At 48.8% G+C, this 218991-nt stretch overlaps 4 protein-coding genes, 1 long non-coding RNA gene, 1 other non-coding gene and 1 pseudogene across 19 annotated transcripts; 4 read left to right on the top strand and 3 right to left on the bottom strand.

Annotated features, from left to right (window-relative positions):
• Positions 1-15882: 15882 nt before the first annotated feature.
• Positions 15883-15985, bottom strand: LOC112425237 (U6 spliceosomal RNA). The gene has a single exon (XR_003016309.2). It is a non-coding gene; the product is annotated as a U6 spliceosomal RNA (small nuclear RNA).
• Positions 15986-27370: 11385 nt separating this feature from the next.
• Positions 27371-145693, bottom strand: LOC105473816 (TRAF3 interacting protein 1). Of its 10 annotated transcripts, none has more exons than XM_071073694.1 (20): positions 145598-145693; positions 135278-135398; positions 128538-128597; positions 105361-105429; positions 104773-104934; positions 101943-102086; positions 101430-101846; positions 97234-97305; positions 96114-96189; positions 92804-92905; positions 91135-91230; positions 84667-84768; positions 81799-81819; positions 80439-80523; positions 79885-79968; positions 76146-76269; positions 75886-75922; positions 72128-72204; positions 32281-32501; positions 27375-30736 (listed from the first exon to the last, which is right to left on the bottom strand). In XM_071073694.1, the coding sequence occupies exons 3-20, from the start codon at positions 128538-128540 to the stop codon at positions 30571-30573; spliced, it is 2058 nt and encodes a 685-aa protein (XP_070929795.1). In that variant the 5' UTR covers positions 128541-128597; positions 135278-135398; positions 145598-145693; the 3' UTR covers positions 27375-30570. The 10 variants fall into 10 exon arrangements, with proteins under 10 accessions (XP_070929793.1, XP_070929791.1, XP_070929798.1 ...); XM_071073695.1 differs by having other exon boundaries at positions 128538-128594; XM_071073690.1 differs by lacking the exons at positions 135278-135398; positions 145598-145693 and adding an exon at positions 130493-130558 and having other exon boundaries at positions 27373-30736; positions 128538-128633.
• On the top strand, positions 110428-135646 carry LOC105473815 (uncharacterized). 2 transcript variants are annotated; one of them, XR_011610198.1, is made up of 5 exons: positions 110428-110562; positions 118619-118738; positions 131852-132033; positions 133264-133655; positions 134999-135646. It is a non-coding gene; the product is annotated as an uncharacterized lncRNA (long non-coding RNA). The 2 variants fall into 2 exon arrangements; XR_982492.3 differs by lacking the exons at positions 131852-132033; positions 133264-133655; positions 134999-135646 and adding an exon at positions 120943-121309.
• LOC105473817 (period circadian regulator 2) lies at positions 143531-189409 on the top strand. 3 transcript variants are annotated; one of them, XM_011727882.3, is made up of 23 exons: positions 143531-143623; positions 155584-155832; positions 156346-156408; positions 157448-157602; positions 160438-160559; positions 162105-162306; positions 164382-164433; positions 165187-165329; positions 167832-167910; positions 170340-170446; positions 171048-171201; positions 171554-171662; positions 172435-172560; positions 173342-173426; positions 174769-174916; positions 175013-175137; positions 176327-176491; positions 177506-177760; positions 179714-180501; positions 181641-181803; positions 182658-182850; positions 184188-184338; positions 186921-189409. In XM_011727882.3, the coding sequence occupies exons 1-23, from the start codon at positions 143565-143567 to the stop codon at positions 187068-187070; spliced, it is 3843 nt and encodes a 1280-aa protein (XP_011726184.2). In that variant the 5' UTR covers positions 143531-143564; the 3' UTR covers positions 187071-189409. The 3 variants fall into 3 exon arrangements, with proteins under 3 accessions (XP_011726184.2, XP_011726185.2, XP_011726186.2); XM_011727883.2 differs by lacking the exon at positions 143531-143623 and adding an exon at positions 144715-144869; XM_011727884.3 differs by lacking the exon at positions 143531-143623 and adding an exon at positions 144902-145143.
• A 3241-nt stretch (positions 189410-192650) lies between these two features.
• Positions 192651-195130, top strand: LOC105473818 (hes family bHLH transcription factor 6). 2 transcript variants are annotated; one of them, XM_011727886.3, is made up of 4 exons: positions 192651-193562; positions 193640-193726; positions 193827-193868; positions 194144-194409. In XM_011727886.3, exons 1-4 carry the CDS (start codon positions 193305-193307, stop codon positions 194270-194272), a joined length of 516 nt encoding a protein of 171 aa, XP_011726188.2. In that variant the 5' UTR covers positions 192651-193304; the 3' UTR covers positions 194273-194409. The 2 variants fall into 2 exon arrangements, with proteins under 2 accessions (XP_011726188.2, XP_011726187.1); XM_011727885.2 differs by having other exon boundaries at positions 192673-193562; positions 193827-193908; positions 194144-195130.
• Positions 195131-200694: 5564 nt separating this feature from the next.
• On the bottom strand, positions 200695-203111 carry LOC105474001 (TAR DNA-binding protein 43 pseudogene; annotated as a pseudogene).
• Positions 202942-210510, top strand: LOC139357266 (uncharacterized). Its single transcript, XM_071073689.1, has 3 exons — positions 202942-203462; positions 207833-207947; positions 209015-210510. Exons 1-3 carry the CDS (start codon positions 203444-203446, stop codon positions 209214-209216), a joined length of 336 nt encoding a protein of 111 aa, XP_070929790.1. The 5' UTR covers positions 202942-203443; the 3' UTR covers positions 209217-210510.
• The last annotated feature ends 8481 nt before the right edge of the window (positions 210511-218991 follow it).

Genomic DNA, 218991 nt, shown 5'->3' with positions numbered 1-218991 from the left:
ATGACAGCCGGTGGCCGACACGAAGTGCATTGAATAAATGAATGCATTCGTGAACAAGTAATATTTCTTGCACACTCCCAACTTCAAATATCGCAGCGTCGTCCCACCATGAGTATTGGTGTTGGTCCTTCAGCGTGGATTCCCTTGGCTCCTCCCATTCTCCCCTGCTGTGTTAGCGGGGCCTCATGCAGGAGGAGGATTTGTACACAGCACAGCAGGAGGCTGATGAGGGAGTCCGGAGACCCCAGCAGTCGTGGGCGTGAGCTGCTGGCCCATCCATGTGTACAACATTCCAGACGGGAGTAAGGGAAGCCGCAGGGGCAGCCCTGCAAGTGCCCCCGCTGAAGCTGGCCCTGGGTGGCCCAGACCGGGTGGGCCCACTGGGGGCAGACATGGCAGGCCCTGTCGGGGGTGGAGGCAGGAGTAGGGGTACTACTACAGTGGTGTTTGGACTTGTTAACAGCAGAAAGCACCACTGGCATGAGGGACAGTTGACTCCGATGATGACGCTGCTAGGCCAGGAGCCAGGAGTGTGCCCAGCCCCTGGCTCCACCACAGCCGCACATCTCGAACTCTTGGAGCTTCAGCAACTCTGAAGCCTGAAACCGACTCACGTGTTGTTGGATGGATGAATGGATAAACGAAATGCCGTCCATCCATACAGTGGACTGGTACTCAGCCTTAGAAAGTTAATGCCGTCCATCCATACAGTGGACTGGTACTCAGCCTTAGAGAGGAAATGCCGTCCATCCATACAGTGGACTGGTACTAAGCCTTAGAGAGGAAATGCCGTCCATCCATACAGTGGACTGGTACTCAGCCTTAGAAAGGAAGGGAATCCTGACACACGCCACAACACGGATAACCTTGAGGACGTTATGCTGAGTGAGATAAGCCAGTCACAAAAAGACAAATACAGTACTGTGTGATTCCAGTTATTTGACGTCCCTGTAGTAGTGAAATCGTAGAGCCGAAGGGGGGTTGCCAAGGACTGGGGGCGTGGGGAATGAGGAGTTAGTGTTTAATGGGGACAGTTTCAGTTGAGGAAGATGAAAAAGTTTTGGAGCCTGGTCGCACAACAATGTGAACTGTGAATTAACAGTACTGAACTGTGCATTTAAAGAAGGTTAAGTTTTATGTTCTGTATATTTTACCACAATCGTTTTAAATACGTTTTTAAAAGAGGTTCCGGTGCAGTCAGTCAGGGGTGCGGGTTGGGTGTTGGGTGTTGGGTGGTTCAGAGCACCCAGGTGATTCTGACGTGCAGCCTGGGCAGAGCCAGGTCTCCGTGGGCCTCCGCTGCTCCACCTGCCTGGTCCCAGTGGGCCCACAGTGGGTGTCCCGCGTGTCAGCAGCCTTTGCATCAAGGTATTGAGTGCCCTGAGCAGAGCGGCCCTCCTGCACCTGCACCTCCGTCTCCTCTGCCACATGTTGCCCTTGGGATCCTGCCTCTTAGAAGAACCTGAGGCAGCACGTGGTCCGTAGTGGGAAGATGGCCTCACATCCCCGCTTCTGTGCCTCCTAAATGCCCACATGATGCAGGGCAGTGTCCACAGAGCCAGTAGTGCTGGAGGGGGAAGGACACTCAATCACTGTCCACACTTTGCCAATGCCATCACCCCCATTTCTCAGTACCCTGAGATCTGCGGGCCTGGTGCTATGCCCAAAACCACACAGCCCACAGGTGGCTGAGTTGGGGTCACATCCAGACTGTCCAGCCCCACAGCCTGTCTCCCCCTCAGACCTCACCTCTCCAGGGTCCCTCTTCTTCAGGTCCTCTGAGTCCAAAAGACCCACCAACACAGGGACACTCAGTGACTGCTGGAGATGAATCAACTTGGGTCCCATCACCTACAAGCAACAGGGATTTGCCAGTGCCATCCCAGCCTGGCACAGCAGGGACAGGACCAGTGCACTGGGCTGTCTTGCCCCTCCAGGTCCCAGTGGCTCCCTCCCGTTTTCCCACCCCTAAAATCACCTGGTGCTTCCTGTTGCCCCCTGGAGGCTCAGGCCTCCCCCAAAGAGAATGAATAATCCCTGATCAGAAATGCATCTTCCAGGCATTCATTCTAGGGAAATAATCAGATGTGTAAGAGATTCAGCTACAGTAGTGCTTGTTACCATCATTTTGTAACAAAAATGTCCAACAATGGGCTTTCTGGTTCAGGAGGTCTGAGAAGGGGCCCTCATCCCTCATCCTTCCTGTTGCAGGGAACCGGAGTTCCCTCTGGAAGCACGGCAGGTATATGAGAGGCTGGAAACCTGAGCTCCGCAGCTGCAGGCTGGTGAGGACCCTGACGGGCCTGGGTGTGCTGATGATGCTGCCGCTCAACCCCTACAGCTGTCTCCGGGAATTGGGCAGCAGATGTCACCCAGGCAGGGACCAGAAATGGGAATCTTTCCTGATCCTAGGCCCTGTGGGCCTGTGTTTGGGGTGTCTCCTCCCAGGAGGCCCAGCCCTCTCTTCCCCTTTTAAGGATCTCCTGCTTTGAAGGAAACAGGGCAGCTGAAGGTTTACCAGGTGAGGCCACGAGATGAGGGCAGCTCACTGACCCTCCATGCTTTGCCCTGGAAACATCTTTACCAGCCCCTGCCCCGCAGACCCTGTCTCAGGCCTTGGAGCCCACTGCGGAGAGTCCGGGTGTTTGCCCCAAGCTAGGGAGCCAGAGCCACATCCTTCCAGCTGAGTCATCAGGGCAGGGTGACTCCTCCGAGCACCAGCTGCCTCCCTGTCAAATGAGGCTGAGAATACCCACCTGGCAGGCTTTGTAAAGACACAAAATCCCATAGAACGTGCCACAGGCGTCCTGGGGCAGAGAGCGCCTCAGTACACAATGGGCGTCAGTGTCATGGCTGCTAACGCTCACTATGGCATGGCTTTGCTGAGTGGAGCCAGGCCCGCTTCCAACCTCCCACCCCACCCTACCCTGTCCGAAATTGAGCCCACCTTCTCTGCCCAGCTAGGAATAGAGCAAGGCTCAGGGGCAGAGGCAGTGTCCCAACAGGCCCTCAGCTTGGGGCTGGCGAGGCTGGGCAGGGCCCAGGCAGTGAAGTTCCTTGCAGCCCTTGAAGCCTCCCTCTTCCAGCCAGGTTGGCCTCTGGACATGGTTTAGCCTGGCAGTGGAGGCCCCAGGGGAGGACCGGGGAGCCCAGCCATGGGGACTGCAGAGGACGGTGTGGGCCCTGGGAGCCCTGCCAAGGGGGTGCCCTCTCTCAGTCCCCCTCACAGGTGCCATGCTGCCTCCCTTGGTGTGACCGAGAACTCCACTAGTGTCAGGAGGCCATGGCGCTCAGCGAGACCGTGCATTCTCTGCCAGGGCCTGCGTCTCTCCAGGCAGCACCCATGGAAGGACCTACTATGTGCTGGTCACTGCCACAGTGGGAGGAGTCAGAGGTGGGGAAATCTCGGTCCCAGAGCAGGGACTGGCAGCAGAGACAGGAGATTTCTTAGAGACTCTTCGGCCGCAGGGGGACCGACAGCCCAGCTGCCCAGCACTGAGTGGGCCCCAGAACACAGGGCTGCCAGTTTTCAAAGCAGGGTGAGTGGAGACCCTATCCCCGCCCGCTCCCTGCCTGTCCTGCTGCAGTGCTGGAGTCTTTGAGCTGGCCCCACCATGCCCTCCTTACCACCAGGTGAACTTTTCCTGCCATACCAGTTGGTCTCTGTCACTCGGGCTCACAGACTCCTTCATGGTCCCCTGAATGCCCATCTATAGGCTCTTCGAGAAGCCTGGCATCTGAGGCCCTTCCCGAGAGGAGCCCCAACCTCCCTCCCCTCCTCCAGCTCCCAAGCTCCCTGCCTAGGACCGGACCCTCTAGGACCAGCACGCTGTCCCCGGGGTCTGTACACAAGGCTCCCTCCCTCCCACACCCCTGTCCTGGGGACCTCTCCCTCCTCACCAGATGCCCCCCACTCCCCCCACCCCCGCTTCCCACCCCGCAGCTGGGGCCTTGGCTCCAGGCCCTCCCGGCAACATTTATCTCTCCTCACCTAACAGCAGCTGCCAGAGGTGCTGGCCTATCTCTCCTGGCAGACACTTAGGTTCCACGAAAGTGGCTTCTGGTGGGACGGGTATTTTGATTCTCTCACAGGAGCTGGCCCAGGCCTTGCTCCTGAACCAATGGATAAAGTCATTCGTGCTCTGAAATTGACAAACTGCCACACCAGGGTACCGGGGTCCTAGGGTTCAGGTTAAGCAAAGCTGGACACCATCCCAAGGAACCTATAGACCAGCATGGGGGCATTGAATGGCAGCCCCCAAAACAGAGACATCCATGGCCTAAGCTCTGGAAACTGTGAATGGGACCTTATTTGGAAAAAGGGTCTTTGCAAATGCAATTAAGGATCTTGAGATGAGATCATTCTGGACTTAGGGCAGGCCCTAATCCAATGGCGGCTGCCTTTACAAGAGAAAGGCAAAGGCGGATTGGAGAGAGAGAAGACAGTGTGGAGACAGGGGTGGAGAGTGCAGTGACGCGGCCACAAGCCAAGGAACACCTGGGGCCCCCAGAAGCTGGCAGAGGCAGAAAGGACCCTCCCCTAGAACATGGGGGTTGGGGGAGCACAGCCCCGCCCACACCTGGGCTAAAGACGGGTCTATGGTGAATTGTTTCCGCAACTTCAGGGCTCATACATCCAGTAAAGAAACGAATTACAGTTGCTCCTTGAGGTGAAGACCCAGCAGGAGAGCCCGGGGCCGGGAGCCCCGCCGAGGGTAGGAAGACCTAACTCCCCTTAGCCCTGTTACTCAGAAGCACGGCTTTGCTAACAGTTTCTTTTTCAGGAACTTTTCTCATGTTTAGAATGTTTTTTTCCCTAGGTTATCAGCAGAAAACACAGGCCCAAATGGGCACATCGGTGGAGCTGAGCCTGTCGCCTCATCCAGTGCCAATGAGGAGTCCTTGTGGTGTCTCCCTGCAGAGGTCACACTGGGGTCAGAACCGAGGCTGCCTTGGGCAAGGGCCAACCGCAAGGCTGTTTCTGAAACCATAAAGTACCAAGAGAATGCCCTGTGTTACAATTAATAAATAGCATTGTTAATTGACGTGAACAAAGCCGGCCTTCATTGCTTTATTTGGTGGCCCATTTGGTGAAGCACTTAAGAAGAGCCCTGGCCAACATACACACATCATGGTTTTAATTACATCCTGTGAATTTATTTTTCCAGAGAGAAATATTTCTCAGGGAAATGTCCATAAAAGCAACTTTAGCAGAGTGTGATGGTGTGTGTGTGTTTCCTCTAGGAAATCTGTTTAGTTTAAGTCCCAGCTTTGAGCAGCACTTTTTACAAAGACGGGACCTGAAGAAGGCTGCCGACAGCCGGAGCAGGCGGTGTCCCGGTGGAGAGGAAGTCTCCAGGCTGCTCTGCCCTTCGTCTCTCTGGGAACTTGCCCCTCTCCCCTTTTCCACACAGGGATTCTGAATTGCTCTTGAAAGCCCAAAGGGGGCTGGGCTTTTGTCTAAACCCCACACACTTCTGCCCCCTCCCCCAGCTGAGATCCCCTCTGTGGCTGGCATTTCTTAGTGGTGTGAAAAGGACATTTTTGAAAATGGAATCCTGTTTTCACCGCTCTGAGGAAAGTCTCAACTTCAAACTCTTTTCCAGTGGTTCCTGTTGTCCCTCGAAAACATCTGTTTGAGGACTAGGCATTCTCCCCCAAACTGCTGGGATTTTTTCTTAGGTTGCCCTTCCAATGTTAAGGCATTTAGCCCCCATACCACTACTGCATCACCTAACTTCGTTCGCAGGCCACTGCTCACTGTGTACATAACCAGCATCACAAGCACAAGGACTCAGGACTGGGCGCTTTCTAATCTCTTCAGTCTCTGGGTCTCCTGCTTCCAGGACAGGGCTGGAGCCAAGGACTCACTCGCGACTGACTGACTGACTGCACGGCTGGCGAAGGGAGGAGTGCATTTTTAAAAGGAAAGTAAGTTGTCCCCATTACACCAATCTAAGAAATGACCACTTTTCCTTTCTCTACGTGAACTTCATGTCCTTATTCACAGGCACATAAAATTACAAAATCATGATCATGGTGTAGACACACATTTACTCTCCGCTTTCCTTTCTGTCGTGAACCTAACGATGCACTTACCTATATAGAATTCCTCAGGCTGTCTCAGACACAAGCAAATACTTCTGACGGCAGAGAGAAAAGTCAAGACATGGTCAGAAAATCAATGTCCAGGAGCTACGGTTTCTATAGTGTGGGCGATTAGATGGCTGACGGCCCTCCTGATGGAAACAGCTAAAATGCTGAAGAAAATGTAAAACTCGTCTTGCTAGAGGCATCCTCAGGCTGCCATAGAGGCCAGAAGCAAAGAGAAGGCAGAAACCTTGGCAGCTTAGTGGAGCCTGAGCCAGCACTCATCTCAAACTCTGTGCTGAGAGCTTGAACTTCCACCTGGATGACTGCATAGGGTGCAGAAACCAATGAAGAGCAGGAGTCTAATACAAAATGCTTGCATAGCACCGGCACCCCACAGAGCCCCACCCCCAGTGGAAAAAGTAATGAGAATAAGAACAACAACAAAAAACACGAATAACCTCATTAGGCTGAGGCAGGAGAATGGCGGGAACCCGGGAGGCGGAGCTTGCAGTGAGCCGAGATCGCGCCACTGCACTCCAGCCTGGGCAACAGCGTGAGACTCCGTCTCAAAAAAAAAAAAAAAAAAAAAAAAAAAACAGGCAAAATGACTGGAAACAGTGGCTCATGCCTGTAATCCCAGTGTTTGGGGAGGCCAAGGTGAGAGAATTGCTTGAGCTCAGGAGTTTGCAACCAGCCTGGGCATCCCAGCAAGACCCTAACCCTATCAAAAGAGAAAACAACAGGCCAAAGACTTGAATAGACATTTGTCCAAAGATACATCAATACCAATAAGCATTTGAAAAGCTACTCAATGTCTTTAATCTTTACGGACATATAAATCAAAACCATAATGTAATAGCATTGTGCACCCATTAGGATGGCTACTATTTAAGAAAAAAAGAGAAAATACAAGTGTTGGCAAAGATATGGAGAAATTGGAACCCTTGTGCACTACTGGTGGGAACTGAAAATGGTACAGGCACTATGGAAAATGGTGTGGTGTGGCTGGGCGCAGTGGCTCAAGCCTGTAATCCCAGCACTTTGGGAGGCCGAGACGGGCGGATCATGAGGTCAGGAGATGGAGACCATCCTGGCTAACCGGGTGAAACCCCATCTCTACTAAAAAATACAAAAAACTAGCCAGGCGACGTGGTAGGCGCCTGTAGTTCCAGCTACACGGGAGGCTGAGGCAGGAGAATGGCGTAAACCTGGGAGGCGGAGCTTGCAGTGAGCTGAGATCTGGCCACTGCACTCCAGCCTGGGCAACAGAGTGAGATTCTTTCTCAAAAAAAAAAAGAAAGAAAGAAAATGGGCCGGGCGCGGTGGCTCAAGCCTGTAATCCCAGCACTTTGGGAGGCCGAGACGGGCGGATCACGAGGTCAGGAGATCGAGACCATCCTGGCTAACACGGTGAAACCCCGTCTCTATTAAGAAATACAAAAAACTAGCCGGGCGTGGTGGTGGGCGCCTGTAGTCCCAGCTACTCGGGAGGCTGAGGCAGGAGAATGGCGTGAACCTGGGAGCGGAGCTTGCAGTGAGCCGAGATCATGCCACTGCACTCCAGCCTGGGCGACAGAGCAAGACTCCGTCTCAAAAAAAAAAAAAAAAAAGAAAAAGAAAGAAAATGGTGCGGTGGTTCCTCAAAAAATTAAACAGAATTACCACGTGATCCAGCAATTCCACTTCTGAGTCTATCCAAAAGAACTGAAAGCAGGGACTTCGACATTTGTACACCCGTATCTATCTACAGCAGCATTATTCCCAACAGCCAAAATGTGGAAGCAACCCAGGAGTCCGTGAGTGGATGGACGGAACAACAAAATGGGGTGTGTCCATATAACGGAATATTCTTCTGCCTTCAAAAGGAAGGAAATCCTGTTACATACTACAGTGTGGATGATTCCTGAAGATATTTATGCTATGCAAAATAATCCAGACACAAAAGGGCAGACACTGTATGATTTCACTCATGAGGTATCCAGAGTAGCCCAATTCATAAAGAGAAAGAATGGCAGTTCAGCCAGGGGCTGGGGGAGGGGAAATGGGGAGCTGGTGTTTAATGGGTACAGAGTTTCCATTTTTAAGGTGAAAACTTTCTAGAGATCAGTTGCCCAACAATGTGAACACACGTGACACTACTGAAATGTACACTTCAACGTGGTTAAGACGGTAAATTATATATTATGTGTATTTTATCACAATTTAAAAAAATTTTTAGGCCGGGCGCGGTGGCTCAAGCCTGTAATCCCAGCACTTTGGGAGGCCGAGACGGGCGGATCATGAGGTCAGGAGATCGAGACCATCCTGGCTAACACGGTGAAACCCCGTCTCTACTGAAAAATACAAAAAACTAGCCAGGTGAGTTGGCGGGCGCCTGTAGTCCCAGCTACTCAGGAGGCTGAGGCAGGAGAATGGTGTAAACCCGGGAGGCGGAGCTTGCAGTGAGCTGAGATCCGGCCACTGCACTCCAGCCTGGGCGACAGAGCGAGACTCCATCTCAAAACAAAAAAAAAAAAAAGAAAAAATTTTTAAGATAACATTGAGGAGGAGCGGTGGAGGTAGAAGTAATAAGAACTAAAATATTGGCTCAGCAAAAAAGCCTGCTCATCTCAACCTTAGCCCAAGCTGGGCCTCACATGAAGTTGAGGTCAAAAATCCCACCCAAATTCACACTTTGGTGTTCTGAAAACTCTCAAGCATAGAACCTAAGTGGCAGCAGTTCTAGGTTGATGGGGCCCAAAGCAACTGGCAGAAGCAAATATAGTTCCTTTCTAGAGATGACTTCAACCTGGGCCTCAAAGAATTCCCACAGATAAAGTTCCAAGAAAAATGACCTCTCATTGGGGCAAAAACAGCAAAGCACACACGAAGGGAGAGTCAGCGAAAGGGTTCATCACAGGCTTCAGACACTGACGAGACACCGCATATGAAGCCATCGTCTGTCCAACCAGTGCTGGCTTACTGAGCCCTGTTCAAGGAAGTAGACACAAAAGTGAGATAAACAGACAAAAGTCCCGGCTGCCATGGAGTTGACACACCTGTGCCCTGGAGACACACACAGGAGAAAGGCACAGGAAGTGCCAGGCTGGGGAGACACATACACACAAGAAAGGCACCGGAAGTGCCAGGCTGGGGAGACACACGCAGGAGAAGGGCACAGGGAGTGCCAGGCTGGGGAGACACACACAGGAGAAGGGCGCAGGAAGTGCCAGGCTGGGGAGATACACACAGGAGAAGGGCGCAGGGAGTGCCAGGCCTGGGAGACACACACAGGAGAAGGGCGCAGGAAGTGCCAGTCTAGGGAGACACACAGGAGAAGGGCGCAGGAAGTGCCAGGCCTGGCAGACACACACAGGAGAAGGGCGCAGGGAGTGCCAGGCCTGGCAGACACACACAGGAGAAGGGCGCAGGAAGTGCCAGGCTGGGGAGATACACACAGGAGAAGGGCGCAGGAAGTGCCAGGCCTGGCAGACACACACAGGAGAAGGGCGCAGGAAGTGCCAGGCTGGGGAGATACACACAGGAGAAGGGCGCAGGGAGTGCCAGGCCTGGCAGACACACACAGGAGAAGGGCGCAGGAAGTGCCAGGCCTGGCAGACACACACAGGAGAAGGACGCAAGGAGTGCCAGGCTGGGGAAGGTGTCAGTTTCAACTTTAATGTTTAAGTAGTAAAGAGAAGCCTGAAAATGTGAACAAAGCTGGTAATGCAACAAGATCATAAAAAAAAAAAAAGAAAATGTGAACAAGGCCAAGAGACTTCACAGAAAGAACCAGTATATTTGAAAAAAAATTAAACAGAACTTCTAAAATGAAATTAAAAACACAGTGGTCGGAAAAAAAAAAAAAAAACATTTAGTATAATGGTTGCAGTGAAAAGTATATTAGATATGTCTAAAGAAGCAATTGGTTGTGGACTTAAAGACGGTGCTCAAGAAATCATCCTAGCCAGGCAAGGTGGCTCACACCTGTAATCCCAGAGACTCAAGAAGCTGAGGTGGGAGGATTGCTTGAGGCCAGGAGTTTAAGACCAGCCTGGAAAGCAGAATGAGACCCCATCTCTACAGAAAAAAAAAAAAAAAATCCAGACATGGTGGCATGTGCCTATAGTCCTAGCTACTCAGGAGATTGAGGTGGGAGGATCACTTGAGCCCAGGAGGTTGAGGCTGCAGTGAGCTATGGTCCCACTATTGTACTGTCTGGCCTGGGTGGCAGAATAAGACCCCATCTCTAAAAAATAAATGAAATTTTAAAAATTTTTAAAAATCATCCCAACTATAGGACCAAGAGACAGAGCTAGAAGAATATAAACAAGAAGTGAAGGACGTGGTGGCTGGGGTAGGAGGGTCTAAGGAGCATCTACTCTGGAGTTCAAGAAGGGAGTCAAGAGAGAAGAAAGGAAACAATATTAAAGGAGATACGAATGAAATTTTTCCAGAGTTAGAAATCCAGGTATCTCTGTAAATCCTTACCAAGATTTAAATAAAAGCACACTTCAACGCATGTTGAAGTCCTGAGGCTACAGGACACCAAGGAAAAATTTTAAAAAGCAGCCAGAGAAAGAAGAGAGATCACATAGGAAACAAATGTAACTGAAAGCCGACTTCTCGACAGCATCAGTGGATGCCAGAATGCACTAGAATGACATCTTCGATGTGCTCTAAGAGATCAATTGTCATCCTAGAATTCTACACCCAGTGAAACTACCTTTCTGGTATGATGACAAAATAGACAAAGTTTGTCACTAAAAGGCACTGTCAAAAAGATGGGTCTCTTGGTGGTCACCACTTGCCACAAAGCAGATCTTAGATGATTTCCCAACAAAACACAGGATAGATTAAGGAATAAGCCTTATCAGGGAAGTGATAGCAGAAGGAGGTAAACAAATTATTAGGCAGACTGGGGGCAGGTCCCTAGTGAAACCCCAACTTCAAACCAAAGATAGTTTAAAGCCCGAAAGCCAAGCTACCAGTCTTGGATAAGTCCACAGACCAGACTAACCTGTCTTCCCATTTGGCACACTTTCCTCTGATTGATCCCCACCCTTCACCTATTTTACATATACCTACCCTTCCCTAATTGGTTTTTTTACACTGTCATGCCCTTCTCTGAATGGTGCCTTTGTTTTAGCCTTTTTTGCATACTCACAAACCAATCAGCACACACACCCCAATTCTGAGCCCATAAAAGCCCCAAACCCAGCCACACTGAGAGAGACACCACATGACTTGTGGTGGGAGACCATTCTCGAATCCCATCTATGCTGAGAGCTATTTCATCACTCAATAAAACTCTTCTCCAGGCCGGGCGCAGTGGTGCAAGCCTGTAATCCCAGCACTTTGGGAGGCCGAGACGGGCGGATCATGAGGTCAGGAGATCAAGACCATTCTGGCGAACATGGCGAAACCCCGTCTCTACTAAAAAATACAAAAAACTAGCCAGGCGAGGTGGTGGGTGCCTGTAGTCCCAGCTACTCAGGAGGCTGAGGCAGGAGAATGGTGTAAACCCAGGAGGCGGAGCTTGCAGTGAGCTGAGATCCAGCCACTGCGCTCCAGCCTGGGCAACAGAGCAAGACTCCGTCTCAAAAAAAAAAAAAAAAAAGCCAGGCGCGGTGGCTCACACCTGTAATCCCAGCACTTTGGGAGGCCGAGGCGGGCGGATCACAAGGTCAGGAGATCGAGACCACGGTGAAACCCCGTCTCTACTAAAAATACAAAAAATTAGCCGGGCGCGGTGGCGGGCGCCCGTAGTCCCAGCTACTCAGGAGGCTGAGGCAGGAGAATGGCGTAAACCCAGGAGGCGGAGCTTGCAGTGAGCCGAGATCGCACCACTGCACTCCAGCCTGGGCGACAGAGCGAGACTCCGTCTCAAAAAACAAAAAAACAAAACAAAACAAAACAAAACAAAAACTCTTCTCCACCCTTCTCACACTTCAATTGTCAGTGTAATCTCATTCTTCTTGGATGTGGGACAAGCACTCAGGACCTCGCTGAACTCAGGTACAAAAAACTCAGGTAACACTGTAGCCCTCTACCCTCCCCACCCATGATCGGTGCCTAGCGGCCGCACCACACCAACAGGGAGCAGCAGCAGGGCCAGGCCAGCCCCAGAGCCATGGGCCAGAGTAGGGCAACAGGACTGACAGAGATTTTAATACACCCCTGTTTGTCGGGCTGTAGCAGGTCTAAAAGACCTGTTAGCACATGTAGCACGACCTCTGGGGCTCCAAGGTTGCAGCCCTCCCTGTTTCGATGCCACCATATTCTCCTCATCTGGACGCTAGAATTCACTACAGGAGCTTGCAACATGCCTGGTCCAGCCACAAGCCCCACACAGGGCCTACTCCTCTGCCAGTGCTTGGAGCAGCTGGCCGGACCCCAGACTCACTCGCCCACACACACCCTCCAGCCGGGGGCTGAGCACTCAGTCATGGCAGCCATGGGGTCTGCACCAGTGTGCAAGCCACATGCAGGCCAGCAGACTGAATGGGTAGGGCGCCTCCTATGGCAAACCTGGGGCTGAGCAAGGCCTGGGCAGAGGTGTAGCTGACCAGAGGTCTCTAGCTGGCAAAGCAGCCAAGAAAAATCCTGCATCAGAAGCTTACATGAGCAAGTAGCAGCAAGAGACACAAAAGCAGGGAGCCTGCAACCCCAACCTCACCTCAATCTGCTCACACACAGACAGCTCACCTTTCAGGGAGAAGCACCGGCCCCTGTTGCTACCCTTCTAAGGCAAACAGGAAGTGATCTATTAGGAGGGGGATGACTTGCTGAGGCAGCAGCAGTTGGGACTTGGGTACCAGCTGTTTTCATTGCTGTCTGAGAAGCCAGCTGCCCCACACCTGGGCCCCATGGGATGTCGAGCTTGCATCACTCCCCTCTACTGAAAGAAGGCAGGCTGAGTGGGGGCAGCGGTGGTTTTAACTGACTCTTTATCCAGGCCACCCTGAGTGAGCTTCTAGGGCTAGTTCCAGACAATTCTGCTTGTCATATCCTGTATCCCTTAAAGGAAATTCTAAAGGATCAACTTTAGAAAGATGGAAAGGGATCCCAGATGGAGGGTATTTGATGCAATATGTACCCATAAAAATGAAAAGAAATGATAAGCAAATATTGGTAAGTAGGTAAATTCTGACAAACCTTGGCTGCCTAAACAATAGAATGTTTAATTTGTGAGTTTAAAAACAGGATAAAATGGAAACACTGGACAATATAGCATATAAATTGGGATTGTCCTTGTATTATTTGAAGCTAAAGAAATTAAGCTTAGACTTTGTAAACTACCAGTGTTAAAATAGCTACTGTAACTATTAAAATAACAGTTATGTAATGTACAAACTCCAAACTAGACAGATCTAGGAAAAATAAGAGGATAAAACCTTTCTGTCTCCCAAAGAAGTTCAGAAAAAATGAGGTTGAGGAAAAACAAAAAGTGGGAAAAATAGCACTTAATAAGATAGTGTAATAAATCCAAATGTGATAAACTCTCCAGGTAAAAACAAAGACTACTGACTCAATGTTTCTTTTTCATTTCTTTTTTTTTTTGAGACAAGGTCTCTGTCACCCATGCTGGAGTGCAGTGGCACGATCTCAGCTCATTGCAACTTCTGCACCCTGGCCCCCTCCCATACCCACTGCAATCCTCCCACCTCAGCCTCCAGAGTAGCTGGGACTGCACAGGCATGTACCACCACCCCCAGCTATTGTATTTATGTGTGTGTGTGTAGTGTGTGTATATTTTTAGTAGCAATGGGGTGTTGCCATGTTGCCCAGGCTCGTCTCAAACTCCTGAGATCAAGCAATCTGCCTGCTTCAGCCTCCCAAAGTGCTGAGATTACAGGCGTGAGCCACCACACCTGGCCCTGACTCAATGTTTATAAAAGACACAGTTAAGGCCAGGCATGGTGGCTCACGCCTGTAATCCCAGCACTTTGGGAGGCTGAGATAGGCAGATCACGGTATCAGGAGATCAAGACCATCCTGGCTAATATGGTGAAACCCCGTCTCTACTAAAAATACAAAAAACTAGCCAGGCATGTTGGCGGGTGCCTGTAGTCCCAGCTACTCGGGAGGCTGAGGGAATGGCGTGAACCCAGGAGGCACACCTTGCAGTGAGCCGAGATTGCACCACTGCACTCCAGCCTGGGCAACAGAGCAAGACTCCATCTCAGAAAAAAAAAAAAAAAAAAGTTAGTTAAAATATAAGAATTCAGAAAGATGTAAAGCAAAGGATGGAAAAATATATGAGCCAGAAAAAACTACAAGAAGAAATAAATTGTTCATCGTAGTACTCGGGAGACTTTAAAACACCTCTCTCATTAAATGATGAATCAATAGAAAAAACATCTGTTAGCATATCGATTTGAACGAAACAGTTACAAGCTCGACAGAATGGGCGTATATAGATGTAACACTGTGCCCAACAATGTGAAGGTACAGATCCTTTCCAAAGTTATAGGGAACACGAAAACAGCACATGTTGGTGAGGATATGGAGAAACCGGAACTTTCGCACATTGCTAGTGGGAATGCAAAGTAGTGGAGCCACTATGGACAATAGTATGCCAGTTCCTGAAAAGATTAAATGTAAAATTACCATGCAATCCAGCAATTCTGCTTCTGCGCATACACCCAAAAGAATTGAAAACAGGATCTCAGAGATATTTGCATATCCATATTCATAGCAGCATTATTCAAATAGCCAAAAGGTAGAAACAGAAGCTTTTACTGATGGATGAATGGATACATAAAATGTGGCATATACATACAATGGAATATTAGTCTCTGCCTTAAAACGGAAGGAAATGCTGACCCATGCTACAATGTGATGTATCTTGAGGACATGATGCCTAGTGAAACAAGTCAGTCACACAAAAGATAAATACTGTATGATTCTATTCATAAGAGGTTCCTAGAGGAGTCAGATTCATAAACACAGAAAGTAGAATGGTGGGTGCCAGGGGCTGGGGGTAGGGGAAATGAGAAGTTACTGTTTAATGGATATAGAGCTTTAGTTTTGCAAGGGGAAAAAGTTCTAGGGATCAGCTGCACAATAGTGTGAATGTACTTAATGCCATTGACCTATACACTTAAAAATGGTTAAGATGGGCCGGGCGCAGTGGCTCAAGCCTGTAATCCCAGCACTTTGGGAGGCCGAGACGGGCGGATCACAAGGTCAGGAGATCGAGACCATCCTGGCTAATATGGTGAAACCCCGTCTCTACTAAAAATACAAAAAACTAGCCGGGCGAGGTGGTGGGCGCCTGTAGTCCCAGCTACTCGGGAGGCTGAGGCAGGAGAATGGCGTAAACCCGGGAGGCGGAGCTTGCAGTGAGCTGAGATCCGGCCACTGCACTCCAGCCGGGGCGACAAAGTGAGACTCCGTCTCAAAAAAAAAAAAAAAAAAAAATGGTTAAGATGATAGGCCGGGCAGGGTGGCTCACACCTGTAATCTCAGCACTTTGGAAGGCTGAGGCAGGCGGATCACCTGAGGTCAGGAGTTCGAGACCAGCCTGGCCAACATGACAAAACCCCATCACTACTAAAAATACAAAAAAATTAACTGGGTGTGGTGGTGCACACCTGTAGTCCCAGTTACTCAGGAGGCTGAGGCATGAGAATCACTTGAACCTGGGGGGTGGAGGTTGCAGTGAGCCAAGATCATGCCACTGCACTCCAGCCTGGGCAACAGAGTGAGACTCTGTCTCAAAAAAAAAAAAAAAAAAGGTTATTTTTGTCATGTGTATTTTATAGTAAAAAAATATAATGATATGTCAAAATATTATTATTTTTTAATTATATGGAATGGTTCAAAAATTTTGTGCTATCCTTGCCCAGGGGCCATGCTAATCTTCACTGCATCATTCCAATTTTAGTACAGCGAGCAGGAAATGCTATTTGTTAAGCCCAATAAAGTAATTAAGTTGTGAAAAAAATATATGGAGCTTTTATGAAAGTCACCATGTGCTGGGCCATCAGGGCAGCCTCCACACCGTTCACAGCATCAGTATTGGGCAGGCCACATTCTCTCACCAAGATGCAATCAAATCAGAAATCAATAATAAAAAGATAACCCAGGAGAAAAAAACAGAAGCATGTATTTCATAATGCAGTAAAGAATAAATCATTATAGAAATGACAAAATATACAAAACTGAACTAAAATAAGGTGCCCATTCAATGAAACTTAAAATCATGGTTACGAGAACATCGGTTAGTGACAGGGAAGAAATGTAGTAAAATTGTTTACGGAAAATAGAAAGAAGTCAACATTACCTAACACGATAAGCAGCACCGTCCCAATGGTGTCAACGGTGCTTCTGTGCATGTTATACGGACAACAGATTGTAACAGACAAGATTGTGAACACACACACACACACACACGCACACACACGATGAGAATACATACCAGCAACTAGCATTATAAATTGTGGCCAATTTTGGAAGGTGGGATTTACAAGTGATGTTTGTTTACTTCTTCGTGGTGTTTTCTAGATGAATTAATATGAATTCGGTTATCAGAAAGGAAAACAATAAAGGGAACAAAGATAACAGCAGCAGAGGCTTGGGAAACACAAGCCCCCAGGGCCCACCTCTTGTCCTCTCAGTGCTGCTGCAGGACTGACGCCCCTCACATGAACACAATAAACCACAGGACACTGGGTGCCCAGGAAAAGACACCAGAGACACCCCCAATCCTGCCTTCTCGGGTGAGGGATGCCACCCGGCAGGGCCCTGGGTAGGGGCAGCCTGGGTTCTGTCCCTAGATTCACTGAGGCCAGTTCCAATCTGCCTGCAACGCCTCTCACCCTCCTTCCCCTATCCTCCCGCCCCCGTTTTCAGGCTCTTCGCTGGTTCTGGAGCCCCCAGCTGAAGCTGCTGGACCCCTGAGAACATCTCAGTACCCAGTTCCCTGAGCCCGCTGAACCGAGGGGAAGAAGGCCATATCCAAAGCCCCTAAATGTGCCTGTTCACAAAAACAGAGCCTGAAGGAGCTGTAAACTCAGAGGCTGTGTGATGGCGAAGCAGGACAGGTGTAGTCATTTGGAAAGCAACCAACATACCTTCCATCCACACCCCCAGCCCAGCCCTCCCAGATCCAGGGAAATGGCTCTTTACACGGGCTTGGGGACTCGGGGAGAAATGTAACTTGAAGAACCTGTTATGTTAGGAGATGATCTTGGAAAGGAGGGCAAATCCCCAGCGACCCAGAGGATTTTCAGGGGCTGCTCTGGAGCGGAAGGAGGTTTCACTTCTCCAGGGGCCTGAATTCCGTGACCCCCCGCAGGGGTGAGGGCTACAGCTTTCAATGGTGCCCTGTCCCAGCTCTCCAGTCGGAGAGGACCAAAACCAGAGACAGTGTCTCCCCTCCTGGGAGAAGGAGAAATGTATATATATACACACACACACACACGCACACGCACACACATATATATATAATTTTTTTTTTTAAGACAGAGTCTCGTTCTCTCACCCAGGCTAGAGTGCAGAGACGTGACTTCAGCTCACTGCAACCTCTGCCTCCCGGCTTCCAGCGATTCTCCTGCCTCAGCATCCCAAGTAGCTGGGACTACAGGCGTGCACCACCACACTCTGCTCATTTTTGCATTTTTTAGTAGAGATGGGGCTTCATCATATTGGCTAGGCTGGTCTCAAACTCCTGACCTTGTGATCCACCCACCTTGGCCTCCCAAAGTGCTAGGATTACAGGCATGAACCACTGTGCCCAGCCTAGAAATATTAATAATAAATATGAAATTTCACCAGTGCGTACTCACAAAAACCTAGATGGTACATATATTCCTATTTGTGTATATATTTTTTCATATGGAAAACCAAATGTCCCAGCACCCTTACTGAATGTCAACCCTACTTGATCTGCAATGCCAGTATCAACTGCAATATATCAGGTTTCTAGATTTGCTCCTTTACGGCCTTAAGGGGACCACCATCCTATGTGCTATCCCTTGTTCACTGAATTGTGTGCCACATGATTGTGACAAAATATACAATATTCTTTATTACAAATTCCATATAGCTGATTCTCACAGAATGCTTTCGATTTTTGCTGAACTCTTATATTCACAGCCAATCTATGGTTCCAATTGACAAGTTTAGTTCAGACACGAATGCTGGTTATTTGCTTTTAACAAGTAAAAGTGAAACAACAAAGACTTACATAGAACCGCACTTGTTTGGCAATGACCCGAGGGACTTCTTTGTTGAACCGGGTAAGTTTCTGAACATTGGAAGAATTTTCCTCCATTTGCTTTGTGCTCATCACAATGGAATGGCTGTGGACACGGTTGTGACTTTTTTTTTTGAGACGGAGTCTCGCTCTGTCACCAGGGTGGAGTGCAGTGGCATGATCTTGGCTCACTGCACCCTCTGCCTTCCAGGTTCAAGCAATTCTCCTGCCTCAGCCTCCTGAGTAGCTAGGATTGCAGGTGCCCGCCACTATGCTCGGCTAATTTTTTGGTATTTTTAGTAGAGACAGGCTTTCACCATGATGGCCAGGCTGGACTCAAACTCGTGACCTCAGGTGATCTGCCTGGCTCAGCCTCCCAAAGCGCTGGGATTACAGGTGTGAGCCACTGCGCCTGGCCGGATGTGACATTTACTTCATGTTTACCAAGCAGTCCTTCCATTCACTTTCACACTATTACCTTCTTAAAATTAGATAAACAACAAAACAACAAGTCAAGCCCTGACTTGTAGCATCTGTCGATTTCCATGGTGTAAATACTCTCACCTTGGGCAATGTGCTTTCACCCGACTTGGAGTTATAAGAGATGCACAATAGCACACACCCCCCAGCATTTCCTCCTGAGGTCCAAGATATAAATCACCTCAGGGCACGGACACGAGGAAAATGTAAAATAATTAGTTTTCGGTATTCCTTACCTTTGTATTTTAATGTAATGGCTTGTAACATTTCTGAACGTCTAACTTTCACTGTACAGCCAGTCCCAGCCCACAAGTCCCCCTTGCGTCCTGTTCCTGGTGCCTAGGCCCTCGCCATGCCAGCCAGTAGCAGAAGGCTTTGGGGGTTGGAGAGGAGAGTGGGTAAGCATGGCCTGGAGGCCACCATGCAGCCGTGGATGTGCCCCATTTGTTGCATCCTGCCAGGCTTATCTTGGAGGTTACAGGGACCTTAACTCAGCCCAACTCACCCCAGAGGCCACTCTGCTCTTTATATAAATCACAGCCTTTTTCATTTCACTGCTAGGGAGTCCAAGTATTTTACCACCACAAATGGATGTTTTGGCAGGTGTAAAAATAGGGAAAATATAGAAATAAATGGGTGTGCAGTTTTACAGGCAATGGGAGAGAGCCCTTCTGGAGGAATAAAGGCCTGGCTCACAAGTTCACAAGCCTCGCCCATGTGACTATGCTCTGAACTGGGGCTAAGAAGCAACCGCAGCTCAAGAGGCGTCTGAGAGGAGAACTTCCCTGCACAGCATCGCGGGCTGCAAGATCCAGGTCGACGTGCTGACGGAAGGTTTTGATTTTGCAACTATCGAACGAGTTTAATGCTTAAAATCCATGGTTTAAGAGATTTTATTTGAAAGTTCTATTTTTAAAAGCATCCTGGTGTTTGTATTGAAACTGTCCCAAAGACGCTTTTCTTTAGAGCCATAATCCCTGGAAATGGAAACCCACCAGAAGAACGAGAGCTTGCTCCTCTCCCTGGGCGCACGCTGGGCTGCAGAGTAGAATGAGGTCAGCTTTGCGGTGGGTCCAAGCCACACGGGGGATGGCTGCGAGTCCAAGCAACCAGCCAAGGCTCGGGGCTGCATTATGACTTTCAGGAGCCCTTCCTCCATAAAAAATATTAAAAATTCTATTTTACGATGGCATCGATATAAAGATGAATATATTAATATTGTATATTAAAATATTTATTTTGACCTAAAAGTTCATTTTTTTCTTCTGATTATGAAAGAAATGAAAACACTTCCGAGGGCTGTGAAAGCGCCGTGGGGGCTGGCACCACGCCTGCTGAGCTTAATGGGTCTGGACACGCGATGTGGCGGACACTCCCACACTGAGCGGCTGCAGCCTCGGGGCAGGATGGGCCAAGTAGCAAGGTCTTGATTCAAGTGCATGGTTTGGGGCGAGCGGAGGCCATGCAGCCCAGTGGAATTGTTTAGGGCAGGAACGCCTGTCTGATTCTGCCCTCTCCAGTGTCCTCTCTCACCCACAGCCCTTGCTGTGACACCAGTCAAAAAAGTGGTCACGCTGATCTCAAGTCACCAACCTGCCCTTTCTCAGCTGTGTGCTCATGCAGACGACAGAACACTCAAGCAGAAAGACCTCAGGGACAGGCAGCTGTTGCCCAGGCTGGAGTGCAGTGGCCGGATCTCAGCTCACTGCAAGCTCCGCCTCCCGGGTTCACGCCATTCTCCTGCCTCAGCCTCCGGAGTAGCTGGGACTACAGGCGCCCGCCACCTCGCCCGGCTAGTTTTTGTATTTTTCAGTAGAGACGGGGTTTCACCGTGTTAGCCAGGATAGTCTCGATCTCCTGACCTTGTGATCCGCCCGTCTCGGCCTCCCAAAGTGCTGGGATTACAGGCTTGAGCCACCGCACCCGGCCCTCCAGGAGGCTTTTCTTTCTTCCCTGCGGCTCCAACAAAACAGCAGAGGGACTTCCCCGGCAGAGCGAATTTCAAGTCCTGACCAGGTGCCAAGCCCTGGAACACTGCAGGGCAGCTGCGGCCAACACAGGCGGCCAGTGTCAGGCACACGGTCACAGAGGGCAACTTTGCCCAGGGTTTGAAAACAATTTTTGGAAGACCCCCAATTCTGAAGGGGTCTTAAATAGGTTCCTTGAAAGTGAAGTAGGAAAACTGGCAAATGCAATCTGTTCTTAAAGAGGCGCAGGCCACTGAAGGCTGCCTGCAAGGTGGCCCCGTGTCCTTGCACCATGGGGAACCTCCCCAAAAGGTGGTTTCTATTCAAAAGGGAATGATAATATTCATTCCCCAGCTTGAAGAAGGACAAGTTAGGGGCCGGACAGGACTCCCCGGGCTAACGCTGAGCAGTGAGGCGGGGGACTGGAGACTTCAGAGGCCTTCCAGGGGTTGGGGGATAGGGGCAGGCAGGAACTGCAGCCCAGGCTCCATCTGCCTGGGGGCTCCTAAAGGTCATGTCTGCCAAGGCCTGAAGCCTACCTGGGGGCTGACATGTTGATGCAGTTGGTAGAAAGTGCAATGGGGGCATGGAGATCCGGCCAGCTTGCATGCCTCCTGTGACGAGGAGCTCACCATCTACCAGATGAGGGGCTGTCCTGTCATCTTTGAACCCTGTTGGAAAGGAGACTCCCTCCTTACACAGAGCCAAAGTCAGTCTCCCTTTGTCTCCCACCCATGGGTTCCAGCGCCACAGAGAACAGCCTCAACCCTCCCTCTACCCCAGATCTGTAATTTCAAGACAGGGGGCCATGTCCCTGCTCCAGCTTTTTCTTGTGCCAGCCAAATATTTCTAAATTTGAGAAGTACTTCCAAAATGCCCTCCAGAAGTCTCGCACAATTTACACCCCCACATCTTCAACCACTCCAAATACTATCAATTTTTAAATTGTTGGCAATCGAAAGATGAACCAGAGCCAGGCTCCGCCGGGAGCGCGCCGTGTGCTGTGTGCTGAGGGCTGCCCTTCACGCTTTCCACCTGGTGCTGCGCATGTGCTCTGATGACAAGGTGAGGCCAGCACTCTTGGATCCAACCAAGCAGGTGGGAGAGCGAGGCCAGAGTCAGGCTACCTGCCTAAGCCAATAGCCAAGGCCAAGGGCGTGGCAGTGCCTGTCCTGCTGGGAAGCCCAGGTAACTCCTCTTCCAGTCTGGATTCCCACATCTCTGCCACCTTCTCTCTTGACAGCAAAGTCAAACATTGGTTTCTCATGCTTTGTGATTATTTGATTGCCTATTTATTCCTTTCCTCTATCGTTCAATTGGACTGTTTTTCTTATTAAAAAGTCCGTCTTTAAACAGAGTTTAAAATATATTGCAAGTTTATCCCAATGTGTTGTTTGTTTTTTACTTTTGCTTGGAATACAGAAAGTTTCACTTTTTAATGGAGCAAAGTGTCCATTTTTGATTTTTTTTGCATTTGTGGATTCTGGAAATTGTTGTCTTTTTAAGGAAGTTCTTCAGCCCAAAAAGTATTTAGCACTAGCATCCTAGGCTGGGCTGCAGGAGGGCAGGGTCCCTCTCACCCCAGGTCCCCTGGACAGGGAGACAGAAGGGTCTGGGAGTTTCTCAACTGTGCGTCCACACCACTGGGTCCCCACATCAGAATCGGACACAGACACCGCCTAGTCCTCTCGGGAGTCTAGTCCTGTTGAGGGTCCCTCACTGCCTCACCTGGAGCCTCTCCCTCCTCCTCCTCCTTGGGCTATCCCTCTGCCCAAGGTGCAGGGGAAGCTGGCCCTACGCACCCTCTCCCCACAGCCATCGGCCCCGCCTGTCCTCACCGGTTGGTCTGGCAGACGGTGGGCGGCCTGGGGAAGCATCTGCAGCAGCACCGCCAATTTCTTGCTGCTCAAGTCAGAAGGATTTTATGCACTTTATGAAAATAAAACAAATGCTTCCCAGAACTGTCAGGGCCCATTAGCTCTAAAGAGTCACATGCCCAGCTTTGAAACCACAAATTTCTAGCAGGCGCCTCTCTCATCCCAATGCCACTACCTAGGAGGCCCAACCCCCTCCCAAGAGGCCAAGCCCCCAACCCACAGGCCTGAGCCCCCCACCCCACCAGAGGCTGAGGCCGAGACAAACTTGCCCATCCCTGAGGTTCGTCAGTCCTCAGGGGTGGGGCCTGGGCTCTGCTTTCCTCATGTGACCTCAGCTTAGACTGCTGTTTCCGTCCCTCACAGGAACATGCTAATAGCAAGCTACCCAAACGTGGCAGAGGCGTTTCTGAACATCACTGTGTCTTTATGGCCCATTTCAGCCATTGGCTTCTCTGCCTAGGAGATGAGATGTGAGACCATCCACCAAGACGGGGCCACGGGCAACTGGTCCTGAAGGGTCGGAGCCGAGCAGGAGACCCCAGGCCCTGCCAGCCAACCGCTGAGACGAGGGACAGCACACGCCGCCAGCACACCACACACCAACACTCACCAGGCACCCATGAGCCACATGTGCTCCCCGTGGCTAAGATGACCCATCAGTGGACGACCGAGGCTCAAAGGAGACATAAAAAGGAGCACCCCAAATCACACATCCACACCTGACAGGAAGGGGGTCCGGAGCCCACACTCCGTGTTCTTCCATACCACCTCAAGAAGGGGCAAAATTTACCCTGCAGAGGTGCGGTTTGGCAGGGGAGAGGAATGAAGTCCAAAAGGTGAAAGAAGGCCTGAAGCTACGCCCACCACCCACAAAACTGGGCAGGGGAGGAGGAGTCTAGCCATAACCAGTGGTGGGACAGGAGGCCTGGCGGTCAGGGCCTGTGCTGTGGGCTCTGCAGGGCACTCACTGTGGTTCTTGCCTCAGCTACTTCCTGTTCAAGCTTGAACCCCATGCAGATCTGCCACTTACCGTTGATAATAAACCTCCTTTGTGCTTCAGAAACAATGCACATGACCCATGAACGAGACACAGAGGCCGGGGTGAAGAGTGAGACGCCGCTTTGGGCCAGGCTTTCCAAGTCAATCTGTGTGAAGGGCCTCTCAACCCAGTTTGGGTTAAGACCTAGGAAACACCTTCAGAAGTAGTAAGCAGAGGCTTCAGAATTTCCACTCTGGATTTTCTTTTCTCTTTTTTTTTTTTTTTTTTTTTTTTTTTTTTTGAGACAGAGTCTCACTCTGTCACACAGGCTGGAGTGTAGTGTCATGATCTCGGCTCACTGCAACCTCTACCTCCTGGGTTCAAGCGATTCTCCTTCCTCAGCCTCCCAAGTAGCTGGGATTACAGGCATGTGCCAACATACCTGGCTAATTTTTATATTTTTAGTAGAGACGGGGTTACGCCATGTTGGTCGGGCTGGTCTTGAACTCCTGATCGCAGGTGATCCGCCCACCTCAGCCTCCCAAAGTGCTGGGATTACAGGCGTGAGCCACCGTGCCTGGCTAGAATTTCTTCAGATGAAAAACAGCTGGACAAACCTAAGGACAGATAGCCAGGGGCCAGAGGAGGGTGGGGAGTGCAGGCCAGCCTGGGGAGCAGAGCTCAGTGGGGTGGCGGCAGGACAAGTATGCTCCAGGAGAGAGAACGCAAAGCCCCCGGGGCCTCAACAGGGGTCAGCTGCCTCCCCAAGGCTGTTTCCACAAAATCTCTCAGGAAAGACTGGAGAAAGTCTGAAGTGTCCCTTGCCATGTGTGCGCACCTGAGAAAGACCCTTCTTCCCTATGGGCCCTGTCTCCTACTCCCTTCCCAGCTCCAGCGGATTTCCCCATGCCCTAAGGCTGACAGGTTTCTCACCTGCCCCTGAATGGTGTCTGCTGTCCCATAGGGGAGAAGGTTCCAACAGTAGTCATTGCTGGAGGGCACAGAACTCCTGCTGGAATCTTCTCCCCATGGGACAGAAAACTCGGTGCAGGGGCAGGTGAGAAGCCTGTCCGCCTTAGGGCACTGGGGGAATCCCTGTAGCTGGGAAGGAATAGGAGACCCCGACTCCTGGGGGAGGGGCAGGAATGCAAGCTGGTTCCAGAGCTACAGCGAAGACCCAGGGACATGGTGTCCACCTAAGACTGGGGTTAATCAAGGAACAGACTATGCCCCCAACCCCCCTGCTGGCTGACAAGCACTGGGCAGCAAGAAACACTGGACTCATGCATGTGCGGCAGAACCACTCAGCACGACGGAGGAACAGCCTGCCTGAGCACACAGGACTTCACCTATGAACACAGGATATTTTCATGTTGGGTGATCAAGGATAGCACATTACTAAGCCAAAGGAGAGAAAATGCCATCACCTTAACAGACAAGAACAATTCAACATCTATTCCTGCTAGAGGTCCTCTGTAACCAGGATCAGAAGAGTCTGTTTTCAACATGAGAAAAGAGCCGTCGCCATCATTCCTGGCAGCATCGGGCCAATTGTAAAAATCACAAGGACTGTCCGTATTTGTCCAGCATCGCACTGGGGGAAGGAAGCTATAGCACAGTCAAAAGGCAAACTGGGAATAATATGAACTCAAAACACGAAGTGCTTCTAGAAATCCAGGAGGGAAAACCAAGAGTCCAACAGAACAAAGGGCAAATGAGCTGCTGCACAGTCAGCTCACAGAACAGAAAAGCAAACAAGCACATGGTCCTTAAACACATCAAGAGAGGCTACAACTCAGTCAAAATGCGAAAGCGCAAATGAAAACCACGCTGAGATCCTTTCTCGCCTGAGTAGCGGAAGTCTCTACGTGTGGCCGTCTGCTGCTGGAAGGCTGCGGGGAAAAGGCACTTCCACATATTCTCTGGTGCAGGAACATGGAACCATCCCACAAACAGCATCTGGCAACACCCACCAGTATGGTGACACACTGTGCTTTCACCCTGCAGTCTCACTTCTGGGTCTTTCCACACATAAGAAATGATGGGAGGACAAAGCCATTCACGGCGGCATTGCTTTTAATGGTGGAAGATTAGAAACCATGCAACTGAGTACCAGGGAGCCAGCAGGAGAGGCCAGGCAGTTGCAGGGGGAGATCCACGCAGCCTGGAGAGAAGTGAGGACGGTGTCTAGGGTGGACACTCTGAGGTCCCTACAGACTGCATAAACCCAAAAAGCCAAGGTTCAGAACAGGGTATAGACTATGACCTTTTGTGAAACTGTATGTTGGGGGGTTATAAAAGTAAATATTCATATCTGCTTGTACAACAGTCTAACGCAAATGGCTGCCTACAGGGGCAAGGAGAAGCAAGGCAGACAGGGACCGCAGGAGGGGACTTCTAAGTGAGGACCCTTTCAGCTAACTGTGATTGTGGATCCATGCTAATATATTACCTTTTCCATTAAAAGCCCTTTAAATAAGAAGAAATGAATACTTTAGGAATATGAATTAGTTATGCCAACATGAATACCAGGCACAACTAAGGGTGATATTGATACATGATTGACAGTAAGGATAATTTTCTTTAAAAACTTACGCATAGCACTATCCACAGGGTGTCATGCCTGGCTGCTGGAGAACACAAATCAGACCCTACCATCTGTGTGCACGGTGGGGCAGGGCCAGCCCACCCTCGTGTCACAAGCATCTCCTAGAATCACATGGCTCTGGGTGCCCGGCTTCATCAGAAGACACCCAGAGGTTTCCACGGTGCTTTGGCCAACACCACATGCCCACCAATCTGGACACACACATTTGACTGCAGTCATTGACATGGATATGATCCTGCCCTGGCTGACCAGAACACAACCTTCTTGTAATATGTGTACTTTAACTTTCTTTTGAACTCCATTTTCTTACCAGAAAGATCAATTTGCTTGGTTTAAGAAACTGATAACCAATTTGGAACTCAGCTCTATGTATGGATTTAAAAACAAGTTTTATGTATTATTATTAATATTTTAGAGTGGATTTTGCTCTGTCACCCAGCCTGGCATGCAGTGGCATGACTGTGACTCACCGCAGCCTCAACCTGCTGGGCTCAAGTGATCCTACCACCTCAGCCTCCGGAGTAACCAGGACTACAGGCGCGGATCACCACACCCAGCTTTTTTGTTTTGATGGGGCCTCACTCACTATGTTGCCAGGGCTGGTCACGAACTCCTGGGCTCAAGTGAGTCTCACGTCTCGGCCTCTGAAAATACTGGGATTGCACACATGAGCCACCATGGCTGGCCAAAAGAAGTTTTGTGTGTTTTTTTTTTAGACAGGGTCTCACTCTTTCACACAGGCTGGAGTACAGTGGCACAATCTCGGCTCACTGCAACCTCCGCCTCCCTGGTTCAAGCAATTCTTCTGCCTCAGCCTCCCAAGTAGCTGGGATTACAGGCGCCCACCACCATGCCTGGCTAATTTTTTTTTTTTTAATTTTTAGTAGAGACAGGGTTTCACCATGTTGGCCAGGCTGGTCTCGAACTCCTGACCTCAGGTGATCTGCCTGCCTTGGCCTCCCAAAGTGCTGGGATTACAGGTGTGAGCCACCATGCCCGGCCAAGTTCTATAGCTTTAAAAGTCATTTAAATTTCTCTCGCTGAATTTAAAAGAAATCAAAGTCCCTCCCAATCTCCCTTTACGAAAATACACATAATAATCAAAAAGGGGTTCTGACTAGGGGGCTTTACTAATGCCCCAATGTAAAGCTTGCATAAACCATACTTATTGAAACACCTTTTAGAAAAATATAAAATGTTTTTATTAATAAAGTGTATCCTAGGATAGAGTTAAACTCAGAGCCCAAATGCAGCAAGTAGTTACATTTGAGAATGGCTGAGAACAGCTATTCCTTCCCCTCCGACTTAGGCTGGCTCATGCTTGACTTAGAATTTTTCTTTCTTCTACTTTGCTACGTTAGTCTTTGCTGGAGAGCCCCTCAGAGGAGCCCACAGTGGTAGAGGTGCCATGAACAAGGTTATTTACTCTCTGCGTTTTGGGTGTGGAAAGAAGAGTCCAGAAGGGGGAGCCAAGTCCAGGTCTGGGTGTTTAGTGTCTTCCCTGGTGGTGACATGCTGAGCCTTGATCCTGCTTGGGCGTGGCCTCCTTCTGAAGCAGGTTCCTGCAGAAGCTCAAACAGGCTGCTCATCCTGCTTGCTGCTGCCTCACACTGGCTACTGATCCAAAAGCTGCTCAAAGGCCCTGGCCATCTTTTCTCTCATTCGTGTGCCATGACACTGTACACACCGACCAATAGAAGATAAACCCCATGAGTCCAGGGCAGCTCGGAAGAGCAGCACTGGAATAGTTGAGGCGCACTCGCCAATACACTGACTAGAATCCATATCACCCAAATCCTAAGTACACTTCATATCACCAAATGACATCATTCTTCTTGATTGATTTCAGTTTTTAAAAGTTGATTATTAAAAAGATAAGGATGAATATCAAAGTAGAAAGCTGCATTTTAGTCTTGAACTATTTCTTCCAAAGGTTTATTATGCATTTCCTTTGAATATAAATTATCATCAGCTCAACTTTTAAATTCAAATTCTGGAAGTATGACTCCAGTACTCCCTGAAAACTTATACACCAAAGTATAGAAAAATACTTAATAATCCCATTTGTGTATTTTCTCAAATTAAGAGAAAACTTAAATTTCTCAAATAAGATCAGGATCTGGTGTCTAGGATAAGATACAGTAACAATCATGTGTAGAGACCTTCTAAAACTTCACAAATGATCTTACGATTTCCAGTAAATGCTTACCTATCTTATAAAACTTCATTTTATACTGAAAAGAGGTATGTGTCATAATATGAATGAAAAGATATATTTCCCTGAACCTTCCTCATGAGAAAAACAAAATGCACACATTTGAAAATAAAAAATCTAAATGCTTATGATTTTTCCATGTGTGAATTGAACTGCACAATCCATACACTTATGGAAAAAAATGTGATTATTTTTAATGATTTATGTATAAAAGAAAAATAAACTTTATGATACAATTTGACAGACTACTTCATAAAAAATTTTACTTACATACAATGTATGCAATTTTTCGCAATCCCCAAATTCTATTCATATATACAAATTCATAAAAGGCAGACATCTTAACTTGAAGTGAAACAAGGTCCATTCAGGGTCATGGCTAAGTCATTTGATTCAGTAGAAAAGAGATCATAAATACACGAAGGACTACTTAACTAATGTCCCTCCACTCCCCCAAAATGTATTCAGTATAATCTGATCAAACAGAATTTTATGGTGCACTATAGGAAGGAGAAAAAGACCAACGTTTCAGAATGGCAGATCTTAATAATCTGCTCCTGAACTTACTCAGCTCAGAAAGTCATATAACAACCTTAGTACAGAATTTATTTTGGAAATTGTATGAAGAAAAACCCAACGGTGCCATTTGTGCTAATCCTTAAAGAAACAAAACCTGGCAGGGCGCTGTGGCTCACGCCTGTAATCCCAGCACTTTGGGAGGCTGAGGCAGGCGGATCACGAGGTCAGGAGATCAAGACCATCCTGGCCAACATGGTGAAACCCCATCTCTACTAAAAATACAAAAATTAGCCAGGCGTGGTGGCGTGCGCCTGTAGTCCTGGTTACTCAGGAGGCTGAGGCAAGAGAATCACTTGAACTTGGGAGGCTGAGATTGCAGTGAGCCGAGATCACGCCACTGCACTCCAGCCTGGGTGACAGAGTAAGACTCTGTCTCAAAAAAAAAAAAAAGAAACAAAACTTTTTCAGGCAATCCTCACATTTTAAATGGCACTCCTTAGTTTACATAATAAACACACTATTTAAAAATAAAAGTATTAGGACCCAGACCTTAAGACCCATAAGTATGTCTTCAAACACAATGAAATGTTTTATACAATAACTTAAGACTCTGCTACGTATTTACAATAGTATACGTAAGTGAAAAACTATAAACCATGTTTTTTAAAAAACCTTTGCATTAAAAAACAATTTCCAAAAAAATGGCTAACATCAAAAAACATCATAAATCAGTGCAGCCTTGTAAGTCTTCCTTATGTCATTTTTCCTAAGCTACCTGTCTCTCAGGTGTACACACCCATGCAAAGGAAAAGGCATGATGCCAGTGCCTCGCAGAGCAAGACCCTCTTAAGGAGAACAAGGACTCAAGGGTAGCTGTGCTAGCCTCTGCCTGAGGAAAACCAGGGTAAAATGCTGAAGAAAGTGAGGATGTAGCCCAAGACAATTTCATATCCCGACAATGTCCGTAAAGGCCATCCTGAAATCTCCTTTTTAAATTTATGAACTTCAAGGACTGGAAACACAAGCAAAAGATAGTAGAGATCAAGAAGAAAATTACATAGAGAAGTACATGCAATTACAAAGAGGTCAAAAAACAAAAACGAAAACAATCCAGTAGATAGGTACCTTATATAGAGACAGGCTGAGATTAGCCCTTTCAAATGGAAATTAACTAAAAATATAATTTATTCATTTTCAGGCCTCATTCTACTTATCAAGTGCCTATCAGAAAGTAAACAGTCATCCTTCATTCTGCATGGACCTCTGAGAGTCTTTCCACTAAACCAAAATAAAGGACTACTGTTCCCTCGGTACGGCCACACCACTTACCTGCTGGAGAGTTCTGGTACAGAACTAAACAGGCTACAGCAGAAACACAAAGAACAGGCTTTCAAAAAACCTTTCACAGAGGTGTTTGGAAGCGCTATTTATAACTAGCCAGTATTCCATCTGGAAGGAGGTAAGAAAACATGGTTTTTTTAATACACTTAACATGCTTACAGTTTTAAAGCTCTGAAAATTAGCTGGATAACAACATTGTAAACTGTTCATTTTCTTAGCAAACTGGAACTTAAAAGAGTAACGATTTTCTATCTTCCTTTTTGCTTTTAAACTGAGGTGACTTTTCATCTCTGAAACTTTTGAGTGTTCACCTTCTCGAAGTCAAATTGATACTATACACCATTTTCTGGATTTTTTCTTCATTCTTGAGGATGTTGGCCTTCACAGCGCAGATCTTGTCTTGCTGGTCTTTGATCAGCTGCTCCAGCTCCGCGAGCTCAGCCTTTAAGGGCTCCACGGCACAGTCTGTGATACTGAGGGAGAAGAAAACCAGCGGCTCGTCACTCTCTCATCTCATTGTGTGTTGGCTTCTTAATTAAGACATTGAAAGACAACAGAAGTAAATTATTCATCTCATCCAAAGAAAAGGATAAAATTTATTTCTTATTTTCACAACCCCTGCCACAACCAAAAGTGAAGTCAAACATGAGATTTATAAAAGCAGCAGTTAATATTTCTTCAATGATAAGCCTGAAGCCCTAAAATTATATACAGAACAGCCTCTGGGACAAGGAGGTATGCTGCAAAGTCCCTATCGACTTTGGGGACCTCCCCTCTACTACCCCCTACCTGTGCTCCTGCTGCAGGGCCCCCTCCCCATTACTCCCCCCTCCGCTACCCCCAACCTCTGCTCCTGCTGCAGGGCCTCCCCATTACTACCCGCCTGCTACCCCCCAACCTGTTCCTACTGCAGGACCCCCTCCCCATTACTCTCCCAACTGCTACCCCCTACCTGTGCTCCTGCTGCTGGGCCCCCTCTCCATTACCCTCCTCCTACCCCTCAACCTGTTCCTGCTGCAGGGCCCCCTCCCCATTACTCCCTGCCTCTGCTACCCCCCACCCCTGCTCCTGCTGCAGGGCCCCCTCCCCATTACCCTCCTGCTCCCCCCGACCCCTGCTCCTGCTGCAGGGCCCCCTCCCCATTACCCTCCTGCTCCCCCCGACCCCTGCTCCTGCTGCTGGGCCCCCTCCCCATTACCCTCCTCCTACCCCTCAACCTGTTCCTGCTGCAGGGCCCTCTCCCCATTACTCCCTGCCTCTGCTACCCCCCACCCCTGCTCCTGCTGCAGGGCCCCCTCCCCATACCCTCCTGCTACCCCCGACCCCTGCTCCTGCTGCTGGGCCCCTCCCCATTACCCTCCTCCTACCCCTCAACCTCTGCTCCTACTGCAGGGCCCCTCCCCATTATTCGCCCGACTCTGCTACCCCCTACCTGTGCTCCTGCTGCAGTGCCCCCTCCCCACTACTCCCTGCCTCTGCTAACCCCACCCCTGCTCCTGCTGCAAGGCCCCCTCCCCATTACCCTCTCGCTACCCCCAACCCATGCTCCTGCTGCAGGGCACTCCCTCATTACTATCCCCCACCTCTGCTCCTGCTGCAGGGCCCCCTCCCCATTACCCTCCTGCTACCCCCCACCCCTGCTCCTGTTGCAGGGCACCCTCCCCTTACCCTCCTGCTACCCCCCACCCCTGCTCCTGCTGCAAGGCCCCCTCCCCATTACCCTCCTGCTACCCCTCACCTCTGCTCCTGCTGCAGGGCACTCCCTCATTACTATCCCCCATCTCTGCTCCTGCTGCAAGGCCCCCTCCCCATTACCCTCCTGCTACCCCCCACCTCTGCTCCTGTTGCAGGGCACCCTCCCCATTACTACCCCCCACCTCTCCTCCTGCTGCAGGGCACCCCCTCATTACTATCCCCCACCTCTCCTCCTGCTGCAGGGCACCCCCCATTACTACCCCCCACCTCTCCTCCTGCTGCAGGGCACCCCCCCCATTACTACCCCCCTGCTACCCCCAACCTCTGCTCCTGCTGCAGGGCCTCGGCGTGCTGCCTGTTCTCGCTGTGCCACAGCTGCAGCTCATTCTGCATGGCATCCACGTCTTCCTGGATGTAGTCCATGATCTTCCCCAGGGGAAGTGCACTCTTGCACAGGGTCTGGATGGACGTGCGGAGCTTCTCTATCTCCTTGGAAACGATGTCCTTCTCCTTCTTCCACGCCGACTCAAAGAGAGATCGCTCCTACAGACAGGGAGACATGGAAGAGGAACACGCCTCCTCAGTCTGAAGGCAGAACAGGGCTGGTTCACTCGGCACATGGCCACGGGGCTGGGAGGAAAGGTGCAGGCAGGGACAGTGCTGGCTGTGGGACACTCACTCCCGTGCAAAGGGAGAGCCATGCCACCTGACAGAGTAACCCTGAAGTGCTGCGTGCCATCAGAGGACACAGCACTGCCAGGGAGGGACCGCTCCTTCCCTGCTCAATGGGGACGGGGATCTGTCTTTACCTGGAAATCCATCTGAGGGCAAATCTCTATACAGGCAGATTTCAGTTCCCAACTAACGAGCAACTTTCGTAGCTATTGTTACAAGAGCTTAGTGACATGGAGGATTTTTCCCAAATGGACTGGCAGAGAGGGGGCCTGACCCTACAGCTCCTCACATGGCCCACCTTCCATCCCAAATGACTCCAAAACCCAGCCTGCCAGGAGGAAGGGGGAAAGAAACCCAAAGGAGAGGCAGAAACTGGTGCCATGGAAAGGAAGGCATGGAGAACGTGCAGGGGGGCCAGCGCCAGCAGCACCCAGCGGCACCCAGCAGGCAGACGGTCAGGTCGACTTAGACGTGACTGTGATGGCCGCTTGGGGAGGCCACAGAGTCCGGGGCTCAGGGGCCGGATGGAAGGGGCCAGGTTGAGACAGCAGCAGGTGAAGGAGGTGAGGAGGCCACAGAGTCCGGGGCTCAGGGGCCGGATGGAAGGGGCCAGGCTGAGACAGCAGCAGGTGAAGGAGGTGAGGAGGCCACAGAGTCCGGGGCTCAGGGGCCGGATGGAAGGGGCCAGGCTGAGACAGCAGCAGGCGAAGGAGGTGAGGAGGCCACAGAGTCCGGGGCTCAGGGGCCGGATGGAAGGGGCCAGGCTGAGACAGCAGCAGGTGAAGGAGGTGAGGAGGACACAGAGTCCGGGGCTCAGGGGCCGGATGGAAGGGGCCAGGCTGAGACAGCAGCAGGTGAAGGAGGTGAGGAGGCCACAGAGTCCGGGGCTCAGGGGCCGGATGGAAGGGGCCAGGTTGAGACAGCAGCAGGTGAAGGAGGTGAGGAGGCCACAGAGACGAGGCGAGAGCTGCCAGGAGTTCTTGGGTTCTTTGGCAAACAACATTTAGAATTCTCTTCATATGAGCTTTGATCACAGACATCCCTGAATGTCAAAAATTGAAGTGAGTTAAGAATCAATAAGCTTGGGAAAATTAACACGGGTTCTTTCTCCTTCTTTCCTTTCTTTCTTCTATCTGTCTTTCTTTCTTTACAGCCAGGGTCTCACTATGTTGCCCAGGCTGCTCTCAAACTCCTGGGATCAAGTGATCCTCCTGCCTTTGCCTCCCAAAGTGCTGGGATTACAGGTGTGAGCCATCATGCCCTGCAACACTGTTTCTTTAGGAAGCCCTCTCTGGGCACCCCCACCCCACTCCAGACCAGCGAAGGTGCCCTTCCTTGCCTCACCCACTTACAGAATGAGCTAGTAAATGCATTCAGTTGTAATAAATCTACTTATTTAGTTTGAACATATCATAGCTACATAATCACTTGTATTACTTCTGCTAGTTTCAGACTGTGGGCTCAGGAGGGCAGGATCTTGGTCTAGATTCATTGTGTTTCAAATAAGCTCTGCTAAAGAATTTGTGAAATGAACTAATGAAGTGGATAAATGATTTATGTATCAAGATCCTAGTTCTACCACTTACTGGCTTGGACAAGTACAAGAAAGCTTTAGCATAATGCCTGGCACACAGAAAGTGCTAAATAATTGGAACTTTAAATAAAACGTAAAACTCATACAACTAATAAGTGAGTTCAGCAAGGTTGTAGTACACAAGATGAGCATATGAAAATCAACTATATTTCTATATACAAGCAATGAACACATGAACACTGAAATTAAAAATACAATGCCATTGGCAATTGTTCAATAGAAGACAATGTTTAGTTGTAAATCTAACAAAACATGTATAGGGCTTGGAAACGGAAAACGAAATGCAGATGAAATAAATCAAAGGAAATTTAAATAAATGAGAAGACCCACTGTGTCTGTCCACAGATTGGAAGACTCAACACAGTAAAGACATCAATTTTCCCCAAATCAATAGGCATATTTAATACAAATCCTACCAAACTTCCAGTCAATTTTTTGTATAGACAAGATTATCCTAAAATTTATGTGGAAAGGCAAAGGAACTACAACAGCTAAAACATTTTCAGAAAAAAGAATAAATACAGAACTAACCAGTCTACCCAATTTCAAGGCTTTTTTTTTTTTTAATTAAGTCTCATTCTTTCGCCCAGGCTGGAGTGCAGTTGCGTGATCTTGGCTCACTGCAACCTCTGCCTCCCAGATTAAAGCAATTCTCCTGCCTCAGCCTTCCAAGTAGCTGGGATCACAGGCGCACACCAGTATGCCCAGCTAATTTTTGTATTTTTAGTAGAGACGGGATTTCACCATGTTTGCCAAGCTAGTGTCGAAGTCCTGACCTCAGGCGATCCTCCCATCTCGGCCTCCCAAAGTGGTAGGATTACAGGCATGTGCCACCGCGCAGCTTTCAAGTCTTTTTAAACAATTACAGTAATCAAGACAGTGCAGTGTTGACAGAGGGACATAGATCAAATGAACAGAACAGAGAATCCAAAAGTAGATCTATACAAATATGTCCATATGCCCAAGCAATCTTTGACAAAGGTACAAAAACAATTTAGTGGCAGAGAGAGTTTTGCACCATTTGGCACTGGGGTAAGTGGACCTCCATAAGCCAAACAAACAAATAAGACCTTGACCTAATCTCATATCTTAAACAAAAATTAACTCAAAATGAACTATGGATTTAAATATAATCTATGAAACTTTAAGATAAAAAAACACAGGAGGAAAAAGTCTTTGGGATCTAGGACTAGGCAAAGAGTTCGAAGACTTGACACCAAAAGCATGATTTCAAATGTTTGCTCCGCAAAAGACCCTGTGAAGAAGCTGCAAAGGTAAGTCACAGAATGAGCGAAACAACTGCAAATGACACCTCCAATAAAGACAGATAGCTAGAATAGGCAAAGAACTCCTAAAACACAACAGCAAGAAAGCAAATAATTCAATTAGAAAACGGGCAAAAGACACAGATATTTCACTGAAGAGGATATAAGGATGGCCAACAAACAGATGAAAATACGTTTGAAATCATTAAGTATTAGGGAAATGCGAATTCAAACCACAACGAGCCATCACCACACAACAGTCAGAATGGCTAAAATAAAAAACAGTGACAACACCAAATGCTGCTTAGGGGAAACTGGATCACACATTGCTGATGGGAACGTAAAAAGATATGGCCACTCTGGAAAACAGTTTGGCAGTTTCCTATAAAACTAAACATGCGGCTGGGCACAGTGGCTCACACCTGTAATCCCAGCACTTTGGGAGGCTGAGGTGGATGGATCACGAGGTCAGAAGATCGAGACCATCCTGGCTAACAAAGTGAAACCCTATCTCTACTAAAAATACAAAAAATTAGCTGGGCGTGCTGGCGAGTGCCTGTAGTCCCAGCTACTAGGGAGGCTGAGGCAGGAGAATGGTGTGAACCTGGGAGGCAGAGCTTGCAGTGAGCTGAGATGGCACAATTGCACTCCAGCCTGGGCAACAGTGCAAGACTCCATCTCAAAAAAAAAAAAAAAAAGCTCATCATGACTGGCCATCAGAGAAATGCAAATCAAAACCACAATGAGATACCATCTCACACCAGTTAGAATGGTGATCATTAAAAAGCCAGGAAACAACAGGTGCTGGAGAGGATGTGGAGAAATAAGAACGCTTTTACACTGTTGGTGAGACTGTGAACTAGTTCAACAATTGTGGAAGACAGTGTGGCGACTCCTCAAGGATCTAGAACTAGAAATACCATTTGACCCAGCCATCCCATTACTGGGTATATACCCAAAGGATTATAAATCATGCTGCTATAAAGACACACGCACACGTATGTTTATTGCGGTACTATTCAAAGACTTGGAACCAACCCAAATGTCAATGATAAACTGGATTAAGAAAATGTGGCACATATATACCATGGAATACTATGTAGCCATAAAAAACGATGAGCTCGTGTCCTTTGTAGGGACATGGATGAAGCTGGAAACCATCATTCTCAGCAAACTATTGCAAGGACAAAAAAACCAAACACCACATGTTCTCACTCATAGGTGGGAATTGAACAATGAGAACACCTGGACACAGGGCGGGGAACATCACACACCGGGGCCTGTTGTGGGGTGGGGGAAGTGGGGAGGGATAGCATTAGGAGATATACCTAATGTAAATGATGAGTTAATGGGTGCAGCACACCAACATGGCACATGTATACATATGTAACAAACCTGCATGTTGTGCACATGTACCCTAAAACTTAAAAGTATAACAATACTAAAAAAATACTAAACATGCAACTACAGCATCACCCAGCAACTGTACTCCTGGGCACTTATCCAAACAAATGAAAATTCATGTTCATAGAAAAACCTGTATATAACATATATAGAAAAGTAACCACAAACTGGAAACAACTCCCGTGTCTTTCAACAGGTAATTGGTTAACTAAACTGTGGTGCATCCATACCAGGGAAAACTATCTACCCATAAAAAGGAACAGACTGGCCAGGCACGATGGCTTATGCCTGTAACCCCAGCACTTTGGGAGGCTGAGGCAGGCGGATCACCTGAGGTCAGGAGTTCAAGACCAGCCTGACCAACGTGGAGAAACCCCATCTCTACTAAAAATACAAAATTAGCCGGGCATGGTGGCGCATGACTATAATCCCAGCTATTTGGGAGGCTGAGGCAGGAGAATCCCTTGAACCCGGGGTGGGGGGGCGGAGGGGTTGCAGTGAGCTGAGATCATGCCACTGTACTCCAGCCTGGGCAACAAGAGCAAAACTCCGTCTCAAAAAAAAAAAAAAAAAAAAGGAACAGACTGCTAATCCATGGGATAACCTGGATGGCCCTCAGAGGATTATGAATGAGAAAAGTGAATCCCAAGATGTTACATGCTGTAGGATTCCTTTTACACAAGATTCTTGAAAGACAAAGTTATAGAAATGGAGAACTGATGGTGGTAGCCGGGGGTGAAGGAAGAGTTCGAGGTGGGGAAAGAGGGCGTGGCTATAAAAAGGCAATAAGAGGGATTTTTGAGGTGATAAAAATGTTCTGGATCCTGTTTCATTGTCAATATCCTGGTTGACAATGTACTATAGTTCTGCAAGATGTTATCACTGGGGGAAAATGGGCAAAAGGCATACAGTATATCTCTACTATTTCTTTTTCTACTATTTTTTCTTTACAGGGTTTCATTGTGTTGCTCAGGCTGAACGCAAACTCCTGGGCTCAAGCGATTCTCCTGCCTCAGCCTCCCAAAGTAGTTGGGGCTACAGGTATGTGCCACCACACCTGGGCGTCTATTATTTCTAATAACTGCATAGAAATCTATGGTTATATCAAAAGGTTTAATTTTTTAAAAGGCTATATAAAAATGCCTTTGAATTAAGATGCTAAATGACTGAAATGAATTCAATAAAATAATAAACTACTTCCCAAGAGAAAAATATATTTCTTTATTATACACAAATAAGCAAATGTCTCATTGACTTAGTTAACAATTTAAACTTCTATTAAAACTCACTCATAATGACTATTAAGTAATTCCTGTGCATTTGGCATCGTGTTAACTCTAATACAAAAATGTTTAGGGTATAGAACTTAGGGTAGGAGACTAATACAAACAAATATCTTACAAAATTGGAGAGTTACAATGTAGAAAAAGACACTAAGAAGTAATCTGGCCAAACTCCTCATATTTCTATTGCACAGGATCAAGCAGAATTTGGAACACTCATCTTAAAGCTTATAATTTTATTTTTAAGAGATTAAGACTTTAAAATAAATACACTTGGACTGGAATTGTGATAGTCAGGACAAACTTTTACTATTATCATAAAGGCACTGGAATACATTGCTGCAAAACACCAAACTTCTGGCAATTTTCAAGCTTTCATTTAACACAGCAGGGGCAAGGTGAATGCATCAAGCAGTGATTATTTGCTTTAAAAACTCACCTCTCTGATGACAGACCTCGAGTTATATGTTGCTCATGTAGATATATCAACAATTTTCCAGATAAAAACAACTTTGTTTTTAAAGACTTTTAATCCAGTAGTAGTTTGAGGATCTACTACCCCCACACAGGAATCAGTCATACACAATATGCTTAAGTTTTGGAAACAGAAAGAAAAAAATATTGAAAATCTGTCATGGCTGGGCGTGTTGGCTCATGACAGTAATCCCAGCAATTTGGGAAGCTGAGGTGGGCAGATCACCTGAGGCCAGAAATTTGAGACCAGCCTGGCCAACACGGTGAAACCGTGCCTCTACAAAAAATGCAAAAATTACCCAGGTGTGGTGGCGCATACCTGTAGTCCCAGCTACTGAGGAGGCTAAGCAGGGAGGATTGCCTGAGCCCAGGAGGAGGAGGTTGCAGTAAGCCAAGACTGTGCCACTGTACTCCAGCCTGGGCAACAAAGCGAAACCCTTTTTTCTCAAAAAAGAAAAGAAAAAAAAAAAAAAATCTGTCATTACACAAAATATGACCTAAAACCACCAAGACCATAGGAGGACTCAAGGGCAACAGGACCCACAGTCAGTGCCTTGTGGTTCCAGGGCCTAGTGCCAACCCAGCCTCACCACCTCCTAACTTTATGACCTTGGAATGACCTCTCTGTACCTCAGCTTCCTCACAATAAAATGGAAATAATAATATTTATCCTTCAGGTAAGATTAAATGGGATAATATAAAGTAAGCAATTCAGTGCTTCACACATAGTAAGCCCTCAAATAGATGTTAACCATTATCGTAAATTTATTCCGCAGAAAGAAGCAAGTTGCAAGTCCCCCCAGGACGAAGCATGGGTGCTTTTTCCTGTGCACTGATATAGTTATTTTACCTCCTGTCAACTTGTTGGTTATGAAAGATTCTTAGCCAGGCATGTTTGGAATACTTTAGTGCACAATGAAACAAGGATTTATAGATATTATCAGCACCACCTAACAAGCTGTCATGTCCAGGCAAGTTCTTTCATTAAAATGTAATTTACCTTCCTCATCGACACACTTCCTTCTCCATCTCCATTTTAAGGATATAAATAACCCACAGCTATGAAATTCATCTCTAAGTTCTTTTCTCTGCTGAAAGGCTGGTGATCCTGAGCGCAGAGGAAGTCTGCCGTGAACACTGCAGAACCACCCACGGCACCGTTTTGTGGCACCCTTGCCGTGGATCCAGTGTCTATAGGGAGTTTCTCCAGGTTAGGCAAACAGAGAGGTGGCAGCCCATGTGTGTTTCAAGGGGACACGAAGTCACCCCTCTTGTCCCCTCCTGCCTCCTACCTGGCTGGCCTCCCTCTTCCTGCAGGCTGGAGACTGTTTGCTCAGCTGCCTTCTGGCAGGAAGGCCTCTGGCAAAGGCATCTCAGCCTTGGGCCACTTCAGGTGCTCACATACGCACACACTTTTCAGAAAATGCTTCCAAGATTTCTCAGGGGAACAGTTACTTCTGGGACTTACTATTTTATTTACATTTTACCACACACACACTTGTCCCCAGAAACACGGGCATTTGCACTTCTGGTGATTTTTAAATTTATAGTTATTGATTAGAAGTCATATAAATACAAATTATTGACCTTAGAGATGTATTTGAATTTCAACTGCAATCCTCCAATAATAATAATTATTATATTATTATATAATATATATAAAAATATAATTATTATTATTATTATTATTATTTGAGACAGAGTCTCACTCTGTCGCACAGGCTGGAGTGGAGTGGAGTGGCACAATCTCAGCTCACTGTAACCTCCACCTCCCAGGTTCAAGAGATTCTTCTGCCTCAGCCTCCCAAGTAGCTGAGATTACAGGTGTACGCCACCACATCCGGCTAATTTCTGTATTTTTAGTAGAGATGGGGTTTCACCATGTTGGTCAGGCTGGTCTCAAACTCCTGACCTCAAGTGATCCACCCACCTTGGCCTCCCAGAGTGCTGGGATTACAGGTGTGAGTCATCGTGCCCAGCCAAAAGTATTATTTTTAAAATATCTTAAAATTTTTTAAAAATGAAGATGGAAATAATAGACACTGAGTACTCCACAATGGGGGAGGGTTGGGAGGGGGAGGGCTGAAAAATTACCCGCTGGGTGCAGTATTCACCACTGGGTGATGGGTACACCACAAGCCAAACCCCTACCCATTAACAAGCATGCCCATGTACCCCCAAATCTAAAATAAAATAAAATGTAAAAAAAAAGAATGTCTTAAAAGTCTGGTCTTTAGATGCTGCCAGAAGTCCCTCTCGGAAGCAGGATCCAGGGCACATGGGGGTGGAGGCCTCCGACCCCTGCCCTGCCCCGCTGCTGGATGTGACTGGTCAGCCACACTCCTGAGCAGAGCTCTACCTGACATTAAGCAAACCCAATAAACAAAAGCCTGATTAATTGTAGGGTGGGGGGTGGGCAATAAATCAAAAAAGTATGTATTTGCTTCAAATAACATAGTCTCTCATGACTCCAGGAATTGATTTATATGCAACCTGTCAAAAGTTTGTTTTCTAGCCTGGGCGCAGTGGCTCACGCTGTAATGCCAGCACTTTGGGAGGCCAAGGCAGGCAGATGGCTCGAGCCCAGGAGTTTGAAACCAGCCTGGGCAACATGGTGAAACTCCGTCTCTACAAAAAATTAGCAAGGCATAGTGGTGCATGTTCGTGGTCCCAGCTGCCTAGGAGGCTGAGGTGGGAAGATTGCCTGAGCCCGGGACGCCGAGGTTACAGTGAGTCAAGATCCCTTGAGCCCAGGAGGTCAAGGATGTAGTGAGCTGAGATCATGCCACTGCACTTAAGCCTGGGCAACAGAGCAGGACTCTGTCTCAAAAAAAAAAAAAAAAAAAGGTTGTGTTCTTCATAAACAGAGGAATACCTGCATTCAATTTATAAAAGAAAAGCACAGAATGACAGAATAATTATTCTAAGCGTCCTGTTCTTCCAGAAATATTCCATCACCAAACTTCTTCATAAACCATACGTTCATCTCGAATGCAGGTCAAGTTGGATCCCTTGAACACACAAGCAAAACAATCTGCAAACACATACTTTTTTTTTTTTTACAGATGGAGTCTCCCTCTGTCCCTCAGGCTGGAGTGCCAAGGATGGAGTGCAGTGGTGCAATCTCAGCTCACTGCAACCTCCACCTCCCCAGTTCAAGTGATTCTCCTGCCTCAGCCTCTCGAGTAGCTGGGATTACAGGCACGTGTCATCACGCCAGCCTAATTTTTGTATTTTTTGTAGAGATGTGGTTTCACCATGTTGGCCAGGCTAGTCTTGAACTCCTGACCTCAAGTGATCCACCCACCTCAGCCCCCCCAAAGTGCTGGGATTACAAGCATGAGCCACCGGACCCGACTAATTTTTTGAGACAGAGTCTTGTTCTGTCACCCAGGCTGGAGTGCAGTGGTACAATCACAGCTCACTGCAGGCTTGAACTTCTAAGCTTAATAATCCTTCTATCTCAGCCTCCCAAGTAGCTGGGATACAGGTGTGCACCACCATGCCTGGCTAATTTTTTTTAATTTTTTACTTTTGCAGAGACAAGGTTTTGCTATGTTGCCCAGGCTGGTCTTGAACTCCCGGCCTCAAGTGATCCTCCTCCTTAGATCTCAAAGCATTGGGATTGCAGGCATGAGCCATCATGCCCAGCCTCAAAATTATGTTTAAGAATCAACCATGTTACATGTATTTTGTTCATTTGTGTTTCTGAATAGTGTTTTATTATATGAATGAAATAGCACTACTCATCCATTTTGCCGCTGATGGACAACATTTGGGTTATTATTTATTTATTTATTTTGTCTAGGGCTATTACAAAAAAATACAACTCTGAATAATCTTATATATGTCCCAGTAGAGATGAGCACATGACTGTCTCTGGTATGCAACAAGAAGCGGCATTACTGGGTCAAAGGGAGTGTGTGTTCTCAACTTTATGATATAATGCCAAACCATTTTCATATAGTTTTAGAAATTTACATCAACTATTTTTCATTAATCAATATCTTATTTCTAGGCATATAAAGGAAGCTTTAGCTCTACTCCTATGCCATTTCTACAATCTGACAACTGAAGGTAATAACTACTGAACTGTTATCTGGCAGCAGCTAGAAGACTGCTACTCCACGTCAGGAACAGGCTGTTAAAAGGAGCCTTTCAAATGACAGACAGTTGCTCATTAGATGAACTGCTTACAACTACTTACACATGGGTGGTAAGCTTTTAGCATGGATGTATGAGAAGCTGGACAGCATGAGGGCTAACTGGCCAGACTAGGCCCAACGGATCTGGTGTACCTCCTACCTCTAGGACTTACTGTCTATATCATCTTGGACAAGGTAACTTTTGTGCCTCATTTTCCTAACCTAGGAAATGGTTATAACGCCTATCTCATCTGTAGATGACCGTATTAAATACAATATGCAATTCCTTAGTCATGGTAAGTGCTCTATAAATGTTAGCTGTTAGAATCATTACATTGTCTACAATGAATAATGATTAATGGTAAATGTCTATAGGAGAAAAAATGTATACAGAGCAAAATATCATTAAATATTAGCTACTTTTACAGATAAACATGAATGTCCTTGGAAGATGAATGAGAAACCCTCTTAGAATTACGTGTTAAGCCAGGGTGAGTGAGCTTGGCAAGAGCCCCAGTGGGTCACTGTGGTCAAGCCAAAAGATCAGAGCACAAAACAGAAATCTTCAGACTGGCCTTTCTGATGGACCTTAAAATGGTCTGAAAGTTGATTTTATGAGTTGGGTTATTCTTGTAATACCCAACTAAACCAGAGATAGGGTTGAGGGGAAAAAGCACTCAGGGCACCTGCTTCACGAGTTAAATTTTGGCTGGGCTCAGTGGCTCATGCCTGTAATCCCAGCACTTTAGGAGGCCAAGGTGGGCAGATCACCTGAGGTCAGGAGTTCGAGACCAGCCTGGCCAACATGGTGAAACCCCATCTCTACTAAAAATACAAAAATTAGCCAGGCATGGTGGCACACACCTGTAGTCCCAGCTACTTGGGAGGCTGAGGCAGGAGAATCTCTTGAACCTGGGAGGTGGAGGTTGCAGTGAGCCAAGATCGCACCACTGCACACTAGCCGGGCCGACAGAGTGAGACTCTGTCTCACCCAAAAAAAAAAACAAAAAAAATTAAAAAGAGTTAAAATTTTCAGAAGTCCAGCTGCTGAAACAGCCTGCTATAACCCTAAAACAAGTTTTACCTAGGGGCCACTGAAACAACCCTCTTGACTCTGAGACCAGTTTTACCTACCACTGTCACTCACCAATCCCAGCTTGCCAGCTCCCCAAAACTTCTCTAGTGCCAATGAGCTTTCTTCCAAGACAATATGAAACCTTTCTCTTTCTGGTAAAACTCCCAACCTGCTCTGTTCTTCAGACATACTGAAGACCACCTGGTCTGTGTGTATACCCCAAATTGCAATTCCTGCTTCCTGAATAAAACGCTTTAAATTTCAAGATTTGTCAGCATATTTGACTTCGACAATGGAAATATTTATTAAAATCACCTGTTCACTGACGGGTGGCAGACTATCCCACCCAAAAATATGCTACTTTGGCAGCAAGATTATTTTGAGCTAAAGGCACTTAAAAAACAATGGTGCAAGAAGGCCAGTCTGACTTCCCCCTTTCTTCTCAAAAGCAGGCGATGAAACTCCCATGTAGCAGATGCTCTCCTTACACCAAAAGGAAAAACATTCTCACCACCAGAGGTGGGTTTGCGGCCGGAAGAATTCTGTACAAACAGACCTAGCAGTCCGTGGAAAAACTGGCTTTCACGAAACCAGTCTCCGATAGCAAAAAGGTTGGGGACCACTGTTGTAGAATATCTAAACAGGGTCATGGTACTCCCCCTTGTTCCTGACTGTAGTGGAAGTATCTCCAGCCACTCACTATTACATACGATGTTGACTGTTTGACACAGGTGTTTTCTCTCATGAAAAAGAAGCATTTTTCTATTCCTAGTTCACTACAGGTTTTCAGTCATAATGGACATTATATTTTACATGAGTCATTTATTTTTAAGAGAAAGTACACTGACTAGTGATTTTATCTGGTTCAGGAATGATTTCTTGGTTAAATGTAAGGTAAGTAGTCCACACTTAAAAGATGCTACAGGCCAGGTGCAGTGGCTCACGCCTGTAATCTCAGCACTTTGGGAGGCCGAGGCGGGCGGATCACGAGGTCAGGAGCTCGAGACCATCCTGGCTAACACAGTGAAACCCCATCTCTACTAAAAATACAAAAAATTAGCCGGGCGTGGTGATAGGCACCTGTAGTCCCAGCTACTTGGGAGGCTGAGGCAGGAGAATGGCGTGACCCCAGAGGCGGAGCTTGCAGCGAGCCAAGATCACGCCACTGCACTCCAGCCTGGGCGACAGAGCAAGACTCCATCTCAAAAAAAAAAAAAAGGCTACAACAACTGACTTGAATTTCTCAAACTGAAATGACTGACTCTTCCCTGGACATGGCTGCACAAAGACGGAAAAAATACTGAAGAAACTACTAAAGGGACTAGACACAAATATACTTACCTAATAGGAAACAGAGTTGCAATCCTAGAATATATTCTATCTCACTTTTGATTATATAATAAAACACATGCATTAGGAAAAAATTACTAGTAATTCTTAACTTTAACTTTTGTTCAAATTTCTTCATTTTTGCTGACATGAAATCTCTAAAGTCCATTCTAGCCATAGAGTTTTAGGATTCTGTAATCCTTTTTAAAGGATATCAGGCCAAGCATCGTGGCTCACGCCTGTAATCCCAGCACTTTGGGAGGCTAAGGCGGGCAGATCACAAGGTCAGGAGTTCGAGATCAGCCTGGCCAACAAGGTAAAATGTATTTTTTTTTAACACACACACACACACACAAATTAGCCAGGTAGGGTGGCATGCGTCTGTAATCCCAGCTACTCCAGAGGCTGAGGCAGGAGAATTGCTTAAAACCAGGAGGCGGAGGTTGCAGTAAGCCAAGATCACACCACTGCACCCCAGCCTGGGAAACAGAGCAAGAATACATAAACACACACACACACACACACACATACATACATGTATCAGGTTGATTCTGGACAGATTAGAAAAGGGGAAACCAGACTAGCAAACAAGTGTAAAACAGAACGAAAGATCAGAGGCAACTGTTGTCAGCAGTGGGTGGAGGCAGCATACAAGTGAGAGCCCTGAAACAAGGGACACTTGGGAGGCCAGCCCACCAGTGCCCCAGCTCTTATGTGGGGATGACAGCCTGATCAGGGCGCAGAGCTGAGTCTACATGGAGCATGAGGGTGCCACTGAGCCAAGGAGGATGCATCCAGATAGGGGACCCTGCAAGACCACAGCTGAATCAGAGAACAAGCCAGTGGACAAAATGCAGTAGAAAACTAACAAATAGTCAACGCCAAAGATGGCAGGAAATGAGCAAAAGAGGAACAAAAACCATAAGGGGAGATAAACAAAGAGCAAGATGACAGACTTAAGCCTACCTATATCAACCACTGCACTAAATGTAAACGGACTAAATTAGAACACCATGCAAAGAATAACAACAGGAATTCACAAAAAGAGAGATGCAACTAGCACAAACAAAAAGTTATTCACCTTAATTTGCAACATGAAAAGTAATAAAACGGGTTTAGCTCCTAGCAAGGAATCCAAAAACAATTAAGCTGTCCAGTGTTTGCTAGAATATGAGGAAATGAACACATTCAGGTATAGGACAGAAAGATGTTGACAATCTAGACGACCCAAGATTCTACTTCTGAGATTTACCCTTAGGAGACGTTAGAGAGGTGCCCAAAAATACATGGGCAAGATTTTTCATCTCAGCATTTCTAATTATAGCAAAAGCCTGTACCCACACCAGCAGCAAAGTCAGCAGAGACCTAGGGAAACGCCACGGTGTATCCGTGCAGTGGGACAGTGAGCATTCACCTGTTGGATGGTGACTGACAGACTCAATGCATATTGTTCATTCTTAGGTAGTTTCCAAAGGCCTATGCTGGACAGCACCATTATGTGCAGCCACACACTCATAGGCACCTACTGAGCACCACTGCCCTTGGGACCCTCACAATCTAGTCAGAAGAGAGAACAGCAAGTTTGATTCAAGTTGCCAACGAAACACCAAGGAGATGGGGGAATGGAAGAAGAGCCCCACACAGCCTGGGTGGTAGGAGACTGCCGGGAGGGCAGGTGGGCCTATAGTGGGTGAGTATTCCAGACAAAGGGCAGAGCTGGCTGCAGACTTCCTCGGAGGTGAAAACCACCAGGAGGTTCCGGAAGCCAAGAGGCTGGAGGCAGTGTGCAGAGACAGGCAGGGAGGAGGCTGGAGCCTGAGAGTGGTGAGGATTTCGGACTTGATCCCATGGGCAATAAAAAGTCAGCAAAGGGATTTCAGCAGCACAGAAACCTAATGAGATCAGAGTTTTAATAAAAACACTTGCTTCCACCTTGGGGGAGAGAGAGAGGAGGCAAGGAGGCTCTTGTGACCAACTGTCCAGGGAACCGATGGAGGCAGGAGAAGGAGGCAGCAGGACTGGAGAGAAGCATGCAGGCTTCTTGCTTTATGAGATGTAGATGGGCAGGGAAAGAGGGCTGGGACTCTCTTAAGCAACTTGGGGGACAGTGATGCCCTATGCTGAGCCAGCAAAGGAGGTCTGTCTGGGAGGAAGCTGGTGACACTCGACTGTAAGCTGCTGAGCCTCAGACATCTATGGGGTGCCAAGGGAAGACGTGCAGCTCCCAGGAGAAGGCCTGCCTGGAGGCAGACATGCACATGTCCTCCACCCCCGCTCATCCTCCCCGACCTGCTGATCTGAACGCACCGTTTCACCACCTCCAGATGCAAATGACAACTTGAGCAGGTATATAAAGTTCCTGTATTGCAATGTTTCCTTTACAATCATGAATTTTTTCTGGATTCTTTCAACATTTAATGTTGCAAAAGTTTGTGGCCAATCTGATTTTTGTCCTTTTATCAGCTTTTTTGGCTGGGTCCTTTGTAGCACTCTTTTCTTATCCTTGACAGCCAACGATTCCACCAGGATGTGTCTCAGTATCATACTGGTACTATTTAGCTGACACTCAGGGAGTGCCTTCCTGTCTGCATACTTAGGTCTTCCGTGCAGGAGAACCGCCACGGCATCTGTTTCGCCTGTTCTCATATCCTCCTTATGAATGCCAACCGTCACACCTGGGCTCTCTGTCCCCTTTCTGTCATCTCCTCTCTCACATGTCCCCATGGCTTTGGTGCTTCCTCCTTCATATCCTGGGAAGGCTTCTCAAGTTTGCCCCAAACATCACTGGTTGCTTATTCTGTTGTGTTGATTCTGCTTCTTTATGGCTTCAGGTAAATACTTTGTTCCTATGATCACATCCGTGTGCCTCCGTGACAATCCCTCCTTGACTCAGCGTGCTCCTCTTGCCCATCTGTGGCTTCCTACCTGCCAGCTCCTTTCCTTCTCAGCCTGTCTTCATGTCATTTTTTTGTTTTTTGCTAATCATTGGCATTTTTAAATTTGTAGAGCATGATGCACATGTTTACAGAAGTATAACACCCCATGCCCACAAGGAGCTTTCCTCAAAGGTCCCCGTCAGTTCTGCTTATAGACGGCAGGAGGGCCACCCACACATGGGGTGTGTCATGAACCCTCTCTCTGCTCACAACCTGGAACGGTGGTGCAAATGAATGCTTATACCCATATTTGAGGATCCCATCAGGGACAAGTGCCGGGCGGTGGCCCATCAGGGTAGTGTCTACGAGGGAACTTCCGTCCATCTCTCTTCAGTGACTGGAGGAGCCCCTGGCCAGCATCCTGTGCTGCTAGCAGGCACAGGAATGGCCCCCACCTTCCCGGCTTCCAGTGTAGTACCTGCCTGAACCTGGGAGCTCCTCAGGGCCCACTTCCAAATGCCACTGAGCCACAGCAGGGAAAAAGAATTAAAGAGCACCCCACCCCCTACCCATGCCTATGGCCTTCCAAGGGTGTCAGTGGGGTTCAGTGGGCCCTACAAGCCTTCTCCATCCAGCCCCATCTGCAAGTTCCAAAAAAACTTTTTAAAGTTTCCAGAATGTGGGTGCAACCCTTGCTGGTTTTGCCCCATTTTTATGTCCCATTCATTTCACTGGGATTCTGAGAGGGGGAAGATAAACTTGGGTTCAAGCTACCCTAGCTGACCCAGGAGTCCCATGGAAACAGAATTCTGAAAAAAAAAATACAAAAAAAAACAAACAAACAACAACAAAAAAAAAACCCCAAGCATCCTACCCAAGTCCCGTCATTGTGGCAAGAAAAATAGTTGCTATTCCGTAAACAGGACAGATGAAGCCTTTTGAGAGTATCCTCAGGAAACCAAAACAAATGAGTCAGACTCAACAGAGATCTGGAAAAACTGGTTTCAAGCACTCAAAGGAACTTAAGTCTCTATGGAAGACATTCCCAGGAAGGATCCTTGCTCTCCATCCTTGTTTTGTGGCCACAGCACTCACATTTAAACATCCACGCACACACCTTCATGGAAATGAAGGTTATTGACATGCTTTTACCTCATTTTCTTGCATTCTTCTAATCTCTTTACAACAGTGTTTCTGTTATTTTGATTTTTCAGGAGTTCAAAGACTAAAAGGTGTGATGCAGGCATTTCCTTTAAAATATTGTTGGGATCATCTCACCTTGGGGCTGGGGGTGAATCACGGGTAACTGAGGCTGCTCAGGGTGAGGCTGGGCTCAGGAAGAACAGGATCTGCCTCTTTCACAACAGCCTGGAAACAAGCCCCCAAGTCCATCCACATGCTCGAGAAGAAGATGCTGTGAGTGGCCAGGCCAGGCCACTGGGCCAGGCAGCAGTGCGTGTTTCCTATCGGTTAGGGGGATACGGCAAGATTTGCTTCAATTGCAGAGCTTCCTGTTCAAATTAGCCAAATCCAAGAAGACACTCCCAGCATTCCCTTCTTGTGCATGAAGACACCGTATTTTCTGGATCGGCCGTTGTGCATGGGAACCAAAGGGCCCACCCAGGTAAGCAGCTTCTCCAGCTGGTTCCTGCGGGGCTCGGAGAGGCCCTCTGAGAAGCTGGAAGGCACCACAGGGACCCAGCTGCACACAAAGTAACCTGGGGAGCAGTTTTACCCAGTGCCAGCACCTGCCCAGAGACAGACCCTAATTGAGAGGGGAGGGGCCTGGGCACCAGCATTTCAGAAACACTCTGGATGGTTCTAATACGTAGACGTCTCTGAGCAGATGAACCTCTAAGCAAATTTCAAAGGACATAAGGTTGTAAAGTTCACTTTCTCTACATTTTAGAATCCCTTTCCATGTCACAGGCAGCAGCAGCAAAAGAATCTAAGTTCAAAAATGGACTTTAAAATTGTCTTTCTCCATCAATGCTGGAAATGGCCAGTGAGGGGATTATTCAATTACTTTGTTTTTTATTTCCATCTCTGTACTAACTAATTGGATTTGCTATTTTAAATGTCTTACTAAAATATTACTCATTTTCTACTGAGCCTATTGCTACAGTATTTCCTTATCATTCTGGCTCCAGTGTTATTATATATTTTGCCTTCTAAATTATTAACATATTTAATCACTCCAAAAATACCAACTATAAAAGGCAGTTACTGGGCAACATGAGACCCACTGAACTGAATGGCTGGCATGTGAGTTGGGGAGGAAACCATCGTGTAACCCTGCAGCAGGAAGTGGCCACGAAGTCAGAGGCCCTCAGCAGAAAACAAGTATCACAGAATTAATTATGAATAGAGGAAGTGAGTCTAACGACTGGATGAGCAAAGGAAAATTCACATACAGGAAGGTCAGGTTCCAAACACCCAAGCAATGGCACCACGCTGCCACCTTCACTCGAGCAGGTGTCTGTGGCTGCCAAGGCAGACAGAATGAGGAGTTCTGCTGAAGCTGGCACTCCTCACTCTTCCCTCCACCAGCATCCTGACAGCCAGCCGCACAGTCTCAGTCAGTCGCCCGGTCTCAGTCAGTGATCGATGCCGTGAGGATAGCAGAGCAGGGATCAGAGATGGTGAGTGTGGGTGGACAGGAAAGGCCTCTCTGAAGAGGAGACTCATGGGCAGGGACTTGAATGTGGTGGGGGCTGCCGGGCCCAAAAGACCGGCAACCTCCAGGTAACTCTGGACTGCAAGAAAACGGGCCCCCAGTGATGCACGGACGACCAAAGAGTACGTGGACAGGAAACAAGGAGAACAAGTCTGGGGTTTCGCTGAGCACCTGCCACAGGGTAGCTGCATCAGCATCGGTGCCAGGCTGCCTGAGGTGGGGACCGAAGGCTGAGTCACACGGAGAACACCAAAGGACCAGACCCTCCAGGGCCTTTCTACTCCTGACCCACCTCCCCCGAAGGCAAGAGCAGAAGCAACCTGGTACTAGTCAGCAATGACCAACCACAAAATTGCTTGAGTGCCTCACGGTACTGGGTTTGCAAGTGTCTGGTGAGTAAGGAGCTTCCGACCCAGCAGCCTGGGGCCTGTGTGGGTCCCGGCTTCGGACCAAACTGGGGAGAAAGTGCCCATCCTCAAGGTTTCCTTAACCCAGATCGCCCATCAGACTTAAACTGTTCTAGGGCCCAGGAAAAAACACAGGGTCCCAAATTAATTTTATAAAATGGACTTAACCTTGATTCTAAAACCTAAACACACACACACACACACACGCTCGCTCGCTCTCTCTCTCTCAAACTCCAGGCCAATTCCACTTTAATATAGAGATGAAGTTCTATTTTTAATGTCAGCAAATTAGATATAGTTTTATATTGGGTAAATAATAGATGATGGCCAGGCAAAGGTTACTTGAGGAGTGTAAGAACTGTTCAACATTAGGAATTCTTTGAATGTAGGAACATCTCAACAGCTGCCAAAAAGACAGTGGTTAACCTTGTCATTCGTTTCTGACTGAATGCCGAGAACAGTGCCTAGCACATGGCAGGTGCCAGATGGCTGGTGAATGAATGAATGCTAACTTTTAAAACACAGTAATTTAGAGTCATAAAACAAGTTTCTATTAGATTCTTAAAAGGCTAAATAAAAACTAGCAACTTAGGTGTCCAACTTAATAAATTTAAAAAGAAAAATAGTAGAGAAGGAAGAAAATTAAATAAAACTGGAGATATCAATGAAAAGAAAAACAAAGATTAAAAAAAGAACAACAAAGCCAAAAGCCAGTGGTTTAGAGAGTCAGATAAACTTCTGGAAAAATATATATTTTTAAAAAATGCGTAAGTAGGCTGGGCGCGGTGGCTCAAGCCTGTAATCCCAGCACTTTGGGAGGCCGAGATGGGTGGATCACAAGGTCAGGACATCAAGACCATCCTGGCTAACACGGTGAAACCCCGTCTCTACTAAAAAATACAAAAAAAAAAAAAAAAAAAACTAGCCGAGCGATGTGGCGGGCACCTGTAGTCCCAGCTACTAGGGAGGCTGAGGCAGGAGAATGGCGTGAACCTGGGAGGCGGAGCTTGCAGTGAGCTGAGATCTGGCCACTGCACTCCAGCCTGGGCGACAGAGCGAGACTCTGTCTCAAAAAAAAAACAAAAACAAAAACAAAAACGCGTAAGTAATATTGGTTAAAAAAAAAAAGCCACTAAACTATATCCAGAGCAAATATTAACGAGTTCTAGCAAGAGTTTTTTTCCAATAAGCTTGAAAATTTTCAAAAAACTGATAGTCAAAATGGACTCAAAAACACATTTTAAAAATCCTGAATACTCTCATAATTAATACAAAAATGAAAACAATGGTTTACGTATTTCCCACAAAGAAACACCAAGCTCAGGTGGTTTTACATGTGAAACTGTCAAACTGTCAAGAAATATATTCTAATCATATACAATCTCTTCCAGAACAGATAAAAACAAAAAATATTCTCAATTCATTCTTGACCATGGTACTAAAAAAATATAAGGATCATACAAGAAAAACAAAATTATGGGTCCATTTCATTCATGAATATAAATGGAAAAATACTAATTAGCAACTAGACTCTTAACCGTGGATTAAAAATAATAATCATATGCCATAACAATGCTGAATTTATCCCAGGAATGGAAGGGCTGCTTCATATTAGAAAAGCTACAAGTGTCATATAGTGAATTAAGGAATATGACAGAATCATCTCAATCGACCCAGAAAAAGCATTTAGTAAAATTTAACACTCATTAATAACCAAGCCCCACAGTGGAGGGAAAATCTACAAAAGCTTAGCCAGGCACAGTGGCACTCGCCTGCAGTCCCAGCTACTTGGGAGGTGGAAGGATCACCTGAGCCTAGGAAGGCAAGGCAGCAGTGAGCCGTGATTGCACCACTGCACTCTAGCCTGGGTGACAGGGAGACCCTGTCTCAAAAAAAAAAAATCAGGAAGGAAGGAAACAAAGTTACCCACAATGACCATTACTATTCCTATTCTAGCAGAGGGCCTAGCCACAGAAATGCAACAGTAAGAGGGAATAAATGCCTAAGACTGGAAAGAAAGAAATGAAGCCATCAGGACTTTCAGATGACACAGACAATGGTGTGGAGCTCGGGCTAAAGGCATGGACTCTGGGTGCGATTGCCTGGGCTAGAATCCCGCCTCTGCCACTCACCACTCAAATGGCCCCAGACACGTTCCTTAACCTCCAGATGTTCCAATTTCAAAATGGGTAACAACAGTGCCCTAATCTCACTATGACCTATCTTATTAGCTATCTTAGAACAGAGCCCGCACACCAGGCGCTATTAGGTGTTTGCTGCTATTACAGCAAAGAAAACACAAAAGACTCAACAGACATATGTTTAAAGCAAACAGTTTTAAATGAAGCTGGTTATAAGTCAACAGCACTACTATCTACCAGCAACCAACAACTAGAAAACAATTTTAAATAAATATTCAGTACTTACAATAACAGATAAACTATAAATACCCACATATAAATCTAACAAAAGATATGAACAACCTTAACAAATAAAATTATAAACATTCACTAAAAGACTTTAAAGCAAGTCTAACTAAATGGAGAGATAGTTTTGTTCATAAATACTCCAACTGAAATCCCAAGAGGGTTTTTCACAGCACTCAGTAAGCAGGTTATAATATGGCAGTGGACAGGATCAATAATTGCCAAAACATAACTGAAGAGGAGTAAGAAGGCAGGGGCTTTGTTACCAGACACGAGGCCTTGTTATGGAGCTACAGTCGTTACAGCAGGGTGGTATCAGTGTAGGCCAGAGGAACAGTATAAACTGGAGCCTGTGGGCCGGCCCACCACCTGGATTTCTGTACAGCCCATGAGCTAAGAATGATTTTTATATTTATAAATAGTTGAAAAACCCTGTTAAAGGATAATATTTTGTGGCACATGAAAGTTAAACAAAATTCACGTTTCAGTGTCCATAAATAAATAAAGCCCCACTGGAAACCAGCCACATTCATTCATTTCTATATTGTCTGTGGTTGCTTTTACACTAAAATAACAACGTTGAGTAGTGGCAACAGAGATTACATGGTTCTCACGGCTGAAAATATTTACTACCTGACCTTTTACAGAAAAAGTTTGCTAACCTCTGAGGTAGAGAACACAGAAAGAGTCCCACGCACGTGGAACTTTCATATTCAGTAGAGACAGCATGGCAGATCAATGTGGAAAGGAGGACAAAATGGTTATCCATCTGAGGAGAGAAAAAAGAAACTACATTTCTGTCCCACAGAATACAGGAAAATCAACTCCAGGTGGATTAAGCATGTACATGTCAAAACAAACCTTTACTCTTTCAAAAAGAATAAATATCTTTCTGACCTTGGAATAGAGAAGGATTTCTTAATCGACTCGTAAAAAGCATTAACCATAAGAGAAAAGATTGAGAAATTTGATTAAAATTAAAAATGCCTTAAAAATGTCATTGAAAGACACCATAAAGAAAGTGAAGATGCACTCAGCTCTGGACCAAGCAGACCTAATAGACATCCACAGAATTCTACACCCCATATCAACAGAATATACATTCTTCTCAGCACCACATCATATTTATTCTAAAATTGACCACATAGTTGGTAGTAAAACACTCCTCAGCAAATGTAAAAGAACAGAAATCACAACAAGCTGTCTCTCGAACCACAGTGCAATCAAATTAGAACTCAGGATTAAGAAACTCACTCAAAACCGCACAACTACATGGAAACCAAACAACCTGCTCCTGAATGACTCGTGGGTAAATAACGAAATGAAAGCAGAAATAAAGATGTTCTTTGAAACCAATGAGAACAAAGACACAATGTACCAGAATCTCTGGGACACATTTAAAGCAGTGTGTAGAGGGAAATTTATAGCACTAAGTGCCCACAAAAGAAAGCAAGAAAGATCTAAAATCAACACCCTAACATCACAATTAAAAGAACGAGAGAAGCAAGAGCAAACAAATTCAAAAGCTAGAAGGCGGCAAGAAATAATTAAGACCAGAGCAGAACTGAAGGAGATAGAGACACAAAAAAACTTTCAAAAAAATCAATGAATCCAGGAGCTGGTTTTTTGAAAAGATCAACAAAATTGATAGATGGCTAGCAAGACTAATAAAGGAAAAAAAGAGAGAAGAATCAAATAGATGCAATAAAAAATGATAAAGGAGGTATCACCACCAATCCCACAGAAATACAAACTATTATTAGAGAATACCATAAACACCTCTGTGCAAATAAACTAGAAAATCTAGAAGAAATAGATAAATTCCTGGACACATACACCCTCCCAAGACTAAACCAGGAAGAAGCTGAATCCCTGAATAGACCAATAACAGGCTCTGAAATTGAGGCAATAATTAATAGCCTACCAATCAAAAGAAGTCCAGGACCAGACAGATTCACAGCCAAATTCTACCAGAGGTACAAAGAGGAGCTAGTACCATTCCTTCTGAAACTATTCCAATCAACAGAAAAAGAGGGAATCCTCCCTAACTCATTTTATGCGGCCAACATCATCCTGATACCAAAGCCTGGCAGAGACACAACAAAAAAAGAGAACCACATGATTATCCCAATAGATGCAGAAAAGACCTTCGACGAAATTCAACAGCCATTCATGCTAAAAACTCTCAATAAACTAGGTACTGATGAAACGTATTTCAAAATAGTAAGAGCTATTTATGACAAACCCACAGCCAATATCATACTGAATGGGCAAAAACTGGAAGCATTCCCTTTGAAAACCGGCACAAGACAAGGATGCCCTCTCTCACCACTCCTATTCAACATAGTGTTGGAAGTTCTGGCCAGGGCAATCAGGTAAGAGAAAGAAATAAAGGGTATTCAATTAGGAAATGAGGAAGTCAAATTGTCCCTGTTTGCAGATGACATGATGGTATATTTAGAAAACCCCATCGTCTCAGCCCCAAATCTCCTTAAGCTGATAAGCAAGTTCAGCAAAGTGTCAGGATACAAAATCAATGTGAAAAAATCAGAAGAATTCCTATACACCATTAACAGACAAACAGCCAAATCATGAGTGAACTTCCACTCACAATTGCTACAAAGAGAATAAAATACCTAGGAATCCAACTTACAAGGGACGTGAAGGACCTCTTCAAGGAGAACTACAAACCACTGCTCAACTAAATAAAAGAAGACACAAACAAATGGAAGAATATTCCATGCTCATGGATAGGAATAATCAACTTCATGAAATGGCCATACTGCCAAAAGTAATTTATAGATTCAATGCCATCCCCATCAAGCTACCAATGACTTTCTTCACAGAATTGGAAAAAACTACTCTAAAGTTCATATGCAATCAATATAAAAATTTCTAAAGAGATAGTTTGTATTCTTCTTTTCCAACATCATATTTGAAATCTGGTGTGTGTTTTATACTTAGAATACATTTCAGTTGGGATTTATCAGTTTTCCAGTACCCCCACCACATGGGCGAGTGGTCACTGTGCTGGTCACCCCAGGCCTACACTCGGCCTTTCCTTAGGCTTGGGTTTGGGGCTTCATTTTGATGTTTGCTTGTCGATTTCTTAGTTATCTAGATATCTCTATTTTCTAAGCAATTTTTCCCCAAGAAGAATACAAGAACAATCTTTTTTTGAGCTCTTGCATTATCTGGATGTGTCTTCCACTGTTTTTCCATATGAAATGACAGTCTAGCTAAATAGTAAGAATCTTGGGTCAGTTTCTTTCTCTCCAAATGTTGAAGCAACTGTTCCTTTTTCTTCTGGCATTTAGGGCCACAGAGAAGTCTACAGCAAATCTGACTATGGTTCTTTTCAAAAGAACCTATGTTTTCTTGATGTACAATATCCTTGTAGGATTGTTTTTGGTTGTTGCCAAAGAAAAAAAAAAACCACCTGATCTCAACAATACGGCTAATATTGTGAGTTCCCTTTTTACTTGGCACATGAAAGCCCCTTTCCAGTGCAGACTCATAGAAGGTCAAGCTTCATGCTCTTTACGAAAAGTACCAAAGCACCTCTAAAAAACATACTTTCAAAGTCGCATTAACTGAGATCAGAAAGCTAGTAAACTTCATTCTTATCACACTTTACTTAGAAATCTATATTACTGTCCAAATGACAAATGTCCCAATTACGGCAGAAAACCACATTACAAGGGAATCATGCCCGCTCCCCAGCTCAGAGCCTCATGACAGGCTTAAAGCACCCCCTGGTGTTAGCATGGGGCTTACCGGAGGCTACAGCATGAAAAATGTCCATAATTCCCCTAAATGCACATAGCTTCGTTTTTCACCTCTGGCAAGTGCTTCCCCATATTTTATCATTCATTCCCTTCCACTTCCCCCTTTCTCTTCTAACTTCTGTTCAACAGGCGATGAAATTCATCTCCTCAACAGTTGATGACATGCACTTACGTCCACTACTATGCTAGCCACGAGAGGGAGGTGACAGGCACTGATCTTCACCTTATGAGATGCCCATTCCAGGGGGAAGTCAGTAACTGATCTTCCCTCCTGAGCCATTTGGTCCTGAAGCCACGAAATGGGCAATGCCAGGGAAGCACGTGCACTAGGCTGGGGGTGGGAGGGCCTGGGGTAGGGAGAATGGAGGCAGCAGCCCAGTGCAGGAGGAAGAGGGCACCCACAGGGCCAAGGAGATCATGTCGGGAGAGCATAGACATGTGCACATACACATGTGTACACACATACATAGACATGCACACACATCACACATAGGCATGCACATGCACACATGCATGCACACATATACATGTATACACTCAGACACGCGCACATACGCACACAGACATTCACAATACAGACATATACATACACACATGCACACACATAGACATTCACATAGACATGCATGCATACACATGCACACTTACATAGACACACATACGCATTCACATATATACACACATACATACAGACATGCACACACATGTATATACACAAACACAGACATGTACATTCTTCCCCTCTAGCTCTGCTGAGACGACCTGAGAGCTGAACCTCCAAAAGCGCAAACACTCCATTCTCCTGGGGAAATGGCTGATTCTGGGGCTGGAGCAGGGAAAGAATAGGATGAGCCCGAAAGCAAGAAACAGCTCAAAGAATGCTGGGCACAGGCTGAAAGGACACAAAGCCAGCTTGAAGGAGCTCTCCAGAGCCAAATCTGAGGCCATCTGCGCATGAAAATCATGACAGTAAGAGATTACCGCCCACAGAGTCCAAATGGAAGGCACGAGCCCATAACGATACAAACGAATGATTAAATTTAGTGAAGCACAGGGTACTTAGATTGTACAAAGTACTTCCTCCAAGATGCCAGTAATTACAAAGAGATAAGGAGCGGCTTGACAGCAGAGAAGCTGGCAGACAGCATCCTCATCGAGAAGCCAGAGAGTGTCTGCAGTCAGGAACAATCTGAAACCCTGAACCACTCAGCAGGACAGAGGAGGGGCAGCACAGCCTCGTTTCTGGAACATTTCGGCCCAGTATGCAAAGTCTGACTCTGATCACAAGGAAACACCACACAAATCCAAACTGAGGGCCAGTCAGGAAAATAGCTGTATGTTCAAAACTATCAAGGCCAAATCAAGGGAAGAGCACAGACTGTTTGAGACTGAGAGAAACTTACAAAACACCTAACTCATTCTGGACTGGATGCTTCTGCAACAAAAAGCAGCAGAGCCAAAAAGCTCCCGCATGGAAGACAGTGGAACACACTCTACTTTTAATATCACTCTAATTCATCTCTGAAGGATCTGAAGTTCCCAAAAGTGTCTTTCACAACTGAATGTTTTGCCTGCTTCTAAACCTGGTTTTCTCAGAAAGCTGATTTTAAAATTGTTAAAAATATATATTTAATTGCTTGGTTTGGTTATTACTATTAAATAACACCATTATTTTCTTTCATTTTTTACTGTAAATGAACTTTACTTGTAGTACAATAAAAGCTTTGTTAAGCTACCTAGAAACCTAGTCAGAACCAAAATTACTAATAAACAGAAATTACTCCCAAGTTTTAAAAACTAACATGGTGTGTCATATAAGAGTATAGATAGAGTGTATTTTATTTACATAGTATTTATTAATGGCCAGGCACAGTGGCTCACACTTATAATTCCAGCACTCTGAGAGGCCGAGGCGGGTGGATCACCTGAGGTCAGGAGCTTGAGATCAGCCTGGCCAACATGGTGAAACTCTGTCTCTACTAAAAATACAAAAAAAAAAAAATTAGTTGGACATGGTGGCAGGCGCCTGTAATCTCAGCTACTGGGGAGGTTGAGGCAGGAGAATCACTTGAACCTGGGAGGCAGAGGTTGCAGTGAGCCGAGATCACGCCATTGCACTCCAGCCTGGGTAACAAGAGTGAAACTCTATCTCAAAAAAAAAAAAAAATATATATATATATATATATAAAACAATGTCTAAAATAAATGTATTTCTACTTTATTTTCATTTTTTTCTTTAAGGGATTTAAGAATATTCCTGAAAATATAAAACTTACATAGAGCAAAGCCTGATATAATACAAGTCCTTCACTAAGTGAATGTCAGTCCTGCTCTGTGACAAGTATTATAAGTATTATCAAGAGGCTCTATTAGTCTAAAAGGGGTCACATCTGGGGATGGAGGAAGTCTACTGCCAGAAGAAACCGTATGGAGATTTCAATCAGAAAAACCTTAATAATACTCCAATATGAAAAATTATATATGCATCACTGCTATAAATAGGAAATCGAAGCATTTTAATGCCAAGAATTTTAGTTTTTCTTTATTCTAAAATATCCCCTATAATCCATGCCCTGGAGAAAAGTAATAAAGTTGTGCCATTGTTTCGTCCATTTCAACCCTGCTGAGCCTGCTTTACCCACATTAAATTAAAAACTCAATAAAACCTAATTCATTCAGCCAAGTCCTGTTCCTCTAGTGATAGCTCTTCACTAGAAGCTGCTTTTCAGGTCAGAGACAGACAGCAAGGAATAATAGATGGGAACTAGAAAAATACACGTGTTTCTCACAACAGTTAGCACAAGTGAATACGTTTTGGAAAGGACAAAAATAGCAACTAAGACTTTTTAAAAACATAAATTTCTTTTTTTTTTCAAAGGGAAGCTGAAGAAATATGGAATTTAAGGATTAAAATAATCCTAGAAATAAGTCGCTCCAAATAAAGCCAAAAGAAGCTCAACGCACCCACCCGCACTGAGACAGGGAGGCACACGCTCCAGGCCTGGGGCGTGCTGGAGCCACCCGTGCTGCTCCCTCCTGTGGTCAGAACCTGTGCTTTGGGGCTGGATAAGAGTTTGGATCCAGGCTCTGGAGTGCAAGGCCTTGGGCAAGGGACTCAGACTCTCCTAAGCCTCAATTTCCTCAGCAGTGAGTTGTGGTGTGGGTGCAGGAGGCCATGCGTGGGAAGCCCTGCACAGAGAGGGCTCGGTAGTACAGGCTCTCGGTCCCACTGCAGTCTCTCCCGTGTCCCACGGTCTGAGAAAGCTCAGTCCCACGAGGAGCAAGAGCTGTCACAGCCACCGCCACATGCTAAGGGGACCCCAGCCCATGCCAAGCGCACACCAAAGGGCCAGGCCCACTCGCTCAGCTAGGTCGTTTCTAAACCATTCCTTTCAAGGCCTAATGGCTAACAGATTTTAATAATTTCATGATGTCTCACTGGGTACCTTCTAAAGTCTTCACACCTCTTCAAACTAGTAAGATCCGCACCCTTAGTCTTCTGTTGCAGGGCGCTGAGGCTTCCCGAACTTGTGCCGCACCCCTTTGATTTCTCTACTTACTGCTCTTCAGATACCTCCTACACTTCTCTCCACTGAGCTGGGGCATTGTTGAGTAGTCAATTTGACTAAATTCTATTTAATTCTAATCCTCATCCACTAATTTTCTTTTTTTTTTTTCTTTTTTTTTTTTTTTTTTTTTGAGACAGAGTCTTGCTTTGTCGCCCAGGCTGGAGTGCAGTGGTGAGATCTTGGCTCACTGCAACCTCTGCCTCCCAGGTTCAAGCGATTCTCCTGCCTCAGTCTCCTGAGTAGCTGGGACTACAGACACGTGCCACCACGCCCGGCTAATTTTTTTGTATATTTAGTAGAGACGGGGTTTCACCTTGTTAGCCAGGATGATGGTCTCAATCTCCTAATGTCATGATCTGCCCACCTCAGCCTCCCAAAGTGCTGGGATTACAGGCGTGAGCCACCGCGCCCGGCCTCCACTAATTTTCATCCTGGGGCTAACATAACATCATTCCCTCATATATCCATCAACGTGTCACAGTGAATGTATTTAAACACCAGGGTCTACACTACTTAGAAACTGAATTGACATCCAAAGCAGACTGTCAAAACCAATCAAACTAAAGATTTTTTTAATGCAAAGCACAGAAAAGGGTACTGGTGAAATTAAGACCAGAAATAACCTATCAAGCCACAACTGACGAAAATCTAAAAAACCGAGGACATAATATGAATTTCGGTGACATTTTGAGTAAAAATAAAATCTTTATTGATTATATTATTTGCTGAATAATCATGAACCAGAAGATAATGGGCATATCAATTTGGAAATGTTTGTGACAATACAGCTAAACACATTTTTTTTATAATATAGTTTTCTTAGGTCATTTATATGTGTATCTTTTTTTGTTGTTTTTTCAGGAAAAGAACTCATATTGTATCCTTCTCACGAACTTTATTTGTCTATAAAGGCCTATCTCCTCCTAATCATCTTTATAAAGTTCACATACATGTAATATTTTAATGGCTCCCAAACCATTTTTGTGGTCTATAATACATCCATGGCATATGCTTATAAATATTTTAAGTGAGATAGTTGGTGTCTATGACTTTTTTTTTTTTTTTGAGATGGAGTCTTGCTCTGTTGCCCAGGCTGGAGTGCAGTGGCTCAATCTCTGCTCACTGCAAGTTTCGCCTCCCAGCTTCACGCCATTCTCCTGCCTCAGCCTCCCGACTAGCTGGGACTACAGGCGCCCACCACCACTTTGTATTTTCAGTAGAGACGGGATTTCACCATATTAGCCAGGATGGTCTCGATCTCCTGACCTCGTGATCCACCCACCTCGGCCTCCCAAAGTGCTAGAATTACAGGCGTGAGCCACCGCGCCCAGCCAGTGCCTGATTTTTTATAAGATAATGGGTGGTAACAAATTTTATATCCAAAACTTAAAATCCCCAGCCTGCATATTGGAAGATAATTGCATTCAGAAATTTCATTTGGGATCATAAAACTATCACCTTATTTCTTTAAAAACAAAAACAAAACCCCTAAGACACGAACAAAAACACCCACCATAACCCTTCATGATTAGAATCAATTTCAGTAGTTCCCAATTTAACTATTAAAGTCTTACCAACAGAGTATGTCCCTTTTTATTTTTATTTATTTATTTATTTTTTATTTTATTTTATTTTTTTGAGACAGGTCTCACACTATCACCCAGGCGGGAGGGCTGTGGCGTGAGCTTGGCTTACTGCAGCCTCAAACTTGTGGGCTCAAGCCATCCTTCTGCCTCAGCCTCCCAAGAGGCTGGAAACACAGGTATGCACCACCATGTCTGATTGTTTTTAATTTTTGTAGAGATGGTGTCTCACTATGTTGTCCAGGCTGGTCTCTAACTCTTAAACTCAAGTGATCTGCTTGACTTGGCCTCCCAAGTGCTAAGATTACAGACGTGAACCACTGCGCCTGGCCCATTTTTATTTCTTTAACAACAATTTCAATGGAAACAATATTCCTAGCAAAGGAAAAATCCAATAATACTAGGACCACAGATATCCAAACTAAAAATACTGTTGTCAGGTGTAGAATTTCAGGTAAGAAGAGATTCTGAATAGCATTTTTCTGAAAGAGTTATAGTACTTGTGATGAAATTGCACCATCTACCTACCAAAAAAAGAAATATGAAGATCTATTCCCATCACGAAAGTAAAATAATTTAAGACTCAAATCCCTGACTTTCATCAACAATTTAGCTAAATACGATTTGTTATATCCTACTGATTTTAATTAAAACATAACTTGTTCATGATAAGGTCACTGTAAGTATCAAGAGGCATTTCAAGATACAAGAAGTTCTTATATGCCCAAATAAATGCCTCTTTAAGACATTCATCCATAATTTCCAGCAATATTTGCTTGCTTATTACAACTTTCTTTCAGAATGGCAACAAAAAACATATATGCGGGTCAAATTCAATACATGCCCACATGCTCACCAGGACAAGATGATGGGCATGACCTCTAGCAGTCCCAGAACAAGACTCAGTTTACACGATCAATAAAGTACAGGAGAGAGCAGTCACAAAACCTTAAAATGAAGAGAGAAGGAAATCTACAAAAAGAAGTACTCCAATAGCTATTTCAAAATAAAAATTTAAATGAAAAGAAAAAGCATCTAAAAATCATATTTATTAATAATTAGATATAAAATGAGAAAGAGAAACAAAGGGAAGATCATGTAAAAGAAGACTGAAAAATTAGGAGTGAGAAATATTTAAATACTTTAAAGTGAGTGAACAGTCTTTGAAACTGTTGGCCATTAGCCTAAAGCATCTTCATATATAAACCTTTAGAAAGCATAAGAAACACTGTAATAAAATGGTTCTTTTGATGCTTTTTCAAAAACTTCTTCATAAACCTGAAGAAAGAAAAAAAATGCTGGCAGGAGCTAATATCTTACTATTAACAAAGTTTATATTTCCTCTTGAAAAGACAGCAAAAAAGTCAGGATAATAAAGAAAACGCTTAAAGCAATCTGATTCACATATTTATTCTATAATGTATTATTCAAGTCCATTAGTACAATAAGAAATGGCTTTTCTTCCAACACAACTTCAAAGACAGGCTGGAGAGAGGCCCAGATTACAAATATGCATTTCTTTACCATTGAAAAAATCCTCCAAAAAAATAAAAAATATCAAAACTAAGGAAGGGCACACCACAACTTATGTGAAAAGCAGAGAAAACACCTGCTTTGTATGTTTTAATGAGACAGAGAGAAAATAAGCAATTACTATGATAATATGTATAAATCAATGAAGATAGATTCAGCATACATGCTTTGAGGATATATTTTTATTTTTATTTATTTTTTTTTTTGAGACAGAGTCTCACTCTGTTGCCCAGACTGGAATGCAGTGGTGTGGTCTTGGCTCACTGCAACTTCCGCCTCCTGGGTTCAAGCAACTCTCTTGCCTCAGCCTCCTGAGTAGCTGAAACTACAGGCACATGCCACCAAGTCCGGCTAATTTCTGTATTTTTAGTACAGACGGGGTTTTACTATGTTGGCCAGGCTGGTCTTGAACTCCTGACCTCATGATCTGCCCACCTCGGCCTCCAAAAGTGCTGGGATTACAGGTGTGAGCCACCACACCTGGCCTGAGGATATAGTATTACATTTGCCTCTCTGTGAAATCAACAAGGGTATGCGGAAGCCTGGACCTGAAGTATGTCTAGAAGTAAGCAGCTTTGCAAGCACTGTGAAACACTTACAAAACTGACCACCAAATAGGCCACAATAAAAGTCTCATCAATTCCAAATAATCAATTTCATTACATTACATATTATCATTGAAAAGACTTTTAAAAATCTTTGTGTGTAAAAAACTAAAAAAAGAATCCCAACTGCCCATGTTAAAATCATAACAAAGTACTTCACATTAAAATTCAAGGAATTTTTAAGATTCAATATCAAATTTAATATTCAAGGAATTTAGAAGTCAAGGATAAACCATGCTTAAAAGGAGATGTACAATCTTAAATACATGTAGGTTTAAAATGACAAAGATAAAGGATAAAGAAGCTGTGTGTTTTATTCAAGAGACTAGGAAAAGTCAATGTCCAAAGAAATTAAAAGGAAAAACAAAGAGTAGAAATTAATCAAATAAAACAAAAGTGAGTATCTATAAAACTGAAAGTTGATTCTTTGCTAGAGAGTGTCTATTTTAATAGTTTTTTCAAAGTCTTACCAAGAAGTAAAAAGACACAAAATTTTGGGAAGAAAAGAAAAACTAAGTACAGATAAGATATTTTAAAATCATAAAGGCTACTTCAAACATCTTTATGCCATGATTGTAAGACATGAATGAAATAAACAATTTCCTAGAGAAACATTGTGGAAGAGACAGCTGGTCGACCCTGTTTCTGATCTCCGCTTTGGCAAAGCTTCCCGCCACTGTGTGCGGCCCACATGTGAGACGTGTGCTGGGTCCAGGAACCCTCGGCCTCTAGCCAGGGAGGCAGCCTCTTCCGCTTACCCATGTGCCTTGCAAGCATTACCACTTTCTGAGCATGGCAGGCACTGAGAAAATTTGACACGTTCTAGTTTGTGATAATGGAATTCCTGATTTCTGGCTATGCAAATGGATGCCTAAAATAGAGATTTCACTTCATGGTTTCCTTTGTGACTAAGTTCCAGCCAACATAATCTAAGTGGAAGTGGTGCACAGCTTTCAGTAAATATCCTGGAGGAGGAGGGCAGGCCTTCTCCTTCCTCCTTTTCTCCCTCTTGCTGGCTGGAAGCTGAAGCTATGCTGGCCCATGAGGCACCCTGAGGAAGGAAGGTCACATCATGCTGTGGAGGAATGAAGGCGTCGGGGTCACTGCCACCTGGACGGCCACCTCCAGACTGACCCATGAGCTAAAACACTTTATACCTCATTAAAGACACTAATGTTTTAGCTTTCTTTTGCTTGCAGGTAAATCTAAACCTAACGGATTCAAACATTAATTACCAAAATAAGCAAGAAAAAGCAGAAAAGTGGAATACAACCACTAAGGAAGCTGACTTAGTAAAAAAAAAAAAAAAGTTTCAAAGGACATTAATAACATTAAGACGGTGATACTAAGAAAAGAGTGAAAAGAGGAGGAACTAGTGAAGGACAGAGAGAAGGGGGACTGGCCTGGCAGGAGGGGTGCCAGACGAGAGTGCTGTCCTGGAGGCCACGCCAAGGAGGGAGGGAGTGGCCAACAGCATCAAATGCTGTTGCAGGACACAGACATAACCAGCAGCTATAACAACTGAGAGGTGAGGTGACCCTGCCGAGGGCAACTCGGACAACTCAGACGAAGGTGTAGAGCCAGCGGCCTCCCTGGAATGGGGTTAGGAGAGAGTGGGAAGAGGTAGATTGTAGACAGCAAAAGATAAGCGATTATTTTAAAGTGTTTTGCTACAAAGACAGGCAAGGCAATGGAGTGGAAGTTACTGGTAAAAGTCAAGTCAAGAGAAGATCAATAAAATTCCAGTCAAAATCACAACAGGGTTTTTCATGGAACCACACAAACTGATCCCACAATGACATAAAGCCGTAAAGACTCACAATCAAGACAACCTGGAGAGTCGGGAAGGAGTGGAGGAACATTTAGAAAGGCCTTCCCAGAGATAAAACCATCGTGCTGAAACAAGGAGAGCCCAGAAACACGGGACACCCGGGCTCCCTAGAGAGGCGGGGGTACAAAGGCAGGGGTGAGGAAGCCTAGGCTGGCAACCACACAGCAGAAAATCACACTTCCAGACCACGCAGAGATCTAGACATGAAAAAGAAAACTAAACTAAAGAGTACCTTTACAACCAGGATAGGACAGCTTTTTCAGACAAAATCAAAAATAAAGTATAACCTCACCTTAAACTCTTGGCCAAAACAAAAAGAAAAAATAAATAAATAACGTATAAAGAAAAGGCTGTTTAAATTTTACACCAAAATAGAAACGTTTGGCCAGGTGCAGTGGCTCACTTTGGGAGGCCAAGGCAGAAGGATCGCTTGAGCCTGGGAGATCAAGACCAGCCTGGGTAACATGGCAAAACCCCCCTACAAAAAATACAAAAATTAGCCAGGTGTGGTAGCGTATGCCTGTAGTCCCAGCTACTCGGGAGAGTGAGGTGGGAGGATCACTTGAGTCTGGGAGGCAGAGGTTGCAGTGAGCTGAGATTCGGACCACTGCACTCCAGCCTGGGCAACAGAGCCAGACTCTGTCTCAAAAAAAAAAAAAGTTTTTTAAATAAAAAGGCAAAGTCAGACAAGTGATAGACTGGAAAAATATTTACAACATATGAGACACAAGGGCTTATATATTATATACATACAACCATAGGATAGATATTCAACATCATTAGCCATTAAGGAAATGCAAATTACAACTATGAAAAAAAATTTTTGTTTGAGACAGAATCTCACTCTGTCGCCCAGGCTGGAGTACAGTGATGTGATCTCAGCTCACTGTAACCTCTGCCTCCCAGGTTCAAGCAATTCTCCTGCCTCAGTCTCCTGAGTATCTGGGACGACAGCCAGGTGCCACCACGCCCAGCTAATTTTTTGTATTTTTAGTAGAGACAAAGTTTCACCATGCTAGCCAGGATGGGGTCAATCTCCTGACCTCGTGATCTGCCCAACTCAGCCTCCCAAAGTGCTGGGATTACAGGTGTGAGCCACCGTGCCCGGCTGAAAAATTGTACAGTTTGACCATACCTAGTGCTGACGAGGATGTGAAGGAACTGAAACTCTTACACACTGCTGGTAGGAATGCGAAATGATACAACCACTTTGCAACACAGTTTGGCAATCTTTGTTTTTGTTTTTTTGTAGAGATAGGGTCTCCCTACATTGCACAAGCTGGTCTTAAAATCCTGGCTTCAAGTGATCCTCACACTCCGGCCTCCCAGAGGGCTGGGATTACAGGTGTGAGCCACAGCACCCAGCCCTATAGTCTGGCAGTTTCTTAAAAAGTTAAGCACACATAGGCCGGGCACGGTGGCTCAAGCCTGTAATCCCAGCACTTTGGGAGGCCGAGACGGGCGGATCACGAGGTCAGGAGATCGAGACCATCCTGGCTAACACAGTGAAACCCCGTCTCTACTAAAAATACAAAAAACTTAGCCGGGCGAGGTGGCGGCGCCTGTAGTCCCAGCTACTCGGGAGGCTGAGGCAGGAGAATGGCGTAAACCCGGGAGGCGGAGCTTGCGGTGAGCTGAGATCCGGCCACTGCACTCCAGCCTGGGTGACAGAGCGAGACTCCGTCTCAAAAAAAAAAAAAAAAAAAAAAGTTAAGCACACATTTACCATATGCCTCAGCAGTACCACTCCTAGGTATAACAGTCCTATCCCCATCCATAGTTTCACTTTCTGCAGTTTCAGTTACCTGCAGTCTGAAAATATTAAATGGAAAATTCCAGAAATAAACAATTCATTCATAAGTTTTCAATTGCATGCCATTCTGAGTAGTGTGATCAAATCTTGCACAGTTCCGCCGAGGACATAAGTCATCCCTCTGTCCAATATATATACACACCGTATACACCATCCACCTGTTAGTCACTTGGTAGCCCTCTCAGTTATCAGACAGTCTAGACGCTGGCAGTATCCCAGTGCTTGTGTGAAAGTAACCCTTATTTTATTTAAGAATGGCCCCGAAGTACAACGGAGTGATGCTGACATACTGTTAAAATTGTTCTGTTTAATATCAGTTATTGTCCATCTCTTACTGAACCTAATTCATAAAGTAAACTTTATCATCAGAACGTATCATGAAAAAACATGGTATATACAGGGTTCGGTACTATCCACAGTCTCAGGCATCTGCTAGGGGTCATGGAACATATCCCCTGCAAATAAGAGGGGTTCTACTGTATTGACACAACATAATGAAAGCATCTGTCAACACAAAGACGTGAACATGAATGTTCACAGCAGCTTTATTTATAATAGTCCAAACTAGAAGCAACTCAAATGTTCATCAACTGATACATGGATGAACACACTGTGGTATATCCATACAATGGAATACTACTCAGCAATAAAAACAAACAAACTATGGATACATGCTGCAACAACATGGATAAATCTCAGAATAATTATGCTGAGTAAAAATGGCCAGACCAAAAAAAAAACCTCAAAAGAGTGCACATCACATGATTCCATTTAAACACAATTCTAGGAAATGCAAACTAAAGCACAGTGAACCAGAGCAGAGTGGCTGCTGGGGGTGGGGTGTGGGGAAAGGCGAACACGGAGATGGGCTGGAGGATGGGCTCACCAAGGGCACATGACACTGTGGAGGGTGATGAGTGTGTTCACTATCTTGATTGTTGTTGGCACGGATGTTTGGAAACAGACGTTCATTCTACTGGGAGGATAAATTGGTACAGCCGCTTTGAGGAGGAAAGTGGCCTATCTGGTGAAACTAAAGATCTGTGTACTTCCTGGCACAGCACTTCTAAGCCTGGGCATAGCCCCCAAAGCTGAAATCAGTAAACTATAGCCCACAGCCTGGACCTTGTTTTTGTAAAGTACGTTTTATTGAATACAGCCACACATGTTCATTTACATGGTCTAATGCTGTGGCTGCATTCCTGTGACATTGGCAGAATTCAATAGTTGCAAGAGACCATCTGGCTCAAAAAGCCTGAAGTATTTTTATCCAGCCCTTCACAGAAAGTGACCTGATTCTTGCTGGAAGAGACACTGGCTCTTGAAAGCTAGGAGGCATGGAAAAGAGCCATGGAAGCATTGTTTATGAAAGGAAATGGCTGAAAAACCTAAATGTCCATCAATAGAGTAATTAATAAGCAAATAATGGACTATAAGGCTTCAATTAAAATGAATAAACTACATCTACAAGTATCAAAACATGAGAGAGAGAAAAATGCTGCATGAAGAAAGCGACCTGCATAATGGATCAACACTAAGGTGACATTAGAAACTCACTAAACAACACGAGGCACATGCAAAATAGAGATACACACCAAGTTCATCCTGGGGACTGCCCTCAGGGAAGGGACTGGAGCAGGGGGAAAAAGGACTTTGGCTCTTCCTACATGATTTTTTTTGAGACAGTCTTGTTCTGTTATCCAGGCTGGAGTGCAGCAGTGCAATCACAGCTCACTGCAACCTCTGCTTCCTGGGCTCAGTTGATTCTCGTGCTTCAGCCTCCTGAGTAGCTGGGACTGCAAGTGTGCACCACCATACCCAGCTAATTTTTGTATTCGTAGTAGCAAGGGGATTGGCCATGTTGGCCAGGCTGATCTCAAACCCATGGCCTCAAGCAATCCACCCACCTTGGCTTCCTAAAGTGCTGGGATTACAGGTGTAAGCCACCGCGCCTGACCACATTTTTGTTTATTTAAAAAAAAAAAAAATGTAGCAGGAGAATGGTGTGAACCTGGAAGGCAGAGCTTGCAGTGAGCCGAGATTGAGCCACTGCACTCCAGTCTGGGCGACAGAGCGAAATTCCATCTCAAAAAAAAAAAAGTAACAAAAATGTTTTAAGAAGACCAACAAGTTAAATTTAAGTCTGATGTTTATCAGTATCCTAAAGAAAATCATACAGACACTTGCTGATTTTCCCCTAACTGTAACATACATCACCCCTGACTTTGAAGTTCTCACTACCTACTTTTTTTCAAAACAGTAGATGTTCACCAAAAAAGGACACTTTTCCTTTTATCCTCTGAATCCAAAAGATTTACCAATCTGAAATAATTTACTCTCCCGGGGATACTTTGAAACACAATCCTAATATGCCTACGTAAAAATCATAGCTACAAAATTTAAACAAATGGATGCTTCAAAGGTGACCTCCACTAGGAGCCTGGAGGGACACATTCAGGGTTTTCGACTGGGTCTCAGAAATACCACCAGTGACACCAGGACAACCCCTCATGCATACAGAAAGAACTATAATGTATTAACATTCCATCGATGAGAAACAAACTGCAGAAGGCATTTCTCCTTTCAGCAAGGCAAATAGTGGTGCTGTCAGCAAAGCCTCTATCGACATTCTCCAGTTATTATTGTTAAAAGGGCTCCCTCTACTGTTAGTCTCAATTGTACAGTTCTCATTGGCTATTTCAGGCCCTAGCTTCATGACAAACTAGGACATGTTAAGCAGAATTATCTAAAACAACCATTAATTCAGCTGGGGAAAGATATGTATATGTGTGCATGTGTGTGTACATGTGTGTGCACACACACCTATATATAAAACTTTTTAAAATTGTTGAGTTATTAGGCTAACTATCCAAGAAACTTATGTTTAAAAGAAAAAAAAAATTCTTCTTCCTCTTTAAAGTGACTATAAGAGAAAGCTGGCTGTGGCATTTGAGACACACCCTGCTGGCCCACAGGTGCCCGCCCCAGTGGTCATGTGCCCAAGGAAAGGGTAGTGGCTGGCAAGAAGCCACAGGTCCCAACAAAAGCACATCACACATGTGTGAGGGGGACTGCAGGGAGCCAGGTACAATAGAACGCATATTTCAAAAAAAGACTTAAAAACATTCCCAGTCTCTTTGTAATCAGCCAGGGCCAGGCAGCCAGCCTCCCATTCTGCAGACGGGACCTGGGAGAAGGGATGGGCAAGGCCAGAAGGGGAGGGTCAGGGAGTTAGAGCCCAACAGGCCTTTGGCTCTTGGCTCCTGAGCTCCCCAAGCAAGCCGCTGCCCCCTCCCAAGACGGGGCTGGATACCAGGCCAGGGAAGCAGCCCCACACAGAGAGTCCCACACTTTATATCCTCCCAACTGGGAGGAGGGAGGAATGGCATTTTTTGTTTCTTTCTGAGGCAGGGTCTCACTCTGTCACCCAGGTTGGAGTGCCGTGGCACAATCGATCCACTACAACCTCCACCTCCTGGGTTCAAGCGATTCTCCTGCCTCAGCCCCCCAAGTAGCTGGGACTACAGACATGTGCCACCACACCTGGCTAATTTTTGTATTTTTTGTAAAGACAGGGTTTCACCATGTTGCCCAGGCTGGTCTCGACTTCCTGGGCTCAGGTAATCTGTCTGCGCTGGCCTCCCAAAGTGCTGGGATTGCAGGTGTGAGCCACCATGCCTGGCCAGGAATGGCATTTAAATATGTAAACAGACATCATTGATAATGGTAATATTTGAAAGATGTTCTAATTTGTAAGTTTGTAAATGTATGAAACAGACTGCTAAAATGCCAGTGTTTACGGAAATCATTCCATTACCTTCTCCCCAGGTTTGGGTGACTGCTGCAATTTCTCATAATCTTTCTTTGTCTCCAAAATTTTTTTCACAAGTCCACCTGTTGAAAAATCAGTGATTTTATGTTAAAAGTTTATTCTCTACCCCAAAAACCTATTCTAAATGGGTGGGATGGTGAGAAAAACACTAAGTTTTTATCCTATCTCTTTTTATGCTGAAACAGTTTCAAATAATCTTTATTTGTTAAGGAGATAGTATACAAGAGTGACACGACAGCTGGTAGTGGAAATTATCAAATTTCAAAGTGTTTCAGGGAAATCAGCTCCTTGAAAAGTAAAAAGCTTTAGAAATAAAAGATTTTCTATTTTCAAAGATTAAGAAGGAGTGTAGCTTGACATCCAAAAATACAGCCATCTATTACAAACAGAAATAACAATTAAGAAATGCTTCTAAGTACTGATACTTCTTTTACATTGGGGCAAGAATTTTTCCATTTCTTTCAGAATTTACTCATGGGATAAATATCATATGAAGTTTTTTGGAATAGTGTTTTACCCAAGCATGCATCAGCTCAAGGCTGACTGAATCAATGAGGGTGCATCCACACAGTGGAGGACCATGTGGCTGTGAAGACAAATGAGGATGATTTCTCTGCATTGCTGCAGAATGAATGCCTGCATCTACTGTCAAATTAAAAAGAAGAGCAAGATGGAAATAAGTGGGCCGGGCGTGGTGGCTCAAGCCTGTAATCCCAGCACTTTGGGAGGCCGAGACGGGCAGATCACGAGGTCAGGAGATCGAGACCATCCTGGCGAACACGGTGAAACCCCGTCTCTACTAAAAAAAAAAAATACAAAAAACTAGACGGGTGCGGTGGCGGGCACCTGTTGTCCCAGCTACTCGGGAGGCTGAGGCAGGAGAATGGCATGAACCCGGGAGGCGGAGCTTGCAGTGAGCTGAGATCCGGCCACTGCACTCCAGCCTGGGCGACAGAGCGAGACTCCGTCTCAAAAAAAAAAAAAAAAAAAAAAGATGGAAATAAGTGTAGGTATCAATAAATACACATGCACGTGCATATGTATCTATTTATTTGTTTTTCAACTGTAAGCATAAACCCTATTTTTTACTGTTACCTACAGGGAGAGGGAGAGTAGAAGGTAAAGGAGACAGGGAGAGTAGAGGGTAGAGGAGACAGGGGTCAAAGCCCCTCATTTCTGATTATACCTGGTTTTGCACATCTGACCTTAAAATCATGTGAATTATATTACATTAAAAAGGTAAACACTAATGCCTAAAGGTTGAATGCAAAATGAAATAAACTTAGTGATATCCAATTGGCAAGCATGTGCCACTAGAGAAGAATTGTTTCACAACTTTAAAACGGAAACTGACTATATATCCCTAATAGCATATACCCAACAAAGAGGAAGACCCACCTACCAAAAAAAAAAAAAAAAAAATCCTTGGGCTGGCGAGGTCAGGAGTTTGAGACCAACCTGGCCAACATGGTAAAACCCCGTCTCCACCAAAAATACAAAAAAAAAAAAAAAAAAACTGGGTGTGGTGGTAGGCGCCTGTAATCCCAGTTACTTGGGAGGCTGAAGCAGGAGAATTGTTTGAACCCTGGAGGTGGAGGTTGCAGTGAGCCAAGATCACACCACTGCACTCCAGCCTGGATGACAGGGCGAGATTCCATCTCAAAAATAAATAAATAAATAAAAATAAAAAATAAAAATTAGGCCGGGCGCGGTGGCTCACGCCTGTAATCCCAGCGCTTTGGGAGGCCGAGGCGGGCGGATCACAAGGTCAGGAGATCGAGACCACGATGAAATCCCGTCTCTACTAAAAATACAAAAAATTAGCCGGGCACGGTGGTGGGCGCCTGTAGTCCCAGCTACTCGGGAGGCTGAGGCAGGAGAATGGCGTGAACCCGGGAGGCGGAGCTTGCAGTGAGCCGAGATCGCGCCACTGCACTCCAGCCTGGGCGACAGAGCGAGACTCCGTCTCAAAAAAATAAAAAATAAATAAAAAATAAAAAAATAAAAATTAAATAAAATCCTTCAGCATTTCCAGTAATCCTACTGTTGTTAAAAACCGGTGGTGGTGTTCCAAAATTGCTGTGTGTGCATATGAAGGATCATAAAGCATGGGGACAGCCGCTGTTGCTGGGAGCCAGGCTTTTTGGCATGAGATGGAAGAGATGCACATATAAAACCAAAGAATGCAGGCAAAACCCTACAATCCTAAATCGGAATTGAAAATATCATCATGAAGTCAGAATAAACTTTCTTATTTTAAAAAAGTATATCCCTGGCCGGGCGTGGTGGATCAAGCCTATAATCCCAGCACTTTGGGAGGCCGAGACGGCGGATCACAAGGTCAGGAGATCGAGACCATCTGGCTAACACGATGAAATCCTGTCTCTACTAAAAAAAACACAAAAAACTAGCCGGGCAAGGTGGCCGGCACCTGTAGTCCCAGCTACTCGGGAGGCTGAGACAGGAGAATGGCGTGAACCCGGGAGGCGGAGCTTGCAGTGAGCCCAGATCGCGCCACTGCACTCCAGCCTGGGCAAGAGAGCAAGACTCCATCTCAAAAAAAAAAAAAAAAAAAAAAAGTATATCCCTGCTTTTGCAGTGAAAATGCCTGGAAATAAGAAGCAACCCAGAGCAGTAAGCGGCTGGGTGCCTTGGAGAAATGAGGCAGTTACAGGGCACGAAGTACACAAAACAAGCCGGAAACGCCTTGTTGTATCAGAAAACAAGGAAGCTAAAGAGTGTACTGGGCTGTGTCTAAAGGCCCCCAGAAAATAACTCCAATAGGCTCCCCTGGTCAAATACTGGGCAATCTGAACATTAATAAGAAAAATTGAGATGGGCTGAAATGAAACACATCCACTATGTTAAAAATCCGTGACTAGGCCGGGCACGGTGGCCCATGCCTGTAATACCAGCACTTTGGGAGGCCAAGGCGGGTGGATAACTTGAGGTTAGGAGTTGGACACCAGCCTGGCCAACGAAGCGAAATCCTGTCTCTACTCAAAATACAAAAATTGGTCAGGCATAGTGGTGCACGCTTGTAGTCCCAGCTACTTGTGAGGCTGAGGCACAAGAATCGCTTGAACCCAGGAGGCAGAGGTTGCAGTGAGCTGGGATCGCACCACTGAACTCCAGCCTGGGTGACAAGCGAGACTCCGCCCCAAAAAAAAAAAAAATTGTGGCTTCATATAGATACCAAAAAAAAAAACCCCAAAACCAACAAGCCCTCATATGTCACCTGTGATGGGTGCCAGGAAACAAAGTCATATTATGAGAACACATCTATAAAGGAAAGTACTCAGCCTGCCTCTTCTGCAGAAACTGTGCTCCAGGACACTCAAACCCTGGTGTGGGGAGCAGGGTTTGTACTTCTGAGTTGTCCAGCTAGAAAACCAACAATAATATTCCAGAACTAGACTTGCGAAGGGCCTCAGAGATCATCTACTTCCACAATCTAATCGAACGGATGAGACAAGACGTCATCTGTAGCACAGTTGCCAGTGAGTTTCCAGCTTCCAACAGTGCCCGCCCTCTCCTCTAAGGATTGGGAGCAGCAGCCATTGCCTTAGAGGAATCCATGCCCGCAGAGTCCTATGTACCGCCAGTGTGACCCCGCCAGTGTGACCCAGACCAGAACCTGGCACACAACAGTCCCTTGCACTGGATCCTTTCCAGGAACACGTGGAGAAGGTGTGTAAGCGCACACACATGGACACGCATGCACACTCGTGCCCAGGACTCACCATGCTTCTCCTCTTCTTCTAGTTCCACTGCTGTTACCTGAGCAGGAAAGGAAGGGGAAAAAAGAAGATTCAGGCTTGCTGAATTCTAAAAATCATGCTTCTGTGGATCTCAAAAAAGGAACAACAAAATTAACAAAGGTAAAAAACTAACTGAAAAATTATAGGACATTTTTGTCTACATAAATCTAAAAGCTAGAATATTAATCTCAATGTAGGTAAAACATTGTTATTTAAAAAACACCACATTTCGGTTAACTAACCATTTCAATTTCTGACATTTCAGAGAGCTGAGGGGCAGCTTCCACCACAAATTGATCATCCTCTTCATTGTCAGAATTGTGCGACTCTACAATCACATTTGAGACGGTTTTACCACTCCCTGATCTAAATAAAAAGAAATTAGATTAAATTAGAAATGCTCTATCAGTCACACGTTTTCATCAATCCCAGGCATCTGAAACTGTGTCACAGGTCAGCAGAGAGGAATCTAATCACCAACCATCTCTAGAACAGCATCTCAAGCTACCCACTGAAGCTAAGACGGACTGTCTGCAGTGTCCTCTGCAAGCCCTCCAGGCCTGAGTCCCTGTGAGCCTTGCCCTCCCTCCCCACCCAGCTTCCCCACATCCCTGTGCTGCCCCTCCAGGCCTGAGTCCCTGTGAGCCTCGTCCTCCACCCCCACCCAGCTTCCCCACATCCCTGTACTGCCCAGGCCTCCTGGTCCACACCTGGCCTCCCACCCCCCACAGCCTCACCATGCCCTCTACTGGACAAAGACCCTCAGGGCCTCCGCCTCCCCCCTGAACACGCTCTCAGTGACACCAGCCCTTCACCTGCTGCTTTCTACCTGGAGGCACTTATTGCCCTGGGTCACAAACCTCAGGGCAGGGGCCACACTGGGGTCCCACTGACCAGGGGTGACCCCAGACCTCTCTTCACACACCCAGCTGGAGGCCCCTCATTCAACTCCTAGTCACGGTGGCTGCCCTATGTCCCACCCAGCACCACGTACACACTGCTCTCTCCACCCAGGTCCCATCATCATTCCGGGCAAGTTCAACAGCCTGGCCCTCCAGCCCCACACCTTGTCCTCCTTGGTGACATCCTTCACCCAAGGGCTCTCTCGTGCTCTCCAGGGCCACCCACTAGAACTGCCCCACCTAGAGCTGCCTCACTCCTCACTCAGGCCAGTGTCAGCTCACTCTGTACAAATGTGAGCCCCAGACCCAAACACTCTACAGGCTCCTCGATGGCCCCTCCTGCCTTTGTTTCTTCCCTATACACTCGTGCTTTAAGCAATCACCTAACTCCCCTGCTGCGTTATCATAGTGCTGCATGTGTGCACACGCATACACACACGCATACACACACACGCATACACACACGCATACACACACATGCACATACACACACGCGCACACACACGCGCACACACACGCATACACACACGCATACACACACGCATACACACACGCGCGCACACACACACATACACACACGCACACACACGCGCACACACATGCACACACACACGCACACACACACGCACACACACACGCATACACACACACGCATACACACACACGCATACACACACACACCCCCCAAAACCCTCCCTTGCTTCAGCGCCACGCACAAGGTCCAGAGGGAATCTAGACACTTGGGAACGAGTTCTTAAAATAACACCCATTGCCTCAAGTATGCTCGACTTCCTCAGCTGGGTCCTCGAGACGCTCAACAACCATCTGTGTGGCTCCGCCAGGACCAACCTCACTTCGCACCCGCTGCTCTGTCAGTACCGCAAGAAGCCTGGGCTCCCGTCCCTCATCTACCGCGCTCCCAGCACACCCTCACTGTGGCCCACGTGGCACCCCCCCGACAGCTGCGCCCCTGTGCCTGCCCTGATTGGCAGCTGCTCTCTGTCCCGCCTTGCTCTCCAGGACACGGCTTCCCCACAGCCCTCAGCTGCAGCTGCCGCTCCTCCCACAGGCCTCTTGTCACAGGCCCAGAGAGAAGGTCAGTAATTTCCTTTTGCTTGCTGTGGCTTCCAGATTATTCTCCCTAGAAACTGCCAACTTTAAATCCTGTCGCCCTCGACCCCATCATTGCTGCCATCAGCTGCCAACCCCTGGTCCCACCCGGTCCTCCTGGACCTGCCACTCTCGACAACGCTGCTCCTGTCTTAACTTGTGATTTCAAGTACTGAGAAATGATCCTTCCCAGATCCTGGCCTTGGGTCCCTGAACCCTCCTGGGATGATCCCACCTCCCACACTCGACACCCACTCCCAAGGTCACCCTGTCACGACCACTAACAGCAAGCCCCAATCTCCAATCCAGTGCCCCACGCCTTTACCACCACCCATCTTCCTAGCTCATGGCCCTAGGACCTGACTCCAACAATCCTTCCACCTGTCCAGCACCTTCAGCCTCTCAATCCTACTGCCTCCTCCTGACCTTCACCCCGAGGGCTCTTCCCTCATTCACTGGCATAAATCCCACATTGGTCATGACCGTGGCGCTTCCACATACTCCAACTCCTTCCCTCCTCTCTGGTGCACTTGCCTGGCACAGCTGAGCCCTGTTTAATCCAGCCTGTGCACCCATGCCTGCAGGTGTAGCCAACTGCGGCTGCAGAACAGGCTCCACCACACCATCTCCTGTCTCTTTATGTCCAAGTCTGCCAGATGCTGCCCTGAAGTCAGTTGTCAGCCACGGCCTCTGCCCAGGCACCATGGATAGGCAGCCCATCCTCCTTTGTGGTGGAGACCGTCCTGTGCATTGCAGGAGGTTCAGCAACAGCCCTGCCCTAACCCCTCCCCCTCGTCAGAACACCACAAAATGTCTCCAAATCATGGCCCAATGTCCCAAAGGGGACAACCTAGAGGAAAACCTCTGCTCTAGTCTCTTCACTAGCCCACTCTCGTGCACAGCGACTTCACCCAGCCCCTCTTTCCTCTGACATTCTTCTTCCCCCAGACCCTCTTACAGCTCATGAGAAAAATAAGTACCAGAAAATCACCTTAAGAATCTGCACCACACCATGTGGACTCCACCTCCACACCAGTTCCTACACCCACGCCGGGACTCTGCTCCACCAAATCCCTGTCTCACGTCGCCTACGTCATCAATTTCCCCTCTCCACTGGATCATTCCCATCATCAGAAAAATCGTAACTCCCCTTGACACCACCTTTCCCACTTTCTAGTCTTATTCCTTCACTTCTCTTTGTGGCAAAACTCCTAGAAAAACACATCTACTCCTCCTGCCTCCAATTCCTGCCTCTTCTTTGATCTGAAACCCACTCTGGTCCATCCTGTCTGTTCTTTGTCTTTATATTGCTTATGACTTCTTTTTTTGAGATAGTCTCACTCTGTCGCCCAGGTTGGAGTACAGCAGTGCAATCTCAGCTCATTGTAACCTCCACCTCCCGGGTTCAAGCGATTCTCCTGCCTCAGCCTCCTGAGTAGCTGGGACTACAGGCACACCCCACAACGCCCGGCTAACTTTTGTATTTTTAGTAGAGACGGGGGTTTCACCACATTGGCCAGGCTGGTCTCAAACTCCTGACCTCAAGCGATCCGCCTGCCTTGGATTCCCAAAATGTTGGGATTATAGGTGTGAGTCACCAGGCCCAGCCTGCTTATAACATTTTGATAACCTTCTATTTTTAATTTTTGTGCAATTAAGCCCCTAATTTTTCCCCTATTTTTTCCTAATTCCTCTACTGTTTTCATGCTTAGAAAGTCTTCAATCTAGGGGTCAGAGAAATGCAGTCCAACATTTTCCCATAGATGTGAAGATTTAATTGTACATGTATGCATGGTTTTTCTCTTTCATCCATCTGACATGTCTGTTGGCCTATGGTGTGAGGTGAGGGCCTACCCTCATTTTTTGTTCCTCAATAGCATGTTTCCAGCACCATGTGCTGCATCCCTCCCCTATCTCTCATCGGAGGCACTGTGCCCACTGGAGAACCACCCTGCTGAGCCAGTCTTACCTATCTGTTGGTAACGCCTCTGCACTGTCTTGCCGTTTGACCCGGGGAGGGGCTGGTCTTGCACTCCCAGGCCGAGGAATTCTTCTAAACCCAAATATTGGAAAACCAAAAAAGGAGTATGAAAGGCTTATACATTTCCAAGTGGAAAAAGACAGCCCAGGTGAATGTTAACACTCATCTCCAGGCCATAATCAATGTGCTAGTTAGGACGCACTACTCTGCAGAAGAGCAGGAACGTCCCGGGAACCCAACCAACCAGAAAGTGTCCGTCTTTCAACTTGTATTTTCAGTAATTTCAAAATATCAACAACTATCATTAATCAAAACATCACATAATTCAGCTATAATTTTGAATTCCCCTAAATCTCCAAAATATTCTGCATATAGTGATATGACTCCGGTACAGAAAACTGATATTCTTGTATTTTTTGTACAAGTAATTCATCATAAGTTAGCTCAAGCACTAAATGAACAGCAACAGGCAGAAAGAGAAGCACAGCAGTGTCCTAGGTGTGATCACTCTGCTGAGGGAAAGGGATTCAAAGCACACAGACCTGATGTGGGATGAAAGCTCATTAGGAATTTCTGGAGTCTCTGGCACATCAGACTTATCTTGGCCAGCAGGTCCAACATCTCCTTCTAAACAAATGACAATCAATTAGCAATTCACAAAGGAAAAAACACACCAATAACTATTTGAAAATACTATTTGCATTTGTATTTGCAGTTATTTGCAATCAAATACATTTGTAATTGCAAATACAAATGAGCAATTTTTCCATCAATCATGTTGATGAAGAGAAAACCAATGTCTGATACCTAAACTTGGTGAAGATTTGGGAAAACAGGCACACTCCAACCCAGGGAATACAAACTGGTTCAACTACTTCAGAAATAAAATTCAAAAGGCAAGCCGATCAACTCAGCGCTTACAGGAAATACAGCCCAAGCGGAGAAATGGACACATGTCAAGATGCTCACCCATCACCACTGATGATACTGACAGTCAGTCACAAAGTAAATTATGGTACAGTCACATGCTAGCCCCCTTTTGTGTAACAATCCAGGACAGTAATATATCTAACAATTATATGCATATGCATATATATACAGGGTTCTAGAAGAATATTCGTTTATGTTATAAGCAGTAGAATTACCAGTGCTTTTAATTTTTGTTCTTTTTTTGGCATTTTTAAATTTTTCTACATTGGTATGTACCATATTATGTTTATAATCTGAACAAAGTTTTCTTCATTTTGATGAAAAGAATTAATCAGTAAATAACAAGGCCCAAACTATTAAGACAAGTTTACTCCACTATTTAAAGTAAAAGTAATTAACACTTCAGAAAATAGTCAGAATTTGAATATTAGAAATATACTTTATATTCTGGGAAAAAAAATCTGAAATGTATTCTTTTCAAATTTAAAAGATATAAATTAAATCTCAAATTAAATTAGGGTAGTTCGCCGGGCATGGTGGCTCACGCCTATAATCCCAGCACTTTGGGAGGCCGAGGTGGGCGGATCACCTGAGGTCGGGAGTTCCAGACCAATCTGACCAAGATGGAGAAACCCCGTCTCTACTAAAAATACACAATTAGCCAGGCATGGTGGTGCATGCCTGTAATCCCAGCTACTTGGGAGGCTGAGGCAGGAGAATCGCTTGAACCCGGGAGGTGGAGGTTGCAGTGAGCCAAGATTGCACCATTGCACCCCAGCCTGAGCAACAAGAGTGAAACTCCATCTCAATAAATAAATAAATAAATAAATAAGGGTATTTAAGATCTTTTTCCATAAAATAAGTTACTTTCACTAATGCACTTTATAAAGCACGAATCTGAGAGTCCACATTTACATTCACACACATGCATACAATTGATATGACACATAGGTATCTAAGGCCATTCCTCACCTGCATCACTGGCGGAGTCACCTAAAAAAAAGCACATCAGAAAATTAGTTTTTGTGTAAGTCAACCTCAATATAGTAAATGATGAGAACAGAATTAGAGAAAAAACACATTGTACATAATTTTGGATGTCTGTTAAGAAAAAAAGATCATTTCCTCATAGCCGCTTTTCTAATGTCCCTATTGCCATTTTGTTTTATTTTCAAAAATAGAAAAACAAAGAGCAAACAAACTGTACATCATAAAATGGTACTATATAGAAACAGGACACAGGGATGCGGAGAAAGCACACCGGAGAGAGGAAGTAAACAAGTTCATGAGACAAGAATCAACAAAGCCAGAGCCACAGAAAAAGCACATCCAAATGTAAGGGAACCACGCAACAGCCTGAACCTGGCCAACCAAATCCCAGGCCATTCCACAGACTGGGAGACAGCCAACAACAGCCCATCTTATAGACATGATTGGAAAGTATTTTTCCATCAGCTCCTGAAAGCAGAAGAAACTCTTCCAGCTCAACACAGGGCCACCTCTGCACCTTCACCCAGGATCCTTTTTCTTCAAGTGCTGTGTCTTGGGGACAAATGTGACCTAAACAGTCAAAGTAAATGAGCAGTGGCACCACAGGGGTGGGGTGGCTTCAAAACCACAGGTGGGAAATCTCTGTTTCACACTCTTAAGATGCACAAACGCATTTGCAGAGGAGCGGAAAGCGCATGGCTTCACATGACAACTCAGGACACTCTACGGGCAGAAGGGAGGCAGCAGGGCCTGATGCAGCCACTTGTTTAGCACGGCCCCACCCCAGACAGGAACAGTTCATGCAGCCTCGAGACATCAGCCTGGGTTATTCTGAGGGTCCACACGGCGCAGAGTGAGGAGCGCTGCACAGACACCTCCAGCTCGTTTATTCACAGGAGGACTTTCTATGAGCGTAACAGTCACGAGCTCATAAATGCTGCCCTAAGAGGGTGGCTCGGGCAGGGAGAGAGGGGGCCGAGCTTGTGGATCAAGGGGAACCAGGAGGCACTAGAGGACCCTATTAATATGGGCCTGGGAGCCTCCAGAGGTCACACCCCACAAAGTGCCACAGCACAGGGGGCAGCCTGGCACCCGCCAGGGCCTAGGGGACTGCAGGGCACAGTGGTTAGCAGGGTCCTGGAGAATGTGGTTCAGATAGTGCCACTAGAAGCAGTTTCAGAGACCCCAGCACTTTGGGTGCTGCACCCAATGCGGGTGGAGGACTCAGCTCAACCCTGGGATGGGACTGCTGGGGACCAAGAGCAGGTGACAGAAGATCTTCTCCTCATGGCTGTGCGGCCTGGAGCGTGTGCTTAGCAGAAACCAGCACTGAGAGTCCTCGTACAACCTGGGGGCAGGCAGCAGACACAGTTTCAAACCCCCGGCTCTTTCTTCAAAACACCAGGGTGTTCAGGACAGGCCCTGGGTTCACACAGCACTCAGACAGGTTCCTGAGAGGTGTGGTTATTCAGCCACAAGGCCGATACCCCGAAGGAAAGTCAGCACAGTCAACTCTCTACCTTTCAATGGATACTTCCAGTCCCCGTCACCCAGAACCCAAGGCACCTGCCACATAGCCCACACCATCCTCCCCGAGGCCTGTGCTTCTACAGCGCCAGCACTCTGCCAGCTCCTGCCCTCACAATCTCGTCCCAGGTGACCTAGTCCCCACCCAGGCTCCCGCCATCACCCGGCGCCAGCAACTCTCACAGCTCCTCTCTAACCTGGGCCCTCCCCCTACACTCCAGGCCGGCTCCCCCATCACATGCCAGCAGCCCTGGAATCCCACCACTTCTCCCTTCCCAGGGCTCCTCCACAGTCCAGGTCTCTCTCTCTTCTCTGGACAATCTTTAACCCTCCCTAATTAACATGGCCAGTCTTTAAAATCTAAATATCATTATACTGTTCCTCCTAAAGATATAATTAGCCTCCCGCTGCTCTTCCAATAAAGGTTAAACTCCATAAGCTGGCACAGGGACGTGGCTCTGGCACTTCCTCTGGGCTGAGCCAGCCCTGCTGCAGTCGCATCCCAGCTGGGATCTTGGTTTATGCAGTCCCTTCTGCCCTGCAGGCTCTCTGGGCCACCCTCACGAACCAAGGCCCCCCTGTCCCAGAATGCTACTTCATCAAATGGTTTTCGTGGATCTTCGAGCCTCATCTGCACCAGGAAGGCAGAAGGCCAGCCTGACTTCACTGGCTCATGCACTCCCAGGCTCAGGGCTGACATGTAGTAGGCCTTCAACAGATAATTTTCTGTTTGACGAATCAACAAATATCAGCCCTCGTCTGGCCACACCCCACCCTGCTGCTGCCACCTGCACAAGCCTTGGTTACCTGGGCACTGACACTCTTGCAGGCCTGTTAGGAACTCCAACGCCTCAAAACACAAATATTGAATGGCTAGTTTACCAAAGTTTTTTTTAAGGCTGAGAAAATTTATGGTGAAAGTAAAGTCTCACTGAGGTATAATTCAACACTCAAAGAAAGTGATGGAAAAATCACGGTGGCCACAGCACTGTGACCATGAAGTCTGGGGGGTACACCTCTTGGCCGGTGGGGCTCTCCAAGTAGTGACCCCGAAACTTTCCAGGGACCACTCATGACACCCCCCAAGTGATGAACCATGCCACCTCCTCTCACTAATATTGGGGGAGCACACAAGTGGGTCCAATGCTATCAAGAAACCACCATGTTCGATTCTAGTTTATGCAAAAAGGCAGAAGTGAATCACTTGCCACGTTCAGACCCAAGGGGAAAACCTTGGGCTCTGGGCTGCGGCCCTTTGGGAAGAAGGTTCTGGAGGGCTCACTCTGCTCTCGCCAGGAAAGGGCGAAACGGAACCGTTCTTACCTTTCTGCTTCTCTGCGGGGTCGGGCTCAGTATTCTCACACCGCAGACAAGCTGAATTATCATCTGAAATACTAGTTGACTTAATATTAGCTTCTTTTGTTCCTGACATAAAACAGTTTAAAATTAGTCATTAAGACTGTACACCAAAGGGCCGGTGATCAGCAGCTTCGTTAACATAGAGCACACTCACTTATCTATGTTTTCCCACACTGCAAGTTTACAAAGGACTGACTAAAGGCAGCTTTTAGAAAACATGCATCCAGAATGTTCCTCCCCCATGGGCGGCTCTGGGGTGAAAGGGAAAGGACACCCCAGACTGTGAGTGGATCCTGGGTCTATTCAGGCCAGGAGGAGCAGACTGCCCTCGCCCCCCATTTCTGGAACTACCTGACACTGCCAGTTTCCACTCACCTCCCCACTACAGCCAGACCCAGTAGGTGAGAGGCTGCAAGTAGGCGGCTGTTTCAGAAACACAGGAAGAAAAGAAAAATATTTTGGACACAGTGCACAGTCCTGGCCATACTGAAAACTTTCACATACTTGTCGACTAATTACTGACTGATGTTCCAAAGTTTATGAAGATAGAAAAAATACCAAATACCTGAGAAAATATTTTTGCTGTGAAAAACAAAAACAGGCTGGGCACAGTGGCTTACACCTATAATCCCCGCAATCTGGGAGGCCTAGGTGGGAGGATCACTTGAGCCCAGGAGTAAAGACAACCTAGGTAACATAGGGAGACCTCGTCTCCACAAAAAATATAAAATTTAAAAAACTACCAAGGCGTGGTTACACACACCTGTAGTTAGCTACGCAGGAGGTTGAGATGGGAGGATCACTTGAGTCCAGGAATTCGAGGCTGCAGTAAGCTACGATCACACCACTGTACTCCAGTCCAGGGAAAAGAGTAAGACCCTATCTTGAAAAAAAAAAAAAAAAAAAAGAGGCCAAGTGCAGTGGCTCATGCCTGTAGTCCCAACACTTTGGGAGGCCAAGGCAGGCACGAGCCTGGGCAACCTGACGAAACCTCATCTCTACAAAAATTAGCTAGGCGTGGTGGCAGGTGCCTATAGTCCCAGCTACCCAGGAGACTGAGGCAGGAGAATCGTGTGAGCCCAGGAGGTCGAGGCTGCAGTGAGCCATGATTGTGCCACTGCTCTCCAGCCTGCGTTTAAGAGTGAGATCCCATCTGGGAAAAAAAAAAAAAAGAAAAAGAAAAAGGGTAGGAGGCCGGTATGGTGGCTCACACCTGTAATCCCAGCACTTTGGGAGGCTGAGGCGGGCGGATCATGAGGTCAAGAGAGCGAAACCATCCTGGCCAACATGGTGAAACCCCATCTCTACTAAAAATACAAAAATTAGCCGGGTGTGGTGGCATGCCCCTGTAGTTCCAGCTACTTGGGAGGCTGAGGCAGGAGAATCTCTTGGACCCGGGAAGCAGGGGTTGCAGTGAGCCGAGATGGCACCACTGCACTCCAGCCCAATGACAGAGCCGGACTCTGTCTCAAAAAAAAAAAAAAAGATAGGGGGCCCAGATGAGGGGCCAGAAGAATAGGTTCTACATTACAGCAGGGCCCAGAGCTGGAAAAGCAGCCCACAGTCAGAGGACCTACCACTCCAAAAAGAAACTGGGAGACAAAAATAAAATTGGAAAAATGTTCCCTTTCCTGAAACCCAATCTAGTAATTCTTAAAACTATTCAAAACAGCTTACATCAGAATCAACCTGACATTAACTACCATATAACTGTTTTATTTATAATGTAATAGAACTACATAAAATAGATGACATATAATTTTGCAAAGACATTTTTATGAATCTGTGAAAATGATGCTGACTTAGTCCGGTTCAAATAGTTATTTATATTTTATACAGGCTAACCAGAGAATAAACATGAAATATTAAGTTCTTAACAAAAAAAAAATCTAAAAATAAACATAAGCTTGGCAGTTGTAGATGATCAACTTCAGAAGAAAACACTCTAATAATTTTAAGTTGTGTACTTGATTTCAAAGTGTCAAATATTTTCCATATTCTACCATACCCACCATCACAATAAGCAAATTATAAATGCATTATCTTCATTCTGTAATTCAGAGACCAATGACACTTTCACAATTTTACCTTTTCAAAGTTCTAGTGGTATTCTTATGTAAGCTTTACTAAACCCCAAGTTCACACCGAGAGAAAGAACATGAAAACAGACCATACGCTCACTAATGATACCACACTGTAGAATCAATTCTTAATCACGGAGAAGAGACTAGCCAATTTGTCAAATAATAGTTTTAAACAAATAAATAATGTACTTATAAAATGAAAATGATGGCCAGGAGCGGTGGCTCACACCTGTAATCCCAGCACTTTGGGAGGCCCAGACAGGTGGATCACCTGAGGTCAGGAGTTCGAGACCAGCCTGGCCAACATGGTGAAATCCCATCTCTACTGAAAACACAAAAATTAGCTGGACCTAGTGGCACACACCTGCAATCCCAGCTACTCAGGAGACTGAGACATGAGAATCCCTTGAACCCGGGAGGCGGAGGTTGCAGTGAGCCAAGATTGCGCCACTGCATTTCAACCTTTCAACAGAGTGAGCCTCCATCTCAAAAAAGAAATAAAATAAAAATGACTATGAATTGGCAAAATAAAAATTTAAAAAAGAGTCACCGCATAAACACAATCTGTTGTCTGGAGCTACCTGGTAACCAATGAATCTTGTAGGTGAGAATGTGAGCCCTGGCTCAAGATGTCCTAGGGTGGAACACTGGCGCTTCCTCTCTCCACGGGCTATGCTTTGGTCAGGTCCCTCAGCCTTCCTGAGTCACAGTTTGCCCCACCTCACGCAGCCATCCTGAGTCAAATGAGATCTTGTGCATAAAGCCAGGAGCACTGTGCCCGGCTGGGAGGGGCCGGTCCCTATCAGTCACTATTAACTGAAACTAAGCAGATATACGGCTCACAAATACAACTGAAGGAGGTCCATCATTCTGCCAGTGTTCTGTGCAAAATTTAGCTACACTAAGTTAAATGTGATCAAACGGTCAGTGTTTAAAAAAAAAAAAAAAAGAAAAAGAATAGAAAAACATTTCTGGGACAATCAGAATATGGCTTGGGTTTTAGGTGCTATTAGGAAGCAATAACTGAGTTCAGGTAGACAATACTTTTCTGGCTATATAGGAAAATGTACTTTTTATAAAGCTGCATGTCGAAGTATGTAGCGATAAAGTGCTAGGATGTTTTTTAACATACTTTGAAACAGTTCATTAAAATATGTAACTAGATGCTGGGTATGGTGGCTTATGCCTGTAATCCCAGCACTTTGGGAGTTTGAGGTGAAAGTGATCCTTTGAGGATCACTTGAGCCCAGGAGTTCAAACCAGCCTAGGCAACAAAGTGAGATGCCCTCTCTACAAAAAAAAAAAAAAAAAAAAATTAGCTTGGCATGGTCACACATGGCTGTAGTCCCAGCCAGTCAAGAGGCTGAGACGGGAGGATCACTTGAGCCCAGGAGTTCAAGACTGCAGTGAGCTATAATCATACCACTGCGGCCGGGCGCGGTGGCTCAAGCCTGTAATCCCAGCACTTTGGGAGGCCGAGACGGGCGGATCACGAGGTCAGGAGATCGAGACCATCCTGGTTAACACGGTGAAACCCCATCTCTACTAAAAAATACAAAAAACTAGCCGGCCGAGTTGGCGGACGCCTGTAGTCCCAGCTACTCGGGAGGCGGAGGCAGGAGAATGGCGTAAACCCGGGAGGCGGAGCTTGCAGTGAGCTGAGATCCGGCCACTGCACTCCAGCCTGGGTGACAGCGCGAGACTCCGTCTCAAAAAAAAAAAAAAAAAAAAAAAAAAAAAAAAAAAAAAAATCATACCACTGCACTCCAGGCTGAGTGACAGAGCAAAGCCCTGTCTCAAAAATACACATAAGAAGCCAGGTATGGTGGCACACACCTGTAGTCCCAGCTACTCAGGAGGCTGAAGCAGAAGAATCACTTGAACTTGGGAAATGGAGCTTGCAGTGAGCTGAGATCACGCCACTGTACCCCAGCCTGGGCAACAGAGTGAGACTCTGTCCCTAAAAAATATATATATATACACACACATGCATAACTGTACACTAAGCAAAATGGCAAAAATGTTAGAACTAGTGAATCTGGGTGAAAGGTATATGGGCATTAGTTGTACTATTCTTTCTACTTTTCCATATTTTTCACAATAAAAACAGACAAGTAAGCAAAAATGAAATGAGGGAAACTAAGCAAAATAAAGACATGGCTTAATGTTCCAGAAAAACTTGGAACCGTCACACAATTGTAAAGTGAACAAAGCATGCCTTACAGCTTGCCTAACGACTGGAGTACAGGAAGAAATTTGTTCATGTTTTGAAAAAGAAATGGATAAATTCCTTGTTGAACTCTTTAATCCACCCAAAAAACCAAAATAACAATAAAACACACAAATTATCTGATGATGACCCAGGCTACGGGCACAGGGCTCACAAGGGCCGGGTCAGTCAGTGCAGCAAAGGCCAGCTTTGACAACATGAACTTTTCCTTGAAACACTAAGAAGGAAAGGTAGTGTGAGGACCGGCTTGTTAATCAGACCCAATGGCAGTGCACCAGGGTTCACCTCCAATGAAGAAATTAAGGAACTGTAACAACTGCCAACAAACTCTGAATTCCAAATGTTAAACCATGGCCAGTGCAAGATAACACCTGCAACTGTGAGGACAGAGACCCCCAGGCCCCTGTTGTGGCAGGACCCCAGGGGAGCAGGGCAAGGGTCGGGGGAGGAGAAAGAGGAGGGAGCGGGAGTCTCTCCAGAGCCCAGGCTCTGCTCCTGGCCGCTGTTCCCAATCCCCTGCACCACCACCCACCCCCACACCACCACCCCAGGACAGCGGGAGACTCTGCTCCCCAGCAGGTGGCATCAGGTTCCATCCCAATCTCTGCAAAAAGCTCAACCCAGAAATCACGTTTGCAGTTTGTGCTTCTTACTGCCTAGGCTTGTGTTATCTTCACACTTGTCGATATTACCTATAAAGTCGTCACTACCTGTCTGGAGAATGCTTTCAATTTGTTCTAAATTCATTGCCCGTCTCAGGATGAGCGCTGTCTCGCCCTGATTCGGGGCTGGCAGTTCAGCTGAGGTGATCCGTGATAAAGCGGGTTAGACCGTGGCATGCCTGGGACGAGCCACCACTTTATGCACACCTCATTCACCTTCAAGGCAGGTATCTTTATGCCCATTTATGACAAGGAAACTGTGGCTCAGAGAACCCACTCATGTGGCTGGCTCAAGGCCATGAGGTGGGTAAGCAGGAGGTGGGGAGTCGCCCCTGTGGTCTCAGAGATGGGGTCCTAGCTAGCCGAGTGGGGGCTACCAGGAGTCCACCCCTCAGCCTTTTGCCACTGCCTGCTGACCTCTCCTGCAGTGCAGGATTGCAGTGTGCCTGGGTGTTTCCCCACAGACTCCTAGGGATAAGGAAAGCTGCCACAAAAAGGAAACATACATCACAAAGATGTGGCTGAACGGTAACATGCATGCCCGCGTGGCAGGGGCTCTCTTCAGTGGAAACACCCTGCTCCAGCTCGGTCACCATTTACTCCACCATCCCATGCTACTGAAGACCCAGGCAACTCCCATATAGTCACCCCACTTGGAATAAAATAACCACAGGTCATCTTTCACACTGCAGCTGTACCAAGCACGCCCACTCCTGGAAACGCCAGCTCGGAGGGGAACGCACACGGAGAAAGAAGGATGTGCTCATCGGTATTCCAGCTACACTTCAGAATTTGTAAAAGTCAGACAGATATAAGGCAAGTTCGGCCAGCAAAAATTTCCTCTTCCCCTAAAGTCTAATTTTACACTATTTTTTCCTAAAGTGCCACTGGAGAATTCTAATATTTCTGAAGAATTCCGTCTGAAGTCACAGATGACGGTAATTACTGATACTGAACCAAGGACCATCCCCTCTGAGGCAGCAGGGTGAGGGCTGGGCACGCCCATCACACGCTGGTCTGAATGTGATTGGCTGTGACAGGCCAGCTTCCCAATGTGCCTAACAAGCACTTTAAACACCTCTACTACCAGCATTTTCTGAGTAGAATAAAGCAGAGCAGCATGAAGACATAAAAACCGTTTCTCTGTGTCATCACCCACACCACTGTGAGATCCCAACAGCAAGATTAAGAAAGCATTTTGAATGAAGTGTAAAAATAATCTATGTATAGAAAGCCATATAATTAACTTAAAGCTGAGTTAATAAAGTTATCATATAACTTAGCATATTAAAGCAAATAAAACCTCAAGTTATGTCCAATCTTCAGTATATCAGAAAAAGTCTCATGAACATGAAAGTAGTTAGAATAATTTTTTAACAATGTGTAACTACATTGAGATAAAACCATTCACAATAAAGTGATGAGGAATTTAAACTAAAGAATATATTTTTCTTACCTATTTCTGAAGTTGTCGTTTCCTGATTTGGCTCATTATTTATTCCAGACACTACGGAGTCTAAAATTTTAGCTGAAATATTATCCTCCTTCCTTCCTGACATAAAATAGTTAGCAACAGATTAAAATATTATAAAAGAGTTTGTGTTTGATTGTTTTAGTTGGGATTTATAAGGGTTACACCAAGGTCACCAGCAAACTGTCAACTAAATGGTCAATTCTCAGCCTCCACATGACTCCCCTCATTAGAGCTTGACAAGAAACCCCCTCTCCTTCCCTAACACTTTCTTCCTCTCCAAGTTTTCCTCCAACTTGTTGGCCTTCTGTTTCCTTTGCAAGGATGATCCTCCCTCCTCCTCCTCCTCCTCTTCCTGCTCCTCGTCCTCCTCCTCCTCCTCCTCCTCTTCCTCCTCCTCTTCCTGCTCCTCGTCCTCCTCCTCCTCCTCCTCCTCTTCTGACCTGGGGGACCACAGCAGGCTCCAGAGCTCACCACGCCCTTTCCTACCTACACACACCCCTGGACCCATTACTGCACAAAGGTGCATGTCTGTAAACACCACTTGTATGCTAGAACTCTCCATTTTTTGTTTTTCCCTTCAGTTTCTCCAGCTCTCTCCTGATCTCCAAGTCAATACATCCAGCTGTCTACTAGATGTTTCTACTTGGTTGGTCCACAGCCATCTCAAATTTGTTGTCCAACACAGAATTCCTAACACTGCCACCCATTCCACCAACCAGCGTCTCCCAGAACCTTCCATGTCAATAAAGGCCAGGCCACCCCCTAGGAGCCCAGACCCCCCCAGAATGAATCTCATCTTTGATTCCTTTCCATTGAAACAAGTGGCGCCCCACCCATCAGCACAGTAAACCCAACCCGCTCTCAGCGCTGGCACTCTGGTCCCAACCCTCACCTCCTCTCATCCAGATGCCACGGACCCTCCTCACTGCTCTGCAGCCTTTACTCCTGCCATGCCACAGTTTTAAAAGAAGGAGTTCTAAAACCTAAGTCAAATCTTGCCTCTGTGCTGCTTAAAACTCTTCAAGAACTTCTGTGTGCACTCACTGTAAACCACACAGCTGCTATGGACCAGGACCAGCAGCTCTGGGACCGGCAGCTCCGGGCCCTGCTTCCTGGCCCAGTCCTTTACCCTATCGCTGTTCCTCTCTCCACCCGCCTCACCACTCACACACCTGCATGTCCTCCTTCACCCAAGTCAGCTCTCTGTCCAGATGTCCTCCCTCGGAGAGGCCTTCCCTGCTCCCGCCCCTCATCCCTGCTCCTCTTGGCTTCATTTTCCTTGAAGATTCATCACAAACTAACATGCACATATGTACCCCTGTGTTCTCTTTATTATCATAAATGTCTGCAGAATCATTGAAAGAAAACTCAAATGGACAATTGAAGCCTGTGATTGACTCAGGGTAGGAAATCCTCACCTGGCCAGGGGCAGCGCTGCATGGGGCCAACATGTCCCTCTGCCCCCTCTCCACTCCGGCCAGAAGGCAGTGTTCTAGAGCTCAGGCCCCAGGTCAAGGAGGGCCACACCTATGCCAACCACCCCCGCAGACTTCCACATGTTCAATGACCAAGTAGAAGCAAAGGACCAGGCAGTAAAGGTTTCAACTGTCATCATTCACTCACAGCCTCCACTGTGGTTCACTGAGCTTACCGAGCTGTTTCATGCTATGTTCCTTCTTAGCTTTACAGTAGGAAGAGTTATGTTCTTTTTCAGGGGAAAGACTATTTTCACTGGTTTTAGGGTCCCTTCTTCCTGACATAAAATAGCACAATGAAAATATATATTAAACTTAATCTGTAATGTAATGTAAAACAGTTCACAAACAAATGAAATTAAAATGTACTCATTAAGGCAAAGTGATCAGCTCTGTATGCACTACTTAGAAATAAGCAAAAATTATAATATTCTTGGGCAGAATGCTTTCTGGATTCTGCAGGGATTCCAGAATGACTTTAAGAGTCTAAGTATGTTTACCAATGTGATACCCTCACACCCTGGAGTAAAGGCTCATTCATCCCCTTGAGCAGAACACAGGGCTCCAGTGTCTCCCACACCTCTGGGTACTCCAGGGTCTCCCACACCTCTGGGTACTCCAGGGTCTCCCACACCTCTGGGTACTCCAGGGTCTCCCACACCTCTGGGTACTCCAGGGTCTCCCACACCTCTGGGTACTCCAGGGTCTCCCACACCTCTGGGTACACCAGTGTCTCCCACACCTCTGGGTACTCCAGTGTCTCCCACACCTCTGGGTACTCCAGTGTCTCACACACCTCTGGGTACTCCAGTGTCTCACACACCTCTGGGTACTCCAGTGTCTCACACACCTCTGGGTACTCCAGTGTCTCCCACACCTCTGGGTACTCCAGTGTCTCCCACACCTCTGGGTACTCCAGTGTCTCCCACACCTCTGGGTACTCCAGTGTCTCACACACCTCTGGGTACACCAGTGTCTCACACACCTCTGGGTACTCCAGTGTCTCACACACCTCTGGGTACACCAGTGTCTCACACACCTCTGGGTACTCCAGTGTCTCACACACCTCTGGGTACTGGGCGTTTGCCCAAACGTGAACCTACTTAAGCAAGGCAGAATGTTCAGGCAGAGTGCCAGCTTTGCTGGGGGACCCACAGGGAAGTCAGTGCCCAGCTAGCAGGAGAGGAAGACAAGAGTCCACTGAGCTGTTGACAGCTCAGGGAATCTCAGTGTCAAAAAGCCCATAAATGTCTGGGAATAAAATCTCTTAAGATCATACAAAAGACCCCTAGAGCACAAGCTTACCTGTAAACACAGATGCACATATCGCAAGCGATTAGAAAAGAAGGGCAGATGATACAACTGTCTGCTTAGGAAGGCCAAAAGAATCAACAAAAGAACTACTGGATTAAGAGGCAACAACAGGCCAGGCACGGTGTGGCTTAGGGCTGTAATCCCAGCACTTTGGGAGGCTGAGGTGGGTGGATCACTTCAGGTCAGGAGTTCAAGACCAGCCTGGCCAACATGGTGAAACCCTGTCTCTATGAAAAATACAAAAAATTAGCTGGGCGTGGTGGCATACACCTGTAATCCCAGCTACTCGGGAGGCTGAGGCAGGAGAATCGATTGAACCCGGGAGGCAGAGGCTGCAGTGAGCCAAGATTATGCCATTGCACTCCAGCCTGGTGACAGAGTGAGACTCCGTCTCAAAATAAATAAATAAAATAAAATAAATAAAATATAATAAACCAGTGAGCAACCACTGTGACCAACAGACATATCCAAGCACATGCAACGTGTTCTCGGAAGAGGGGAACACCTTCATGAAGCTGAAGTTAGAGGTGTCTAATCTTCCTAAACTAATGAACGCATATATTTAACACAAATCCAATTAAATTCTGAGACGTTTGTTTATTTCGCAAGAGTGGAATTCTTGAGTCATGAAGTGCTTTTAAAATTCATCCGGAAGAATAAGCAAATAAGATGGCTTAAAACTTTTCTGAAAAGAACACTGATAGGAAACTAATAGTAAAAATAAAACAGTGGAAGTAAAAAACACCACACAGAAAAAAGCCCATAACCCAGACTACAAAAGGCATCACAGAGCACGAGAGAAGCGTTCAATTAAGAAGTGATCCTGGAATTACTGACGAATTATTCTGACAAAATAGATTCAGAGCCTCACCTTATACCATGAAGTAAAGTAAGACAGAACATAAGAAATTAAGTAAAAAAAAGTATGATAAAACACAAATCTTCACCTCTCAAATCTCTGGACAGATTACCAAAAAAAAAGATTAGAGGCCTCAAGCACATAACAATTTAACACCCAGGCAAATCAGAAACCAAACCAAATGTAATTAGTAGAAACAAACTGAAAAAGAAACACTTATGCAAAAATTGGCAAACTGGCAGATGTCCTTAACATACAGTATGCGCATGCAAATCAGTAAGAACGCAGACTTCAGAAGTAAGAAGAACCCAGGGAAACCAAAGAACAGGCAGGTCAGAGAAGCCCAAAACATTCACACACGACAACAATTACCATTTCATTAATAATCAACTTTTTTGTTTTTCGTTCATCAAAATCAGCATGCCTTTACGACACTGGAGAAGGTGTGGGGTGAAGGGCTATTAAGGGCGCGCAGTAGCCATAATGCCATACCCTTTGTGCCAGCCACTGCGCTTCTGAAAACCCACCCCACAGCGTTCAACCAAAAGACAACAAAGGCTTCTAGCACAAAGCTGGTCACAAACGCATTACTAATTAGTGTGCACAAGTGGAACCTACCATTTAAGCCTCCTTTCTAAGGGAAAAATTCCCACTACTACATCTTGCCACCCTTCTTTAACTTATACAATTTAGGAAAAGGATGATTTTTCAGAAACAAGCACTGCTCATTCAAAGTAACTTCATACTTCAATGAAAAATAAGCCTCCAACGCCAGTGGCCTCCAACAGGGCTTCCCTGCATTTGCCTGACACTCTTGTGTTAGACAGGATTGTGAGGTACTATCCTTCAGCAAACCGTAGGCCAGGCCTGCATGTTCGACTTTCAGCATGACTTCCAATCATAATTTCTGTGGTTTTTAAACACATAAACATTATCTGCCTACATGCTCTACGTCCAACCTGCACAAGGATTAAATGTAGGCTGCCAACGCAAAGGACACAACTACTGAAATGAAGATGGCTAAGTATTTCTGGAAAATGAAAATTTGATCACAACTTTTACATTTCAACACAGATCTCCAGCAAAGAGGGGCTACTCTGCCCTGATGTCATCAGCTCACACACTTGTGCACACAGGCATGTGTATGTAACAGCCACAAATCTTCGTTATTTCCACACGCTATTCATTTCCAGATACAGCAAGTCTGTTTTCCAGCCACAGGAGTTCTTTCCTACTAGACACTGGGATTAAGACAAAAAAAAAACAAAAACTAATATCCATATTTTCAGCTACATATATAAGTTTTGCAGTACCTTCCACTGAATTTTTGGATCGCCGTTTTGATGTTTTTGTTGTCAATGACTTGGATGCTCTAGTGGAAATCTCAGTCTTAAAGAAAAAAGAATGAAAAGAAATTAATTGATGCATTACACAGCAATATCATAAGCAGGTTTACTTTTCAAGCTCTGCTTGAGGAAGAACAAGTATGAAATCCAGCAATAGTGCCCATATGCTTTAAAAACTCAGTATCACTAAGGACTTAAGACCTGAGAGTGCGAATTACACGTAGGCCAAAAGCCTTTTCACACTATATTTAGAATTCCATCATTTTGTGCAGCCCTAAAAAGGTCAACAATCTGCTCACCACACTTTGAGAAGCACCGTCTTATCAGTTGTGCTTATGAGGACTCCACTTCTGTTGCTATATACTTAATTACTTAAATGCACTTGTAAGCAACTCTGAAGGTAAAAATTTATATGTATTTAAACAGAACACTAACCAAAGGAAACAGCACATCCTATTCCTCCCTCCACTGGCACAGTTCCAGTCTTACCACCTCTCTCCTCTAACTAGCCCCCCAGCCTCTACTCATGCCTAACCCAGCTCCCCTGCAGCCTCATGAATACTTCCTGAAATGTGAATTGACTACAAAAGTTGGCTTCAACCTCTCAGTGGCCCCTGCTGCTTGGGATGAGTGTAACCTCCACAAGATGGCCCATGTGGAGACCGTGGCGAGCCCCAGGAAACGCATCGTGGAGTCCTGAACAGGCCAACCAGAGGCTGGAGGGGTCTCTCCCACTGGCCCCATCTGCCTGGTGACTTATGCCTCTTCCAGACTCATCCTGAGTGCCACCTCCCCCTTCTCCCCAAAATGACAACCCTATCACACCACACATCACACTAGTCATATAAAGGCATAAGTAAACCAGGAGTGCCCCACAGAAAATCAGAGAATACATACCCCCATCTATTTTACCAGGAGGTAAAGCATTTAACTCATTACTTTTACAACGAAATAAAATGGACCTATTACAGATAGGCCATGACCATGTGCTCCTTCCATGCCTCAGTGGACCAGGGGAGCACACAGCATTTACTGTTTCAACACAGCTACAAGTTGACATCTCTTAAAGTTATTTTTTAAAGTTTACCTCTGTTTCAGCCTTGGAGTCTTTAAAAGTTCCATCTGACAACTTTTTAGACATCTCCCCTGAGCTTGCTGACTATTAAAAAAAAAAAAAAAGTTCAAACTTTAGAATTATTCCAATCCATAATATCTAAAAATATGCCAAGATATTTTCTATAACACTGACCAACAGTGAAATCATTCTTCCCACGAGAACACCACATCGCCAATCCAGCTCTGATTGCCACGATTGTTACTGCTGCCTGCATTCCCCAAGAGTCTTCCAAGCCAATGGCAGGGAGATCTCTTCCCATAAGGGCAAAGTAGGTGGGCAAGGACTTCAAATATTCCTGCCTCTCAGGAAGCTATACGAACACGAATCCCTGTGCCACACCGAATTTCCTGGAAACATATTGCAGGGAAACCTAGGGATCTGGAAGCGGGGGAGGGAATGAACAATATAAACCTCCAACACCCACAGAGAAACTGCTCCTAGCCACCTCTGCTGATCACAGGCTAACTTCATTAACAGAATGGGGCAATTCTTTTTAAGCAAAGGCTTCAGACTGTAAGTGAGGAAAGCACTCTCATAACATAAACTACATGAAAACCGTAAACACCATCTCATCTCATGCCTTAAATCACTTCTCTAGAAGACATATCTCAGAGTAGAAGGAGTAGAACACATTATCTTCATTGAGATTTTCCTCCAGGAAGACTGAAAAGCAAAGAAAGCCTGTTCAATATTTCAACAATTCAATGTCCTCATAAGTTAATTATGAAGGTATCAAATTTTATCAGCAGTAACTACCCATGACTGTAGGTTGGGCACTGCGCACGTGCTACCCATAAAGGAGGCAGTTAAGAGAGGGGCCTGGGACCCCTACGTGGCCAGTCTAACCTAGCACCTCTCCTCTCCACTGCACTCTTAATTTTCCGAGTGTTTTCATATCTACTATTTCACTTCTTCTTCGCAAAAGCTCATGAGGTAGCCTAGGATCTCGTCAGCCTCTCAACTAGACAGAAATAAAATGGGGAAGAGGATAAAGAATGGCTGCGGCAGAACCGGGGTTAGAACTTGAGTCTCCTGCCTCCCCAGCATAGATGTGACTAAGGTCCCTGGGAACTGGGGTTCCTTGGGAGGCGCCTCACAGCAGCTCACACCTGCCTGGCGCTTTTTACCGGAGGAAAGGACGCAGCTGCCTCCCAGACCCATGCGGCTCAATGAAGCCCCCAGATTGTCCACAGAAGAGCCTGGCAAACAAAACCACCACGTGAGATCCACGCAAATCTCACGGCAACCAAGTAAGCACCAGCTTTGCAGGAAAAAATCACTTCGCCACGGTCTCAGACGCTTTTAAACAAAACCATCATTACACTTGGCTCTGATATGTTCCCAAATATCAGCCTCTAAGAATTTATTTTTGTTGTTGTTGTTGTTTGAGACAGAGTCTCGCTCTGTCACCCAGGCTGGAGTGCAGTGGCGTGATGTCGGCTCACTGCAACCTCCGCCTCCTGAGTTCAAACAATTCTCCTGCCTCAGCCTCCTGAGTAGCTGGGACTACAGGCGCACACCACTACACCCAGCTAATTGTTGTAATTTTTTTTTTTTTTAGTAGAGACAGGATTTCATCACCATGTTTGCCAGGAAGGTCTCGATCTCTTAACCTCGTGATCCACCCGCCTCGGCCTCCCAAAGTGCTGGGATTACAGGCGTGAGTTATCATGCCCGGCTGAGCCTCTAAGAATTTCTTTTTTTTTTTTTTTTTTTTTTTTTGAGACGGAGTCTTGCTCTGTCGCCCAGGCTGGAGTGCAGTGGCCGGATCTCAGCTCACTGCAAGCTCCGCCTCCCGGGTTCGGGCCATTCTCCTGTCTCAGCCTCCTGAGTAGCTGGGACTACAGGCGCCCGCCACCTCGCCCGGCTAGTTTTTTGTATTTTTTAGTAGAGATGGGGTTTCACCGTGTTAGCCAGAATGGTCTTGATCTCCTGACCTAGTGATCCGCCCGTCTCGGCCTCCCAAAGTGCTGGGATTACAGGCTTGAGCCACCGCGCCCGGCCAGCCACCGCGCCCGGCCTAAGAATTTCTTTGGAATGGTTTCTCTCTACTTAAAAAGCCAGTCATCTCATTAGCAGTTTTAGGGAACATAACGTGGGGACCCCCAATCCGAAGGCCTTGAGAGCTGAGGAAGGTTGGCCTCTTCCTAGGCTGCCTCATGCACAGCAAAATACACCAGAATATACCGGTGCCTCAGAACAATCAGGTTCATGAAAAATACTTTTTCTTACACCTCTAAAAAGGAGCAAAAGATGGGGAATGTCTCTGTAATTTCTTTTTTTTTTTTTTTTTTTTTGAGACGGAGTCTCGCACTGTCACCCAGGCTGGAGTGCAGTGGCCAGATCTCAGCTCACTGCAAGCTCCGCCTCCCGGGTTCACGCCATTCTCCTGCCTCCGCCTCCCGAGTAGCTGGGACTACAGGCGTCCGCCACCTCGGCCGGCTAGTTTTTTGTATTTTTTAGTAGAGACGGGGTTTCACCGTGTTAACCAGGATGGTCTCGATCTCCTGACCTCGTGATCCGCCCGTCTCGGCCTCCCAAAGTGCTGGGATTACAGGCTTGAGCCACCGCGCCCGGCCTGTCTCTGTAATTTCTAAGACTCATAAGGAAAGCCAGGTTATGACACATATCATACAGTACATTACTCCAGGATGTGCAGTGGAGGGGGAATGAGTGACATTTTAAATAGTAAAACTCCAAAATGCCCCGTAGAACACTACGTTCAATTACGAACAAAACCACAATCTTGCCCGATAGGCACCCCCTATCCCATTGTGACCCACAGATCTCAAAACGGGCTTGTACTGACCCCCACAGGAAAGCCTGCTTTACAGGATTCCCCTCAGGGTCAGTCCTGTGGCACCCACCCCCCTCCCCTGGGCAGGCACACCCTGAGACGCAGTGCCACAAGACAAGATGGCTGTCCCAGGAGGAAGAGGCCATGGCACCAACTCAGGCCCTGCCCCTCACTGCCCGGCCAGATCAACTGGGCAGATCTGATCCCTTCCCGACCTCAGTGTCCTCCTTCCTAGCAGCTGGAGACCAGATGATTTCCAACATCTTCGCAGGATGCTTTACAATTTTACATTCCCCAAAGAATGGGTGTCTGGGAAAACATCCCCAACACATATGGTGGGTCCAGAAGGAATTCACACATTTAGAAAACAGTTTGAAACCAATAGGATTTTCTAGCAAACCCTAAATTTACCTGAAAATTTAATTAAACAAGAATTACAGTAAACTCCGGTCTTATTGTGCTTATCTGCTAATGCCTAAAAGCCCCTGAAAGCAGCCCTAATCTTTAATAACTGAGCAATGTCCATGCTCCTAAAGATATCACATGCACAACTCAGACTGCACATAAACACTGCTTGCAGTGCTAAGGTGGAGGCTGCTCCAAAGCCTTCAGAGCAATACTGAGAGTGACACAAACGACACAAATGACACGCACGGGAGAAGCCACACATCTTAAAACACCTGCAAGACAAGGACAAGAGCAACGTGGCAAATCAGCTCAAACTCTGAAAAACGTTGATTTCTCTACAGGCCTGGTGGGGAATCATTAAACTCTAAAAAGAGCAAGCATTTAATAATATTTTCCTGACTTCCCCCTTCAAATTATCTTCTACCACTCCCAGATCAAAATTCCATAAAGGGAGACCTCAGAAACCACTATCAATTGATCGATTTCATCCAATGTTTCCTGATCTGAAAAGCCCATCACCCCTTGCCTGGATGCTCAATCCATTCCACCACCAGGTATTTACTGCAAAGCTGCTGTGTGTCAGACACTCTACCAGACTGGGTATCCAACAGTGAACATGAGTGAAATCTCTGGCTTATGCTCTTAGGGAGCTTATAATCCAGCAGACGTCTCCCTAGACATGAAGTAGGAAATGGTTAAAAACTCACTGAATAATGCCTTAATAAATGATTGCCTGAACAATAAACTTCTATTAAGGGATGAACCAAAAAAACCCAAAACACAACTGACAAGAAATAAGTATCTCTTTGGGTTTCTATTGAGAATCCAAGATTGTCGTAATTTTAAATAGGCATAAAAGAAAACCAGTTTCCTAGTCACATTGTAAGAAAGATAAAAATCATGTTTGAGACCACCACAAACTCTTGCTAAGCAAAAGGCGAGGTTTTCAGGAAGACTTTACCTTTTTCTCGGGTTTGTCATGCTCTCTGTTCTTCTCCCTGTCCAGGTCCCGGGAGTGCTCCCCGTTTTTCACTCTCCGTCTGTCCCTGTCTTTCCCTTTGTCTCGGTCGCGCTCTCGGTCCCTGTCTCTCAGTCTCTCCTTCTCTTTTCCCCCCTCACTCTTTCTGTCTGTCTCCTTCTCACGCTCGGAGTCTCTGTCCCGCTCCCTGTTGCCTCTGTCTTTCTGTCGCTCGCTGTCTGGCCTGGCCCGGGCTTTGGGTCTCTCTCTCTCCCCTTCTCTGTGTCTGTTTCCGCCATTCTCCTTGGCCTTCCCCTTGTCCTTGTCCTTTTCTCTTGGCTTGCTGTCTTCTTTCAATTCTTCTTTCTGTTTTCGATCTCTGCTTGTACTTGTCTCTTTTATTTCAGAGTCTCCTCTATCCTACGAAATAAAAATAAAATCATTTATGAACGTTTTTACCTAAACTACAAAAAGACTCACTATTTCATTTTCAAAGATGTGCGACTTGCAATTCACCTCTGTATTTTTGTGAACTCTGGACTCCTCTTCTCGCACATTCTTATTATCCAATTCCTGAGATCTTGAGGTCAGTGAGGCCCGGCCTTTCACTTCTCCCTTCTCTCCAGCTAAAACCCTCCGTACCGCATCGTCACTGGAGAGCTTGTCATCCAAATGGAAGGAAATGAGGTGTTAGGTGAAATGAGATCCGCACACGTAACAAATAGAACATCGCCATTGAAAGATAGCTCATGAGACAGATTCTCTGTCTACAATGAAATTCAAAGGATAAAATATTTTTTGAACATGTTATTATCACATACAAAGCACAGCATATCTTGATAACTATTACTTTCAGCACTTTGGTCATTAACAGTAGCATCCACCCAAGCTAAATGAATCCTGGTTCAAGTCTACCCAAGCTGTCAAATGTGAATGTGTGTGTTCAAGGTCAATAAAGCTGACCCATGCCTTAAACTTCTAATGGGATCGTAAAATCCCAGCCATAAGTGCGTTAAGATTTTATCTAACCACCTCACACCCATTAGGATGCTGCTCCTAAAAAAAGCACAAAACAACAAGCATTGGCAAGGATAAGGAGAAATTAAAACTCTCATGCACTGTTGATGGAAATGTAAAATGATACAGCCATTATGGAAAACAGTATAACAGTTCCTCAAAAAATTAAGCACAGATTTACCATATGACCCAATAATTCCCCTTCTGGGTATTTATCCAAAAAAATGGAAAACAGGGTCTTGAAGAGATATTTGTATATCCATGTTCATAGCAGCATTATTCATAATAGCTAAAACGTGGGAGCAAACTGTACCATTGACAGTTGAGTGGATAAACAAAATATGGTATATCCATCACAATGGAATATTATTCAGCCCTAAAAAGGGATGAAATTCTGATACATGCCACAACATGGATAAATCTTGAGAATGTTATATTAAGTGAAATAAGCCAGTCAAAAAAAGGACACTCTATGACTCCACTTATCCGAGGTCCCTAGAGTAGTCAGATTCATAGAGACAGAAAGTACAATGAAGGATGCCAGGGGCGGGGGACAGGAGAAGAGGAAGTTAGTGTTTCATGGGGACAGAGTCTGTTTTGCAAGAAGAGTCCTGGAGATGGAAGGTGGTGATGGCTGCACATGACTGAATTTACCAGCACTGAAGTGTACACTTCAACATGGTTAAGATGACAAATTTTATGTTATAGGGATTTTAACACAATAATAAAATTATGGGGGGAAAAACTGATCTAATTCAAGCCCGGTCAAATGCAAAAATTCCTTCTCCAGCATCCCTGACAGCCACCCAGAGTGTAGGACACCTCCAGTCAGGAGTCCCACTCACTCAACGCACTCATTCCACAAGCACACGCTGAGTGACTGCCACATGCCAGGCTCCATTTAGGCCGAAGACACACCATGTACTGGGGACACAGACAAACACAACAATTAAACAACAGGCTATAGGAAGCCTACAGGGGCACCTAAGTCGGCCTGGGAGGGAGGAGAGGCCCAGGCTCAAGGAAGCGCTCACAGACACCACATTGCTGCTGGGTGAGGCTGGAGGCGGAAGGCAGCTCAGGCACCAAGAAGCCAACAGGCACCAGGGCAAGAGGCTGACGGGAGACAGCGGGCCAGGGCTGAATGCAAGGGTGCATGGTGACTGGAGTGGAGGGCTCAGGTGTGGGAAATGAGAGAAGGATCTGAAGGGAAAGAAGTAGCAGCAGGTCTCTAGGGGGCTCACAAGCTATGCCATGGAGCTGGCTCGGCCCCAAGGCTACTGGAAGCCGGAGAAGATTCAGCAGAGGAGATAGGAGCCAGATGTGCTTTTTAAAAAGACGAGCAACATAAAGGACCCGGGAAGGGGAGCTGGGGAGTCTAGGCACAGAGGCCAGTGTACTGGCAAAATCTGCTTCCAAGTCTCTAAGTTTGTATGCTGGACCTGCACCGGGGGGGCCTCCTAGGAGTCAGTCTGACACCACTGTGCACCTCCACGACCCACTGCTGTTGAGGGGGCTGAAACCTACCTGTTCCCATTTGGGTCACATTTAAGGTTAGCCCCCAGCCAGCCACCCACTAGGTATGTGAAAAACTGTATTAATCATACTCTCAATACAAGTCCAACCTGCTCCTCCATGGGGGACCACTCGGCCTTCAAAAGAAGGAAGACCCTGGGGAAAGACCTTCTCCAACGTTTGGGCAAACATGGCCCAGGCTGGACCTAACCAGAGAAGCCTGAGGCCTGACACCCAAGTTTCTAGCCCACAGTGAAAAGCTCAGGAAGAAAAAAATCTACTCCCTGTACAACTGAAACAGCAACCGAGAGAGAGAGAAAGGGTTGAAGAGAGAGAGAGGAAGGGCAACAGACAAGCAGATATCAGAGGCTGGAGATGCAGGAAGAGAACAGAGACTCCCGTAAGACCCAGGGAAGAAGAAAAGTGCTCCTACAGCCACTGCAGCCCCGGCTGGAAGCAGCCACCTGTCCTCAAAGGAGCCCCAGAAAGGAGAAAGCCAGAGGGCATGGAAGCCTGGGCCTCCAGCCTCCAGCCACCAGCCGGGCACAGAGTACCTGCGGGGTTCCCGATTTTATATTGAAAGCTTGCAGAACTTGCGTATAAGATACCCTTATTTGTCTCATCATTCAGTTTTAAATTACTCCTCCTGTATCTCTGGGGCTCCAGAAGGGGTGGGATCAGATTCAAAGCACAGTGTTTGACAGACGCCACTGAAACGCCTTCCCTAAACCGCCAGCACATGTGAGTCCCTCACCCCCGACTACCTTTTACTCAAGTACTAAGTAAGTTCAAAATGCCAGGACAGCAGTAGTACCTTGTTGAGACAGCATTTTCCAATTATCTGGAGCAGCTCATTTGTTCTTTCAGGCTCATGCCCGGCCACGATTCGGGCTGGTTTGGCTGACAGTGGCTCTCCCGACACCATTACAACCACGTCTATGGCCTTTTGTAGGAAGCTAATTTTTGCATCTTTATCCTGAAACATTTCCATTGAAAATATAAATATTACAATACTTTGAAGAGTATGCATTATCTTCAGTATGTTCTACAGGCATAGGATAGTTTCTGTTTACATACGAAGCTATTTTTAGATCTATAACAAATCTAGAAATACTGACCTTTTACTGACAAAACAAAAACATTAAAGCCTTTAATTTAGTTGATAGGCTAGCATTAATCTTTGAAATACTAATCCCATTTTTCAGTGAATAAAACGAGCATGAGATCTAGTTCCACAATGAGAAAATGAAATGAGGAAGGGTATATAACAATTCATGAATTCACTGACCTTGTATTCCAACCACATGCAGCACAGAAATGACACACGCCACATGACCCAGCCTACAAAAAATCCCATCCGTTAAGGCGAGGGGTCAACAGGAGAAGCCCGACTCAAACCCACCTTCACATTATCAGACTTCATCTCGGCGTCTGTGTAGAGGCCCTTCATGAAACCAGTCATTCTAATCACCTTCAAGAGAGAAAGAAAGGCCACCACATCACTGCACAGACAGCCACCTCATCAGCCTCATCCACTCAACTCCACACTTGGGAGATGTCAGAATTGACTAGCAGCCCAGACTTGAATCATCCACTTACTCAAGAAATATTTGATGTCTACTACACGTGTTGTGCAGGGCAGAAGCCAGCCAGATCCTCTCAGACCTTAGTCTGGCTGTGTGGACAGATGGGTGAAGATGACACCATGCAGGTACTAAGGAAGCACTCAGGCTTGGTACCTAATCCACAATCTGGGAGGGGCAAGGGTGGCAGGGAACCCTTCCTGGAGGAATCATACCTAGATGGGGACCAGGCTTACAGAAGAGTTGGGCAAGGGGGCATTTCAGATGCACATGCCAGACATAAGGAAGTCCACACACTGGGCGTGGTGGCTCATGCCTGTAATCCCAGCACTTTGGGAGGCCGAGGTGGACAGATTACTAGGTCAGGATATTGAGACCATCCTGGCCAACATGGTGAAACATCGTCTCCACTAAAAATACAAAAATTAGTTGGGTATGGTGGCACATGCCTATAGTCCCAACTACATGGGAGGCTGAGGCAGGAGAATCACTTGAAGCCGGCAAGCGGAGATTGCATTGAGCCACTGCACTCCAGCCTGGCAACAGAGCCAGACTCTGTCTCAAAAAAAAAGAAGAAAAAAAAAGAAAGAAAGTCCACACAAGGTCCAGGACCCACAGAGTTCTGTGCAAGGGAAATGTACGACGGCAGGAGCCTGAAGCCAGAGAGACACTCGGGGCCTGGTACAGAGGCCCTGTGAAGCCACTCAGGGACGTGAACTGAGCCGAAGGACCATGAGAAGGACATGGAACAGCCTTTTACAAGAGTCCTTCAGGTGCAATGGAGGGAACAGATTCCAAAAAGAAAAGGAACTTTGGTTGGGCACAGTGGCTTATACCTGTAATCCCAGCACTTTGGAAGGCCGAGGCGGGCGGATCACTTGAGGTCAGGAGTTCGAGACCAGCCTGGCCAACATGGTGAAACCCCCGTCTCTACTAAAAATACAAAAATTAGGCAGACATGGTGGTGGATGCCTGTAATCCCAGCTACTCAGAAGACTGAGGCAACAGAATTGCTTGAACCCGGGAGGCGGAGGTTGGAGTAAGCCGGAATCGCGCCACAGGACTCCAGCCTGGGCGACAGAGTGAGACTCTTTCTCAAAAAAAAAAAAAAAAAGAAAAGGAATTTCTCAGCCTAGTTTTCTAAGACTAGAAGTTCTGCAAGGATCTTTCTCCTCACCACGTGTCACTACTCACTTCTTAGGATGGTGGCAGGCTCCACACCCCATAGCTTTAGTTCTCTCCCCAGTCACCCCTTCCCTCAGGTAACCTGTACCTCTTAATTAGCCCTAAAACCAGCTTTTAGGACAATGATTTTTTCTGTTCCTCTCAACCCCCACACCCAGCCAGGGTCCTGGGTTCTCTCAAACTGAAATTTTTTGAAATGTAGTAGGTTACTGTAAAATCAGTAAAATTTGTAGCAACAAGCATTTTGAACAGCCAGGACCCTTACCAGCAGGCTGCATGGTATGTGGTAACGACAGGTATGCCCACAGCCGTGTGTCCTAGGTCAGCTAATAAAGCATATTTATTACGGGGAGTTGTGTTTTACAAACAAGACAGTCCTATCCTAACGTCAGCCTCCTCTGGATTCAAGCCACAAATCCTTAATTTGCATCAAGTTAGGTATTAATCAATGTAAGAGTTTTCATTCCACACCACGCTATGTAAGAGCTGTACTACTATTTTTCTTGAGATGACAGGTAGAATATTAAGAGTATCCTGCATTTAACATTCCTGGAACATTTTCATTTTGTCCCTGTTGAGGTTTTCCCAGGATGCTGGCAGTTAAAATTGTGAGCAATAGGCTGGGTGTGGTAGCTCATACCTGTAATCCCAGCACTTTGGGAGGCTGAGACAGGCAGATCACCTGAGGTCAGGAGTTCGAGATCAGCCTGGCCAACGTGGCGAAACCCCATCTCTACTAAAAATATAAAAATTAACTGGGCACGGTGGCATGTGCCTGTAGTCCCATCTACTCAGGAGGCTGAAACAAGAGAATTGCTTGAACCCGGGAGGCGTAAGTTGCAGTGAGTGGAGATTGTGCCACTGCACTCCAGTCTGGGTGACAGAGCAAGACTCCCTCTAAAACAACAACAAAAAAATTGTGAGCAATAACTGTAAGTGACAAGAGACATTAACGTCACAGGATCCACACTTAGCTTAATGAAACAGGGTGTTAGTTTAGCTATAGCTAAAATACTAATATAGTAATTTGTGTATAATATTCAGGACAGCAAGGCATTTTCATGAGAGGCTCCCCATCTATTATCTGAAAATCCTTTCCAATGTGTCAGTCATTCTAACATCTTTATCAAGTAGGTGACAATTTATTTATCTTTACACAGGGAGAGAAATCAACTTTGGCATTAGATGAGGAAGTCTATGGGAGAAGAGCAGACTAGTCGTTCCTAACTGGGAACACGCAGCTCGTTCCAAGCACCCTATCTACCTGGCCAGGAAAGCAATCCCTTTTTTTTTTTTTTTTTTTTTGAGACAGGGTCTTACTCTGTCACCCAGGCTGGAGTGCAGTGGTACAATCACGGCTCACTGCAGCCTCAACCTTCCAGGCTCAAGCAATCTTCCCTACTCAGCCTCCTGAGTAGCTGGGATTACAGGTGCACCACCACATTCAGCTAATTTTTGTATTCTCAGTAGAGATGGAGTTTTGCCATGTTGGCCAGGCTGGTCTTGAACACCTGGGCTCAAGTGATCGGCCCGCCTTGGCCTCCCAGAGTGCTGGGATTACAGGCATGAGCCACAGCACCCAGCTCATATTCTTCCTCCTCTCCCATTAGGATGCCTCTGACCAACCATGTGGTAGTGACTGGACAGCCACCGTGAGCTGAGCGCCACCACTGCCCCACAAGGATAAGGCACACTCCCTGCGCCTCCCTCTGCATTTCAGTGGGGCAGACAGGGCTGGGAGAATAAAGGTTTTGGCAGCCACAGCTATAGCTGGCTGGGCTCACATTGGCTCTTGTTCCCTCTCGGTCAGAGGACAGGTACCTGCCTATTTCATGGGACGGTGGTGACGCGGCACACTGTCCCGCTCCCACCAGGCCATCCACACAGCAGGTCCCCTCCCCACACACTGTCCAGGACAGGCTGTAAGTGCTGCACCAGCTGGGAGGACGTGACCAGGGCTGGCAGTGCCTTGGGATGTGGGTGGATTCGAGAGCATTTTTAGGCACTGTTTTAACACAGAGGCACACGCTCCAGCCCACAAGTTATAAGCTAAGGTAGGAGGGCAGACCCAGTAAAGCAAAGTCTGTGCAAGAATAAGGCACCCAATCTGTTGAAAAGAGTGAGAAACAGAGCTTGAGGACCATCACCAGGTGAGGTCATGAGGCCCTGGAAGTCTGCAAGTCCAACCTGAATCCTAAATCCCAAAACACACCTCTGAGTTCCCACGTGCCCTTGGGTCCACCATGGAAATGGGTGCTGCAACCCCCGCAGTGACACTCCTAAGAGTTACCAGGGAGTTACCACAAGCCTTGACAGGTCCCACTCAACAGGGGATGTTTGTTGTGCAATTTCTATGTACCTTACCCACTGCAGATCACCAGAGCCATACTAATAAGCAAGCCAGGGTCTCCCTCACTGAGGAGCACACCATCTGCAAATGGGGAAAAGCTACAGAGACCACCAATCTCAATTTAGGGCAGGGTGTGCCGCTCTGTTAGTTTTTCCTGCCAAGTCTCCCTACCACCACCTCCACTAAATTCACCCACAGGCATTTATTAAGCACCCAAAATGTGGTATGGAGGGAAACTTCGGGGCAGAAGGCTGTATAAAAAATATTATTTCCATTCTCCCAGGATTTAGCCTTTCACGTGCCAAATGCTTCAGGGCAAGTGAGAAGGGTTCTGCAGGGTTAGATGAGGTGGGAGTCACAGAAGCAGCTCTGCCAGGCAGAATGGAAGATGCACTAAGGAGACACACGGTAGGCAGGGAAGAAGTAATGGTCCCCGAGGGCCCGGAGCCTCCCTGTAAGCGGCGGCCCGGAGCCGGGGGAGGGGCAGGACCTCCGCGCGGAGGGCGCCGCGGAATTGGGCCTACAGGCCGGGCTCCCGCGCAGGGGCCGCACAGAGCTCTCGCCCCGACCCCGGAACTCACCCCGGTCCCCGACCCGCACCCTGCGCCCGGCCCACACCCGGCCCTGAACCAGTCCCCGACCTGCACCCCGAGCCCGGCCCACACCCGGTCCACACTCGGCCCTAGCCCGGCCCACACTCGGTGCTGACCGGGTCCCCGACCTGCACCTCGAGCTCGGCCCACACCCGGTTCACACCCGGCCCGGGCCCCGACTCTGGCCCAGCCCCGGCCCCCGACCCGCACCTGAGCCCGAGCCCGGCTCGCACCCGGCGCCACCCGGCCCGGGCCCTGACCTCGGCGCCCACTGGAACCCCGACCCGCACCTGGCCGGGCCCGGAACCCGGCGCCCACCTCCGTGATGATGTCGTGCAGGTAGCGGAACGGGGGCTTGCTCAGCAGCTTCTCTGTCAGCGGCGGCCTCCGTATCACCTTCCCCAGCGCCTCCTGCGTCCGCCTCACCACCGCCGCGTTCATGACGGCACCCGCCGCCCGCTGGCCGCCTGCGTCCTCAGCCGGCCCGGCCGAGCCTAAGCCCGGGTCCCTGGCCGCCGCCGGCCCCGCCGCCGCCGCCCGGTCCCGCCAGGACGCGCCGCTCCGGTTTCCATCCCACAGTGCACCGGAGCCCACCACAGCGCCTGCGCGGCCGCCGCAGGGCGTTCGGTCGCTAGGGCTGCGCGGCCTTAGCAACGGACGCGCCGCGATGCCCCTCCCCCTGCCCGCAGTTCCGCGCCCGCGCAGGCAGGATTGCGGGTTCCGCGGGAGGGGTTTGGGGGCGGGCGGCCGTGCCCGCGCAGGCGTGGCGCGGCGGGGCGGGGAAAGGGGATCTGGGATCCGGCGCCTGGCCCCTCCTCTGCCCATTGACGGTCTCGGGAAGCGGGTATTCGCTCGCGTTAGAGGCGACTGCCTGAGGACTGATTAAGAGCAAGGTAAACTCCAAGATCTGTGCCTCCTGTTTCCCAGATCTCAAGGGCTTTTGCAGGCACTGGTTCATCGGAGGGGACGGTACTAAGTTATCCCAAAACACACGGAATAGAAAATACACTGTCCTGGCTGGTACTTAATAAGGCTTCTTGGGCAAGTCACTTGTTTTCTCTGAGACTCTACTTCTGTTCCTACAAAGCAGGGCTAGTGTGCCCCCTGCCTAATCTACCTCCCAGGAAGGTAAATGGTGACTAAATGTTGTGTCGGTGCTCTGAAACCGGGACAAAGCCATGCCCTGTTGTCTTACTAGGTGTCTGTGATTCTTTCCCACCTGTCCTCTGTGCATCATGCACAGGCCCACCGCAGAAGTCCTTCCAGCGATTTGAGAGCTCTGGGGTCTGTAGTTCTTCTTATGAACACCGTTATAACTTTTTTTTTTTTTTTTTTTTTGAGGCGTTGTCTCGCTCTGTCGCCCAGGCTTGAGTGCAGTGGCACTATCTCGGCTCACTGCAAGCTCCGTCTCCTGGGTTCACGCCATTCTCCTGCCTCAGCCTCTGGAGTAGCTGGGACTACAGGCGCCTGCCACCTCGCCCGGCTAATTCTTTTTTTTTTTTTTTTTTTTTTTTTTGTATTTTTAGTAGAGACGGGTTTCGCCATTGTTAGTCAGGATGGTCTCGATCTCCTGACCTCGCGATCCGCCCGCCTCGGCCTCCCAAAGTGCTAGGATTACAGGCTTGAGCTATCGCGCCCAGCCTTTTTTGTTTGTTTGTTTGTTTGTTTGTTTTGAGATGGAGTCTGACTGTCCTCCAGGCTGGAGTGCAGTGGCCCGATCTTGGCTCACTGCAACCTCCACCTCCCAGGTTCAAGTGATTCTCCTGCCTCAGCCTCCTGAGTAGCTGGGTCTTCAGGCCCCAGACACCACACCAGCCTCGCTTTTGTATTATTAGTAGAGACAGGGTTTCACCATGTTGGCCAGGCTGGTCTGGAACTCCTGACCTCAGGCAATCTGCCCGCATCGGCGTCCCAAAGTGCTGGTATTACAGGCGTGCGCGACCGCCCCCATTATAACTTTTTAATTGACCTTCATTTTTACCATTTTCAGGGCTCCTCATTTTTTGTGGAGATCTAAATCTCCATCTGGTGTCATACCCCTCCTGTCTGAAGAACCTCCTTTAATATTTCTTCTAGCACAGTTCAGCTGGTAATGGAAAAGTTATACAGACAACCAATTTCAATGCCAGCCAGGCTGTGTGGTTTATCAACAAATACTAAATTGCATTTTTATAGTTTTCCTTCCATGTCCCCCTATAACCACCTCCAATAAATTCAGCCACAAATATTTATTAAGCATAGAAGTACAGAATTCTAGGGTTGGGAGGCCGAGGCAGGTGGATCACCTGAGGTCAGGAGTTCGAGACCAGCCTAACCAACATGGTGAAACCCCATCTCTACTAAAAATACAAAATATTAGCTGGGTGTAGAGGCGGGCAACTGTAATCCCAGCTACTAGGGAGGCTGAGGCAGGAGAATCGCTTGAACCCAGGAGACAGAGGTTGCAGTGAGCCGAGATCACACCACTGCACTCCAGCCTGGGTGACAGAGTGAGACTCCATCTCAAAAAAAAGAATTCTAGGGGTGCAGTGGCTCATGCCTATAACCCCAGCACTTTGGGAGGCTGAGGCAGGCAGATCACTTAAGGTCAGGAGTTTGAGACCAGCCTGGCCAACATGGTGAAACCCTGTCTCTACTAAAAGTATAAAAATTAGCTAGGCATGGTGGTGTGTGCCTGTAACCCCAGCTACTTGGAAGGCAGAAGCACAAGAATTGCTTGAACCCAGGGGGTGGAGGTTGCAGTGAGCCAAGATCGCATCACTGCACTCCAGCCTGGGCAACAGAGCAAGACTCTGTCTTTAAAAAACAAAACAAACAAAAACAAAAAGTATAGAATTTTAGATTGACGGTTTTTGTTTTTGTTTTTCAGTACTTTAAGGATGTTACTCCATTGACTTCTGGCTTGCATAGTTTCTGAATAAAAGTCCTCTGTAATTCTTTGTTCTTTTGTCTATTGTTTCTGGCTGCCTTCAAGATTTTATTTTTATTATTGGTTTGCCAGAAGTTTGCACATGGTATATCTAGATGTGGGGGTCTCTTTTACCTAAAATTTATATTTTATTATTTACATACAATAATATTCATAGCTGTTAAGTGTGCAGGTTGATACATTTTGGTAATTATATACAATTATGTTACCACCACCACAATCAAAATATAGAACAGTCCCTGCACCCTACAACATTTCTTGCTGCTTATTTGCAGCCCATCTCCTTCCCCACCCTGGCCCCAGGCAGCCACTAATCTGGTTTCTGTCATTATAATTTTGCCTCTTCTAGAATTTCTTTTTTTTTTTTTTTTTTTTGAGACGGAGTCTCGCTCTGTCACCCAGGCTAGAGTGCAGTGGCGCGATCTCGGCTCACTGCAAGCTCCGCCTCCTGGGTTCATGCCATTCTCCTGCCTCAGCCTCCCGAGTAGCTGGGACTACAGGCACCCACCACCACGCCCAGCTAATTTTTTGTATTTTTAGTAGAGACGGGGTTTCACCGTGTTAGCCAGGATGGTCTCAATCTCCTGACATCATGATCCACCCGCCTCGGCCTCCCAAAGTGCTGGAATTGCAGGCATGAGCCACCGCGCCAGGCTAGAATTTCACATAAAGGGAATCATACAGTACCTAGTCTTTTGTATTTCATTATTTCTCTTATAATATTTTTGAGATTCATTCATATTGTTACATGTATATTAATATCCCATTCTTTTTGTGGGCTGAATGGTATTCCACAGTATAATTTGTTTATTCATCAGTTAATGGACATTTGGGTTGCTTTCAGTTTTTTATTTTTTATGAATAATGCTGCTGGCCAGGCACGGTGGTTCACACCTGTAATCCCAGCACTTCCGGAGGCCGAAGTCGGCAGATCACTTGAGGTCAGGGATTCAGGACCAGCCTGGCCAACATGGTGAAACCCCGTCTCTACTAAAAATACAAAAATTAGCCAGTCATGGTGGTGTGCACCTGTAATTCTAGCTACTCAGGAGACTGAGGCATGAGAAATGTTTGAATCCAGGAGGCAGAGTTTGCAGTGAGCTGAGATCATGTCACCGAACTCCAGCTTGGGTGACAAAGTGAGACTCTGTCTCAAAAAAAAAAAAAAAAAATGCTGCTATGACCATTCACTTACAGGTCTTTGTGAAAGTTTTCATTTCTCTTGTATTGGAATTGTTGGGTTGTATGGTAAGAATATGTTTAACTTTACAAATACTACCATACTGTTTTTAAAGTGGCTGCATCATCATTCATTCCCACCAGCAATATATTGAATCCCAAATTGCTCCATATCCCTGCCAACATTTGGTATTGTCAGTCTTTTTGTTTTTCTTCTGCTTCTTCTTCTTTTTTTTTTTTTTTTTCTGAGATGGAGTGTTGCTCTGTTGCCTAGGCTGGAGTGCAGTGGCATGATCTCAGCTTACTGCAACCTCCATCTCCCAGGTTCAAATGATTCTCCTGCTTCAGCCTCCTGAGTAACTGGGATTACAGGCACCTGCCATTATGCCCGTTTTTTGTATTTTCAGTAGAAACGGGGTTTCACCATGTTGGCCAGGCTGGTCTCAAACTCCTGACCTCAGGTGATCTGCCTGCCTTGGCCTCCTAAAGTGCTGGGATTACAGGCATGAGCCACTGCGCCCAGGCTGTCAGTCTTTCCCCCGTACCCTCGCACCCCGAGACGGAGTCTTGCTCTGTCGCCCAGGCTGGAGTGCAGTGGCGCCATCTCAGCTCACTGCAAGCTCCGCCTCCCAGGTTCATGCCATTCTCCTGCCTCAGCCTCCCAAGTAGCTGGCACTACAGGGGCCTGCCACCACGCCCAGATAATTTTTTGTATTTTTTAGTAGAGACAGTGTTTCACCATGTTGGCGAGGATGGTCTCAATCTCCTGACCTCGTGATCCGCCCCCCTTGGCTTCCCAAAGTGCTGGGATTACAGGCGTGAGCCACAGCGCCTGGCCCCTGTCAGTCTTTTTTAACGTTCGTCTTTCTATGGGTGTGGAATGGTGTCTTGTTATGGTACCTATTTAGATTTCTGTAGTGATTAGTGATTTTGAGCATATTTCCCTGCCCTTGCTAAATATTCATATATCTCTAGTGAAGATACCCCATCAAGTATCATTCAAGCATTTACTGAATCACTGCTATGTATGGATTACTGTCTGGGTGCTGGGGATTTAATGGGGAATTAAGACCTTCTAGGAGGCAATGTCCATGCTGTCCACTGGTCCTAGGAACATCACTCCTCATGCTGCTAACTATATCCAGGACCAAGTGAGCTTTGGTCACCTAGACAGAGGCCAGATGAAAGGCGCCAGGGCTCATCCCCTTCTAACTGTCGGCCTCCCTTCCTCCTGTACTGCACCTTGCAGGTGGGTTGGCTGTGTGAGACTCGGCCGAGAGGCTGGGGACACCTAAGAGAGAGTGGAGGGAATTTAACGACACTCATCATGTAGACCCATCCCATGCTCCCTGGGGGAAACAAGCCCCCAAGGAGTTTCACCCTCAGAGGGATTCCATCTTGGCTCCTCTCTGTTTATAGCCCTGCTCCTTGGCCAGAGCACCACCAGCCTCTGACCCCTGCCTCATGAAACCTTCCTGACTCTGGAAACTCCACTCCCAACCCACAGAAGCTTTTGTGGTTTTCCATGCATCCCCTTTCTCTCAGCACCATACTTCCCAGAGTATGTGGTCTCCAGTCCAGACTCACACCATCCCAAGGACCTCAGCAGGACAGTCCACTGTGACATTTGGCACTACAGTCCCTTGGAATAGTCCAGGGTGACAGTGGACACTGAATCACTGAATCACGCTCCTTCTAGGGCTCCCAAATTCCCGTCCTTCTCCTGATTGTCCACACGCGTCCTTATCACACACATACCTCCTTCCCAAGAACAAGCATTAATTAAACAGTTCATCAAACCCCATAAAGAAAAACAAAACAGGCCGGGCGCGGTGGCTCAAGCCTGTAATCCCAGCACTTTGGGAGGCCGAGACGGGCGGATCACGAGGTCAGGAGATCGAGACCATCCTGGCTAACATGGTGAAACCCCGTCTCTACTAAAATATACAAAAAACTAGCCGGGCGAGGTGGCGGGCGCCTGTAGTCCCAGCTACTCGGGAGGCTGAGGCAGGAGAATGGCGTGAATCCGGGAGGCGGAGCTTGCAATGAGCTGAGATCCGGCCACTGCACCCCAGCCTGGGTGACAGAGCGAGACTCTGTCTCAAAAAAAAAAAAAAAAAGAAAAACAAAACAATTTCCATACTGCCCTGTCATTTGCAAACATCCCCCACCCAGTGAAACTAACACTTCCCCTGAACATGGAGAATGGTGTTAGCTCCCTTCATTCCTTCATTCCACCTTTCCTGCCCACCATCCAACCCCTCCTTAGGCCTCCCTGAAAGTTTTTATAGGGAAGGAGCATGATGAGACTGTACTCCTTCATGACTGGGCCCTCATTTCACAGAGGCTGGCCTAAAGCTCTGAAACGATGAAGCCCCTAGACAAGGCTGCAGCAGCCTCCTGCTCCCAGGTGTTACAGAGAGGGTGATCATCTTCACAGGACAACAGGGAGGCCCTCAGGGGTGCTGCACCAAATGCAGGTGATGCTGTGGTGGCTGAAAGCAGGAGTGTCCTCCCAAACTGGAGGAAGCCTGGCTGGGCCGCCTTCCCTGATCTGCCCACCATGGCCAAGCTGGGAGCCAAGAGGCTCCTGCAAGGGCCCATCCCTCTCTGAGCTTTGAGCTGGCTGGGGTCAGCCTGAGGAGTGGTGGAAGGAGCACCCAGACCCCAAGCGCCCTGCCTTCCGAACACTGTTCCCAAGAGCAGAGCTCCCCAGCCCCCACCCCAGAAAGTCCCATGGGGGCAGTATCCTGTGGGCCTGATGGCCAGAAACCTGCTTGTCTGACAGTGGCCTGCCTGTGTGGTGGGAGAGGTAGGTGTGGCCTGGAGAACCCTCGGGCCCCTGAGGTTCTGCCAAGGACCCTGAGCCAATGCTGCCCAAAGGGGAAGCTGGTTCCTATCTCTCCCCCAGCCTATGGAGAGCAGGAACCGTGTGGGCCAAGGCTTTGTGGGGGCCTTGAGGGCACAAGGCCTGGCTGTTTGGAACTGTGAGCCATCGGAGACCCTCCTGCCCACCTGGGCATCAGGAGCTCTAAGAAGACCTGGGACAAGGGAGCAGAGTCACCCGGTCCCACCGAGATCCTTATGGAGGGGGGAGGTGGCCAGGGAGTGGACAGGCATGGAGGGGCGGTGGCCAGGGAGCGGACACACACGGGGTGGGGAGGCGGCCAGGGAGCGGACACGCGCGGGGTGGGGAGGCGGCCAGGGAGCGGACGCGCGCGGGGTGGGGAGGCGGCCAGGGAGCGGACGCGCGCGGGGTGGGGAGGTGGCCAGGGAGCGGACGCGCGCGGGGTGGGGAGGTGGCCAGGGAGTGGACGCGCGCGGGGTGGGGAGGTGGCCAGGGAGTGGACGCGCGCGGGGTGGGGAGGTGGCCAGGGAGTGGACATGGGTCCCTGGACAGTGCAGTGTTTGGGGACCATGGGCTCTCTTCCATGCCACACGCTGTATCTCCCGAGGCCCCAACACTGCCTCGAGGTGAGTCCTCAATCTCCGCACAGAGGGAGGATGGATGCGTATCCGGGGTGCTTGGAAAGCAGGCCTAAGAAGAGGTAGCTAAGGATTCCTGACTGCAAATAAAAGACCTGCAACCAGGGCCTCCCAGGGCAGGAGGGTGCAGAGGGCAGTCTGAAGCCTCCAGTTCTGAAGGCTCCAGACCAGGTACCAGCTGGAGGGACAATGTACCTTAAATTACCCCTAAGCTTCTCAGAGTCCTAAAAGCATCAGAGGGAAAGGCAGAGAACATAAAAGAGTCATTCATAAAAAAAAAAAATAGATAATTGATTAAACAACTATAGAAAATCACAACAAAGAAAGTGTTGGAAACATAAAAGGCTGGCAGGAGATGCTTTTGAAATAAACAGTTTCTGAATGAATGATAACCATGGCCCTGACTCTCCCCGGGAGAGAGAAGCCACAAAGCTTCCAATGTGTCTTCCAGGCCCTGCCTCACCTCGCCGGGAGGCAGACATTCCCAGAGACAAAGGCCTGGGGAGGCTGACTTAGCCCCACCCTGAACTCCATTTCTACCAAGAGCCCAAGATGTGGGTCAGGCTTTGGGAAGGGCTGGGGAGCAGATACCAGGTCAGAGGAGAAGTGCAGAGCTGCGGATGGGCTCACCAGCCCTGGATCCACAAGGAGTGGGGTGGGGGGGTTGCTATGGAGCAAATGCATGTCCACTGGGCGGAGAGAGGGGAACTAGGCCCAAGAGGCCCAGGAGAAACAGAGTTCCATCACAAGCAGGAAGTCTTTCCTGTAACTGCCGCATCTGCTTCCCCAGCTTGTGGTACAAAAGAAAGTCCCCCACCTTTCTGAAATCCAGCTCAGATATTCTCACCCCCACCCCCGGTACTGAATCTTTTTTTTTTTTTTTTTTTTTTTTTTTTTTTTTTTGAGACGGAGTCTCACTCTGTTGCCAGGCTGGAGTGCAGTGGCCGGATCTCAGCTCACTGCAAGCTCCGCCTCCCGGATTCACGCCATTCTCCTGCCTCAGCCTCCCGAGTAGCTGGGACTACAGGCGCCCGCCACCTCGCCCGGCTAGTTTTTTTTTTTTTTTTTTTTGTATTTTTTTGTAGAGACGGGGTTTCACCGTGTTAGCCAGGATGGTCTCAATCTCCTGACCTCGTGATCCGCCCGTCTCAGCCTCCCGAAGTGCTGGGATGACAGGCTTGAGCCACCGAGCCCGGCCTGGTACTGAATCTTTATGTCTGCCTTGTGCAAGCTGGACGGCCCGCTGGGTCCCACAAAGAGTATGGGGGTGCAATACATAGCAAGCAGACCATAATAGTTGGAACTCTCCACCATGGACAGTGCAAGGGAAAGATTCACTACCCTCCCTCTTGCAGGCCCTCAGGCCCTTCCAGGAGGGTCCCATGACTTTGAAGGGGCAGGGGCCTGGATCCCATCATCCATCAAAGGCCCGTGAGCTACCCATGCCGATTTCCCAACAATCTTAAGCTCTGCTGGTAAGTAGCCACTCTTGGGTGAGGGGTGGAAGATTCTGCCTCCCCAGGCAGCCCAGGACACCCTTCCTTTGCCCCAGGCAATGCAAAGATGACACCAGGAGGGTGGAGCTGGGGGATCCTGCACACCACAGGCCCCAAGCACATCTGAGAAGAGAGGCCACCATGGGTAGGAGGTTTTCGGGTGTCTCAAGGGAGCCCCTAATTATACTCCTGGTAGATATTCTCCACACTGATTAAGTTACACAGAGCACATTTTACTTTTGTACTTTAGTTTTATATTTTTGCCATGTTATTTATTTTTTCTTCCCCTTCCCTGCAGCTTTACAAAGGTATAACTGGCAAATAAAAAAAATAAAAATTGTATATATTTACAGTGTACAAAATGATGTTTTCATTTACATATAGATTGTGAAATAATTAAAAGAAGCAAATTTTTTTTTTTTTTTTTTTTTTTTTGAGACGGAGTCTTGCTCTGTCACCCAGGCTGGAGTGCAGTGGCCAGATCTCAGCTCACTGCAAGCTCCGCCTCCCGGGTTCACGCCATTCTCCTGCCTCAGCCTCCCGAGTAGCTGGGACTACAGGCGCCCGCCACCTCGCCCGGCTATTTTTTTGTATTTTTTAGTAGAGACGGGGTTTCACTGTGTTAGCCGGGATCGTCTCTCGATCTCCTGACCTCGTGATCCGCCCATCTCGGACTCCCAAAGTGCTGGGATTACAGGCTTGAGCCACCGCGCCCGGCCAAGAAGCAAATTAATATATCCATTTCCTCTCCTACTTATCTTTTTTTGCAGTGAGACCATGTAAGATCTCTCTCAGCAATTTTCAAGTATATAATTAATACATTATTGCTAACTACAGTTACCATGCTATACATTAATCTCCAGGATTTACTCAGCCTGCCCAACTAAAACGTTGTACCCTTTAACCAACATATCCACATCTCATACACACAAGCACTCCCCAGTCCCTGGCAACCACCATTCTACTCTCTGCTTCTGTGAGTTCAACTTTGGATTCCACATATGAATTGAGATCATGCAATATTTGTCTTTTGTGCCTGGTTTATTTCCTTCTTTCTTATCTTTTTTTTGTTTTTTGACACGGAGTCTTGCTCTGTCACCCAGGCTGGAGTGCAGTGGTGTGATCTCAGCTCACTGCAACTTCTGCCTCCTGGGTTTAAGCGATTCTCCTGCCTCAGCCTCCCAAGTAGCTTGGATTACAGGTGCCCACCACCACGGCTGGCTAATTTTTGTATTTTTAGTAGAGATGGGGTTTCACCATGTTGGCCAGGCTGGTCTTGAACTCCTGACCTCAAGTCATCCACCCGCCTCAGCCTCCCAAAGTGCTGGGATTACAGGTGTGAGCCACTGCGCCTGGCCGGCTTATTTCATTTAACATAATGTCCTCTATGTTCATCCATCCAAGAAAATGGCAGAATTTTCCTCTTTAAGGCTGACTCATATTCCATGGTGCGTAAATCCCACATTTTCTGTATTCCATTTATGTGCTAATGGACACTTAGGTTCCTACCATGTCTTGGCCATTGTGAATAATGCTGGGATGACCATGGGAGTTCAATTACCTCTTTGACATACTGATTTCATATCCTTCAGGCATCTACCCAGAAGTGGGACTGCTGGATCATAAGGTAGTTCTATTTTTTGGCCAGGCGCAGTGGCTCATGCCTATAATCCCAGCACTTTGGGAGGCTGAGGCGGGTAGATTACTTGAGGTCCAAAGTTTGAGACCAGCCTGGCCAATGTAGTGAAACCCCGTCTCTACTAAAAATACAAAAATTAGCCAGCCATGGTGGCATGTGCCTGTAGTCCCAGCTACTCGGGAGGCTGAGGCAGGAGAATCACTCAAAATCAGGAGATGGAGGTTGCAGTGAGCTGAGATCACGCCACTGCATTCCAGCCTGGGCAAAAAAGACTTGGTCTCAAAAATAAATAAATACATAAATAAAATAAGGTAGTTCTGTTTGTAGTTATTTGAGGAATCTTTATATTGTTTTCAGTAATGGCTGCACTAATTCCCATCCCCATCAACAGTGTTTGGGGTTCCCTTTCCCCATATCCTCACCAACATTGTAATCCTTTGTCTCTCTGATCATAACTTTCTGTGAGATGACAATGCCTTGTGGTTTTTATTTGCCTTTTCCTGATGATTGGTAATACTGAACATTCTTTCATTGTTATACCCAGACCGTTTGTTCCCCAAAGAAGACCACCAGAGTCCAGAGTCAAAGCCAAGCGGCAAGGATCTTTTACTGCAAGTTCGAACTTGGCCCCTCCATTCCACAGCATACAAGAGGGCCCCGAACAATGCGAGTGCTTGCTTTTTATAGCCCGATGTAAACAGGATATGTAAAGTTACAGGGGAACAAGGGAATTCTTTTGGTTACAACATTACAATTGGTTAACATTATACATTTAGCGTTTTTTATTGGTTCCCGCTGTGCCCTTATCGGAGATTTCCCAGGTGGTGTTTTTCTAAAGTTGAGAGAGAGATGGAGGAATGTGTTTGTGCTGGGCTCAGGAAGTTGAGAGTGATATATGGTGGGTTGTGTTTGTGCTGGGCTCAGGAAGTTGGGAGATATATGGAGGAATGTGCCTGGTTTCTTTTCATCATATGCCTGTTGGCCATTGATTTGTGTACCTTCTTTTGAGAAATGCCTATTCGGGTCCTTTGCCTATTTTTGAATTGGGTTATTTGCTCTCCTTGCCATGGACTTGTTTGAGTTCTTTATATACTTTGGATTTAACATTTATCAGATGTATGGTTTGCAAATATTTTCTCCCATTCTGCTCATTGTCTCTTCACTCTGCTGATTGTTTCCTTTGCTCTGCAGATATTATCTTTTTAGTTTGATATTATCCCATTTGTCTGTTTCTGCTTTCACTGCCTGTACTTTTGGGGTCATAGTCAAAAATCATTGCCCAGACTACTGTCGCAAAGGTTTTTCCCTACGTTTTCTTCTAGGGTTTTATAGTTTGGGGTCTGACATTTAAGTCTTTAATCATTTTGAGTTGGTTTTTGTATGTGGTGCAAGATGAGGGTCTGGTTTCATTCTTTTGCATATGGATCTAGTTCTCCCAACACCATTTATTGAAGAAATCATCATTTCCCCATTGTGTGCTCTTGGCATTTTTCTTTTTTTTTTTTTTTTCCTGAGGCAGAGTGTCACTTGCCCTGCGTCCAAGGCTGGAGTGCAATGACATGATCATAGCTCACTGTAACCCCAAGTTCCTGGGCTCAAGCAATCCTCATACCACAGCCTCTGGAGTAGCTGGAATTACAGGCGTGTGCCACCATGCTCAGATAATTTTTTGTCTGTTTGTTTTTGGGACGAAGTCTCGCTCTGTTGCTCAGGCTGGAGTGCAGTAGTGCGATCTCGGCTCACTGCAACCTCCATTTCCCAGGTTTAAGCGATTCTCCTGCCTCAGTCTCCCGAGTAGCTGGGACTACAGGCATGCTCCACCACGCCCGGCTAATTTTTTTGTATTTTTCGTAGAGACAGGGTTTTGCCAAGTTGGCCAGGCTGGTCTCAAACTCCTGATCTCAAATGATTCACCTGCCTCAGCCTCCCAAAATGCTGGGATCACAAGCGTGAGCCACTGCGCCTGGCCATCAGCTAATTTTTAAATTTTTTTGTAGAGATAGGATGTTGCTATATTGTCTAAGCTACTCTGAAACTCCTGGGGTCAAGCTATCCTCTCACCTCAGCCTCCTAAAGTACCAAAATTACAGGTGTGAGCCACCACGTCTGGCGTCTTGGCACTTTTGTTGAAGGTTAATTGACTGAACCCTGCAACCTGAAATATCCCAGCTGCCACTACCTGAAAGCCTGCAGTTGGCTCCTACTGACCCCAGGGGTCCTCCTCCAACCTCCAGCAGTGCTGTCCAGCTCCCCCTGGCCCATGCTTAAACAAGGGCATGACTCTCCCCAGCTACTGCTCAAGGTCCCAGAAGGCTGGGACACGGTCCATATGTCTCCTCGGGGCACCCCATGAATACTGGCTGCATGAACGTTTGGGTGCCTGAAGGAGGAAGTCTTTAAAAAGGAGTGGCGTGGCCGGGCGCCAGAAACAAAACCTGGCTGGGCGCGGTGGCTTATGCCTGTAATCCCAGCACTCGGGGAGGGGGCGAGGCGGACGGATCACGAGGTCAGGAGATCAAGACCATCCTGGCTAACATGGTGAAACCGCGTCTCTACTAGAAATACAAAAAATTAGCCAAGCGTGGTGGTGGGCACCTGTAGTCCCAGGTACTCAGAGGCTGAGGCAGAAGAATGGCGTGAACCTGGGAAGCAGAGCTTGCAGTGAGCCCAGATCATGCCACTGCACTCCAGCCTAGAAGACAGAGCAAGACTCCATCTCAAAAAAAAAAAAAAAAAAGGAGTGACCCTCTCAGCTATGGCGGCCTTGGCCCCTGTGGTGGGTGCTGTGCCACTCAGGGCTGAGGCCCACGCTGCCCCAGCTGCCAGGAGCAGTGCTCCCTGTGGGCTCACAGCCAGGTTCCCTTCTGGGGAGACTTAGCCAAAGGGGCCTGCTGTGCCCTCCGCTCCCTACAGGCACCCCCATTCAAGGACTGATGGAGTTGGGGGTGCAAACCCAGTTTCCCAGAGATCTCTACCCAAGAGAGTTGCTCTCAGAAGTGGTCTGAGGAAATGGACCCTAAATTGAGATTTCAGAGCTGAATCACCACCGACCAGCTGAACTGAAGCCCCCAGGGTGGGCGTGAGAAACCACTGTCTCAAAAACAAAAACAAACAAAAGAACTAGAATCCCCAGATTCTCCCGAACCATCTGCGCCTACAGAGGTGGCCCACTGCTCCTGCTAAAGGCTAGCACCCCCTTTCTTGAAGTGTTTTATATAGAGAGAATATGTGTGTTATAGTTGGGGGGCAGTGGGGAGAGAGAGAAAGAGATGTCTGCCTTGCAAGACAACACATGCATTTTTCAGGATCTATGCCAATATCCTCCTCCTGACACCAGACCAATCATGGGGGTCAAATAACAACATAACCTAGCTAGGACATGCTGGCCTGCTAAGGGAGGAAGGGACTCTGTTCTGAAGGAGCTACAGGATCTGCCTAGCATGGACCAGCAAAATCCAGGAGAGCACATCCAGGACTGCATCCCAAGAGTGCTGGACCCAGCAGGGGATAGAATATAAAGACGGATAAGAGTTGATGAATGTGGGAGGACTTTCCGTGAGAGAAGCTTGTGACCCCGGCTGGGCCCCAGGGAGACAGTGCTAATGTGTTGTTAGAATGGCTCTTGGACGCCTGCAAAGAGCTATGGCCTTAAGTGAAGGAAAACTGCCAGCCCCACCATGGAAGATGGTGGGGAAATGAGCCTACTAGAGTGCATACATGATGTTGGGCCAGCAAACCTACCAGCCCACTGTGTCCCGTGAGAGGGCTCACAGGTCACTTCATTTACCAAAGCAACAATATTTGGCAGGCAATATTGGTTTTTTTTTTTTTTTTTTTTTTTTTTTTTTTTTTTGAGACGGAGTCTCACGCTGTTGCCCAGGCTGGAGTGCAGTGGCACGATCTCGGCTCACTGCAAGCTCCGCCTCCTGGGTTCACGCCATTCTCCTGCCTCAGCCTCCTGAGTAGCTGGGACTACAGGCGCCCGCCACCGCGCCCGGCTAATTTTTTGTATTTTTAGTAGAGACGGGGTTTCACTGTGGTCTCGACCTCCTGACCTTGTGATCCGCCCACCTCGGCCTCCCAAAGTGCTGGGATTACAGGCTTGAGCCACCGCGCCCGGCCGCAATATTGGTTTTTATGGCCAAGAGTGGCAAGGTCAGAGTGGTAACTAGGAAGACCTGACGTGCAGAGAGCTATGAAGCTGGATAATAGAACAAAATGTTCCTAGGGACCAGGTGGATGGGCAGTCAGCAAGGGCGTGACTGAGCTTACAAAACTAAAAGAAATCAAACACGGATGAGCAGGAGGCTGAGAGTGGCTACCCCAATCCGCCACTACAATCCCTTGCCTGGTTTCAGACCTAGAACTCATTGAAAGGCCAGGTTCCCAACATCACTGCCGGTGCATGGAGCCAAAATCTCCCCCCACAGTCCTTCCCCAAAGAAACTCAAGGCCACTCATTCCACAACTCTGCACAGGGAGGGAGAACACAGAGACATTTCAAGGACTGTTGCATGCAGAATCCTGGGGACATGGAGCATCATCTTGACTCCTGTTAAAGGAGGGCATATGGGTCAGGTGATAAGAGTCCTGGCCCAGCTTTGGGTTCTGGTAGGTCCACAGGGTCCACGGAGCTGCCTGGTGGTCATTTCCCAAGCCCTCAAATGCGTGATTGAAGTGGACACACTTGGTATACGGGGTAACCCCCATGTTGGCCAGATACTTGGAATTGTGGAATAAGAGCTATAGACGTGGGAAGCTGAGTGGGAATCCCTGACACTGCCCCACCCCCAGCCAAGACGGTAAATAAAAACCAGTATTGCGTGCCGAAGAGAGTTACAGCAACTATAAGGGACAAATCTATTCCACTGTTAAAACCTGAAGGATGCTTTGTCCCCGTTATAGAGTCATTTCGTTAGTCAAACCCCTGCAAAAACCAGATGGATCCTGGAGACTGACAGTGGAATACTGCAAACCCAAAGAAATAGGAGCCCCAATCATGGTGTCTTTGCTAGAGCAGGTCAACACAGTCTCAAGTCCATGGTAGGAAGCCAATACATTCATTTCCATCCCTACTTAAGAGGAGAAACAGAAGCCTCTTACATTCATTGGGATGGATAAGGGTACACGCTGGCCGGGCGCGGTGGCTCACACCTATAATCCCAGCACTTTGGGTCTGAGATGGGCAGATCACCAGATCACCTGAGGTCATGAGTTTGAGACCAACCTGGCCAACATGGTGAAACCCCGTCTCTACTAAAAATACAAAAAATTAGCCAGGCATGGTGGTGGGCACTTGTAATCCCAGCTACTCAGGAGGCTGAGGCAGGAGAATCGCTCGAACCTGGGAGGCAGAGGTTGCAGTGAGCCGAGATCGCACCACTGCACTCCAACCTGGGCAACAGATTGAGACTCTGTGTGGGAAAAAAAAAAAAAAAGGAGAAGAATACACACTGATTGTCTCACCCCAGGGCCATATTAACTCTTTTCCCTCTTTCCTAATACAGTCTAGATGGACCAGACACTGCACACTGCTGCATTGGTTCAGTATACTGATATCATATTAATTAAACTGGATGACCAGATTGACGAGGAGAAACCTCAGAGGCCTTAGTAAGGTGTATGTGCTGCAGAGAGTGGGAGAGAAACCCTGTGGAGATCCAGGGGTCTGTGCATCGGTGAAGTTTGTAGGGGCCCAGCGATTGGAGCATAACAGGCATCTCCACAGTGAAGGGAGGACTACATTGTGTGCTTCCCACCACTAAGAAGGACCACGATGACTGGTTGCCTCTGTGTGTTCTGGAGGCAGCACATGCCACACTTGGGAATACTGTGTGGTCACATTTACCAGGTGGTGTGAAAGGCTGCCAGATCTGAGTGAGGCCCAGCGCAGGGAAGAACTCTGCAGCAGGCTATGGTGTTAGCAGCCCAGCAAATTAGGCCAAATGATCTGGAAGATTCTATGGTTCTAGAGGTACCTATGGTGGAAAAGATGCCATGTTGCTTTAAACCTCTGAGTTTGTGATAACTTCATAGCAAAGCCCCAGTGGGAGAATCACAACCTGGATGCCGGGGGTTCTGGAGCAAGGCCACGCTATCTGTAGCAAAGGAAGAGAAATGCTGGTATGCCTCTGCACCCTAGCAGAGCAGGAGACACCAAGCGGTGATCACACCACTAGACCTGCCCGCCTTGAGCCAGGCTCTGCCAGAGCCTCCAGGGCGTAGGTCAGGCATACTCAACAGAAATCTGTGATAAGATGAAAAGGCACATTCAGCACTGGGCCTGTGCAGGGCCAGAGCCACAGATAAACTGCACAACACCCTCCTATCATCTGCCTCTGTTGCACCACTGGAGGTCCCTCACCTTCATCACTGCTGTGTTGGGTGGTGGTGTCACTTATGACCACCTAATGGAGGAAGAAATAGGCCGAGCTTGGTTCATGCATGGGTTGGCTCAGTGTGGGATGCAAAAAAATGCCTACAAATAGATAGCTGCTGCACCGTAGCCTCACTCAGGGGCCTCCCTGAAAGCCAGTGCTGAGAGACTGCCTCTCCCAATCTCCCTATGGACAGAAACTTGGTGTATTAGTTCACCGTTGCTGCTGTAACCAATTTCCAAAAACGTAGGAGTTTAAAACAACACAAATGGAATCTCTTACAATTCTGGAGGTCAGAGCTGAAACTTGGTCTTATTGGGCTGAAGTCAAGGTGTTGTCAAGGGTATATTCCTTCTGGAGGCTCTAGGGAACAATCCATTTCATTTCCTTTTTTGGCTTCTAGAAGCTACCTGCATTCCCGGGCTCATGCACCCTTTCCAGAAACGATATCATTCTAACGTCTGTTTCTATGGCCACACCTCCTTCTCGGACTTTGGCCCTCCTGGCTCCCTCTTTCACTTTTTTTTTTTTTTTTGAGATAGAATCTCACTCTGTTGCCCAGGCTGGCGTGCAATTGTGCGATCTCGGCTCACTGCAACCTCTGCCTCCTGGGTTCAAGTGATTCTCCTGCCTCAGCCTCCCAAGCAGCTGGGATTACAGGTGCCTGCCACCACGCCTGGCTAATTTTTTTTTTTTTTGTATTTTTAGTTGAGATGGGAGTTCAGCATGTTGGTCAGGCTGGTCTCAAACTCCTGACCTCAGGTGATCCACCTGCCTTGGTCTCCGAAAGTGCTGGGATTATAGGTGTGAGCCACACACCCGGCCTCCATCTTTCACTTATAAGGACATTTATGATTGCACTGGGCCACCCAGATAATCCAGGATAATCTTCCCATCTCAAGATCCTCAATGTAATGACATATGGTTGCTTTTCCCCTGTACCAAAACAGATGTACAGGTTCCAGACATGGGCATGTTTGGGGGCCCACTGTTCTGCCCACCATGCTTAGGCAGTACACTCAGCTCTCCATTTTGTGTAGAAAGATAAGTGGCTTGGCTTAAGAATATGTTCAGACTCATGGACAGTGGCAAAAGACTCGGTTGTTGCTGCTCTGGGCCTGGAAAATTCAAAGGTTTGGGACCAGGAGTTTAGTGGAAGGGTCATGCATACAGCTAGGACCATGGGAGTGGACATGTGTGTGAAGGTCTCTGTGTCCCATGCTAACAGCCACCCGAGAGCACCACCACAGAAAAGGCACGCAGCAGCCATGTAGGAAGATGCTTTGATCATTTGGAGTCAGCCTGCCTGTGTCATTGGCCATTCAGTGAGTAGCAGTGGTGGCCGGGAGGCAGGATGTTGTGGGCCCAAAAGTGTGGCCTCCAACTCACCAAGGCTGATTTAGTTCCAGCAACTGCTGAACATCCAGCTTAACAGCAAGACACCAAAGCTGAGCTCCCAGCAGAGTGCCACTGGGAGGAGCTCAACCGGCCACTAGGTGGAAGGTTGATTATACTGGACTTAAACTCAATTATATTGCCCTAAAGGTGAGGCAGTGATTCATTTTGAGTGACCCAAGACATACCCCAAGTGTGGATTTGTCTTTCCTGCCCTTATGAACACTATCTGGAGGTTTATAGAACGTTAGATCAATGGATGTAGAATACCACATAGCATTGCTTTGGACCAAAAAGACTCACTTTACAGCAAAGGAGCTATGGTGTTGGATACATGACCATGGGCTCCCCTGGGCCCATTCCTTACCATGCCATTCAGATGCCGCCAATCTGTGTGAGTGATGGAGTGGTCCTCTTCTTGGCTCTGCTGAGGAGAAAATACCCTTTGAGGATGGGATTCCATCTTTTAAGACACAAAATATACCCTAAATCAGTGACCATCATAAATTGCTGTCTCCACCTGATAAAATGCATGGGTCTGGGAACCCAGGAGCAGAAGCAGGAACAGCCCCCTAACCATGACCTCCAGGGATCCAGTTGGCGAATTTGAACTTCTCGTCCCCTCCATGTTGTGCTTTGCAGTTCTAGAAACCTGTTCCCCAGAGGGGGAACACTGCCACCAGGGGACCCAGTGGACAATAAGCTATGACTGTCACTGGTCACGTCAGGCTCTGTGCCAAAAGAGCAGCAAGCAAGGAAAGGAGTTGGTGTCCCAGCAGGGGTGACTGGCTCTGATCCTCAAGAGCAGGAGGGGCTGCTGGAACTGGGGTGGAGAAGTATAACCTTAGCACACAGTTGGCTTTTGGGGCATCACTTGGTACTCTCTTGCCTGGTTTTGATGGGAAATGGACAAGCACGGCAGTTGCAGCCTGAAGAGGGTGTAGCAGCTGGGATGAAGGTCTGTGTCATCCTGCCAGGTGGGTGACCAAGCCCAGCAGAGGTGCTAGCAGAGGGAGTGGGGAATCCAGACTGAGCAGTAGATGACAAAAATCAGTAATGGGCATCCCACTAGCCTTCCTCCTACCTAACCCAGCAAAGAGACAGACCAGAGTCAGTCCTGGGAGGGGACGCTTGAGATGGGGTCCTGGAAATTTTCCAAGAAGAAAGGAGGAGGGAGTTCACTGGAGAGCCATGGCCGAGCTTCCTTCCCACCTGCTAAGACTTCACCACTTCTCTAAAACACAAACCCGGCTCAACTGGTCGCCTATACAAACCCAACAAAGCCTTCGTCGGCTGCAAAAAGATTGTTGCTGAAAATGGGTCAGTCTTTTGATGCCAGTGAAAGATGCTGGTCCCTGCTGATAGCACACACACACACACACACACACACACACACACACACCCCTACACTGGGTCATGCAGCTGTTGGCACAGAGCTGCCAGGGCTAGACACGGCTTTTCTGGGTGTCACAGGCCTTGGCCTCCGCACCAATGCCCTGGAGGGGCAATTCCCAGTAGGAGAAGCTCTGCCCACAGATCAACAGGGAGCCCTTCCGAGATGAGGCAGCAGATGCCGCGGCACTCTGTTGGCCAACATAGGATGTCCTAAAGGAAAGTCATCTCTGGAGTTAGATAAATATGGCCCAAAATCTTTATATCCTGAATATTGAGGAGAGGGAGGAGAAGTGGGGAGAAAAGAGTAAAAACAACCATAACAAGCCTTGGACAGGATCAGGTGAAGTGCATCCTTGGGAGAAGGGGGAAGTTGTTCTTTCTTTAAGTAAGTTCCAAACTGCCTTGGGGAGAAGCCCTAAACCTGTAGCCCAAGATGACAGGAACTTAATTCCTAGAAATAAAAAAGCCTCCACTATCCCTGTCATGGGATGCCATCAAAAGTTGCCTGGGAGGGACACTTGTGTGATGAGTTTTGAGTTTTCGAGAACTCAGGAGTCCTGAGCAGGCACATGGAGAGGACGAGGAAGAATGGGAGTTGGAAAACCGGAGTGGGAGGCACCATGAGACCCAAGTCACTGGTCTCAGGCGCTAGCAGGAAGTGAAAGCAGGGGACACAGGAAGTGAAAGCAGGGGACACAGGAAGTGAACGCTGGGGACAGGGAAAGTCGTTTCTCATCCCATGAGGGCCAGGACTCTAGTGAGTCCAGCACAGACGGACGTCCTGGTGGCAGGACTCAGTGTCTGCACCAGATGACACACAGGGCCCGACCTCATCTTCATGGATGGGGAACCATGAGCTCTGGTAGGGCAGCCCCACGTTCAAACCTGGGCGCCTCTAGGCATCAGAGCAGGAAGGGCCCAAATCACCTGAACAAGCGCTTGCCCCAGAAGGCACAATGACCTGGCTGGGGGCGACATCCAGCGTCCTGAGCAGGAGGAGGGCCCCCTCCACACTGCCCCAACGGTTCCGGGAAGAGCCTCACCGGCATGTCTCCACCTCAGAGATACATGGCCTTGAAGCAGACACTCCTAGAAGGTTGTTGGGGCCTGGTGCAGTGGCTCATGCCTGTAATCCTAGCACACTGGGAGGCCGAGGCGGGTGGATCACGATGTCAAGAGATCGAGACCATCCTGGCCAACACAGTGAAACCCAGTCTCTACTAAAACTGCAAAAATCAGCTGAATGTGGTGGTGCGTGCCTGTAGTCCCAGCTATTCGAGAGGCTGAGGCAGGAGAATCGCTTGAACCCGGGAGGCGAAGGTTGCATTGAGCCGAGATCATGCCACTGCACTCCAGCCTGGCAGCAGAGCGAGAGTCCGTCTCAAAAAAAAAAAAAGAAAGTTGTTGTTATTATTTTTAATCCAAGTGAGAAAGAGCACGGGAGTCCACCCAAGCAAAGCAGGAAGACCATGTGGAGAGCTGAGAAAACAGCAAGGAAGACACACTCCTCCTTCCACCCCAACGGAAATGGACACTTTTACATTTCCCCTTCTGGGGCTTTCCATTGGCACATTCTTTTCTATGGCTGTCAGAATAGGATATCGGCCGAGAAAAGCACACGTTTTGCTTTGTCTTTTAGCAATATTGCCACCTCTGCCTTATTTTGCTTCACAGATATACCAATGTCCATTATTTTATGTTTTACCTTTTCTGTAGCATTTTTGTGCTGATTTGACTGAAAAGCCCGCAAGTATCGAATGTCTTCAATCCCATCTGAGTGTTCACGCTCCTATGTTAGCTATTTGTTGCCCTCACAGTCATGCCTGGTCTGTATCTGTTGAGTTGCTTTCTGTGGTTTATTTGTTTTTATCATCTGAATTTTCCTCTCTAGACTACTTTATTTGTTTACAATCTCTACAAAGGTTTGGATGATAAACATAAGCTTGGTAAACCTCCAGCAACAGGTGCTCAAAATGGCATGAAACTCATATCTAATTACTGAAGACAAAGACTGGAAATGAACAGAAGTCAAATAAAAATAACTTCACAGTACAAAAAATTTAATGCTTTTGCTTTTTACTGCCCAGGTTCTCCATCTCTATTAACAAAGCAAGCCATTTTAAGCAGATACGAAATATCCTGCTCAAAATAAGTTTCTTATTTTATATGTAATAGTCTACAGCATTTCCGTATTTATGTTTTCTAATTATAAAATGCATTTAATATATAAAAGTATATTACATATAATTTATACTTTATGTAAATTATTTTAAATGCTTATTATAGAACATATGAAAGATACTGAAAAATATAAAAAGGATAACTGATGTCACCATATTCTACCACCCAGAGGAAAGCAAGCACTGTAGAAGTTTGAGCATTCCTTCAGGTTTTTCTTGCAAGTATACGCTGACATGAAGGCACACCCCTAAAAACCTATCTGTTAACTCATACACCTCCTCTATAAGGTAAGTTCATTTTTTTTTTTTTTTTTTGAGACAGAGTTTTGTTGTTATTGCCCAAGCTGCAGTGCAATAACACAACCTTGGCTCACTGCAACCTCCGCCTCCCAAGTTCAAGTGATTCTACTGCCTCAGCCTCCCAAGTAGCTGCGATTACAGGTGCATGCCACCACGCCTGGCTAATTTTTTGTATTTTTAGTAGACATGGAGTTTCACCATGTTAGCCAGGCTGGTCTTGAACTCCTGACCCCAGGTGATCCGCCCACCTCAGCCTCTCAAAGTGTTGGATTACAGGCGCGAGCCACTGTGCCCGGCCGGTACGTTCATATTTTTCAAACCAAATAGCAAATCTTGGTTTCTCAGGCCAATATGAGGCACGAAGATCAGCAGGGTCTCACGCCTAGCAAGTCCATGGCTGACAACGCTCACCCTTCCTGCATCCGGGAAACAATCGGGAGCAGTGCAAACCCTTCCCAGATTTCGTGGGACCTCCTCTTGGCCTTTGACCCCAAGAGTTGGAATAAGTTGGGGACTGAAATGCTGAGGTCAGCCTGGACTTCTGGCTCTCTTCACTCAGACAGAACCTGCATCTTTCACTGGAACCCTAATGATTTACATCAATATGTGGGAGAGCTACGCTGGCCTAGCCAGGCCCTCACTCAGCAGACAACTGCCTCCTTTGTATTGATGGTAGATTTTAAGGCCACAAAGAGGAGGAGTGGCTTAACACAGAAAGGCCAGTCCCTACCACACACAATGTCTTGATAGCAATGATTACAAATCCAAAATTATCATTTTTGTGGCTGGTTTCCACCATGAACTGCCTTAGAGCAAAAGGAGTTTATAAGAAGCCATAGGTCTTAATAACCCTGAGAAATATCTTACAATGGACACCTTATTGAGATTTGGTAAGAACAGCCCCTTTTAAAATCTTTTAACAAAGAGTTTAGAAAAATATTCTTCTAGATGTTGAACGTTGGGAGGTCCATTTCTCCTTGTAACTGGGCAGATCCAAACTCTGTTTTCTAAGGAATTGCTTAGGTTGGCCATGTTGGCCTGAACCCAGGGCAAGCAGGGTGGGCTTCTCTCCATGCATGTGGCCTTAGATGGCATCACCACTTTCACAGGAGGTCACGGTGGTAGCTTGAAATGGGTCATGCAGGAGTATCTGCATTACAGAAATGGATAAATGCTACATATTTCCTCTTTCTTTTTTTTATTTTTTTATTTTTCCAGAGAGCCAATTGTTAAACATTAACTAGCACACCACTGGAGTCAGCCCAACAAATGATTGGAATCAGTTCCTGGTGTCCTTGCCAAAGCATCGAGTTCCAAATCACAGATGACTGCCCCTGTGCCAACGAATTATTCTCCAGCCACCGATCTAGTGTTATGCTCCTCCCCCACCACACTGGGAAGAACCAGCGTCACCTGTGTTCCTTAAGATCCTGCTGGCACACATTAGCTCTGCAATTCCTTTGGAGAATAGGACAGTTCTGACCAAAGCTGAGCATATGCCTCTCTGCTCTAGCTATGGTGAAGTCTGACCCTGGATGTCGGCCTGGCATCAAGGAGCAGTGGTGAGGGCAGGTCTTGAGAACAAACACCTTGCAGGACCCCTGCCACAGGTAAGATATTCCGTAAGAACAACCTGTTCTCGGCCGGGCGCAGTGGCTCACGCCTGTAATCCCAGCACTTTGGGAGGCTGAGGTGGGCGGATCACGAGGTCAGGAGATCGAGACCATCCTAGCTAACAAGGTGAAACCCCATCTCTACTAAAAATACAAAAAATTAGCCTGGCGTGGTGGCGGACGCCTGTAGTCCCAGCTACTCAGGAGGCTGAGGCAGGAGAATGGCATGAACCCGGGAGGTGGACCTTGCAGTGAGCCAAGATTGTGCCATTGCACTCCAGCCTGGGCAACAGAGCGAGACTCTGTCTCAAAAAAAAAAAAAAAAAAAAAAAAAAAAACCTGTTCTCTGGCAAGGAGGAAGTAATTGCTTCTGTTGGCTTGAAGGCTTCTGAAAATTTGGGGGTTTGAGATTCTCAGCTTATCTACTCAATTGTCCATAGCCATGGTCTCAGGACCATTCGCTATCTGGCTCCTGACTGATGTAGCAGGCCTGTCAAGGCTATGACTTTAGTCTCCTTTGTAGCTTTCAATCCTTATCAAATTTGAGACCTTTCTTTCTTTTTTTTTTTTTTTTTTTTGAGACAGAGTCTTGCTTTGTTGCCCAGGCTGGAGTGCAGTGGCGTGATCTCGACTCACTGCAACCTCTGCCTCCTGGATTCAAGTAGTTCTCCTGCCTCAGCGTCCCGAGTAGCTGGGATTACAAGCACGCACTGCCATGCCTGGCTCGCTTTTGTATTTTTGGTAGAGATGGGGATTTTGCCATGTTGGCCAGGCTGGTCTCGAACTCCTGACCTCAAGTGATCTGCCCCCATCGGCCTCCCAAAGTGCTGGGATTACAGATATGAGCCACTGCACTCAGCCTCAAGATCTGATTTTCGTTTTTCTTTCTGGCTCACTGCAAACTCTGCCTCCCACGTTCAAGCAATTCTCCTGCCTCAGCCTCCTGAGTAGCTGGGATTACAGACGCATGCCGCCATGCCTGCTAATTTTTGTATTTTTAGTAGAGATGGTTAATTTTTATTTTCCACTATGTTGGCCAGGCTGGTCTCGAACTTCTGATCTTAGGTAATCCCCCTGCCATGGCCTCCCACAGTGCTGGGATTACAGGCGTGAGTCATGTGCCTGGCCGATTTTCAACAGTGATTTCTCCTACCCAGTGGCTGTAGGAGATGTAAATCTCCTGAGCTGCCAGTGAGGCCCTTGGGCTTTCAAAATTTGTCTTAGATTGGCAATGAACTCTCCCAAGCCCACCGTTTCCTTTCTTCCGGGTGTTCAGCTCCAACATAAGAAGGTACCACCCTTCTGCATAATTATTATCATTGTCATTGTCTCCCACTCAGGAAGCACCACCCAGTGCCTTGCTCTCTGGCTGCTCCCATCATAACTGACCACAGGTGAAAACTCCAGTAATCATAATGCCACTGTGTGATGAGCGGTCACCGGCGGTCAGCAAACTTTTTCTGTAAAAGGACAGATAGTAAGTAATACAGGCTTTGTGGGCCTTGTGTGATGCCTGCAGCATATTCTCTGACTTTTCTGCCTCCCTTTCCCTTTAGTCTACAAGCCATGGAAGAACAGGCCATAGTTTGCTGACCCCTGGTCATTACAATCCCACTTACCAGAGGTATGGAGACCCTGTGACTCTGAGACAGGTGGGAAGATCGATTCCAACATGAAGCCTTGAGTGAGGGTCTGCTTTGTCAAACCATTTTCAGTATCCAGTGTCTTAGTTTAGGTTCCCTAGAAAACAGAGCCAGGGAACAGGCTTAAGAACAAAAGCTTTGGCTGGGCACGGTGGCTAATGCCTGTAATCCTAGCACTTTGGGAGGACAAGACAGGCGGATCACGAGGTCAGGAGATCAAGGCCATCCTGGCTAACATGGTGAAACCCCGTCTCTACTAAAAATACAAAAAATTAGCTGGACGTGGTGGCAGGTGCCTGTAGTCCCAGCTACTCAGGAGGCTGAGGCAGGAGAATGGCGTGAACCCAGGAGGCAGAGCTTACAGTGAGCTGAGATTGCGCCACTGCACTCCAGAGCCTGGGCGACAGGGCGAGGAGACACTGTATCAAAAGAAAAAAAAAAAAAAAGAAAGAAAGCTTTATCGGGAGGTGTGATCCCAGGACAGGACAGGGAGAGTAGAGAAAAAAGGAAGAAAAGGCAAGGTGAGGCATCCCCATGCTGGCCACTGCTTCCTGATGAGCCGCACGAGGCAAGCCAGACACTCAGCATGTCCACATGCTGCTTATGAATGCCAATGCCCTGGCCCAGTGGAAAATCATGCCTTGGATTTTGGCCCAACAGACAGCAAAGGGTAAGGGTATTATCCACTGGCTCTCTCCTGTCTACCACTGAAAAATTTTGGGAAGAACCCTGGCAGCACCTATAGCAGTGGCCTTTCTTCGGCCAGCAGTGACAGTCACCCAGGCTACCCTGTCTAGCAAGCCCGAGACTATCTGGGCCCCCTTCTGTTTCCAGCATGTGTGGTCCAGAGCCACCGCCTTGCAGGGAACTCGGGGAACAGGGTCCCATTCCTCATCTTCCTGTGGTTTGAAAGACTCAAACACTGTGTAGGGAAGCCCAGATCAAGGTGAACCTAGTGTTACAAGAGTGCTCTTTAGGAATCCCATTTGAATCGTGTCTTCATCTCACCCCCCGAGTCCCTTCTCAGAGGATTCAGAGGCCCTGCAAGGTGGACCAGGAGGTGACAATGCAAGGCTGTGGTCTCAAAGCTCCCTGCCTGGGGGACTCCTGGCTCCGTGCTCCTGCCTGTGCTCCTCCTCTTGATAGCTTCTCCAGTTTTCACACTATTCTTCTAGCACCTTCTCCACGCAATGCCTTTTCTCCTGAGAGCCCCTTTCCTTTGTCATTTCTCCTGGTCCTCTCGCCTTCCTTGGTTTAGGGTTTGGCCAGCTTCAGAGCCAGTGGGGTGGATGTGCAGGGTGGATGTGCTGGGAGGTCTGCATGGGCCATGCAGCCTCAGGTCCTCCCTGTTCTTTGCTCCTCGTTCCTGTCTCAAGTAGAGATCTGAACCACTTTGGGGAGTTCTTTATTTCTGACTCTTCCTTAGAGACCAGGCACGCACCAGCCTGGAAAAACTGCTGCAGCCCGGCGGTGCCTGGAGGAACCAAGCTGCAGATGCCGCCCATGAGGAGGGCCCTGCCTGCCATGAACCGTTCAGCACTTTCTGAGTCCAGAGTGTGGCAGGGATTCTCTGCATTCTCATCAACCACATGAGCCCAGAAAGCTCTTCCAGAGTGGCTGCAGCCTCGGTGGGGATGCCTGGGTTTATGCTCAAGGTCTCAGGGAACGCTCCCTGGGGCCGCCACACCGTGGTCATCAAGCACCCACTGCGAGAAGTGCCCGGGAATGTCTGCCCATGGCCATGGTCACAGGGCACACGACTGACTCTGCAGCAGGAGGGCACACGACTGACTCTGAAGCAGGAGGGCACACGACTGACTCTGAAGCAGGAGGGCACACGACTGACTCTGAAGCAGGAGGGCACACGACTGACTCTGAAGCAGGGGTGCTGTGTGGATCCCCCGACTCATCATTTGCTTCATTCAGCAGCACATGTCACCCCTCATCGTGCAAATCAACCATCCGCGCTTTCAAAGAGTTCCCTGGGTGTGGGTGGCAGCAGGGCCAGAAGGAGCCCAGTTTTCCTTTGTGCATCCCAACAGTCCACCTACACATGGCTTCCTCCCTGTAACAAAGCTCCCCAGCTTCAGTGGTGGCCTGGGCAGTGGGTAGGGTGTCTCCCAATTTCCCTTCCTCCTCCTTGCAGGACTCCATCTGTTGAGGAGGATTGAGAAGATGGGTACACGGGCAACCTTTGCTCCCAGCTGCTCTTCACAATGGAACCATCACAGGTCAGGCCTCACGATCACTGCCGTCACAGCTCTAAGTCACCTGGGCTCCTGCCTCTGCCCTCAGCCAGGAAATCCATCACCCAGCCCTCGAGAGGATGCCTCCACCCTCAGGGTAACCCAGTCAGACCCCTTTGCCTGCCTCATGCCTGTAATCCCAGGGCTTTGGGAGACTGAGGCAGGGGGACCATTTGAGGCCAGGGATTTGAGGCTTCACTGAGCCATGATCACACCAATGCACTCCAGCAAGACCTTATCTCTAAAAGAAAAAGAAAGAGGAGGAGAAGGAGAAGAAGGAGAAGGAAAGAAAGGAGGAGGAGGAGGAGAGAAGAAAGAAGGAAAAAGAGGAGAAGAAAGAAGAAGAAGAAAAGGAAGAAGGAGAAGAAGAGAGAAACAACAACAACAACAGCAACAACAACTTTGTTGCTTCCTACCAACAAGATTCGGTTTAGGGACAAGAGATGTTTTTTCCATGTTGGGCACCAGGGAGAAGACAGCAGGAGAGAACAAACACCCAGACACCAAAGGAAACACTCTGTGAGCCACAGAAGCAGGCAGAGGGTGAGGCAGGTGCACAGGCCTGAGCCTTCACTCTCCCAAGGAGGGCACTGTGAACTGGCATCACTGGTGGGCTGGTGATCCCCAAGACAGACTTGCACCCCAGCCATCCCCACCTATGAGCCCTTATGGACTGAGGGGAATTACATTAATAGAATGCAGGGAGCACCTGCACTCGCCAAGTCACAGAGGAGCTTTTGAGTGGGGAGAATGTTTGATATTTGGAGAATGGGAGGCACGTTGGAGCTTGGACTTTGGTCGCTCCTGACTTTGTGGCCTTCCCTGCTGAGTCAGCTGGTTCTCAGGCTCCATAAGGACAGGGTGGTGAGGGTGGCCATGAGATCTTTCTGCAGACAAAGGTAGTTTCTCCTTGATGACATAAAACACAGACGCACAGGATTCCTTTGGTGTCGTGGTGTCGAGAATGTCTTTTGCAAAGGATCAATGGAACGCAGGCGCATGTCCTATAGAGTGGTGAGGATTAAAGAAGAGAATGTGTGCCAAGTGCCAAGCGTGATGCCTCAACACAGCAAGCACGTGCTCCCTCACAGCTTGTTCACAGGCCACGGGGGGGCCCAAGGGCCATACTCATGTATGAATGCAAAACCCCAAACTCAGGCTTCTGCATTCTTCTTCGTGTCACCCAGGATCAGGAGCCCTAATGACACCGGGCCTTGTTGGTCCCCAGAGCATGCAAGGCCCCCATTCCTGACTCCAAGATGTCCATGGTTGGAGGCGCCAACTGGGCTACCCCTCAGGGACACCCCAGGAATGCTGGCAGAACCACACTGAGGCAACAGCCCTGCAGGACACACACTAGACAGAGAGGGAGAGAGCCAGGGAGCCTGATGCGGGGGCCTGCCTGGGCAAGGTCCATGGCCCAGAAGGTCAGCAGGATGACACCCTGACCGATAAGAGACCCTCCACCTGGGAAGGAAGAGGTGCCTCGGACGTGGGGGATCACCTTGAACACGGGTATCGCCTCAGACAGGGGGCATCGCCTTGGGTGTGGGGGATCAGCTCAGACAGGGCAGGCGTTTTGGCAAGTTGCCTCTCCTTGGGCTCCTTCAGGACAGTGAGGGGTATTGGCTGCCCTGAAGCCCTGGAAAGAAACTCAAGCTGCCTGAGACCAGAAAACCTGATCCACAAATTAGTCCACAAGTTCCTGAGGCAGAGACTTGGCCTGCAACTCAAACCAGGAGTGCCATACAGCATCACCTACCCACTGCTACCCTCTCCCCACCAAACGGCACAGCTTTCGTCTCAGTTAAATCCTTGGTTTCACTTTTTATTTTTTCTTTGTCTTTTCTTTTTTCCTTTTCTTTTTCTTTTTTTTTTTCTTTCTTTTTTTTTTTTTTTTTTTGAGACAGAGTCTTGCCGTGTCACCCAGGCAGAAGTGCAGTGGCATGATCTCGGCTCATGCAGCCTCTGCCTCCTGGGTTCCAGCAATTCTCCTGCCTCAGCCTCCCGAGTAGCTGGGATTACAGATGTGCGCCACCACACCCGGCTAATTTTTGTATTTTTAGCAGAGATGGAGTTTCATCATGTTGGCCAGACTGGTCTCGAACTCCTGACCTCAGGTGATCTGCCTGCCTCAGCCTCCCAAATCCTTGGTTTTTCTTAATGGCCTTAATGACCAGAAAGTTTGAAGTTTTAATCGTTTTTCAAGTGACATGATAGCAAATTGTTTCTTGGCTTTGGTTAAAAGCATGCCTTTTATTTGCAAAACTGATAATAAGAGAAGTCAGTTGGGTACAATTTAATCACTGAATTCTGTAGCAATAAAGAGGGCATGTATAGCATTAAAAAGACAGAATCTTCAGGTACAAATTATTTTATTCATTTATATTTTTTGTCTTAGGATACAATAATAAAGTAAACACATCTATACAGAGTATTGTATAGCAGAGACAAAGCTATGGCAATTTAAATTATTTGCAGATCTGCAAAAAAAAAAAAAGAGATTAGATGTATTTGGGAGAGGTATTTTTGAAGTAATAACTATTGTCATGGATTAAAAGCCCACTGCACCTATGTATGATTGGGGAAAAAAAAAAAAAAAAAGCAAAAAAAAGGCTGGGAGTGGTGTCTCATGCCTGTAATCCCAGCACTTTGGGAGGCTGAGGCGGGTGGATCATGAGGTCAGGAGTTTGAGACCAGCCTGACCAACATGGTGAAACCCCGTCTCTGCTAAAAACACACACAAAAAAGCTGGGCGTGGTGACGCGCGCCTGTAATCCAAGCTACTCAGGAGGCTGAGGCAGGAGAATAGCTTGAACCCGGGAAGCAGAGGTTGCAGTGAGCTGAGATCATGCCACTGCACTCCAGTCTGGGTGAAAGAGTGAGACTCCATCTTAAAAAAGGAAAAAAAAAAAAAAGGAAAAAGAAAAACAAATAAAAATCTTAGCAAATTAGAATATATGGCAAGGGACATCTATAAAAAAGAAAAAGAGGCCGGGCGCGGTGGCTCAAGCCTGTAATCCCAGCACTTTGGGAGGCCGAGGCGGGTGGATCACGAGGTCAGGAGATCGAGACTTTCCTGGCTAACATGGTGAAACCCCGTCTCTACTAAAAATACAAAAAACTAGCCGGGCGTGGTGGCGGGCGCCTGTAGTCTCAGCTACTTGGGAGGCTGAGGCGGGAGAATGGCGTGAACCCGGGAGGCGGAGCTTGCAGTGAGCCGAGATCACGCCACTGCACTCCAGCCTGGGAGACACAGCGAGATTCCGTCTCAAAAAAAAAAAAAAAAAAAAAAAAAGAAAAAGAAAAACAAATAAAAGTCTTAGCAAATTAGAACATATGGCAATGGACATCCATAAAAAAACAAACATCTAAGGCTCATCATACCTGGTGGTGAAATACTGAACACTTCCTCCCCCAGGGTGGAACGGGGCAAGGATGCCCACTCTCACCATTCTATCCCACATCAAATGCAGGTCTTAGCTTGTGCCACCAGCCCTGTGATCTCTAGGGCATCCTTTGCAAAGGAGTCATTGGGACAAGGATGCTAACGTTCCAGGCTCCAAGCAAGCTCCTTTCCCCGGGCTCTTCTCCAGGGCAAGGTGAAGAAAGATGGGGACTGCACATCCATCGTGGATGGCTCAATCTTGTGACTTCCTTGGGGAAGACATATGAGCACACCACACCCACATGTCTCCACCAAACAAAGAACAGCCTCCCTGGATCTATATTTAGTTTAAAAATCAAAAAGCCTTCTCAGTAGGTAGCTAGCATAATAAAGATGCCTTCTTCTTTTTTTAAAAGACAGGGTCTCACTCTTGCTTTGTTGCCCAGGCTGGAGTGCAGTGACGCAATCACAGTTCACTGCAACCTCAAACTCCTGGGCTCAAGGGATCCTCCTGCCTCAGCCTCCCAAGTGGCTGGGACCACAGGAGCATGCCATCATGCCTGGCTTTCTTATTTTTTGTAGAGACAGGGTCTCACTATGTTGCCCAGGCTGTTCTCAAACTCCTGGGTTCAAGAAATCCTCCCACCTCGGCCTCCCAAAGAGCTGGAAGATACTTCTTTATATTGGTCCACAAACCACCTCATGTCCAGGGACAGGCACCTGCTCTCAGGTCACTAGAGGCAAGTAGTCCTTGTCTCACCCTGAGACCCTAGACACAGGTGCCCACGCCCTTGAGGTCACCTCTGTGAGCCGGGTCTCCCTGCCAGGAGCTGCCACCATGCTAAGCTGGGGTCAGCTGTAGGTCAGCGCTGGGTTCAAGGGAGGCTGGAGAGTAAGGGTTGGGCATTACCATCTCCAATGTCCCTAAACCCAAGAAAGGGGATCCAGCACTAGAGGGCCAGAAAGCTTGACAGTGTCCCCTCCATCTCTTTAGAGAGGACTTTGGGGGCCACCACCTCCTCCATTTACAGAGGGAATTCTCTTCCTAGCCGCCTGTTCTTTGCCCCTCCAGCTAGCCAACCCACAAACCATGCCACCCACAGTGAGAGGAAGCAGTGACCAGCACAGTGCCTGGTACACAGTAGTTGCTCAGTAAACAATTGGCTGGGTGCTTGAGCGAATGAGAGGGCCAGTGAGTAGACTGGCAAGGGCATGGAGGACTGGGTGCAGAGAAGCCCTATAGGCAGGCCCAGACATAGATGGGCAGGGCCAACTTGGGCCAGGCTTACTGGTGGAAACAGGCTGGTGGGAGTGGGTGGGGCAGGGGCCAAGCAGCCTTTAGCTGGGAGGCCAGCTCCTCCCACTGGTAGCATTCCCAAGGTAGCTGGGGACCCTGGCATACCACCTCACCTCCACCCCCAAATAAAGGACTAGTTTTCTCCTAGCCAGCCTGCCTCCCACAGTGCCAACAGCAATTCTCCTACACAAGAGTTCTGAGCTCTGTGCTGGAGGTGATAGCTGGCCAGTGTGGGCTGGCTAGGAAAGGGTTCATCCCCCTTCCTTCTCCAATCTGACTGCCCAAATTTGCACTCGCGCTCTCTCTCTCTCTCTCTCTCCCCCTCTCTGTCACCATCTTGGTCCAGCAAGAATGGTATCCATGCACTTGGCCTGATTGTAGGAGCTCATCCCCTGAGCGCTATCCTCTGTTGGAGCTGGGATGGAGGCATCTGTCCATCGCTGTCCTATTCCCTCAGGACCTACACCACATCTTAGACAAAATTGCCTCTGAATCTGCCTCCTCCCCGCTTCTGCATCACAAACTCCTTACAAGCAGGGATACAGTGAGACGTATTTTTGCATGCCCCTCAATTCTCAGGTGTCAACGAGTATTTGTGGAGTGTACAAAAATTTCCAATAATAGGAAAGAAGAAACTGGCTGTGAATAACTGAAAATAGATGAGATTCTGAAGAGTCCTAGAGCCCAAAGCACTTGATAATTTCTAAAAGAATAGATTTCAGTGTCTTTCTACCAGATTTATTCGTGGAAATAAAAAAAGGCTACATTTAGGGAGGAAATGTGACATCAGGTAGCAGGCTGAATATGGAGCAAGACCCAGCAAAAGCCTGAAGAAGAATCTCAGTAAGGTGTGGATGAGCTGTTTACTCTTGTTTCCAGAACAATGGAGCTCCCCATTGACGTCAATGGGAGGGAAGAAACAAAAGAGCCTTTGGGTGTGTGCAGGGCGCAACCGGGCCTGGATTTGCTTGGCATTTCTGTGTGTCTGTGTTAGGGAGAGGGGGCGGGGAGTGTGTTGAGATGTCAATGTCAGAGGAACAGGAGGAGGGGCCACCTGACAGTGTGTGAACAGCCTGCAGGCCTCCCTGGGCTTCTGCGGGAAGGGCTGCCCTGATGAACTTGGTATTTGCCCTGGTTTGCATCTGAGAAGTTGCACACACACCTTGTCAAGTAGAAGGGAAAGAGTTAGCACACTCACGAATTCCTGATGTGGGTTAATAACTTTTCCTTCTGTCCCATCCCTGGTCCCCAGGCGAGTCCAGGTAAAGAAGAACAAGAAGAGTAAAGAGAGATGCTGCGGGTTCCAGCTTCCTGGACAATCTCGCCTTCCCCATGAGAGCCTGCACTTTCAGAGTCTGCTGCATGGGAGCCTGCAAGCTCCTGCCTGTCCTGTAAGTCTCAGGCTTCTACCCAGACCAGGGGAAATTGTACTCTCTCTCCTGACACTTTAAATGGAAGTTTAGAGGCTCATCATGCCCCAAACAATGCTTACTGAAACAGCAAACCCTCAGACAAGGTGATGCACGCTGCCGCACTGGCTCCCAGGACAACCTCCCACCACGGGCTTCTCCGTCTCTACCGCTTGCACCTTCCTAAGGTGTCCCTTTCTCAGGGCCCATCCTACCCGCCCTGGAAGTGCTGCCTTTCTCACGGAGCCTGTGGGGATAGCTCTGGTTAATTTATAGCCCACATCGCCCAATTTAGCATTTGATTAAGTTTCCTTTTTATGAGACAGTCCTTTCTCCCTAGTGATGCGCTTGGGGGCAGAGACAACATCATTTCTTTCTTTTGTACCTCCCCAGAGTAACAGTGACTCTATTTCCTGAACCAAAAATTGTAACACGTGGTAACTGCCGGGACAAGTGTGGACCACAGGCACCTCTGAGCCCCGGGTGGGCGTGCCCCAGCAGCTGCTGCAGGGCGGTGCAGCCACCTCTCCTAGGCTGCTCTGGGGCCCGGCGACGAATGAGTGAATGAGTAAATGAATGAATGTGTGAATGAAGCATGCTGCGCAGACTTTCCCGCGGCCCTGGCCGCTGGGGGCGCGCCTCTGGCCGGTGGCCGGAGGTGGAGGTTTCCCTGGTCGGGCTTCGGGGCGCCAGGTCGGCCAGGCCGGCCGGAGGTGCACAGGAGCCCCGCGCCCAGCTCCCCCGCCCGCAATGGTACGCGCCACTCCGCGCTCCCGGAGCTGGCGGACTCGAGGGCGTCGTGAATGGAAGGCGCCGACGCCGGAAGTGGATGAGACCACTAGGGAGGACGACGGGGGGCAAGAACGCGCCGCATCTCCATTGAAGAACCGACGAGGTGAACATGGAGTTCCATGTGCGTCTTATGTAAAAAGAGCGACGGGCACCGCTACCAATGGGCGCGCGGCGCTAGTGGGCCCCGCCCCACGTGTATGCAGATGAGACGGTGTCGCGGCCAATGGCGGACGCCGGGGGCGGGCGCGGCGCGCGCGGTCACGTTTTCCACTATGTGACAGCGGCGACTCGGCCGCGGCGGAGGCGGCGGCGCTGAGGGGCTACGTGCAGCTGTGGGCGGTGGTGGCGGCGGCGGCAGCGGGCGCGGGTCCGGGCGGACAGAGCCACGAGTCGGCGGAGGGACCGGCGGACGGGCCGACGCGAACGCGGCCGGGCGGTAAGTGGCGCGGCGCGGCCCCGCTGCGGCTTACGTAACCGCCGCCCGCGCGTTGGCCTCGGGCAGGTCGGGGTCCCGGCGCCGCCGGGAGTTCCCTGGGCCGCTGGACTCCTCTGCTTGAAACGGCGCCGGCGTGGGGGCGTGTGCCGTTGGCCCTGTCTCAGGTGGAGGGCGGCCGAGCTGCGCGTAGGGTGCGCTCGTTTGAATTGCGCTGACACCGCGGGTTGGGGACTCGAACCCCCGTTTCGCAGCTCAGGAGCCTGAGGTCCGAAAGGTGAGGCGGCAGCGTGTGTAGGGCACCGAGTTGCTGAGTGACTGCGCGTGGGCTGCGGTTCCGTGGGCGATTCTCTTTTGGGAACCCTCCCTCCCCTCCCGTGGGGAAGGCCAAGGAAATCAGGGGTCAGCGCAGCCGGCCCTGGGATCTGGAGGTCCCTCGGGGAGCTGACTGCCTCCTCTGAGGCCACAGGGCCAAGTCCTGGGCTGGGGAAGGGCTGTGGAAGGGCGCTGATCTAGGAGCTTTTCCTGGACACCCACGGGTCTCCTGGAATGGGTGATCAGAGGGACAAGGAAGTCCCTGTGCCAAGCCAGGCCTGGGAACCTGAGGGCAGGGAGACCGCCTGATGTTCGCCCCTTTGCCTCCCCTGGACCACCCTGTATTAATTCCCTCTCCCCGGACTGGATAGAAAGGAATGGGGGTGTCCACTCTTTGGTGCAGCAGTCGCACCTACCTTCTGGGATGTACTTTGGCTGCCAAGTCCCAGACATAGACCAGGAGGTGGGAGGTGGCCTGCTTCCCCCTTCAGGAAGGCCAGGGTAAGGGATGACGAGTTGGTTGCCAGGGTTTCTGTAACCTACACAGAAGGAACCCGTTTGGAAAGCTGATTCATACAGAACAGAGCCAGAAGGCACCCTGAAATCACCCAGAGTAACCCCTCAGCCTGACAGATGAGCAAACTGAGGCCCAGGCCCAGGCTGTCTGCAGGATCTTCCCATCGCCCTGGGGCAGGATGAGCTTCAGAGGTTCAGTGAAGGCCTCAACTTGGGTGCTGAATCCTGGGTGGGCTGTAATTTGGGAGGAGGGGCCTTAAGTCCGGGAAATGTGTTAAGAACCCCACACCATGGCCAGAGCCCCCCTGGACCCCTCTCACTTTTATATGGCACAGCAGGATCACTAGACTTCTTGGCTTCCAAGGGGAGATGCCAACTTCTACCCCGACCTGGGGCTTCTGGTCCCAGACTGGGTGTGCCTGAGAAGAAAATAGGACTCTACCTGAAGGCTTTATTTGGAAATTGAGTTTTAAAATACAAGGTGAATTGAGTTTTGTGTGCTATATGACTATAATGAAGAAAGGGACTCCGTTGTTTTTTTTAAGTGGAAGCTGTGTGGTGTGCCAGCGTGGGGATGGTACCGTGGGTGTTTGCAGTTATCTGTCACTGTCGCCTTGGTGTGATTCACTGGTATAGAACTAACGCAGCCCTGGCTTTCTGTGGAGACTGGAGTGCCAGGTGGGAAGGGGGAGCCCTGCGTCAGCCAGCTGGCTGCTGCTGGGAGCCTTGGCTCCCAGTCTGGGCCTCAGTTTCATTTGTTCGGAGGGACTCAGATTGGGCAGTCTCAGAGGTCTAATTTAATTCCCAGGTTTTTGATTTTCTGTTACCCCACAGTTGGTTTTTCCCAGGTTTCTCGCAGGAGACAGAGGCTTCTGATATGCTCTTGCCTTTGGGCCAGGTAATGTCCCCCTGTGAGCCACAGCTGCAGTGCTTACAAGGAACAAGGAAAGATTCCTCTCCTGTGCACTATTTCTCATACACACTGAACTTTCTCAAAAATACTGGTCGTCACACTGCTGTTTTTAAGCCATGATGTAACTTCACCAGGACTCAGCAAACCACGGCTCTGTCAGGTCATTGAACAGCTGGCAGGGCCACTTGGCGTTTAGTCAGAAGAAAGACAGGCTCTGGGTGTGCTTTTACCTTTTGAAAACTACTCTGGTAGAGTGAGCCAGAAACACACAATTCCATAAGCTTGGCAGAGACTGTCCCCACACTTCTGGAAAGCTGACCAACCTTCAGAACCAAGGGAGAATCAGACAGTCTAGAGGGGGTCCTCTGATGGGCCCCTCCCCAAGCCCAGGCACTCTCCCCTAGGGACCAGGCCCTCCTTTCAACTCATTATGCTCATCGTGTACACATTTGTAACAAGTTTGTTACCATATTTCCAAGTCTAGAGCAAATTAGAAGCAGTAAATGAACAGCAGTGACGGTTGACAGGAGTCAAGGCCACTTGGTTTTCAGAGGCTGGTAGTTCCCAAGACAGAGTGGGCTGCTGTGCTGATCCCTCACCGGCCTCGAAGGGTTCCTCGTGCTCTTCCTGGGGTGACATAGAGGAATCAGAATCTGCTCTTTAAGAAACCAGGTGCAGGAGGAGCAGATGCCTCAGCTTCCCGCAATTCAGAGTAGCTCAGCCGCTGACGCTTTTGCCTTTCTTGTTGCTGTAAAGTCTTGTAGTTCTAAAAATGTAAGGATTTAAAAGTCTGAATTGAGAGCATTAAAGGTGTCCTGGTGAGGCCAAGACAATGTCTCCCTGGTGCACCTCCTTCCCTCCATATTTGGACGGCTGCGGTCACATTTTCCGCAGTTACCCAACCGTTGCCATGGAGAGCGCGGCTGTTTATTTAGCAGGACAAACATTTTCTCAGGATTACAGCAGGCTGGCCTCAGGGATTTGGCTCCTACCAGGAAGTAGAAAACATGTTATAATATTTGGGGTTGTAAAATCCTGCAGCACTTGCAGAGACAGTACATGCTGTATGATCCTTATTATGTAAAGTTCAAAAGCAGGCAGAATTCACTAGGCTGCGAGAAGCCAAGCTAGTGGGTCCCCGTGGGGTAGACGGTGGCTGGGAGGGCCACAAGGAGCCTCTGGGGGGCTGGCAGTGTCCTGCGTCTGGTGACATGTGACATGGGTATGTTGTTTGTGGATATACATCAAGCTGTGACCTCATGAGGTGGGACTCCTCTGGTAACTGAACACTGATTTCTGATTTCCACAAAAAAATGCTTTTCCGCCTTAGGGTGTGAGGGTATGGAGTACAGTAAGACTTCACCAGTCCTGGCAGTGGCAGTGGAAACTGGAACTGGGTCCCAGGCTGTGCTTTCATTCCTAATTTTTAAACACTATTATGGAAAGTATGAATATCTATGAAAGTAGGGAGAATAGGGTAACGAACCCCTGTGACCCCACCAGCCAGTAGTTTCTGCTCCTGGCCCCTCTCCTTCCCCACCCCCACCGGCTGCTTTTCTTCCTGATCCCAGGCTCTCCATTCTTGTTGTGGACTGTACTTTCTGAATGGTGCTCTGTCAGGTTGAGGCAACCCAGCTACCACAAATATGGCCAAGTGACCTGGTCAGGTTAACCTGTTTCCTTGAGTCTGACTGTTCTTGTGGGCAGAGCCAGTGCGCAGACACGTGAAGGGGGCCTCAAGGGCAGGTTCACACCCAGAGGCTCATGTTGGCTTCTGGCAGCCCCTTTTCCACCAGGCTGTCATTTTCCATCCTGGGCTTTGGCACCCAGAGCAAAAAGTGCTTGCCCGCCCTTCCTCCCCCTACCTGCCACAAGGTAGAAACAGGTTTCCTAGGAGCTCACCAGGGACAGCTGGTCCAGCCAGCTCTGGGTACACATCTGTGGAAGGCAGGAGGCAAAGTCCACTTTGACAGGGGTGTTGGTTTTGCCACCTTCTCAAAATGAGGCTGGTCTATTAGAGCCGCCAGGGCTGAGAGACGCATTTTCTGGAATGACGAAGTTCCTGATGATTTGGCTTTCACATTTCTGCCAAGCTTACTCTGTCCTCTTTGCAAAAATACTTATTTTCCACTTGAGGTAATGTCGGGGCACTAGTGGGTCGTATTCAGACAGGCTCACAGGGGCTGGACTTGGGTGAAAACCAGGAGCTAAGTGCAAAATAGTGAAAACCAGGAGAGCTACGTGCAAAGTGCCCAGGGCCCAGACAGCACGGTGGCTTCAGATACCTGATGCTCCTCCAAGGACTGCCTGGGCTGGGGGTGGCACTGAGTTCTTAGTCCTTTAAATACAAGAATACAAGCCAGAGACAGCTACTGTGACAATTCACTCTCTGTCTTTTAAAATTACTTTTGTTACCCTTCTGTTTTTCTTTTCTTTTCTTTCTTTTTTCTTTTTTTTTTTTTTTGAGATGGAGTCTTGCTGTGTCGTCCAGGCTGGAGTGCAGTGGTGCAATCTTGGCTTACTGCAGCCTCCATCTCCCAGGTTCAAGCAGTTCTCCTGTCTCAGCCTCCCAAGTAGCTGGGACTACAGGCACACACCATGATGCCCAGCTAATTTTTGTATTTTTAGTAGAGACGGGGTTTCACCATTTTGGTCTGGCTGGTCATAAACTCCTTACCTCAGGTAATCCACTGCCTCAGCCTCCCAAAGTGCTGCGATTACAGGCGTGAGCCACCGCGCCCAGCCCCCTGTCTGTTTTTCTGTAGTGATTAGCAGTGATAATACAAGCTAATATTACAGTCCAGATACCTTGCATGGATTGTGTCATTTAACCCTTCTAACAACCAGTAGGAGGCAGAAACTACTGTTGTTCCCATCTCACGAATGAGGACACAAGGCACAGAGAGGTTAAGGAACTTGTCCAAGATCACACACTTAGGAAGTGGTGAAACCCAGCTGAAACCCAGGCCATCCAGGACCTGTCCCCTTAGCCACTCTGCTGCTACCTCTGATCACCTTAATGACTCACTCAGAGCATAAAGGACCAGCTGCTTGTCTGGGGGAGGGCTATGGGGATGAGATGGGTGGTGTCCAGGATATTGGGGGGGGTCAGGAGTGACAGAATGCCCTTGGTACCCTGGACAGCCTCTTGGCAGCTCCACTGAACCATGGCAAGAGCGCCCTGAGAGGTCTCCTTGTTTCCCGCTTGCCTCAACCCTGCAACTCCATTAAAGTGTAAGTCACATCTTGTTACACAGAACTCTCCATGGTTTCCTATCGGAGTTCTGACTATCTGCCCCCGCAAGGCACTCCGTGATCTGGCCTTGCTGCCGCCCTCCTGCCCCTGCCCGCTCTGCTCCAGCCTCGTGCACCATCCTCAGACAGGTCAGGTGCTCGCCTGCTGGAGGGCCTTTGTGTGTGCTGTCCCCCTGCCTAGAATGTTCTTCCTTGTTCTTCCTCTGGTAGCCCACTCTCCACGCTCTCCAGCTCTGCCTTCAGGCTCTCTTGAGAACGGAGTCTGAGGTGAGCCCTTTACTGGGAATTGCAGTCCCAGGGTAGCAGTAGAAAAGGAAAAGGGAGGTGAGGAAGAAAAGTCTGGAAAGCACACACAAGATGACACCCTGCTGAGATGAGGCTCTGCCTTACAGACACACACAGCTGGCTGCTCACCCTGTTGGGACCTCTTCAGAAAGCCTGTCCCAAAAAAGGAAGGAAGGAAAGAAAGACAACTTCAGAACGGTCTGTTTGAGGGAGAGACGGAGGCGGCATTTTCTGCCAGCGCCACCTTGCCTCCTGCCCAGCACGTGAGCTCTCCCTCCTGTCCAGCTGCCTCATCAGACCCTTTGGCGGCAGCCGGGACAGTGAGGGGCAGCAAGGACCCCCACAGTGGAGTGGCACGTTGTCTGAGTCCACACAGGGCAGGCAGAGACAGAGACACCCAGTCCCAGCCTCAGGTGTGAAGCCAGAAGGAGCTGCTGGAGCACGTGACTGCCAGCCTGAGAGAGCGAAGCCCAGGGACTCTGAGTCAGTTCACACATGAGGGCTCAAGTGCAAGGTCCTTGCCAAATGCCACCTACACCTGGGGCCACCCTCACTGAAATGTCACTCCCAGCCCCTCTATTCCCCCTTGCTAGTTGCCTGCTGTACTGTATATTCTACTTTCTTATTTATTGTCTGTTTCTCCCTAATGTAAGCTCCCTGAGGGCAGGAAAGATGTCTGCTCTGTTGTCTGCCCCAGTGCCAGGCCTCAGTGCTAAGCGAGTAAGGGCAAGTCAGTGGGAAACTGCTGGCACCAGGCGGGCCCTGCCTGAGTGCCATCTGTCCTTTTTATTGTTGTCGTTATTTATTGTTCTTGGACTTGTTCATCTATGTCTGAGACTCTCCCCACATCAGTGTTTCTGGCCTCCGTCCTTTTAGTGGGTGTATAGTATTCGGAGCATGGATGTCCCAGGTTTGTGTCTTCAACAGTACGTGCCAGGGCCTGGGGATCCAGTAGTGACCAACTCAAACCCCTACCCGCATGGAGCTTAGGTCCCAGAGGGGAGGCAGGCAGTAAACAACCCGCCCCTCAGTTCTGGCAAGGAAAGCCCACAGAGCAGGAGTGCAGGGCACAGAGAAGGAGCTGGTGGGGAGGCAGTGCTGTTCATGCAGGCTGCCCAGGGCATCTACAGGAAGAGGGCTGTGGGCACGAGGGAGCAGCAAGTGCAGAGTCCCTGTGGTCAGAGCACACAGGGCTGGGGCCAAGGGGTGGGCAGTTAACAGGACATGCCCAGGAGATTGCAGGAGCTGGACTTGCAGAGCCTCTGGCCCTCATGCCCACTAGAGCTGTGCTCTGAGCAAGGGTCTGAGCACAGGCCAGGTGTAAGCTAAGCCCCTTCACCAGGATCGCTCTAGATGCTGTGTTGACCATAGCAGGGCCAGGTGGAGGCACGGGACCAGTTTGGAATTTGAGGCTGGCTCCTGGCCAGGATGATCGTGGACAGGATGCGTAGCCTCCTTGTTGATGGTTCTTTCCAGATTTTTATATTCCATGCTCACACATCTCTGTGCACATAAATAAGCACTTATCTGCAATGGATTCCTGGAGGTGGGAAGAGTATGCAGATTATAAACGTTGCTGTGAACTCAAATTTTTCTCCAGAAATACCCTATTACTATACCACCATACTCAAGAGCCACTCCTCCACCTGACCAACGCTAGGGTGAGCAGTCCTGTTAATTTTTGGCAACCTGATGGGCATGATAACCTCATCCTTTGCATTTTCCTGATGCTAATGAGGTTGAGCCTGTCTCTACAAATTCACAAATCTTTGGTGTTTCTCTTTGTGGGAATGGCCTAGGCAGTCTTCGTGCTTAGTCTCTCTCTTCCCAAAAGGTATTACCATTCATCTTTCATTGAATTTGCTAGAACTGCCATAAAATGTAAACAAACAAAGACAGGAGTAATAGACTTGCTTATTTTGTTCCTGACTTTAAGTGGAATGACGCTGGCATTTTGGGTTTTATATGACTCAGGATATTGATAAAACCAGCTATATAACCCACAATCAAGTATCCTGTAATTGAGATTTCCTCCCTTTGACCATAAGCTTTTCCGCTCAGAGCTATTAATATATATAGATAGACAGCTGGGCACGGTGGCTCACGCCTATAATCCCAGCACTTTGGGAGGCCGAGGTGGGCAGATCATGAAATCAAGAGAGCGAGACCATCCTGGCCAGCATGGTGAAACCCCATCTCTACTAAAAATACAAAAATTAGCTGGGTGTGGTGGTGTGCGCCTGTAGTCCCAGCTACTCAGGAGGCTGAGGCAGGAGAATCGCTTGAACCCAGAGGCGGAGGTTGCCGTGAGCCAAGATTGCACCGCTGCACTCCAGCCTGTTGACAGAGTGAGACTCTCTCTCAAAAAAAAAAAAAAGTAGACATTGTCTTCTGGAAATTTAATATTGCTGAAGAGATATCCAAGACTAGTATGATTTTTTTTCATCCTTTATGGGTAACTTGTTTGTTCTCTTTGAATATTGATAGGATTTTCTTTATCCTTGGAAATACTGTTTGTCATCTAGATGCAGTTAGGCGTTGGACTCCTGTCCTTTGATTGGCAGATTCAGCTCTGTCTTTGGCTCAGGATGGTTCTCTATGTGTCTCGCTCATTATGGTTTCTGGTTTATTGTTCTCGTCTCTTTCAGAAAGAGCTGTAATCCACAGGTAAAACCCGGCCCTCCTCCGTCTCTCTTCCCTTCTCCTTTCCCTTTGCATTTTAAAAGTTTCTCATGCGTCTCCTCCCTATCACTGAAGCCATTTTCTTTTTATTGACTCTGAACTTTGTCCTTCCTAGTTTTCCATTCTAATGTGGCATTTTCATGTCAGACTGTGTGGCCTTATCGCATCCCTCATTACTTGTTTCATTGAGTCCATCACTTCTTGTATTTTTAGGATGAAAAGTAGATGCTGTCCTAATTTGCTGCTTCCTCTGTGGCATGAGGGTTGTGTTCAGTTGTCTTTGCTGTGTGTCTTTTCCGCAGCCCCGTATTGGCTTTCTTCTGTTTATTAGTTTTTGAACAAGGCAAGGTCTAGTCAGCCCTGCTGTTCTCCAGACACTGATGTGGGCGGACTCTTCGTGAGCCCTGCCTCTCACCAGGCTGTCCCGGAGTGGCTCACCCGTGAACAGACTTGACCTGGGGAAGGGGGTGCTGAAGGCTCTCGTTGGAGCTTAGCTATTCAGTTCCTAGGGCCAGCTGTTGGAATCCGGCTCCCTGTGTGTGCGGCCCTCAGTATTGCTGGATGGTTTCGAGCCCTTTCTCAGAGTCGCCCTGTAGGGGAGGGCACCTGGGGGTGTTCAGTGGGTGAAGCGTGTCCAGGAGAACCTCTCCTTCCCACAGGATTTCTGTTCCGGTGTCCGTTCTTCTCCCACAGCTTCCTCACGAAGCATCTTCCTGGTAGTAGAGCTCTTGACAGTCCAGCCTTGACCGTGGTTCAGGCCGTCTTCTTCCATGGCGGGGGATAGCAGGGATCTCAGCACTAGCCACTTCCTCAGGGGGATTTGGACTCCAGTGCACTCTTCATGCTCCTTCCATCTGAGCGACAAGCAGCAGGACGGATCTTCACTTTGTGGCGAATGATTGGGACTTCTAGGGCTGCTGAAAATAATCCCTCCCCCCAACCAATTGTATAATCCTTGGTCATTTCACGTTGGTTCTGGTGGGAAGGAGGTGGAAGGGGAGGCTCTCCCAGAGCTAGATGGGAATTGGAGCATAAGATGTTTCACAAGATTTGGGGTCTGGAATCTAGAAACCCTTCTCTCCCCTTGTTCCGCCTGCCCTGGGAAGGGCCAGACGGATGCCATGCAGAAGTGGCAGTGCCACACTGGACCAGAGTTGGGGCCGAGCACAGTGCAGTGGCAGGAAGCAGGAGGTCCCCGCGTAGCCAAGCCTGGTTGTAGGGTGGGGGTCCCATCTTCAGATGCCGGCAGGCCTGGAATCCAGGGCCGTCATCTGCTACTGTGTGGTCTGGGGTGAGCTACCCACCCCTGTTGGCACCTCTGTAGAACAGTCCCCTGCACACCATGTAGACAGTGATCCACAGTTGCTGGGAAGGCTGTGTGTTGAGTGCTTAGCATCATGTCTGTAGTCAGCAGCATCACCCCAGAGCCTCACAGCTGTGTTCGTTAAGCATTACCACTTGTCTCAAGCAGGGCCTTCATCTGGCTCTCTCCAGTGCCCTGCTTGAGTGGGTGCCTGCTTCCTGCTGGGACCCTGCTGAAAACGCTGTCCTGGGGATGGGGGGACATCACTAGGTGAAGAAGGGAGGACCCAGGATGGTATTTTGGCCTCCCACCTGCTAATCAGTCCCACCCCTCCCTACTGCCTGTCTCTGCTCACCCCCTCAGTTCGTGTCCAGGATGATCACTGGTCTGTCTTTTTTCAGCCATTCCACCCACCTACCCCAAAGTGCTGAGGTAAAGCTTCCGTCCAGCACAGCAGTGTGAGCCTGTCCAAATGCGAGCTGAGTTCCGTGGGCCTGGCACTCAGAGTGCCTCAGCAGCTCCCAACCATTCCTAGTAAATGTGAACCCACATTGTCCTGGTCCCTCCCCATCCCACTTGTACATGCCTGCGGGGCCTGGGACTCCCGAGCTGCTGGGAGGGTTCCACACCTGCCAGGCCCCTCTGCCCTCTTTAGCCAGCAAGCCCTGTCTGTCTCCATATCTCCTGCTAGCCTTGGCTCCTCCTCCTGTAACTGTGCCGTGTGTAATGGCCAAGATTTCTGAACCCGGCTCCCCTACCCCACCATCATCTGGGGAAATTTATAAAAGGCAGATCACCCATTCAGAGGGACTGTGTGCTTCTCCCAGCACTCCACAGGCTGGGCGGTGACTGTCAGTGCTCTTGTTTTTTCCCAGCACTCCACAGGCCGGGCAGTGGCTGTCAGTGCTCTTGTCTGCCTTCTGATGAGGCCTCCAGCAGCTGTGTCGGGGGCTGAGGCTGCCTCATTCAACCCTCTTCCTAATCCATGGCAGATAGGAGCTCTGTCAATAAGAACAAATAAGTGATGTGATGAACTAATATGTGTGTGATTGATTGCAATGAAAGGGCAGTTTTGGCTGGGTGCGGCTAGCCACAGCTGGCCTGTAATCTCAACATTTTGGGAGGCTGAGGAGGGCAGATCGCTTGACTTCAGGAGTTCGAGACCAGTCTGGGCAACATGGCAAAACCCTGTCTCTACCAAAAATACAAAAAATTAGCCAGGCATGGTGGTGAGTGCCTGTGGTTCCAACTACCCTGGAGGCTGAGGTGGGAGGATCGCTTGAGCCCAGGCACTGCATTCCCTGTGCAAAGGAGTCAGACCTGTCTCCAAAAAAGAAAGAAAGAAAGAGAGAGAGAGACAGAGAGAAGAAAGAAAGAGACTGCAGTTTCATTAGTAACAGAAAGAGTCAAACGGGTGCTCTGCCTGACAGCATCCCTCTGTTTGCCAGCTTCATTCCAGAGCCCAACATGAATGGATACGCGGAATTTCCCCCCAGCCCCAGTAATCCCACCAAGGAGCCCATGGAGCCCCAGCCCAGCCAGGTCCCACTTCAGGAAGATGTGGACATGAGCAGTGGCTCAAGTGGACATGAGACCAACGAAAACTGCTCCACGGGGCGGGACTCGCAGGGCAGTGACTGTGACGACAGCGGGAAGGAGCTGGGGATGCTGGTGGAGCCACCGGATGCCCACCAGAGGTAAGTTCAGCTTCTGGCCAGATGGAGGCTGGGCAGGTTGTTTCCTCAGTGGCTCATTTCTGCTGTGATTTGATTGCTTTTGCAATCTTTAAATCATGATTATCAAGTTTTTCAAGATTTTTGAAAATGATTAAAATGTGCCAGTGTCTGTCCTTCCTTATAATGAGGCCCTGTTGATTTTGTAGATCCAGTTGCCAACAGACAGGTACTGGGTAGCGTAAGGAGATCTTGGGAGGTAGCAGTGGTGGGTAACCCAGCCAGCGGCTGCTTATACAACACTGGGCGGTTTATAGAAAAGGAACTGGTCCCTGTTGTCATGTGTTTCTGTGTCCTGGTACTTAGTTTTTCTCATGTCTGAAAGTTTTATGTTCCAGCTTTATCTTAACCTTGTATTTTTTAAAAGTTGTCTTACCATGGTGTTATCTAACCTGTTATCACTGGTAGGGTGGCAGGGGAAGATGTGTCTGGAGCATACAGTTGTCTAAATTTTGCTTTTATTTCTTGTTTTCATAGTCCAGATGCCTTTAGCCTGATGATTACAAAATCTGAACACAACCCATCTACAAGTGGCTGCAGGTAAGGCCAATTAGAACTTCGTACACAGAGTTTTTAGAGAAATTGAAAGACTTCTTATTGGAGGTTAGTTTTTTGGGAGTGACGTGGCTTTTTTTAAGCTCTGCTAAAACCCGTCTGTGTGGCTGTGTGAGTATGAACCCAGCCTTACCCTGGCCTTTCAGACAGTGACTGTGTCCCCTCGCCATCCAGAGCCCCCAGGATGTCACTCCAGTACCTGTAGCTTCTCCCAGCTCTACTCGAAACCGACTTTGCCTGAGTCTTGGGCATTTTCATCTAGAACATTCTTCACCCTTCTTAGGTGTTTGTAACAAACTTACCCTATGTCAATTTTCCTGTCACCTCTAGAGCAGAACCCGGCTCCTAGTCCAGGACCTGTGAGCACTTTGCATTGCCTGAGAAACCTTGATTTCCATCATTCCTTCTGCACCCTCTGTTCCGAGCAGGCCCATCTTCATCAGCCCTGCTGTCCTGTCTCTCTAACATCTCTGTATCCTCAATTAATGTTTGAAGACCCTTCTCCACAATCCCCTTTTCTCTGTTCATGGCTCGCTTTTATGTCCCAGGAAGTCACTATGCTGTCCTCTGTAATCCCATCACTCAGTCCTTCTTTACCTGGGGCAGGGAAGGAGGGCACAACTCAGGGCACAGTCCACTGCACCAGACTGTGGGTCGGCCAGTATCCTTTCCTGAGCAAAGCCTAGCTCTAACCCTTGGCGGAAAAGAACACAGCTGGAGGGACTTCTCCAGCATTCAGTTGGGTTAGAGCGGTGATTCTTGACCGGGTACAATTTGTCTCCCAGCAAGAACCATCTGGCATTGTCTGTCGATAGCTCTGATTGTCATACTTGGCTGTGGTCTTCCTGGTCTATTGTGGGTGAGGCCAGGGATACTGCTAAATGTCCTGCAGAGCCCCACAAAGGACCATCCAGATCAAAACGTCTTTAGAGCTGAGGCTGAGAAAATGGACAAGAGGCACGTTTCTTCAGGAAAGGACACCTAGGAGGCTAACATTTGGCTGCCTCTTTCTTGAATCCTGCAGTAGCGACCAGTCTTCGAAAGTGGACACACACAAAGAACTGATAAAAACACTAAAGGAGCTGAAGGTTCACCTCCCTGCAGACAAGAAGGCCAAGGGCAAGGCTAGTACACTGGCCACCCTGAAGTACGCCCTCAGGAGTGTGAAGCAGGTGAAAGGTACGTCGACCTCGCACATCTGCTCCAAACCTATAGAAATATGTTTTAAATCCCCCCAAATTATAGCTCAGATTGTGTTGACTTTCTAAAACTCGAGGCTTATCACAGCTCACTGTAGCCTTGACTTCCGGGCTTAAGCGATTGTCCTGCCACAGCCTCCTGAGTAGCTGGGACCATAGGCATGTACCACCACACCCAGCTAATTTTTGCATTTTTTGTGGAGATGGGGTCTCACTATGTTGCCCAGGCTGGTCTCGAACTCCTGGACCCAAGCAGTCCTCCCGCTCCAGCCTGCCAAAGTTCTGGGATTACAGGTGTGAGCCACTGTGCCTGGCCTGGCCTTTTTCTTTACAGTGGAAACAACCAGCTCTGGAACTTTGAAGAATTCCTCAGCTGTGTTGGTCTGTTGTGACGAGCAGGCAGAGACCATCAGTGTGAGCCAGGGTGGGGAAGGAAGGTGCCCTGCAGAGCATCTTCACACCTCCTGCCAGCTGATGTGTGAGCACCTCCCGATTCCGTGGAGCTGTGCCTTTTCATGTGTTGCACACATGCACTGAGGGGCTGGTGGATCTTTTACATTAAAAACGTGCATAAAAGAAAAATCTGAAAGGCTTAAGGTGAAGCAGTAGCTGTATTCTATTATCATCAGTCGTTTCAAAGCACAGCGTACAGTTAGGACAAAGTTCTTCACTAGTAATCATGGGTATAAACTCATTTCAAGCAGTCTTCATATTTTTAAATATTTCAGTAATTTTTCATCAGCAGTGAGCAGGTCATCGGCACTCACCTCTGGGGTCCCTTGAGCCAGGTGTAGAAGGGTTGCTCTGCCATGTGCTAGCTTGGACTTGCATTTTTGGGTGTTGTCTTTGGGTGTCCTATAAGTTTCTCTGCAGGCTCCTCCCTAATCCCATTGTCCATTTGGTGAGGGTTGATATAGACAGAACAAGGTGCCTCGGCTGCTCGTCATTGCTGGTCAGGTCTAAATATAAAATCTGGTGCCCCTGGGATGAGCACCCTGCCATGGAGGGCACCGCTCTGGGCCTGTGTGGCCATGGAGGCCCCGTTTTCCAGAAGGAGGAGCTGGAAGGGAAAGTTCATTCTGATCAGTTGGGGTGCTCTGTTCTCAAGTGATTATGTCCATTTAAGGTGTTTCCCTGTTGGCATCTGCAGTAACTTCAGAGCTCAGAAGCTCTGCCACATGGACATTTTCCAGACTTTCCAGCAGTTTATATCTTGATTTCAGAGCATACTCAGATATGTGCCTGTTTCTGAAATTACTGAAGGTGGCAAAACTGAAAGCAGATGAGACCCAGCTGTGGATCCAAAGGTCTCCTCACCACATCACAGGAAGCACATGCATGGCAGAATCCTGGGTCAGTCTCCTAACACAGCCCCAGGTTTCATGTATCCAGGGCCTGTTGCGCCTTGAGGGCCAGTGGCAGCCTCGAGCTGGCCCCTTTGCTCCCGCCTGGAGTGAGGGCCACTGCGGCCGTGAGCACCGACACCCAGAGACAGGCTTGTCACCCCAGAGCCCACTGGATAAGCCAGGATGGCGTGGGAACTCAGATGGAGTGGCCCCCTCCTCTTCAGATTCTATTTTGAAAACTTTCTTTCAAATGTTCTTGTGCCTGCTATTTTTTTAAGCAGTCAGTTCTGCCTGGATGGGGGTGTCTGATGGCATCACCCAGGGAGTCAGATGTGCAGGGGTTGCCATGTGGTCCTGTGTGGAAACATGGATGTACCATAATGATTAAAGACCTTCTGGAGGCCAGGCACAGTGGCTCACACCTGTAATCCCAGCACTTTGGGAGGCCAAGGCGGGCAGATCACAAGGTCAAGAGATCGAGACCATCCTGGCCAACATGGTGAAACCTCGTCTCTACTAAAAATACAAAAATTAGCTCGGCGTGGTGGCATGCACCTGTAGTCCCAGCTACTTGGGAGGCTGAGGCAGGAGAATTGCTTGAACCCCTGGGAGGTGGGGGTTGCAGTGAGGTGAGATCACGCCACTGCACTCCAGCCTGGCGACAGAGTGAGCCTCCATCTCAAAACAAAACAAATGGGGCCGGGCGCGGTGGCTCAAGCCTGTAATCCCAGCACTTTGGGAGGCCGAGATGGGTGGATCACGAGGTCAGGAGATCGAGACCATCCTGGCTAACACGGTGAAACCCCGTCTCTACTAAAAAGTACAAAAAACTAGCCAGGCGAGGTGGCGGGCGCCTGTAGTCCCAGCTACTCGGGAGGCTGAGGCAGGAGAATGGCGTGAACCTGGGAGGTGGAGCTTGCAGTGAGCTGAAATCCGGCCACTGCACTCCAGCCTGGGCGACAGAGCGGAAAAACAAAAACAAAAACAAGAATAATTAGCTGGTTGTAGTGGCGGGTTCCTGTAATCCCAGCTACTTGGGAGGCTGAGGCGAGAGAATTGCTTGAACCTGGGAGGCAGAAGTTGTAATGAGCCTAGATTGTGCCATTGCACTCCAGCCTGGGTTACAAAAGCAAAAATCCATCTCAAAAAAAAAAAAAAAAGAAGCCCCTTCTGGAGAACGTGAGAGGTAGCTGGAACTCTGACCGTGTAGCCTTAAATAATGTAGTTGCCACATTTAAAAAATTTTATAATCAAAGGCCTTCTGATGTTTCAGGGAAAAATATCCTGATTTCTGTTTGTGAGTTTGTTTTGCCTTCACGTATCCGTGTGTTCTGTGTCCCAGGAAGACGGGATTTATATCCTACCTTTTCATTTGAGAAAATAGAGCCCCCAGTTCGTAAGAGCTAGTGACTATCTCCGGCCAAGTGCTGGGTTCTGCCCGCTGAGTGTGAGCACTGTCTATCCTGCAGCCAACGAAGAGTATTACCAGCTGCTGATGTCCAGCGAGGGTCACCCCTGTGGATCAGACGTGCCGTCCTACACTGTGGAGGAGATGGAGAGCGTTACCTCTGAGCACATTGTGAAGAATGCCGTAAGCCTCTTCCCGAAGTTTCTTTCTAAACGGCGGGAGTTCCTCCTCCAGGCGAGCTAGCTCAGAGCAGTGGCCAGTGGCTATAAGGCAGGAACGTTTGGGGTTTCAGCAGTTAAGTTCCTACCTTTAATAGGAAGAATGTGAAGTCAGTGATTCTGGAAGTGGCATGCATGTTCTGGACTTCTGCCTTCTGTGAGACTGTCTTCTTCGTCCCTGCCCAACTTTGTCCTGTAGCTCATGGGTGCAAGGACAAATCCACTGTGACTGAACTGGGGGGCTCTGGGTTTTCATGTCCTCAAGGTGAGGAGACAGACTTGGTGACAGTCAGTTCACTTGTCCAGGGCTTTGCGGTCATGAGGGGGAGCTGGGATTGGAGACTCCAAAAACCATGCATTTTTAAGCACACCCAAAGGTGGGCCCCTTGGAGGGCGCATGGGCCACATACACACACACCTGCTCTACCACCCTGAGTTCTCAGCCAGTGAGAACAGATGTAAGGGCCAGCGGGGACCCCACGTGTGCTGGGACCATTGTGAAGCTGGCCTCATAACAGGGCTCCCTAATCCTTCCCATCTTCCTCCAGCGTAACCCCCAGGCAGCCCCCAACCCTGAGCCTAGAGGGCCAGCCAGCAGCAGAGCGCCCATGGTGGGCTGGAGGGGCCCACCCAGAGACCTCTGCTCCCCAGGAAGCCCCTAGAACCCTGGGAGAGAGCAAGGCTGGTAGAGGTTGTTGGAGCAGGCCAAATGAGCAGAGGGTCCCCCACCTCCCTGTCACCCAGCCTGGACACCAGGTGCCATGTCCAAGACAGTGGGGTGAGTGGCGCCTTCCAGTGGGTGGAGACAGCTGGAGTTTATTCCAGCAATAGAGCCCTGATGTGTTGTTTCGAATAATATCATGTTGGACCTCCCAATATCTGTAACAGGTGTAAGAGTTAAAGAGGAAAGAAACATGAAATGCAGCTTGGCAGTCAAAGACAGGTTTCCTTTAGTGAAAACCTGAGAAGCGCTCCTGGCCGATTTTGATCAGGAGCGCTTTCTCTGCAGACTGAGAGTATATGTTGGTTTCAGGGTGAGGGGCTTATCGCAAGCCTGGAATGTTTGTGTGTTGGAGGAGTTTATGACGGGGCTGGACCGTCTCTGGGAGGGGGAGGTTATCTTGGGACAGGCATCTTTCCGGGCCCTGGAGTGGGGTTATCTCGGGGCTAGCGTGTCTCTGGTCGGGGAGGAGTTTGGAATGTTTCTGGTTGGAGATGTACTTGTGGTTTATGGTCATGTTGACCGTAGCCATTAGGGTGATGCCCTTTGGATGTAGGCCACTTTTTATTAAGGTGAACTTTAGAATGAGGGGCTTGTCCAAGATGGCAATGCTCCTGCTCTGTCAACAGGCAAGATAGGATTTTTTGGTCAGGGCTAGACAAGGGGCTCAGAGAGCCCCCCACCTCTGACGCTCCTGGTGGGCGGCTCCCTCCAGCCTGCCTGCCTGAGTCAGACGTGGCGGCCAACCCCGTCTGACCTTGTCACCAGAGCCCTACTCTTCCTTTTCAGGATATGTTTGCTGTGGCCGTGTCCCTGGTGTCTGGGAAGATCCTGTACATCTCTGACCAGGTTGCATCCATATTTCACTATAAAAGAGATGCCTTCAGCGACACCAAGTTTGTGGAGTTCCTGGCGCCTCACGATGTGGGCGTGTTCCACAGCTTCACCTCCCCGTACAAGCTTCCCTTGTGGAGCGTGTGCAGCGGAGCAGGTGAGGTCATCGAGGTAGTGCCTTGTTTCCTCTGGGGTCTGGAAAGGGGCCAGGAGCTGGGCCCACCCCAGATGTGGTGCAGGTGCCCTACCTCACCTTTCAGAGCCCACCTGTGGGGGCCACCAGCTGCCTGCTCTGGCAAAGGTAAAGGATAAGCAGTTGTTCATCTCTTCAGAATAAATTTAGTTAAAATAGTCTTTTCATACATTTCAGAGAGAGAAGCCGTTGAGAATTTTAGAAATGAAGTTGTTTTGAAAAGCTGGAATCTTGCTGCAGTTGCAGTCGTGGGAGGCCAGGTCGGGGGCAGTGGGGAGCATGAGCAAGGCGCCCTGCTCCCTGCACTCAGGCATCCCCCTACCACCTTGGCAGCTACAACCAGTGAGTGGGTCATGTCCCAGAATGACTTCCTGAGGGTTCTTTGCCTTGACCACGGCTGGCTTTGGGTATATAGACTGTGAGGTCCCTAGGCAGATGCCACTGGCCCCGAGGCACCGCAGGCCGAGTGTGCTGCACTGTGGGTGGCAGCCTTCCTAGCTGCCAGGCCTGCCACTGTAGCTGTCATCTACCCTGCCTCATCTCCAGGCTCCACGCCCCAGCCAGGCCCTCCCAGCCAGGTCTGGTCAAGTCCCTAGAGCCAGCTGGGGGCGTGCCTGCCTCTGGGCCTCTGCCAGTGCCTCCGACCCCCACTCTCCTCAAGGCCTCCTGTGCCCCAGCTCCTCCCTGCCCAGCTAAGTCAAGGACCAGGTGAATTCTCAGGGGCCTTTCCAAGCTGCTGATTTTGTATCATTTTCTGTAACTAGTCATTGCTTCTGCTTTCCTAATTTCTTTTGAGTAGACGAAATGTTATATGAAAGACCTAGATCTAAGATTTTTTTTTTTTTTAGTTTAGATTCCCACGAAAGCAGAGATTTCTTTTTTTAAAATCCCTTTCAACTCTTAGGGAAACACCTCTTCCTTCATTTCTGATGAGGTTGCCTGATTGATTTCATATTTTCACTAGACATTTCATATTTTAAAGGAAGTTACTGTTTCACCAAAATACCAATGTAAGCCTTAAATGCCAAGTTATTTCTGTTAGAACTGACTATCCCAAAATTATGTAGCACTAAATGTTTGGGTTTCTGTTTCACTGTGGCCAGACCTCTGCACACCTACCCCAAAGTCTGAGGCAGCTGAGTGGCCAAAGAAAGAGGCTGACAAATTCAGTTTCTTAGAAAGAAGTATTTAACAGGGACTTAAGAACAGAAGCTGTGCATGTTGGGGGTGGCGATGAGACAAGACTGGATCCCAGTGCCATTCCCCCAGACCTAGGGCTTCTATGGGACGGGCACACAAGCTTCAGAGGGAACCGGCAGGAATTTGCCCTGAGGGCAGGATTTACCTTAAGCACCTGCTCTTACTCAGGGATAGTAGGTAAATGAAATCTCCAAGGCCTTCCCAGAACTGGGGTTAATCAAAAGTCAGCATGGAGGCTTGGCTTCCAAGATGTAGCTGCTGTGGCCTTCACAGCTTTCTTTGTCGATGTTCTGGACTTCCGTGAGTGTGCTTAGTTGGTGTGTCTGCAGCAGTGCACCGTGAGTGTGTTCAGTTGTAGGTTGGTGTGTTTGCAGCAGTGCACCGTGAGTGTGTTCAGTTGTAGGTTACTGTGTTTGCAGCAGTGCACCGTGAGTGTGTTCAGTTGTAGGTTGGTGTGTTTGCAGCAGTGCATCATGAGTGTGCTCAGTTGTAGGCTATTTGGTGTGTTTGCAGCAGTGCACCATGAGTGTGTTCAGTTGTTAATTAATTGATGTGTTTGCAGCAGCATCATATACCGTTTTGAAAATGTAAGCCTCCTGGTGCTAAAATTTTAGTGCTGCATAGTTTGGAATGCACCACACTCATGAAGTGTATGTAATTTTAGTCAAAAATGTAATAGAAGGTTTCTTACATAAAGGATTTAGTTTGTGCTTCCATAAATTTTCAGTTTTCACCTTGGCTCTTGCTTGATTCCGCTGCTCCTCTTTTGTTTGTGAGAAATGAGGAACAGTGTATTTAGTTGTTGATTTGGATGAATGACTGTGGGCTCTCTCTTCTAGATTCTTTTACTCAAGAATGCATGGAGGAGAAATCTTTCTTTTGCCGTGTCAGGTAAACCTTGTTCCCAGTTTTCTTAAATTAGAAAACCATACAAACATTTCACCCCAGTGCCGCTCCGCTTGAGGCTGGGGGGCATGAGCCCTGCCTGCAGGGACCCAGCACGCCTGTTTCTGAAGTCTACCAGAAAACACAGTCAGTTGCATTTTAAATGTGTACAGGTTGCTAAGAACGCGGCCAGCAGGGGAGTGATTTAACCTGCCCCTCATGGAAAATGGTGGCCAGGGGACCCTGTACTTTCTCTTTGTCTCCTGCGAAGGCCTGTACCCAGGGTCAACAGAGCTTCTGAAAGCACTGCATCTTTTGTTGTCTGTGCCTTTTTCTGGGGAGAGACCCACAGCTTTCCCCACAAGGGTCTTGGTCCAAACCAGGGTGACTGATTGAGCATCCAGCCGCACTGTCGGGGGTGGCCCTGAACCAGACCCTGGCACCCTCATGAGTCAGGGCCGAGGTCCTGGAGGGAGCAGCACACCTTTCCGGTCTGCTTTACCCACCCAGAGTGCAGGCTGCTCCAGAGAAGGGCTGTGGAGCGTTCCCACTGGTGGGGGTATTGACTCTGATTTGCTCTTCAGTGTGATGAGACTGAGGGAGGGACTGAAGCGGGCAGGGGAGCAGGCCCAGCTCCTCAGGCAGAGCAGAGGTACACATCACCTGCAGCGTGGCATGGGGCCCAGGTGAGGAGGGAACAGAACAGGGGACTGTTCCTGTGTCACAGTTCCAAACTTTGAGCATGGCCCTTCTCCACAGTGTCGGGAAAAGCCACGAGAACGAAATCCGCTACCACCCCTTCCGCATGACGCCCTACCTGGTCAAGGTGCGGGAGCAACAAGGTGCTGAGAGTCAGCTTTGCTGCCTTCTGCTGGCAGAGAGAGTGCACTCGGGTTATGAAGGTAACAGCCAAGCCCAGGGCAAGGGCAGATGTTGTCTCTGGCTCCCCCTCAGTTACTCTTGTGGTTCAGACATGATATCTATACAATGGACTCCCAGCTGCAGTTCCCCACCCTTGGCTTCTGCACCTCACCTCGGGCAGGGTCTCCATCTTTCTGGAGACTCAGCACACCCTGCTTGTCATCCAGCCTTCCCCATGGAAGATCACGGCATCTGGGTGCCAGCATCTTTCACCCCTGTGCACACCAGTGCTGTGACCCTTCTCCCCTTTCCCTGGCTGCTCTGCCTTTTGTCCACAAAGTGGGAATAGCCCCGACAGGTCTGGGGCCCCACATCCCTCCCATCCTCATCCCCTGCCCCATACCTCAGCCTCTTGGGCCCCTCTGAAGGCCACTGATGTCGCTGCCTGCTCCAGAACCCCAAACAGTTCCTCAGGCCCCAAGAAATGAAGTGCTGGGCATCCCTCCCTCCCCACCTTGACCTATCCTAAATTTTCCTGGAATTTCCCTTCCTCCCAGACAGTCATGCACGGACATGACTCTCCAGGTGAGTCAGCCTCCATACAAGGCTTGCTGTGCCTCTGTACGCCCAGCATTCTGGACCCCGGTCTCTGCTCCTGCTGCCACCTCACTCGCAGAGTGCAGTCATCAGGCCAACTCGCCTCACTATGACCCTCTTGGTCCCATTAGCTCTTCTGGCTACCTCACCCCCAAAATAATATCTGGGTTCTTCTCTTGAAGCGCAGAGGGTACAAGGCATTGTGCCACCTTTATGGGTCCTTCCTGTGGTCCCTCTTAAGATCCTGCTTTGTGGCATCTTGGTCCTTGTATTGGCCGAAATCCCTGGCCAGGAACTGGAGGTGCTCACCATGGCTGCTGAGCAAGTCACATGATCTTCAGATTCTCTGAAGGCAGGTGCATCCTGCAGCTGCTGAACCCGGGGAATCCAGCTGAGTCTGTGCTGCGCTGTGCTCACCACCTTCTCTGTGGTGAATGGCAGCTTTTTTTTTTTTTTTTTTGAGATGGAGTCTCGCTCTGTCGCCCAGGCTGGAGTGCAGTGATGCTATCTCGGCTCACCGCAACCTCCGCCTCCCAGGTTCTAGCAATTCTCCTGCCTCAGCCTCCCAAGTACCTGGGACTACAGGTGGATGCTGCCATACCCAACTAATTTTTTTTTTAATATTTTAGTAGAGACGGGATTTCACCATGTTGCCCAGGCTGATCTCGAACTCCTGAGCTCAGGCAATCCACCTGTCTTGGCCTTCCAAAGTGCTGGGATTACATTTGTGAGCCACTGCGCCAGGCCAAGTTGACAGCCTTTTAAAAAAGCACTTCTTAAAAGTGATAGAAATATTTTAAGTATGTGACTTTCTCCACAATGTTTGATGTGTTCCTGCATGTATTACAGAATGTTCTTTTCCAAATAGTAAGGTTTAGAAAGGGTACTTAGGGTTCAACAAGTTATTCCCCCAAATTACCAGAGTCTCCTTCAAGAAGGAAAAATGTTGAAATTTTGAATGTTTTGTCCATGAATTGAGGAAAATTTTGGATATATGACTCACTTTATGCAAATTACTCTATCACCTTTGTCCACCTTTGTCTAGTTTCTAAACTGTGAAGCTCTCCAGTACAATGGCATTTGCTAAGAAATCTGAATCCAGACCAGGTGCAGTGGCTCATACCTGTAGTCTGTAGTCTGGCACTTTGGGAGGCTAAGGTGGGAGGATCTTTTGAGCCTGGGCATTTGAGACCATCCTGGGCAACATAATGAGACCCTGTCTCATTAAAAAAAAAAGAAGAAATTTGAATCCAAGTATGTAACTCACTTTTCTAAAAGTAATTCGTCAGATCACTCTAGTTTCATCTTAAACATCATAAAGATGGGGCCGGGCGTGGTGGCTCACACCTGTAATCCCAGCACTTTGGGAGGCCGAGGCGGGCAGATCATGAGGTCAGGAGATTGAGACCATCCTGGCTAACACGGTGAAACCCCACCTCAACTAAAAATACAAAAAATTAGCCGGGCATGGTGGCACGCGCCTGTAGTCCCAACTACTGGGGAAGCTGAGGCAGGAGAATCGCTTGAACCCTGGAGGCAGAGGTTGCAATGAGCCGAGATCGTGCCACTGCACTCCAGCCTGGGCAACGAAGCAAGACTCTGTCTCAAAAAAAAAAAAAAAAAAAAAAAAAATCATAAAGATGGACTTCCAGCTTTATTTTGCTGAGAGTAGTGTTTACGTGGTCCGTGTGGTTTTGTTAACATGGCAGTTTCAATTTACTAGACTAAAACTAGCATTCCGTAGAAGCTGAGAAGGCTGGCCGGTGATCCCACAGCCAGCGTAGGGTTCTCAGTGTGGCAGGCTCTGTTGTTCAGAGTCCATGGTTTAATTTTTTTCTTTAGCTGCTCGTACTCTGAATCTACAGGGTGTTTTCTGGTAGTTTTAATATAACATTAAATATGTATTTCTTAGGATCACTAATGTGTGCAATATTCTATTCTTTCAGCCCCTAGAATACCTCCTGAAAAGAGAATTTTTACAACCACCCATACACCAAATTGTTTGTTCCAGGATGTGGATGAAAGGTATGTGGTCTTGACCCACCCCCTTTTTCATGTTTTTGATATAAAAGCTATTTAGCTAAAACCAAGACTGCATATTGGTTTTATAATTACGTGATAATGGACAAAAACTTATATACAGGCAATTAAATAGCTATGGAATTACACTGAAAACTTTCTAAGATATGCACATGGTATAATTGAGGCTTTCTGGAGAGCTGGTGATTGTTCTAATTGAGCCTGTCTTAATTCTCCCATGTAAACCCATTCAGAGTAGACGAATATCCAGACAGAGGTGGTGTTGCCTGGGACCAGTGTCAGGGTGGAAGCTGGAGATGCCATTGGCTGGATCCCAGCAGAAGTCCATCTTCCAGCCTGTGTGCTCGAGGCTTCTCCAGGGGACAGGATATTCTCCATGCCTCAGAGCCCCATTCAGGTCCCTCTTTCTGGGTCTCCCCCGATCCTAGTGAGATTTGAGGGCACCCATGTTCTGAGTGGCTTCTGCCACCACCGTGTATCTTCTCCCAGCTCCTCCACAAATTCATGAAGACTCCGAAAACACTTGGGCCGGCTGGGTGCGGTGGCTCACACTTATAATCCTAGCACTCCGAGAAGCTGAGATAGGAGGATCGCTTGAGGCCAGGAGTTTGAAACCAGCCTGTTGGAAACCAGGAGTTCAAAACATAGCAAGACCCTGTCTCTGCATAAAAATAAAAATAAAAATTAGCTGGGTGTGGTGTTGTGCACCTGTAGTCCCAGCTACTGAGAGGCTGAGGCAGGGGGATCACTTGAGCCTAGGAGTTCAAGGCTACTGTGTTGCACCACTGCACTCCAGCCTGGGTCACAGCAAAAGACACTGTCTCCAAAAACAAAAAAGAAAGAAAGAAATGTGTGGGCCACTGGCAGTAGTCACGGAAAAGTGACCTCGGAAGATAGCACAGGAAGTGGACCAAGAAGCACCGGCGTGCTGGGTTCCTAAAATGAACCAGGTCATCTCCTGGAAGCTGGAGGATCAAGGCTTCTCCCTCCTCTACTCTTGGCCCAGGGACACAGGCCCCCACCTTTGGAGTTGGGGCCACACAGCCTTCTGGGGAGGCTCTGTGGGTAAAAAGGGATCCGTCACTTCCAGCTCCAGGTGGCTCAGGTGTGTCCGCAGGGCTGCCTGGGGCAGAGCCAGTTTGCAGATGCAGGCTTCTGGATACCACCCTGCCCTGCAGAACCAGGATCTTGGAGGACAGGGCCTGGGGCCATATATGTAAAGCAGCCTCGGGAGACTTTTCCTTCAGAGATCTGAGACTGTCTGTAACCCACTCCCGTGCCAACTTGGTGTCCAGCTCAGCCCTGTGCAGGGAGGTTGGCAGACAGGTGCACCTGGCGTGATGGGCCACAGCCTGCAAGCTCCCCTTGATGAAGCCTTGTGTGCGGCCTGGCTCGTAGAGCCCAAGGCCACCCAGAGCAGGTGGCCAGGGCTCCCCCTCCCCTCCCCTCCTTCTTTTCACCCTCTACCCCCTTTCTTCTCCCTCCTCTTCCTCCTCCCCCTCTGTTTCCTTCCTGTTCCCCCGCTCCTCTCCTCTTCCTTCCTCTTCGTCCTTCAGCAAGGCCTTGATGGGGCCGATGCCAGGAACATTTTGTATATCCTGTCCAAAGGAAAACATGAGGCCTGAAGAGAGAGCCTCAGACAAGGAGGAAATCAAAGAATAACGCCAGGCCCTTGAGAAAGTTCTGCACCACGGTCTAAAGATTGACAGGGAAAACCTTCCCTCAAGCAGCAGAGTTTGAGGAAACATGGGTTTGGATGCAACAAGTGTGAAGAGGCAGCTCGGGAGAAGAAATGGTCGGCGGAGCCGGCAGAGGGCGCTGGACACAAACAGAAGCAGAAGGTGCTGCTGAAGTTCAGCTCCGTCCTGCAAGGGAGCAAAGCCACAGCTCCGGGAGGAGGCATGAGCACACAGGGCAGAGGCCCAGCCAGCCACCGAGACTCCAGAGAAGCCACAGTAAACCAAGTGGATGCTGAGGCCAAAGTCACATGAGACCAGGCTGGAAAAGAAGCACATACAAAGGGTTTGCCGAGGTCCAGGCAAAACTTGTTAATCAAAAATCCATGCCAGGCCCCGTGTGGCCAAACTAATGAATGACACAGAAAAAGAAAAAGATGCCAGAAGGAAGAAAACAAAAGCATGATCATGACTTACCTTTTGGGAGGTGAAACGCAGAGCTGAAGCACTCAGGCTCCAGCAGAGGGAGCCTCCTTCGGCGTCCTGGACACTGGACTTTCGTTTGCTATTGATTGGAAGTCTAACTGGTTCTGTTAGTCCAACTTCCACATTTTGACCTCCGGGGGTGGGGGGTGGGATTTGGAGTGTATCTTCTCTTTCCAGGGAATAAGATGGTTCTTAGTGACAGTCTCCTCTGCTGTTTGGACGCCGATCCTAGCATGTCTGCTTGCCTTCCAGGGCGGTCCCTCTCCTGGGCTACCTACCTCAGGACCTGATTGAGACCCCAGTGCTCGTGCAGCTCCACCCTAGTGACAGGCCCTTGATGCTGGCCATCCACAAAAAGAGTAGGTCCCCTTTTCACGGTACATCCTAAAGTGTTTGGCGGAAGTTCGTGTGCCCTTGGGGCTTCTTCTTGGGACCAGTCTAGCTCTGACAGGTCAGATCAGCTAAGGACAAGCAGGTGGTAGACGCTCGCCTCGCCACCTCACTCCTGGCACTGCAGTGCCCAGTGGAGTCCAGAGAGACGGGTAAACTCATGTGAGTTCCTTTGTGGCCAATTGTTTCTCAGTCCGTGGCCTGAGTCCGTGGCATCTCATGTTTACTGTTGGCTTCAGTGGTGCATGGGAGGAGGGGAGACCAATTCATCTGTGGCTAGGAAGGTTCTGACCAGGCCAGGGGAGTGCAGTGCATGTCCTCATCAAGCCCAGCCCTCATAGACGCAAGTGACACTCTAGCAGAGGTGAAACATGGGATGAAACAGCTTCTGCTGGAAACAGCCTCCTGGTTGTAATCTACAGCAGAAATGGGAGGCTGAAAGCAGTGGCTTTGAAGAAGTGTTCATACCCCTAACGTTTGGAAATGATCCCGGGCCTGAGTGAATCTTGACTTGTCTCTGTCTACTGTTTGCTCCCCTGTTCCCCTGAATGCTGGCTTTTGCTCTCCTAGTCCTGCAGTCGGGCGGGCAGCCTTTCGACTACTCTCCCATTCGGTTTCGCACCCGGAACGGGGAGTACATCACGCTGGATACCAGCTGGTCCAGCTTCATCAACCCATGGAGCAGGAAAATCTCCTTCATCATTGGGAGGCACAAAGTCAGGGTGTGAGTGCTCCAAGGGCCTGAGGTGGCTCAGGGGTCTCGGGCGGGGGTCTTGGGCTGTCCTTACCTCCCAGCAACAGATGGTATAGGGAGGGGCTGAGAGGCCAAGACCGAAACCTCGCCTCCTGCCACCAATCTGGAGCCCCAGGCTGGTAGGCAGGGGTGACCTGTCCTCTGCCCCAGGTGGGAGGGACCTCATTCAGGCCGAGTAGGGAGTGGGCAGGCAGCAGCCTGGGGGGCTACAGGGGAGAGGCAGAGGGCCCACCCAGGCAGGCAGCATGTAGTGGCTATACAGTCACGCCAGAGAGGTGCTCCTGTGGGGCCCCATCTAACAAGATGAATTAAAACCACGCAGGGGCCCTTTGAATGAGGACGTGTTTGCAGCCCACCCTTGCACAGAGGAGAAGGCCCTGCACCCCAGCGTTCAGGAGCTCACGGAGCAGATCCACCGGCTCCTGCTGCAGGTGCGTGTGGTGCCTGCATGCCCTCCTCCCAGGTAGCAGCCTGAGAGCCCCCTGCAGAGGACATAGGCTCTGCACCCTGGTCCTGGCATACCCACTCAGACAACTTCATCTGTCATTCTCTGAACATCCCTCAGGGGACAGTTTGGGCATGGACTGTGCTAGTCTGAGACAGTCCACAGTACCCTTGGCTCTCTCCAGCCTTGCATTCAACATTGTCTGAACCGCAGCCCTGAGTGAGTGGCTGAAGGACATGTGCAGACCCCGTGCTCTGACACAGGCTGCATAGTCCCAGAGTGACCTCTCAGTGGTGTGGGGACTCATTCTAATCCAGAGCAGTGGGACTTAGGGACGGGACATTGTACTCAAGGTCCCTTAAAAAATCAGGCCCATCGCAGTCAACCCCACGCCTGAGAAGGTGTCTGCCTCTCAGTTCCTGGAGGCTGTGGAGTGAAGCTGTCATCGCATCTTGTTTGTTTTAAACCCCTCCACAGAGGTGCGGCTGGCTGCAGCTATGCGTTGATGAGTGGGTTGGACACATTCCTTTGGTGCCGTCTTCTCAGTGACTGCATGTCTGGGTCGGGGCACCGCGGCTGGAGGCCGGGAGTCAACCTCTGGAGCTGACCCTGGGGTTCAAACCCCAGCTCCCCTGGTCTTTGTCATGTAGCCTTAGGCAGGTCACCATCCTCTCTGTGAAACAGGGTGTGTTGGCAGGGGGCCACGTGTAACTCAGCAGCCCTGGCTGTGTCTGTAGCACTGTCTGCTGTCTCCCCAGCCCGTCCCCCACAGCGGCTCCAGCGGCTACGGGAGTCTGGGCAGCAACGGATCCCACGAGCACCTCATGAGCCAGACCTCCTCCAGCGACAGCAACGGCCACGAGGACTCACGCCGGAGGAGAGCCGTACGTCCCCTTCCGTTCTCCCTGTGAAAATGAGTTTGTGGATGTCCCTCCAGAGTTAGAAAGCACACTCAGGACAACCTTTGGCAGTTAGGAGAAGCTTCATCATCGCAGCTGTTTCTGCTTCCTTTCTAAACTTTGTTCACTTGGGACGTTTTAATCTCTTAAGAGTTGAAAAAGCTAGAAACCATAGCTAAGTGTTTCGTTGAAAATTATTTAAAACAGACAAAACAAACAAAAGTGAAGATTTAACTAGGATAGAAAGAAGAAAATGTGGGCTGGGTGCAGTGACTCACGCCTGTAATCCCAGCACTTTGGGAGGCTGAGGCAGGTAGATCACCTGAGGTCAGGAGTTCAAGAATAGCCTGGGCAACATGGTGAAACCCCATCTCTACTAAAAATACAAATGTTAGCCGGGCATGGTGACGGGCCCCTGTAATCCCAGCTACTCGAGAGGCTGAGGCACGAGAATGGCTTGAACCCGTGAGGCAGAGGTTGCAGTGAGACAAGATTGCACCGTTGCACTTTAGCCTGGGTAACAGAGTGAGACTCTGTCTAAGAAAAAAAAAAAGAAGAAAATGTAATGTGCCATTTTGCTTTATTTTTATTACTCTTTAGGATCATCAAATAGGTTTTATTTAGCTCTGCACCTGTCAGATTTCTTATTCACAATTTCCTTCTGTGTTGCTGAAATGATTTCAGCCATCCTCTGTTCTCACTTTGGGGGACAAACTGAAGGAGGTCTCCTAGAATGAATAACGTGTTCATTTTGTTTTTCTTCAAGGAAATTTATAAAAATGGTAACAAGACGAAAAATAGAAGTCTTTATTCTCTTGAATCTGGAGAACAAAAGAAAAATTCCGTTACAGGTAAAAAAAAAAAAAAAATTCAACATTTCCTTACTGAAACTAGAGTATGGCCATGTGAGAAGAGGGAAGCTGGGATGAATGCTGACTCTGGCTGGCAGGGAGTCTGCCTTGTAGCCGTGCTACTCCCTCTTCTGTGTTCAGCACAGTCTTCAGCTTCCAAGAGGCGAGAGCAGCCCAGTTCTCTGCACTCAGCCAGTGCGAGCACTGATGTCCACACTGGGCGCCTGACGCCCTGCAGGCCTGGCGGGGTGTGGCTAGGTGTGCAGGCCTGGCGGGGTGTGGCTAGGTGTGCAGGCCTGGGGAGCTGTGGCCAGGTGTGCCTTCCTGCACCCTGGCCTGCCCGCTGGGTGTGCCTGGGCCACTCGTTCTTGCTGTACAGAGTGGCTGTATGGCTGTGTGTTTACACTTGCACACCCTTCACTCACACACACACAGACAACTGCCGACAGCCGGCCCAGCATCCACATACACTCCAACCAAACCTGTCTGAAGTGGAGAGTACCACCCAGGGGCTGCCAGCCCACCCCCACTGCCGCAGCCCTTTCCTCATCACAGCACCATACTTCCCAGGCAGCTTCATGCTGTCCTGCGTGGGTTCAGGTTCATGCTGCTCCTCTGTCCCGCGTGCATTTCTCACACAGCATGCACATAGACACGTGTGTGCACACATGCATGCATCCCAGTCCCCTCCCCTGGTGGGCCCTTGCTCATTCTCTGTGCTCAGGCCAAAGTCTCCTGTGGAGAACACTCTGGCCAGACACCGCTAGGACTTTTGGCCTTGGGGATGTGTTGGTGGACATGCGGCCTCCTGGGCTCTGTGCTGGGTGTTGGGGACACATTAATGAGCTGGACACAGCTCTTTGCTTGAGGGCCCCTAGGGGACAGGCACGTGATGAATGTTGTGGGGGCAAGAGTCGAATCCACAGCACAGTTGAGGAGGCAGTTGCCATCATAATTGTTACTAGCAGGGATCACCTTGAAAACTGGCCTGGCCCAGGAGGAGCGTAAAGTACGTGGGCTCTCGCCCTGAAAGTTTAAGAGTTCAAGTGAGAACTGGTGTCTCCCACTGCTGAGTCCCTGACCCCTGGGGACAGCCTAGACCCCAGAGAGAAGCAGACACCAGGCTGGGCAGCAGCTCCCTCCTAGGTCTCTCTATGGACGGCACTGTGGTGCTCGTGCCCACAGGGCTGCCAGATGCCAGGCTGTCCCCAGGCTTCCATACCCATGAAGCAGATTCTGAGCCCCCAGCCCTGTCTTCAGGTAGAACGAAAATGCTTTCTAAATACACAGCGTTTTCTTTGGGAGAAAAATTAATGAAAGAACAATTTTGCCATTCCTTCAGAAATGCAAACTAATCCCTCAGCTGAGATGAAAGCTGTCCCTGCCGTGGAAAAGGACAGCCTGGGGGCCAGCTTCCCCGAGGAGTTGGCCTGCAAGGACCAGCCCACCTGCTCCTACCAGCAGATCAGCTGCTTGGACAGCGTCATCAGGTACACCAGCACTTCCAGCCGAGTCTCCACCATCTCACGCACCTTCCCACCTCTTGTGTTGTGTGGCCTCACCCGGGGTTCATGCCCTTCACACAGGTACTTGGAGAGCTGCAATGAGGCTGCCACCCTGAAGAGGAAATGCGAGTTCCCAGCAAACGTCCCAACGCTAAGGTCCAGTGATAAGCGGAAGGCCACAGTCAGCCCAGGGCCACATGCCAGAGGTATCTAACCTGTTCAGAGCCATGCACACGTGGAATAATGTAATAGTCTCTGGAGAGACTAGATGTCCCTGTGGCTTCTGTGGACACAGTGTAAGGGTGGTAGGCTCTTCTTCACATGATGAAAGTAGTTCAAAAGTCAGCACCCTTCTTAGGAGCTAGAAGCAAAGATGGTTCTGTCAGAGCCGTGGCTTTGAGAACAGGAACCCAGTGGGGCTGCTGGAGGCCTGGGGCCGTCCCCTGACCCCCCTCATGCAGCCACACTGGTCTCGAGTTGTCAGTCTAGAGCAGGCCTTCTTTCCAGTGTGTCTCAGAGGGGCCCTTGTCCCTGAATGTTAACATGCCCCAGAAATCACATTAAATCCCAGGCTGCTTAAACGCTGTCGGTATTGCTGATGTTCGCCACCAGGTTTAGAAACGGTACCCCAGCTGGGCGCGGTGGCTCACGCCTATAATCCCAGCACTTTGGGAGGCCGAGGTGGGTGGATCACTTGAGGTCAGGAGTTTGAGACCAGCCTGGCCAACATGGTGAAACCACATCTCTACTAAAAATATAAAAATTAGCCGGTCATCATGGCACATGCCTGTAATCCCAGCTATTTGGGAGGCTGAGGCAGGAGAATCTCTTGAACCTGGCAGGCAGAGGTTGCAGCCAAGATTGCACCACTGCACTCCAGCCTGGGTGACAGAGCGAGACTCCATCTCAAAAAAGAAGAAAGAAAGAAAGAGAGAGAGAGAGAGAAGGAAGGGAAGGAAGGGAAGGAAGGGAAGGAAGGGAAGGAAAGGAAGGAAAGGAAAGAAAGAGTATCCCAGATTATGGTTGGCTCCTGACTGTCGGAAAAGCCCCCGCCCACAGGCGTGCAAGAAAGGCTGCCTGGCTGCAGGCAAGAGCCCCTCACCGAGCGTTCCCTGCAGCTGCCAAGCTGCTGCGCCTGCCCTCAGAGGACTCAGGATTTAAGTGTGTAACTGCTCCCGTTTCGGAACTTGCTCTTCTCCACTATTCTCCTGTGAATAAACACTGGGGACAAATCATCCCATGCCCGGGCCAGAGCATCTGTGGGATGAGATGGGATGAGATGGGTTGTGTGCACCCTGGTGTGGAAGCTGTATGGGCACTCGGGTGTCAGTTCCTCATCTGCACAGTGCATTGTAATGGCATGCTTGTGTTTGTTCCCCCCTTCCTCTCATGAAGAGGCAGAGCCACCCTCCAGGGTGAACAGCCACACGGGAGTCAGCACGCACCTGACCTCGCTGGCACTGCCGGGCAAGGCAGAGAGTGTGGCATCGCTCACCAGCCAGTGCAGCTACAGCAGCACCATTGTCCATGTGGGAGACAAGAAGCCGCAGCCGGAATTAGGTACATCCATGGGCTTTTGGATCAGAGAGAAGTCTGATTTTTAAACATGAAAACAAGAAGTTTGCCATCTTAAATTTTTCTTTCTCTAAGTGCAGAAGAACCCCACCATAGCCCATTGGGGGCATTTCAGGAAATCCAGTTGTGTAAAATGCAGGGTGGAGTGTGGCCAGCCAGGGCCCAGGCAGCAACCTGTCCTGGTCCCTGTTGCCCTGTGGTGCTCTCCAGTGACAGTTGTCTGTTCTGGCATCAGTGCGGGAGGGTCAATTGTGGTGCAAGATCTTATCCCCTTTAATTGGTGCGGAGAGAGCACTGGGAGCGAGGCCCCACCTCCCTCTTCCCTGGGCGGGCCTTGGGGGTCTTTCCTCTGCCCAGCAGAAGGTGCAACCATTAGCCCTCTCTGTTTGTGGGAGGAACCAGTACAGGTGGTAAATAGATTTACAATGAGTGCATTGGTGGCTGAGTGTTCTTGTTTTTTAGAATATTAGGATTAAAATGAATCCTGAATTTGTTCTTTACTAGGTAGAGGGAGATGATGAGGAAAAAGTATATGTCCAAGATCCGGTCCCCAAGCCTTCCCTTTCAGGATGGTCAGTGGCCCTGCCTGTCCCCTATCCTGTCTGCCTCATGGGCCCACAGGGTCCCAACTGTCACCAAGCCCGGTCCCAAACCCAGTAAGATTCAGCACATTGACCCAAGTTTCTGGTGTTCTGAAAGCTAAGGACAGCCCAGGGATATCTTCAACAGCAGAGTTGAGCCCAAGGGTCCCCACGTTTCAGTTTGTTCAGCCCCCAGGTTCCTGAGCACTTGGCTGTCAGGGCTTTCCTGCCCTGCTTCTTGCCTTTTGCCATGAATTTTCTCGGAAAGCTAAATGAAAACATTGTGAGTTTCATCCTCATGCCACAGGCATGGTGAAGGCACTTTATAGGTGAATGATTTGTCTTGTTCATGAATATAGTGTGGCCTTAAAACAAACAGGGCATGTGTGGACTGGAGCCCTGGGTTCTTGTGTTACAGAGATGGTGGAAGATGCTGTGAGTGGGCCAGAATCCCTGGACTGCCTGGTGGGCCCTGCCCTGGCCTGTGGTCTCAGCCAAGAGAAGGAGCCCTTCAAGAAGCTGGGCCTCACCAAGGAGGTGCTCGCTGCACACACACAGAAGGAGGAGCAGAGCTTCCTGCAGAAGTTCAAAGAAATAAGAAAACTCAGTATGTTCCAGTCCCATTGCCATTACTACTTACAAGAAAGATCCAAGGGGCAGCCAAGTGAACGAAGTAAGTGATACCCAAATTAAAAGTGGGTTTTAAAAAATTTTATTCCTGTTGGTACTGAGTCCAGTGCTGGTTTCAAAATGTGAAATGTGTCCAGTTTCAGAAGCATTAACATGTAAGACAGCTGTTGGAACTTCCCTGGCAACGCCATCTATTTCTGTAGAACTTCCCACCAGGGGAGTGCTCTCAGGATGTCAGCTCGCATTCCCTGGGGAATAGTCCCAGGCTAGTGCCCGGGGAGGGCAGAGCCATGGCAGGGCAGTGCTGCCATGTCCACGTTTCTTGCGTGAGTAACCATGTGGGCAGGGGCCTCACCTGGATGGGACCTCCAGAGAATCAGCTAATTCAACCTCAAGATAATGGGCATGTGGTGCTGGGCACATGAGGAAGGAGGGGCGTACCATTCATGGCGCCCTTCTCCCCAGGAGATGCACCATCCTGACGGGGCCAGCCTCAGGCCTGGGCTTCAGACTCCATAGTCGGGCAGAGTCCATGGTCATGCTGTGGGAAGCCGCTCTGTAGGCCAGATGCCACTTCGGGGGTCGAAGGTCAAGGGATGAAGTAAAATAGATGAGCTTCTTTACCCCTTTCCTGGCTCAGGAATCTGGCTCCTCATCCCCCAGTTCCTTCCCATACCCCCAGACAGGGCCTGCGCTTGTTAGAGATGCTGCCTCTTCCATTCCCCCTGGGACACTGGCACAGGGATCAGAGCCAGTGAGCCCAGGAAGCCACTCACCACAGGGAACCAGCTCCCCCGGGTCTCTGGGCAGACACACAAAAGGAAATGTGTAAGAAACTTAAGCCTACAGCTGCCTTAAGGATTTTGTCTTCTCCACTCTTTCCTTTCTCTCCCTCTTCCCCAGATTCAAGAGTTACGACCAGCCCATAGAGAACCTCTGTAGAAATTAGAAAAAGGTGCCTTCCATGGCCCTGAGAAGACCCACCCCATGGGACCAGCCTAGTACCGAGTTACCGCTCTTGCTTGCCCCCTAGACAACTCCGTAGCCTTATGCAGTGCACGGTCTACAGAGCTGTATAGGGCAGCCCTACCAGACCCATACATGATATCCCAGGAACCCAGTGCTTTAGCCACTGTTCCCACCAAGGGACGGATTTCTTGGGGAAGGACACCAGATAGACTGAATTGCAAAACCTCCATTTACATAGCAGTTTGCGTTGGACTAGCCTATTTGCTTTCAGCACATCCCAAAGGCATGTGACCGCCTTGGCACAGCTGACAGATGTCCCGCACACCTGCTGCAAGAGTTCAGTCACTCTGCATGATGTGAGAGGAAACCAAGAGTTCCCTGGATCCCCCTCCCACTCCTCAGGGAGGCCATGGGGACATACCCACAGTCCCTCCTTTACCAGTTGAGTCCCTCCATCATCCTGAAGAAAGCCTTACTCCACAGCACTTGTCATTACAGAAGAAGAATGTGGTTGCCAGGCAGTGTCTCCTCTGATCTTGCTCAGGCTGTTTGTCAGGTGAAAGAGGAAGCTGTTTAAGGAACAGTAGTGATAGTGCTTATAAATTGAAAACTAGAGGAGGTCGGTGGCTCCTACGTTTCAGATTTCACAAACCATTTCTTTCCCGCAAATACTGGGGAACAGCAGAGACGTGACAGCTTTTTAGTGTATTGATTTAACAAAAAGAACTTTTTTTTACCACTTACTATATTAGCATTTCATAAAAGAAAGGACATTAATATCAGAAGAAAATAAGGAATGTGATCCTGCAATTAAGAGTTTGTCTTTTAAGTTGATTCAATTTAGTTTTATGGAAAAACCTGATGTTTTGCCCTGATTTTTCTCACTTCACTGAGGGTCAGGGAAAACTGCTTGGTGGACCAGGTGGGCCCTGGGCCAGCATTTGGAAACCCAGGACTGTTGGACAAAGAGGTGTCTTCAAATTTGGAGTTAAAGTTTTAACTCCAAATGTTTATTTTTCTGCATTAGCTGCCCCTGGACTAAGAAATACTTCCGGAATAGATTCACCTTGGAGAAAACCAGGAAAGAACAGAAAACTGAAGTCCAAGCGGGTCAAACCTCGAGACTCATCTGAGAGCACCGGATCTGGGGGGCCCTTGCCCGCCCGGCCCCCACTCGTGGGCTTGAACGCCACAGCCTGGTCACCCTCGGACACGTCCCAGTCCAGCTGCCCAGCCATGCCCTTTCCTGCCCCAGTGCCAGCTTATTCCCTGCCGGTGTTTCCAGCGCCAGGGACTGTGGCGGCAACCCCCGCACCTCCCCATGCCAGTTTCGCAGTGCCTGCGGTGCCCGTGGACCTCCAGCACCAGTTTGCAGTCCAGCCCCCACCTTTCCCTGCCCCTTTGGCCCCTGTCATGGCATTCATGCTACCTGGTTATTCCTTCCCCTCGGGGACCCCAAACCTGCCCCAGGCCTTCTTCCCCAGTCAGCCTCAATTTCCGAGCCACCCCACAATCACATCCGAGATGGCCTCTGCCTTACAGCCCGAGTTCCCCAGCCGGACCTCGATCCCCAGACAGCCATGCGCTTGTCCAGGCACCCGGGCCACCCCACCATCGGCCATGGGTAGAGCCTCCCCACCACTATTCCAGTCCCGCAGCAGCTCGCCCCTGCAGCTCAACCTGCTGCAGCTGGAGGAAGCCCCTGAGGGTGGCACTGGGGCCATGGGGACCACAGGGGCCACAGAGACAGCAGTTGTGGTGGCGGACTGCAAACCTGGCACTTCTCGGGACCAGCAACCGAAGGCACCTCTGACCGTAAGGATTTTCTGATGCTCTTTCCCCAAAGCAGGCAGCAAACAGCACACCTGGCAGGCCGGCCGCACATCCTCAGTTCAGACATGGGGGTTACACGATTGAGGGTTCCACCAAACCCTGTAGGTTTTGCCATGAATGTGTGTGCCAGAAATTCATGCTTCCCAGTTAATCCTATCAGAGTAGATTATTCGAAGCCTTTTATTGTCTTGGAATCTGAATGAAGGAGGAGAGATTGTGGCAAATACAGAGTCCAGAAAGCAGCATGTGACTTGACAGTATTTATGGGCTTCGAATTTTTAAATGACACTTCAAAGATAAAGCACGGTCAGTTTAAATACCAGAGCTAGGGCTCCTCGGGGCGTGGCACCAGAGCCTGACTCAGGTGGCCCCGGTGGAGGCAAAGACGAAGGAGGACACAGCCCTAAAATCAGCGGGACCTCAGTTTCCATCCTCCGCAGGCATAGTGACACTGTGTGGGATTCTTAACCAGTTAATGAAATGGCAGTTGTATTTGCAGTTAAACACTTGTGTTTCTGAATGAGCTCAAGTGTGTGGGAACGCCAGCAGCAGTGCAGTCCGTAGGCCTCAGGCGATTCCCTGCCTTGGCCGGAGGACCTAGGGCTCCTGGGTAAGGAAGTGCAAGTGTGTAGATCTGTGGAGCTTCTCCCAGTCCTCCTGCCACCTCCGGGCTCCTGCTTTTGGAGTCCTGGGCCTATAGTCTGGGTTTCCAAGGAGAGGAGAGTCAGGGATGCTCCCCAGGCCAGGCCCCTCCCTCACTCCCAAGGCAGCACCCACACGGGGTGCTGTGAGAGGCGTTCTCCCCGTCCATGTCTGCTGCATGTGAGGAGGGGGCTGTGGCCAAGCAGCAGCCTGAGGCTTTCCCCGCTGGAGCCCAGCTATTACCGTTTTCCGTGTGACTCTCCCAAAATTAAATGTAATTAGATGGCATCCATAGAGCACCAGTGGAATTTGCACTGTAGGCCTGGTGGTGATGCGTGGTCTGCTCATTAAGCCCTCCCTGGTCGTGAACCTCGTAGCCGCTCCACAGCTCCCCTCCACCCTCGCCCCACTCATGCCCCCCACCCCCACCCTGCTGAATGTGCTGTGTCCTGACTGAGCCCCTATTCCTGTCCCTAAAGCGTGACGAACCCTCAGACACGCAGAATAGTGACGCCCTTTCCACGTCAAGCGGCCTCCTAAACCTCCTGCTGAATGAGGACCTCTGCTCAGCCTCGGGCTCTGCTGCTTCGGAGTCACTGGGCTCTGGCTCACTGGGCTGCGACACCTCCCCGAGTCGGGCAGGTATGTTGGCCCTGGCGGGGTGTTAGGCACTTGGGAGGTTCCCACAGGATGCACTGCTCCAGAATCGCAGGCCAGCCTCTGTGCTCAGGACAGGGATCACCGGCAGTCCCCAAGCAGCTGTCAGAGCCCATGCAGACACCCACACAGACACACACTCCCTGTTCAGCATGGCCAGCCCTAGCTAGTCAGAATTCCACATCCTCCCTATTTGCTTCTGATTTCAGTGCCTGCAGGCCTCACCCTGGCTCCTTGTTGGACCATCCCTCTGACTCCCCAGATAGTGGTTTGCCTTCCTGCGTTAGTTCCACTTGTGTGAACTGAGGGTGTGCAGCACCTGCAAGCCTCTACCCGTTGGGATCTTTCACATGTGATCTGGAATCTCAGTCACCAAAAATGCACACACACTCCACAAAATTGAAGCTCCCCTACTTCTCTGGAGGGAGCTTTCACCTCGTCCCCCTTCGCAGGCCTGCTGCACAGGTGAGGCTGGCTAGGGAGCACTCCAGGCCAGCTGCCTCCCCTTGTGGGAAACTGCAGTGCCCTGTGGTCCGCATGAGCGGAGATGGTGAGAGCTTGGGAGAGAAGGTCAAGGCTTGTAACACGCAGCTCCATCTGAGCTGCTCAGGGCTTCACAGGAAAGAATCGCCTGCATGGCACTAGCAGAGGTCCTGTTTCCTAATTACCCAGAGCATTCAGGAAGTGGGAAGAGAAGGGGAACGTGCACTGGCACACATACCCAATACCTAAGAAGGGGCTGGGCTCTCTCAAATCATTCTGACTTTGAGGAAGCACATTATGCAAGGTTTAATTTCATATGTCAAGGTTTTGATGCACCATGTTTTTTGTTTTTAAAGGCAGTAGTGACACAAGTCATACCAGCAAATATTTTGGAAGCATTGACTCCTCAGAGAATAATCACAAAGCAAAAATGAACACTGGTATGGAAGAAAGTGAGCATTTCATTAAGTGCGTCCTGCAGGATCCCATCTGGCTGCTGATGGCAGATGCGGACAGCAGCGTCATGATGACGTACCAGCTGCCTTCCCGGTAACCACCCAGTGCTTTCCTAGGCACCTGGGGAGGGATGGGATTCAGGAGTTCCCAGAAACAGCAAGGTCAAGGTCATTCAGATGGGGCAGGACACCCCTCTGAAAGACTGAGATTTAGTTGAGTGCAGCAGAGAAGCAGGCTTCCCTCTGGACAATTCTACCAGGCTAGTACAGGATGGCCATGGCCCTGCAGTGTGGCCAGGGTAAGCCAGGGCCCTGTGGATTCACACCCTGCGGCCTTCGAGGAAGACAGGCTCCCGGTGCTTCCTTCACAGTGCCACGCTCAACTTTTACAAAGCATTGGTGCCAGCATCTCTTGCTTTGTTGCCCAGTAACCCTGTGAGGTAAATGGGATGTGTCTGTCTGTCTGACTTAGAGTTGAAGGAACCAAGTGTCAAGGTAGGTGACCAGCCCAGGGAGCTGGCTGCTCTGCAGTGACCCAGGGGCTCTGCGTCCACATCAGGCTGCCATAGGGAACTGCATGTGGTCCTTTCCCTTGCGGAGCACCCACTTGGCAGGAGAAGCTGGGAGGAAAGAAAGGAAGGAAAAACGAACCCTGTATAAGTCCGTTTCCACACTGCTGTAAAGAAATACCTGAGATTGGGTAATTTATAAAGGAAAGAGGTTTAGTTAACTCACAGCCCTGCAGGGCCAGGGAAGCCTCAGGAAACTTACAGTCATGGAAGGGAGGAGAAGCAAGCACCTTCTTCACAAAGCTGCAGGAAAAGAGCACAAGCGAAGGAGGAACTGCCAAATACTTATAAAGCCATCAAATCGCATTACAACTCACTGTCACCAGGACAGCGTGGGAGAACCACCCTCATGATCCCGCCACCCCTCACCAGGTCCCTCCCTCAACACATGGGTATTACAGTTCCACATGAGATTTGGGAGGGGATTCAGAGCCAAACCCTATCAAAGCCCTAAGTCCTCTGGTCAGCTAGTGGATATGGAGGCTCCATCTCCAGGGTAGCTGTAGTCCAGACCAGCACTGGCCAGTGACAGGGGAAGGCCATCCTACTGGCAAGAATCTCCCAGATGAACCATGCCTGTTGTGGAACCAAGCCCCAGGGGACAAGGTTACACCTGCAGATACCCAACTCCCAGGCCTGTTGTAAAATATAGTAAAATTAAATCTTGACCAGAATCATCATTTTCATAGAAAAACTACAGATTCTTTACTAGGGAGATTAAGTTACCTTAAACGGTAATTTTTTTAAAGAAAAGGAAATTTGCATTAAAATCATCTAAAACTACATTATTTATACTGAAAGAATAAAAACAGAAACCCTTAAGACATTTGAAAGCTTACCAGTTTCTAAATATCTTGCGAAGAAATTTAGAAGCAGTTTTGAAGGAGGACAGAGAGAAGCTGAAGCTCCTGCAGAAACTCCAGCCCAGGTTCACGGAGAGTCAGAAGCAGGAGCTGCGCGAGGTCCACCAGTGGATGCAGACGGGTGGCCTGCCCGCAGCCATCGACGTGGCAGTAAGCTCATGGGACTTGATTTCTGATACGGCCCTAAAAGGCTCTGTGATGGGGATTCTCCATACTGTCTTTGCAACTTTTCTATCAATTTAAAACTTGTAAAATTAGGCCGGGCGCGGTGGCTCAAGCCTGTAATCCCAGCACTTTGGGAGGCCGAGGCGGGCGGATCATGAGGTCAGGAGATCAAGACCATCCTGGCTAACACGGTGAAACCCCGTCTCTACTAAAAATACAAAAAATTAGCCGGGCGTGGTGGCGGCGCCTGTGGTCCCAGCTACTCGGGAGGCTGAGGCAGGAGAATGGCGTAAACCCGGGAGGCGGAGCTTGCAGTGAGCTGAGGTCGCGCCACTGCACTCCAGCCTGGGCAACAGAGTGAGACTCCGTCTCAAAAAAAAAAAAAAAAAAACTTCTAAGATTAAAGGTTTATTTTTTTTAAAGGCACGACAACACTAGGTCTGCTTCAAATAACTTTGTTCCAGTGGCTTTTCAACATTGTTTCCAAAAAGGTTGAAAAATCTAATCTCAGTCACTTGCTGAAATCTGTGTTTTCTTTCTTTCAATTCTGTTTTCGATTTTACAAAAAAACCTCTCCTATCACAAACCGTCAGTGTCCATGGAGAGTGTTAAATAATGGTGGAAAAAACAAGTTCCTGCTGGCATTTCTCCAGGCATATGTCCTTCCAGTGGCCCCATGGGCACACCAGCCCCACTCTCCTGCTCTCTGCCAACCCCTTGCCCACACACACCATGGAAGCTGCTCTTGTCAAGGTCTCAAGTTCTCCAGCAGCCAAACACAGTGTCACTTCTCAGTCCTCATCCCAGGGACCACTGGCAGCAGTGAGCGGCTCTCTCCAGGGGGCTCTTGCTGCCCTTGGCCTCCAGGCCCTGTGCTCTTCAGGCTGTCCCTCTGACCTCTTGGCCTCCCCACAGGCTCTTCCTCTTCTCTGCACCCTCCGACTCAGTGTCTGTACCTCTTTCCCCCCCACCCCCCCACACCTTGGAAGCCCTGGAGGCATCCCAGGCTCTACTCTTAGGCCCCAGCTAGTTGGTTGGCAAATTGTCTGGGTTCAACCTTGAAGGTAGATAGAAGCCCATCACTTAGTGCCTCCAGCATCACCACACAGGTCCAAGCCATGAGGATGCTTCCATGGCATGAGCCCTGCATGTCAGAGTGGCCTCGAAGCTGCACTCACTGCTCCCCATGTCACCTCAGTCAGAATCTGTCCCCCACAGTTCAGATCCCTGCCAGCACTGTGCCACCTCAATCAGAATAAATGGTTGCAAAGTCATACACGTCTGACCGCCCATCCACATCTACCTCATCTCCCGTTTCTCCTCTCCTTCCCTCCTCTCCAGTTACACTGGCCCCTTGGCTGTTTCCCGGACTGCCCTGGCAGGCCCCTGCCACAGGATCTTCGCATGTACCCAGCCCTTTGCTTGGAATCCTTTTTCCTCAAAGAGACCTGTGGCTCACCCTGGCTGCCTTAGAGTCTGTTTTCCACCTGCTGCTGCATTAGTAATCCCTTGCTGCATGGCAGATGGCCCAACACTTAGTGACTTCAACAACAAACATGTATTCTCTTGCATGGTCTCTCTGGGTCAGGAATTTGAGAGCGGCTTAGCTGGGTACTGCTAGCTCAGGGTCGTTGCTGATGTTGATGGTAAGATACTGGTGGGGGCTTCTGTCACCTGCCAACTGGAGGACCAGCTTCCAGGAGCCTCACTTGCAGGCCTGTCATGCGCTGCTGGCTCTTGGCAGAGGCCTCAGCTTCTTGCCGTGGGGACCTGTCCGTAGGGCTGCCTGGATGTCCTCACAGCGTGGCAGGTGACTTCCCCAGAGAGAAAAAGAGGAAGCCAAGGTGCCTTTAGGACCTAGAATCAGAAGTCAGATACTCTGTTAGAGGCAAATGCCTGACTCCAGCCAAGGGTTAAGGAGAAAGGAATTAGGCCCCACCTTTTGAGGGAGAAGTGGCAAAGAGTGTGGATGCGTTTCAAAACCATTGTGTCACCTTTTCTGTGGTCTGCTGTGAATGTCCAGTTGAAAATCACAGATGTCCTCCATATACTCTATGCCTCTGGAGCCCCTCTTAGTCATTGTCCCTCTCTGCTACAAAGTGCCAGCTCCTGGGGCAGGGATTTTGGCCTTTGCTGCCGGCTGCCTCCTGGCTGACACCTGGTCACCTGCCCCTTACTCAGTTTGACTTTTTTCTTTCTTTTTTTTTTTTTTTTTTTTTTTGAGACGGAGTCTCACTCCAGGCTGGAGTGCAGCGGCGCGATCTCCGCTCACTGCAAGGTCTGTGTCCCGGGTTCACGCCATTCTCCTGCCTCAGCCTCCCGAGTAGCTGGGACTACAGGCGCCCGCCACCTCGCCCGGCTAATTTTTCGTATTATTAATAGAGGCGGGGTTTTACCGTTTTAGCCAGGATGGTCTCTATCTCCTGACTTCGTGATCCGCCCACCTCGGCCTCCCAAAGTGCTGGGATTACAGGCATCAGCCACCGCACCCAGCCAGTTTGAATGACTTTTGGAACAACTCAGATCTCAAGTTTGTTACTGATTTCACTTTTTTTTTTTCTTTTAAGGAATGTGTTTACTGTGAAAACAAGGAAAAAGGTAATATTTGCATACCGTATGAGGAAGATATTCCTTCTCTGGGACTCAGCGAAGTGTTGGACACCAAAGAAGACGAAAATGGACCCCCCTTGAATCACAGGATCGAAGAGCAGACGTAACCCCTGCCCCACCTCAGCCCGGCAGCCAGCAAGCTACACAGGTGGTGCTTGGAAGAGACGAAAGATCTTCATGGCTGTTTCCACTGAAATGGACACATACGCTCATGTTGCTTTTTTTGTTTTAGAAAAAAAAAAAAAAAACATAGTTTTCTGAAGGGGTGACTTAAAACTGGAGAGTGGGGAGGGTTTGGAAAGAAATATGTTTTTATATATAAAATATATATGTAGAGTTTTGTGGGATGGGAAGAGACTTTAGCTGTTATTTAACTTGAGAAAGACTAAACGCCTCTTCGTGTCAGGGAAGTTGCCTCAGTGCTCCCAGAAGTCCTGTGACTGTGATGAGACCTCCGTCTGCTGCACCAGTTGGGGACTCTGGCTTCCAGAGCTTTCCCAGGGTGTTTGGATCAGATCAAATTTTGTCCTCTCTTGGGGACTGCTTTTTATCTGAATTATCATTTAGTCAAGGTAGATTTTTTTTTTTTTTTTTTTTTTACATACCAAGTGGAGATAGCAGCCTCTCCTAGTTTTCTTTCAAAACGTTTCACATTAAATGGTGTGAAGCATTGTTTGGCAAACCAACAGCTTTGGCTTCTGGTGTGGTCAGTATTTCAATCTGACATAGCTTTTGTTTGTAGTGAACAAAGTTGAAACATTTGCTCTGGACTAAAGAAGCCTAGTGGTTTGTGTGGCCAACTCCATCGGATGAATGCACACGCAGACCCTCTGCATATTTCTGCATCGTTCTTGTCTCCTTTTCAGACCATGATGGCCGATACGGAGATTGAAATATGTCATCAGTCATCTCTTTATGGTGACTTCCCTCTGCAAACCAGGCTGTGACCAACACATGTGGGACCCAGTCCTGTTTGGTCTTCTTCCGTTGGAGCCACCCAGACATCAGCTTCCACCAAGCCCACATCACATCTTCTGGCTGAGAGCAGCCACTGCCACTCAGTCCCACAGCTTGCAACTGCGTCTGTATTTTCAGGGGTGCAGTGAGCTTACCTCTCCCGCTGCACCCTGGGTTGGGTGCCCAGCCCTCATTCTTTTCATGAGCCCGACCTCTCTCGGAGCAGCTTTAGGCCTCTGCCAGTGTCCCCAGCACTTTTAAGTCATTTGGACACTTGGGGAAAAGTGAGGCCAGTCTGCCCAACTTTTTACAAAACCTCATGTTGCATTGTATATTCCAAAGATGGTTTGGAAAATTTAATATTCATACCTGGTGGGAATTCACAGTTATCACTGAAGAACAGTTGACTTAAAATTGGACCAAGACTATGAGGCTTAAAAGGGACCAGGGTTTTCTTTTTTTCTTTTTCTTTTTTTTTTTTTTTTTGAGATGGAGTTTCTCTCTTGTTGCCCAGGCTGGAGTGCAGTGGCACCATCTCGGCTCACTGCAACCTCTGCCTCCCAGGTTCAAGTGATTCTTCTGCCTCAGCCTCCTGAGTAGCTGGGACTACAGGCGCCCGCCACCACGCCCAGCTAATTTTTTGTATTTTTAGTAGAGACAGGGTTTCGCCATGTTGGCCTGGCTGGTCTCGAACTCCTGACCTCAAGTGATCCACCTCGGCCTCCCAAAGTGCTGGGATTACAGGCGTGAGCCACCACGCCCGACCTGGACCAGGGTTTTCTGTTTTTTGATGGAAGTGAAATCTCTTTGTAATCCACTAGGTTTTCATAGTAAAACCATCTTATGCCTGAATATTAAACCTATTTTTCGTAAACACAAGAACACTTTAATTTTTCGTTAATTTACAAGGTAACATCAGCTGCCTATGCCTACGATAAGGTAGCAGTCTGCATTCTTACGGCAATTAGCTGTTACAAACTGCTTCTTGCCTCTAAAGTCAGATCATGAAGGGATAGGTGTTAATCTAAAGTTACATGTATGTTACTGAAACACAAAACTGCCAAAATCTTACTCTGCTGTTATGAATGTTTACCATCAGCATTATTTTGTTATTTAATATATGCTCATTGATTGTAGCTTCAGCGCGTGCCAAGCAGTTGACTTAATAGGATCATCTTGTGAATTTGTTTACATGATGCCAAGCATCGAGTCATGTTTTCTTTAGTGTGTGTGCTTATACAGGTGTTAAACACTTTTTCTCTATTTTAAACTGAGCCTTCTTTTTAATATATTCCTAAAAAGGATATGTAAATAAGCTCTCAGAGTTTGTGTGATGATTTGTTGAGCCTTGCTGGACAAGTGGTTTGTTCGTGTGCAAACCAAACTTTCTTTACCCAGTGCAATAGATTTGTTTGACTGCTTGTGTCTTTTTATGACCTGTTTGCCTTTTAGAAAATTGGTAAATAAAGTGAGTATATTTTTATTTTTACTTGTATGTATTTTTCACATAGCACAGAAGAAAACCTGAATAGAGATCAAAGATTATTTTAAAAAAATTTTTTAAAGGAACTCCAGAAATTCTGCATTAAAGAATCTTACATCCCAAAGGCTGCCTCGCAGTCAGCTCCCTTATAGCATTTGATTCTTGCTGGCTCCCTTTCTTCCTGTGTGTGTCACACACACACCCTTCTTCAGGCTGCAGAAATGAACTTTGTGTAATGCAAACCTAATCGTGTTATGACCCACAGTCTTCACTTTCGGTTGGAGGGGTGCAGCTGTCTGGCTCAGCTCCAGAGTACCCCCAGCTCTGCCTCCACGCACCTCTCTCTTCCCTGCATCGCTGCCCTGGGTTACCTGGCCTTTCCAGGCTGGCAGCCTGTCTTCGGGTCATCAAGGCTAGGTAGGGTTAAAGGTGGGGCAGTCAGGAGGCTCCACCAGAAAGGTCACATGTATCCATTGCGAATGATATGGGCAGGGCAGCATAGTCCCCTGACCCCAGCCCTTCTCTCACAGTGATGAATGAAGCCTTGTGAGGCCAAAACTGTGGAAGCCCTAAGAGTTGCTCGCCACCCCTCCCACTCTTCAAACCATGACCCTGGGGGTAGAAACAGAGAACTGAATGGATCCTGAACCCAATGCCCCGCCTCTAAGAAGCTCCCTGAGCAGAAGGGAGGGGCTCTCCTCTGTCTGCCAGCCTGGCTTCCTAACTCCAAGTGCTGATGGGATAAAAGGCAAAGTCCTCCTAGCAAGCACAGAGGCCTCTGCAAACTGCCCTAAATAGCCAAATATGGTGGTTTCACTGAACCTCTGAGTGCTGTTGGGAGACTCTTAATTATATTTTTATTTACCATACAACCCCAAGGGTTTTATTTCCAAATTAAATGGAGATTCTGAGTCTCCTGGGCAGATTGCCCACAAGGGGCCTGGACAGTCTACAGGCCGCAGCTGCCTTTGTTCCCCCCAGGGATTTATGGCCTGCCACCCCCACTGCTAACTGGTCCCCTGCAGCAACCACCACCCTGCCCAGCCTCTGCTGGCCTCTGTTCCTGGCTCTAGGGAGATCAAAGGGCTCAAATGCTCAGGAAGTCCATACTCAGACAAACTTTGAAGGCAGGACTGGCCCAAGGGACAAACGGCAGGAAATGTTAGCTAGGGGAGGCTGCTGTGAAGGAGGGAGGGAGGGCTTGGTGACCCCAAGATAGGCCAGGCTTCTGGGACAAAAAGGCTATGCCAGCAGGCCAGTGCACTGCTAAAGGGAACTGAAGCTGACCTTGCAGAGGGGACCTTGGGCAACTTCCAGTCCAACCAAGAAGGATTTTGCTGATGTACAGCCTTCTCTATTCTCCTTCCCTCAACCCCCACCCACTCCACTGTCAGACAAGGCTTTTGAGGTCCCTAGTCCTCCCTTTAGCCTCCTCTCTCATAATTCCTATCACCTGTCTTTTGTTTTTACAAGGTCAACTTTATATCATGTCCCATAACCATAAACAATCCTTCCTTGCCTTCTGTATAGATTAATTCTAAACGTTAAAACCCTCTGAACAGTGTTACATTGTTGTGGCTGTGAAAACTGTTGTCTCCTGAGCCAAGTAATGTGCTAAGATTATATTTCTTTTCTTGGGAAGCTTTTGTTTTCCCTAGAGGTCCTAGTTGCTTTTTTTTTTTTTTTTTTTTTGCTTGCACCATTTGCCTTTATCATGTCCTCCTTGCCCCTGAAATCCAGTTCCCCATCCAATCAAGTGTTCAATCAGGCTTTACCCAAAGTCCTCTTTTGGGGCCCTGATCATCGTGTTGCAATATAAATTGCCTAACATAAAGCAGATGTTTTAGGATGAGAGCATCCTAAAACATCTACTTGGCCTTGTTCGTTTGGATAATGAGAGGAGTGTAAATCAGTTTGCAAACTTGGGAGTACAAGAAATATCAGTGAGTTTATTTTTCCCTATCACAGTTTCTCAAAGTAGTGGAAATGTCATTGTAGTCACTTGGGGGAGTGGGCGTTCTCCTTCCCTGGGGTGATGTCTAAGTGGTGAAGGAGAGTAAAGTCACAGAACAATAATCCACTTCCTTGGGATCCACCACTCCAGCCCCACCCTGCCAGCCCCACCCTGCCAGCCCTGCTACTGGGCAGGTGGGGAGTGTGTGAAGTAAAGGGGTAGTTTCACACCCAGGTGAGTGATGCTGGGCTGGGGAAAATCTCAGGACCCTGCTCACAGAGCAACCAAGAGCCAGAGCAGGGACAGTTGGGAGCGGGCAGGAGGGGGTCCCAGGTAATTACAGAGGTCAGTGAGGTCACTTAGGTGACTTTGGGAGCCTTCAAATCTCTCACCAAACTCACCCAGCGGGAAGCCTGCAGGGGTCCCTCTGGTGGAGAGGCAGAAGTAAAGGGGTCGTGGGAGGCCGGTCAGATCTCTCTAGGGGCAGTGGGGCGGTAGGTCTGCAGCCTAGTCCTGTCGCTGTGCTCAGCTGCTGGGGTCCCGTGATGTTCCCCTCCCACGCGGCCTTCCAGCCCATCCTGCCAGGGACACCCCTCACCTTCCCTACCTAGCAGCGCTTCTGTGAGGCCAGGCTCTGCTGGGGGTGCGGGGAGGTGGACAGGGGGTCCTAGGTCAGACTGTGCCCTTATCCAGGGACGCTTATAGCCTGGAGGGGCTCCGAACAGACCCTGACGATCCCAGCACGGGTGAGTAGAGGGGACTGAGGAAGGCAGGTGCTGTGCAGGGCAGGCTGGTGGTCGGCTGGCTGGGGTCTGAGAAGGCGTCTCCGCGTCCCGGCTCCTCCACGCAGCGTCTGGACTGACGTCGCAGGAGCCCGGCCGGGGTCCCCAGGGCGTTGCCCTAGGGCGCGGCCCCACTGCCCACGCACCCCGCCCGCGGCTAGGAGGGACCCGGCAGATGGGCGGCCCGCCGCGATGTGGGGGTCGCGGGCGTCTAGTCGGGACAAGCGCCCGCCGCCTGCCCGCGGGACAAAGCGCGCGAGACAAAGGCGCGGCCAACACCTGTCGCTCTTGGCGCGGCCGCCGCTTTTCTCCGCCGAAGCGGCCGCAGCTGCCAACTGTCACAGGCATCAAGTTACGGGGACCAGACGGCAGCTTTGGCGGGCCTGTGGGGCGGGGGGCGGAGGACGAGGAGGGGAGGAGGGAGGCGGGCGGGGTGCAGGGGAAGGGAGGGAGGGGCCCCGGGGGGCCAACGGGGACTAGGGGGAGATGGGGGAGCTCAGAGCGGGACGCGGGTAGTGACCCGGAGAGCAGAGCCCCGGGGGAGAGCCGCGCGGGCGGGAGCACAGGGGACCCCGCCCCACTAGGACTCCAGTGCTGGCGGAGGGCGGCGTCGGGGGTCCGGCCCGGCGTCTGGACGAGTCCGGAGGAAACTCACGAGCCGCCCCGCCACCACTGCCCAATGGACCCTGCCTCCCCGGGACTTGGCAGCCACCCCAGCCGGGACCTGAGACCCCTCTAGGTCCGGAGACCAGGGATTTGGCTGTGGCTCTGCACCCCAGGGAAGCAGCTCCTGGGGCCCGTGGCCCGAGCGCTCAGCTCTGGAGGCGCCATCGGTGAAGGAGGGAAATGAATGAATTAATGAGTGAATGAATGAGTGGACGGACCGACGGACGGGTGGACGCCTGCTCGCACGCGCGGCAGATCAGTGGTCCTAGAGCAGCAGACGGAGAGAAACAAGCGCAGGCAGGGCCGCAGCTCCCCGGGGTCGCCGCCCCGGTGCCGCCCCCGCCGGGGTCTCGGGAAGGCCGGGCTGGGGGCCCAGCCTAGCTCAGCCAGCTGCCGCCCGTCAGAGCCGCGGGGCCGCACAAAGCGCGCTGCCCCGATTGGCTGTAGCGCGCCTCGCGGTCGGCGGCTCCGGGCCCGCGCGACCAATCGGCGCATTGAGATGCAAATAAGCGACTATAAAAGGGGCGGGGCCGCGGCGGGCCGGAAGCCGCGAGGAGCGCGGACCGCTGGGCTGCTGCTGGGCGGCTGCGGGGTAGCCGAGACGCCGGCGCTCCGGTCCCCGCCGCTCTCCGTCCCCGCTGCTCCCAGTCCCCGCCGCGCCCCCAGCGGAGCGGGCATGGCGCCACCCGCGGCGCCTGGCCGGGACCGTGTGGGCCGTGAGGATGAGGACGGCTGGGAGACGCGGGGAGACCGCAAGGTGCGGGCCGGGGCCGTGGGCAAGCAAGCGGGCGGGAGGCCGTGCGGGGCTGGGACTCAGTGCCTCTCTCCCCGCAGGCCCGGAAGCCCCTGGTGGAGAAGAAGCGGCGCGCGCGGATCAACGAGAGCCTGCAGGAGCTGCGGCTGCTGCTGGCGGGCGCCGAGGTGCGGCGGCCGGGCAGGCGCCGTGGGGCTGCGGGGCGGGCGGGCTGGCGGGCGGGTCCGGGAGCGTGCTGCCGGCTCACCGCCCTTCCCGCCCGCGCAGGTGCAGGCCAAGCTGGAGAACGCCGAGGTGCTGGAGCTGACTGTGCGGCGGGTCCAGGGTGTGCTGCGGGGCCGGGCGCGCGGTGAGTGGCGGCGGGGCGGGCGGGGGCGCCGGCCGCGGGCGCCTGCAACCCCCGCCAGACGGAGGACTTCCCTCCCGGCGCCCCTGTCCTGTTGGCGGCGAGGGCTCCCCCCGGAGCAGGGTGCGCCCCCGCGTCTCCTGGGTGAGCAGTGTCCCCGCGGGCCGGGTGGGCTGGGCCACGCAGTCGCGGCTCACCGCGCGGGACGCGGCTCTCTCCCTCCCACCCTCGGGCCCAGAGCGCGAGCAGCTGCAGGCGGAAGCGAGCGAGCGCTTCGCTGCCGGCTACATCCAGTGCATGCACGAGGTGCACACGTTCGTGTCCACGTGCCAGGCCATCGACGCCACCGTCGCTGCCGAGCTCCTGAACCATCTGCTCGAGTCCATGCCGTTGCGTGAGGGCAGCAGCTTCCAGGATCTGCTGGGGGACGCCCTGGCGGGGCCACCTGGAGTCCCTGGACGGAGTGGCTGGCCGGCGGGAGGGGCTCCGGGATCCCCGATACCCAGCCTCCCTGGTCCCGGGGACGACCTGTGCTCCGACCTGGAGGAGGCCCCTGAGGCTGAACTGAGTCGGGCTCCTGCTGAGGGGTCTGACTTGGTGCCCACAGCCCTGGGCAGCCTGACCGCAGCCCAAATTGCCCGGAGTGTCTGGAGGCCTTGGTGACCAATGCCAGCCAGAGCCCTGCAGGGGTGGGCCCGGCCCTCCCTGGATCTCCTCCCTCCTCCCAGGGGTTCAGATGTGGTGGGGTAGGGCGCCTTGGAAGTCTCCCAGGTCTTCCCTCCCTCCTCCGATGGACGGCTTGCAGGGCAGCCCCTGGTGACCAGCCCAGTCAGGCCTCAGCCCCGTTTCTTAAGAAACTTTTAGGGGCCCTGCAGCTCTGGGGTGGGTAGCGGGAAGGAGCTACAGGCAGGAGGAAGAATCTTGTAGAGCTACCAGCGTTGTCCCAGGTTCACCTGCCCGGCCTTCACCAGCCCTGTGCCAGCTCTGGGGGCAGAGGTGGCAGGAATGGTGCTGGGCACTAGTGTTCCAGGCAGCCCTGGGCTAAACAAAAGCTTGAACTTGCCACTTCAGCGGGGAGACGAGAGGCAGGTGCACTCTGCAGCACTGCCCAGAGCTGTGAGGCTCTGTACATCTTGTTTGTAGCACACATGAGTTTGTGTATTCCATTGACATCAAATGTGACAATTTTACTAAATAAAGAATTTTTGAGTTAGTTACCCTTGAAGTATTGTTGAGTGATATGTCATTAATGTGTCAGATGTGTAAATGCTAAACTAAGCACATTCCCCTGCATCTGAAGCTGGTGAATATCCTTTAAAACCTCACCCTTTCTCAGCAGAGTGAGCAGTGTGATGGTGGTGGGGATGCACTCGTGGCTGTCTCTGCAGCAGGCAGTGCTTCTGCCCCCCGATGCTAGGCAGGTCCTCAGGCCCAGCCTGTTCTTGGGCATTGTGTGTGTCCTGGAGAAGGATTTTGTTTGCACGAGGCTTGTCTCCAGGGTAACTCAGCGATAGGGAGATGACCTGTCTCTGTGCCATTTTCTTGTTCATGAGCTTCAGGAATAATTAAATAATGCCTAATTGCTACCCATTTGGCTTGCAAGTATCTTTCAAAGACCTGTTTTAGGACCCACAAGCACGACGTAGACATCGGTCTACTTGTGTGAGGTTGTCGCTTATCTTGACTGAAGAAGGAGCTTCCCCACTGGTACCATTGACTTCAGGGTCAAGGAGACCCACCCAGTTTGTAGCCTGAAATGAAAGTACCAAGGCCCCAGGGGGCTTGAGCCTTAGGTCAAACTGGGTCCAGGAGGTCAGAACCCTCAGGGATGGAGGGTGGCAGGATGGGCAGCTGGGGTGCAGGAGCCTGCCCTGTTGGGCTGGGTGAGACCTGCAGGTAGCACGTGGTCAGCCAGCTGAAGTCACCACCACAGTTAGCCTAGCCCCATCCTCCTGCTCCAGGACCCCAAAGCAGCAGCTTCTCACTGGGGGTTGGCAGTCCCCAGGCTAGGGCCGAGGTGTGACAACTTAGGATTGACATCGGGGTCTCCTCTCTGGACATGTGCTTTTGCCTTAAGAACACCTTTCCCAGCAGCCCCTTTACGCCCCCAAGCAGGTCCTGGCCACCAGGGCGTTTCAAAGTTTGGGGTTCGCTCTGGCTCACCTCAATTCAATCATAGGGCTATAACCAAATGCAGCTTTAACTTTATCATCTGGAGCTGAGCTGCTGGGGCAGTGAGGAGCCAGCGCCCGACTCGAGCAGTGGAAATATCATTCCTGGGATGATTTTTATTTCCTCAGACAGACTGATGTAGGATGTGCCCACAGGGACACGGATGGATAACGGGCCATCCTGAAAGCCCTGGCTCCCAATACCACCCAGAGGCCATGCCAATGAGCTCTCATGTCATTCAGGGAGCATCAGCCACGGACTGCTTCAAAGGAACAAATTTCACCTCTGAAATCCACTCATCACACCTTCCCAGAGGCCCTAGGAGGGGGTCAAGGGGAAGCCCAGGAGGCAGGGTGCAGGAGGCTGACCTGGAGTAACAGTGTTGCTAGGACCAGGGTCAGAAGCCACTAACCCAGAACTCTGGCCCCGTGCCCCTCCAGCCCTGAAGTCAGCTTCACAGTAATCCTCAAGTGCAGCTTCTTTTGGAAATGTAAAGTGGCTCCCACACCAGTGACCACTGTTGGTCTCCTGGGGCTGAGAGCTGCTCTTGCCTGTGGGGTGGCCTGCGGCCACCAGCTTCCCAGTCAGCTGGTTGTTTCACACCAGCTCCTCTCTCCCAGAGCCCCCAGGCTCCCCACAAGCCATTCTCTGAGGGCTGTCTCCTTCCCATCCGAATCCCTGACCCACTGTATTAGTTTTCTATGTCTGCCAAAACCAATGACTACCCTCCTGGTGGCTTCAAACACACGGTTATGATGTTGCAGTTCCACGGTTAGAAGTCTGTCAGGATTCACTGGGCTAAGATCAAGGTGTTGGCAGGCAGTGCTGTGTTCCTTCTCCTGCCCTGTCTTCATTCAGGGGCCACCCACATTCCTAGGAGGACGGTCCCTTCCCCCATCCTCAAAGTTCCTTGGAAGCGTTGCATCTCTCTGACCCTTCTTCCGTGGTCACGTCTTCTCCTTCCTTCTACTTTTAAAGATCCTTGTGATAACACCAGCCGCCTCCCCTCCGCCCCCGGAGAATCCAGGATAATCTCCCTGTATGAAGGTCTTTAGCTTAATTCTTAATCACATTTGCAAAGTCCCTTTTGCCATGTAAACTGGCATATTTGCAGGTTCTGGGAATTAGGATGTGGTCATGAAGGACATTCTCTGTCTGTGACACCTGCCTGCGCCCTGGCCCAGGCGTTCTGCCTTCCATCGTGAAGCAGTGTGGTGCCCGCTTCCCACATGGGCATGGGCCCCCATCCCTGCTCACCTGCTCAGGGACTCTGCTCTCCACTGCACCACTAGCTTTTCCTCCCTTCTGGATCATTCTCATTAACATACAAACAGGCTGTAATATGAATACTTTCACTCAGAAAAACCTCCCTGGACCTGACATACTGTTAGCCTCTGCCTTATTTCTTTGCTCTAAAGCAAAATTCCTTGAAAGCGTCATCTACACTTACTGCCTCCACTTCCACACATCTCATTCCTCTTCATTCCTTTCCAATCAAGCTATTGGCCACCCTTCCACTGAAACTGCACAGTCAAAATCTCCAGTCATAAGCATGCTTCCCAACCCAGTGGGCATGTCTGCATGTCAACTTCACCTCTCCTGGGTTATGACTCATGCATCTGGAGGCTCCTCCTCCAACCTCAAGGGCACCACACCAGCCTTCCTTCTACCTCATTGGTCATCCTCAGTCCCCTGTACTCAATGCTCCTCCCTGCCAACCTCCAACTGGATGTGTCCTTCCCAAGGCTTTGTCCTCAGTCTTCCCTGCCACCCCCACACCCAGTGACTCCATTCGGCCCTTTTTGCCAATCCTGTACTCTTGATTCAAAGCCCCTCTCCAGGCGGCTGTCTCCTCTCTATCCTCCTGTCCACTCAATGACTGCACTTGGATGTCAGATGGGCTCACACCACCACCAAAACAACAGATCCTCAGCCATCACCACTTCTTGGCACCCCATGGATTGAGCAAAAAAATCTAGACATCACCCTCAAGTTCACCCTCTTCCTGCCATCCCACTTCCAATCAGTCAAGCCCATGAGCGCTACTTCTTTTTCTATTTTTATTTATTATTATTATTATTATTTGAGACGGGGCCTCACTCTGTCACCCCGGCTGGAGTGCAGCGGCGAAATCTCGGCTCACTGCAACCTCCGCCTCCTGGGTTCAAGCGTTTCTCCTGCCTCAGCCTCCCGAGTAGCTGGCACTACAGGTGCCCGCCACCAAGCCCGGCTAGTTTTTTGTAATTTTAGTAGATACGGGGTTTCACCGTGTTAGCCAGGATGGTCGCGATCTCCTGACCTCGTGATCTGCCCGCCTCGGCCTCCCAAAGTGCTGGGATTACAGGCGTGAGCCACCGCGCCCGGCCGAGCTCTGCTTCTAAGCCCTGCCTCCACGTGTCGTCTTTGCCACCGACCGAGTCCAAGGCAGCCGCGTTTCTAACCAGGGCCTCCGCGCAGGCCTCTGACTCCCCACCCACTCCACGGCCGTCCTGACTGCGACCTTCAAGACTCTGCCCGGCTCAGCACCGCCGCCCCCCTGGGGCTCCTCCCTTCCAGCCCTCCATACGCTTTGCTCGGAACTCAGGCCTCTGCAAGTGACCCGAGGGCCAGGACCCGGACGGTCTCGATCAGCCCGCGAGCCCAGCCCTTGAGCCCTTCCGGGACTGCCCTGAGACGGCGCTGGGGAATCCCCGAGCCCCCTGGAGCCAGGTTCGGGGCTGGGCGCCGTGCACTCGGAGGCGCTCGGAACAGCCGAGGCCTTGACCACGCCCCCTCCAACCCCGCCCCACCAGAGGCGAGCAGCGGGGCCTCATGGGAGATGTAGTTCCAACTCCTCTACTTAGTGTTTTGTTTTGTTTTTGTTTTTTAATTTAAATCAGTTTTATTTAAGAATTTCCAACAATGGCAATTCTTATAAAAAGCATCCAAGCACAGGACACAGAACTGCAGCAAACAACATTCTTATGGGTAGCTAACAGACATTAGAACTTCCACCCTTCTTAGAGACACCAGAGCTCACTGGTGAACTCCGCTTCCAAGTCCTCTTGCAAAGCACACCACAAGCTCAGTCCATATTCTCAACCCATCAGTTTCAGTTCATATTTCCACACTTACATGTCAGTTAATGAAGGGGTGGCCTGCCCCTCCACACCTGTGGGTGTTTCTCGTTAGGTAGAACGAGAGACTTGAGAAAAGAAATGAGACACAGAGACAAAGTATAGAGAAAGAAAAAGTGGGCCCAGGGGACCGGCGCTCAACTTACAGAGGACCCACGCTGGCACCGGTCTCTGAGTTCCCTTAGTATTTATTGATAATTATCTTTACCATCTTAAAGATAAGGGAGTGGCAGGACAATAGGATCATTGTAGGGAGGAAATCGGCAGTAAGACATATGGACAGGCCGGGCGCGGTGGCTCAAGCCTGTAATCCCAGCATTTTGGGAGGCTGAGGTGGGTGGATCACAAGGTCAGGAGATCGAGACCATCCTGGCTAACATTGTGAAACCCCGTCTCTACTAAAAATACAAAAAACTAGCCGGGCATGGTGGTGGGCCCCTGTAGTCCCAGCTACTCGGAGGCTGAGGCGGGAGAATGGCATGAACCCGGGAGGCGGAGCTTGCAGTGAGCCGAGATTGCGCCACTGCACTCCAGCCTGGGCGACACAGCGAAACTCCATCTCAAAAAAAAAAAAAAAAAAAAAAAGACATATGAACAAAAATCTCTGTGACATGAATAAGTTTAAAGGAAAATGCTGTGCCTTGAGATGCATATGCAAACATCTCCATAAACCTTTTAGCAGCATTGTTTCAGCCCATCACATGGGGAGAAACCTTGGACAATACCTAGCTTTCCTAGGCAGAGGGCCCTGTGACCTTTGGCCGTGTACGTGTCCCTGGGTAGTTGCAATTAAGAGAATCGTGATGACTTTTAACCAGCAAGCTGCCTTCAGGCACTTATTTAACAAAGACACATCCTGCACAGCCCAAAATCCATTAAACCTTGAGTCACCGCAGCACATGTCTCTTGCAAGGACAAGGTTGGGGGTAGGGTCACAGATTAACAGCATCTCAAATACAGAACAAAATGGAGTCTCTTATGTCTACTTCTTTCTATATAGACACAGTAACAGGCTGATCTCTCTTTCTTTTCCCCACAAGTTAACAGAAGAGAACACACACCATACAGCATTCACAGCAGTTGACAAAGGGGTGGGGGGAGTATAAGTATCGTTTCACTTAACACATTCAAATAATGTGGGTTATCTAAGAACAAAAACTCACTTAAAGTCTTCCAACAGATGTGGATGTCCTTTGAATGCAAAAAAACATTCGTACATTATTTGCTATCATTGCCGTCTGCACACTGTCACTAAAGCCACAGGATTGAGAGACACATCTCTGTAAGTTAAAAACTATCCATTATGCACCACCAAGTCTCTGCACACGCTCTCTCCTTTTCGTGCTCATACTAGCCTTTCATGCCTGGGCACCACCATCAATCCCACACAAGGTTTCAAAGGTTCAAACAGCCTTCTGGTTCCATATCATAGCCTTGCGTTCATAGCGTTGATACGACTCCATGAAATAAAGAGTAGCGGATAAAAATGGGACACCCACCGTCAAAGACGTGGCCTGTGATGCATGATGACGAATTCTTGAATGAGAAAGCATGTAGACAGAAGTATTCCTGGCCGGGCGCGGTGGCTCATGCCTGTAATCCCAGTACTTTGGGAGGCCGAGGCGGGCGGATCACGAGGTCAGGAGATCGAGACCATCCAGGCTAACATGGTGAAACCCCGTCTCTCCAAAAAGGAAAAAAAAAAAAAAAAAAACAACTGGGCATAGTGGCAGGCGCCTGTAGTCCCAGCCACTCGTGAGGCTGAGGCAGGACAATGGCATGAACCCAGGAGGCGGAGCTTGCAGTGAGCTAAGATCACACCACTGCACTCCAGCCTGGGCGACAGAGCAAGACTCCATCTCGAAAAATAAAAAGTATTCCTATGGCACAATATTTACAACACTACTTTCAATGAAGTGCTTCTTCTATAAACATTTGAAATGAGATGAACTGCAGAGATTAAATGAAGGCTTCATATTGTACTTTTGTATTTAAGGGGAGACAAATGTTAAAAAACAAAGTGAAAGAACCAAACACTGTGACACCATGATCTCCTAAAAGGAGATTTTCTTAAGGAAAAAAATCCATATGGTGGGGTTCAAATTAAAACAAGGGGTAAAGAATGTAGTTCTAATCCATGGTTTCCATTTTGAACATGCAAAGAATTCACTTGACAAGTCCAGGGATAAAATATTACAGGAGAAACGTTTTACTACCAATTGTAGTGTGTTGGTTTACCAATCAGGCAAACAGCAGTTCACTTTCAACCACTCACTATTTCAACCTTTCATGTAACAAAACTTATAAGATTCCTTTAGCTGTTCCTTTTTCTAAAGAAAAATGTCAAAAATACTGCTGAATATACTCCGCACTGAACAAACCAATTTTGAAAATGCATAGCACATATGTATTTTACAATATGCTTACCATGAGTTTAGAAAAATTTGAATTCCAACCATTCTATACCAACCAGCCCTAACCCCACTGTCTACATTCCCCAGCCGGAAGACTTAGAATCCATGCTTGAGCCAAAGCCTCCATTAAAACCACTGCCCAACCCTGCATTTGATGCTGATCCCCAGCCAATTGCCGCACCAAAATTAGAACCACTCTAAGAGTTATTTCGAGAACCAAACGCCTGGTTTGGCTCCCTCTGCATGTTGCCTTGGCTTTGGTTCTTACCCGATGGGCCTGACTGGTTCTGCTGACTGGCTAACATGCCCATCATACACCAACTGCTCTGTAGCGCTGCCTGGGCGGCAGCCATCATGACTGGATTAATGCTGAGTGCACCGAAGTTTTTCCCACCACCCGTATTACTACCTTGATTGTTTCCCAAAGCAGCTCCACCCCCTCTACTGTTACCAAATGCACCCTGATTCCCAAAGCCACCTGGATTACAACCAAATCTTTCACTTCTTTCTATTGCTATTGTGCTTAGGTTCGGCATTGGATATATATGAACGCTGATTCCTTTAATCATCAAGTCCTCTCCACAAAGAGACTGCGCCATCTGACCATCTGCAAATGTAACAAAGGCAAAGGCCCTGAATGTCTCGGGGATGAAGACATCCATCACATCCCCGCACTGAGAGAAGAACTCCCGCAGCTCATCCTCAGTCATGTCCTCTGCACAGCACCCCACAAACACTTTGCTGCTTCTCAAAGGCTCATCTTGGCTTTGTTGCACCGTAAGAGCTTCTCCAAAGGTACTGCAATACTCTTTCAGGCCCTGTTCAGTTGTTCCCCACGGGAGACCCAACACTGTTAAATCGGATGTTTTCTAGACTACTCTTTTCACTTTCACTGCTCATGAAGCATCTGTCTCATCCATTTTTCTTTTGTTATCTTTCGGATAGTTGACAACATACACCAGATTTCCCCAGCCAGCATCGGGGGCAGGCAGAATTCCTTCTACCAGCCGTACACCTCTCATACATTGAGACGCTGGATTTCTGTAGCGAAGCCCACACGCCCCTGGAAACTGTGCCATAAGCGTGGACAGCAGCACCGTCCCCATCGTCTTGCGATGATATTTCAATGGGCTCATCGTTCTCATCTTCGGTTACCTGAATATATTCAGACACCTTTTACTTTTCCGCTAGGCCGCTGCTGGGAAGCCCGACAAGGACACCGAGGCAGCGACGGACCCAAGGGCCAGTTTTTTTTTTTTTTTTTTAAATGAGGCCACCGCAGGCCGAGGCAGGACTACAACTCCCAGAGGCCTTCGCGGCCCGGAGGCCACGCCCCTTGGTCGCGAGCTCTGAGCCCTTTGCAGCATTTGACACTCGACATTCTCGTGCTTCTTAAAACACTTGCCTAACGGTAAGCAACGGCATCCAACGGTGCCCGAGGGAGTCGCGCTGCTGGATAAGCAGCTCTGCGGTGGCAGAGGCTGGGCTGCGGTCTCTCCGACATCGCGGAACAGAGGAAGAGATGAAGGCCCTGCAGCCCCCGCCGCCCGATTTACGCTTGAGGAAGCGAAGGCGAGAGAGGTCGTCTGCGGGGCCAGCCCAGGGCCGCCGGGGGGCCCAGCCCTAGAGAGCAGGGCCTGGGCTGCTGGGACCGGCGGCCTGAACGGCGGAGCGTTGAAAGCTCCCCCAGGGATAGGAAGTGCAGCGGAAATCAATGACTGAGGTCAAGGAAGGAGGGGACGCTTGAGACCGTGGAGGGGAAGCTGGTTTCTCCAGGGGGGAACCCGGGCCTCCGCTTGCTCAGCGTTCCCCTTGCGAATGTGTTGAGCACCTGTTATGTGCTGGGGGTACAGAGGTGAGTCTCATAGGGCCCCTGCATTCTCTTTAAGATCAGCAAGACCCCGCAGAGAACCCAATCGAATGCACACTGCCCACAGGTAGACAGTGGCATTCCTTGATAGACGGTAGCCAGGGAAGCGCAGGTCTTACTAGATCATTGTCAGTACTTGGATTTGAATGTATCTGGGAGGAGGAAGGTTAAGTTTTATGCTGTGGCTCAGAAGCCCCTCAGCTCTTCATGGAATCTCCCAGGCTTTTCACTCTTGCATCCTCATGGAAAAATACTGGCCTCCCTGGGAAACCATGCGTTCTGTCCACACCTGCTCTGTTCCCATGTGGCTGTACTGTCTATTGACCTGTCAATGGAGGATGACACTTGGGGTACCATCCTCTCTCCTCCAGATCTTGCCCCACCTTAGCCTTGAAAATATATTAAATGTGCCCTTAGACGTCAGGAACCATCCCTTAAACCTTGCTATTCCTCTCTGTTGAACCTGTTCCAAATCTTTTTTTTTTTTTTTTTTTTTGAGACGGAGTCTCGCTCTGTCGCCCAGGCTGGAGTGCAGTGGCACGATCTCGGCTCACTGCAAGCTCCGCCTCCCGGGTTCACGCCATTCTCCTGCCTCAGCCTCCCGAGTAGCTGGGACTACAGGCGCCCACAACCGCGCCCGGCTAATTTTTTGTATTTTTTTTTTTTTAGTAGAGACGGGGTTTCACCGTGGTCTCGATCTCCTGACCTTGTGATCCGCCCGCCTCGGCCTCCCAAAGTGCTGGGATTACAGGCGTGAGCCACCGCGCCCGGCCACCTGTTCCAAATCTTAAGGGCCAACCTCCGTCTTATCCACTTAATCCCGGGGAACTTGTCCTCACACCCCGTTGAGGTTTCCGACTTATTGTCCTACTGTTTTCTTCACTCTCGTTTCTTTTTTTTTTTCTTTTCTTTCTTTTTTTTTTTTTTTTTTTTGAGATAGTCTCGCTCTGTCGCCCAGGCTGGAGTGCTGTGGCACAATCTCAGCTCACTGCAGCTTCCGCCTCCTGGGTTCACGCCATTCTCCTGCCTCAGCCTCCTGAGTAGCTGGGACTATAGGCGCCCGCCACCACGACCAGCTAATTTTTTGTATTCTTTAGTAGAGACGGGGTTTCACTGTGTTAGCCAGGATGGTCTCGTCTCCTGATCTCGTAATCCGCCCGCCTCGGCCTCCCAAAATGCTGGGATTACAGGCGTGAGCCACCGCGCCCGGCCACTCGTTTCTTAAAATCAGTCTTCATTCTCATTTTCTTTACTTCCTCACCACCTGTTTGTGCCTAACGAAATCTCAGTATGGCTACGTTTCCTGCCATTCTGCTATAGAAAACTTCTGCCAGAGTCTCCAATGAACTCCTGATTGCTGAGTAGACTCTTCAGTTCTCTGACCCGAACTATGCAGCGTTTGATACTGAACATCCTCGTGCTTCTTAAAACATTGTTCTTGCCAGGGTGCGGTGGCTCACACCTGTAATCCCAGCACTTTGGGAGGCTGAGTTAGGCAGATTGCTTGAGCCCAGGAGTTCAAGACTAGCCTGGGCAACATAGTGGGATTCCATCTCTACCAAAAATACCAAAAATTACCCAGACATGGTGGCCCGCATCTGTAGTCCCATCCACTTGAGACGCTGAGGTGGGGGTATCACTGGAGCCGGGGAAGTCAAGGCTGCAGTGAACTGAGATCACGCCACTGCACTCCGGCCTGGACAATGGGAGTGAGACCTTATCTCAAAAAATTGTTCTCTGTCTAGTTTTCTTGCTCTTCTTGTTCCACCATTCCTTCTCAGGTTCTGGCAGTGGCTCTTCACAACTGGATATTAAATATTGTCCTTTTATTTATTTATTTATTTATTCATTTATTTTTTTGAGACAGGTTCTCACTCTGTCTCAGGCTGGAGGCTGGAGTGCAGTGGTATGATCATGGCTCACTGCAACCTCGACCTCCCAGGCTCAAGTGATCCTCCCACCTCAGCCTCCCGAGTAGCTGGGACTATAGGCGCACACCACCATGCCTGGCTGATTTGTGTATTTTTTTGTAGAGAGAGATTTTTGTAGTATTGCCCAGGCTGGTCTAGCAACCCACCTGCCTCACTCTCCCAAAGTGCTGGGGTTATAGGCATGAGCCGCCGTGCCCGGCGAATATTGTCTTCTTAAATATTGTGCCCCACATTGCTTTGCTTGGCCCTCTTCTCTAGCTTCTAGGCTGTAATCTGTGTGATCTCCATGGCTTCGCTTGCTGTGCCACCGGCTGCGAAGTCTATTTCCGGCCCAGCCCTCTCTGGAGCTCTCACAGAGCTGATCCAAATGCCCTGGCTGTCACCTCTCAGGAATCCCACAGGTTCTGCAACAAGTTCAAATGTGAACTCAGCTTTCCACCAAAACCTGTGCCTCCTTTCACGTTCTGGATCCTTGAGAGCAACCAGGTCATCAGTCCCTCAGGCTGGAAAGCAGACAGTCCATGGAGACACCTCCTTGGAGCCCTGCCTGGGCAACCTTGACCTCCCAGGTTCCAGGGGACACTGGAGCCCTGCAGGTGGTGTCCAGGAACTGGCAATCCTACCTCTTCAGTAGGTTGAATGCATAAGTGGATGAATCTTAGACCTTGTCCCTTTCCCGCTGTCCGGCTCCTGCATTTTTAGTTCAGGTTCTTGTCTCTCACCTGGAGAATGGCAGTGGTCATTAAGAAAACCCCTACCTTGAAGGTCACACCCTGAGCTTCAGTCCTTTCAAAAGCCCAACACTGCAGATTCTCGAAGAATAGTAGACCTGGTCCTCAGAACTTACCGACTTTGCCTCCACACCCCCTCTGCCACCTTCTGTTTCCATGCCCTTGCCAGATACTTGGCTTTTGCTGCATGACCAAAGCAGCTGCTCTGCCTCCTGCATGCCTCCAGGTTTGGCTCAGATAGACTGTCTGCGTGAAGCCTTTCCTGGTCACCCCAGTTTTATGCAGTTTCCAAGGCTTTTATTTGCCTGACGGCATAGTCCAGATAATGTTTGCTTGTTCATTCCATAGTTGTTAACTGGACGCCTGCTCTTTGTCAGGCATTCTTCTAGTTGCTGGAGACAGACAGCCCTTCTTCTCAAGTTTATGCTGTTATGGGCAGATAGACTGTTGTGTTGTTGTTTGTCTTTTTTTTTTTTTTTTGAGACAGAGTTTATGCTTTGTTGTCCAGACTAGAGTGCAGTGGCACAATCTCGGCTCACTGCAACCTCCGCCTCCTGGGTTCAAGTAATTCTCCTGCCTCGCCCTCCCAAGTAGCTGAGATTACAGGCACACACCACCACACCCAACTAATTTTTGTATTTTTAATAGAGACAAGGTTTCACCATGTTGGCCAGGCTGGCCTCAAACTCCTGACTTCAGGCGATCCACCTGCCTCAGCCTCCCAAAGTGCTGGGATTACAGGCGTGAGCCACCAGGCCCGGCCTGTTGTCTCTTAATCCTTGAATACGCAGTCTCTGTCTCATCTGTATTCCTGCGTCATATTTTCTCTCTCCTGCCTCTATTTTCTCTCCCTCCCTCTATCTTTTAAACCTTTGTCGGCCGGGCGTGGTGGCTCAAGCCTGTAATCCCAGCACTTTGGGAGGCCGAGACGGGCGGATCACGAGGTCAGGAGATCGAGACCATCCTGGCTAACACGGTGAAACCCCGTCTCTACTAAAAAATACCAAAAAAAAACTAGCCAAGCGTGGTGGCGGGCACCTGTAGTCCCAGCTACTCGGGAGGCTGAGGCAGGAGAATGGCGTGAACCCGGGAGGCGGAGCTTGCAGTGAGCGGAGATCACGCCACTGCACTCCAGCCTGGGCGACAGAGCGAGACAACGTCTCAAAAAAAAAAAAAAAAAAAAAAAAAAAAAAACCTTTGTCTCTTCATCTACATCATGGGAATGGCAGTAGTACCTACTTGTTTTGAGGGTTGAAATAGCGTGGAAAGCCCCTTTCTCAGTGCCTACTGTTGGTTGGAATTCCCTTTCTCTTTGTTTCCACCTCATTCTCTTTGCGTTTTCATCCTCCCCTGCCTTCATATCCTTCCCCATCTCACCAGCTGTCTCTTCCTCTCTCTGGCTCCCTTCCTCTCTCTTCTCTTCCCTGTCTCTTTGCCTCTCTCTGTTTCTTTCATTCTTTCATTCCCATTTCTGTCTCTTCCTCCAACCCACCTTTGCTGGGCTTTCCCTGCTTCTGCCCCTGCCTTGCCTTCTTTGTCTTTCTCTAGCCTCCCTCTGCCTCTACCTCCCTCTCAGACGACAGCAGGTGACTCCCCTGATGCTTCCTGCCCCTTCCCTGGCAGTGGGTGTGGAGGGGGTGACTCCAGCTTCTACAGGGCCAGCGACTTCCTCCACCTTGTTCCCTCCCTGCAGGGTCTGAGCACCTCCCTCACACAGGCAGAACCCTGGCTCCCATGTTCACCATGCTGAGAGAGACCTTCGGGGAACAGCGGGAGGCCAGCCGGGGAATGGGCCCCCACTTGTCCAGGTGAGTGCTGTGGGGAGTCAGGCCAGCCCTGTGGAGAAGGCCACTGGAAAGGGGGGAACCAGATGCTGTCCTTCCTGTTAAAAAGGGCTACCCAGTCCATGTAGCTGAGGACCAGCACCAGGCAGGATCTTTCATGGGACTTTGGGCTTTGTTAGAGGGCCACAGGCTTGTTTAGGGAGGTGGGGACAGAGTCAGGAGGGAGAAGTACCACTTCCCCTGGGAGCGCACATGGCATGGAACATAACAGCCCTGAGGTGAGCCCTGAGCCTAGCCCTGGTTTTCTAGTTAAGGATCAGGTGAGAACCCCCAGACCTCTAGCGCTCTGAGGAGCCTGGCTGCTGGCTGGCTCCTGTCCAGAAGTCCCTGCAGGTCCTGTCCTCTGGCTCTGCCTTGCCTGAGACCCAGTCTGCACCAAGGCTGAGTCCCTGGACTTCTGGAGAGAGAGGGCTGTCCCTTTGTGCCCTACAAGTGCAGACAGTGTGTGGGTGCCTCCCCTGGCCCTGGACAGGTTCTGGGGCACCAGCAGCATGCGGGAAGGTGGGAGGAGGCACACCCTGCCCTCGGGAAGCTGAGAACAGATCCCTGGGGGCCACCTGTGCCCCTGTAACCAGGAGGAGTCTCAATAGGAAATTTTAGCTGCTCCTGGTGGAGCAGGGCCTCTGCCTTAAGGAGAGTGGAATTTCAGAGGGACAGACGTTTCCTGACCATTCGTGTACAGGAAACAAGGCAATGAGAGAACAGTCAACAGGGCATGGGATCTGAGAAAAAGGTGAGATGACCTCTGACAGGCAGGCTCCTGAAGGAAGTCTTCCTGGAGGAGGTGGCATGTGAGCCCCGCAGGACAGGGAGAGGTTGGAGGATGAGACAGAGGAGGGGGGCTTGCCTTTCAGACCCCAGGTGCCACCATGCTCCCCATCTTGACTTGGGAATTTCCCAGTGACTGGGCAGGAGTGAAGCACAGGGCCTTCCCACTGTCGGAAATTCGGCTGTGTTGGCGCGTGGGGTCTGCCCTGGGACGCGTGCTACCTTCGCTGGCTTCACTCCATTTCCCTCTCTCCCTTTCTTAGCATCGGAGGCAGAGCCCGCGCATGCCCGACCTCGCTCCTCGCGGCTCCCTGGGCAGCAGCTCCCTGGCAGTTGGAACTGGAAGGCTTCTCAGAGTCCGCGCAGCCCCACCGCTCTCCCCACTCTCGGGGGTGGGCACTGGGGGGACAGAGCCAGGGCAGGGAGGAAGACAGGGCCCAGCTCACCCCACAGCTCAGCCCATGAGGGTGCGCAGAGCAGGGCTGGCAGGAGCGGGCCACTCCACACCCAGCCCTGTTGAAGAAAAAGAACAGAAACAGGGAACAGAAACTTGTCGGTTGCTGTGTAACAGTTTGCCCCGCAGCTGAGCCCCTTCAAACAAATGTAGCTCCACAGTGTCTGTGGGTCAGACATCCAGGCCCGGTGAAGGAGCCTCTGCCTCAAGGTCCCTCCCCCAGGCCTCCGCCAGGACCCGCCGGACTGTAAGCGGACTGCAGGCTCCGGGCGGGGAGGCTCAGCTTCTCTGCTGGCCCCGCGGCTGTGGGCAGGATTCAGTTCCTCACGGGCTATTAGAGTGAGGGCCTCGATCTTTTCTGCTTTTTGGCTGGAGGCCTCACTCGGTTCTCTGCTGCACGGACCTTTCCTTGGCACAGCTCCCGCATAGCTCAGCAAGCCGCAAAGGCAGGCTCCGGCAGCCGAAGGGAATTGCGCCCTCTTTCTGCTGTGTTCTGTTGGTGTGGCTTCCGCCCAGGGGAGGAGGTTCCACGGGACAGACACCAGGAGTTGGGGGCGTTGAGGGCCATCTCCCAGGCTGCCCACCACAGCCCCCACGTGGCCGCCCGTGTCTGTGTTCTTGCCACTGTCCCTACCCTCCGGGAGTGGGTCTGGTCTCATCAGGGAGGGCAGCGCTCTCTTCACTCTGTCCTTACTCTGGTGTTTCACTGTGATTTTAAAAACTGAAACTGGAATTGTTACCCCTTGACATAGCTGCACCTGAGTGGGCCTCTGCGACGCCCCTCCTTCTCTTAAGCCTTTCCAAGCTGTCTGACGATTTTTAAGTCCCATTTCCTGAGTGACACAGAGCATCTTCAGCTTCTGAGTGACTTGTGTTTTCCTCAGAGACAAAGGGGACCCCCAATCTGTTTGTTTCCAGAGGCCCTGATGGTGTCGTCTTGGGAGTGGAGGAACCTGAGGGAAAGTCCCGGGGGCGAGTCAGGCGAGAGCTCTGCCCTGGCGCCCTTGCACGTATCCACATGGGCCGCAGCTGCACCCTGCTCTCAGCAGAGCACCTTGCCATGCTCCTGGGCACAGCCGGGCCCTCTCACCTCCCTGCGGCTCCTAATGCCTCCCAGGCTCTGCCGAGTCACCTTGGGCACTTAGCGTGGCTGCAGCTCTTTGCGGCCCGGTGTCCTGTCATCCATGTGGCAGTCATGTGGTGACTTTTCAGTATTGCCCTGCACAAGGTCCATGGGGACTGGGCACCTTAGGCCATTCTTTCTTTGGTTGTCTGTGCAAATAATAAACCAAATCTGAAAAGGTCTTCAATTTATTTACCGGCAAATCTGTCAGCCTTGGCCTTACCTTGTGCTTGACGGAGTGGAGGGAAAAGGAGGACAGACTCGGTGGGGAGCAGGGGTGGGTGAGGAAGGCCCGAGCCAGGCCTCCCCCTGTTTTGAGGATGCTCCATGTCTCCCCTCGCCCAGTGCCACATTCTGCTCTCTGCCCTTTCTTTTCACAACTTGACCCATCCCCCATAAAGCTTGGCTACTTCTCCCTCAGGATACTGTATTTTACCCCAGCCGCCCCACCTGGAGAGCCTCCAAGCGGTGGCAGGAGCTCCTCCGGGACGTGCCAGCATCTGAAGCACAGGAGCAGAGGCCTAGACCTCCTTTTGCCCCCAACACCTGGCGACAGACATTTGCCGGCTCATAGCAGTGATGAACAAATTTTGTATTGCACATCTGGATATATACCCACCACCTGAGTGTACCATTCACGTTACTGGACTTTGTCACATCTAGTTAATCCTCCCTGCATTGATCCATTTTACTTTTTATGCATTTCCAAGTAAATTATAGATCCCAGGCGGCTTTCCCTAACACTCCAGTGCGCACATCATTAGAATCCATTTGCTACCGGGTTTTCCTCTGGACGGAAAGCTCGGCATTCGGTGCGATGCCCTGCTCACGGGTGAGTACCTGCGGAGTTTTGACAAGTGTGTGCTGTGTGTGCCTCAGACCCTTCTCAAGGTCCTGAGCATGACCATCAGAAGGTTCCCTCACATACCTTCCAACCAGTACCCTCCCGTGCAGGAGAGTGATGCTAGAGCCTGAGGCAAAAGGAAAAAATGTGGTTTTTGTGTATGTGGTTTTCTCTTTTTCTTTTGAGATGGAGTTTTGCTCTTGTCGCCCAGGCCGGAGTGCAATGGCGCAATCTCAGCTCACTGCAACCTCTGCCTCCTGGGCTCAAGCGATTCTCCTGCCTCAGTCTCCCAAGTAGCTGGGATTACAGGCGTCCACCACCACATCTGGCTAATTTTTTATATTTAGTAGAGACAGGGTTTCACCATGTTGGTCAGGCTGGTCTCAAACTCCTGACATTAGGTGACCCACCTGCCTTTGGCCTCCCAAAGTGCTGGGTGGGATTACAGGCGTGAGCCACTGCACCCGGTCAAAACATGTGTTTTTTAATGTTAATTTTTTTCCACAATGTTTCAGTAAGTGGAAAAAAAAAAGGAAAATATGTATATTAAAACTCAAAATATTTTAAGTTTAAATATTTTACTTGTACAAAAACAGTAAGTTTACTCTCCTTACGTAAACGGAAACAAACTCGTGAATATTTCTAAAATCTACTGTCTCATTTTTCAGTTGAGAGAATTGTCATGTGAACTTCTCTTGACCAAGTGATGATCTTAAATAATTTTTCACTAAGTTCAGCTGACCAAAATTTCTTTCAAAGATGCCACCGTGGCCAGGCTCAGTGGCTCACGCCTGTAACCCCAGCACTTTGGGAGGCCTGGGCTGGCAGATCACGAGGTCAGGAGATCGAGACCATCCTGGCTAACACAGTGAAACCCCGCATCTAATAAAATACAAAAAATTAACCAAGCATGGTGGCGGATGCCTGTAGTCCCACCTACTCGGGAGGCTGAGGCAGGAGAATGGCGTGAACCCGGCAGGCAGAGCTTGCAGTGAGCTGAGATGGCGCCACTGCACTCCAGCCTGGGTGACAGAGCGAGACTCTGTCTTTAAAAAAAAAAAAAAGAAAATGCCACCATGACTGATAGTATTAAAAAGCTTCTCATGCTGGGTGCGGTGACTCACACCTGTAATCCCAGCAGCACATTAGGAGGCCAAGACTGGAAGATTGCTTGAGCCCGGTAGTTCAAGACCAGACTGGGCAACAACGTGAGACCCTGTCGCTGCAAAAAGTTTAAAAATTAGCCAGGTGCTCACGCCGCTGCACTCTAACCTGGGCGACAAAGCAAGACGCTGTCTCAAAAAAAAAAAAAAAAAAAAGTTCAGTGTTTACAAATACCTTTAGTTTTAGTTTGTGCAGTGCCTTGGTTGCATTTGATCTTGATCTCCATGGGGAATAGCTTTTTAAAATAGATGTAAGAATATTCTGTCTGTTCACTGAATTCACACACAAACACAAACATACAATGTTAAAACAGGTCATCAAATTTCATTTCACAGAAGCAGAATTTTTGCATATGAATTAAGAGCTGATTGAGCACAGCAGTTTGGGGCTGCAGTGAGCCATGTTCATGTCACTGCTCTCCAGCCTGGGCAACAGAGGGAGACCCTGTCTTTTTTTAAAAAAAATTATGAACCGAGGAAGACACAATTTGGCATAATCATTTTTGGAGGGAAATAGTAGCTTATACACCCTTGGATAACCTGCCATGGTTGTTCCATGATCATACCCCTGGCCAAAAGCGTGTTTTATGTTAATACCTTTTTCCAACCTGTAATTTCACAGGCTAGACTTAGTTTTTTCTTTGAGTTCAGTAAAGTCAATGCAACTTATTTTACTGTTAATGGCATTATTCTTCATGTGAGCGTGCTCACAGTCTGACACACTTGTTCACAATGGGCTACATCTGGTGCACAATCAAAAGTGAGGGGCTGGGCTTGGTGGCTCATGCCTATAATCCCAGGACTTTGAGAGGCAGAGGCAGGAGGATCGCTTGAGGCCATGAGTTCAAGGCAAACCTGGCAAATACAACAAGACCCCATCTCCCTTAAAAAATTAAAAATTTTTTTTTAAAGTGGGGTGCCAGATGTGGTAGCTTGTGGCTGTAATCCTAGTGCTTTAGGAGGCTGAGATGAGAGCATTGCTTGAGATTAGGAGGTGGAGCTGAAGTGAGCTATGATTACTCCAGCCTGGGTGACAGAATGTGACCCTGTCTCTTTAAAAAAGGAAGCAAATGTATTTGCTTCTTTTATTCTTAATAATATCTCAAATCAAATACCATTTTCTAGTAGCAGCACACATTTGTTTTAATGTTATTAGACACAACATCCTTTTTTATTTTATTCCTTTGGAGACAGAGTCTTGTTCTGTTGCCCAGAGTGGAGTGCAGTGGCACCATCATAGCTCACTTTAACCTTGAACTTCTGGGCTCCAGCAATTCTCCTGCATAGCTAGGACTAGAGGTGTATGCCACAATACCTGGCCTTTTTTTTTTTTTTTTTTCCGAGTGGGTCTTGCTATGTTGCCCAGGCTGATCTGGAACTCTTGGCCCCAAGTGATCCTCTCACCTTGGCCTCCCAAAACAGTTGAGATTTCAGGCATGAGTCACGGCTCCTGGTTCCCTTTTTTTATGATTAGCTATAAACTCACCTAAAGTTAAAAACATGCCACCATTTGGACCTCCAGTAATTTCTTGTGATCCTCTAAGATGTAAAATATTTTTTGCCTAACATGTAATATCTAAAATCACTCAAAATAATCTATTTTTGTTTCACTTATTTATTGTATTCTGCAAAGCACCATTTATTAAACTGTCAATTTGAATATTTTAAAAAGACACTTTGATTTTAGAAAAGCATCACATGAGCCAGGTGCAGTGGCTCACTCCTGAAATTCCAGCTGCTTGGGAGGCCGAGGAGGGAGTGATGCAGTGGCCACTCCAGACGGCTGCTGCTGCCAGGAGCCAGCGACCAGCAGGACCCCTGCCCCTTCTGAGCTGGGGCAGGAGCAGCTCCCCAGTGCCACTGCAGCTGCCCACACTGCGCCTGCAGACCCGGGCCTCCCACTCTACAGAGCAGGCAGGAACCCCACGGGCCCCTTCCCTGCCCAGCAGCAGCTGCCCAAAGCACGCTGCAGACTCAGGCCTCCCTGCACTCTTGGGGACCTGGGAAGGCCCCCCTGCCCTCACAGGCCCAGAACTGCCTGCTCCCACGGCCTGGCCTCTCCCTGTTCCCGGTGCCTGCTCCAATCTCAGAGCAAAATCGGGGCTGAGCTGTGGTGCCATGAACGGCAGCAGAAGGCAGACAGATTCCTGGGCAAAAGAGGACAGGTCCCTGGTGAGGCCCCACCTTCAGGCCAGGGAGGGCCTGAAGGTTGGGGGCCAGGCTGCCAGTCCCAGAGCATTGGAGTGGGAACTTGGGATGCTTTCTCCAGGCTGCCCATGACTGCCCTTGGACCAATCAGCATGCACTTCCTCCCCTCTAAGGCCAATAAAAGCCCTGGCTCAGCCAGAGCTGAGCACATGACAGGAAGACCAGCTGCAGAGAGGAGCTACCCTCTCTGCTGAGAGTTTAGAGACCTTGGGACTACCGGTGGCAGAGAGGAGCAACCCACCCCAGGGCCTCTTCTCTGCTAGGAGCTGGGCAGACACTGGGACAATCCCCCTGCAGAGAGGAGCCACCACTCCAGGGCTTCCTCTCCGCTGAGAGGTGAACACTCGACAGGACGACTTGCCTACAGAGAGAAGTTACCCACTGCGGGGCTTCTTCAGGCTGTTCTAGCAGTCAATAAAGCTCCTCTGTCGTGCTCACCCTCTGCTTGTCTGCGCTTCTCATTCTTCCTGGGTGCAGGACGAGAACTCAGGCAAAGATGCCACCAGCCACAGAGGTTTCCAGCCATAAAAGTGGCACCCCAAAGATTCTGTAACAGGAGGATCACTTGAGCCCAGGAGTTTGAAGCCACAAATGCGGTGAGCTATGATTGATTGCATCACTGCATTCAGCCTGGGTGACAGAGAAAGACCCTGTCTCAGAAGAAGACAAAAAAGAAAGCCTCACAATAAAACAAAATTTTCATGGTCACAAATTCTGTTTAACTGTTTCCAATCTTCGGAACCTTTTTTTTTTTTAAGTTGCAAAAATTTGATTTTATTGCATTACTACAGAAAAGTATACACGAAAAATAAGGATAACTTTTTTTGGAATACATGAGCAGTCACAATGAATTCATTTGCCATTAGAACATTAAAGAAAAATGTTTTGTCAGGTGCAGTGGCTCATGCCTATAATCTCAGCAATGCAGAGGATCCCTTGAGGCCAGGAGTTCAACACCAGCCTGGGCAACTTAGTGAGACGCTCCCTCCCCTGCCCCATTTCTGAAACAAAAAAAGAAAAGAAAACTCTAGAAATGTCCATTGTGTGAAGTAGATTCCCTAAAATCTAAATCTTTTCCTTTGTGATCTATTCAGGTATGTGCTCTATTCAGATCATTTTTACTTTATCACAAAGTAGCAGCCACAGTGGATAATTATTGCAATTCGTTTCAAATGGCATCTTCTCACCTTTTTTTTTTCGAGATGGAGTCTCACCGGCCGGGCACGGTGGCTCAAGCCTGTAATCCCAGCACTTTGGGAGGCCGAGACGGGTGGATCACGAGGTCAGGAGATCGAGACCATCCTGGTGAACACAGTGAAACCCCGTCTCTACTAAAACTACAAAAAACTAGCCGGGCGAGGTGGCGGGCGCCTGTAGTCCCAGCTACTCGGGAGGCTGAGGCAGGAGAATGGCGTGAACCCGGGAGACGGAGCTTGCAGTGAGCTGAGATCAGGCCACTGCACTCCAGCCTGGGCGACAGAGTGAGACTCCATCTCAAAAAAAAAAAAAAAAAAAAAAAAAGAGATGGAGTCTCACTCTTGCCACCCAGGCTGGAGTGCAGTGGCGCAATCTCGGCTCACTGCAACCTTCACCTCCCGGGTTCAATCAATTCTCCTGCCTCAGCCTCCCGGGTAGCTGGGATTACAGGTGTGCGCCACCATACCCGGCTAATTTTTGTATTTTCAGTAGAGACGGGGTTTCACCTTGTTGGCCAGGTTGGTCTCAAACTCCTGACCTCAGGTGATCCGCCCGCCTTGGCCTCCCAAAGTGCTAGCATTACAGGAATGAGCCACTGGGCCCTGCCGGCATCTTCTCACTTTTTTGCTCAATCTCATATTCGCTAGTTTCTGAAACTTCTAAAATTTTTCTCTAATGTTTTGAAGCAGATGCTTTAGTTAGCTGACTTTGATGACAACTCTGTTCTGATAATATCAACATTAGATGACTCAGTCATTTTCAGTAGCCAAAATACGGTATTTCTAGCCAAACTTATAGTGGTCTCCTCTAATTTTTATATATTTCTGCATGTATTTTTCTTCTTCTCCTGAACATTGTACCTCTTGGCTTTTTATTTATTATTTATTTTTATTTTAAAAAATTATTTTGTAGAGAGAATCTTGCTATGTTGTCCAGGCTGGTCTCCAACTCCTGGCCTCAAGCAATCCTTCTGCCTCAGCCTCTCAAAGTACTGGCATTACAGACATGAGCCACTGCATTCAGTCACTTGGCTTTTTAGATGCTGAAACCTCCACCTCCCAGGCTCAAGCAATCCTCCCACCTCAGCCTCCCAAGTAGCTGGGACTACAGGTGCATGCCACCATGCCTGGCTAATTTTTGTACTTTTTTTGGTAGAGTTGGGGTTTCTCCACGTTGCCCAGGCTGGTCTCCAACTCGGGAGCTCAAGTGATCTGCCTGTCTTGGCTTCCCAAGTGCTGGGATTACAGACGTGAGTAACATGCCCGGTCTCAATACCGTATTTATCTAAAAACTTTTAGTATGAATTTAAAATATATTTTAATATAGTATTTAATTGTAGAGATTATAATAGATATTGATTTACATTAATTAACAATATGAACTATAATGTTTAACAAGTAGGTATACATAAAATTTTCTATCAAAAATACAGAAATCTCTGGTGTGTACTGAGAGTAAAAGAAAAAAATACAGAAGCCAATTGGTGGGAATGTAAAATGGTTCAGTCACTATGGAAAATAGTTTAGTGGTTCTTCAAAACACTACACATAGAATTACTATATGACCCAGAAATTCCACTCCTAGGTATATACCCAGAAGAACTGAAAATGGGCTGGGTGTGGTGGCTCACACCTATAATCCCAGCACTTTGGGAGGCTGAGGCAGGTGGATCACTTGAGGTCAGGAGTTCGAGACCAGCCTGGCCAATATGGTGAAACCCCATCTGTACTAAAAATACAAAAATTAGCCAGCCATGGTGGCGGGTGCCTGTAGTCCCAGCTACTTGGGAGGCTAAGGCAGAAGAATCTCTTGAACCTGGGAAGTGGAGGTTGCAATGAGCTGAGATTGCAATCTCAATGGTGGCCTGGGATTACAGGCATGAGCCACCATGCCCAGTGTCAATCTTTCAACAACATTTTCTTCTCTCTTTTTAAGCACTCATTAACAGCCTCGAGGCCCATTGAGGTTCTACTAACAGTCTTCTCAAGGCCCTTCCAGCCTTTGCCTGCTGCCCAGTCCCAAAGACAATATCATATGTTTTGGGTTGGGTTTTGTTTTTTAGGCAAGATCTCACTCTGCTGCCCAAGCTAGAGTGCAGTGGTGCGATCATGCCTCCCTGTAGCCTCAGCCTCCTGGGCTCAATCAAACCTCCCATCTCAGCCTCCTGAGTAGCTAGGAACACAGCATGCACCACCATGCCTGGCTAATGTTTTTAGTTTTTGTAGAGATGGGGGTCTCACTGTGTTGCCTAGGTGAGTCTCAAACTCCCAGGCTCAAGCAATCCACCAACCTTGGCCTCCCAAAGTGTTGGGATTACAGGTGTGAGACACCATGCCCAGCCTGTTTTGAGGCTTTGATGTACCCACTCTGGGTACCAAATTTATCTTCCAGTTACTATTGTGTAACAAATTACCTCCAAATTCAGCACCTTCAAAAAAAGCAAGGCTGGGCCGGGCGCGGTGGCTCAAGCCTGTAATCCCAGCACTTTGGGAGGCCGAGACGGGCGGATCACGAGGTCAGGAGATCGAGACCATCCTGGCTAACCCGGTGAAACCCCATCTCTACTAAAAAATACAAAAAAAAAACTAGCCGGGCGAGGTGGCGGGCGCCTGTAGTCCCAGCTAGTCGGGAGGCTGAGGCAGGAGAATGGCATAAACCCGGGAGGCGGAGCTTGCAGTGAACTGAGATCCGGCCACTGCACTCCAGCCTGGGCAACAGAGCGAGACTTCATCTCAAAAAAAAAAAAAAAAAGCAAGGCTGATTTTTTTTTTTCTTGTGGTTTTGTAGGTCAGGAATTCACAAAGGGCTTAGCTGGGCAGACCTTCCTTGGGGTCACTCAGCGGGTTGTAGTCAGATGTTGGTTGAGGAGGTGGAGCATAATGGCCAAATAGAAGCCTCCACCCATCATTCTCTCCACAGGAACACCAAATTCTACAACTATCTACACAAAGAATTATCCCCATAAGAACCAAAAATCAGGAATCAGGTGAGCAATCACAGTACCTGGTTCTAACTTCACATCACTGAAAGAGGCAAGGAAAAGGGTAGGAAAGACAGTCTTGAATTGCCAACAACACTCCTGGCCAGTGCCCCCAGAAGTAGCTGGCCATGTAGCATGGAGAGACAATCTGTGTCCCCGGAGGGGAGAGAACACAGTGATTGTGGGACTTTGCATTGGCACGCAGTGCTGCCAACACTGGGCAGAACTCAGCTGGCACCCATGGAGGGATCATTTAAACAAGCCTTGGCCA

Source organism: Macaca nemestrina, chromosome 11 (genome assembly GCF_043159975.1).
Source record: "Macaca nemestrina isolate mMacNem1 chromosome 11, mMacNem.hap1, whole genome shotgun sequence".
NCBI classification, from domain to species: domain Eukaryota; kingdom Metazoa; phylum Chordata; class Mammalia; order Primates; family Cercopithecidae; genus Macaca; species Macaca nemestrina.
Note: the sequence above shows the minus strand (reverse complement) of the source record. Positions and strands in the feature narration are given on the sequence as shown.

What these genes read in the sequence shown, in the direction of transcription:
- LOC105473816 (XM_071073690.1), bottom strand. Translation starts at nt 130,543, where the DNA reads ATGTCGCCCCCAGCCAGGTCATTGTGCCTTCTGGGGCAAGCGCTTGTT. An exon ending in TGGGGCAAGCGCTTGTTCAG is followed by an intron (nt 128,634 to 130,492) that starts GTGATTTGGGCC and finishes GTGTCTTAAAAG; the next exon opens with ATGGAATCCCATCCTCAAAG. An exon ending in ATCCAAAAATTCAGTGGAAG is followed by an intron (nt 92,906 to 96,113) that starts GTACTGCAAAAC and finishes ATTTTATGTCAG; the next exon opens with GAAGAAGGGACCCTAAAACC.
- LOC105473817 (XM_011727882.3), top strand. Translation starts at nt 143,565, where the DNA reads ATGAGAGCCTGCACTTTCAGAGTCTGCTGCATGGGAGCCTGCAAGCTC. An exon ending in AGCACATTGTGAAGAATGCC is followed by an intron (nt 160,560 to 162,104) that starts GTAAGCCTCTTC and finishes CTTCCTTTTCAG; the next exon opens with GATATGTTTGCTGTGGCCGT. An exon ending in TCTTTCTTTTGCCGTGTCAG is followed by an intron (nt 164,434 to 165,186) that starts GTAAACCTTGTT and finishes CCTTCTCCACAG; the next exon opens with TGTCGGGAAAAGCCACGAGA.
- LOC105473818 (XM_011727885.2), top strand. Translation starts at nt 193,305, where the DNA reads ATGCAAATAAGCGACTATAAAAGGGGCGGGGCCGCGGCGGGCCGGAAG. An exon ending in TGCTGCTGGCGGGCGCCGAG is followed by an intron (nt 193,727 to 193,826) that starts GTGCGGCGGCCG and finishes CCGCCCGCGCAG; the next exon opens with GTGCAGGCCAAGCTGGAGAA. An exon ending in GCTGCGGGGCCGGGCGCGCG is followed by an intron (nt 193,909 to 194,143) that starts GTGAGTGGCGGC and finishes CCTCGGGCCCAG; the next exon opens with AGCGCGAGCAGCTGCAGGCG.
- LOC139357266 (XM_071073689.1), top strand. An exon ending in ATGGGCCCCCACTTGTCCAG is followed by an intron (nt 207,948 to 209,014) that starts GTGAGTGCTGTG and finishes TCCCTTTCTTAG; the next exon opens with CATCGGAGGCAGAGCCCGCG.